Source organism: Bos taurus, chromosome 14, assembly GCF_002263795.3.
Source record: "Bos taurus isolate L1 Dominette 01449 registration number 42190680 breed Hereford chromosome 14, ARS-UCD2.0, whole genome shotgun sequence".
Lineage (NCBI taxonomy): Eukaryota > Metazoa > Chordata > Mammalia > Artiodactyla > Bovidae > Bos > Bos taurus.
The window spans coordinates 29,275,903-29,564,260 of NC_037341.1; the positions used below are offsets into that span (position 1 = coordinate 29,275,903).

The following is a 288,358-nucleotide window of genomic DNA, read 5'->3' on the forward strand; positions in this document are numbered from 1 at the left end:
GTGGAGTTGGTATGGAGGATAGATGTCTTTATTTTTTCCTCGGAAAAGTGGCAACTTTGGTGGCAGCCTAGACCGCGAGGAAGCAGTTTGCCTTTAAGGTTAAAAAACAAGTTGAGAAGTAGTCGTTATTAAGCGTGGAGGGTATTCCAGGGCAAAATAGTAATCCTACTGATAATTGTGAATTTGGCTAGTGCTGAGGGGGGAAGGAGGAGTCCGGGGTTGGGTGGCTTGTGGGACGGAATATTCATTCAGACAAATCAGAAAGGGCACTTGAAAATAAATTTTGATTCTGAGCCAGGAGAAAAACTTGAAATGTAGATTTATTTAAGTGAAAAAACAAAACAACAGAAAGAGACACGTTGCTATGAAAGACTTGTATTTTTTATTGTCTCTGAACTTTAATCCTGTGAAAATGCTCAAAAGTTTTGGCAAGAGTGATATAAAAAAAACTGACTGTGGCTGAAAGAAATTGCATTTAAAACTATTTATGTGCACCTTGTTACTTTCCGCTCTGCAATGATGTATTAACGATTCATGGTATTTATTTGTTATTCATCAATGACCCTTCCACATCAACAGTATTTATCATGTGTTAAGGTCATGGGGTCTTATGTGCAGATTTTTTTAATGCCTCTAAAATTGTTTTATAGATTAACTTATATTGTGTGCCAAGTGTTTAAAAGGGTTTATTTGCCAACAAGTATGAAGAGACATATTGATGTATCTGAGCTGCTTAGGTTTATCAAAGGTCACCTGGATATCTTCAGTTGCATCATCCCTGTATTTAAATTGAGCTTTAATAAATTGCTTCAGTCCAAAAATTACAGGAAAGGTGTATTCTTAATTGATGAATGAATTGATCTCTCTCTCTTTTTTTTTTTTTTCCAAAAGGGGACTCTTTTGCATTCTAAAAAGGAAAGACATCACAGCAATAGATCCTATAAATAAGAACATGCTAAACAAATACTTTTTCCAGGCTGTGCTGTGCATTTTTAAAAGGTCTAATTTAATTGCTTTTAATATATGTGTACATATATAAGTTATTTTAACTGTGGAGAATTATTTAAGTTGAAAGACTGGTTTGATTTGCCTATGGTGTGAAATTCTTTGTTATTTTTCTAAAAAACAATTAAAAAGAAATAAAATAAAACTAAGGAAGAGCAAGAAGCTATTTACCCAAAGCGAGCTTTCAGTTTTAGTTTGCATGGCTGTTTGCCTGCTTTTCTAGCCTATGAAAATCCAGAAAACCTTTTTTAAAAAATGGAGTCCTGCTATTTTCCACTCCTTGCAGATAATACAAATTCAGTTTGTCAGGTTGGATGGTGAGTGGGGAGTTGTGATGGATCTCTTGGCGGGTTTTGGATGTGTAAAGAATGATATATATATTAAATAGGTCAATCAGACTATGACAGCTATGTACGACCATTTGTATGTGTATCTATGTCAGAAAGAATCTTTATTAAAATATTTTGATCAAACATCTTATTATGCTGTGCTTTGTGGAAAGAGCCATCACCTCTTTTCTGTGTAACTCTTTGCTTGAAAGGTAAAAAAGAAAGGAGTTTTAGAGAAGGTGAAACTAAAGTTCTGTCAGGGATACGCAATTAGGAGCAGCCCTAGTTCACGTGTTTACTTGTTAAAAGAGGATGGCTGGGCCTGGTCATTGGAGGAGAGAGAAATGGGGTCAGCGGTGAGACGCAGAGGAGGTCTAGAGCTCCTGTCTGCTGGCATGAACTTTGAGGGCCCTTCTCTCCCTGGAAATCTTTTCCCACTTTGTATGGCATTGTTAACTAGCAGTGCCAAGGCCCATCAGAAAGAGTAAAGTTTCTTAAAGAGTTTTTATTTCAAAAATTTCTATCTCCAACTTCCAGAAAGCCAAGGAAAACAGATGAATTTGGATTCTGTGAGGATGAATTCTATTGTGGCTTTCCCCTTTTTTGTGTGATCGAAGAGTCAACCAGGTTGAATGATATGTGTAAACAATGTCCATAGAGATTTTTACAATGTACTAGTGTTGCCTGTTAATGAGATTTGTAGGGGCTATGTTTGGATTGGGTTGGGTGTTGATTCTATTAAAGAATGGCTATATAGGCTTGTATTTAGACTTTGCTAATGCCCTCACATTTAGAAGGTTTTATTTTTATTGTGGTGAAAGTTATAGAGATGGTAGTCATGAAGTTAGAGTGTTTCCTCTATAGGCAGTTTGCTGATTGCGTTTTTGGTCTGTATAGTCTCAGCTCATAATGATATCCCTAAATGCCATCAAACTTAGTAGGGGGTGAGGGAGGATATTTTCTGCTCCACTTGCCATCAAAAAAGATTAATCAGAACCTGTAACTTTTCAGAAAACATCACAGCAAAGGGCCTTGAAGCTGAAGCCCTCCCAGTCTGGGAGTGGGGGTTGAGGGAGGGAAGAGACCAGGGCAGCCCCCAGGCAGGAGAAGACCCGTCTCTCAGCATTTACCAGACAAAGCCTGGGTGCGTCTAATTATGATTATTAAAACAATTTCCATGACGATGTCTAATATTATGTTAATTTGAAAACAACTGTGTATGAAAACTGTCGACTATAATACCTAAATTCATTTAATGAAACACATCGTTAAGGCAATTAAACCTCCTGGATGTGATTAAGAAACATAATTACGACACTGTTCTGCGCCATAATTGGGTGTCTTTAATCAAGGGGTAAAGTGCTCAGCAACACAGCCATTAGTTTGTATTGTTCTGGCCTGGCTGTCCATCATTCTGATTAGGAATTAACCGGAGCCACCATCAGTCGAATTTTTTTTTTTTCCTATTTTGCGTGTTAACATTGTAGAGGACATATTTGTTGCAGGATTTTACTGCTTAATATTTCTCATTATTAAGAGGACCTCCTTAATATACTCTCTCTGTAACCTCTGTGATGTTCAACTCTGATTAGAAATAGTACAAATAAGAGATCTTGAACTTCAGGGGAAAAAGAAATACCCTCCTCTTACTCCTTTAATAACTCAATCTCCAAACTTTGTCCTGAAAAAACTGGAAATGGATGAGGGTGGGGGAAAGGAGAGGATAAATGTCAGACAAATATGAGCAGTTATGCAAAGTAACAGGGTTAATAATATTTAGTTTCATTTTGATAATTTCAGACACATAAATTCTCTTTCCAAATACAGGAGTTGACCAGTGCTGAGTTCTAGGAATAAATGGGGGACATCTGAAAGGAACAAGAGAGGACTTTTCGGTAATTTACTAGGTGGAATTCCCTGCCCTCAGCCAACCTTTGTAAAGTTTCTCCAGCAGCAGTTTTTAGGGAGGGAAAACCACTGATTGAAGAGACAATTCTTCCCCCACCTGGCAAAGCCCTGGGCCGCTTTCCGAGGCCCGCTGGACTCCTGTATTTTCAGCCCAGGGTGGAAAGTTGGTGCACACACTTCTGGCCCTAGATGTCTTCCCACTGCGCAGCATCCACTTCAGGATTGGATGACTGAGCACCAAGGGGTCAGGGTGATCTTGCTGAAGTGCCCTTGGGCCAGAACAGAGACCCTGGCCCCTAAAACGGCGGCGTCTGTCAAAGTAGTTCGGTCAGCTTCAGAGGCTGCATCCACTGCGCCTTGGGTGCTTCTGAGGGGAGTGCACCGCCCGAAGGATCCCGGCTGCTTGAGTTTCTCAGGGAACTGACTGTAGGCCGAGGCAGTGAGCGAGGAACCAGAATCTCACTTGGCCTTTTATTCCACCGGTTTCCTTCTCTAATTTCTAACTTCAATATCTTTCTCTAATTTCGAGTTCCTATTTAGATCCCATCTCCAACTTGACTTTGGGCACCTACAAGAATGAAGCGCTCTGGGGCTCTTCGTGGACTCCTTCCTATAGAACCCGCAAATGATCATCTTCGGAGAGCTCACTAGTTACAACCTCCTCCCTCTCCGTGGTGCCTGTAAGTGTGTGTGTGCGCGCGCATGAGTGTGTGCGCGCTCGCTTGTGTGAGCGCGCGCGCAACGATGCGCTCTCATTCTCTGCAGCTGGGCATACCTTCCAAGACCCCGTGCTGCGCTTAAATGTTTGCACCCTCCTGTCGCACCCAGCACCATCCTTCCTGCCAACAGCTCATTGGGGAGGGCTAAGGCTCACCGGTTCCCGTCTCCACGCGCTCTTGGCCCTGACGCCGGAACCGAACCTTTCTCCGCGCCCGGGACCCTGAGATTGTTCCAGCCTGAGTGGCATTGACTTTTCCAATGTAATGACTTATGAAAGATATAATCATGTGTTAAATTGAATCCTCCGTTTAACTGTTAATGGTGTGCTCTGGGCACATTTACGTATTAGATGCTATGGTAACTAATTACCACTAGGAAAAAGGATAATACACTTCCCAGACTTTGAAAAATAATGATGAGAGATCACTTCCCAGTTCGCAACACACAGTGGCGGCTCTGCCGGGCGGAGACGCACTGAGCGGAGACCCCAGCGTGTTCTGGTGACAGGCGGGAAGGTAATGAATCCTGCCCAGAAGAGGCTCCTTAGTAAAAACCTTTGATGAAAATCTAATGCAGTGGGGAAGTGGGGGGATGGGCTGGGACAACCAGACAACGTTGCCTCTAAACAGAATTAAATTGCAAAACAAACGTCAGAAACAAAAGTATTCTCTTAATTACAACGCAGGTCAGCCTAAATCACCTGCCAAGCAACTTTACATGAATGAACATTTTTTGTTGTGTGGGCATCATAAATGAGTCCCGCTTCTTCGTGCTCTGCCTTGGCGCTTACAAAGTTGGATGCCCCTGGATTTGCCAAGCCAATGAGCTCCGGGTTAAAGTTGGCCTTTTAAGTCAGACATTGGGCACAAGAGAAGGAAACAGGAGGGAAAACCAGGAAAAGGTAAAACCAGTTCTCATTACAGGAGTTTTCTTCTCTCCCTGCCAGATCTCTGGCTTTTCTGATCAGTTGATCTGTGTTTACCAGAACCAGGGTTCTGTAGACGGTGTGAAATAACCAGGTGTCTGTTTCGCCCCAGGGCCAGGGTCAGTGTTTGTGCTGGGGACCCTGAAGGGCAGGAGGAAGGAGGGAGCGGCTTTCCCGAAGGCCAGCCCAGTGTTGCAGACCAAATGATGTCCACATGTACCACTGCGCTGCGCTGCTCCGGCTGCGCCCAGGGAGGGATTTGGGCTCCACAGCAGCAGAGCATCCCTGGACTGGCTGTCGTTCTGGGCCCCTCCTGTGGGGCGCGAGGCCATTCGGCCCCCAAATTCCTAGGGACAGAAAGGGAACTTTGGGGGCTCTGCCTCAACTCTTTCGAGGGAAGGCATTTGGATCGGGGTGTCCCTTGCACCTGCCATGGCCTGGTGAGTTCACCGGAAGATTCCCGGTTTATAAGAAGCGCCTGCAGCCCAGCCAAACCCCGGAATTCTGCAAAAAAGCACCTCAGTTTTAAACCCCAAAGAACCTCATCTCTTCCCAGCCAGGCAAAGAAAATTAGCTCGCTTTCCCTGAAGCCCTATTTTGGTTAAATTCTACCACTTTTCCTAAATGGCTCGTCTTAACATAATCCAGGAGACTTCTGGACTATTACAAAACTATCCACCCCCTAAGTGCTTGTGAGTGTGCAAGTAGGACTTTCCTATCCTTTACTTTATGTCCCCTCCTTCTGACAGTACAGAAACAGAGATTAGGGAGCTTTGGAAGAGAAATGACTGGGCTGGGAAGGCTAGACTGCAAACGGAAAAGGGATTTTGCAGTTACCACCCACCCCCAGACCTAGCTTCCAATATGTGATGGACAAGCCTATTTTAGAAGTCACCAGGACTTCTGATGGGGAGTTGGCTTTAATTATGCACAATGTGATATCATTTTCCTTCCCAGATTGGGAAAGAGTTAATTCTTTCCCAAAGACCATAGTTGCCCTTGTCTTTTCAACCTGATTCAGAGATGTAATAAAATATGAAGCAAATTTATGATCTGTTTCAAGCATTTTATTGCTGTATTTTTAAATTCATATATGCACATATAAGAACTATGATCTGTGAATAATTTGAAATGCTACACTAGAATGATACATTTTAGATAAAACATAACCATATCTTTATATAATTGTCTCAGATTAAAATAAAAAAGAAAAATAGATTTCTAATGTGGACCAAACTGAAAAACTAATGACAGCCATAAACTGCTAACCAACCATAAATTAACATCTTCATCAAATGCTAAAATGGTATCAGTGGTTATATAAAGCAATTATTATTTCTCTTTATAAGTTTTAGAATAAAGTTCAGGGATATTTAAAGGACCCATTATTTACAAATGCTTCCCAATTCTAAAGATTTCATAATTTTATTAGGAGGATGGTTGCAACTCAAATCTGCTATGTTAATAGGGATGTTTAGAGATGAGAATTTAGTTTTAGACATAAAAATGCTTCATGGCCTAACCTCATTCTATGCATTTACTCTGCTCTGGCAATTATTGAAGAACTTGGTGTAAGGATTTCTTTGTTAATATCCTTATATCCGCTTAGAAAATGGAAGACAAATAATTTCTTCTTGTGAGTGAGACTGATATTATGTACCCAAGTGGTTAAAACATTAAAACATGCACTGTCTATTCAAGCAAGTGCAGCTGCATTTGCCACGTATAGTTTCTTTCTGAAGAGCTATGGTCAAAATTCAAGTGCAAAGTGCAGCTTGTCCCCTCCATCTAAGACTTCCATGAAAAAAAAAAAAGATTTTCCTAACCAGGCCTCCACAGAAACATGAATAGCCATGAAGGAGGAAAGGAAATCTATCTATTAAATCTATAAATGTATCAGAAAGCAGGAGCAGTAAATAACTTACATTTTCTACTGCAGAAGCATCAAGCAAATACATTGTTTAAAGTGTAGATTTCTCGAGAAAGTGAAATTAAGAAAAATCTGGAATTATTCAACAAAGTAAGCTCTTTTTAACAACTTAGAAAAATTATTTTTTTTTTATGAAAACAAAACACTGATTTGAATTATGGAGGATCTGGGTGGAACACATACATACTCAAATTACTTCTGCCACTCTGGTGTTACTTCTGTGTGTTGCCCTTCTGTGGATAAACATCTCCAAAGGTCAGGGATTAACTAAGATCTTCAGTTGGCTGAGTCCTGCATTGTTTAGTCTGAGGACTTTGTTTTTAAAAAATGAATACTATTTTTATAGCTTTCCTTGTAAGTCTAAAATTAGTTAAAAATAAAGTTAAAAAAATACCAAATTTTAAAATATATGGAGAAATTACTACTTTCTGTATGCTTTTAGATTTAAAAATTCAAAAGTGATTTCAAATACTTCAAAAATATTCCATCTAAAGTATAAAACAAAGGCATTTATAAAATTTTAAATATATTGGCCAGTTCTTAGAAGTTATGGAATGAAAGTCTATTTCATTTCAACAGTAATTTGAATCTCAAAGACAAAAGCATTTACTTAAAAATGTGGGTTGTCATGTAATGATGACATACATTTCACGTGAACTATAATGGTTAGTTTTTAGAAATAAAAGTTATATGGAGTGAACATTCTCTTGCAAACAAGAATCACCAGCTAATATGTGCTTTATAAGTGTTTAAATTTGACCCAATGACAAACCATCAGGTACTAGTACCTTTACCTGTTACTTCCATCACCCTAGCTTCTTCCATGAGCAAAGAACATAAATTGTAAGGGAAATAAAATACCTTATGAGTTTATCTCTAAATATTTACTTTATAGGTAGTCTGCAGTATATCATGTCTGCTAAGTCACTTCAGTCGTGTCCGACTCTGTGTGACCCCATAGACGGCAGCCCACCAGGCTCCCCCATCCCTGGGATTCTCCAGGCAAGAACACTGGAGTGGGTTGCCATTTCCTTCTCCAATATCATGTCTATCATTATAAAAATGAATACAGTTAGGAATTAAGAACATAAGCTATACCTCAAAAAAATTAACAAAAAACTGTATCACATTTAAAATTATCCAGCATAGCCATTGAGTATTTTTTTTTCCTATTCAACTATATTCTGAGTAGAAAATGCAGAGTATTACCCACATGACCATGGATAATGCCAGACAGTTCTGCAAAATTATTGTTTATTTAGTAAGTGTGTTTTAGAGTAAAACTGAAACCCAAGATGATTATTTCATAGATTGTCCATTTAACGACATAATTGACCCTAAGTGTTCAACCATACTGAACTGCCTAGTTCCAACGAACAGAAACACCCTCAGAGTCCAAGGCAGTCCTTTAAAACATGGATGAATTCTTTCTTAGGAAAGCTAAGAGTCCCAGTGAAACACTGTATGTATGGTGACTGAAGGAGCCACATTTCATCAACACTCTTCTGTGTTCTGTGTTTTATTTACAGCTAGCATTTCAGCTCGTGAATACACAGAATACTGTCCAAATATTACTCAGCTTCATTCACTTTCTGTGGTAAAGTTATCTACAGAAAACAAAGACCACGTCTCTTTTCTGTAGAGAGAAACAGAATCTCTCTCCCATTCTTGTTTTCTTATACATCGCTCCACAGAATCATAGTCTATAATCATAATCTATTATTAAGAACAGCAGCCTAGCGAGGTCAACCTTGTTAAAATAAAGTTTAAAAACTTATTAGTCACTGATACTCTTGTTATGTTTTTATTTCCCACATAAATACGTGAAACTATACTGAAAAATGGGCTTCCCCGGTAGCTCAGCAGTAAAGAATCCACCTGCAATGCAGGAGACACAGAGACATGGGTTCTATATCTGGGTTGGGAAGATCCCCTGAAGAAGCAAATGAATGGCAACCCACTCCAGTATTCTTGCTGGGAAACTCCATGGACAGAGGAGCCTGGCAGGCTACAGTCTATAGGGTCGCAAAGAGTTGGACACAACTGAAGTGACTGAGTATACATGCATGAATACTGAAAAATGTTCTGAATGTAACAATTAATGTTCTTTTACTGAAAATATGAGAAAATAAGAATACATATGTATATGGTGGGAAAGATGAGGGTCTGAGGATCTCCAGACAGCAAAATTATTTCCCAAATCATTTACTAACTGTAATAAAATCTTCTGTCACCCAACATGCTCCTAGTAGGAAAATAAGGAGACAATCATTCACCTGTGCTTTAAAAGTTAATTTATTGGCTCATTGCATATTAAAAAAAAACACACACACATTAAATTGACTTACAAAGCATTTGCATTTCTTACCTAAAATCTTTTCAAGATAATTTGCTTCCTCATAAATCCACCTATATACCATTTTAAAATTAAGAGTATTAAATATTTAAGATTTCTTTTTACAATATAGAGACTCTCCTGCTTAAAAAATACTTGAAAATGTTAAGTGTTGTCAATTACTCCTTTTAAAAATTGTTCAGTAGAGATTTTCACAAATTAAATTCATCTTACTCAAGAAAATATTATAAACAAAGTAAACATTTAAGCCAAATATTTCCAACACCAATGATCACTGACTCAGATTAACACTCTGAAATAGAGTAAGTAATAGAAACATTAGAGAGTTTTATGTGATCACCTACTGTAATTTAAAATAATGCTACAGGGAACTTAATCTTGGCTTGCTAACTTTTTCCTAATTGAGCATGTGAATATGAATACCTAATAATGCAATTCGGTAAATAATGGCTTGCAATACTGGCAAATTTAATAGGTTAAATCAGTGTACATTCTCAGGGCGTATAATTCTTGTTTTAAAATTATTGATGTTATTTTATACTAAGATCAAAACCTAGATAATTTTTGTGCTTTGACCTTTGAAATTGTTTTAAGATTTCATGGCTCAATTAGAAGGGTTAGTTTATAGAAAGGGTACTCAAATTATTTTTCATAAGAAAATAAACAGAAGCAATCATGCAAATTTTGAGCATAGAAGCTCCTTTGCCTTAGACTTGTGACCCAAACTTAATGATAAAATTGACAAAATATAATGAAGTGTGTCAGGAAGGCCAAACAAGGCAGATAAAAGTTTCCAAATAGGTTGCTTACCAACATTCTTTATTTAGTGACAAATAGCTTTTTCCTGAATATCTTCAGAGCATTTAGTTTTTGTTAAATGATGCCTCAGTTGGTCACTGATATAAAATAATACTGCTAGTCATTCATTTTCTTCAATTTGACATTTAGAAGGGGGGCTGTAAAAATGAAAAGGGTGGGTTTTTACTATATGTAAAATACAGTTTTTAAAAAATTCTGATGCCTCAGTGACTGTATTTTGTTTTGGACATCTTTAAACATATAATCACAATACTGGATGTATATGTTTTGTTGTATCTAATTAGGCACATAGTAATTTCTCACTGCAGAACACATATTTGGAATGAGTGATGGAAGGTCAGTTAGAATGAGTGTTGAATCAGAATTTTAAAACAGTTTTAGGAAGATGAATTTATTACAACTACATTTATAATAAATTAGTTGGGTATATACTGCTTTCTCTAATAAACTGTGTGTTCTTAAAGAGGGTAATCCAGTGCATAGTATCAGTCTAAGAGGAAATGCTCAATAAATGTTTGACTGAATAAATGACTAATCCTTTAACCAATAACAAAAAATGCTTCCCTTTAACAAATATATACAAACAGTTTTTAATTTAAAAGGCACAGCGTTATCCAAGTATCTTCTTACAACTTTACATTTGGATATTGCATTACACTTTTCAAAATAAGTTCACACATCTTACTGTGTTCAATCCTCATAATGAACCCTGGCATCCAAAAGCCATATTATTTTTATTTTGCAAATATGGAAACACTGAGAGGCAAAGTGACTTGTTGATAATAGTAAATCAATTGTGTCATAGCTAAATTTCATGTCTTTTAACTTATTTCTCTATGACATTTATTCTATTCATAGACAATCTTTAATGACCAGGTTTAAGCCTGTCACAAGACTCCATCCACTGCTTTTATATAATATTTCCACCCTTAATTCCTTTCACTATAAATTAAGCAGAAATTAGAATGGAATGCTTTTCTGTGCTCTCTCTGCTATAGCAACACAGAAGTGTGCTACTAAGATGAATTTAATAATCTGGATGTTTCCACATCAGGCAATATGGTGGAATAGAGGTCCTAGTACAAAACGAATGGGCTCTACTTTGTGGCAGGGCGGGATAAAGGTTGCAGCCCAAGGCGGGTAGGACATGTGTGCATGCACGTGTGTGTGGGTTTAATCCAAGACCTGTGCACAAAGGCAAGAACTTGCAGAGGCAACATCTTCAGTAAGTGACTAGAAAGAAACCTCACTCCACAGAGGACTGGGTATTCTTGCTTATCCCTACTCACAGGTTGCAATCTGGCTGACTTAGGGCCAGAACCCACCCTATCTATGCAGTTTCCCATGTGTGTGTGCTCAGTCGCTTCAGTCACGTCCGACTGTTTGTGACCAGATGGACCGTAGCCTGCTAGTCTCCTCTGTCCATGGGATTCTGCAGGCAAGAATACTGGAGTGGGTTGCCCTTTCCTTCTCCACCCAGGGATTGAACCCACATCTCCTGTATTGGAGGCGGATTTGTTACCACTGAGCCACTAGGAAAGCCCATGTAGTTTCCCGTCCCCTCTCATAATACTCAAGGTGAAATTTTAAATTGATCTGAATTTGATAGTAACAGCAGCCAGGTGAAAGCAAACACAAATTTTCTCTGGAGGTGTGAACTTTAAACTCGGGTCTTAAAAAAAAATTCCAGAGATAAAATTCCAAAGAACGAGTCCACTAAACAAGCAATTCCGAGGAAGAGTTAAAAGAAAAACAAAATACAGGATCAGACCCATAAAACACTGATGATGTGGAAATACCAGATATGAATATAAGTTTCTTAATATATTTTTAAAATGAAAGAAGATATTGAGTGTATGATGAAGGAACAAGATACTATCAAAAATGACCAGGCAGATAGAGAATTCTCAAATTGAAAATGTAACCACTAAATTTATCAGACTCAGGGGAATTGAAATCTGAAAGCTGACAAATTGACGGCTGGCACCCTGGCTCAGATCAGCTCTGGAGACCCCATAGAAGGGAGAGGGTAGTGAGGATCTGAGTGTGAAACACAAGAAGTCTAGAGCATCTCAGAGAATGGAGGCTGTCACAGACTGTTGTCTGTGTGTGTGGGTGTAGGGGGGTGGTGCTGACGACAGGGCTCATGGCAGCCCAGGGCGGAGGGGGGGCATGCAGTAGTGAGAGGATGGGTGGGGGCAAGAGTTTTAGGTTCTGCTTTGGCCTTTCCCCCAGATTAACTGTCCCACCAACATAGTTTACATCACTGGGTGAATAGAGCACTGAAACATCATGGGTACACATTATGAGATACTACACAGTAGTTAGAAGTAATAGATCAAATACATATAAAGTAATACTTTTAAAGTATAGTGCTTAGTAAAAAATTAAGAAGAATATGATGTATAGAATAGACATTTATGAAAATTAAAAAACACATACACCCAAGATAATAACATATGTTTTATAAAAACACCTACAAATAAAAAGATACATACCAAACACAGAATATTTCCTGATGATGGGGAAGGGTATAATGGTAGGGCTTAGGGATAGAATAGAATGAGTAAATAAAGCCTTGTTTGGACCAATTATAATTGTGTACCGTGAACTAAGGGGTATAAGGCATGTGATCACTCAATCCTGTGAACCTGAGGTTAAAATAAAAAGACAGAAGAAACAAACCCAATGGATGAGTTAAAGAGTAGAATAAACTGAAAGCGATATAAAGATCCAAAGAAATGGCCTAGAATGTAAATTAGAGATAAAAAAAAATACAAGGGGAAAAGGTCAAACAACATGGACTGTAAACAAGATACAGAGCTGAAAGAGGAAATTTTCAAAGAGATAATCGTGAACATTCTACGCTTGATGAAAGGCACCATGGCATGCAAGCACAATAAACAGAAACTAAGAGCGTCAAAGACAAAGAGAGCACGTTAAAGCTGTCAGAGGAAAGAGGTAGACTACCTACTGAATAATTAAACCGAATGAAGGCTACGCTCTTAACAACATGAGATATCAAAACAGGAAAAAAGGCAAACTCAGGAATGAGGACAAAAGGAAAGCATCTTCAAATTGGCAAAAACAAAGTTTAGACTGACAGATCTTCACTAAGGAGCATTTAGTGCATGAACTTCAGGAAGGAGAAAAATAGATGCTAGAAAAGCTATTAGGCTACTAAATATGGTTCAGTATTTTATAATGTTATTTTAAAGATAAATTTCCTTTTCAAAAATGAAAGCAAATTTCTGAAATACTAGAAGTTTCAATGAAATAACTAGAACTTATAACTAGAAGTTCCCATGAAATAACTGGGCTTATTTACCTGCTTTGCCTGTTTATATATGGCATCAGCATTCAAGTTGAATGACAAACCATCATTTGGCAATCTGATATTAGCAATCTTTGAATCATCCAGCCGATGCTGCATTTTGGCATATGGAATTATACTGCATTACATAATGGTGTAATTCAAATACTACAAATCAAATCCCAGTCCAAGAGGTGAGGCATCAAGAACAAACACTGCTCTCTAGTTTCTCAGTTGATATAAATCGAAGCATTCAGGAACGTTAATTACAATACCGGCATAACCCTTACAGTTCACACTGGAGTCAAATGCTATAATCAATCCTGTAATGATCTCAACATTTACTCCTACAATAAACCTAATACTAATGTCTAGGGCAATTGCTGAATATATAATAGGTTTTGTGTGTTCTTATACTGATAAATCTTACCAGTATCTAACTTGAACATGAGTAGCCTTATATAACAAGAAATTTTGTTTTACTGAGCCACAGTATACAAAGTAATAAAGTACATTTATGGATGATTAAATATTGAAGTGAAGTTGAAGCATTTAATCTACTGCAAACCTCATTTAATGCAAACGTACCCCAGCAATATAGATATTATTGATATTATACTTGAAGGGAACATTTTCATCTAGTGTATCTCGTGGAAATTTAATTTCCTTCTTCTCTGAGAACTTGGAATTTGTTAGACTGTGTCCATTTACAGCATAAATTTCCATTAGTACATAAAGCGTATTTTTACATATTATAGAAGAATTTTTGACTTAACAAAATCCCACAGTGTCAGATCTATTACTGTGAAGGCACACTTACAATGACGTTTGCAAATCACAATATGTAGAAACTTAAAAAAAGCTACTTTAAATTTATTATTATGTTGATTTTGATGTCCATTTTCATGCTACCATCTTTTTTTTATGATGGGTTTTGTGATCAAGTATAGATGGGACTGATCTCAGATCAAATAGAAATTGGCATTTTTAAAACAAACAAAGCAATTACACTTGAAGAAATTAAAAACAAATAGATGAACTGAGGACATTTAGGTTAGTTTTCTAGATAGATTTCTCTCCTTTCCTTTTAGCTTAAGATTTTATTTTGTACCTAAATAAAACATCAGAGTCTGGGTAAGGAATACCAAACAAAAAGCGGCTATAGTTTAGTTCTAACGGCTTATTATCAATTATTTCTAAATCAAAGTAAGTTAAAAGCACAACCAACAATTGCTTTATTTCAACCATGGCCAAAAATCGGCCTGGACATTTGCTGACTCCCAATCCAAATGGCAAGTGGTAATACTTCAGCTTTTTCCCTCTTTTAAAAAAGGTGGTTTTCTTCTTACCATTTTCTGTAAAACGATCAAATCTAAACTCCTGTAAAGAAGAAAACAGCATGTTAAAACAAAAAAATTCCATGAAAAAGTTTGAGTTCAGTTCACAAGGATGCTAGCTCTCCTTGCCCATCTTAAAAGGTTTCTTTTAATGTAGCAAACGAAAGTTATGACCAACCTAGATAGCATATTCAAAAGCAGAGACATTACTTTGCCAACAAAGGTCCGTCTAGTCAAGGCTATGGTTTTTCCTGTGGTCATGTACGGATGTGAGAGTTGGACTGTGAAGAAGGCTGAGTGCCGAAGAATTGATGCTTTTGAACTGTGGTGTTGGAGAAGACTCTTGAGAGTCCCTTGGACTGCAAGGAGATCCAACTAGTCCATTCTAAATGAGATCAGCCCTGGGATTTCTTTGGAAGGAATGATGCTAAAGCTGAAACTCTAGTACTTTGGCCACCTCATGCGAAGAGTTGACTCATTGGAAAAGACTGTGATGCTGGGAGGGATTGGGGGCAGGAGGAGAAGGGGACGACAGAGGATGAGATGGCTGGATGGCATCACTGACTCAATGAACATGAGTCTGAGTGAACTCTGGGAGTTGGTGATGGACAGGGAGGCCTGGCGTGCTGCGATTCATGAGGTCGTAAAGAGTAGGACACGACTGAGTGACTGAACTGAACTGAACTGAAGTGCAAATCAGGTATGAACTTTCAAAAATCTCCAATGTTATTAGACATTTACTCCTCTCATATCAAACAGAAATCCAGACTCTTCTGTAGGACCTCTCTTCACATTTTTTCCTATGCTAAGTATAGAGGCAGTATTTCTGTTTTTGTTCTCTAAAATCGGTCTCGACTTAATGACACCTGACATACCAAGGCTGGGGGAAAGAGAAGGGCAAGGCCTCCACGGTTACTAGGGAATAGTGAATTCTACTGACCAGAGAGGCTGCTGGAGAGGGCAATGGCACCCCACTCCAGTACTCTTGCCTGGAAAATCCCATGGACGGAGGGGCCTGGTGGGCTGCAGTCCATGGGGTTGCTAGGAGTCGGACACGACTGAGTGACTTCACTTTATTTTTTCACTTTCATGCATTGGAGAAGGAAATGGCAACCCACTCCAGTGTTCTTGCCTGGAGAATCCCAGGGACGGGGGAGCCTGGTGGGCTGCCGTCTATGGGGTCGCACAGAGTCGGACACGACTGAAGCGACTTAGCAGCAGCAGCAGAGAGGCTGCTACAGATGGACAAGTAGGATGAGTTTAGGATTCAGTGCTTATGTTTGGATGAAACAGATATGAAATAATAAGATTCACATTAAGCACCAGAAAAGAAGAGCACTAAGATACAAAGTCTGTCTGGATTGCTTTTTGATGTTTTATTGACTTTCTTCTATGACAGTTCTCTTTATTTTTTTTTCTTTATTTTCTTTTATTTTATTTTAAAACTTTATATAATTGTATTAGTTTTGCCAAATATCAAAATGAATCCGCCACAGGTATACATGTGTTCCCCATCCTAGACCCTCCTCCCTCCTCCCTCCCCATACCATCCCTCTGGGTCCTCCCAGTGCACTAGCCCCAAGCATCCAGTATCGTGCATTGAACCTGGACTGGCATCTCGTTTCTTACATGATATCTTACGTGTTTCAATGTCATTCTCCCAAATCTTCCCACCCTCTCCCTCTCCCACAAAGTCCATAAGACTGTTCTATACATCAGTGTCTCTTTGCTGTCTCGTACACAGGGTTATTGTTACCATCTTTCTTAATTCCATATATATGCGTTAGTATACTGTATTGGTGTTTTTCCTTCTGGCTTACTTCACTCTGTATAATAGGCTCGAGTTTCATCCACCTCATTAGAACTGATTCAAATGCATTCTTTTTAATGGCTGAGTAATACTCCATTGTGTATATGTACCACTGCTTTCTTATCCATTCATCTTCTGATGGACATCTAGGTTGCTTCCATGTCCTGGCTATTATAAACAGTGCTGCGATGAACATTGGGGTACACGTGTCTCTTTCCCTTCTGGTTTCCTCAGTGTATATACCCAGCAGTGGGATTGCTGGATCATAAGGCAGTTCTATTTCCAGTTTTTTAAGGAATCTCCACACTGTTCTCCATAGTGGCTGTACTAGTTTGCATTCCTACCAACAGTGTAAGAGGGTTCCCTTTTATCCACACCCTCTCCAGCATTTATTATTTGTAGACTTTTGGATCGCAGCCATTCTGACTGGTGTGAAATGGTACCTCATAGTGGTTTTGATTTGACAGTTCTCTTTAGAATGAGTGTTCCTTGGGTTAACTCTCTTGGTTTCTGATATGTTTTCATAAACAAGTAATATTATTTGTTACAGAAAATTATGGGACTGGTTTATGGAAGGTGTTTGGTCCGCCATCTTAATTTACTCTCAGTTGAGTTTCTGAGAGGACACTGAGCGACCTTATTTCAGCCCATGGTAAATTAAACCATTGATTAGATTAATGCACGTGGCATGCATGACAACGACGAAGTCTGTCCTGTATGCCGTGCTCATTAGCATTAGACCTGCTCAGCACACAACTTTGCCATGAACTATGAAGCCAGAGGCAAAGAAGCAGGTCAGACCGAAGGCATTCAGATTACAGCAAAAACCCCACAGTACAGATAGATTCTGACTCTATCACAAATGATCTAATTTTCTCGCTCAACGCCAATATTCATGTCAGTGAAACCATTTCCTTTAAAAGTATTGGTTTTACCCTCATTTACCTAGGATACTGATTTTGATAACTAATTAAGCTTTTAAAACACGTCTTGGGTAGTTTCTATTCCACCCCTGCCCCGTAAACTTGCAAGCTGATGAGATCATAATGGGAAAATTAATCTGCATCAGAATGCAAGCATATTTTGCCATAGAGAGTTCTGGGATATATCTGAATAGGATCTACCAGTGCTAACCTATAAATACCTGTCCATCCTTGGAGCATGGATAAGGACATTCTCTGTGGACATCGACTTTGTTACTAGAGATGGAATTACAACTTGGCACTGTATCTCAGTAAATCTTTTTTCGTTACTGGAGCCCAGGCCTGCCTGCCTGAGTTCAATACTGCAGCTTCCTCCTTCTCAGTGACCAATCTAAGATCGTGCTCTTCTCAAGAGTTCTTTGCCTAGGCCAAACCAGTGGATATCACTTTTACATTTGAAAAGCTCTCACTGCAGTCAGTCTCATAGTTTAAGTCAGAATATACAGAAGGAAAATTTAGCTTGAGTTATGACTTCATAGTATGCTGATATCATAAATAAGCCAGACACTGTTATGGCATCTTGATTTTCTTTTGTATACATGGATATACAGCTGAGAAGCCACAGTGACCAACAAAAAATGCCTAAATCTTCCTTCTCCCCTGCCACCTTCAGCGAGTACACATGCAACTCCCTCAGACTTCTAGTCAATCAGTAATATCACTTGTCCAATTTTCCATCACCTCCCAGTCAATTTCCTCACAATAAATATCAAAGAAATTCCTATTTAGTTGTTTATATTATGGACCAAGAAAGGAAGAGGCCAATTTCTTTTGTTCTGTGGCTACCATCAAGCTCAAAGGCAATATGGGCATACATAGCAATTTTTTTTTTTTTTTGATGTGGACCATTTTCAAAACCTTTATTGAATTTGTTACAATACTGCTTCTGTTTTATGGTTTTTTTTTTTTTTTTTTTTTGGCCATGAGGCATGTGGGATCTTAGCTCCATAATCAAGGATTGAACCTGCATCCCTTGCATTGGAAGGTGAAGTCTTAACCACTGGACTGCCGGGGAAGTCCCCATAAATAGCTTTTTGTGTTAAAATTTCTTTTCAGTCTGTCTTCCTTTGCCAGGACATGGAGAACCTGAGCAGGTTCCATGTTATTAGGAAGGGCTTGTGACAGCTGCTAGAAGTATAGTCTGTTTTGTTTTTTTAATAAAAGAAGGGGTATAATAGTCTCACTTCAGAGATTTTGAGGTCACAGCGACATAGAACAAAAAGTCAGGAAGCTTGAGATGCCGTGATCTTTGATCAGGAACACGATTAAAATAGGATCCATCACATGGCAGTACACTGCCATAACAGTTCAGTGCTACACAATTAAGGGACTGTTAAATGCAGTATTATTCAATGGATGAGAAGAGAACAATCCTGAGAGACAAGCATTAGGCACCCAGATTCCCCACGGCTCCTCTGCTGATTGTCTACTCCTCCACTGGTTGCTCCCCATTATCATTCTTCTGTGTGACCTACTGAGGCACCCATCATGGTGATCATGTTGCTCCAGCCTCTGACTGATTCCGGACAGGGTGTGTGAACCAGTCTCTCAGGGCTACAGGTGAAGAGTCTGTGGGGCCATCTGGGAGAATGTCCCTTCTCGTGAAGAAGGAAACGTAGTGAAAGGGTTCCCCACTCTTCCTACTCTGGATCTGGTTAGATGAGAATAAGATCCCTGCAAGGCCGCAGCAATTCTGTCACCAGGCTGAAGACGAAGCTAACCCACAGGAGATGGCAGAGCCAAGAACTCCCAAGAGATGAGACTCGTCACACTGTCTTATTTATCTCTATATTTTCAAAGTCCCCACCGGAGTGCTGTGCACATAGTGAGGTTCTATGTATGTTTGTTGAATTAATGAATAAATACATGACAATAAAGTATATTTTAAAAGCAATCTTCAAGCTTTTGAAGAAAACAGAGATATTGAATGAGTAAATAAAGATGGGAAGAATGAAGAGTAGATGAATATTCAAATAGAAAATGTTTACAAATAGAAAGTGGTATACTATTTAGCGCTAGAAATAAAGATTGGGTAGACGATACAATTTCCTGGATAGAGAAGAATTTTGGGTCTGAGTGACTGAGGAACATTGCATAACACCCTAATCTGAGTTCTCCAAATTTTATGTTTAGTTCAAGTCAACAGCTTTTTTTTTTTTTTTAAGCATTTCCAGCATGTGAAGGAAGTACTAAAGTTTAAAAAGGCATAGAGACTTCCCTGGTGGTTAATAGTGGTTAAGACTCCATGCCTCTAATGCAGGGGTGTGGGTTTGATCTCTGATTGGAGAACTAAGACCCCACATGCTATGTGGTGTGGCCATGAAAATATTTTTAAAAAGTAAAAGACATAAAACATAGTCTTGTTGGAGTAGTTATAGGTGTTCATATCCATATGATCAGCTCTTGTAGTCACTCAATTCATCATTTTGGGTTTAGGAATCTGGATTAGATAAAAGATATGACTTCCTAGAAATAAAAACTGTCACTATTTTGAATGTATGACTAAGAGGCTGCACACTTGCCCTGGTTTATAGCCAGACCTCCTGGGAGCAAGATGACTAAGTACAGAGATTTCTTTTTTTATCTCCGTGACTTGGATTCCAATCAGTGGTGCGCTGTGGCCAGTTTGTACCAGTAAGAAAGGGTACACATCTCTTCCCCACACTATGTTCAGGGTCTTCACGTTGGTAGCAGGAAATCAGTGAAGATGAGAGCGTTTACACCATGACAATTGACAAAATCAGGGTTTTGCAGAGTGCTGGTTTGCCAGCACATTGCTGGTTCCAATATGGTAGGAATGCAAGTGCCAGTTCACTAGCGGAGCAGAAATCCTCTCAACACGGAGCATGTGGTTATAAGAACACAGCCGCATCATAAGGACTAATCCCTAAATAATAAGCTCTTAAGGACACGGGCCTTTGATATATCTATATCATCCATTATGCACATCAATGTGCTTTCTGGATAGTAGATGCTCAATATAGGTTTATTTTGTTGAAATGTACTAATGGCACAATCTATATTCCAGTTTGAGAGACACAAAATCATGAGACTGTTTTCACATTTGTCATGATCTGTGTATTTTAATAACAGTGACAATAATCTGAAGAATATTGATGAAACAATTTTTACAGTAATTTAGAATTTTTTCAAGGGCTTTCAAACTCATTTATCATTTTTTAATCCCTGCGCCCCTGAGAAGTAGACTGGGAAGGCTTGTATGACATTAACTCAGAGCTTTGGGGTTGGTAGGGGGTACTCCAATGGCTTTGTAATTACTTTGTTTCACTGTGTCTTTCTTTAGAGGCTATTTGGTTATAGAAATGCATCACCATCTAAAACGTTGGCTCTTTCTTCCTATGGGCCAGCTTCCCTTTATACCTTAGCACCTCCACAGAGAAACCAACCAATACATTTGGTCTTCTCCACAGCTCTACTTTTGGATGCTTCATTTTGCCAGAAAAGTAATCATCACCATTTACTAATTACTTGAAAGCCAGTGGCTAGAATTCTGGTTGACAATTGACATAAATTTGAGGAAGCTTCCAGAAAATTTTAAAGGTACCCATTTAAAAAGGTACCCATTCCGAGTTAATTAAGAGATCATCCAGACTTTCTTGGGTGGCATTTAGATGGATAAAGAAGGAAGAACAAAGAACTGGGAGGGGGGGGGGTTTCCTTTGTTCTCGCCCACTGTTTTAAATTTCACTTGCCAATCTGTTTTCCCACATCAGCATGTGCCACCTGACAGGCTAACATCACAATAAGCTAAGGAACCCACATTTAGGAAAAAATAATTCTTAGTACAGGTTACATGCTGGTAGCTTATAGGCCCAATTAGGTATCCAAACATTTTTTGTTTAGCCCACATTGTGTTCAGACTTAATTTTTCCAAACATTTAAAAATTCTAACTTTCACCCAAAAGTCTGTTTTTGAAGTTTAAAAAACTAATAATAAAAATGACTTGATTACATCAGGTCTATGTGCTAATAAGAACTGAGGGTTGGTTCAGAAGCAGCCAAATGATCTCACATGCCTCTTGGGCAGTCCTTTCACCAGAGTTTTTACCACTCCCAATGGTATTGCAATATTTACACACAAGCCACCCTATCTATTGGATCTAATTAGGCCCAGGATACATTTGAGTGTGTGGTCTCTGCAGTGATTTAACATTTTAACTGAAGTATAATTTCACTTTCAGAACACTCACCCATCTCAGCACTTCCTATTTGCTTCCTTCTATGGGTACCCTCCTGAGTGCCAGGCACTGAGAAATCAGAGAAGGTTGAGGACAGGCTCTCTCTGCTCCAAGAACTTATAGGATATGGGCACATGAGTAAACAAGTCACTGCAAGATACCGTGGGCTGTGCCCCCTCACACAGACTACACAGGCCAGAGGGAGCAGTGGCAGATTCTCTGAGGAATTATGTGGAAATCAGGGACCTTGTCAAAGATGGTGACTAAGAGAGAGTCTTGTGAAGTCAACTGGAGTCTCTCGGTAGACAAGTCAAGAGGGACATTCAACAATAGACAGATGTGTGAGGAAAGAGGTGCCCTGCTTTTAGAATATTCTAGGGTCTCTTGGGCTTGAACATCCTGAAACCATGCCTCACTGGTTGGGAGCAACCCATCTTTTGCTGAAGATTCTCAGTCTCCACGTTCTCCAAGAATAACTGTACTTATATCTGGAGTTCGTCTTTTCCATGATTTTGGCCTAACAGCTAGTGGTTGTTTTCTGTATCTAAGGAAGGCCAGGTCTTCCTATATCTGTCGGGTACCAAAGTCAGGCAGTGAGGAATATGAGCCTTTGATAAGCTCCTGGGACAATGCTGTCAGTGACAAATAACCAAGGACAGAACTTTCCAGAATTTTCTTCTCTTTTCTTACTCTTGGCACATGATGGTTTTAGGAATGGGCATCTGTTCTATGAGCATCAACAGCATCTACTTATTGTTATCCTAAGTTATTAAGCGCAATAGAAATCAACCCACGAGCCTGAGAAGAGTGAGTGCTCAGTAAACGTTTATAGAATGAATGATTATGTAAGACTTTGCCAAACATATAAAATTGGTTCTGCCCCATACTATTTTTTTTCTGTGCCAGTAGCTATCACATTTCACCATTCCACAACTAATTTCAAGGGAACAATATCACAACAAAAATTAGCTAGTTGATTTTAACATTAGTCAGGCATAACTGACTAAGTTTAAGTCTGGTAAATAGTACAGAATGCTCATCAAGTCAAGTTAGAGCTGTCCTAATGATGCTAACTCGGGGTTCACAGTACTGCAATTTTGTTCTTCCCACCAATTTAGTATGAGGCAAACCCTTCTGACTACTATTTATTATGTATAGTTTCGGGGTTGCTATTTAGCATTGTACAGAAAAAACATAATTGAGCACATTTCCAATGTTTACCTTTGATACTGGGTTGACAAAAAATTTTGTTTGGGTTTTTCCATAAGATGTTTAACTTCCTAAAAGTCTAATCCATGAGTCTAACTCATGGGGGCAAGGCTGGGGATACAGACGAGGAGGAGCCCAGAAATTCTTAATGACAGTTATGGTTGGGTAAACATTTATTATTTGTTGATGACTTGAATGTTGATTTTACTATCATGACATGAATGGTAAATTTAATGACAGTGGAATAATCACAAAATAGAAACACAAAGTGGAAATTAAACGAAAAATTGTAGATAAAAATGAAACTGTTTTCAAATTCTAAAGTATTTTTCAAAGATTAGCTATTTACTTGCTATATTTATTGAACATCTAACTATGTGTGGATTTTTTTTTTATATTTACAAACGTGGAGATGAAGCTTGTTGTTTGCACAATGTTCATTCACTCACTAATACCCAACTTCTGATTTGCCATTATTAGTTAAGTAAGACCTCTTCTGAAACACACAGAAACTATATATATATTCTCCCCTCACTTAGGAAATTTTGTCTTTGCTGATGAAATAAATGCAAACTATCTCATTGTATTTGAAGTCTGTCCCTTTCTAATTAATTTTCAAAATTCAACCAGATTTTAAACCAGCTTGGCTGTCAAACACCTTAGAAACTGGGTTTAGAAGTGGTTCAGCTCTAAACTGCTCAGAAAGTGCATGGAAGTTTCTCTTTGAAACATGGTATTTTACATATAAAAACCACTGCAGCAACAACCTGACTCCCTGAGAAGCACAGGCAGAAGACTGCTTGCAATTTGCATGCAGGTGCTGAACCTCTGAAGTGGTATTAAGGGATGAGCCAGGGTGGATTAATTTCCAGTCTTTGATATTCATTAACTCCAGCTTCAGAAAAAAATACAAGGAGATGACACAATTACCCTCAGAGCTTCACCCGTGAGCAGCAGCTTTACAATCTCAAGTTCACAGTGCCATCCTAATTGATCAAGAAGGGGCACATGCCTTTAGTAAGAGGTGAAAAAGTAGAGAGCTTAACTATAGCAGTGATGGTATCGGACTCTGGGACAGTCAAGCCCACACTGGAAACACTTAGCACAACAGTCTTCCAGTGTTTCTTCTCTAAGTGACCTGTCAACAGCTAGCCCTCCATGGTTTTGTAATACATCTCTGCCATGCAAGACTTAATTTTGGCCTAAAGTGACTAGTGTCCATTGTGGTATCAATGTTCATTTCACTTGATGAAACTAGAGTTTAGTCTCATCTCTGTATTTTTATTTATAGATCACAAAACCTTTGAAAGAGAGGTCCTTAAGAAAACCTCTCAGTAAATAGGATGGTGTTTCCATTGGAAGGAAAAACTGGAGTCATTAAGCTCTCTCAAATTCTTTCTGGAACAAGGTGGCAAAAGAAAGAGAGACCATGAGGGAAGGAATGTGCTTGCAGCATCTAAGAGGGAGCGATGCTGGCTGGATGTTTACTTACATCTGGAGCTTCAAAGATTTCAGGGTCGTGGTGTAAGATGGGAGGAAAGATGACGACAAAATCTCCCTTTCGCAGACAGCAGTCCTGGCTCTCTAAATGAAGTGTCAAGTCCTCTTGAACGAAACGAAAGATGCCAGAAAAGGAGCAGAGTCGCAAAACCTCGAGAATGGTACTTTCTGAAAGAAACAGGCAAGCATCATTTTTATTAAAATACGACTGCGTTTGAAAAGTACTCTCATTTAACCATCAAAGCTCATTACCAATAACTTCAATTGACAGGAAAATCCTTTCCCAATCAGATCCATCAGAGCAGCAAGAGGGAGTGGATGCGGGCTCTGGATGGGAGAGGAGGAGGGGAGGGGTGAGATAGTGTGGGGCATTTCACAGGCAAGACACAACTCTGCTGTACTGGGACAGAAAGTCATTAATTAGGATTTTTTTGTAGGAAAGATTGATCTGCAAGACAGGAAAGCTGTGTTGGGGTACACTCTTTGGAAATTAAAACTGTATCCCAGTTAAAGTACACCCCTGGTGAGTTATTTCACCAACCTTCTGAAGAACAGCGATGCCTTCAAAGCCAGGCTTAGGCATTTAATATCCACTTAGGCAGTTAATAGTAAAATAATTGTAGTAGTGCTTTCTGAGACAGCTTAACACTTAATTTCTTTTATGCTAGCTGTAAATAAAATGTGAGTCAGCATTTGCTGGAAAAATTTCAAAGGGAAAATACTTTGAGAGTATTCAGAAGAAAACCAGATTTCTCTGTGGCATCCAGGGAAAATAGCCACCATCATAACCTGGAAGATTCCAGAAGCTGAATGTCCTTGCTTTCCCAGTGGCCTTCACCTTTTGCTCCTAGCACGACAGATTTTATGGCTAATTTCCGGCAATTTATCCTGGCAGTTTGAGGAGGAATTCCTTTGGGAATAATATGCATAATTTGCATAAATCATTCTGATAGCATGCACATCAGCATGTAGCTGCTGTCTAGGTCTGCATCTCTGCCTTCATAATCAAAACTGACTATGTTTTCACCAGTGCGAATGGGTCCTAGAATAAAAAGCTTGATTCTTTCTAATCAGCAATGTGAAAGAAGAGCTCCAAATTGAGCGTTTTCTCCCTCCTCCACATGGTAACAAATGGTTGTGTTTATGGCTTGCAGTTGAGAATCACACACACACACACACACACACACACACACACAGAGCCCAGTTTCTTAGTGTTCAGTAAAGCTCTGAAATGTAGAATGACTAATTATTAGATGATAGAAGCAGGCCACTCAGGGAGGGCTTGCATCAGCCAAACAAATAAAAATAAATGTTATTTCCCGAAAATTGAAATCTATGCACAGCTTGCATGGGGATATCTAACAGCTTTCGGGACCTTCTCCCAGGAGGTTTTTCCCTAAGCATGCATTTGTCTAAAGAAATGAGGCTGCGGTTTGCTCTGTGTGGCCAGTGTGGTGATTCGATGTGACGCACAGTGAGACCGTGCATATTCTTTTAGACTGCCTTCGTTATTATAATCAGGCAGAGTCAAATCGGTTTGTTGGTGATGAGGCCAGAAAAGAACTTTGGTTTTGGAACGGGGACTCTACTGCAGATAGCCACAAGGCGCCTGACACGACGGATTTCAGCTGGCAGGACACCAGCGACCAACATTTCCATGGTGCAAAGCAAGGGTCAGCTTCCCATGCGCTGCCGCTGGCTCTTGCTGAATCAACAGCAGCGCAGCATCATTTTAGCTTGTGGTGTGAAATGGTAGCTGACATATGCAGCAGAGCTGGGCACCCACCCGGTCCAGTAGGGGTGCGGGAGGGAGAAATACAAAAGCACGGTAATTGCGGGCTGGCCGCTGCGACGGGGCAAGCATCGAACGGTCCGAATAACACGGTCAAATCCCATTGGCTGACGTGCTCTAGGGGAAGCGTGGCAGCTTGCGGCCACCACAGGATCACAAATGACAATCGGGCAAGCGTATCTTAGGCGGAAGTTAATCACAATAATGGAGCCCAAAGTGTGGCTTAGCGGTTGGATCGCAAATGACAAATCTGTTTTACCTTCCAGTACCAGTTATGTGCTTGAGATGAGGCTGGCTCTGGGTCTGAGCGGTCATGCGATCATCATCAGAGGACACAAGTCATGAACATTATTATCCTCAGAGGAGAGGGGGCGCTTCCATGGCTCTGCGTCACAAGGTACAGACACAAAAGCCATAGCCTCGCTGCGGGCCCCAGGAAGAACACGGGCAGGGCTATACGTTGAGAAGAATGACAACTGCACAATAATAAAAAAAAAAAAATTGCAGCCTCGACTTGTAGTTGTCATAGTTGAGCAGACACCAGCCAGTGCCACTGACAGACCAGCTGGGCCTTGGGAGGCCGTCCATGCCGCACCAGGAGGTAGAGTAAATTATCCTACATGCCAGAGCAACATCTGTTTCTGTGCTAGTGCCGAACAAACAAGGCAATTGAAAACATACCAAGGGATAACCAAGCAACAGATGAACATGACCCTCATTTTTTCCCCCTTCTCACACTCGAGGTGCTAAACTTCATTGTGCAAGCACTCCACGAAAGAGGGGCCAGGTTGGTTTGAGAAGGTGTTGTCAGAGAGAGTTTACATATTGCCAAAATGGAAAGAAAAGCCTGATAGTATTGTTATTCTTAGAATCTTCCTTCCCCCTTCTATCTGCATTTCTTTTATACCAAAGCTAGCACTCAGTTCTCAATTCGCTCTAGAATTAAAAAAAAAAAAAAAAAAAACTTTCCATACACTTATAAATATTCAGTCTTTAAACCTAATTTGCTATACTTAGTTCACATGCCTTCAAGCATTTGTCTTCCAATTTCCACTGAATAAATGCGTACTAATGAGAACTAGAGCAAGCTGCTGAGGCAAAGCTGGGTGACTTGGGTCTGGCCTGCCACCAGCTTGTGATAGGCGGGCAAATTGAGTTAAAATGAAAAGTCTTGTCAGCTGAAATTCAACATGGTAGCCAAACAGCAAGCTGTCAATCATTCCAGCCAAAACAAGGGACTGCAGGTAATAAAAGGTCATCGTGATCATTAGTGCACTTGGCTTTCATAGGCAAGTTAATTTTAATTAAATGTGATCTCTATCTGTAAATGTTTTATAAAACTTATTGTGCATAATGGGTTGTTAATTTATACTTACATTTAGCAGGTAATGGGACCCTCTACTTACTAAACGCACTGTAGAGAAATGGCTATCAAGAATGCAAATATTTGGAGGATCATTTATACCAGCCACTGCAAGGTGCCAACACTTGCAATTGTGAATACAATAAGGCTGCTGATGTTTTATGAAGAACTGAATTTTACTGACCAGTATCCCCAGGAAATTAGACTGCAGAATTCCCACAATGAACTTGCAATTCTGAGCCTGCCCTGTCTCCTTCACTTGACTAGGAGAGATTTGTTTCTATTTGTAGGATATAAAAATATTCTGATTAAGTATCTTTTCTAAGCAAAAAGCTGAGGAGTATGTTGAGCTAAGAAGCGACACAATGTGACTGGGAAAGAAAATGGTAAAGAAAAAGAAATGCAGGTAGAAAAAGATATATATACTTTCTCTTCTGCCCTCAGGTCTCAATTCTGGCTGTAATAATTGACAGATGATTCTCATTTGCAGATTTAAAGCGCTGAAGCCGCTTATGACAATCAATAATGCATGTTACAATGCAAACACAAACAAGCACATCCAAGTTTCTGCCTCACACTTAGGCCGTGTCTGGATGTGTGGAATGAATGTACTGTGACATGGCCAGGCTGTTAATTTGGGTCATCTTAATGATTGGTGCAGACTGTCACACCATCTGATTAGCCATGGTGATCGGTGGATAGCAATGATGGCTGGAGTGAAATAACAGCCAGCCTCTGCTGAAATGGGCTGGGATGGTCTTTAAAAAGAAGGTAGACAGGAAAGGGGATGGAGGGCTCTGCAGATAGTGCTCTAGAAGACTGAGAAACGGAGTGAGGCTACAGATGTGTGTGCCAGTTTTTATGTAACTGCCTTCAAGACAGGTGAGAAGCTATTGAATAAATAAGACATTATCATCATCAGATAATCTGAAGCCAAATAACTACTTTTTGGCTCAAGAATTGTGTATTTTAAGTATAGTTAAAAATAAATCTGAATCAGTACGCATGCCTACTTTCACTCTGCACTGCAGACATAGCTTTTGGTTCACTGCTAAAACAGAAATGTAAATTCAACATTCATAGAGTCAATAAATAGACTACTGAGGTCCTTCTCTGCTCAGGACACTGGGCTACTGCTGTTGGTGGAAAAGAGAACAGAGATTATGGATGTTCCGCAGGGTCCTACTGAAGATACTGTTAAATTTCTGATTGGATAACTCCAATGATGGCATTCCGAAAGTCCATTTAGTTAGCAAGTTATTTTCCGTATTGGCTGAAATTTTCCTCCCTTTAGAATACACAAAGGCAAAAAAATTTGAATCTCTCTTCTATATAACAGCCCTTTAAAAATATTTGAAGACAATGATCATGTCATTTTTGAATTGTATGTCAGAGATGATAACGGCCTTTAGTCTTTAACTCAATTAGTCAACGTGCCTCTTACAATGTGGCAGAGCTGGGTGTGCTATTTCAGCTGGGAAAGTAGACAGGAACTACTTTGCCCTAGATACCACACTTCTATTAATATTTTGTTGGATGCATACGAACAATAGGTTTTTGAAGTAATAACACCATGGACTTGTGTTAAGCTTTCTGATGTCCCAGAAGTATCGGCTCTGATGGCACGCTTACAATCACCTGAGGTGGTTTTAAAAAAAATAAATACTCCATCTCAGGCCAATGGCGTCAGAACCACTGCATTAGGAAAACCTTTACATTCATGGTTTTGAACCTTGGTTGCACATTTGAGTCCCTCAGCCTGTACCTCAGACCACTGAAATCAGAACCTTTGAGGGTGGGACCAGGTGTGAGTACTTTTTTAAGCTCCGCAGATGATTCCAAAAGCAGAAGCATATGGGATCTTAGTTCCCCAACCAGGGATCAAACCCATACCCCCTGTCTTCAAAGCACAGAGTGTTAACCACTAGACCACCAGGAAAGTTCCTGAGAACTATGACTCTGAACCTAAACTCTCCTCTGCTGGGCCACTCATCTCTTTCCTTATCCTATTCTTACGCAGTTGATGTTTGGACCTATGTACAATAATTTGCATTCTCTTTATATTTCCCTTTCAATCCTTGCAACACCTGTTTCCAGCATTCATTATATTATCTAGTCCTCTTCGCTTTGTGCCGAGTCAAAAACTTGATAAATATCTAAACCTGTATTTTTCACTTTTTTGACCACTGTCTCCTTATGTTACTTATAAAAAATTCCATCAATTATTTCTAGTGTACACCTTGTGGGAGATGCCTCTCTCCCCTCCTCCAGTTGGAGATTTCTAACATGAAGTGGAATTTGTACCTCCTGTATAGCCCCACTGGAAGAGAGGATTTTGTTAAACTTTACTATTGCTGTTTAAATTATAGACACTCTTAATTTTTAAAATACACAATTTTTAAAAATAATGAATGAGCTTTTTCAAAATAACACCCACAGTTATGACAAACATAATACATCACACTAAGATGTTAATAGTGAGGCAGACTGTGCGTGTGTGAGGTATATGGGTATTGTCTTTGTTAACTATTCCACAAATCTAAAACTATTCTAAAATAAAAATTTTATTTTTATTAGGAAAAAAACACAAAATTACAATGTGAACCTCTTAACCCCAACCTTACCCTCAAACCCAACTGCATTTGAGAATTCATGATATATATCCTTGTGAAATATAATGGTCAAGGTCTTGGTATATTTCTAGAGTATTTTTCCCTGAGTTGACAATGTTCATGGATTGGCATTGAAATTAGGTAGACCTGACATCAATTTCAGGCTCTGCCACTATCTAGTTGTATGATTTAGATCGGTTAACGAATCTTTCTGCACCTTGTTACCCAACAATTAATAAAGATAATATACTTGAGGATAAGATAAATTTACTTGAGTTTACTTACATGTATATAAGTAAGTTAATACTTGATGATGATGAAGTAAGCTAATAAGTCTGCTACATAATAAAATAATAATTATTAATATTGTCATTCATACTGTCTCATCCTGAAATTAAGAATATAGTTAACTCTATCACCTTCTAGCTCACATTTTCTGGTCTCTTCTATGTGCACATCACAGCTGGCTTTGATGAATCAAGATACAAAGAACTCCTCTCCCCTCTTTGTTTGGACAAATTTCAAAAAAACAACAACTCCTTTTGGGACTTCCCTGGTAGTCCAGTGGTCAAGAATCTGTCTTTCAATGTAGAGCACATGGGTCTGATCCCTGGTTGGGGAACTCAGATCTCACAGGCAAATAAGCCATGCACCACAACCACTGCACATGAGTGCCACAAGGAACGAGCTCGAAGGACACAACCAAGACCCTGTGCAGCAAGTAACTAAATAAATTCAAATATTTTTAAAAAACTCCCTTCCCTTTGCATGTTCTACTAATATAAAAATTTTCCTTCCTGGTTTAAAAATAAATTAGCATTCCTTTTATCCTTGTGATCCTTTTTCTTACAATAATAAAAATTCAAGATATCTATCTTTAAAGAAATTATACTTAGAATACATAAAACTCTTTTCTTAAGGAGGTAAGATGCATGTACACTCAGTCCATGAAGTGCACTGTAAATATTTAATTCTGTAAGTCTTGCCTTTCAGCTTAGAGTTCACACCCTTCTGATAGAGATACCCATGATACAGTTATGACTAGATGCAGAGGTCATCTGTTCTGGGACTGTTCATATTAAAGAAATTGCTTCAATCTGCATTAAACAGTCATCTGGAAAAAGAAAAAAAAATGGACCGGATTTTCTAGAAGATTCAATTCTGGTAATGAGCAACACTGGCCTCTGCTGGTACCTGAGGCTGTGATGAACAAAGTCTACCTTCTAGATTGCTGAAGGTGCTGTCTGTACTCAGGTGGATCTCCAGGCATTTGGGGTTGGTGGTGGTCCATTCATTGATGATAAGTGAATGATGAGGTCTCTACTCTAGTGATAGACTTTAATGGCCCCAGTTATGGCTCTGGAACTTGCCGTTTCTTCTGCTCGAATAAATTTACACTTGCCTGCTCTAATGTTGTTGTTCAGTTGCTAAGTCATTTCCAACTCTTTGGGACCCTATAAACTATAGACTACCATGCTCCTCTGTCCATGCTGTTTTCCAGGCAAGAATAATGGAGGGGGTTGCCATTTTCTCCTCCAGGGGATCTTCCCGACCCAGGTATCAAACCCACAATTCCTGCATTGGAAGGCAGATTCTTTACTACTGAGTCACCTGGAAAGCACTGTCAGCTCTAATAGCACAATTTTAAAATAATCTTTTCTTTGAATAGTGAGAAGTTGAGAGTAAAAAGAGAGCTGATTAATTTAACTAAATTGTACTGGATACAAACACATATTCCTTAAAGTTTATTTGCTTTATTTCCCGGTATATATCATCTGCTTCATAAAATGCAATATAAATTACTTGAATTTATGGGAAATGCAACCTTGATCTTCATACAAACCATAAATCTTCTACCCAGAAAATACTGTAGATCCATGTGAAAACAACTACCCAGAACTTGATGCAAATTTTGTGCATTTGAAGAAAGGGTGTTAGCCGCTCAGTCAGGTCTGATTCTTTGTGACCCCATGGACTATAGCTGCCAGGCTCCTCTGTCCATGGGATTCTCCAGGCAAGAATACCGGAGTGGGTAGCCATTCCCTTCTCCAGGTGGCGTTCCCCACCCAGGGATCAAACCCAGGTCTCCTGCATTGCAGGCAAATTCTTAACCATCTAAGCTACGAGGGAAGCCTCACTTGTGCATTTGGTCCCCAGTAATTCTGAAAAAGAAAAATATAATAATGTTCATATTTTAATAATGCTGGGGTTATTTTCCTTCTCCAAGCAAATATAAAATTACTTTGATAATGTATGCTAAAAACAGCATGACTGAATAAGCTAGCCAACTGTCACTACAAGGCAAGCTTCCTGCTAGTGCCTCTGATGGGTCTTATCCTAACCAGGGGGAACAATCTCTCAAACACTTGGACCAGTCTTTTTAATGTCAACTGGTGGTCAACACTGATCAAGACCTGTAGGGCCTCTATTCTCAGAAGTTCCCATCAAAGAACCTGGAACATATTTTAAAAATATGAAAAAAATGTAGATTATTGTGGGCTAAAATACTTGTTACATTGTCAAAGGAGTGAAACAACAAACATCTTTGTCCAAAGGGACCTGGAATAGAGTGTAAAGAAAGCTACAGGATGAAAGGTCAATACAGAAAAAAACCAAACAAAACAAAACAGAATAATTCGCTGATGAGGAATTTAACTTTGGGAATTAAAATTTACTCACATGATGACAGTCATCTTATCAAAACCAGGAAAGGAGAACCCACTGTCATCAAATGCTCATTGTTACTGGCACACAGACCTACATAGATGTTTAAAAGCAACTTAGTCACTTCTGACTTCAAACATATCTGAAAGGGTGACCACACATATCTCGTGAATCTTTTATAAAACAGTGACTCTTTTCTAAAACATGGATATTTCACATGAAGTAATCTGTAGTTGTAGCCTGCTCTTTTCCCTCCTTCACTGCCTCCTTTTCTTCCTTCATTTTTTTTTCTTCCCCAAGTATGTTTAAATCGCAAATTTCCAGGGAAAATCACTCTTACAAGTTTTGGAGAATCATACACCGTAAGCTGTATATGACATCCTAATCTCTGCCTAAAAAAGACACCATTTTGGGGGAGAATAAGTATGTTTTACACATAAGCTGTCTGTTTGAAATACTTTCTTTTTCAATCCCAAATACCTTTCTTGTTAAGATACTACTGCAGTGTTTGGAAAGCATTAGCACACCAACAGATGCTCAGAATCAAATGACTTAATAGGCATAAACTTTTTTTTTTTCCAAATAATTGCAAAGCTTTGGTTTAGCCTTTTGCATACCTTACATAGTTAATTACCTAGGCCTTAATGTTTACATGCAATGAGAGCATCTACAGCTATAAACTACATAATTTATAATTGATGTAAATGGGTGTTATTATGTCAATTAGGCAGCTGTGTCCTCCACCTCTTGGTAAACAGCTTTGAGTGATAAACTGAGTTTGCAGAGAGGTACCTTCTTTTCTTCATAACAGATAAAAATAAATTACCAAGGTAGACCAGGCTGTCCAATTGTTCTCTGGTGAGGTAGATGGAAAATCCGGGCCCTTTCTTTTGACCTGTTGACTGCAGTAAATGGTCAATTTCGTCACGCAGCACGGCCATAGCTTTCGGGTTCCGTAGAAGGTAATACATTGCCCAGAACATGGTTGGAACAGTGTTTGTCACAGAGGCCCAGAGCAAGCCTAAATGATGTGCTGGGAGAAAATAAGTGAAAAGGAAGATTAATAGCGTTTATTACACTGATTAGATTTGCAGTGTGCTAATTAAAAGATGTTAGGACACAGACCCAGCCAAGGATCAGTGCATGCTAATGAGGACCAATAGGCTTCTGAAGTCTAATTTTCTGCTTAATGAGAATAGTTTAAAATGTAATGTGTGTGTGGTGGGGGAGGGGAGGAGGGAGAAGAGATAAGGGGAGTAAATGCAGCTTAGTTATACTCTTTCTCATTATCACCATTAAGTATCTTGCATTACCATCTTAGCAAAAAAAAAAAAAAAAATCAATTATCACAAAGGGTTGTTTCAGAGTAAAACATTTTATCATTAGCCAATTAGAAAGAGCATAAAAATTCTCAAGGTCGCCATTTTGTCTTTTTATTTCAAAGGTCTATTGTAAATTATTTTATTTTAGACAAGTTATCATTCAGAAGTTTCTTACCTCCTATTTCAGTGTCCTTGGGCGTATAGTACTTCTCCAGGATATCATTCCTTCTTTGAACAACTTCAGACATTCCTTGTAACTTAGCTAAGCTTTCTATTGTCAAGTCTTTTATGAGTTTAGTTCGAACAGACTTGATGTTTCCTAGAAGCTCAATGGGTATGCCTGATGCTAAACGTGTGAATTTTTCATCAAATTTTAAAAAATCATCTTTTAACTCAGTAATAAATGTTTTCTTATCATCAGCAAGAATATTTCCATATATGGTTGTAAATGTCATTTCGAATATTACTGAGTTGCAGAATGGCAACAAATATTCCGTGCTCCAGCTTGTGGTTTTTAAAAGTTGGGGTTCAAAAACTTGTTTCAGATTCTGCATTGTGCTTTCCATCAGTATGTCCAAATGCTTCCCTTGTAAAAATTGATAGGTACTATGAATCTCGTCGATGAGGTCAGAATCTGTTAACATCTTTTTGATAGAAAATACTCTCTTTAAGAATTTATTAGTAAATATTTGAAAGCTTAATTTTTGATTTTTTGCCACTGATGTGTAGTGGAAAGGATCCAGGATAAATGTTATGTACTTTCCTAAAAGAAATAAATGAGAATATGAATTCATGTGGCCATACAACAAAAGAAAAAAGATATTTGAAATTTGAGAATATCCTACTGAAAGAAAGACCTTAATCAACTCATATCTCAAAAGATGCAAAGTACAATAAAAATCTATTTGATTCAAAATTCCACTACATGTTTCCTTTAAAAATGGAAGATGGTGGGAAAACCCTAGAAGTTTGAAGTTAAATATTCTGAAATTCTTAATAACTTTCAAAAATATAGCTTATTCCTCAGATTTTTATTTTAATGAACTACCAAGATATTTAAGTTATCTTTTAAATAGTCTCAACAGTCATTACTTAAACATTTCTCATATTTTTCCTCAATAATAGAATCAGAAAACAAACAATTCAAATTGGTAAAGTATATTATCTTAGCTTTGATTGAATACAATTATTTTAACTCAAATGAAGATTTGGAGTGAAGCAAGTACTCACAAATGAACATCTAATTCAACACTAACAAGTCACAAATACCAATATTTTCATTTTTATAGATGAGAGTATAGTAGAGGTCAGGGAGATTCACTAACAAGGCTGAAGTATCATACTGATTTGTGGTCAAAAGAAGATTCCAAAACTAGAACCCATCCATTCAAGCTTTCATGAATATACTTGACATTTATTGACATCCAGGTACTTGGTTGAATCTCTTTCCTCTTAAGATAAAGATGTAAAGGAACCACTGCATCATTATGGACAGTAAGAGAGCAGAGGTGGGAACACAATGTAAGAGCAGCAGGAAGTGGAACCCGCTTCTGTCTGCCTGGAGTGATCAACAGGCATTCTTTGAGGAGGTGACATTTGGCATTTTCCATACATTGGTCCAAAGTTAAGGTGCTGGTTAAAAATACAGATTCCTGCTTGAGTCTGACTCAGATGGCTCCGAGATGGGACCTACAAGTCTTTCAGGTGGTTCTTATAAGAAGGCACACTAAGGAACTTGGCCCTTTGATGCAAAAGAGCTGACTCATTCGAAAAGACCCTGATGCTGGGAAAGACTGAGGGCAGGAGGAAAAGAGGGTGACAGAGGATAACATGGTTGGATGGCATCATCAACTCAATGGCTCTAAGTCTGAGCAAACTCCAGGAGATAGAAGGACAGGGAAGCCTGGCGTGCTGCAGTCCATGGGGTCGCAAAGCGCTGGACATGACTAAGTGACTAAACTGCAACATCACCAGCACCACTAAGGCACAGACTCACACTGCAGTCTAGCTCTCAAAACTGGCAGGGACCGTGCAGATTCCTGGTTGCACCCTCCCCACCCCCACCACCCCGGGCATTTACCAGTGAAAGAAAGGCAGGAGAAGCTAAAGGCCAGGATTGTGTTGCCATTTTTTAGTGGCAGAGCCTAGACAAGAAAACAGTCCACACACGGTGCTTTTCCTGGTACTGTTCTGTTTCCTTCTCACTCAAAGGTTGCTTCAAGACTCCTGCTAATGAGAAGTCATATGCATTCAATACTCAATATTAACTTTAATAAGCCTTCCTTTCCAAGAACACACATGAAATTTAGTTGATCCCACAAACTGTAATGCTTATGTTACTGTCTTCTAGAAAATGATAAATGATTAGACATGAAAGTTTGTCAGAACATCTATGCTCAGCTCTTCACGTCATCATTTCTGTGTTTTTATGTGTATGTGTGAGAACCTTTCTTAGATAAACAACTCACTTATTATTTCTGGTAACTCAAACAGCATCACAGAAATTAAATTCAATTTGGGACAAGTTTTATGACAAAGTTTTGAATAATTTTAACCTAATCCTAGAAATAGGATAATTTTTTTTTGCTTTTCAGTCTTAAGGCATAATTTAAGGTTTTAGTGTACATAAATATACATGTGCTACAACTTTTTCCCTAAAAATAAATGACTTAAATTGTATTCACTCTATTTCCCCTTGATTTAGTTAATAAGGTGGGCCAATTCAGGAATGAGGGTAAAACTTGAGTGACTACTCATTCTGATCAGATCCCAAAGTTATATCTACAACATAAACTGGATTCCCAACCCCCCAGGAGAGCAAAACTGACTCAACTGGATTTGGGCATATTTTATGACACCTGCTTTACCATAGCAGCTTAATTAAATAAAATCACCAGCATCTGCCTGACAAATAATTGAAAAAAAGAGTCAATTCTCTTATGTTGCAAAAGATATAATTTTAGGCAAGGCTGTGTATTTTCACAGGTGGTGATTCATACTTTTCTCTTTTCACTAAATGAAAGGATTTTGCTACATATCTTTACAGAGTTATTTTAAATTTGTCACTAAAATTCAGAGAATGCATAAAAGGCTTAGTTTGTAAAACATAATTTTAGAGAATAGTTGGAATTTTTTGTTACCAATTGTCTGTATTCATCAAAATCTAAGCGGAAAGACAAAACTGTATTCAGTCATGGCAGTAGAAGCCACTAGTCACTGACTTATTGAAGTACAAGCTTCATGTACTTTAGAGATTTTTATCTATAATTCATCATGAATACACATGTATTCCCTCTCTCTCCCTTTCTTTCTCTCACCTTCAAGGTGAGGAAATGGGAAGAATTATGAGGTTAGTATCAAATAAAAACAGTAAAAGCTAAATGTGGAAAACTGTGTATGATTAGCAACCAAGTATTCATTGATTTTTAATAACTGCTTATTTTTTAATAGGCAGTGTCACATAGGTTGTTTTTTAAAAAATTACTGATCAGTTTAATGCAATTTATTTGTAGATAAAATTCTCACTCTTTCCAAGGCTCTTTACACTCCAGGATCTGTATTTTTTTTCTCAGTTCTTATTTTGATTTTCTTCAATATCAAGGCATTATGCTTTACTGACTCTCTTATCCAAATAAGATGTGGACTGCTGAGTAAGACATTTTGATTTTCTGGATTTTACTTTTCAAGTGGGTTTGGAAGTACTAATAACACTGGAGATGCTAGCTGGCTTTCCAACTTTTAATCTTCAGTATAAACAATTTAAGCTAAGTTTTCCAAAATTAATATTAATTTAAACCATCTGTCCACCATCTGCTAATGTTAGATGCAAAACCAGAGTTTCTTTGTAATCTTTAATCAGACAGTTAGGAAAACACATATACATTCATAAAATGAATTTAAATTTCTTAACAAAGGAAATTTGAAAAGTTATTCTGAAGGCCATGCATTCTTGGAGCAAAATTAACTTTTGTTCCAGTGTGCTTTTATGTAAGTGAATGCCGAGTGTCAACAGGCAACTCGTCTACTTCACAAAGATCACAAGATAGAAACAGTATCTTTTGCCATGTTTTCAAAAGAGAAAGGAAAGCTATCAGCAGTTGATGTGAAATATTGATTTAAAGAATTTCAAAGAATAAATGTCAAAATGAGGCTCACTTCTGCAAAATAATGTATATGTGTGTATGTGTATATATATATATATATATATATAAAATCATCCTTTTGAGCAGTAAATTTGAAATGGGGTCACATTTTTTAATATATTCTTTACCAAACATTTCATTGTCCTCCTTTTTTTAGGAACTGGCTCAACACAAACATATTAATTCCATCATTCCTGAATAACCTGCACATGATCTATTACTAACCTAAGAGCCATTTCACTTCCTGCAAAATTACTTCTTTTAGGAAGGTGAAGCAATGTAATGATAAGTATGTCACTAAATGTTAAAAAAAAAAAATAAGTCATTCACTCTGATGTCTTGAAGTTTGACATCTGGATCATTATAACTTGAATTTTGATGTTTTCATCTTAGATATTTGGTGCTGTACAGGAAGACCTCCAAGGGAATTCAGAACAACCATTTGACTATTCAGAATAGAAATGTATAGTCAATAAATAGGAGATAAACTAGAATTTTATAGAAATTTTCCATAGCTATCACCTTTTAATCTCCACATATACCTGGCTCTCCATTTAAAATCTCCAGCTAAAAATATTCATTGGAAGAGTGGACTATGAGCCAACTTTTTATTTGGTAAGGATGACCACATTATCCTCCCGCTCTTATTAGGGAGATTTCGCTAGCTGTTGACAATGATGTACAGTGGTGCTTCGCTGCGGTGACATCTAGGGAAAACGATTCCGCTGCACCACCACACAAAACCAATTAGAGAACTATTTTCTGCGACAGGTCACGAATTTGCGTGGTTTCCCATGAAAAGATGTACCTTTTAATTTCTTTATTAAGATGACATTCGTGTCCCTTGAGACTTTTGGGGATGACAATCATTCGCTCATCACGAGAGAACATATACTCAGTGAAATCACATCATGGGACAAAGGTGGGAGACACTGTTTCCCGTTTCACATTTTCCAAACGAGCTACTTTGCCAACTGATCATTAGAGGCACGTACATGAAAAGGATTTCTTGACAGGAATTTATTCAAACTCTAGGAAGAAGCCAAAGGAAGTAGTAGTATGTATTCAACTCTGGTTGTCTGTGGTGGAGTTTAAAAACATAACCATGGTCAATAGATATTAGAAATTCAGCAAGTGTCTCGGTATTTAAGATGAAGATATCAAGTGTCAGCAGAAATTTGTTATTTTCTGAAAAGTGAATAAAATTATTCCAATCTGCCTTAAAGTTTCTGCTTAATCATCTGAGGTTATTTTTGTAGAATGTATTAGAAAGGAAAACTGAAAATGTCAATAATTTGTTGTATCTACTCATTAGACTATAAGGTTTACTTTTTAAAGTTAAAAGTGACTTTTTAAAATTTAATTTTTGTTTTATATTGGAGTATAGTTAATTTACAATGTTGTGTTAGCTTCAGGTGTGCATTTAAGAGATTCAGTTATACATATATCCATTCTTTTTCAGACTGAGTTCCCTGTGCTATACAAAAGGTCCCTGTGGATTATCTATTTTATATATAGTAGTGTGTATATGTAAATCCCAAACTCCTAATTTATCCTTCCCCAAGAATTATTTTTTTAAGTGAAGAATATAGTTTTGTATTATGAAGCCAAGTCGTGTCCAGCTCTTTGCAATCTCATGGACTGTAGCCTGGCAGACTCCTCTGTCCATGGAATTTTCCAGGCAAGAATACTGGAGTGAATTGTATTCCCTTCTCCAGGGGATCTTCCAGACCCAGGGATTGAACATGGGTCTCCTGCATTGCAGGCTGATTCTTTACTGTCTGAGCCACCAGGGGAGCCCTATATAGAGAGGTATGTATATGTTAATCCCAAACTCCTAATTTATCCCTCCCCAAGAATTACTTTTTCTAAGTGAAGAAATACAAAATGTAATATGAAACGAATAGTTCACTTAGGCTAGAAGCCCCAACTATGGCCTTTATTTGTGTTATAGTATTTCATCAGCTCTAAGGTATTAAGAATTTCCTCATCAAATATTTATTGTGAATCAATCAGTGCTGAGCTGTGAACTAAATGTGGGCAAGAGAGGAGTTAGATAATAATGAAGGGAAATAGATAATGTGAATTAACAATACAGTCACAATTTATTAAATGCTTTGACAGAAGAGATACTAAGAGTGATTTGAGAAGAGGCATCAGACATAACATGGGGAGGTGGTAAGGATCACTGTAAAACACCAGTGCATTTGACAGGTATGTGGGGATCTAAGTGAGATCATACCTGTCATCTTCAATTTTCTTGGGAAAGAAACTGAAAGTTATCAGATCCCAGTGACAGGGAGCTGGAACACAGCCTCCTATCTGCACACTCAACCAGAAGTATGAGGGCAGAGGAGTGTAGACCATCTAATGTGTAGAGATCAGCCTCCCAGACATACACGGGACAGACAAAAGCAAGCAAAGGAATGGCTAGCCCAGGAGATAAGCTGATGGTGGAAGACTGTGAGCAAACACGCTACCATAAATTTCTTCACTCTTTCTACATGTGCTCCTTTGCAACTCTGCCACTCTACCCAGGAAGAAGTGGAGGTCTCTTTTCTTAGCCTTGAATCTGGGTTGCTCTGAGACGTGCTCACACTAACAGAATGTGGTGGAAGCAAGGTTCTATGACATCTGAGCCCAGGCCTCAAGAAGCCTTGCTGCTTTCCTCTAATCCTCTTGAAATATCAGCTGCCACATAAGGACATCATCTTGAGGATGAAACCTCATGAGGACAAGGAGGTCCTAATTGGCATGTGATGAGGTCATCTTGGGACATTTAGCCCCAATCAGTCAAATGGCTCAAGCCACACAAGTGGGCCTGGGCAAGACCAGTTGTTGTTTCAAGGCATTACATTTGGGGGAGGTTTGTTATGCAGCCAGAGATAGTTAACACAGCTGGAGAGCGTGGGCCTTAAAGGAAGATGATCTGAGAACATTCCAGCTTCTCCTATAGCACCATGATGTTGGACTATGTAGTGATCCTTCTGTGTACATTTTTTCTTGTTTTGTAAACATCTTGAAGTTAGAATCATAAAAAATATTTTTAAGTTAAAAATATTTTCTGGGCTTCCCTGGTGGTCCAGTGGTTAAAACTCCCTGCTTCCAATTCAAGAGGCATGGGATCAATCTCTGGCCAGGGAAGTTCTGCATGCCACATGGCATGCTGCCCCCCTGCCTCCAAAATGTGGGCTTCCCTGGTGGCTCAGTGGTAAAGAATCTGCCTGTCAATGCAGGAGTCGCAGGTTTGATTCCTGATCTAGGAAGACCCCACATGCTGCAGGACAACTAAGTCTGTGCACCACAACCACTGAGCCTGTGCTCTCGAGCCCAGGAGCCACCACTACTGAAGCCCACATGCCCTAGAGCCTGTGATCCTCAACAAGAGAAGCCACCGCAATGAGACGCCCATGCACTGCAACTAGAGAATACTCCCCACTCACCACAACTAGAGAAAAGCCCAGCACAGCCAAATAAATAAATAATTTTAAAAGGTGCATCCTGATCTGTGGGTGCTTGGGGCTCAGGGGAAAGGGACGAGAAGTGGATAGGGGAAATGCAGGGGATTTTTAGGCCAGTAAAACTACTCTTGTGACACCATAATGACGGATACATGACATGATGCATTTTGGAACAGGACCCACAAAGGAACAGGACAAACCCAAGGAACTGGACAACACAAGGAATGGACTGCAGAGCATACCACAGACTTGATGATGTATCCACATTGGTGCATTAGTTACCACAAGTGTGCCACACTAGCATAAGGTGTTCATAACAGGGGGAGTTATGACCAGGGAGAAGAGGGCATATATGGGAATTGTCTGTATTGTCTGATCAATTTTCTCTAAACCTAACACTGCTTCACAAAGCCAAGTCCGTCAATGCATTCTGGCTTTTAAAAAAACAATGCTTAAAGGCAAGCTAAACCAAACCCAATAACATATGACAACAGGAGAGTGGTATTCCCCAGGCACTCTCAAGAGAATTCTATAATTTGTTTTTTAATGTTAGGATTACTACACTCAAAAACAGTTTTCTTTTGCATTGCTCTACAAGTAAAGTAATATACAAATAATCTAATTTTGCCTAGAGAAAAATATAACGACATTAAAGAATAGGTGAGAAGTTTTAAGTAAGGAACTTAAAAGAAATGTCATTTACCTCCAAGGAGAAGAGTGAAAATGTCACCATACTGCTTTTGAAGAGAAGTCATGAAACCCAGAGGATCTTTTTGTAATTTCAGGGCCTGTCCAAAGTAAGGAAGCCAGCCTTTTATCAATGGAGGCTCACCAGGTCTCCTATAGGAAAAAAAAGAAAATAAAAGAAAAAATTAAATCATTCTTATTTTAACACCCGTGGGTCATTTGTCCAGTCTAGAAGTAGACTGGAAGAACTTCACAGTTTTTTTTTTTTTTTTCCAATTCTTTTATTCGGTGAATGCTAAGTCACTTCAGTCATGTCCCATGCTTTGCGACCCTATGGACTGTAGCCTTCCAGGCTCCTCTGTCCATGGGATTCTCCAGGTAAGACCACTGGAGTGGCTTGCCGTTTCTTCCTCCTGGGGATCTTCCCAATCCATGGATAGAACCTGTCTCTTATGTCTCCTGCACTGGCAGGCGGGTTCTTTACCACTAGTGCCACTTGGGAAGCCCTTTATTCAGTGACTCTTATATAATCTTAGACATGTATTTATTGAGCCCCTTCATGTGTGTGGCTCTGGAGCACACAGTTCAACTTACAGTTTTTGGTGAGCAACACTTGTGAGAAATTGTGTCTTGTGAGACTCAATTGGCTGAAATGACAGACACATTCAGTAAACATTTTGTGTGTGAGTGCTCCTGCTGTGCTTCTGGGGGTTAAATGTCAGGCAGTTTAGTTGCCAAAGCAAAGCTCTTTGTTATCAGATGTCAATTAGACTGGAATTAAATAATTAGAAGAGGGGCAATTATTAATCTTGAAAAATCTTTTGTGTTGTTGAAAACAATAAAAACCTCAATATTATCCTATGAAAGGTTTTTTGTCATATTCTTTATAGGAATATTTATTAAGTTTTACAAGATTTTTTAAATATATGAAGTATGTTCAATGAATCATTGAAATATTATGAATTAAAAACCAAGTTTCTTCTTTTCTGACCCATAATCCTAGCAAAACTGGACTTCAAAATTTCTTCTCAATCATTTATTTGGTGAACTCAATCTGATTTAAAGTTAAAAAAAAAAGATCCAAAGCCATTTTATCCTACAAGGGATTAAAACAAATATTCAAGAGCACTCTGATGATTCCCCATCCCATCTGTGAAGTGACTTATACTACACGCAATACAACCCATTTTGATTAATCACAAGATATTACAAGCTCAGATCTAATCAAAGACCAAGATTATGATCATACTCAGCATGGAATTTTATGTAGCTAGATTAACCCTATCAGAAGCTTTTATTTTCCCACAACCCAATATGGTAGAATTAAACTTGAAAATTTTATCTTTATAATAATTTACAAAATACAAGCTGTTGTTTAAATACATATACTTAGAATAGGAAGACAGGGAACACAACATAGAAACGTGTGTCTTGGGGGCTTCCCTGGGGGTCCAGTGGTTAAGAATCTGCCTTGCAGTGCAGGGGACGCCATTGAGGAACTAAGATTCCACATGCCACGAAGCAGCTAAGCTCGCCTGCCGCAACTACTGAGCATGGGGCTCTGGAGCTCATGCACCACAGTGAAAGATCCCACAGGACACAGCGGAGATCCCACGTGCCACAACTAAGACCCTGTGCAGCCAAATAAATAAGTAAATAAACAGATAAATAAAAAATTAAAAAAGCCATCACCCCCTCCCAAAAAAGGAATGTGTATCTTACTCTTCACCTCACTCCCTGTTATCTTCTTGAATGCAACTCAGCAATGGACACTTGCTTTTTTGAGAAATATAAAAGCGTACCAAGAAAACAATGTAACAGTTAATTTTAGGTCCAAAGATTAATCAATAAGAAGACATTGCACATATGATTGGAAAGTAGGCCCCCAAGTTAGAAACTACCAAAGCTATTCATCAACGACTCTTTTGAAATTTGCAAGTGATTTAGTTCACAAAACTTCCTGTCAAAATATTAACTCTCTTCCTCGGTCTGCTTTTACTCTATTATGTTTAATGTTGCTTGAATGCTGCACTGTGACAAAGATTTTGAAAGGCTTTTTGTCATATCATAATTGAATGCAACTGATTTCATCCTTTGTGCTTTGTCATCTGGTCAAAAGTCGTACATTTTCACAGGGTTTCCGAGAGGGGAAAGGATGGAGCTTGGAAATCCAGAGGAATGAAGTGAAAATTCAAAGGTAGGGAAACACATTAGGAAGCCATTTTATCGCTATGAAGATGAGAGGGTCATCATTTCTTACAGCTGTGCTCATTTGGGTAGAAATAAGCCTCAAGCTATTAAATATGTGTGTGTTAGTCATTCAGTCGTGTCCGACTCTTTGCAACCCCATGGACTGTAGCTCGCCAGGCTTCTTTGTCCATGGATTCTCCAGGCAAGAACACCGGAGTGGATTGCCATTCCCTTCTCCAGAGGAACTTTCCAACCCAAGGATCGAACCCTGGTCTCTTGCATTGCAGGCAGGTTCTTAACCGTTTGAGCTACAGGAAAGTCCTAACTATTAAATACCATGTCACAGCTATGCATATTTTCAGGAAAAAAAAATATAGTGCTAGTTCAACTTATGACCCATTGAAGACAGTTAACAGAAATCTGTCTTCATCACTATATTTGTAAAAATTATTTAGGGAGGAAAGATATCATCATCATGATCCAGAAAGGCCTGTTGACACCTAGCACAGTGCAAACACTGCTATCTGTCTCTTTCATGCTCTGTGACTTTGAAAATGAAGTACCAGCTGCTCACTTCTGAGTGAAGGGACAGGATGCTTAATGCTTATTGGGGACGCTCCAGTTCCAAAGCTTAAGAGGAACAAGTCCTGAAGCAATGGTGGGTCACCAACCTCTCCCCTCAAATCTACAGTCCATATCCCTCTTTTTCCCCCACTCAAATAATAAACACTCACATACCTTCTTTACTATTTTAGAGACTACAAGATCATATCCTGTAAATTATACAACTTAAAGCTTACAAAGAATCTCAATGATTAATCCCAAGTTCAAGGTCTTCCCTACAACTTGTACAACACATCTTAAAGTTCAGGCTTATCTGGAAGCAAACAGTGGAAAAGAATCTAAATACATAAAATAACTATAGAACACAAAAGACATTAAAGACATTTCCCTTTGGTGAAAAATCAGTGTATAAAATTTAAAAGAGTGGACCAACAGAGAATACTTGGTTTCTAATGATACATGCAGTTCGTCTTTATGCTACACCTTCCATGAAATAAACAGGTAAACAATTTGACATCCCACACATTGTATCCCTGGACATTTAGCGCCAGCACTTTCCAAAGCAGTCTACATGTGTCAAAGTATTTTCTTCTCCATTTTTCCCATGATCATTCTAGGCTAGGAATCTCAGTTATTGAAACAACCTTCTAAGCAAGTAGGGAGCAAGCCTGATACATGCACAACAATCTAGGGAAAAAATAAAATTACATGTTGATGAAGTTTTTCTAGACAATACATTTGTATCAGGTCACCTAATATCTGGAACAGTACCTTAGTAATTTTTTAATTTTTCCTAACTAATACTTTCTTTGTGTAGGTGGTTAAATTTCAGAAGCTACACAACTAAAGGGCATTGTAGTATCTGACAATAATACTGACCTTTTGAACAAACTGTGCTGTTGAGCAAGGCACTTTTGAAGTTGCTCTGTTTCATGCTTCCCTGACTTATTTTGGAAACTACTTATTTGCAAAATGTTATCTGCCTCTTTGTGTCTCTTAGAACTGTATTCTTGAAACATCCTCTATCCACCATTCTTTTTTGGCTCCAATGGGGGCACCAAGATACCTAAAAATGTTCCTGCGGCTCTGAAAAGCAGAGAATCAACATGCCCTGTGGGACGTTGTGGAGAGGGAGCATCATCGCAGGGTTGTGGATGAAAGGTCCCGAGAGAGAGCGTGTGGAAAATGTGCTGGAGCAACCTCAGGGAGCACCCAGGTGGGGCCAAGCAAGCCCAGAACCACATGCCTCGCTTTCTCCAGAAACTCAGTGAGTTAAAATCAGCTGGGGAACTTCAGTAAGGGATGCAAAGGTGGAGGACTACTCCCAAAACCCTAGCCAGGAGGCACCTCCGGGAAGCCATAGATGAACCTCATGAACATCTGCACAACGCGATTCACCAGATCAACAGAAAGGAAGGGGAAGAGAGAATCCCAAATCTCATTTATTCCTGGTACAAAAGAGACCAAGTTTTAAAGGAGAAGTGACTGAGCCACTTTTCATTGGAAATATTCAGTGTTTTCTGCTATGAGCAGAAACAGGGGCTCAGAAGTCTGAGTTCAGGTATAAAGAATTAAAATTACATTTCTGCACATCTGACTCATCCTAGGAGACTGCAAATCCCATATGCTAGCTATGTGTAGCTAGATGCTCAGTTTTTTCACCTGAAAATGAGAATAAAGATATTCAGTTTAGAGATTTACCCATCAGGCTGAGGTGAAGTATTAGAAAGTAGCTGGTACACAGAGTATGGTTAGTTTTCCCTTGGGAGCAATACAGATGTCCTTAAATGGGTGAATGGATAGGCAAACTTCTATATAAGCCCATATATACTGGAATGGTATTTAGCCATATAAGGAAATAGGTATCCTGTCCTAACAAGACTTGGAGGAACCTTAACTACATATCGCTAAGTGAAAGGAGACAACCTGAGACGGCTGCATACTGTACAACCACATGACCCGGACAAGGTAAAATGATGGCGATTCACTAGATTAGTAGCTGCTAGCTGTTAACAGGGAAGGAGAACAGAATGAATAGGTGGAACACAGGAGTTTCAGGGCAGTGAAACTGTTTTGTATGTCACTGTAATGGTAGATACACGTCATTATACATTGGTCAAAACCCACATAATATGCAACACAAAAAATGAACCCCAATGTAAACTTCAGGACTTTAATTAATAGTAGTGAACCAATGTTGACTCAGTTGTAACAAAGGTACCACACTGATGCAAGATGTTAATAAAACGAAATGCTAAGGTGTTGGGTGGGTCAGGAGGAGGTTGCGGGAACTCTGCAATTTCCTCTCACTTTTCTGTGAACTTCAAACTGCCCTATAAGATAAAGCATATATATAATGCATTTTGAGCGTGAAATATATTATTAATTTCCATTTTTAAAAGAAGCTAAAGAGTTTTTTTTTAAAGATAGGCAATTTGAGGTTTTAGGATTGGTCATGCAAATTGATACAATTTGCCACATTCTCTCTTTTTTTTGAGGGGGCAGGATGTGGACCATTTAATAAAGTCTTTATCAAATTTGTTATAACATTGCTTCTGTTTTATGTTTTGGTTTTCTGGCCAAGACAGGTGGAAACATAGTTCCTGGACCAGAGTTTGAACCCGTACCCACTGCACTGGAAGGCAAAGTCTTAATCACTGGGCCACTGGGGAAGTCCCAATTTCTTTTTAAGAGTAAAGAGTTTTGAAAACCAAAACATGAGAATATTGGCTGTCGATTATTCTCATTCATGTTAGGTACATTTCTTCCTATGACCTAATAAGGAGCCACTTTTATGGGACTCCAACCATCTATTTAAGACCCTGCCTGGACTAAGTGTTTTTGTATCTTTTAGTTCAGGAAGCTGGTTTCCAGTGACCTGAGGGACTCTGACCAAAGTTAGTTTCTTCCTTGACATTGTGGGGTTTTTGGCAATTTTGTTCACTATTATTTTTTATTTCACTTTTTCTTTATTCTTTTTGATTTTTCTCATTTCCCTTTTATTTTTCTAGTTTTTCTTTTTTATTCTTTACCCCATTTTAAAAAATTCACTTTTCTTACTTAAAAATACCAGTCTGTTAATAATCGCTGTTCAACTTCATTTTTGTCTGGCTCTGTGTTTTGACTCTGTTATAAAGATCAGCTTTTCAGGTGAGCTTTTCAGGATTCTCTTTTGAGGTGATTTGGATCCAGTTTTCCCCCAGCGTTTCTCCATTTTTAAGCTGACCTCGCGGGCACCTTATCTCGACAGCAAAGGCAACCTGCTTCGAGGCCTCTTGCCTACATCTCTGCTGAGGAGAAAACCCATATGGGCAACGACTATTGACAAGGTTACCTTCACCAAGGTGAGGTAGCCTTGGCACATCCTGACTGAGAAAGAGGTGGCTGTGAAGATCATTCACAAGAGCCGGTAGGAATTCTTGGGGCTCCAGACACTGTCCCACAAAGTCAAGATAATGAAGGTCTTGGATCACCCCAACATCGTGAAACTATCTGAAGTGATGGACACGGAGGAAACACTCTCCCTTGTTGTGGAGTGTGCTGCCGGAGGAGGGATGCTCCATCAACCAAGGGATCATGGCAGCACGAAAGGGAAACAGGCCTCAGGCTATTTCTGCCAGAGAATGTCCACCAGACAGCATTGCAGCTGGACAATCCACCCAGGATGCTGACTTGAACATCAAGGTGGCAGACTCTGGCTTCAGTCACAAATTCACCTTTGGCAATAAGTGGGATGCCTTACGTGGAAGCCCCCATCCCCTTGAGCTGTCAGCCCCCAAATTAAGATGGCATCACAGCAGATATGTGGGGTCTGAGTCATTCTTTAAACACACTGGTCACACAGATCCCTGCCTTTAGATGGACAGAACTTAAAAGGTGCAGAAGGAACATTACTGAATACAATTCACCATATCTCCTACTAATTGTCCACTGAATGTGAAAACCTGCTCAAGAAATTTCTCACTCCCTATTCCAGCAAGGGAGGCACTTTTCAAAGCAAATCATGAACTCTTCCTGGATGCCTGCAGCTCAAATAGATGGGAAACTAAACTGCAGGAGGCCATTCCCTGACCTTCCCAGGCGGCATTACTAGTAAAGAGCCCGTCTGCTAATGCAGGTAGACATAAGAGAAGTGGATTCCTTCCCTGGGTCGGGAAGATTCCCTGGAAAGGGAAAATGGCAACCACTCCGGTATTCTTGCCTGAAAAAATCCCATGGACAGAGGAGCCTGGAGGGCTATAGTCCATGGGGTTGCAGAGTCAGACACCACTGAAGCGACTTAGCACACACGCACTCCCTGACTACAATGTTCTCGGTGGCTTGCCTTGGTGGCGTCCCCAGCTCCACAGTGTGAAGAAGGGTGACAGCAATAACATGGTGTAAAGGAATCAGCTCTGAGTCCTTATCCACAGACAGAGGCATTCATCTCAGAGGACATGCACACTTACTTCTCAGAGAAATTTGTTTACAATACACCTTTAAGTGAATAAAGCAGTAGGCAATGGCACCCCACTCCAGTACTCTTGCCTGGAAAATCCCATGGACAGAGGAGCCTGGTGGGCTGCAGTCCATGGGGTCGCTAAGAGTTGGACACGACTGAGCGACTTCACTTTCACTTTTCACTTTCATGCATTGGAGAAGGAAATGACAGCCCACTCCAGTGTTCTTGCCTGGAGAATCCCAGGGACGGGGGAGCCTGGTGGGCTGCCGTCTATGAGGTTGCACAGAGTTGGACACACCTGAAGTGACTTAGCAGCAGCAGTAACCACAAGCACAACAGAATAATATTATTTTCCTAAAGAAAATATGGGAATAGAAATGCAAAGATGGGCTTCCCCGATGGCTCAACGGGTAAAGAATCCACCTGCAATGCAGGAGTCATAGGAGATGTGAGTTCAATCCCTGGGTCAGGAAGACCCATTTTCCAAGGAGGAAAATGGCAACCCACTTCAGTATTCTTGCCTGAAAAATCCCAAGGACAGAGAAGTCTGGTGGGCTACAGTCCAAAGGGCTGAAAAGAGTCAGACATGACTGAGTGGCTAAGCACACATAAATTAAAAGAGTCTAGTCTGCTTTAAGATGTTAATGGTCACTACTTTGGGGTGGTGAAATTATAGAGATTTAGTCCTCTGGTCTTCTGACTTGCAAGACAGAAACACAGTACTTATGAAGGTTATTTGTCATTGGTTTTGTTGAACATTTCTCAATTTGGCTTGTCTGATGCTTTTGCATGATTAGACTGAGGTTGTAACAGGTTTGGGAAAGAATCCCACAGAAGTGTACCCTTCTCAGTGTATTGTTTTGGAAATGTAAGAAAATGCTATTCTAGTGTGAACATGAAAACCAGGTGCCCAGGGCACCGTTTTCTAAAAACCAGTTGATGAGGACTTCCCTGGTGGATCAAGGGGTTAGGACTCCATGCTTCCACTGCAGTGAGAACGGAGTCTATACCTAGTGGTGAGACCTAAGATCCCACATGTTGAGAGGCCAAAAAAAATTTTTTTCTTAATGTGTTTAATTAAAAAAAAAAAAGAAGCTGATGGCAAAAACTCTACAAATAAATCAAGTGTTAGTCACTCAGTTCTTTCTGACTCTTTGCAACCCCACGGACTGTAACCCACCAGGCTTCTCTGTCCATGAAATTCTCCAGGCAAGAATGCTGCAGTGGGTTGCCATTTCCTTCTCCACAAAGGAATCAAAGGCTGATTCTAAAAATGAGCACAATGTTCCCATGGTTGGGGGGTGGGGGTGGAGGGTGGGTGGAGGTTCACCCTGAGCAAGTGCAGAACTCAGTACACCCCTCCCCCTACCCTGTTCTATCTCCTCCCCAACACCACCAACCACAAGCCAAAAAGGAAGAGTAGACACCGGGGATCAGACTCTGTGAGTGTACAAAGTATGGATGCATGGTGCCACCTGGATCCCCTGCTGCTTCCTCCAGGGTCCAGGCGACCCGAAAGTAAGGCAGGCAAAGTTGGCTTCCATGATGGTCACGGGAAGGGGAGTGGCGCTTGTCACAAGTAAGGCTGCAGGTGTTGGGCTATGACAACTCGATAGCCTCTTCAAGGCTCCACTCAGAGCAAGAAGCGTTGTGGCTCCGAGGACACTGCCTCCACCCCCACAAGACTCCAGTGACTCTCATCTGCACAGTAGAGAACGGGTTAACTTTCCCCGTGTAAATGATAAATCATCATATGTGCTTCAGGACTCTCGATTCATATGTTGTACATGTATGATCTGCTTAATATTTGTTTACTGCAAGAAACAGATCTCCTGTAATCTCTTTTCAGGATGAACATTAATCCAACGCTGTCTAGAAAAATTATACAATTCATTACCATAAGTAATCTCCATTGTACCCTGTGCTTAACCTTCATTTTTTCCCCAGTCTGATAATCTTGCAAATCCACTGGTGCTGTGTGATTGGCATCTGGTGTTCACACAACCTCTACCTCACAAAAAATAAATGAAAAATTCCTGGATAAAAAATGCAACTTTTCAGTCTATTGGTGATTCTAATCTTTGCTCTTCGGTAAATTTTGTTACCACTCTAGGATGATGGGGGGGCTCAAATAAGACCTTTACTCTTGGAATGTTCTGCCTCTATCAGGATGACAACTGACTTAAAAACTTGACATGATTTCTCAGTAGCAAAGATATTCACAGTTCAAGCACTTTTGATCGAAGCATTAAATGTAATGGCAACGTAAAAGCAACCAATGCTCAATGGTCACCAATTTCTCCATTATTAGCATGGGATCAGGGCTAAACTAATACTAACATGACTAAATGTATTTTCACACCTTAGAGCATAACTCTTCAAGCCATATTCCACTTGAATCTTTAACTGTCAGTTCATCTCTGCAATTGTGTGATCTGAACAAAGCTTTGTTTGTACAGTGTTTCTGAACTCGATTCCATTAGCAGATTTATACTAATGCCTTGATCAAGTGAGTGATTTGTAAATGCTTCTTTGGCTAAAAAGAAAAACCACATCCATATAGGATTTTACTCTGAGAAGTCTATGATTGAGCTTTTTTTTTTTTTTTTTAAGCTAGAAGAAATACCCAGGTTGGCACCAGGGAATAGTAATGTCAAGGCATATTTCATAAAACTATAATTTAAAACCTAATTGAGTCTCAAGCAGGCTTCCTAATGACCACAATACTGGAATACTTTTTTTTTTTTCAATGAACTTCACCCTGGGCTAAGCAGGGCATAGGTCCAGCCCTCATCTGTTCCCATGTTCGCTGCTACAATGACTCCTGGTTAATCTTGCTACACTCTGGGGCTCAGATCTGGGTTTCTGCAGACAATCACCAATTTGGTGACTTTGACCAACTTACATATCTATGCTTCAGTTTCCTCACCTGTAATACTACTGTACTTACACCTAAAATACTACTTACTGTATACCTGAAATACTACTGTACTTACACCTAAAATACTACTTACTGTATACCTGAAATACTACTGTACTTACACCTAAAATACTACTTACTGTATACCTGAAATACTACTGTACTTTCCTCATGTGAGATTTAAATAAGTTAGTACACATAAAAGAACTGAAAACAATGACTTCAGCTAAGTATTAGCTGCTTTCATCATCTTCATATTACTACCGGGATCACTTAAAACATAAATCTAATCACCACTTTCTCCTAATTTCTCTTTCCTAAAAGTTTTCAATAGAATACCAGTTTTTAAGACATCTTATTTTCACTTGCTGGCATACTTCCTTTATTTGCCTAACTTACATTTTAGTTTAGTGCTGCCTTATATGATTTGCAGGCAAGGAAACGGGGCACCACAATCACCCTCCTACATTTTTCAGGTTTTATATCTCTGAACCCACACACTCAAATGAACAAAAGGGGTTCATAAGAGCTCTGGAGCTTAGGAGGAAGCCAGTTAAGAATGTTGAAGTGGCCTAGATAATTCTAAAAGAGGGAAATTGATTCATAATGGAACGTTATTTCAACTCCTTAATTAAAATAGAAAACCATGCAACTGTATTTGTAATTTCTGAGATGATCAGTTGCTAATTTATTTTACAGACAGGATTTGATTGGACTCCATGGAAGAGATATCAATTCCATTAGCTCATCATTTCTTATATTTGATTAAATCATTTGACTTTGAAACATTTAATCAAAAATCAGAACGTACAGTTTTGTGAAAACTAAATTTTACAGAGAACTAGCCCAGAGAGCCTTGGTAATGACAATATAGAGACGAATGTCAACAATACAGAAGTGCTTTGTCAAGTTATCAAACGATGGTTTATCAACTGAAGCCCATGAAGAAACCAAGTTCCAAATTCTGATAGCTAACACTAAAATAATCAAGTCCAGCTTATCAGAACCATAGGGAAGGCAATTCAAGGGCACTCTGGTTTGCTAAGGTGGGAAGCTAATGAAAAGCCTGTGGACCATACACTGCATGGTGTACATAATGCAATACAAAACCATAACTTAAAATTGGGTAAAACATTAACATAGCAAAAGCCAATTGTAGCTGTACATTTGTAACATAGCACAGAACCAAGAAAGGCAAAGTTTTGATCTTGTCATGAATTAGAGGCCATTTAGAAAGGAAAAACACCATTCTTTTCCAAACACTGGTTCTTAACTTTGGCTGCTGATTTTAAGTCACTGCATAAAAGGAATGGATGACTACTCCAGGAACTCCATTATCACTAATACTAGGACATAGGACATAGAAGACATATACAGATTATTTGTAGAGAGATAATTCTAATAGTATCCTGCAAATTTGAAAGTTCTATTAAAGATAACCTTCGACATATTTTAAACATATCATTGCAGTGTCCCTTGCACACGTTGCTCCTGGCATGTACGCCCTCCCACATGTTCTGTGAAATCAACAGTGTTTTCACCAGGCACGTGGTTTCGGCAGTGGTCAATTGCTTTATTTCTGTCCTTTTGCCTTGCTTTCTGTGTGCCCATCACTAATTCTTATCAGTCTCTTTCAGTCCTCTCTAAAATCACTCTCAATATGGTCAGACATATGGTCCTGTAATTTTCATATAGCTCCTCTCCTATTTTCCATCAATTTTTGTTTTGCTCCAGTCAGCAAGAGACTTTTGTGATTTTATCCCTTTCAAAGATTATTTTATTTCTACTCTTAGATTTCTAATTTCCAAGAGGTCTTTTATGCTCTCTGCTATACCTTATAGAAATTACATTTAATTCTTGTTTTATAAATGCAATTTCTTCTCCTATGTTTCTAAGATGACTACACATGATTTGGGGGGAGTTTTTCTGTCCCCAAGTTGTCTGTCTCTTCTTTTTTTTTTCCTGTTTCTTTGTCATAGTCTCTCTCTTTTATGATGGAAGCTTTCATCAACGGCTCATGAACTTAGCTTCCTTTCACATTTGAAAACAACGCTGTGTGTGTGTTGGTGAGGCTGGTGGACTTCACCATATCATGATTGGAAGGGGTCCTCGTCATTTTAATGAGCTGCCTTTCTACCAGTTAAGTGGAGGATGTTGTTATCTTTGATGAATTCTAATTTTGCTTTAGGGACTTTGGGAGTAGAACATAGTATATACACATATGCAAATCTGTTTCCTATAAATAGTTAACATTAAACAATTTTTTGAATTTGTCTTAATTCTATTTTTTGTGGAGATTATTGCCAAAGTCATTTGGAGTAATATTTGCAGATAAAAAATTTTTTAGAGTTCATTTCTATTTATGGAGGTGAGAACAGATAGGCGATCTTATAAGAAAATGTAGTGTTAACATTAAAAGTCAGAAAAGAGGAAAAGATGATGGGGTGTATAGTTATGCAAGTTTCAGGTAAAATTCCAGAGTGAAGTAAGGGATGCTTCTAGTTCACTGCACTGTTTCCAAAATTACTCCAATACGCCCATCAATTCTATTATCTTGTTTCTGAGGCTTGGAGGATTAGCGGGAATCGGCAGAGAGAACAGAGGTACTGATAAGATTCTTCTTGTTCATTTGAAGAAGTGTGTGTGTGTGTGTGTGTGCGTAAGTGAGCAAGCACACATGTAATTGTATTTTGAACTTGGACCTGCCCAAAGTGATGCCAATGTCAGTAACACATTTAATTCTTTGCATAGACCACCCGTCAGAAGGCAAATGTGCTAACTCTCAGTAGAATAATAAGCATGAACAAAAGCAATGTCAGGGTAAAGGGAGTCGTGGCTTTCTGAAATCAGATTTTTCTCTTTTCTGATACGTTTTTCACTTGCAATGAGCCCAGAGGTGATAATGCTATAAAGTAAATAAACATAAGATGTTATCTCCCATAGGGCAACTTCTGTTGGTGGCTAAATGAGCCAAGATGAAGAAACACTTCAAATAAAAGACTCAGCTGGAGGAGCAGAGCAAAGAGCCTGCTTAGCTTGAAAGAAAGTCTGGCACCTAGCCACTGTGACTCATAAACTATAATGTAATAGACTTGTATGAACAAAAATCTCATTTCCATATTCAATACTGGTTACCTGAATGAGCCTTATGAGAGCTAATTTTTGGAAACAACATTAATTCTCTGGAAACAAAATGAGCCACTTGATACCAGCCAGAGTGTGGTAGCAAAAGGGTTTCAAGTCCCACATCCCATGCATACTTTTCTCTATCTCCACATTCCAAGGGGTATCTCTAGAAACTTCGGAAACTGAACCTTAGTCTAGTTTAACGTCTGTTTTTTTTTTTTTTTTTTTTTAATCCCCACTGGCAGATGGAAGTAAGTTGTTTAGTCGCTAAGTCATGTCCAACTCTTTGTGACCCTATAACTGTAGCCCACCAGGTTTCTCTGTTCATGGGATTTCCCAGGCAAGAATACTGGAGTGGGTTGCCCTTTCCTTCTCCAGGGGATGTTCCTGGCCCAGGGATGGAACCTGAATCTCCTGTACTGACAGGCTGACTCTTTACCACTGAGCCACCTGGGAAGCCTATAGAACAGTTTGAAACAAATTGCTATAACATACATTAATTATCAACTTTCATATAAATCACTAGGACATATATTTGCTTTATACTAACACGCATGCTTTCACTCCTGAAAACCTGTCACCTTAATTTGGCCTCCGAGTCACAGAAGATCCTAAAATTGTCTCTTATCTGGTCATACCATTCCTTTTAGGTGCCAATAATTTCAAATGAATTTTGGCTCTGTGTAGCCATCTCAATTACCTGGGTCAGCCATTCATCAATGGATCAATCAATTCATTAATTCAAACAATTACCTGGCACTCAATTTGTGTCAGATGCTGTTTGAGGTGACAAGGACACGAGGAAGAAAAACAGACACAGGATCTTCCCTGGGAGGGCTCAGTGTTCCGGAGGTGAGGGTCAGGTATATACACGGAGATAACCCAGACACACTGTCACATGAGTAATGGTAGAGCTCATTACGAATTACGGAATTATGTGTTCTGACTTATAACTCACTTCTTAGTTTGATTCCGTTTTTCTAAAAAGCTTCTGTAGTTTATTTTTCCTTGTCATCACTCTGTTGAGCTGAAAACCCTAGACCACATAATCTGCTCCTCTACCCTGTATATCTGGTTTGCATACACCCTCAAGAAAGCAATATTGTTACTTAACTGAAAGAATGATATTTAATGATTGAGTCTACCTTGATCATGTGAAATTATGCTTAGATCCCCACATGAACATGCAACTCCAAGAGTGGTTTATTCACCATCCTGCAGGATGTGTTCACATTTTTTTTTCAACACATTATTTAACTTCAGTGCTTGTTAAGTGGTGTTTTGATGGCCCTTCTCTCATTGCTATCTCTGTGAAGCAGGAAATCAGATTATTTGGTTCAATATTTGTTTTGTTCTGGCCTCTGCTAACCACTGGAAACTTCATAACCGTTTTTCTTCTGATGTAAAATACTCATATCACAAGAAGGTTATGTCAAAGGTATTTAGTGAGAACTAAGTATGGGAATACTTTTCCTATGTTTGATCTAGAAGATAGAATACTATACACCTTTTCTCAAAATTTAATTCCCCAGAAATCCAATTTCTGCTAAATGAGATATGGGAGATTCAAGTGATTAGTAAATTCCACACTTTAAAACAATCTACTGTCAGTCTCCCAAAGTGATCTGAGATTTAAAAAATAATAGTCTGAGTAGTACCTTCATGCCAATAAGTATTAGCACCAGCCTTCCATGCCCACATGCTCTGGAATCTGTGCGTATGCTGCTGCTGCTGCTGCTAAGTCACTTCAGTCGTGTCCGACTCTGTGTGACCCCATAGACAGCAGCCCACCAGGCTCTACTGTCCCTGGGATTCTCCAGGCAAGAACACTGGAGTGGGTTGCTATTTCCTTCTCCAATGCATGAAAGTGAAAAGTGAAAGTGAAGTCGCTCAGTCGTGTCCAACTCTTAGCAACCCTATGGACTGCAGCCCACCAGGCTCCTCCGTCAATGGGATTTTCCAGGCAAGAATACTGGAGTGGGGTGCCATTGCCTTCTCCAATCTGTGCATATGTTTAGAATAAAATTACTTTACACTTTGTTTAATTCCAAAATAAACAAGGACATAAGTTAACAGAGGCTTCTCTCTAATAACACAACTCCCCAAAGAAAGATATATGTTGGGTGCTCAGTATGGGTCAAGTTTACTCAAACTTGTGTATCTGTTCCTAATAATAAAATGAAGCAGATAGGCAAAATTAGATGTATTATTAAAAACTGCCTTCCTGCCTTAAAAAATAATTAGAAAGTCATGGATCATTCCTATATAGAAATATTTAATTTTTTATGCCAGGGATAAAATCATTTTCTAACATAGCCTGGCAAAGATTTTTTTAAGTTTTAAATTATAATAGCTTTGAAATGTATTTTTTTTAATTTGGACCTTCTGAGACACTTATAATTCAACGTGTAAACTAATAGCAGCAGAAAATTTGCTAGTTGGCCTTCATGAGGCCTTTTAACCAGATAAAAATGCCTTATTCTAGAACATGCCTGAGAATTTCCTCTACAGAGCACAATGGGGTCAGGCCAAGAAAAAGCAGATACTTTCTACAGTTTTCACCGGGTGTATAAAATGCAATTATGATTGCCTAATCTTTAGATCATAAAGATATATACAGGCGTATTTGATAGGAATTCAGTTCAGTTCAGTAGCTCAGTCATGTCCGACTCTTTGTGACCCCATGGACTGCAGCAGACCAGGCTTCCCTGTCCAGCTCCTGGGAGCGGATGTGGGAAATGAGGACGAGCGGCAGGGACTATCCATAATGCACTGTGATCATCTGCACTTTGGAGAAACAGGACTTGGAGAATGTTTTCAGTGATCCCGCAACATCCAAAGCTCCCTGGCTTTGGATGGAAATGGTCTCTCTCCCTTCTGACAGCACTGGGAAGAGGTGGCTCATTCTACCACTTTGCGGCCAGAAGGGCAGCCGACAGATTGACAGATCTCCCCCCCCAGGCCACTCGTCTGCACTGCTTCACCCATCAGGTCCACATTAAGGCTGATGCTGTTTCCACCACATAAAATGGTACGGTTGGAAGATAATCTGGGGGAAGGTGATGGACACATCGAATCTCTGGAATTTAAAACAAATGTTGCAGTGCGTCCTGAGAACCTACATTGTTGATCTTCATGGTGAGGAGTATGGGGTCTAGGGCCTGACTATCTGCATTTGATTACTGGTTTCATTCTACTCAATGTATTCTCTTAGGAGACTTCCCTGTGGCCCAGTGGGTAAGGATTTGCCTGCCAATGCTGGGGACACGGGTTTGATCCCTGATCTGGGAAGATTCCACACGGCGCGGAACAACTAAGCCCAGGCACTGCAACTACTCAGCCCATGTGCTGCCACTACGGAAGCCTGCCCACACCTACAGCCTATGCTCCACAGCAAGAGAAACCACCGCAGTGAGATGCTGTGCACCACAACTGGAGAGTCGCTCCCGCTCACCGCAGCAACTAGAGAGCCCACGCAGCAATAAAGACCCAGCAAAGCCAGAAGTAAACTGAAAAAAAAAATATTCTCTTGGGGCAAAATCTCTCTGTATCTTGGCTCCATTTTCTGCAAACCTACCTTATTGCGTGGTTGTGAAGATTCAATGGTGTTTGTAAATTATTTGGGAACATTCAAGTTTAAAGGAAAGTCTCTTAGCTATTACTGCAAATCACATGCAGCCTAACCTAAAAATTAGTTGATGAGAACATTGAGACAGACAGGCTGAGGGCTTGCAACCATCTTAAAGTTACAAAGACCCCAAATATAAATCTAGGCCTTTTGATGCCTAGCCTACAATTTGTTCAAATTATTGATATTCCAAACTTTAGGTCTTCAAAGACCACTGGCAAAATGTTTAGCTATATTCATGAAACACTGGCTCATACTGTTTTCTTAATATCTGTCTTTAAAGGAACTCATTTATTTATTTTTAAGACATTTATTTATTTATTTATTTATTTTATTTTATTTTTAAACTTTACAAATTGTATTAGTTTTGCCAAATATCAAAATGAATCCGCCACAGGTATACATGTGTTCCCCATCCTGAACCCTCCTCCTTCCTCCCTCCCCATACCATCCCTCTGGGTCGTCCCAGTGCACTAGCCCCAAGCATCCAGTATCGTGCATTGAACCTGGACTGGGGACTCGTTTCATACATGATATTATACATGTTTCAATGCCATTCTCCCAAATCTTCCCACCCTCTCCCTCTGTAACAGAGTCCATAAGACTGTTCTATACATCAGTGTCTCTTTTGCTGTCTCATACACAGGGTTATTGTTAGCATCTTTCTAAATTCCATATATATGTGTTAGTATACTGTATTGGTGTTTTTCTTTCTGGCTTACTTCACTCTGTATAATAGGCTGGGTGTTCACTGATGCACAGGCTTTCTCTAGTTGCAGTGAGCAGGGGGCACTCTCTAGTTACAATGCTCAGGCTTCTCATTTTGTTGGCTGAGCCACTAACACTTTCATATCTTTCTTTCATTTTCATGGGATTGAAGACTTGGTTTTGAACTTAATAAGGTTTAAAGAAAACTGCAAAGGGGTAACTTTTCACTAGATGATTCGACTGATGTTACCTCCTTGCCACAGTGAAAGTGAAAGTGTTAGTCACTTAGTCGTGTCTGACTCTTTACAACCTCGTGAACTGTAGCCCTCCAGCCTCCTCTGTCCATGAAATTCTCCAGGCAAGAATACTGGAGTGGGTTGCCATTCCTTTCTCCAGGGGATCTTCCTGACCTAGGGATCAAACTCAAGTCTCCTGCATTGCAGGAGATTCTTTACCATCGGAGCCACAAAGTACACTTTGGGAAACGCTGTCTACGTTGCTTCCTAGAGAAAGGTTCTCGGGAGCAAACATCAGAGAGGCTCCCTTGCCAAGACACTAGTGAAGCTTCTCATTTATCATCATCTCTCAACAGGTAAGAAAAGTGCTCTATATGAGGTCCCCAAGTGAAAGATTAACCAACAAGAATTCACTGAAGAGATTAGAAGAAAAAAAAAAAAAAGCCCAGTGGTACAATCCTTTCATGCAGTATTCAGATTTTCTTTCTGAATTCCACTTACTGATGTTAGGTATCCATACTTGATGCTGTCACTCTTATAAAGACTTATAATAAGACATAATAATAATAAGACTTCTAATAAGGTCACTCACAACTGCAATGTGCTTGGGGACACCGCTAAAATTTAAACCACCATATAAACACATAAAACTTTCATTTGAAAACTCTGAAAACTGAAGGCAAAACATAATGAGTGATAAGGCAGACAGGCAGCATTCAGGAGCAGCCTGTGTCAGTCACATCCCTGGGCCCGGGGGCAGGGCAGGCTGCATCTGTGCTCCTGGCTATTCAACACTCTGACTACAAAATGTTTGGCTTGTGTAAAAAAGTGGTACGGAAAACAACAACCAAGACAAATCATGATGAACTCCCTGTGGTCCAGCTTCAATGACAGAAGGAAACAGATAAAATCAGTATCTGAATAATTTTTGGCGAAAGATTTCACATATTTTCCCCTTACTTTGTTATCTCTGTCTTTTTTGTTTGTGAGACCCAGAACTAAAATTGGTTCTAGAAAATGGGCTCTAGGTTTTAGTAATTTCCAGGATAAAATTTGGTGGCCAATTAGGATCCATTTTTCCTTAAGGGCAAAACTTTAATTCTAGAGTATAAGAAGCCAGAGGCCCGCTTCAGTTTTCCCAGAAGGAATTCCTAGCTTTCTCTCCAGTAGTCTTTTTTTTTTTTTGTATCTTTATTACACTTGACACACAGAGCAAAAATTGTGTGTAACGTGGAAGATATTTGCAGTGCTCCGTGACCTTCGTCTTTTTCTTTCTTCAATGTCCAGTACTCACCAAATTCCTTCCAGTTGTTGAAACTCAAAAATACGTGTTTAAAGAAACAGATGCCTAACTAACTAGGTTGGATTTTAAACATCTCTATTCATTGTAGTTGTGGTTCAGTCACTCATTTGTGTCCAACTCTTTGCAACCCCATGGACTGCAGCATGCCAGGCTTCCCTGTCCTTCACCATATAAAAAAGAAATATTAATAATAATGAAAGTCATCAGTAATGCAACCATCCCCAAATAATCTTGTTAGCATCTTAATGTCATCTAAAGGACTTTTTGTTTTTTACTACTATACGCAGGCAATCCTTGCTTTTCACAGGCACGAAGGCCATAAAATCCAAAGTCATCTTAATAATCAATGGGGACAATTATGATTATTTTGTGATCTTTAAAAGTTTTTGTCAAGGCTTTGGTATAAATGTATAGTGAAATGGAAAAAATGGTAAAGTTAATATTTATTTAGTACACTGTAATTTAAAACATTAGAAACACTGAGAAGTCCCTTTTTTTTAAAACAGATAAAAAACTTAAGAGTAGTTTGACCAGGAGTTGCTTGCTTCTTGTTATATAAGTTATATGATATGGAGTGAACATCTTTTCTACTACTTGGCCAACTGTTCCATTCTTTTCTAAGTTTGGATCAGGTTCCAACATTGTACCCTTTACAACCATATGCTTCAGTTCAGTTCAGTCGCTCAGTCGTGTCCAACTCTTTACGACCCCTTCCACCACAGCACGCCAGGCCTCCCTGTCCATCACCAACTCCTGGAGTTTATTCAAACTCATGTCCATTGAGTTGGTGATGCCATCCAACCATCTCATCTTCTGTCGTCCCCTTCTCCTCCCGCCCTCAATCTTTCCCAGCATCAGGGAATGGTGAGTCAGTTCTCATCAGGTGGCCAAAGTATTGGAGTTTCAGCATCAGTCCTTCCACTGAATATTCAGGACTGATCTCCTTTAGGATGGACTGGTTGGATCTCCTTGTAGTCCAAGGCACTCTCAAGAGTCTTCTCCAACACCACAGTTCAAAAGCATCAATTCTCCAGTGCTCAGCTTTCTTTATGGTCCAGCTCTCACATCCACACATGACCACTGGAAAAATCATAGCTTTGACTAGTCGGACCTTTGTTGGCAAAGTAATGTCACATGCTTGCATGGACTTAATAACAAATATGCAATGGCCAATCACTGATCAACACTGAAAGGACTGACTGATGTGATTTGTCACAGGATTTGCATCTGTTACTTACACGGTGATTTGTGGAGTGAAGAATTAGCAGCAAAGTTTGTACTTCACTTTTCACAGTAATAGACTGTAGCAACTGACATTTGAAAAGCGCTGCTGGGGACTCAGTGTTACTTAACTAAGACGTGGTAACTAAAACCTTGTTCACATTGAAACTGTGCAAAGTGCTTGTACTGAGAAACTACTTATTGTATACATCCACATCTAAGCTTAGATGTGTTTTAATATTGTGCTATTACATATACCTTCATAATTGTTTCTCACTTTACAAAATTTCATGAGTATTTTTCAATATGAGCTTGATCTATATCTATAGCATCCTTTAAAACGGGCTGTGTCAATTCCCCTGAATAAATATAAACAGAGTTGTAATGATTTAAGTGGCACAACTGGAGAAGGCAATGGCACCCCACTCCAGTATTCTTGCCTGGAAAATCCCATGGATGGAGGAGCCTGGTAGGCTGCAGTCCATGTGGTCGCTAAGAGTCGGACACGACTGAGTGACTTCACTTTCACTTTTCATTCACTTTCACTTTTCACTTTCATGCATTGGAGAAGGAAATGGCAACCCACTCCAGTGTTCTTACCTGGAGAATTCCAGGGACGGGGGAGCCTGGTGAGCTGCCGTCTATGGGGTCACACAGAGTCGGACACGACTGAAGCGACTTAGCAGCAGCAGCAGCAGCAGCAAGTGGCACAATATATATAAAGTTCTTAGAACTGGGCCTGCCAACTTTAGCAAGGACTAAATAAATGTCAAATTATTATTATTAATTATTGGTAGCTCAGTTGGTAAAAAATCTGCCTACAGGGTGAAGACTCAAGTTCGATCCCTGGGTTGGAAAGATGCCCTGGAGAAGGAAATGGCAAACCATTCCAATATCCTTGTCTGGAAAATCCCATGGACAGAGGAGCCTGGTGGACTGTAGTCTACAGGGTCGCACAGAGTTGGGCACGACTGAGTGACTAACACCTACACTTTCATTATTATTTATGAGCACAATTTCCTATTGACGGATGCCTAGATGGTTCCTAATTTTAGCACTGTGTGTGTTCAGCCGAGTCTGACTCTTTGTGACTCCATGGACTGTAGTCCACCAGGCTCCTCTGTCCATGGAATTTTCCCAGCAAGAATACTGGGATAGGTTGCCATTTCCTCCTCTAGGGGATCTTCCCAACCCAGGGATTGAACCTGAGTCTCCTGCATCTCCTGCATTGGCAGGCAGATTCTTTACCAATGCGCCACCTGGGAAGCCCAATTTTAGCACTACTTTATGATGAGTATCTTTGTATATAGATCGCTGTATGCTTGCGATGATTGTCTTAAAAGATTAGCACACTCTTGGTTACCCCTACTCAGAACAAGGTTCTTAGATCATGATTCCTCTCAAGCAGAATACAGTAGCAATAGCTACTGTTGGGTTGGGAGGAAAACTAGGACTTTTGAGATACCTGTGGGTGGGACAGCTCCATAGTTATTCCACAGGCAAAAATATACACACATTTTGAGATTATAAGAGATGAGAAGCTTTGTGGTTATCAGCACACAGGGGGAAAGTAAAATTCTGGGATATATGAGACCCACCCACGAAGAGCCAATGGGACAGAAAACTCACAAATAATTGAGAGGCTGCAAAAACATTACGAAACTTTTAGAAAATTGAGCAGAATCTTTTTTTTTTTTTAAACTTTACATAATTGTATTAGTTTTGCCAAATATCTTAAGAGGCTGCAGGGCCTTCCCTGGTGGTTCAGTGGTTAAGACTTCGCCTTCCAATGCTGAATTCCTGACTGGGAAACTAAGATCCTGCATGTCTGGGGGCCAAAAAACCAAAACATAAAATAGAAGCAGTATTGTAACGAATTCAATAAAGCCTTTAAAAATGGTGCACATCAAAAAAAAACCCAAAACACCAAAAAAGTCTCTAAAAAAAATACTAGAGGCCTGCACTGAAACAGAATGTATGATGATCTGCAGTTCTTAACTGATCAAATGAGAGTGAAATGTGGTGGCCTTAAACTGCAACATGCAGAGTTTCATATATTCTTCTCATAAAGGATAAAGCCTTAATAAGAATTGCTGTCAAAGACAAGAATAGGAAATCCTGGAAATTCACACATGTTCACAGGTCTGAGAAGTGTGAGGGTGGCCCTTCGTGAATATGAGGGATTTTGCATCAGATGTTGTAAATTTCTTCCAGATTAAAGTTCCAACAAGAATTAAACAGGGCTTTGTAAAGGTTTGGGAGGAGGTGGCCAAATCTTCCACATCAGGCCACTGTAGTGTTCTGAGAAGTTAGTTTCTGGCAGTTCAACGACTCTGACTTAAACGGCTCTTTATTTGTAAGGAAGCCAGTTTCTGTTTTGAATCTCCTTCTTTTGGAGAACCAGAGATAATTTAAACCATTTTTCTAGTGGAGACAGAACAGTTGATTCTAGCTATATCCAGATGGTTTGCATTGCTTAGGCTGATTTCTGTTAAACTGTTCAAGGTTGTTAATAATCCTTCTAATATATTTAGATTTGTGTGCAGGGTAGAGGGGAGCAGGTCTGGTACATATTGGAAGTCACAGCTCCTGCTGGACTTCTGTCAGATTTGTTCAATCCAACTGTGGTCTCTCCTACTTGTTCCAATTCTGCTGAACTCAAAGCGACCCCTTCCTTTGTGACACTCAAATATAATGGTTCATTAATAGGGACTTCCAGGAAATGTAGACCTGACTGGAAATGGATGCCTTTAAACAGAAATGCATACCTCAGGAGGGCTTCCCAGGTGTCGAGGTGGTAAAAAAGCCTCCTGCCACTGCAGGAGATGCAAAAGACACGAGTTTCATCTCTGAGTCGGGACAATCCCCTGGAGGAGGAAATGGCAACCCACTCCAGTATTCTTGCCTGGAGAATCCCATGGACAGAGGAGCCTGGCGGGCTATAGTCACAAAAGAGTTGGAGATGACTGAGTGACTGAGCACATACATACTTTAGGAAAATTAGTTCAACTACAGTTTTTATTTCATAGAGGAAAAAGCATGCTGTGAAGTATGCTTATCTTCCACATTCAGTGATCCCAGGCCTGTTGATTCTACTTTTTAAATATCCATTACCTGGCTACCCAGCCCATCTCACAAGGTATGGCCCCATCTCGATTCCTAGTTGGACCCTAAACAAAGGCCTCCTGGCTGGCTCGTCTTTTTGCTTTCAGCCTCATCCCTATATAGAAGATAAAGATAATAATGAATACATATTGAGAGATTACTACTGAGTTAAGACACAGTGCTAAAGGCTGTTCGTGATTTCATTTAATCTTTATAATAGAGTTGAGGAGGTAATTCTATTACTGTCTCCATTTTCTAGATGAACAAAAACTTAGAGGTTAAGCAACTTGCTCAAATCGTGTCAGTTCTATTTTTCTCAATAAACCAGAATGTGAATGCATGCTAGGCTGCTTTGCTGATTAAAATCCTTATTGGCTCCTTGGAACAAGCAAACTGAAGCACAAATTCCTTAGCATCCTGTTTATTTACTTATTTATTTTTACTTGTGGGGTCTTTTAGTTGCAGCATGCAAACTCTTGGTTGTAGCATGTAGAATCTAGGTCCCTGTCTAGGGATCGAACCCAGGGCCCCCAGCATTGGAAGCATGCATGTAGTTTTAGACTGGACCACCAGGGAAGTCTCATGGTGTTTAAATACTAAGTAACTTCTACATATCCAGAATTTCACTCACATGGCCACAAATTCTCACTACAACCCCACAAGATACTGTGAGTTCTTCATCATAATGGATGAAGACATGAAATCTTAGAGATGATTTCCAAGGTCACAAAGCAGTTATTCATTCATCCTGGCAGAGATGGGATTCAAACTCAGTCTATTAGACTGCAGTCCTGTATTCCCCTGTCTGCCACCCCACCTTTGTCTTCCAACTCACATGACTTTATCTACCCCTCTTCCTTTTCCTACCCTTCATTCAACTCCTACACTCATATAATTCAGAAAAAAGGTAATTTCTGAAACATACTCTTCCTTATATCCAGAATGCATTTATTTTTCATCTAGACATCACTTAAGACTCAGCTTAAACAAACTACTTCTTATGAAACATTTTTTGATCTTCCTCTACCCTCTCCTGGCTGGAAGATGATAACTATTTTCGAGGATGCTTTGTAAATAATTGTGAGGTTGCTGCTACCTTATTATAAATATTTATTTATAATAGATAGTTATGGGGAATCATATATTGATTCATTTTGCACAACTAATTATTCTTGAATGCCTACTGATGTGTCTTCTATTTATCTGTTTTCCCAGCTCTTAGTACAGTGCCCGACACTTAAATAGTCCAAAACAATGACTGTATGCATGAATGACTAAGTGGATGGAGACTCTACTCAGGAATGTGTAAGAGCTGAATCCACAGTAGTCATTTCTGAATCAGATTATAAAGCTCCTGAAATATGGTTTGCCATGATTCACTTTCCTTCTCCTTTCATAGACACGGCCTTTTTGATCTAAACATCGTATTTTTAAAAATGCATTAAATTTCCAAGGACCCCTTCTAACTCCTGAAAGTTTCAAATACAAAGGAAACATTTGTTAGGTAATTGCAACAGAGTGACCCTTCATATGGGATTGCTCAGTGGAACAGTGGTAAAGAATGTGCCTGTCAATATAGGAGACTCTGGAGACCCAAGAAACACGAGTTTGATCCCTGGGTTGGGCAGATCCCTTGAAGATGGAAATGGCAACATACTCCAGTATTCCTGCCTGGAGAATTCCATGGACAGGGAAGCCTGGCAGGCCACAGTCCACGGAGGACATGACTGAGCACAGCAACACAGCGCAGACCCTTCACATCCTGAGTTCTTAAGCTCTCTCACCTCAACCAGTATCCCAATTCCAAACAACCATGTATGGATGACTTCCCTCTTTGTCCTTTCTCTGCTAAGTTCCAAGTGCTTTTTTATCAGCCACTGTTTTGGCTTAAAGAGACCAAGTTGCTCTCAACTTCAGCTCTAGATCATGAGGACCAAGAATTTCATTTCAGTCCACTAAACTGAAATGACCCCACCCACCTGTTCCCCAGGCACCCAATCTTTCCTCTGAAGCTGCCCAGCATTCCCTGGCTTTCAGTAGCACCCTCCCTGCCACTCTTCTCTGTGGTCAGACCCACTTAGGCTCCTCTAGAAAGGCTGGAGATACAGATTGCAGCAGGGCAGCTTCAGGAGCCACCCAGGTGAGGGAAGGGCAAAAGTTGCTCATACTGTTCCTCTTTGCTGTATCTTAGGTTACACCCTGTCCATGTCCAAGGTCATGGGTTTTAGTGTCCGTAGTGGGGTGGGGGGGCAGTATTTCAGATGTGGCCTATTTGCAGTTTGAATCATCTAGCCAACAGGAGTTCACTGTTTTTCAGGTCACATCTTATATATGCTGGAGAAGACTCTTGAGAGTCCCTTGGACTGAAAGGAGATCCAACCATTCAACCCTGAATATTCATTGGAAGTACTGATGCTGAAGTTAAAGCTCCAATTGTTTGGCCACCTGATTCGAAGAATTGACTCATTGGAAAATACCCTGATACTGGGAAAGATTGAGGGCAGGAGGAGAAGGGGCCAACAGAGGATAAGATGGTTAGATAGCATCACGGACTCAAGGGACATGAACTTGAGCAAACTTCAGGAGACAGTGAAGGACAGGGATGCCTGGCATGCTGCAGTTCATGAGGTCACAAAGAGTCTGATAGCAACAGAACAACAACAAGAACAACACACACACACACACACACTATTATTGGTTCCTGTTCAATTTTAATAATAACAGAATTCATTTCTTCCCTAGTAACTCAGACAGAAAAGCATCCACCTGCAATGCAGGAGACCCGGGTTCGATCCTTGGGTTGGGAAGATCCCTGAAGAAGGAAATGACAACCCACTCCAGTATTCTTGCCTGGAGAATTCCATGGACAGAGGAGTCTGATGGGCTCTAGTCCATGGGGTCACAAAGAGTCGGACACAAGTGAGTGATTAATACACACATTTCTGTCAGATACTGTGCTAAAAGCTTTGAGTTACCTCCTTTAATCTTTACAATTTAATCTTGGCAAATAAATGGGGAAACAATGGAAATAGTGAAAGACTGTTTTCTTGGGCTCCAAAGTCACTGCAGATGGTGACTGCAGCCATGAAATTAAGAGACGCTTGCTCCTTGGAAGAACCCAGACAGCATACTAAAAAGCAGAGACATTACTTTGCCAACAACTGTCCATCTAGTCAAAGCTATGGCTTTTCCAGTAGTCATGTATGGATGTGAGAGTTGGACTATAAAGAAAGCTGAGCGCTAAAGAATTGATGTTTTTGAACTGTGGTGTTGGAGAAGAATCTTGAGAGTGCCTTAGATTGCAAAGAAATCCAACCAGTCCATCCTAAAGGAGATCAGTCCTGAATATTCATTGGAAGGACTGATGCTGAAGCTGAAACTCCAATACTTTGGCCACCTGATATGAAGAACTGACTCACTGGAAAAGACTCTGATTCTGGAAAAGATTGAAGGCAGGAGGAGAAGGGGACAACAAAGGATGAGATGGTTGGATGGCATCACCAACTCCATGGATATGAGTTTGAGCAAGCTCCGGAAGTTGGTGATGGACAGGGAAGCCTGGCGTGCTGCAGTCCAAGGGCTTGCAAAGAGTCGGACACAACTGAGCAATTGAACTGAATCTTTACAATAAGCTTCTGAAACAGATTTTTACCTGTACTCTTTTTTTCCAGAGAGAGAAACCAAGACTTGAGAAGTAAGAAACTTGTCTCCCACTGAAAGCAGGAATGCTGGGATTTGAATGGTCTGCTCACCTCTGAGTCAGAAGATGGGTTTTGGGCTCCCAGTTCACCCTCCCTCCTGAATGGCACAGGGAAACCACACCCCAGAATTGTTATTCCATTAAGGTGATGCCCTCTGACTCAATTTCCTTGACTTTGGCTGATACCGGCAGACTTAAAGGCCAGAAGTGCAAGAGGCTGAGGGACCCCAGGGTGAGGACAATGCTATGAGCTGAGCCTTTATCTCCACGGGAAGTAACCTTGTTTGCACCTGTCCTTTATCTACCAATTCTCGTCTGTCCTAAAGGCACTGAAGCAGGAGAAAAACTGAGAGAGAATCTAGAGCTGAAACACCAACAGAAACAATGGCATCATTCATATGTCCAAAGGAACCCAAGCCAACTGCGATTTGGCTTTAAGCATGGAATTAAAATTTGTCTCTGCCAATCACATTGGCATCATCATAAAAAGAAATCCAGACCACGGCTGGCCATGAATTGGACTCTGGCAACTCATACAATTATTTTCTATGTGTCATATATGAAAATGACACTGGCTCATTACTGTCCATGGGACATACATTAATGCTGCCTAATTCAGCAGACGATGCCTACTGTGTCAGAGGCACTGAATCAGGCTCTGGGTACAATGTTTGGAAAAAAAAACTATGATTTTTGCCCTTATTAGAAGGGAGGGAAAAAATCAGATTGTTACTCCAATCTGACTCTTGGGGTTGTCGAGCCAAAAGATACAACCAAGCCAGAGTGGGAGAAGGAAGGATTTATTACTCGCAGCAAGTAAGAACACTTGAGATATTTCCCAAAGTAGTGTCTCCCTAAACAACAAAATTGAAAACACTTCAAAAAAAAAAGTTCTAAGCTAAGGGTATATGCATATTCACGAAGGGGTTTGGATGGTATATGCATATTCATGAAGAGGCTTCAGCAGAGGAGAATTCAGCCTAGAACTGAAGCAAAGGATGATACAGTTCAGCTCTAGATGACTGAAGAAGTTATGAGCGTCAGAAAGGGTCATTCTTTGGGTTCTAGTCGATCTGATGATTGAGGAGTAAGGTGGGGCGGGGGTTAAATTCTGCAGAAGAGCTCAAAAATATGCTTCAGGCTAATCTTTGCCTTTGAAACAGAACTTTGAGTCTTTACAACTGTTTCATTGTTCTGACACTCTGATATGGTTATCTCCCTGGCTTGGTAATAGTTGTTTATTTTTACATTCTTTCGTTGCCTTAAAATCAGTGACTACTGAGACTGTTCTGCAAAGATCTGCAGCCAAGATCACAAAATAGCTCCAGCCTAAAATGGCTTCTCTTATGTTCTGAAAGTTTAGGTCCGGTTCTCTTCCTCTAAGGACCTCCTACCCCATCTGCTTACAGGATGATGAAGGTGGGGACAGTGAGGTCATATGGAGTACCAAGTACCCTTGAATTTTGGAGATCAAGGTCTTGTTCTTATGAGGGGATCTGGAAAGGCTTCAAGAAGGAGAGGGCATTTCATATAAAAGGGCAGGAATGTTGGAGAAAGGCAGTCTAAGAAAAGAGATATTTAACAAATGATATAAATGAAACTAGACAAACTGTGAGTTTGGACAAACTGTTTTAACCTAGACAAATTGCTTCACCTTTAGAGCAACTTTAAAAAATTAATAAAATCTCTTCAAATTTTTTAATGACTGCCCAGTCCTAATATATTAGCTCTCACTAACACAAAGAAGTTACACGTCAAGCATTTGAAAAGTTAATGTACTGTTTCTGCAACAATGTTAATGTTCTTTTTAAAATGATTTGCTTTATAAAATATATGCACTGGCTGAGAAAAGACTTGAAGGCTATATACACACCAAAATGGTAAATTAACTATGATTGTTTCTGAGTAGTGGGACTGTGATTAATGCTTCTTTGTGCTTTTCCAAGTTTTTCACATCTGCAATAATAAAGATGCATTTTTTGGTAAACAGTTAAAAACACAAAACTTACTTTAAATTGACATTTAAAAGTGTTACTTTAGAGAAATCGTCAAAGCTATTAACTCAGTAAATTCCACATTTAACAAAAAAATGTATTTAACAAATAAAACCCCACTTACATGCCAGGCACTGCCCTTTTTTGGTGTGTTAGTTACTTAGTCCTGTCCGACTCTTTGCAACCCCTTGGACTGTAGCCCACTAGGCCTCTCTGTGCAGATTCTCCAAGCAAGAATACTGGAGTGGGTTGCCATTTCCTTCTCCAGGAGATCTTCCTGACCCAGGGATCAAACTTGGGTTTCCTGCATTGCAGGCAGATTCTTTACCATCTGAGCTATAGGGAAGTCCTGTCCTTTTTAAAATTTTATTTAAAAATTTATTTTTATTTATTTTTTTGGGGGTGGGGAGGGAGCTACACCACATGGCATGTGGGATCTTAGTCCCCAGACCAGGGATCAAACTGGCATCCCTTGCATTGGGAGCATGGCGTCTTAACCACTAGACTGCCAAGAAAGTCCCAGGGTATCAATTTTTGATACAAAAGAAATGAGCTTGTGTAAATAAAGTCTTGCATACACTCAAACACACATGCACATACATATCATTTTTCTCTTTTAAAACGTTGTTCTAGGTTAGCATCATTCAATTTAACTGGGGCTCGGACTAAACAAATATATTTTACACTGCCAGGAGAGCCTACGTTTTCTTGTTATCACAAATGCATTTTATAACCCAAAAGGCTGATCTCCCAGAGGAAATGCAAATAGGAGGAGAAAAATCTGAAGTGACCACCTAGGAGAGTGCATTTGTCTTCTGCAGAATGCTTAGCTTTGATGACACTAACTTATAGCTGATTTTAGTGAATGAGAATGAGTAGAACTCACCAGAATACTCAGTGGAAGAGAAAAAAAAGAGTCCACTATCCAGTTATTCCCCCTTCAATCCTACTGGTTATCCATTATGTAACATAATGGTTGAGCTGGTTTGCTGTAGTCATTTTCTGCCTTAAAAATATTACACGTACCACCAAATAACAAATGCTGTTGGCTACTGAAAGGAAGTTGTGGGAAGGTAGTTATTTGTATTTGATCTGAGAAATTCAAGCGAAAACACACATGCCAGAATGTTCATTTGTTCTACTTCTCAAGTCTTTATACATGTTTATAAGATGAAGTTTCTACTCGAATTCCCTTATTTCTATCCAGCTTCTCACCCAGACAACCTCAAAGTTACTGGATATTATAGAAAAAAGTCAGAGTTCTCATGGGTTCAGGGACTATCGGTCAAAGTAAGCTTTCTGCTTTATTTGAAAGATATATTCCTAAATTAAATGAAGCTATCATTCTCAAAGGGAGGTGGGACTTTGACTAGGGGAAATAGAAGGGAAAAAAAAAAAACAAACCCTACTATTAATGCTATGTGCTAAGCTGTGTTAATGGAATTACATATTTGATAAAAGTAAAGAGAAAGATTTTGAGGTGAGGGTCTCATAATAACTAAGTGCGGTTGACCCTTGAAAAATGCGGGTTTGAATTGCATGGTCCACTTATACATAGATCTTTTTCAACAGTAAGTATTACGGCACTACATGGTCCTTGGTTGGTTGAATCCACAGATGCAGAAGTGAAGAGCCAACTACAAGTTGTACAAGGATTAATCCCCACCTTGTTGAAGGGTCAACTGTAATTTGAAATTGGGCAGAATTTCCTCAGGGGCCACCATATGAATCCCCTTGCAGAAGAGAAGTAGGTGGTTCCTTGGAGCACCCTGGCTCAAGAGAGCCAGGCCAGGAGCTAGGGAAGATTAAGTCTCTCTTATTTTGTACATGGGCCCAGAGAACACAAATAACTCAGTGGTAAAGAATCCACATGTCAATGCAGAGGCACAGGAGATACAGGTTTGATCCCTGGGTTGGGAAGATCCCCTGGAGAAAGAAATGGCAACCGACTCCAGTATTCTTGCCTGGAAAATCCCATAGAAAGAGGAGCCCGGTGAGCTATAGTGCATAGGGTCGCAAAAGAGTGGGACACAGCTTAGCATCTAAACAACAATAACAACAGAGAACCCTAAAAAGCCACCACTTTTCCAATGCTCCCAGGTAACAACATCAGTTTTTCAGGACTTGATGACAATAGTGATCTGTAAAAATCTTGAGCTCTCGAAGCAGACAAGGAAGATAATTATCGTCTGATCTTTTTGTACTAAAGCATACTGAAATGATTCATTAATCTACTCCCCAAGTTACAGGAGATGAGATTCACCTCTAATGAGGTACCAACTGGACACCTTGCCATGAGACAGTAACTTAGGTGAATATGTTTCTTATTCATATTTGCAAAGTATCTGTGATGGGAGAAAGAACTGTGTTTTGGTTCCTTGAAACTTAATGGCTCAGATGGTAAAGAATCTGCCTCCAATGTTGGAGACCTGGGTTCAGTCCCTGGGTTGGGAAGAGCCCCTGGAGAACAGAATGGCAACCCATTCCAGTATTCTTCCCTGGACAATTTCATGGACAGAGGAGTCTGGCGAGGCTATCGTCTTTGTGTCACACAGAGTCGTACACGACTGAGTGACTAACATTTTCCTTTAAACAGGATGGGGGATAAATGATTATCTAGTCCTTTTTTTAACAACCTAAAGAAGTATTTTATTTGGATCTCCATCAACAGCTATAAATATTAGATATAGGATAATATATAATAGGTGCTTTGGATTGCTTTTGTAAACCCACTTAACTTTGCTAAATAGAAAAAAATATTCATATCAGATATGCAAATTTTGTGCAAATATTCATATCAAAATCTCTATACAATTCAAACAACTCTTCAAACAACTGTTCCATCTTTTAAAAAATTTTTTTCATATAAGAATAGTTCCAGAGGGTAATTACTCCCCTCTCCAACCCCCCAAGAAAGATGGGCCTTCCTGTCCCCAGCAGTGTTTGCGATGTTTGGGGCTTTACCTTTTGATGAATGCATGACATGCCAAGTTCTATGGGTCTACAGATTCATCACTCTCCAAATTTATAGGGATGTATGCAGTGTGATTTGATAAATTGTTTTGTTTTGCTTTTCATCACTCACACGATATTGAAAGGACGCTCCCTGTATATCTTAGGCATCATCTATCAAAAATAAGGCTTTGGGGAGAACAAATAAAATGCAGTAAAAACTTGTTGAACTGATAACTATATAATATGAATGTGTCATCTCTGAATATGAAGGACCACTATATGAGGCTCATATTTTATTTTTTTTAGCAAGTTTACATATCTGGTTCCCAGTGGTTTAAACTGCACTTCGGTTCAGACGTTTGCAAAGCTTCCCAAGTGTCTTTGGGGGGCAGAGTGCTATAAATTAAAGTGATTATTAATCTTACTAAATCTATTTCTTTTTACTGGCATTTACTTAGGAGATCTGTACCTCCTTATGATGGATTGGCTTGGCAACTTACTTGACGTACTGGTTGGTATATGAAATAAGAAGCTGGAACCTGATATCCTGTCTTGCTGTGTACTGTTTTTAAAGGAAAAAGACTCTATTAAATTGGCAACTATGTACATTGACTTAAAAAAAATGGTTTAAAAAGAGATTTCTAGGACTTCATAATTTCTGGACATGGCAATTTAAATCAAGGTGGTAATAATGATTCTATTTACATTTTATCACAAGAGTTAAGTTTCCTCTAATTGATAAAACAGTCTTTATCCAAGGCCACTAATGACTATGAGTCCACCAAAATACGTTTGAATTGCAGAAGAAAATTGCTTTACAGGCTACAAAGCCTAAATTTCTTATCAGAGACATATAAACGTAACAGTCAAGGACTCTGTTAAACAGATTCCATGGTTAAAATGTTTACTCTTTTTTAAGCAATCTTCACCCCCCTAGGCAATCTTCAATCTTCAATGTAACAGGTAATGGAAAAGGTACATGGCCAATATACAGAACTCAAATGAATGAAACAGCAGTGAAAATAAATGAAAACAACAGGAAGGTTTCAAATTTGCCATTCAGATAGCAAACATTTCATAGATTGAAAATTTCCAGTGCTGCTGATAGCGGGGTGCAAATGATGATATTCATACCTTTTTATCCTTTGAATTCAGTGTATTTTACTGATACAGAAAGATTTCTAAGGCATGCTGTTGAGTGAAAGAGGTTAAGTCATAGAATAGTAACTCTAATATGGTCCTATTTATATAAATGACCCCTTCTGTCATGCATATATAAAATAAATGCAAAAATAAAGATCTGAGAGGCTTCAAACCAAACTCCCAATAGAGCTTGGGGTGATGATGGGGAGAGTGGGGAAGGCTGCAAGATGAAGGGGCTTTGCCCAGAGACCCCTGTTATCAGTTAAACTTTGTATAGGAAGTTATGTCCTCCTATTTTTTCTGTAATTACTGTTTTAAAGAAAACATGTCTTTATAAAAACATGTGGATGAATGACCTCATTCACAATTTTTCATAGAATGTTGAAGGGCTATTCCCACTACATTCTGAATTTGTTCCCACAATGACAACAACCCAACTTGCCCAAAGCCACACCCAAGTGCAGACCCTAAAGAACAGTAGGAATTCCACCTTCCCCAATGCCCTGTAACCCAAGGCCTCTCCATAAGCGCAGGGAGCCCCGGTCTCAGACACACAGTCCCACACATGGAATCAAAAGCAACCAGCAGTAGGGACAAAGCGATAAACCAACCTCACCCTACACCAGCTTTCCTATTCATGTCTGCTTAAACATTTATATTTATCTTTTAAAACCATACATAGATAAACAGGCTTCCTAGATGGCTCAGTGGCAAAGAATCCGCTTGCCAGTACAAGAGATCCAAGAGACTTGGGTTCAATCCCTGGGTCAGGAAGATCCCCTGGAGAAGGGAATGGCAATCCACTCCAGTATTCTTGCCCAGGAAATTCTATGGACAGAAGAGCCTGGCAGGCTGTAGTCCATGGGGTTGCAAAGAGGCAGACACAACTGAGCTACTGAGCGTGTGCGTGCATGTGCACACACACACACACACACACACACACGTATAATTGTTTCAAGTCTTCTAGGTTCCTTAGGAGATAACTTTAGCAGATGATCTAAATAAGTACAAAAATAAGAAAAAGGTTGGTTTCCACTATTCTCCCCCAGATAAAAAGACTGCCAAACTAATGAATAAGATGACATTTATTACAGTCAAAAAAATATAACATTAAAGTCGCTAAGCGCAAAGTAGGTTAAATGAGTCACCTCCCCCACTCAATTAAGAGCCGACCGCACAAGATCCAAGAGGACGACCACTCAGAGGAGACAAAAGGGCCACTCATTCTACAGGAACCAAACCTCAGCAGCACATCCTCCCAGCTCACCGCCATTCTCATCAGTAGAGATGAAGACAGACAACTCCAGACCCAGCGAGGGCAGAGGCAAACCCACCCCACTAGGCTGTTAGTTATTGTCACACAGTGAAAAATGACAATGAACTAACAGCCCAACATAGACAGTCAGACCCACATATAGATCTTCTCTCATTCCCATGCTAATTAGGATGTTCCCTTCTCTGAAAGCCTAGTCCTTTTTTTTTTTAAATTTGTGTTAATATCACCCATTTAATCTCTGAATCATACATTGTCCATTCTTGTTGTTGAAGTGATAAGTCATGTCTGACCTTTGCAACCCCATGAACTGTAGCCCACCAGACTTCTCTGCCCATAGGATTTCCCAGGCAAGAATATTGGAGTGGCTTGCCATTTCCTTCTCCAGGGGATCTTCCTGAACCAGGGATTGAATCTATGTCTTCTGCATTGGTAACTGGATTCCTTACCACTGACCCAGCACAGATTGTCCATTGCTGTAGCTTGTTTCCTTGAGTGGAATGTGTTTTCTCATCCAGATCATAAGCACTGGAGGGCGGGGCTGTATCTTACAGGGCTTCTTGTAAGGTCAATACAATGAATTAACTACTACAGAGGCAACAGGATTAATGTGCCAGGCATGGCTCTATGTGCTAGAGACATAGAGCTGTGATGGTTAGTTTTATGTGTCAACTTGGCTAAGCTATAGCATCAAATTACAACAATCCATTGACTTTAATAAGTCAAGGAGATTACTATCAATAATGGGGTGGGCCATATCCAGTCAGTTGAAAGGATTTAAAAGCAAAACTGAGTTTTCCCTGAGAAAGTAGAAAGTCTGCCTCAAGATAGAATCAGCTTAGCTCTTGTCTTAAAATACTCAGGCTGCCAATCTATCCCATGGATTTTAGACTTGATGGCTTCTACAATCCTGTGAGAAAATGTAAAATAAATCTTAAAATAAATCTCATATAAATATACACATTATATACATACATGCATTATATATATCACATATACACATTAGATATCATATACTTTATATATAACATATATATATGTGTGTATATATGTATATTATTATGTATATCTCTATCCTATTGGTTTTGTTTCTCCGGAAAACTTGGACTATTATGAGAGTTGGAAAGATTTAAGGTTTGTTATGGAAGATACATTCTTCTAGGGGCAAACTAATAATCACTTAAATACACTGCTAATCAAAAGAAATAGAGTGAGGGACAAGGCTGTGTGGAAAATAAAACAAGATGAGTATTAATGCAAGTGGCTGGTGACCTCCACTTAGACCGAGTGAATCGGGAAGGCGTCTCTGAAGCAATGACATTGATGCTGAAACAGGAGTTGATACTCTCCTGACTTTTTTCTGTCCCTTCCATAGACCTTGTATAAAGTGATTTACATAGTATGCACTCAATATACTATTTTGAATAAATAATGAGTAGATTAATAATAAGGTCTTATGGAAGATTGGCCGTTCTAATTTTAGGTAACAAAAAAACAAGCTGAGTTGAAGACCTTAATGAAAAGAAAGTCTTTACACTGAAATTACATCAGCTTGGAGCTGGAGGCTCTTGTTTCTGGCTTGATTAATGAATGGAGGTGACTGATTAAGTCGTTCTGGGTATGCAATTCCTTTTACCTGCACTAATTTGAAAACAATACAGATAGAACAGAGTTGGGAGACAAAGTACAAAGCAGGACAACGATTCCTTTCTGACCCTATTCTGTCTCTTCTTACATCTTTCTCCTCCTCTTTTTCTTCAAAGCACATAAACACTCACCTACTCTAAACCCACAAGACGTGATGGGTTATTTATCATGGAGAAAACATTCTGTATTTCATCTTTCTTGTCCATTATTCCTATTATCTAGCCATTCACATTTCAGTTCAGTTCAATTGCTCAGTTGTGTCCGACTCTTTGTGACCCCATGGATTGCAGCACGCCAGGCCACCCTGTCCATCACCAAGTCCCAGAGCCTGCTCAAACTCATATCCATTGAGTCAGTGATGCTATCCAACCATCTTATCCTCTGTCGTCCCCTTTTCCTCCTGCCTTCAATCTTTCCCAAAATCAAGGTCTTTCAAATGAGTCAGTTCTTCACATCAGGTGGCCAAAGTATTGGAGCTTCAGCTTCAGCATCAGTCCTTCCAATGAATATTCAGGACTGATTTATTTTAGGATTGGTGGTTTGATCTCCTTGCAGTCCAGGGGACTCTAAAGAGTCTTCTCCAACACCACAGTTGAAAAGCATCAATTCTTCAGTGCTCAGCTTTCTTCATAGTCCAACTCTCATATCCATACATGACTACTAGAAAAACTATAGCTTTGACTAGATGGACCTTTGTTGGCAAAGTAATGTCTCTGCTTTTTAATATGCTGTCTACGGGGGTCATAGCTTTTCTTCCAAGGAGCAAGCATTTTTTAATATCATGGCTGCAGTCATGCTCTGCAGTGATTTTGGAGCCCAAGAAAATAAAGTCTGCCACTGTTTGCCATCTACTTGCCATGAAGTGATGGGACCGGATGCTAAGATCTTAGTTTTTTGAAAGTTGAGTTTTAAGGCAGTTTTTTCACTCTCCTCTTTCACTTTCATCAAGAAGCTCTTCAGTTCTTCGCTTTCTGCGAAGGGTGGTGTCATCTGCATATCTGAGGTTATTGATACCTCTCCCAGCAATCTTGATTCCAGCTTGAGCTTCATCCAGCCTAGCATTTCGCATGATGTACTCTGCATATAAGTTAAATAAGCAGCGTCCCAGCTGTATATTGTACTCCTTGATGTACTCCTTTCCCAATTTGGAATATACAGCCTTAATGTACTCATTTTCCAATTTGGAACCAGTCAGTTGTTCCATGTCCAGTTCTAACTCTTGCTTCTTGACCTGCATACAGGTTTCTCAAGAGGCAAGTAAGGTGGTCTGGTATCCCCGTCTCTTTCAGAATTTTCCACAGTTTGTTGTGATCCACACAGTCAAAGGCTTTAGAGTGGTCACTGAAGCAGAAGTTTTTCTGGAATTCACATTTACTATTTTTATTATTGAATGGAGTGTGTGTGTGTGTGTCTATGTGAAGGGGAGAATTTTGGGGGAAGAAAGTTGAGATTCGCCCAAATCTTAGCCCAAGAGATGTTCTTATTATCCAACAGCTGTAACTCATATCACTTAGGGAGATCTGAGTAGACAACCATTTCAGATGAGACAGGAAGATCTACAGATGCCTTTCAAAAAATGCAGACTTGAAGGTTCTGTTTCTTAGCACTACAAATTGACTTCTAGTATGAGCATATGAGGCATTGTTGTTTTGGTTATGACTAAAGACCAAGTGTAGGCAAAGCGACTCAGTGGACATGAATTTGAGCAAACTCCAGGGGATAGTGAAGGACAGGGAAGCCTGGGAAGCCTGGCGTCCTGCAGTCCATTGGGTTCAAAAGAATTGGACAAAAGAATCGGACACAACTTGGTGAGCAAACAAGGCTCAGAGAGGCCCACCTTCAGCTAGCGTGCCCTCTTCTGTCTGTTCTCCACTGTTCTTGGATGGCAGGTTTTCCAATGTTATGTGAGAACTGATGTTAACTTTGCTTAAAAAGATACTCATTCTGTTCAGTTGGGTCTCACAAGGGTCAAATATGAACAGAATAGTTACGTTCAAAGCCAAGGGAGAAAATGAAAAAGTAAATGAAGTACAGTGGCAAGATGACAACCTCCATTTCAGAAGTTAGACCTAAGAAAGTCAGACTCAAAGTGTCTCGTTACATCTCAAGAGGCACTGTTCCTGCCACACACCAGCTCAAGACCTGGGGGTCTAGACAAAATAAAGCCAAGTGAAGCCATCCCAGATCAGGATACTTGGAATGATGAAGATGATGGGTTTTTAAAGGTTCAAAAAGTTTCAAGGAGAGATATCATGTCTTGCAATACCAATTCCACCTATTGGGAGGGATTAACTGAGTGAGATAGGACTGTGTTGAGACCTCTTGACTTCCTCTCTTGAGCTGTGATGCAAAAAGTGTGAGTAGAGGCTGATGCTCTGAATACAGAAGGTTCTTTGGAGCATTTTCAAGCAGAGCTCCCAGGCAGTAGAGGTTGACCAGATTAGGGAGTGTGTGAGGAGATAAGAGGTGGTGTTAAAGACTTCATTAACATTCATGCTCTGAGAAACAGACAGAATACTTTGCTCAACCAGCTTGAACAGGATTTTCATGGTATTGGGGCCATTTTTGGGGGTGAGGTCATAGAAGATGGATTTGAAGAGTTTTTTGGTTTTGTTTTTTTTTCAGCAAAGAAGAGGGGGAAGGGAAAAGCTATGGTAAGTGACACAAAGATAATAACTTTCAGGGTCAAGAATCATAGATTTTGTAGAATTAAAATGGACCACAAAAGTAACTCAATTTCTCATCGTCATTATTTCAATGATGAACTTGATGCCCAAAGAGAAACCCCTTTCATTCAAAGAAATCCCTTTCTTCTGCCATGAGTAGGTACTTTTATTCTGCAGGTAGAGGCTACCCAAGTCTTTGAATAGGTTCTTAACAGGAAGCTATCTCTACTCTACAGTGCTTGCCTAGATCCTAGTTCTCAATGATATTATAGCAAGAGACCATTTATAAATAAAACCCTGGTGTGGTCTTTTGTTATTTATTGTTTTTGTTTTTGCATTTCATGTGCCCCACCTATTAACACGGATTCAAGCTATTACATGATAATAATGCTAATAATGAGCTTCCTAGGTGGCGCAATGGTAAAGAATCCACCTGACAATGCAGGAGATACAAGTTCAATCCCTGGGTCAGAAATATCCCCTGGAGTAGGAAATGACAATCTACTCCAGTATTCTTGCCTGGAAAATTCCACAGACAGAGGAGCCTGGTGGGCTACAGTTCCGAGGGGGTGGGAAAGACTCAGACACAACTGAGCACACAGGCAAGTAATAATGTCAAGGGTAGGGATTTATAGGCAGTATGGACAGAGGAGCCTGGTGGGCTGCAGTCCATGGGGTCGCGAAGAGTCGGACACGACTGAGCAACTTCACTTTCACTTTTCACTTTCATGCATTGGAGAAGGACATGGCAACCCACTTCAGTGTTCTTGCCTGGAGAATCCCAGGGACGAGGGAGCCCGGTGGGCTGCCATCTGTGGGGTCGCACAGAGTCGGACACGACTGAAACAACTTAGCAGCAGCTCATGGAAATATATTAGAGTTTTTCCTGTGAGCCCAACATTTCTGATGATACACTGTGTGCAGAACATTTTATGCACTGCTATGCAACTCCTCTTCCCTGTAGCTCAACGGTAAAGAATCTGCCTGTGATGCAGGAGACCAGGGTTCGATCCATGGACTGGGAAGTTCCTATGGAGAAGGGAATGGCAATCCACTCCAATATACTTGCCTGGAGAATTCCATGGACAGAGAAGCGTGGAGGGCTACAGTCTGTGGGGTTGCAAAGAGTTGGACACAACTGAGTGACTAACACACAATGCAACTCCTCTCTCCTCCCTGCCTTCCTCCCAACCTTGAAGGTTCAAGTAACTTATCTAGATACCCATTTGTCTCTTGGAGTTTCTCCATCTTTCATGGGCCCTGGTGTCGTACACATCTTATGGGGCTGTACCGTGTTCTGATTTTCCCTCATCTTATGTTTGTTTATATGAATCTACTTGGAAAATACTGTTCTGCATAATGTTCACTCTGTTTTATAATCCTAACCCTTAATCAAACTCCCCCCTCTTGACTTCTTTTCAGGAAGTGCCTCTGCATTACCCCTGTTTGAACCTGATGTCAGACGGCTTCCTGCCTCTTCCACACTCATGGGTTCCTTTCTGTTACTGACTTTCAATCATGAACAAGATAATAGGTTTAGGCCTGTGGCTGGTGCTTCATTGCTCTGGTCTTGTTCCCCTTCTGCCCGCATGACTGTTGCATGGGCATTATAGCCACTTCCTGGGAGCCCGTGCTAATAATATGTGCTTGTATTTCTGCAATTTTTGCCATTGTAAGTCGGGTGTAGAAGCCAAAGCAGAAAGCATAACTCAAACCAGTATTCTGAACAGAATTATGACCTGCAGGTAATTCATGAGTCTATTAATTGTTTGTTCTTTTCTGCTCTGGGTGAGGTATTAGCCACCATTGAGTCTTTAACCATAATAAACGGGCAGACAAGGTGACAGTGGAAACAGGCCCTTGATTAAAAATCCATGCCCTGCAAACCTGCAAATTAGATCATCAGAGGAGATGGGATAGAGTTTCTCAGCAAACACACCACTGCTACAGATCTCTCGGAAAATAAATAGCCACAAGTCTGAAGGATCTGAGACACATGACGTTCAGAAAAGTACAAAAATATGCTTTAAAATGATATCCATCTAAAACCTTAAAAATGGTATACAATACCTGATTCCAAAAAATGCCAAAGTGTTCTGAGTGTTCTGTCTGCCCCTTCGGAACTGAGCAACATTTTTAGCACCTTGTTGACAGAGCCAAGAAGTGAATGATCGACACTAATGGGATTTTTAATCTTCAACCTAATTAACTTTGTTAAAATTAAGGCTTACTAGGAAGAATCGGCACAAAGAAATTAATTAAAGTAATGGAATTTTTGCCGGATTTAACAGCTGAGTACTGACTCTAACTATAATGCACACAGAGACGGATATTTTAAATTCAGTTCCACTTTTCTCTTGTATGCTTCAGTGTTTCCCATTTCTAGAAGCACCTACATTCCCAGAGCTGAGTGTGTCCACCTGTCCCTGGCATGGACCAAGCTATACCAGAGGGGATATTTCCCTATGTATCCACCACCTTGTTGGTCCAGTTTACCTGGAGCCTGGCAAACGTCTGGCATATGGCAAGTATGTGACATACACATCATTAATGAGTAAGTCATTATAACTTTAAAAAATTGATATCATTGATACTCCAGCTTACTTTCCTCACCTTGTAGTTATTATGTGAAAAGAAACAAAAGTAAAGTGAACTGGGCATTTTCTTGTGCATAGCTTGCAGAAACTAAGCAAGCTGATGTTTACGACATGATGTATTATGCAGAAGAATATTTTCTAAATTTTTCTTTTTTCTTTCATTCATTTATTTATTGAAGTAGAATTGATTTACAATAAGTTAATTTCAGGTGTGGGCTTCCCTGGAGGCCCAGTGGTAAAGAATCCACCTGCCAAGGCAGGAGGCATAGGTTCCATCTCTGGGTCAGGAAGATAAAAATCCCATGGACGGAGAAGCGTGGCGGACTACGGTCCATGGGGGTTGCAAAAGAGTCAGACACAACTTAGGGACTAAACAACAACAACAGTTTCAGGGGTAGAGCAAAGTGATTCAGCTGTTCAGATAGGCCTGGGCCCATAGGTGGGGGCAGGTGGTCAGGTGCAGTGGCAGCTCAAGGGCAGAGAGGTGGGATGGGTCCACCCGGGGCAAAGACAATAAGAAGGACGCTGTGTGGAGAACTGAAATATAAGGATGAAACTACTAAGCATCAGCCTACTCTTTAGCTATCACCAGCCACCAGCAACTCTAAATGATGTTCATGGCAACATACGCCTCACTCTAAAAACCTTTTGTTAACCTTAAATTCTAAGCACGTGTTGGGCCTATTCAAGTTAGTGAATTTCTCTTACATTTCCCTTCGTGAACATGGTCTTCTACCTGAAAGTTGTCGGGAGAACTACCAGTTGTACAATCTTCCCTCCTGACCCACCCAGACTCAGCACTATGCTTTTACTTCAAGAGTAAATGCTTCACTGTGCAAAATAATATAAACTCATTTTGAAAGTAATTCACCTCTCCTAACCCGGTGGTTCTATATAGTTCTGTGTTTCCACAGTGGATTCTAAATAAATATGATAGCACAGTGGTTACAATGGTGAAGAAACAGATGCAGCGTTACAATTCTGTCATTCTATGGATGCCCTGGAATTTTTATTTACGCTCAAAAATTTAAATGATGAAATGGTACAAATTGCAAGGTATGATATTTTTATTTGGTAAATGCAAGTTTTAGCTTATACTTATGAAGGATCATTACATAACTTGTTCAGTCCTGCCTGACTCTTTGTGACCTCATGGACTGCAGCACACCAGGCTTCCCTGTCCTTCACCATCTCCTGGAGTTTGTTCAAATTCATGTCAATTGAGTCAGAGATGCCATCTAACCATCTCATCCTCTGTCACCCCCCTTCTCCTCTTGCCCACAATTTTTCCCAGCATCAGGGTCTCTTCCAGTGAGTCTGCTCTTTCCATCAGGTGGTCAAAGTATAATATTAAACATAACTTATTAATATTATTCAATGACTGTGTCACATAGAAGAAGAAATATTAAAAAATCACATCTGAGTGTTAAATATACTTTCTCCAACACTGGAGCAAAGGTGGTTGGCATTGGGAGTGAGGGAGCAGGTCCTACTTGAGAGGATGTCCCTGAGATGTGCTGGCATAATCTCAAGGTCACCCACAAGATTACATACACAGGTCCTGCCTAAGGGTGGACACATTTTTCCTACAGAGATTTACCAAAAAAAATTACTTTTGTACACAGCTCCAAGGCCAACTCTCAGAGGTCTGTGCCATCTTGTATTCTTCTAAGTCATGGGGGAATACAGGCAGATCTCTAATGTGACCCAATGACTCATCCTATAAAGGCTAAACTGGAGGCTCCTTAGAGAAAGACAAATACCATATGATATCGCTTATATGTGGAATCTTATAAAAGGGTCCCTTGGACTAAAAGAAGATCCAACCAGTCAATCCAACCCTGAATATTCACTGGAAGGACTGATGCTGAAACTGAAGCTCCAAAACTTTGGCCACCTGATCCGAAGAGCTGACTCACTGGAAAAGACCCCGATGCTGGGAAAGACTGAAGGCAAAAGGAGTAGAGGGTAACAGAGGAAGAGATGGTTAGATAGCATCATTGACTCAATGCACATGAATCTGGGCAAACTTGGGGGAGATAGTGAAGGACAGGGGAGCCCGGGTGTGCGCAGTCCATAGGGTCTCAAAGAGTTGGACATGACTTACCGACTTAACACAACAAAGCATATGAGTGAAATTATATACAAACAGAAATAAACCCACATATATAGAAAACAAACTTGTGGTTACCAAAGGGGAAAGGGGGGATAAATTAGGAGTCTGGGATTAATACATACACACTACCATACATAAAATAGATAATCAACAAGGACCTACTGCATAGTACAAGGAGCTCAATATTTTGTAATAACCTATAAGGGAAAAGAATCAAAAAAAGATATATATGTGTGTATATATATACACACATATACTGAATATACATATATAACGGAATCACTTTGCCATACATCTAAAACTAACATAACATCGTAAATCAACTATATTTCAATTTAAAAAGGAGATGCATTGAAAAAATCCTGGGGCGTCCTTGAGGGCAGAGACCGTGTTTCATTTCTCAAGTCCCAGTCCAAGCACAGTGCATGGGACAGCTCTGATGTTTTGGTGTCAACAGAATAAATAAGCAAGGGAATATAGACTTCAAATAAAACGAAGGCCTTCTACCATGATAATTTATATTTTTCTTAAAACTGTATCCAAATAGTCTATTGTTTGTGTTCAGATTTATATGTTTTCTTTTCTCACCCTTTCTTTGGTAAATGTCGATAGGTGCCTACTTTTTGGGGGCACTATTTTCAGCCCTGGAAATGTAATAATTTACAAGCACGATGTTTAGTCTCACGAGTTAAGTGCTTCTTGGTTACAGAATCCCATGATATAACATCTTGTGCATGTCACACCCCCATGTACCTGCTAGCCACTCAGGAAATGTGGACTACATGGAATTGTCCCTGAATCTCACCGAGTGACCTGGATTTTACACAGTCTGAGACCATCCAATGCAAAACCTTGGAAGAACCTCTTCAGAGATTTATGGTTGGATTGCAATTTTGTCCTCCTAATTACAAGGGGCAGTCACATTGGGTTTGGACTTGGGGCTTGTACTCTCATTAAATTTACCACCTGGCATGTTGTGGACCCTCAATAAATATTTATTAAATGAATTAATCATACAATATTCACAATGGCTCGTTTGTGATCTATTAATAATATATAAATTTCTCAGGAATACAGTCTCGGCTGCAACCGGATTTCTCTTGCACTCTTAATTCAGTCTTAAATGGTTGTGCACTCCCGTTTTCTTTCAGTAGTTCACTGCACTGAAGCACTGCTTTCTATCCCCCCCCAGCCTGTGATTTAAATATGCTTGCAGAAATTCCTATTAATTCCATTCCAAGTATTTGCACAGAACTGATCCACCATCACCGTCTGCTAATGACGCATCTGTCATTTTATTGACACCCCTAAACAGCTTTATTCTCTTTTCTAATTAAGAGACAAAACTGGTATTGTCAGCTGATGAACCGACATTTGGGGGCTTTTGTTCTAATGTAAAAGGCAGCACATTATGCTGCGAAAACAAAAACTCTGAAATGTTAACAGAAAAGCCCACTAGACAAAATATATTTACATGTAAGATTGGAATTAAGATGGTTTAGAAGCCTAATACTCATACAATATTTTGAGTTACAGGGGGTAAAAAAAGACACACTCATGGCAAAATAGATTCAAAACAAAAAGTGATGCTTCTTGCCCTAACTGGTCATTAATATTCGGAACAAAGCAGTCTCGTGCTCACTGGACAATCAAACATCTTAAGAAAAAAGCAAAACCTTTTCAAGCTGACCAACATAATATGCTTCAATATAACTTGTCATAAAAGATAACAATAACATGCAAACAACAGCTAAGTAAGAACTTGAAGTTCTTACCAAAGACCCATAGAAAGGAGGTAAATAGCAATTTTGAAGGGCTAAAAAAGCAATGATTTCCTCATGACTATATTAGACAATTGCCAGAGAAATGATAATTACATACAAGTACAGAACTAACTGCTCACCAGAACATTCTCAAGCAACTGAGGAGGACAAGCCATAAAAGCATAAAAGCTCTATCACCATCGCATTAAAAACCTAATCTAAAATCATCGCATGTCAGAAAATTAAGGATTCATCAAAATATTCCCAAAGGTTATGTGACGGAAAGAATACATAAAGAGGAGTCACAGCCCTGGATTTCTTCACGGAGAAATGCATCGTAGGATCTACATTTTAAAATAAACTCAATATAAAACCTGGTCTTGCCAAATGAGATCATTGTTATAAAGCAGTCAGCTAGGATGTCGGCACACAGAAAGCGTCTGATAACATCAGCTGCTCTTATGATTGTTATTATTATTGTGATGTCAGAATCAGCTCCCTTAATGCCTTTCATGGTTCCCTCCCAAGGTTTAAAGGACCCCTAGAAGGACTGCTTGTGGCTAAGCCATAATTCTAGCTAATTCTGTTTCTAACACTCCTTTCTGGATATTTTTATTCTGCTTTGGTGGACTAATTCCAAGCTCCTGTCTTCTACCTAAATTCCCTCTCTCTGCCTAAATGCTTAGGGCCGAGGCTCTAATCTGTATGTCTTGCCTTTATGGCTCATTTCACCCTGACTTTGCCCTTGTCTCACTCTCTGTATCTGAGACTATGAACAAAACCTCCCACACATGTAGCCCAGGGCTAGGCGCCAATGCCTGCTTGTTGAGGAGCAGAGCTGGGGATTCGATGAGTGAATTTCATTTCAGTAGAAAAGGTTTCGAGTCCACCAACTGCACTGCCTTAAGCCCTATGAAAGACTTAGACCTCATAGGGTTCTTGGGGGTCACTAGTCCAGCAGGATTTGTTTAGCATCAACACTTTTCCCCTAGAAAAGTCATTAGAACAAAACAAAGTACCTACCCTGTTCCCCCCAGGAAAACTCCTTGTGACAACAAAGCCAATTTATTAGTTACAAATAAAGTGCTGGCTCATTTGCTGTGATTCAGTGGACACCCATGGCATCCAGGAACCACTGCTCCCACCATCCTCACCAAGTGCTATATGACCCAATCTTGGGTCTAACGAAAACAGTAGATTGGTCCAAGGTGGGCCTCTCACCTACAAGGAGTCAAGGAGCCAAGATGCGCCAAGATGAGCTTTTCAAACAAGGTAATGTGGTGATGTGCAGAGCTGAGCAAAACAAGGTATACCATCAGTATGTGGCCACATGACAATTACTGGAGATGATTATTGCATCCATAGAGAAATAAAGAGGAAAATACTGCCTTGAGACAGAGAATATACACTGACAGCCAAATCTGTGTGCAAAGACTACAGTGTTTCATATATGATGAAATCTGTATGGACCTTTCATATACAAAGAAATCAGAAATCAGAACTCTGATAGAGCTTAAGGAAACTGGTTTTGTTAAACAGTAATGCCGTATATCCAAGACCATCATGTGTGTTTGTGTGTGTGTGTGTGTGCATGCATCTATTTATCTATTTAGGAGTTGGAGAGAGAGATACAAGGAGTCTGTGGTGACAGTTTCTGAAAAGCAAGACAGGCAACTGGGCAAGAGAATCTTGAAAATGAATCTGGTTGCACACCTATGACAGTCCTTGTGTGTTTTGAGCTTCAAGGGGGCAGAAAAGGTAGAATTGATGATTAATAGACCTGTAAAACTTTCACAACCTTCTGGTTGAAATTCAACTTATTAAGATAATCCAACTAGACTGCCCATTTTTTTCCACATTCATTCATGCCTCCAACAGTTAGCTTGAAGGAGGAAGCGTTGACCAAAATCAGTTTCTTCTACGCTAGACCTTACTGACTTCTTGTGGAAGTGGACAGGGATTTCTATCATCACTACTTCCCTGGCCAGTGATCAGGGCTGATGGACAGGAAACAACGAGGAAACCCTTTGTTAAAGGAAGATGTCAGCCTTCACACTCCCCTGTAAGCAAATCTATTAGCTTTGACCTCCGCTGGTCGTGACTCCCCAAGACCCACTGTCCACCAAGCAGGAGTCCTCTCCTAGGATCTGTGTTATGTCGAAAGACGAAAAAAATCTTTAAACATATTTTCTTGCTTTTGAAAATATTTTTGTTGCTATCAGTTACATACAATTCTTAAAAAAAAAAGAAAACATTTTTGGGCAAAAGGCTCAATGAATGCTAGCAGAGATGCTCATTCTTTTTTACGGCAATTGTAATGTGTTTTTCAACTTTTTTTTCTTGCTTACTAATTTCTAATTCTATTTGTTTTTATTTTTAAAGGGAACCAAAAACTTTTCCCCTTATTTTAAGTATAGTAGATTTTATATTTATGCTTAATGGAGGATAAGAAAACCAGCTCTTTTCCTGTCCTCATTTTGTGGGAAACCTCCCACTTTTTCTTTCATCACATCTTCATTTTTCTCTCATATGTTGTACATGCTTATTTTAGTTTGTCTCACCAGTTGGGTGTTCCTTTTAAATACAGTCTTTCTTTCCTGATAGGTTCCTTTTGGCTATTCCCAGATGGCTCAGTGGTAAAGAATTCACCTGTCAAGGCAGGAGATGAGGGTTCGATCCCTGGATTGGGAAGATCCGCTGGAGAAGGAAATGGCAACCCACTCCCGTATTCTTGCCTGGAGAATTCCATGGACAGAGGAGCCTGGTGGGCTATATAGTCCATGGGGTCACAAAAGGGTTGGACACGACTCAGGGACTACACAACAATGAGTAGGTATGAGGGCAGGCAGGAATGGGGAATACCTTACGAGCTATTTGCTGGTGGTGGGGTAATGAAAATGTTCCAGAATCAGACAGCGGCGATGGCTGCACAGTCTTGTGAATATAATGAAAACTGATAAAACTGTACACTTTTAAAAGGTGTATTTTATGGTGTGCAAATTATATCTCAAAAAAATAAATGCATCCCCTCACAAATTCGATAGCATCTAAAAGTATGCGGCACATAATAGATGCTCAAGAAATGTAAATTTTTCTTTAAAAAAGTACTCCTTGGCCAATTCAAAGTTTCTTCAAGTATTTTCCACGTGTGTGTTTTCGCTCTGGATAGCTGGGAAAACAGCTCCACCTGCTTTCAACATTGTGGAAGGAGTAATAAATAATCAAAGCCTCACTCTGTTCCTTGCGGGCTTTTCCCTGGATAAAATCTCTCTCACATTCCAGTGGATTTACCCTAGGTTGTCCACAAGAGCCTCTTCAGTGCGAGCTCGCTGAAGCTGCTGGTACAGGGGATGAGACAGGACATGCTGGAGGTCAAGGTGCCCTTCCCAGCCGCCTCCTGGGCTTGCAGAGCTCCTTCATCAAGCATCACAACGCAGACAAGTGCATTTAGTACCAAATAATTACACTCAATCGTCCTTCCTATGCTCTCAGCGCCTATCGTCAGCATAAAACTCATTTCCCAACTCAGTGACAGCCATGGTGATAACAGAGGTTTGCCCATACAATCCCGAATTCAAGCTGGGTCACAGTACCTGTGACAGTGTCCTGGTGGCTTCTAATAGAGCATTCCTGTTCTCCCCCATCGCCTCGCCAAGCAAAGCTTTAGAGGCGGGGACTGTCGTGGCTACAATTAATATTGTAAAGCCTTGAAAACTAGCTTTTTTTGTGACGCTTTTCCGTTTTTCAGGACCTTTCTTTCCTCCCTACTTTTTTTTTTTTAAATTCACTCACTTATTTAGCAACATATATTGATGATATATATACTACATGTCAGACATAACATCGGATGTTGATAAACTGAATGAAAAAGACACATCCATGACCCCTGAATATTCACTGGAAAAACTGATGCTGAAGCTGAAGCTCTAAGACTTTGCCGCCTGATGTGAAGAGACGACTCCCTGGAAGAGACCCTGATGCTGGGAAAGACTGAGGGCACAAGGAGAAGGGGACGACAGAGGATGAGATGGTTGGATGGCATCATGGACTCAATGGACATGAATTTGAGCAAACTCCTCGAGATAGTGAAGGACAGGGAAGCCTGGCATGTTTATGCCGCAGACAGTCGGACACAACTTAGTGACCGTACAACAACAACAATGACATCTGAGCAGTTTACACTTCATTTAAAAATGCACCCCTCCCAGGAAGCTCTCAGGAGTCCAACTTTTGCTGAAGTGCAAGTTTCTGGGGTTCTGGTTTTCTAGGCACTGGGTGCTAAAAAGCTGTTGATTTAAAAATAGATTTTGTGATGTATGTCATTAAGTTTAAGCAGTCTTTCATTTCTTTCCTAGTATTAACTTGGTTTTATAAAATAGCTGTATAAACATTTTTACCTTTAAAAATACTTCTTTGTTTCCAAATATATGACATACTTTTTGAGATAAACTCTTTAACATATATATGAACATCAAACTTGAAAACATAAATTTCATAAAATATAAAAAAAAAAATCTACTTATAATGTCATCATGAGAAACGCTGGACTGGAAGAAACACAAGCTGGAATCAAGATTGCCGGGAAAAATATCAATAACCTCAGATATGCAGATGACACCACCCTTATGGCAGAAAGTGAAGAGGAACTCAAAAGCCTCTTGATGAAAGTGAAAGTGGAGAGTGAAAAAGTTGGCTTAAAGCTCAACATTCAGAAAACAAAGATCATGGCATCCGGTCCCATCACTTCATGGGAAATAGATGGGGAAACAGTGGAAACAGTGTCAGACTTCATTTTTTTGGGCTCCAAAATCACTACAGATGGTGACTGCAGCCATAAAATTAAAAGACGCTTACTCCTTGGAAGGAAAGTTATGACCAACCTAGACAGCATATTCAAAAGCAGAGACATTACTTTGCCAACAAAGGTCTATCTAGTCAAGGCTATGGTTTTTCCTGTGGTCATGTATGGATGTGAGAGACTGTGAAGAAGGCTGAGTGCCGAAGAATTGATGCTTTTGAACTGCGGTGTTGGAGAAGACTCTTGAGTCCCTTGGACTGTAAGGAGATCCAACCAGTCCATTCTGAAGGAGATCAGCCCTGGGATTTCTTTGGAAGGAATGATGCTAAAGCTGAAACTCCAGTACTTTGGCCACCTCATGCAAAGAGTTGACTCATTGGAAAAGACTCTGATGCTGGGAGGGACTGGGGGCAGGAAGAGAAGGGGACGAAAGAGGATGAGATGGCTGGATGGCATCACTGACTGGATGGACGTGAGTCTGAGTGAACTCCGGGAGTTGGTGATGGACAGGGAGGCCTGGTGTGTTGCGATTCATGGTGTCGCAAAGAGTCAGACACAACTGAGCGACTGAACTGAACTGTCCCTGGTACTTATTATTTAAAGAAATAATGAAGTAAACATATAAGTTCAAAATACTCATAACTGAATGGTAAATTCAATTTTATTTCTAGGCTTTTATTAGACATGTGAATAATTGCATTCCTTCCTAATGCACTCACATGTTGCCCCTACTTTCTTGATAGGAACCACAAGGATCTCCACCTTCTAAACTGACACCAGCAGACGTATATCCAGAGAGGTTATTGTCCCTCAAATCATAAAAAGCATAATACTCTCCCTATTATTTATTAATTAAATCAGTCCACTTTGAAATATCTGTTGTCTCTACCCCGATCTGGCTAACCATCTACCAAAAAAATTATGTGATTCTGGGTTTCAAAAAGCATCTTCACTCGAAACTGCCTCAAATAAACTACAGCTGTGTACTTACTACATTAAAATATATCTTCCCTTCGTAAACAAGGAGAAATGTATGCTGATGTAATACTCTTTTTTTTTTTTACTCTTTTTAATACTTTTTTCCCCCAAACTCTAAAAGGATGTCCCAATACTACATATTCTTGAAAATAAAACCAACTGTTTGACACCATCCAGTTTTTCATGCTTATGATGCTAGTGCGAGCGCTAAGTCGCTTTCAGTTGTGTCTGACTCTTTGCGAGTCCACCAGGACTGTAGCCCGCCAGGCTCCTCTGTCCACGGGATTCTCCAGGCAAGAATACTGGAGTGGGTTGCTGTTTCCTTCTCCAGGGGACCCTTCCAACCCAGGGATTGAACTGCGTCTCTCGTGTCTGCTGCATTGGCACGCGGGTTCTTTACCACTAGTGCCACGAAATGTTCCATCTCAAAAGTCATGCACTAATCCAGATGTTGCATATGGGGGTGGGGCGGAGATAAGAGAGTTACTCCTAGTCTCAGCCTTCTTTGAATTCAAGAAATTCTAAGGCCCTTGTAATCAGTAATCCCGTCTTTCTGCTTAGAAAATACTGGTTAAAGACACACACATACCCCACCCCACCCCCACCAAGAATTATTCTTTCCCAAATTTGAAGGAGTAAGACACATTTTCAATAACATATACTTGCAGAGCTGTGGTTGAAGAAATATTTGAGACTTGCTCTATTCAAAAAAAGAATGGAGAAAATACATTTTGGAAATTGAAGAGAATGTCCGAGGCTGCCTTCTGCTTCTCCTGTAGCTGGAACTATTCTTCCTGTTCATTCCACTGTGGGCTGTGGATGCAAATATCCCCAGGCATTCACTTTCTGCCAGGACGTTTTTGTGGTTTAAACATGCACATAAGCAATTAGTTTTATGCCTTCCAGTAAGAAATGGGAACTGAATTCTCATGGTATGAAGGGCTCACACATGTGCCACTTTTGCATGGAACCCACCACTCCATCCCCCCTCCTGGTTTTATGAACAATTCAGTGCTTTGAGATGGAGTGGCTCCCGGGATAATCGCTGTTCGGGGTGGGTGATGGAGGCAACTTAACAACAGTAGTGAGAAGAGTCATATCAACAGCTTAGGTATTATTTAAACATTCTACAGCAACATCAATAGCTTTATGTTTTTGTTGTTTAGTTGCTAAGTCATGTCCAATTCTTTGCAACCCCATGGACTGCAGCACACCAGGCTCCTCTGTCGCCTACTATCTCCCAGAGTTTGCTCAGATTCATGTACATTGAGTCAGTGCTCTGTCACCCCCTTCTCCTTTTGCTCTCAACCTTTCACAGCATCAGGGTCTTTTTCAATGAGTCTGCTCTTCGAATCAGGTGGCCAAACTATTGGAGCTTCAGCTTCAGTAACAACATCCAAACCTAAATTGACATAAACATTTCTCAAGGTTGTAGTCTTTACCAAAACGTATCAATTTCCTCATATATCAAAGCAAATGCATCTATTAACTAGGGGATAGAGTTTAGGGACTGTTGGCTTGGTGCCCGCAGAAGAAAATGACATCAGCTTTCCCTAAAGCTCTAAAATAAAGAACAGAGAAGCCAAAGGAATATTCACCTCCTCCTATTCTCACCTCTCTCCACTGTCAAAGGCTCCAGAAGACCAGGAAAGCAGGAGACCCACTGTCACATGCATCCAACGCCAATACAATACAAGTTTATGGTTGTTATGCCAGTGGGGGTGGAGGACGCTGCTGGTCCAAGGTGGCCTCCAGGTCCTTTCCACATCACATGCAACAGGCTAGTTTCTGCTAGCCTCTGACTCGCAAGTGCAGAAACAACATGAGCATATAAAGGAACACCTTCAGTGAAATGATAATAGCACAAAAAGTACCTTCTACCTCCGTGTAGCCTGAGCAACTAACAAGTCTGTGTATGGCACCGCAGCCTAGGGATCATCAGAGAATCAAGACTCAACAGGTCCTTATTCCTCCCCCAACCCCGCCTCTTCCACCTGCAGAGGAGGTAAGCCATGGTTGTAGGCATCCTGCTTCATAACTGTTAGATCAGGACTCCTCAGTACTGACCACGCTTATCACAGAATTTCTGGGAACACCCCCCAGGGCTGTACTTCCTGACAAAGGTGTTTATACTACAAGGCGCAGTGTCCATATTTAGATTCTATCTCGAAGGGCTGAAACTAATCAGCATTAAACACGTGTACTCTGTGGGCAAAACACTATTAGAAAAGAAACTCACAGATGCAGAAAGGAGCAAGCCTCATGGAAATGAATACACAATACACTGACAATTGGTGCCTGCTCACGACAGTCCCAGGACTATCCACCTTCCATGGCTCCTGATTCTGTTTCATGAAAAACAGATCCCACTGGAAAACCAATGGGATCTCAAGTTACCCCAATGTCCTGATTAGGACATGTTAATTTTTGTCTCTCTGAAAATGTCTATCTCCAGCAAGAAGCAGGCCCTGGAGCACAGGAATGGAGCCGGAACCTCGCTCTGGGCTGCCAGCTGCACGCTCTGTCTGTAACAACAACAGAAACTGGCCAGAGACATTTCGAAGAATGTCTCTGAGGAGCTCAGAGAGAAAGCAGAAGCCTCATCACAGCGGACGGCTGACTCACAGTTGTAGCTGCGGCAAAGTAAATGTAAACTCAAGCTGGTTTTCTCCAACTTCCTCTATCAAGCTGCATATACCTTCAAAGCCCATAGAAGAGAAGTTTGCTGAAGCCATTCCTTACATTGTAACCATCTGTGATTCTCAGGAGCAGGGACCCAGGTTATTTTTTCATTGCCTCTGTCTACATAGCACAAAGTATTGACTCTGGTTTCTAACAGGTGCTCAATAAATATTTGAATGGATAGATAGATGAGTCAATGAATGAAGTGAAAATGTTAGTTGCTCAGTTGTGTCCAACTCTTTGCAACCCCATGGACTATAGCTCGCCAGGCGCCTCTGTCCATGGAATTCTCCAGGCAAGAATACTAGAGTAGGTTGCCATTTTCTACTCAAGGGGATCTTGAGTTGCCATTTCCTACTCAAAGATCTTCCCAACCCAGGGCTCAGACTCGAGTCTCTCGCATCATGGGTGGATTCTTTACTGTCTGAGCCACCAGGTAGAAAGGACCATAAAATATACATGGGATGAGTTAACAAGGAACTTAAAATGTGTATTTCAAGAGAGTTCAAGAAAATAAATGTTTGATTAAGAAAAAGAATAAGAGGGAGGGGATAAGTGTATTCATAGAACTGATTCACACTGTTGTACAGCAGAAACTAACAAACACAACATTGCAAAGCAATTATAGTCCAATAGAAAAGGAAGAATAATGCCACACACATATACATATATGTATATGTATGTATACATATATACACACACATACACACACACACACACATTTGCGTGTGGATAACATGCCTGATGGTCACCAAAGTCAACTGCCTGATTAACCTGGTCCTCCTAGGAATCTTATGAGGAAGACAAAAATGTACTAATAGTCTTCCCATGTTAAGAAGAGAAAACTGAGGTCTAAAGTGATTTGCTTAAGGCCAGATGGCTAGTAAATAGTGACAAGATGATAACTGAGTCTCTTGATCCCCAGTCCAGCATATTTGTTTAGTTAATCTACCCTCAATATGCGTTGAGGCTTGGGAAACAAAATTACCCTCAGTCTTCTGTCAAAAGGGCAACTAAAAAGAAAGAGAGAAATAAGGCAATGTGGTCAAGTCTATTATTTTACTAGGCTCTCCAGATTCCTTACCTATTGAATATTTCATGAACATGAAGACTTCCTTTAATTGCTTCACTCCTGCCCCAAATTCAAAGACAAAAATAACTTAATTTCGAACTCTTTATAGTGAAAGGTGATTAGAAAATATCATTTGCAACAAACTTTTAATTATATGCTCAGGGTCAAACATTTGAAACCTTATTTTCATTAAACTGGTACTGCCATCAACTCTTCTTTTTAATTTTTTAATACAGTTCCTTTTCTATTTATCGCAACCTTACATTAGGCTTCCCTGGTGGCTCAGACTGTAAAGAAACTGCCTGCAGTTTAGGAGACCATGGTTCAATCCCTGGGTTGGGAAGAGCCCCTGGAGAAAGGAATGGCAACCCACTCCAGTATTCTTGCCTGGAGAATCCCATGGACAGAGGTGCTGGGTGGGCTACAGTCCAGAGGGTCACAAAGAGTCAGACATGACTGAGTGAATAACACACATATTCAGCTCAGAAGCAAAACCTTCCAGCTCCTCCCTTGCTCTGGATAAGGGCAAATAAGTGCGTTCTGTTAAAGCTGCTGTTCTCTGCTACTCTGAAAGACAAGGTTACCTGTTCTCTGACTGGATCACCAGGAAGCTGTGAAAAAACGAAGATGCTACTAGGCCTAAGACTGTCCATTCTGGTCCACAATGAGATTCAGAACATGAGGGACATTGTTTAGAAACTCTTACAGCAATTTCAGAGGAGTTTTATGTCCAATGAATGTAATAAGAAAAAATCAGATAGTATTTCCAATGCTTATTTCATTTGTCTAGTCGTTTATTTTTATCATACTTGACAGAAGTATTGATTCACAACCAATTGGCAGAGGAATAAAAAAATGGGTCTATCACCACAGAGACTTTGAGAAACACTGTGCTGGACAAGTACGCCAGGGCTTCTGAATCGGGTTTTGTTTGAGAGGAAAAGAATGATTTCCTAAAATAGCAAAGAAAACTCTATCTGAAGATGAGAACCAATCATCTGAAGATGAGAACTAAGCAGCTGGTAAGTTAAATATCAACACATATCTGTAATAATCACCTGTATTGTCAATAACCCCTAGTATGGTGATCCTCTGACTTCTGCATACATGGGTGCGTGCGTGCTCAGTCACATCCGACTCTGCGACCCTATGGACAGTAGCCCACCAGGCGCCTCTGTCCATGGGATTCTACTCTCTAGGCAATAATACTGGAGCGGGTTGCTGTGCCCTCCTGCAGGGGATCTTCCTGGACCAGAGATCGAACCTGCATCTCTGGCGTCTCCTGCATTGCAGGCAGATTCTTTACCCAGGAAGCCACCTGGGAAGCCCATGTGTAAGAAGCAAATAATCCAGGAATAAATCACATCAAACGTCACTAATGGGTAAGGTGAGCTATTTCAGCAAAAGCTAAGGGGCCCTGTCGAAAACCTGAAATTTTAAAAATCTGAACTCTGCTGACTAAAACCAGCTGTGTTGAGCAGGGAACGTGGCCCTCGCTCTCCCTCTGTTTTCTGGGGCCGAGTGGAGTGAGCAGGTGGTTTCGGCTCAGCTTCTCATTTATAAACCGGCTCTGCGAAAACACAGAGCCACTTGTTTGGTGGTCTCAGAAGAGGAATGGAGGACTGACCGGACATGAGACACAATTACCCTCTCGCCCTCCAAAGAAGTCCCCGCAGGTTAGGGAAGATGGATATCAGTAGGTCAGCATGAAAAACTCCAGCACAGCTGCTCCTTGTGTGGAGAGAGGAAAGGAATCTCCGGTCTTAGAAGGAAGCCTGTGAAGTGATCACCTTTTGAAAGTTGCACTTGTTTTTTTTTTCCCAAGAACAAAATAACATATGATGAAAACTTCCATGGTGGGGGCGGGGAGGGAAGCAAAATAATGGACCTGATAAAATTGAGTTTATTTTGTATTGTCATGATTTTTGTATGACATTGTGCACGTATACGTTTTGTGGGGAGACAATGGATGTATGATCAATTGTCTAATACAGCCTGTTTCCTGTTCTGGGTTTCTTGGGCGCTCGTGACAAGGCAGACTCCCTCTAGTGGCCAAAATAATATAGCAATATGTAAATTCCCTGGTTTGATGACAAAAACGGTTTGTCTCTTGCATTTTCGAGAGAAGATAATTTTTTGTACTATTTTTTCAAATGAAGTTGTTGTATATAAATCTAAGAAAATGTAAAATGAAGATCTTATTCTTAAAGTATTGAAGTGTATATGATAAATGTTATATATAGCTTATAGTTCTTATAATTTATCAGACAAAAATTCATCTTCCTGCGTTTATAATATTAAATGTTCAGAACAAAGAAGACTCATTATCAAATTTATTAATAAAGCCATGATTATTGTTTACCACTACCAGGGCTTAGCATCTTGGTGACTGAATTTCCACAGATACTTTTCCAAAACAGATATCATTAAACCAAATCATGATAATCTGATGCCTTAAATGAGGGCTTTGTTTTACATGAAAAATGTGTACCCTTTAAAGTGAAATTACAGATTCCTAAAACATTAGAATTGAAATGTATGGTTAGAGGAGATAATAGAGGTGGAAATGCTATATTGCAAAGCAAAAAATTGGATATAAATGATTATTTTTGCCATCTAATCCTGAGACTTTGCTTTACATGTGAAACATAAAAACCTGGGAGCCAGAGAGCTCAAATGACTTGCTCTTGGATCACCCAACTAGTGAAACAGAAGAGGGAGCTGGCATCTGGGTATCACAACTCTGTTTTGACTACACACGACTAAGGAGAAAGAATCCTGGTTTTATTAGCATCCTCCCCTTAAGTTTGCACTTTGCATGGACTTGTGACTATAACATATGCAGGCTGATTCCCATATGACAGAGTCTCATTCCTTTAGACATATCATTTACAACTTTTTACATTTTGTTGATTACTTAAGCCTTTCAGAAGCATTTGTTAACTGAAAGAACAAATTCCTAGGGAATTCCTTTGATGGAATGAAAATGAAAAATTAGTAATTAATAATAACAATAATATATGCAGATTCCTGGTCCTAATGATCTCCTCATTACCATGGACTTAAGAGTTAAACTTTATATTTCTTATAAATTTCTGGGATTTGGGGAAGAAAAATGATGCCAAATTAGTGAAAGTACCTTGAAAATTGTTATAAATGTGATTAAAAAAATCTTGTTTTAGTTAAAGTGAAATCACACAGGAAAAAAAAAGATTTTATCTATGGCTATAATATTCTGGAAAATGAAGAAAAACAGAAGGAAACTGACAATCATTTTATGAAATGAATGAAAACAGAAGAAATTCAAATGTTCTCTACAAATGTGTATTGAGCAGCTGTGTCAGGTGCTGGAGAAGGCACTATAACTTCTTCCTGAGAGTTTGGACATTTGATTTGGACTAGAATTAAAATCCTATAATCATAGCTGTGAACTACCATAATTATATATTCACATACAAATAGAGTAGGGGCTTCCCGGGTGGTGCTAGTGGTAAAGAACCCGCCTGCTAATGCAGGAGACATAAAAGACGCAGGTTAAATCCCAGCATCAGGAAGATCCCCTGAGGAGGACATGGCAATCCACTCCAGTATTCCTGCCTGGAGAATCCCATGGACAGAGGAGCCCGGCAGGCTATAATCCACAGGGTTACAAAGAGTCAGACACAACTGAAGCGACCTAGCACGAACGCACGGATGGAGTAATGAGTTGCCAGTTCTTACGGAAGGCCAAACACATTTTGAATCCTTGAGTTGTTTCCTGACGTGAACATTTCTAAGCCCTGAATCAATCCAGATTATAAACTCTGAGAGACCAGGGAAGTATGTCTGTCTTGACTTCTGTACATCCAGCTCCCAGGATGAACCCAGGCACAGGGTAGGCTCTCCTTAACTGTTTGCTAAATTTGAACTCCAGACTAGAAATCATCAGAGTCCTCCTGAAGGGCAAGGGGCTGAAGGACTGAAAGAAGATGGAGATGCTTTGCAGCCTCTATAAACAGCATGCGATCCAGCCACCAGAGGCTGGGGAAGGGTATTCAGTCTGGGACTTCACTCTTCAGATGGGCAAACACTGACCACAGCTGGCACCAATACGGACCCACAGATTATGCAGCATCCCTAAACTGCCTCCTACATCCTAAACTGGTGGATGAGAGATGCAGGAGCTCTTAACCACAGATAGAAATGTCAGAACAGACAACAACAGATATCAACACCAATTCTTCAGAGTCAAAACCAACACAGAAAAACAGTTTGCACGATTCACTTTTCATTCTTTACAGGCTGACCAAGAGGAATGAGTCGGGGCTCGCTTAGACTAGATGTCTTCACATATTAGACGTACCAACTGTGACAATATTTTGGAAATCAAGAGCAGAATCCCCTTACTCTGTGTCTCTGAATGCCCAGCTTAAAAAAAAAAAAGAGCTGAAGACATACAAAAATCCCATCAGTTTTCCATGCTTTGGAATTAAAAAAAATCCTAATACATGATGGGTGATAGAAGCTTCTTTTTACTGTCAGAGAGATCAAAGGGAGGTTGAATCAGACTCCATAACAGATGCTGCCCAGTGACCAACCTGAAAGAAGCAGACAGTGGGGCCAGATGTTGGGGTGACCTTCGGTCTGCAGAGCACGTCGGCATGGTGTTGATTTAGATGGCTGTTGGCAGAAGCTTTAGATCCAGCAGCAGGGGGGTGGAAACTAAACTATGGAATCCTTCCCTAACTCTCTGCCGTCACTAGAAAACCTGAAACCTCTGGTCAGTTGCACTGACGGCTGTCACAGAAGTTGAAGTCACCACACCATCCTGCCAGTAGGCATCACATCAAAAAGGAGCTGGCTGCATGAACAAGAACATCTTCAGGCGGTGCCATTTTGCATCCCACTCAACTTTCAACAGCTGTTTCTTGAGTGAGTACAGACGCAAAATAATTATATGAAAAGAACAACAAACATTGGTGGGCCAGCGTTTATGTTTAATCCGTAGTCATTAAATGGAGATGGAACTAAGACAGGCACTGACATCTGAAAAGTTAGCATCCTGGCCAATAAGTCTAATTAGTGTCCAGTGGAGGCTCTCTTCAATTAAACCATTGACTCTGATATCAATGAATCCCTCATATCAGTACTGCGAGAAATACCTAATGGCATGCAACAGTTTTAAAGAGCCCAATCACATTATGCTTCAACTCCCATCATTCACTCAGTAGGAATCTAAACGATGTTTTGAGCAACCTCAATTGTTCTCGTTATTGTAAACACTCCTAAATAAAACAAAAGGTGTGTAATCTCAGGTTCCAAGAAAATCTCCAATCTTGGCCATCATATGATGCTACAACACAGAACGTAAAGAAAGCCCTGCTTTAGAATATTAGATATGATTGAAGACCGCACAGTTCTTCTGACACTTTTAGACATCTTGTCACTTTACCTGGAGAAATATACACTGCTTATTCTGCATTGCTGCTGATGTCCAGCACTTGTCAAAACCTCTATCTGTCAAGGCCTTCACAAAGAGTTGCAAAATGACAGATCAGGATGTCTGAGTTGATGGAGCCCCAGGAAAAATGGAACAGATAGAAAATTCATGACTCTAAACTACATCAAAGTGACTTCTGTCAACATCATGTCAAAAGAACTGTTCATTTTTAGAGGGTTTTTTTTTTTTTTAATTATATAAACTCTTCTTTGAGTATGAGCTAAGTGTAATGAAAAAATTTTCCTAGTGTACAGTATGATCATCCAAATGTTCCAAAAATATACTTTAGATCATCCAGGAATAAGGAAAATTCTAATAGTAGACTGTCTGCCAGTTAAAACCAATGACATTCAAGAGAGATGTATGAAGATACTATCAGCTTAAAATAGGACAAACCATCTGGCTATAAAGGAACAAAAGTATATTTTTTGCATATTTTTTGGACCCATCAAATTTCTACAACTGGATTAGATTTTATTCTTCTATGATCAATTCTGATCTTTTTTTTTTTTTTTTTTTTTGCTTAGTGTGACAATTTAAAAACACGAATTCAGTGTTATTTTCCTAAACAGGTTTCTGAAAATATCTGGCATTATATTAAATTTTTTTTAATTGCTGAAAAACCCTTCTAGTACATAATTCCCTTAAATTATTGCTTTCAGAAGGAAGTAAAAAAATAAATGGCTTATAATATGCAGTACTGCATACACAGAACCACTCCATAATCACATTCAAAAACTCATTCACCGAATGAAATATGAGTCGCATAAATCTGGCAATGACCACTCTTTCGTTTTAATTCCCAACACCCTTCAGGAAGGATGGCTGGCATCTGGTGCTGGAAGCCAGGCAACTCGAATCCCCCTGTTCATACGTCACTGAAATAAACAGGGGAAGCGACCTTGTGAACAAGGACCATGGACTATGCAGTGTGTGCATATATAGAGCAGACCAGGGGGAGAATACATCTGACCCACCACACACACACACACACGCATGCACACATGTGCAGGGACACAGGCATGCACACACACGACCTGAAAGGAATCAGACGTGCGACTTCCACAGTCACCGTAACTGTCCACCATCTGGTTGATCCCTTCCACTGCTCTGTTCACCTTTCCCTTTAGCTAGGCTTTAATCATTTCCACACCAGCCCTTCCTCAGAGTTACTCTTACAGAGACCATCTCCAATCCTAATCATCATGGCTACGCACTTGGTACACTCCTCCAGTGGCAGGAAAAAAATCCATTATCTGTGACCATAAAGGTTTGCTTACCTCCAGAATGACAAAAGAGCTCGAAATAAATGACCACCTCCAGTTTGGAGAGAAGACGCCTGCTCCAACATGGTCCTGTTGCAGTGTGTCTAAATACGTATGGGGAATACCATCCATTAACACAAAAGTAGGACAAGATGCCCATTTCTTATTATAGGCAGAACTCAATATATCTCAGGTCCTACTTATGAAAAGATGTTTATTACCTGTAAGTGTACAGAGGTGTGAGTTTCACAGCAACTATGATTGGTAATTAAGCCTCTTTTTCTCATTTACATTGATAGCAAGCATTAGTGAAGATATATGCATTTCATTTCATGGTTCAGAAAGAACAAAGTATATGTATATGTGATAGCAGTAGGTGGTTAATGAAATGGTCTGACAAACATAAGCTAATACATAATCATACCAGAATGTGAACTGGAACACCTGTTCCTGCTTCTGCAGACTTGCAATTCTTAAGGAAAAGTTACCATTCCCAAGGATTGAAGCCATTACTATTTAGACATCAATATGCTCCCAGGAAATTTTAGTCACTTTTTTTGGTGGTTGTTGCAATCACTAAAAGGTGGCTATTTTAATGATATCAAATCTCTTTTGCTTGTGTCCTAAGAGTAATGAAAACTTCACACATGCATGAAGCTCCAGTAATTATTTTAAACTGCCTTCTGTTGTCCCCCTGAGGAACACGGTGGTATTTGTTTGATGCAGTTTAATTAGTGTCAGGGTAATTAATGCTATGCTATCTACATGAGATCAAAACCCTTTCTTTGTAACACTCTGGTAACTAAGAACTAAGAAAAGGAAGCATTTTGAAAACGTAGAGGCATGGTGTTAACCTGGGTTCATGAGAGAACCAAATTGCTCACCGCTCCCCACTGGCCTTGCCCAATGGCAACGTCAGCCCCTCCCAGGACAAGATCAGCTCCTCAATACACTGCAATCCCACTGCCAGGGAAAAGACCCAGTGACTGCTAAGGAATTAAATTCTATTTTTATTGGTATAATCAAATTAACTAAAACAGTCACAGTCACCAGGCACCTTTTACCACAGTTTAATCCTTTAATAATGAAACAGGAAACTTTTGCAGTACCAGAGAACTAGAGTCCCTGGTAAAGAGGAGGTGATCTTACCTTGTGCTGATACATTTTTTCAAATAAGAGAATCATTTGGTTTAATGAACGGACATGATTCTGCTTAAATGCCAGAACAAAATTTACACTTAATAGTAGGTTTAGATATGGTCTCTATCTGACAATAATGCTAAGAAAGGATAAACAGAGACAAGCAAGGAGAGAAGTTAAGTACACAAAAATTCCAGACACACACATAATGTGCAGCCCCATAAATCCTTTTTAACTGTTTCTTTGGTAATAAGCGACGGCAGTATAAATCTCCCCACACACAAACTCAAGCTGATCACAGGCTTAAGGAAATAGCTCCAGTTATCTTGACTGGATAAATTATTATATCCTAGAGGTTATTCCAGTTTCTAATAAAGCACTGCAGCTAACAAACAAAAATAAAAAAGATCAACCGTTTTCTTTATTTTATAACAGATGAAATTACAGGCTGCCCAGAATAGACACAACAGCATCGAATTTATTTTTACTCTCAAAGATGCACCATGCAATGTTCATTTTGGAACAAGACCGGTGCTTTAAACACAACGATGATAACCAGCATTAGACTGATAACATTTTTTATGGGACGGAGAGGCTTAATGGCACATATCTAAAAAATAAACATGACTGGTTTAAAGTCAAACCAAATGGATTTAGCCCATTACCTAAGTATACTAAGCATGAAAATCACTTCTGCACCTCACAAGAAATGAACAAAGAAAAATCCTTCTAGAGGGTACAAATGTTAGGTCCATAGTGGTTATGGAATGGTGTCAGTATCCATCAACAGCTGAAATTAAGGTTAATGTTATAAAATGAGATTTCACCAGCTCAGGCTGGCTCAGAGAGTTTGCGCTGAAAGCATCTGTATGGGGTCGGTCATTCATTACTGAATACCTCGTGGGATCAGCTGACGAGCAAAATATGTTCTTTCACATCTTCAGTTCTGCTTCCCGCAACTTAGTTGTTTATCAATTAAAGTGATAAATACAAGTGACTTTGGTAACCTGAGAAACGCATTAAGTAGTAGAGCAACCTCCAGGAACACTGCCGTAAGAACTGCACGCAAAGTTCAACAACTGTGAAGGAACTATTAGAGAGGACACACAAACAAGTGACCTTGACTGACAAACGCACTCCATCCCAGCAATAAACAGTGGAGGTGCTGATAACTGTTCATTGGCGCAGAGAGTAATTACCTATCTGTCAGCGTTGCTGGTGTGTGCGAAATAGTATAAATGAAACATACATAATGTACGGCAATAATATCGGGCATGCAGAACCTAACACATTATCATCATTCTCAGGACCCAGGCTTATGCGGCTGCCACCACTGAGTAAATGCCTTCTAGCCATGATAATTTCATTCTAATCTCTGTTCCATATTATAATTTTCATAGCAAAAAGATATTGAGGAGCAATACGTTTCAATCAAGGACTAAATAGAACACAACCTGTAACTGGTATTTTATACACCTATATATATTTTTTCTTTCAAGAAATTTAGTCAATTTATGAAGAGATGGGAATAAGCTGGAAATTTATGGGTGACAAACCCTGTCGGTAGCAATGTCACCATGTTGGAGATGGGCTGAAAGGAGCTTATTGAAGAGGTTGGAGGCTTTGTCTTCTATTTCTTTCAATAATTCTGTCTTGTTCAACAAAATGCTATCTCATTCAATGTTTCTATTCTGTTCCAAAATACAAGGTAAAGATGTATTTTTGAACAAAATAAAAGGTAGCCCCTATTCAATGGGAGAAAAAGAATCATCTAGGTTTTGAAGACAAATTATCTTGGTTTGCATGATTTGCTTACATAACAGAAGGATGGGAAAATCTCCCCCACCATGATGCTCTATTATTTGTATAAAACTGTCTGACTCTTGCATGCTTGTTTATTTTGTGCCTTTAATGCAAATGAAATTTGATGATACCTCTAAATCACATTTAAGACCATACAAAAGAAACCAGGAAAATCTTAAGTAACAGCAATGCCATCAGGATAAATCCCTTGACTCAAGTATGAAGCATTAGAAACCCTCACAGTTCACAGAGTGAACGAGGGATAGCAGTGCATCCCAAACTATCGATACATAATAGAAACAGCTGTTGGTCCCACCAGCTCCCTCATTTAGAAAAGGAAGAAAATATATGAATTTGGGATAATGCACTGGCACACCTGATTGTTTTAATTTAGCCTTTGAATCTTTACACAGTAAGAGTACATATTTTGGAAATTTTACAGATGCTTGAACTAATAATTAATGTAATAGTCTGCCTTTTTCAAGAAGCATTTTAACTGATCATCTAACGTCACATTTTAAAGTACATGCATCCTTTTAACTTTTAAAAGATGCCATCTTCATTTAATTTTTGGTTTGCCAGTTTCTCAAAGTGATTTTCTAAAACTGATGCTGTAGTTGATAAATGAAGTCTTTATAGGAAACTGAGCAAAACAGAGAAACAGCACAAATTTTTCTTCAGTGCATCCTTTTGTGTGCTGCGTTTTTCTAATTCCCAGCCAGGAGAGTAAACAATAAAAAAAAAAAAAAAAAAACAACTAACTCATACTAAGTTGTTCGGGATATGATAGGTTAATTCTCAGAGAAACATAACTATTTAAAAGAGGCAAAGCTGAGCTAATTCTTAAGGTGAAGGAATAAAAAGACAAGTAACTGTCCATTCTACTCATGCATCATCCCACTTAATTGTATGACTAGCCCACTATGGAAAAGATTTTACCCAACTTGAAGGCTTTCAATCAATGTAGCCCACTGGATACATATGATACTCTTCAGCTGAGTAACTTAAGTCTTTCTTAATGTATAGATTTTATGTGCTTTACAAGTAGGTTTTAAGAATACAGTATTGGAAAAAAAATACAGTATTTATCAGAATACAGACAGAAAATCTTCAGGAAAAGCTAGTATCCTGTGTCATTGATTCTAAGAACAACCTCACATTTCTTTACATCTTAACGTTTTTGAAACAGCTCCTCTGCCAGCCAGGTGGCAGCTGTTGACACCTTTGGTAAGATCAAGAGCCGTCCATCATCAAAACATCTTAGATCTGACTACATTCCATGAAATACAGTATTTCACGCTAGTCTGGCTTTGAGGAACATCTGTTACACCTTTATCTTAAAATGGTCCTGCTTAGATGTAAAGAACAGACTTATGGACAAGGGTGGGGAGAGGAAGGAGAGGGAGAGGTGAATGGAGGGAGTAGCATGCAAGCATATACACTACCATACGTAAAACAGATAGCCAACGGGAATTTGCTGTATGACCCAGGGAGCTCAAAACGGCCTTGAGTTGTTACACCCCACTGAAACAACCTAGAGGGGTGGGGCGGGGTGGGGAGGTGGGAGGGAGACTCATGAGAGAGGGGACACATGTACACCTATGGCTAACTCACGCTGATGTGTGGCAGAAATCAAACCAATATTGTAAAGCAATCATGAATTAAAAATAAATAAATATAATTTTAAAAATTAAAAAAAGAGAAAATGATAAAGTCATAACATAAGAAAAAATGGTCCTGCTCACAATCACATCTTTACAAAGTGCCCAGCCAATGTTATATACGTTAAGTCTTGTGAAACACATAAAGTGTTAGTCACTCAGTCGGGTCCGATTCTTTGCGACCCCACAGACTATAGCCCACCAGGCTCCTGTGTCCTGGGATTTCCTAGGCAAGAATACTGGAGTGGGCTGCCATTTCTTCCTACAGAGGATCTTCCCGACCCAGGGTTCAAACCCAGGTCTCTTACATTGGTAGGCAGATTGGTTACCATCTGAACCACAGGCAAGACCAAAACATACAAAAATATAATTGATTGAATTAAATAGCTAGTTGATTTGTTAGGGAAAAAAAAATCCACTAATGTTATGTAGTTCTACTGACTGTATAAGGAACATACGGACCTTACACTGGATGTACTGAGGTATTTACCTCTGTGGCCTGCTGCATAAGCAAGATTTAAGCAAGATTTCATTTACTGGTGATTTTGAACCTAGAAACAGGGCAGTGAGCCAAGGGACTCCCTCATCTCCAGCTTCAGCAAAGGGACAAGTGACTTTCTTTCTCCAGCTGAGAAGCACTGCCTAGGGGCCAAGTGTGTCTGGTGGGGTGTGTCTTGTCACTATGGTGTGTTAAGGTGGTAAAAATATTGAGAACCACTGAAGAGTATAATCAGCATAATTCAAAACAAGTTGGGGCGGAGGGAGACCACCTTTTCATAATTTTCTCAAATAGCCCCAAGGATATTTATCCACAAACACGATTAGAACTCAAGTTGTTTATTGCCTGTTGACACACCAGAAAATTGCTATTGCATTTCATAGTCATTATTCTCAGTGCCTGAAATCTAACTTTTTCAATGAATATGTGAGGAATAAATGAATGAATCAATGAGTGAATGAACAGTGTTCCCAAATCAGGTAAGTTGTAAGAACAAACATCCTAATGTGATGTTGCAAAGCTCACAACAGCAACAACAAAATAAACTCTTAAAATGCTAAGCGAAAGTACTCTATCATGTTCTTTGGTATTATAAGATTTTTTTTCTTTGGTAATGGAATTATTTAGGATTGATGGCTTTGCAGTTAAAGTACACTTTTAAATCAGAAATTAACTTTTAATATATGACTTGGTGATGATAATACTGAGGTATGTAAAGTGTGGTTGCCTCCTTATAGGCAATATACTTGATTAATTTTGAACAATTTAACAGTGAAAGACTAATTAAGAATTTCATCCAGTACAGGCCATCTTTCTTTTCCAATTACATTCCTTTAGAGCCATGATAACTGTTTCAATAATTGTACTGAAAATGCTAGAAAGTATCAAGATAATACAGTGATTCAGCGAGAACAATAAAATCCAGGCACTTTGATGTCTGGAGCACTTAACACTGTGGTGTATATAAGCCTTCTGAATTCCAAAGGGTTATTATAACCCAGGAGGTCTAAAGTCAGCCTTAATGTTTTAGTTATATAAGAACTGCTTATTATTAAATACCTATTTGAAAATACTTTGCTAGAAGAAGAAAACAGTATTAAGAATTTCTCTAGTTAGATGCTAGCAGATTTCCAGCTTATGGTAATATTCTTGGGTGATATATTCAGTAGAATTATCTTTGAAACAAAAGTATATCTTATACATCTGTAAACTTGACCCTAATTCAAGGAAATTGTAGAGTGCAAAGGTGAGGCTAGAGTTCATGGTAAACTTGACTATGAGACTCTGAGTACAGTGTACCAATAATAAGTACTAAGGAAAAAAATGTAATTTAGGGGCTCTTTCATACTTTTAAGCTAGGAAGACAGTTATTGTACAAATACTTATTCTTCTTATATACTAATTTCCCATATATTTCCCATAGACTAATGTACTAAATTATTAGTCATTTAACTGTGTAACTTTCAAGCTTTTTAACTTTGGTCATTACGATTCTAATTCTAACAAAATAGAAACAGTTGTAAAAAGTTTAGCAATTCTGAAAGCTTTTTTCCTGTATTTGGTTTCTGATAAACATGTTGCAGCATGAATCTTGGTTGCTTCAGGACAAGGGAAAAAAGTACTTGTCCTAAATAACAGCTCCAGTATTCTTATCGGGGCTCCCTAGGTGGCGCCATCGTAAAGAACCCACCTGCCAATGCAGGAGATGAAGGAGTTGTGGGTTCAATCTCGGGTTGGGAAGATCCCCTGGAGAAGGAAATGGCTACCCACTCCAGTACTCTTGCCTGAGAAATCCCATGGACAGAGGAGTCTGAGTCTGGCAGGCTATAGTCCATGGGGATGCAAGGAGTCAGACACAACTGAGTGTCTAAGCATGCCCACGTACGATTCTCATCAACCGATTTAATCCCGTCCATTTCATCCTGTGTTAAAAATACTATATGCATGCTAAGTCTCTTCAGTCGCATCCGACTCTGTGCAACCCCATGGACTGTAGCCCGCCAGGCTCCTCTGTCCATGGGATTCTCCAGGCAAGAATACCAGAATGGGTTGCCATGCCCTCCTCCAGGGGACCTTCCTGAACCAGGGATCGAACCCGTGTCATTTATGTCTCCTGCATTGGCAGACAGGTTCTTTACCACTAGCACCACCTGCAAAGCCAAAAATATTATAGTAACCCCGATAAACAACAATCTTGCTCGACAGAGAGGCTTTCCATCACTACCACCAGGAATAGGCTTTCAAGGAAGACCTGGGTTGCACCTGTCTTACCTATTCACATTACAGGTGTTCACCTTTGAATCGCATCTCTATTAAAGTAGTGCAGTAACAGTAATGCCTCATTGGCACATAGGAAGTTCCCTAGAAATGAGAGCAAAGATTATTATCAGAAAAATGCTTTCTTAAAACAAAGTATTTAGATCACTATCAAAAGTGGAATTGAACAATATGTCTATTTAATGTCATTGAGTGGTTCATAGGATCAGAATTTGCATTAGAAACCCTGAATAATTCTGTTTTAAACAGAATGCATTAGTATGCACTTAGAATCTACACCTGAATAACTCAAAATGCATATGCTGTGCAACATATGTGTTGTAGCAAACAAGCCTTCAAGAGAGAAAATGAAAGCCTCAGAGTTTTACTAAGATAATGCTTTCATCCTTAATGGAGTTCATCTTCATTTAGTTTTGAGCGTCCCTAGAGGCCAACAAAATGAATATCCGAGCCAACATTATTTCCCAAATTCCAGAGTCTATTATCTGTTCCAACATATTTGTCTGATTCAAGTCCACGTTCCCCTGATAACTGACTAGTCAATCAGCTTTCTGATGTCACCTCCAGGTGAAAGTTTTTTTTCTAGGCAAACATGTAATCCAGGGGCATATATTTGGGACTGAAGAGGAACCTCTTCCTCTCTTTTGAGCCAACAGAGACCTCACCAACCCAATCAGACTAGTCAGTCAGTTCAGTCGCTCAGTCAGGTCCAGTTCTTGGCGACCCCATGAACTGCAGCACGCCAGGCTTCCCTGTCCATCACCAACTCCAGGAGCTTGCTCAAACTCACATCAGACTAGAAAACCTGGTTAAAATCTTAATAGATTCTACTGCAAACATGACTTGCAATCACTGGGAATGGAATTCAGCTGTGATTCAAAATGGACAGCCTCTCCTGGACTGTTCTTTGCTGGAGGGTCAATTATTCCCAAGATATACTGGTAAACAATTACACCAAAACATTAACATTTTATTAACTTTGTTTTTTTTCCCCCATTTTTCTTGGCCTCTAACTTGTTTTCCTAAAGACTTGAAAGTCCAAAATCAATTGTAAACTTGACCCATGATAAACTCTGGACTTTTGAAGAAGGTCTTATTGGTAAATAGTTACCAATAGGAGACTGGATGTGTCTGTTTTTCATAATTCACTATCACAGAATAACCAGAAAGAAAGAGATATACTCTGGGTACACGAGCAATGAGGGGAGGAAGAGTGGTAGAGGGGAACTACACTGGGAATCAGAAGTGCTAGTGGAGAAGGCAATGGCACCCCACTCCAGTACTCTTGCCTGGAAAATCCCATGGACGGAGCAGCCTGGTAGGCTGCAGTCTATGGGGTCGCTCAGAGTCGGACACAACTGAGCGACTTCCCTTTCACTTTTCACTTTCATGCATTGGAGAAGGAAATGGCATGGGGTCGCACAGAGTCAGACACGACTAAAGCGACTTAGCAGCAGCAGCAGCAGTGATATGATTCTGTTTTTGTTTTTGACCAGACTGTATGTGGGTTACAGTCTGTTAGTTCCCTGACAAGGAATTGAACCCATACCCCTTGCATGGGCAGTGCAGAGTCTTAACCACTAGACCACCAGGGAAGTCCCTGAAAAAGTGAAAGTGAGTAAGTGTTAGTCTAGTCGCTCAGTCGTGTCTGACTCTTTGCAACCCCATGGACCATAGCCCCCCAGGCTCCTCCGTTTACAGAATTTTTCAGGCAAGAATACCGGAGTGGGTAGCCATTCCCTTCTCAAGGAGATCTTCCCAACCCAAGGATCAAACCAGGGTCTCCCGAATTGCAAGCAGATTCTTTACCATCTGAGCCACCAGGGAAGCCCAGAGACATAATTCTAATCCAGGCAAGACTGCTGTCATTTCCCACTATCCAAACACACAGTGGCCTCTGGGAATACTGGCCATGAGCCGAAAGAGGCAAAGGCAACACTTTTTCCTTCCTTATCTGACTGTCAGTCTCGACACCAATCATTGAGTAAAAAAGTGTTGGACAACAGAGTACAAATCTTATCTAGGCTAAACTTTGAGTCTCGAGTGTAAACGTGGCCTAATGTATATATTTTGTTTAACATTACAAAAGGTTTGAATGAAATTTTAGCTTTATTCTCTTAAATATACTGACCTTGGCGGGTCTATGACATCGTCTTCTGCTCTCTCGTTGGCCCCTGTTGCTGCTACTGGTTTACCCTACTCATCAGCAAGCCACCCTTCTCCCATTCTCACGACTAGCCAATATCCCACCAACTCTTCTTTGGTGCTCTGGGAAACTTACTTAGCACGATATTGTTGTACATGGAATCTTTAAGGAAAGATGTCTCTCAGGACAAACCACAAAGGCACGAATAAAACATTTTTAAAATGTGTAAAGTCAGTGCCGGAATTACTAGACACCCTGGACCTTCCCACTTGCTGCTTTATACTGTTTGTGATACCCTCTCATTTAACCATTTCAAACCCAATACTGAAAAGTTTTCAGCAGGTAACTGCAGAGATGAAAATAACAAAATTAAAAGACACATGAAAAATTCCCAGAATAGATAATAAAAGTAAAACTAAGAGCAAAATGTGTGAGTTTAGAAGGGCTGATATGTGGCACATAGTAGGAACTCAAAAAATTTCATGAATGGCTCAGTCAGTGGTTTAGTTACAGATGTATAAATACAAAGGAGTCTGCAAAATATATATTTTTATATATTTATTTGGATTATGTTTGTATAAATATATATAATATGAACATATACAGGCATAAAGCACCTTATAAAAATAGACAAAATATCTTACCTTCAAATTAACTTAATATTAAACATTATATAAAATCTTCAAGCAACCTAATTATTAAAAGGAAATACCTACTTTGTAGCAGTTTAAAATGGGAACTCTCCCTAAAGAGCTTAAAGAATAAAACTACACATATCTTTTCCAACTTAAAAATACCATGTCTACCAGCATAACAAACTGCACATCTAGAAAAAAGCACAGTGCACATTGTCCCTTTCCCTTTCATATGTTTAGAAGAGGGAGGGAAGGTATAGAGCTGGGGGGAGGGATGGAGCAAAAGTTCCATTTTCCAAATCTTTGAAAATGTAATCCACCAGAAGACAAAGCTAGAGGAAACTTTAGTTCCAGCAATACTCGTAATATTCTCTCTCGGAACAGACACAGATCCGCTACAACCTCCTGAACAGCAGAATCAGCTGCAAGCCAGTTCTCTTGCTTTTAGACACTTCACGGCTGAGTGGAAACGATTTCCCAACTGCATTCTAAGCCCACTGGTGTCCGTCTGCATCTGCAGCCCCACCGTCCTGGGACCAGGCACTGGAGGTCAGCTCATCCCCTCCCCCGCTCTCTGGGAAGGGGCCATGGTGGCACCACAACAGGTGTGGCATCAGGAAAGGCTGTCTGCTCAGCGTGAATCTTATCATCTGTCTCCTTCTGGAAGGAGCCCCTGTCTTAGAGAAGGAAGCCAAGGTGTGTGAAAAGCACCCTGGGCCATATATCCCCTGACCATTTTAATCTTATCTACCACTTAGCTTTTAGTTAATTCTTGGGAAAGCTAGCTAAGGAGGGTATTTGCTGTTCAGGAAGGCGGAGATACTAGAGACATTGTTGTGAGAGTTATTTTAAATTGCCAGCATTCTTTTTTTTTTTTTGGCCAAGCTGTGCAGCATGTGGGAAATGCAGTTCCCTGACCAGGGATCAAACCTTTGCCCTCTGTATTGGAAACACAAAGAGTTTTAACCACTGGACCACCAGGGAAGTCACTCCAGTATTCTTACACTATGCCTTCCTTCTAGAAAACCATGTAGAATTTGATTTGAATCTTTCAAGTAAGCCTTGCTCAGAAAGCCATCTACTCAGTCATCAAACCAACAATAATGAAAGAAGTGAAAGTGTTAGTTGCTCAGTCGTGCCTGCACTTTAAACGCATTGGTGTCTGTCTGTATCTGCAGCCCCACCGCCCTGGGATCAAGCACCGCAGGTCAGCCCATCCCCTTCACTCTCTGGGAATGGGCCATGGTGGCACCACAACCAGGTGTGGCATCAGGAAAGGAAAGGCTTAAAGACCCATCAACTGCAGCCCACCAAGCTCCTCTGTCCATGGAATTGTCCAGGCAAGAATACTGGAGTGGGTTGCCATTTCCTTCTCCAGGGGCTCTTCCTGACTCAGGTATCCAACCTGGGCCTCCTGCACTACAGGCAGATTCTTTACCGTCTGAGCCACCAGGGAAGCTTAAAACAACAATGCTAACTGCAGTTTACAATCTGCAGTGCAGTATGTGCTAATAGTCTTATTATAGCACTTTCAATAATGCAGATTGAAAATTATTTCTGTCTTGATATGTCTCATTTTCATGAATACTTTGAAAAAGGATTTTATGGCCATCCTCACTTTTTCTCTTCTGTACTATTATTACTCTTCACATCCCACGATTCTTTGAAGGATGAAAAGAGATTAAGTCGAGAACTTCACAGAATACTGAGCAGGGCCCCAGCAGACGTTGATACTCAGGAAATCGCAGCAGCAGGAATAGTAGTAACATTTGGAGTTAGGAGCTCCAAATGTTAGCTAGGAGCTCCTAGCCTGGCCTTTCTTCTGCAATTAAGAATCTTCTTGAATTCATACCCCGGAACTCTACAAAAAGGAATCCAATTTGTATGTACAATAATAGTACTTTCACAGGCAAAAATATAGATACATCAGCAATCCTTTTTAAAAACACTTCTCTGGAACTAGCCATTTTCGGCAGCACTTAGGATCTGGAACTCAGAATGGGGAATAATCTGGCCTGTCCAAGGGCAATTTTTCTACCAGTAAGTCAATGGTAGAATCATTATGTCACTTTAAAAGCAGGAAGATAAATACAGAGTCATGATTTTGTAATTCAGTATACATTATCACTGCTTGATTATGCGTTTTGAATTTGCATTTTGAAAGGACTTTGTTTTGTTCATGGTTGTAGCTTCAGTTTTAGACACATGGTAGCCAATCAAGATATACTGGTTGAATCAATGCTTGAATTGTTGTAAAAGTAGATAAATTTCTCCTCCTAATGTACATATTTACAATTCAAGCATTGATTCAACCAGTATATCTTGATTGGCTACCATGTGTGTGTATATATATATATACACACACACATATATAAGTATACATCTTTATAATACTGAAATTTTCTTTTTTTTTTTTCTTTTTTTTTTTGGTATTTTATTTATTTTTTTTTCTTTAATAGAAAATTATTTAATTAGTATACATGTGTTCCCCATCCTGAACCCTTCTCCCTCCTCCCTCCCCACACCATCCCTCTGGGTCATCCCAGTGCACCAGCCCCAAGCATCCAGCATCATGCATTGAACCTGGACTGGCATCTCGTTTCATACATGACGTTTCACATGTTTCAATGCCATTCTCCCAAATCTTCCCACCCTCTCCCTCTCCCACAGAGTCCATAAGACTGTTCTATACATCAGTGTCTCTTTTGCTGTCTCGTATACAGGGTTATCGTTACCATCTTTCTAAATTCCATATATATGCGTTAGTATACTGTATTGGTGTTTTTCCTTCTGGCTTACTTCACTCTGTATAATAGGCTCCAGTTTCATCCACCTCATTAGAACTGATTCAAATGTATTCTTTTTAATGGCTGAGTAATACTCCATTGTGTATATGTACCACAGCTTTCTTAAACACTGTGAAGCCAAGAGAGAATCATCACAGAGAAAAGAAAGTTCAGTACAAGAGTACATTTGGTTGAACATCCATATACACAAATGGGAAAAGAAAGATACTAGCAGATTCTCCAGCAGTTTGCTCGTATCACTGCCTGACGATATCTCTACATGGATCTTCTCTCCTGAAAGGTTAAGTTCCGTGAGGATATTTATTCAACTTAACCATATCAGAGAAATTCAATAAAGTAGGTAGGTGAATGGATAAAATAGAGAGCTAATTAATAAATTAATGAATAAGTAGCACCATCAAACAAAAGTTGTCAGTGTGTTGTATGAGACTAATCAAATGATCCTTTCAGGACCCAAAGTTATACAGTTGAAGAGCAAGGTTAGGTTCAAATTAATTAAACTGATACCAAGAAGCTTAACTGCATGCCAGAACAAAGTACACTATCAGAAAAAATGTGACACCCCCAAATAAAATCCTCAATGTCCAGCACACAAAAGAACTATTAGGCAAACAAAGAAGTAGGAAAATACAGATAAAAAGTCAATCAATAAGAGTTGCCACAAAAACATGAACGAGAATAAAAATTGGTAGATGACATACCATACTCGTTCAGAACATCAGGTAAAACATGAACTTCAAAAGAAATGGGAGGTTTAAAATATAAATTTTAGAGATGAAAAATAAAATATCTGAAATGAAACTATACTGGACAAGATCAACAGCAAATTTTATTAGATACTGTAGAAGAAAAGATCAGTCAACTTGAAAAAATAGCAACAGAAAGTATCCAAAAGGAAGAAAAAAAGGTATAAAAGAAATAAAACAGTTGTGATGACCTGTTGGACAGGAAAAAGCAGTCTAAACATGTAATTCATTGGAATTCCAAAAGGATAAGAAAGAGAGATGCAAACAAAAGAATTTTCAAGGGATAATGGCTTCATTTTTTCCCCAAATTCAATCAAAATTATGAACTCAGAGACCCTCTCTTCTTACATTATGCCATTTCATAGAAATTGCATATTGGATATATAACAGTTCCGCAACACAATTTAAAAATAATTATGTGGCACCCACCATAAGATCCTGAATCTGGGAAAGACTGAAGGCAGGAGGAGAAGGGGACGACAGAGGATGAGATGGTTGGATGGAATCACTGACTCAATGGACATGAGTTTGAGTGAACTCTGTGAGTTGGTGATGGACAGGGAAGCCTGGCATCCTGCAGCCCAAGGGGTCACAGTCAGACACGACTGAGTGACTGAACTGAACTGAACTACCAGATGCTAGACCTGTTCTAACAGCTTCACAGGGAGTAACCCACATACTCCTCACAACCTGGCGAAGAATGAGCTATAGCTATCCTTGATTTATAGATAAGGATACACTGATTCTCAGAAATACCAGCTATTGTGCTCAACATGGCTCAACTCTTTTTTTTTTTTCATTTTTATTTTGTATTGGGGTATAGCTGATTAACAAATAATGTTGTGACAGTTTCAGGTGAATAGCAAAAGGACTCAGCCATATATATACTGTATCCATTGTCCGCCAAACTCCTTCCCATTTAGGCTGCCACATAACATTGAGCAGAGTTCCATGTGAACACAGCCCAATTCTTAAGTGGATCCATAACTCAAACCCATGAGATCTGGCTTCAATATCTAAGCTTCTAACCACTATTCTATGTGGCCTCTGTTACATCTGCAAAAGGGACAGACGTTAACATGTTAAGACTCAAACTTGAGCCAAACGGGCCCATTTTTATGCTAAACATGGTTTTAAAACACTTCAATTGTAGTTTTTATAACTAACATCAATTTATGCTTTATCATTCAAGATCCAGAATTATATCCATAAATGTGTACAAATTCATACACAAACTGGCAAAAAGACTATGAACACATTAGCACTGAAATTGGTGTGACCTGCCATTTAGTCATGGACTCTATCGGCAGAAAACCTGCCTGTCTGGAAGAGTGAGAACCTGTGATTTTCTGAAGTCATATTTAACAAGAAAACCAAGAGCTTCCAAATACCAGAGTTGTCAGCAACTTGACTCCCTCTGGTCAGAATCGGAGGGTTCTTGCTGATACGTGTAGCCCCTGCTTGTCCTTTGTCACATGTGTGCTTCTCCTGCAAACTGTCAGTGACTTGTCAGAATTGATCAGGAAGTCTAAGGTCATTCCTCGGTGACAGACAGATGCAGACACGATAGCGTCCCACTTCTGGTTCTGTGTCACATACCGTATGAAAACAGATGCCCCCATCACTCTGCTCTCAGGACAAATAGCTGCAAGTGGTGATGATGAGATTTTTAAAGGTTTAAAAAAAACACCAGGACAAACTCAACATTTTAGCATATTTTCAACAAATATTTACCCCAGTGATATAAAGAACAGGGATGCCGTTTAGAAAGATCCATTCCCCTTATGTCTGAATAGAGCTGGCATACTCCTTATTTGGGAATGCAAAGCATGAAACAACCAAATGTAGGAATAAGGAAAGAGGGGACCTGGGTAAAAGATGGGAGACCTTGATATCTCTCAAGGCCTTGAACTCATGAATTACAGACCAGAATTCTAGAAGGACATTTGTACATATCTACCATGAAATTTGGTAGGAATGAAGATTTGTGTTCCTCTTCAAAGACCATTGTTTTAAAAGACCCACTTTTTTTTTAATTCATACTTAGATTGTCCTTTCTGGAAGAGAAAAATGCTGGAAACTTTTTGACGATCTTTTCAATGTCTGATTCCATGGAAATATACTGAGACGACAACAGCAATCTTTACTGAGGAACAGATAGGAAATCACTAACTGTGAGCATGGTTATAAACTATACACTTTATCACTGAAAAAAAAAGGGGACAAAAAAGGACACCCTTTGGGTAATTTGCATGAATTAGTCAACAACACCTATGCTACCCTCTCTTTAGGCTTCCTAACACACCTTTTCTCATTTCCTCGTTGCCCCTGACTTCTTTCAGTGTCATCCTTGCTGGTCACTTTTTAAATGAAAATTTATTTGGCTGTGCCAGGGTTTACAGATCTATTTCCCTGACCAGGGATCAAACCCAGGCTCCCCGCATTGGGAGTGTGGAGTCTTAACCACCGGAACACCAGGGAAGTCACCCTTGCTGGTCACTGTATTCACTCAGAGATTTACCACAAAATGTAGAGAAGATCCTGCCACAGTCCAGGATCCCACGTCCACTTTTCCATAATGCAGCCATCATGTTCAATCTAGGTCTGTGCTTAGCCAGTGGCTGTTTGGGGTGGGAAAGTTCAGTGGAGCTTCCTATGGGCTGAGTAGTCTGTTCCAGGCATGCAAGAACACATGCAGCGTGGCGGATGCAGGCTGAGGGCCACCCCTTGTATCTCTGTCTCAAATATATCACAGGTGAGTTTTCCTTGGGGTAACTGGGACGGAGACTATGAGAGATTCCCTAAAGCACCTAGCTAACCTTCCAGTGGTGAGGCAGTGAGGGCAGGGTTACTCTTTCAAGGTCATCTCAGGTCCATCTATCATACTACTACAGTCATGCCTTAAACTGTCACGGGATGCAGTGCCTTCTAAAGTCCTAAATTGGTGCTGCATAATTTTGAGGTCACTAGGGCAAGCTTTTCAAGGAACTGTGACTCATGACAAATGGTTTTGGTAAGTTTTAGGCAACTGTTTCTGCTATTGTTCAGTCATGAAGTCATGTCTGACTCTTTTGCAACCCCATGGACTAGCCCACCAGGCTCCTGTGTCCGTGGGACTTTCCAGGCAAGAATACTGGAATGGGTTGCCATTTCCTTCTCCAGGGAATCTCCCTGGAGGTCAAACCTACATCCCCTGTATTGGCAGGTGGGTTCTTTACCACTGAGTCACCAGGGAAGCCCTTTAGGACAACTATAAGTACTAAAATGATCATACCCATCACTCAAAAAATTAGATGAAATGAAATTTAGAAGAATAAAAATTTGGAGAGAGCTTATGAATGTCATAAGGGTGAGTAACCAACATTTAGGACACTTGAGATGATCCCGCGACTCACATTGTTTGTAAAATATCCTCCTCCCCTTCCCAGCCTCAAATATTAACCCCTTAAAATATACTAAATGGTTCATTCTATAATTTTCATTATTAAGACCCCATAAAGCAAAGCACAACTAACCTCCTCCTTAAAGCCCGTATGTGAGAAATCAGCAGTGCAGCGCACTCACATATTGTTAAGCTATAGAACTGTCTGTCAAGATATTAACAGTGCTGATTTCTAAAATGAGGTCTAGAATTTTAAAAGTCAAACTGAGCTGATCAGCCAGGACAGATTGCTGCTTGTCTAAGTGACTTAAGTTTGTGACAGAGCTACAAGCTGCCTTTGGGTTCACAAGTCCTTCAAAACCAAAGATCCATGCTAATGGAAACCTTTTCAGCAGAAAGCACCCAACAATCAGAGTTAAAGTTTTATTTATTGGCTTTGACCACCTACTTCTGTTATCAACCATAAGGGCCCATACACTTCATCAACCCCTAACAATAGCCGCAAGCTTGGACAATCTGTCTTGCGTCTTCATTGGGTAACACTTCAATGGCACAGGCCGGATTAAAGAGCAGCCCACGCATAAAATGGACACTCATTAAAATAAACTTTCTCAAAGGAGGGAAACTTCAGTTCCAATTGAACTCGACTGTTTTTATTTCAAAGATGAAAGGCCCATTACCCAGTCATACATTCATGTGCTCTTGGCCTAAGTGCGTTTTATTTGACAACTTTAACTTTGGGTCCCTTCCCATGTCTTTTTGAAGGCTTTAGTAACATAATAGGAATTCAGCCCTTATTGAGCCTGATTGGAACATAGTATCTGTGAACCTCCTAATAATACTTCAGACCTTTATGGTTTAATTTGCAATGGTGTCCCTTTTGTCTGCCTTACTGGCCTTTAATCTAAAGCGCAATACACCCACTTCACATTTATTTGCAGAAAAGCATTGAATACCTAAGGATTTTTTAATGTGCCCATTAGAAATAGTGATTTTTAAAAGCACACAGGTATGGTTATTTACATAACAGGATGCAAAGGTGAATGAATAGAAAGATGATGTCAAAGATGGTTGCGGCTGATTGTTTACATGAAAACTGACTAATAGCTTTGAGCCTGAAAACTTCACCTTGAACTTATTATGAGTCTATTTTCAGTAAAAGAAACAATGCAATAAAATGAAAAAAGTCAAGAGACGGGAAAATCTCTGTTATGTGAAAATATCAGCCATCCTATAAAAGAGTAATATAGCTGGTATTAGCTGAAGCAAATAATATTCTCAAAGCTTTAATTTTATATGAATGACCATTAAGTGAAATGAACCACAGTGATGGTTACTTAGATACACAGAATATTCAGAGAAAATGTTAATGCTCAAAGCAATGCAAAAACATCCACACAGTGGTTGTACACACATGCCATCAAAAGGAAATTAAGCTCTTTAAAATTGGTTGTGTGTCATTATTTTACATAATTTTAAGTCATCCATCTTTGTCTGAGGCCAGAATGTAATTCATGTGCATATTTTAAAAGATGTATTAGTTAAAAAATATAAATCTCTTTGATAAAAATATTCTCTTAAATTATGTAATTAACAAAACTATACATGGATGAATTTCAAATTTTATCACAATTAATAACTAACATAATGGTCTCTGTGACATGGAAGTGTTATATATATTTTCTCAACACATTTTTTCAGCAGTTTACTAAAGGGCTGTCAATTATATTTTGAATTTAATCTATTTGTAAATCACTTCCAAATAGGTATTTTCCTTTATGCAAAAATGTACTGAGAATGAAATGTATAATAAAATGTTATTCTCTGAACCAAAAATTATTAAAAAGAAAACAAAATTAAAATCTAAAATAGAACAAAGTCACACACACATAATCACAAATGACAAATGACAGGAAAATACATGACTCTTACTTAGTTCTTTACCTGCAATATTTCTTGCATGTTTCTTTTGTGGGTGTGTTCTCTTTTAATAGAGAATGCATGAAAACTTCCACATGAATTTTAACTAGCAAACAATGAAACAAAACCTACCTTCACCGAAATCACAAACAACCCTGTCATTCACCAAGTGACTCTGAAGTTCAAGTACAAGATACACATCTGCTCTGGCTGCTAGAAAGCTCTAAGTGAATTCTCTAGGATCCCATAGATATAGTGTTTCTCCACTCCTTTTTTAAAACACCTTAGTTTCTATACTTTATTTTATATGGTTTTGGTCTTACTACATCGCTCCTATCATCAAAAGGAAAGAAACAGTATTAAAATAAGCAACAAGCTCTCGGGGAAATAACATAATGGGGGTATGCCTTGCTTTAAACAAAAGCAAAATAGGTCTGTCTTGCTTTAAACAAAACCAGCATATAAGTGAAGGTGAAGGACGATGAAAAGATTCATATTTGTAACACGCGGCACTTGCAATAGGAATTTTTCAGTAGCGGACTCTCATTGAAATTTGCAGTTTTAAAAATGTATGTAACTTGCTGTGTGTATGGCTGAGTCACTTTGCTGCGCATCTGGAACTATCACTACCTTGCTTACCAGCTATGTGCCAATAAAAAATAAAAAGCTAAAAAATATATGCTACTTACAACTGTCCTTGAGTATCTCCAATATACAAAATATTTCATATTTATATTGATACTATATTATTTCCTGTATAATACAATATTAAGTATTAAGAATCATTAAGTATTATTTTTTTGCATTTACTGTACTGTTCAAATAAGCCCAACAAATCTGGATTGCTCCACTAAAGAATGCTAATTCATAAAAACAATTATTGTTAATTAGAAGATGTTCTTGCCTAAGAAGGTTAACTTATGAAACTTGCGTTCAGTATAAACCATTTATAATTTTAAAAAATAACATGAGGGCCTCCCTGGTGGTCCAGTGGTTAAGACGTTGTGCTTCCACTGCAGGGGATGTGCATTGATTCTTGGTTGGGAAAGTTTCACATGCACTGAGTTGTGGCCAAAGGAAAAAAACCTTTTTTTAAATAACATAATGGGGGTATGCAATGCTTTCAATTTCCGAAGAGTCATGAAAGTTCAGAAACTATGATTAATTTCTTACTGAATGAGGTTGGTCCAAGCTGCCACATAGCTTCCTACAGCTTTAAGACCACTCTTAAGTTCTGCTTTTCTGGTTGTGAAGTTCTTTTTTCAGCTCAAGCAGCATTACAGACTTCCCTGTAACTCAAACAGTAAAGAATTTGCCTGCGACGCAGGAGACCAGGGTTCAATCCCTGGGTTGGGAAGTTTCTCTGGAGAATGGAATGGCAGTCCACTCCAGTATTCTTGTCTGGAGAATTCCATGGACAGAGAAATCTGGTGGGCTACAGTCCATGGGGTCGCAAAGAGTCAGACACGACTGAGCGACTAACACACACGCACAAGCAGCATAGAGAGTGATAAACACAATGCAAAACTGCATGATGGAACCTATGGCCTCTGTAGACCATCCTTATAAACAGGAAGAAGAGCAGCCAAACCTGGTGCAGTATGTGCCAGACCTTGTATGGCAGCTCATTGGAAAAGTTACTCCCAATCATGTACAGTGTTGAAAATATTAACCACAAAGAATCATTACTAATACAAAGGAATTTTACTTTCATTTCAATACGTCATATAAATGTGGAACAATTTTTAACAAGCTATAATGGGCTTCCCTTGCAGATCAGCTGGTAAAGAATCCACCTGCAATACGGGAGACCTGGGTTCAATCCCTGGATTGGGAAGATCCCCTGGAGAAGGGAAAGGCTCCCCACTCCAGTATTCTGGCCTGAAGAATTCCATGGACTGTATAGTCCATGGGGTCACAAAGAGTTGGACACGACTGAGAGACTTTCACTTCACTTAGATGATAAATAGCTTTTAAAGTTTGGACATACCGTTATCTACTAAAGAAGATCTAATGTAATTTAAATGCTCATTTGTGCTGAAATTGTCATGTGTCACAAATGAGATGAGACAGCAGATTTCCCCTCACGTTTATATACCTGCTAATATTTGGGATGTTTGCAAGTCTTCATTTTTATGATGTCATCTTCTGACGTTCTTCTAGGAAAACAGGGATACTGAAGCAGAAGATTTAAGAACAGCAAACATGATTTAAAGAATGTCTAGTCTAGAGTGTTTTGGGGAGGGGTGGGGGGACTTAATTTTTTTTTTTTTTTTTTGCCTTCTTTTTCTTTTTGCCTTAATCCTCTCATTTGGTTTAGAGAAACATAAGGCCCTGTTCACTTCATTTAAGCCTCACAATGACTGGAAGCCTGATCAATCTGTCTTGTGTCGTCTTAGGGTGAAACTGCAATTGAGCGGAAGCAACAGATGAACAAAGGCCACATTCAAATCTGTAGCTCATTAAAATAACGTTAAAATAGAGTAAAACCCCAATTGTCAGTGAATTGTAACTGGGTTTTTTTTCCTGCTAAATACATTTGATTAATAAACTGTACAACCATTAGCCCTGAATCAGTGGTCTTTAAAATAACTTTAAATACATGCCTTGTTCTTTTAAAAAATTTGAACATTTTGAAAAACACGTTGAAAATAGGCTTTCAGGAAAGCGCCAAAAATAAGATAACATCATAGCATACCAAAGGCATACGCTGTCAAGATATCATTCTCAAAGATTCTATGCAATTTGTGAAGGAATCATCAATTGAACGGTTCCAGCTCTTAATTCCCATGACTCTATAATGATACATCATAAGGCGTGTTTCTATACACAAATGCACAAATTGATCTTCTCAGCAATAATCTGCTATCCAAATGTCCTGTAAGTAAACTCTAGAACTTTTGTGAGTTTTACATAACCCAGACATTCAGTAGAGGCGTACCTAAGGAAACATTATCTCTGGAGATCTGTTCTCAATTTGATCCTGTGGAGTCTGGCTTGTACCTAATCCAGGACTGGGATGTTTATAACACATTTGATAAGGGACAGTCAGGGTTTGAGAAGGCCAAATTAGAGTTGGGAACGCATGCGTCCATTCTTATGTACATCTGATGGGTTTTTGATAAATGGCATTTTCACATGTCCTAGAAACTGCTTAGGCAATCTGGAGATACTAAAATTTTAAAAAGGCATACTCTTCAACCTACAAAACCTCACCTCTGGGAAAGTCTAGCTCATAGAAATAAAAGCACCAATATGAAATAAGATGTAAAGATATTTAGTACAAAGTACAAAGATATTTAGTACAAAATTGTTTCTTCAGGAAAAGAGAAAGGGGAAAAAAAAGAGCTGAAACAAAGTAGAAAAACTATAGATCATGCCTCCTAGGTAGTATTACATACCTTTAAAAGAATGTGCTAGTTATACCAGTTGGCCAGGAAATTTTTCTATGATGTTACTCTTGAGTGAAAAGATGAAGAGAATATATTTTTAAAATAACTAACATGAACAAACTCCCTATTCATGCTGTGTGCACACCTGCAAATTCATTCCAATTATATTCTCTTAGAGCAACATTTGAAGGGCTGTGTCACTTCATATAGGTATGGAAGGGTTCTGGAGGTAGAGGGGACAGGTAGGAGATATTGGTAAAGGTTGGCTGAACAAGAATTATTGTTATTATTAATAACAATAATTATTATTATTTTTAAGAGATCCTCAGTGAAAACAGCATATTATTCCAATATACCAGATTTTTCAAATAAGCATGTAACGTACAGAATCAGATTAAGGCTATTTTCATAAAGAAAAGATGGCTGAGAAACACCTGGAGTTAGAAGCTTAACAGGTCATGAGTAGCTCTGCCGATCAATTCCTAGTTTCTCCATATGCTTGTTCTATAGTTTTGGGGAAATCTCTTAATTTCTCTAAGCCTCCATTTTCCATTTCTGTGCAAAGTGAGGTAATAATCAAGTGGGCATTAAATGAAATCATGTCTTTAAAACACCCAGAAGAGGGAAGGACCTCAGTATATCATGGTTCTGAAACCCTTCACCACGTTTGCCCTAGGGTTTAGGGAGGTGACATGCTCACAGGACTGTTTGCATTCAAGTTGAAAAAGCACTAAATGGTTCTCAGACACGTATACACGAAAGTGCAGGGTCTGAGCCTACAGATGGGAGAAAGGAAAGCAGGGAGACAGGTGGGAAAGTGGAACAGGAATGGAAGAATGGCTAAATTCTTAGGTCTCTTCATAGTGATGAGAATAGAACTCATGACCATGAATCCCTTAGTTCAGTACAGCGATAGACAAAGTCTCTCAGTGTTGAAATCTGGGTCCTGCTGATCTACCTGGCTTCTCTCCCTCCCTCACTGGCCTACCAAGGGCCCACTCTGCCTCCAGCAAGGGAAACTCACGAGCTCTTCACCCCCCATCCCCACACCCCCACACACGCCGCCCTGTCGGGTGGAGGGTCAGAGATTTCTGAGTAATCACAGAGGAAACAGACGGTCCATTTCATGGATATCTGGTCCCCTTATGAGGATCTGACTGACATTTTTTAATTAAACTAGCCCACTGGAGTCTAATTAAGGTGTCGTCTTCCTGAGATGAAACTAAAGGAAAAATAGATACCTTTTACGTAAGATAAGAAACCTTTTCCAGCCCTCTGATCTTTAAAAGAAAAATGTAAGCCAAAAACTTCTATTGTTTCTCTTATTCCTTAACCTTTTCATCTTTTAATTATCAGACTTGTTTCAGAAGAGATTTAAAATGAACCACAGACCACCGGTATAGAGGTCCATGTATCTGAGAAAATATGGAGACAGAATATATGTTGGTGTGGGGGTCAGAAAGTCCTTTGTTTGAATGCAATTTCATGGCAACCAGCTTAGCAAATATGTATTCACTGACCCTACAGTGACACAAATTCTGTAAAACACTTTGTATCCCAGGGGGAAACTCACAGTGTTAAAAACAAAAGAAAGTGCATGATCAAAACAACTGATTTTGAAAAGAACACTGGCCTTGGAGTCAAGAGAGCTTACTTTGGCGTGAGTCTTACTGTTTCTTGGCTCTGTGACCTTGAATAAGTTACCCAACCTCCCTGAATATCAGCTGTCTAATTTGTAAGGATGGTGGTGGTGAAGATGAAATGGGCTAAGGATGTGGAAGGCTAAGTGAACTGTGTGGAGCTGTAGTAATACAGGGAGTTGTTATTGTTTGGGAAATAGAGACTAGAGGTATTTAAAAACAATTTTCTTTTGAAAAGGCATTTACATCTTCCTCTATTTACAATGGGATTACATGTCCTGATAAACTCACTATATGTAGAAAATATCCTAAGTCAAAAATGCATTTAAGAACCTAATCTATCAGTCATCAGAGCTTAGCCAAGCCCACCTTAAACATGCTCAGAACACTTATATTAGTCCACAGCAGGGCAAAATCCTCTAGCATGAAGCCTATTTTATAATAAAGTGGTTGAGTATCTCGTGTAATTTCATTGACTACTGTACTGAAAGTGAAAAACAGCACTGTTGTCCAGGTACAGAATGGCGATAAGAGTGTCTGTTTGTTACACCTCTGTGATGGCATGGCTGATGGGAAGCTGTGGCTTGCTGCTGCTGTTCAGCATCAGGAAAATCCAAGAAAAGGTCAAAATTCAAGTACAGTTTCTACGGAATGTGCTATCACTTTAACACCATTGTCAACTTAAAAAACCGTTAAGTTGAACCATCGCAAATCGTGAGCCGTCTGTATACTGGAACAGATTAAACCACCCAGGGCTTTAGAGTCAGACAGATGACACTGTGTCTTGAGTGAGCCATTTACTTACTTACTTTAATGAGATAATGGAATGAAAGTACATGTCAGCCTATCTTTAATTCAATAGTGTTAGTTGCTCAATCGTGTCCAACTCTTGGCAACCTCATGGACTGTAGCCCACCAGGCTCCTCTGTCACTGAATTCTCCACTCAAGAATACTGGAGTGGGTAGCTATTCTCTTCTCCAGGGGATCTTCTCAACCCAGGGATCAAACCCGCATCTCCCAAGTCTCCCACACTGCAGGAAGATTCTTTACCATCTGAGCCACCAAGGAAGCCCCATCTTAAATTCAAAAAGGTGTGGCCATTCATTTGCTCATTCAAAAATCATTTTTGGTGCACCATGGCTTCTGGCAGTTTCTGTTCTCTTTGAAGTGAGAGAAATAATAACCATTTTCACTGCCCTGAGAATCAAAGAGCTAGTGACTGGTAGGAGCTCAATCAATAGCAGGTTTCATGTGTTTGTTATATGATTAAGAACAAAACAACACACAAGGATTCTTGGGATGGTCAATTTGATTTTTTTTCTTTAATCTGAGAAATTATCCAGATTTGAAATATCCTTCCTGAATTTTTACACATTTTTTAAAAATTTTACTTTAATTGGAGGATAATTTTTACAATATTGTGATGGTTTTTGCCATTTATCAACATGAATTGGCCATAGGCATACATATGCCCCCTCTCTCCTGAACTCCCCTCCCACCTCCCTCATCACCTCATCCCTCCAGGTTGTCACAGAGCACCAGCTTTGGATTCCCTGTGTCATACATCAAACTCCCACTGGTTATCTATTTTACATACAGTAATGTAGGAGGTGGGATGCATGCAGAAATGGTAAAAAGGAATAAGAGGGAGTCAACAGTGTCTGTTAAACAGATGATCCTATGTTACAAAAATGTATAAAAATGAAATCTGGAGTTTTCGATAGCCTGGCCTGCAGTGCTTCAGAGGACAACTCTCAGGCTGCTGGGGCTACCTGGCTGCAGGCGTAAAAAGTGGGAAGGACCTGAGGGGCTGTGACCTTCTTATACACCCTGAGACAGTCAAGTGATTATGTGGTGACAGAGTATGAACCTTCAACACGTAATTCATATTCCAGAGGTCTTCTGTAGGGCTAGGCTGAAGCCCACCCTTTGGGAGATTCTTCCTGAGATCAGTCTCTTTCCATGGTTTTCTCCCCCACTGACTGGTTTTTCCCATTCCTTTAATGTTTCCCCTGGAAGTTCCTGCACAGGAGTTCTGCTTCCAAGGACTGCGATCTAAGAAGATCTACAGTCTCTTATAATTTATTTTACTTAATTTCAGAGCCTAAGTTCTCATATCTCTTCTTTTAAACAACACATGTAATGATACACTGTTTTTTGCTGTTGTTGCTGACAAGATTTCCTAAGGACATAATGCTGAACATTCATTGTTTTCCTTAAATTATTTTTTCTTCACAATTAGTTTCTGTTCACTTGAGATCTTTCAATGTATATTTAGCCGATGAACCAGTTTTCATGATCACTCTCATGAATCAGGTCTTTACACAATATGTGCATTGATCATAAGAGTAAATGACACCAAGGACCTGAATTCTTGAAAAGAATAATTATCATGAGGATTCCAACATCAAGGTGATTGCTTCAGTCCTATTAGTTCATTCTTCTAAACTGAAAAAGACCATAGGAAACAGCTAACCAAGTAAAAATCTCTTGGCAAAGATTATGCTAATATACTTGCCAACAGAGTCAGGCAAAATTAGTCTAGAAAAACCAACGAAAACAGTTTAAAGTCTTTTTGGATTAAAAGATGTAAAACCAATAATCAAGGTTCATAGCAGGGCAAAGTGCTTTGCCAATTCTAAGAGAGAATTCCAAAGGTATCTTCCATTTCAAAACACAGAAAATTCAGCAAGAAAGTAATGTTATATGATTTAATCCCACTTGGACTCCAACTTTTGAAGCAGCATGGTTAATTTGAAAGATATTTGAATATTTAACTAAAGTCCAGAACAAGGACATTCAAATGGTTGTCCTTCATTTCATCATCAGCTCTTCATCCTCTCATTTCACCGCCACAACACAGAAGTTATGCCTGCCACTCATGTGGACAGTAGGGTCATAAGTCTTGAGTTGCGTATGCAGTGCCTGCTGTGGTACATATTCTTCTGCTAATGAGCATGCATAACTCTTCATCCCCAAGGAACTGTCTCTGCACATAAAAGGATGCATAATTTTTATAATGCTAGAAAGAAGTAAATACAGCTCATTGAGTTTTCTACTGGAGGATTTGGAAAGTATAATTATCATTCATTGCCTGTATCTCCAGGCAGCAGGTTGGTTCCTTTTCTAAACTGGGGCTGTGTTTAAGTTTTTAGATCATACAAGCAAGTTACCAAGTATTTTGTTACTGAGTATAATGTAAAAACAAATTTTAGATCCTCCTGGTGCTTTCAGTGGTCAGCACCTGCAGCTCTTCTCCTGAGGGCAAGTCATAGGCCACTGGGGCCACTTCATCTCATGCAGTGAATGGGAAATGCCTAGATCCTAATAAGACCCTTCCCTACACTCTGTCAGCCCCTTGCCTCAGCTGGGAAAAAGTCTAAGATACAACAGTAATGATGTGTAAAAGACTTTTTAAGAAAAACATTATATTTTCTTATAATCTGTATGAAGCGCTTGTGCAAAGAAACAGACACATACCAAATATTCAGTAAATAGATGTGATTATTATCATTATTACTATCATTAAGAAAAACTCTAGGAAATTATCACACACTTCTAAAAAATCAGGGAAACAACTGAAATTAATTTCAAAACGTTTAGGGAATTTCTATTTCCCAAATTCTTCAAAATGCAATCATAGAAAAGGTCTGTTAAGAGAGAAAATTTCATCTGGGGGAGAATGGATACAGGTATACGTATGGCTGAGTTCCTTTGCTGTTCACCTGAAACTACCACACCATTGTTAACTGGTTATACTCCAATACAAAATAAAAAGTTTTAAAAATATATAAAAAACAAAAAAGAGAGAAAATTTCATAATAGGAATTCTAGCTCAATAACAATCAGATTGAGGAAAGAAACTCCCACAACTAAATCAAAGAGAAGCTGAAAGATAATAGCTAATTCAAAGATAGACACTCAGATGGCTTTATGTTATCTGATACATCAAAGCAAAGGGAAAACTTCCTGTGTTAAGTACTTCATTACTTGAGCAGAATGTGCACACATGTACACACACATACATACACACACAGAGGCAGTCCTCACTTTGCTCTGTAGTTCAAAAACACAGAGATAACTATATAAACCAAACAGTCTTGATAATCAATAGGAAAACATTCGGAACAGATAAACCAAGCCTCAGAACCAGACTCCAGTATTACATTGATTGTGGAATTAATTGCAAGACAGGGAATCAAAAATAACTGTGATGAATATGTTAATGGCTCTCATGGAAAAAATATACAGCACTTAAGAAAAGATGCATAATGTAGACAAGAGAGATGAAAACTCGAAGGAAGAATCAAAAACATATACTAGAAAAAAATTTTTTTAAGTGTAACAAAAATGAAGAATGCTTTTGCTGGGCTCACCTATATGCACAGCCAAGGAAGGAATCAGTGAGCTTAAAAACACTTCAATTCACAACTCATGAAACTGAAATATAAAAGAAAAGAAGAATGAAAAAAACAGAATAAAGCATCCAAGATCCATGGGAACATTTCAAAATATGTAACAAATGCATAATTGGAATAAGAGGAAATGAGAAAACAAAACAAAAAATATTTTCAAAATTTTCATTTTCTTCTAAGAATTTTCTAAATTAATGACAGATATCAAGCCACACATATGCAGGAAGCTCAAGAAGCATCAAGCAGTGATCCTGAAAATTCCACACCTAACCACGTCATACTCAAACTGAAGAAAACTAAAGACAAAGTCCTGAAAGAAATCAGAGGAGAAAAAACTCTTACCTGAAGAGGAACAAGGATAAGAATTACAGCAGAATTATCTTCATGCAAGCAGGAAGAGAATGGATTGAAATATTAAGTGTTAGGAAAAAAAAACAATTTAATACGCACCAAACTTAACCTTCAAAAGTAAAGGAGATATAATGGTTCTCTCAGACAAAAACTGAAAGAATTCATCACTGGCTAACCTGCTCTGCAAGAAATGTTCAAAGAATTTCTTTAGAGAAAAGGAAAAAGATAAGGTCAACAACCTGGACCTACATAAAGAAAGGAAGAAAGCTTCATGGTGAAGAACTGGACATGCTCCCTTAGGACAGAGAACATGGCAAGAACATACCCCTCAATACTTCTATGTAATGTCATGGTGGAAATCCAACAGGTATGCAGATTGTGAGAGACAGAGAGGAAGGAAGAAATAAAACTCTTTATTTGTAGATGACATGACCTTCTATGCATACATCCTAGAGAATCGAACAACAAAAAAAAATCCTTGAACAAATAATCACTTATAGCAAGGTTATATGATACAAGATTAATATATAAAAGGCAACTGCTTTCCTATATACCATCAATGAAAATTGGAGTTTGAAAAGAAAACACAATACTATTTAAAATAGCACCAAAAATGAAATATCTAGGTATACATCTAACAAAACATGTTCAGGATGTATATGCAGAAAACTAGAAAATGTTTTCCTTTATGATAAGTATTAATATTAAGACATCAGGCGATGACAGGATGGAAGAGGACAAAAGAAAATGTATCATTATGTCCACAGTCTTTTTAAATAAATTACTACCCACCCCCCCCCACAGAGAATTTATAAGCAAAGATTAAGTAGGTCATTTGATTGTTTCTCAGCTTCAACTTCTAACCCATCCCAGAATCATATGGTTCAGCCCAATAAAAAAGAAAAACAGAGTAAACAGCATGGTTTTCAAATAAAAATACATTTTTCATTTTGCTAGACTGGAGCAGAACTGTTTCTTTTCATTAGAAAGAAGCTAAACTTCCCCATGAACACACTGAGTGCATTAAAAAATGTTATTAATTTCCTAAATTATTTATTTTATAATATTTTATCTCTAACACATTTTTCTTATAAACTTAAACTCTTTCTGTTAGCATCTCCTGGAGGAATTTATCTTGTTACATTTACACACTAGAAAATCAATACAAGTGGAACTTTTTCCAGTAAATTCACTCATGGAAATAAAATTACCAAAGATGAATTATTTAATATGTAATATTAACTTTTATTAATGAAATTCTTGGATAACAGACCATTTTTGTGAACTAGCCTTTCTAATAATGAGAGTTTAAAATTTAGAGGAGATAGTTCTACATTTATCGCTGAAATCGTTTCTAAATAATATTGATAGACCACCTGCTTAAGAGAGGGGGCAGCATGGGTTGTTAAGAGAAAGGCTTTGAAGACATATAAACATGGGTTCAAAACCATGTTTAATTCTCTGACATAAAATGTAGAAATATTTTCTTATGTCAGTCTCCCAAGGAATAGAAATAAAAGTGAAAATAAACAAATGGAATCTGCTGCTGCTGCTGCTAAGTCGCTTCAGTCGTGTCCGACTCTGTGCAACCCCATAGACGGTAGCCCACCAGGCTGCCCCGGCCCTGGGACTCTCCAGGCAAGAACACCGGAGTGGGTTGCCATTTCCTTCTCAAATGCAGGAAAGTGAAAAGTGAAAGTGAAGTCACTCAGTTGTGTCTGACTCTTTGCGACCCCATGGACTGCAGCCTACCAGCCTCCTCCATCCATGGGATTTTCCAGGCAAGAGTACTGGAGTGGGGTGCCATCAAAGTGAAAATAAACAAATGGAATTTAATAGAACTTTTAAGCTTTTGCGCACTAAGGAAACAATAAACACAACAAAAAGACAACCACAGAATGGGAGAAAATAATTGCAAACAGTGTGACCAATAAGGGTTTAATTTCCAAAATACACAAACAGCTTAAACAATTGAAAAATAAAAACCAACACAATCAAAACGTGGGCAGAAGACCTAAACAGACATTTTCCCAAAGAAGACATACAGATGACCATGAAAAGATGCTCAACATCACAAATTATTTAACACAAATCAAAACTACAATGAGGTATCACCTCACAGTGATCAGAATGACCATCATTATAAAGTCTACAAACAATAAATGATGGAGAGGTTGTAGAGAAAAGGGAACCCTCCTACACGGTTGGGAATGTAAACTGGTACACCTACTATGGAGAACGGTATGGACTTTCCTTAAAAAACTAAAACAGAGCTACTATATGATTCAGCAATCCCATTCCTGGGCATATACCTGGAGAAAACCCTAATTTGAAAAGAAACATGCACCCCAATGTTCATAGAAGCACTATCTGCAACAGCCAGTCAAGACATGACAACAACCTAAATGTCCATTGACAGATGAATAAATAAAGAAGATGTGGTATACGCATACAATGGAATACTACTCGGCCATAAAAAAGAATGAAGTAATGCCATCTGCAGCAACATGGATGAACCTAGAGATTATCACACTAAGTGAAGTAAGTCAGACAGAAAAAGACAAATGCCATATGAAATACCACTTATGCTGCTGCTGTTGTTTAGCTGCCAAGTCCTGTCAGACTCTTTTGCAACCCCATTTACTATAGCCCACCAGGCTCCTCTGTCCATGGAATTTTCCAGGCAAGAATGCTGAAGTGGGTTGCCATTTCCTTCTCCAGGGGATCTCCCTGACCCAGGGATTGAACTCTCGTCTCCTGTGTCTCCTGCCTTGGTGAGCCATCAGTTGGAGGGAGGCAGGAACACAGTTCAGCCCACAACATATTCTAATACCCTTTTCATTTTGTTAGTTTGGAGCAGTAAGTTGTAAAGAAACTGAACTTCACCATGGACACCGGGTAAAAGCCCAATCATAATTAGCTATTGTTAAGTACAATATTATGAACATTATGTAATTATTCTTTGATGGATGATGTGTCATTATGGCCCCTCAGGTCATCCTTGTGAATATCACTTATCACAACAAAAGTTCTTTTTACAGATATGAGAGGGGAAAATGGCAAAATGTTTATTCATACTAGGAATATAACTTGGAAATTACTTTATGGAATAAACCCTTTATACTGGCTTAAAAATTATAATTGGTCTTAATCTCTTAAAAGTGAAGTAAATCAGGAAGAAAAACACCAATACAGTATATTAACACATATATATGGAATTTAGAAAGATAGTAATGATGACCCTATATGCGAGACAGCAAAAGAGACACAGATGTAAAGAACAGACTTTTGGACTCTGTGGGAGAAGGCAAGGGTGGGATGATTTGAGAGAACAGCATTGAAACATGTATATTATCATATGTGAAATCGATCACCAGTCCAGGTTCAATGCATGAGACAGGGTGCTCAGGGCTGGTGCACTGGGATGACCCTGAGGGATGGGATGAGGAGGGAGGTGGGAGGGGGGTTCAGGATGGGGAACACATGTACACCCATGGCTGATTCATGTCAATGTATGGCAAAAACCACTACAATACTGTAATTAGCCTCCAATTAAAATAATTAATTTAATTTAAAAAAATAAAATTAAAATAGAGGCTTTACAGATGTAATAAGTTGAGATCATCCTGGATGAGAGTGGGACCAAAAAAAGTAGACAGGAAATATAATCAGTTGAGTGTTAGAAAAGTGAAATATTGTCTGTGTCTATGACTACTGTATATAAAACATTTAAGACATTAGAACCAATGAAATTTATTTGACAGGTATTTTCTAGCTATTCCATCTGCAAGTATAAGCTGCAAGTATAAGTCAACTCAAGTAAAAATCAGAGATTTAATTGAGAAATGGCTTTTAGTATTTTCCTTTCACATATATAGGCCTGCTACCCTAGTGGTGGACTGAATTTGCCATTACGGAATGCTCTGTAGGCTCCACGCCACGCCATACTCACAGTGACACCAAGACAACCGAATATATTCTGCAGGAGCATGGTAGGTTGCCAATTAAAGCGTTTTAATTGAAATTAAAATAATGAGTAAGATATTTTCTTAAGAAAGACTCACAAGTCTTATCCTGGCCCCTGTATTTGACAATAAAGGTTGGTTGGTACATATGGTATTGAGTCTTTTTTCAATCATATTCTACAAACCTATATATTTCTTGAATCTACCCTGTTATTTCTGGTTTGTGCTGCAACAGAAAGCAAAATTTCATCCAATACCAAATAGCTCTGCTTGAGGGACTTGTCATTGCTCTATAATCAACTACAGAGGAATTTTTCAAGGCGATAAACCACAGATATATGTATATATATCCTTTAGCAAATAACCAGCTGTAGCCACATTTTTATTAGGACTCTACAGTACAACGACCATAAGTTTAGGTGTAGTACTATCATGGCTAAAACAAAATGTATGCCTGTGTTATAACTGGCTGATCATACAAATAACTATTAAATATAAACACATATGCTTTTGTAGATTTGTTGGAGAGATTCGTTAATTGCTTAATGAAAGATGTCTTTCAGATACTAATTCCTTCATTTAGTTCAACAGATTAAATTTTATATGAGAAGATATTAGCATGCATGCAGTGAAGTGACAAGGACAACCAAAAAGCTTAAAAGTTAATGGATAAAAGATAGCGTTCAGGTTATTTTTAAAAATTAGCCAGTATAATTTTCCTTTTGTGTGCTTCCACTTTCTCTCTGCATTGATCAAAATGTCCTTTTTAATGGTCATGCAAAGACTGCAATATCAAGATTGTGTTGCCATTCTTCTGAGTTGTATGTCAATTGTAAAACTTTAGGCAGTGTTAAAATTTGCAGAACTAAAGGACTCAACACTTCCAACCAAAGCAAATCATGTTTTGTGCTATCATTTTAAGTCCTTATCTAATTTTATGGAGAATCTAGATTTCTAGTTTGCAGAAAGCTTTCATACACAAGAGTAATTTTACCACCCTAGAGCTAACGTCGACAATGTTTTTGTGAGGGAAAATTGCCACTAATACCAATAGACCTGTGTCTCCATTCCCTCCAGTCCCCTTAAACTGCAGTTTAATCTGGTATAATCTTTTTTCTTCCCTCAGTAGGGTACAGGGAGCCCTCTAGCCTCCAAGCCTGTTTCCTACTGAGGTACATATTGGCCAGCATACAGATGCTCAGAACAACTATTTGCATCTACAATGGGGTCATCCCACCACGTTCTTTTCAGATCAATATGATTGGTACAAACAATAGTTTGATTTTGATTGCTCTATAGTACGCTTGGGTAGAGCCTCTGAAAGCAAGTGAATTGCTTAGGAACAATGGGCTGGTTCATCATCCAAAGCGTCCCTTTGCAAACAGCTGCCTCCGCCACACTCACCCTGACAACGTCCAGAAAAACAGATGGTTTCAGCATTCATGGCCAGTTTAGTGAAAGCCCCTGAGTCAACCATTCAGTGTGTGTTTTTGAATCTATTTGATATGAAGGAGTATTTCTCTCCACTAAAATTTTCAAATGTGCTTGAATTCTCTTGCTGAATCTAAGTTGAATTAAAAAGAAAGAAGTGGGTATTTAAGAGGTGAGAATGAAATCCCTTTCTTAAGGCAGTATAGCCAAGGTCTTTTGTAAAAACTGCAGTGAAGACCTTCATGTATGTTATGTGTAGTAATTCTGCAACACAAAAAGGTAGATTAACAATGCAGCTAAGATTCCTTAGCGTTGATCTCCCAAGCTTCTGTTGTCTATTTAAAGCAGGCCTGTAAGGTTACTTTAAAAGCAATACATTTTTGTCCCTGGTTTTGTTTTACCACGAGAAAAATCTGTTCTGAGTGATGGATAGGGACAAACACAAGAGATGCTGTCATGCTGGTGTACATGCTGGTGTGTTGTCATCACTCACTTATAGACTATATTAAAATATTTTGTAGGCAGTCCGTTCCAATGGCTATGAAGACTTTAGTATTGATACTAAATGCATTCACATTTTGGTACCTTAAAAGAAACAATAACTCTATTTTATATGTGAGCTATCATCTCAAAATTATTTTCCTTCGGCATGTTTATAGTAAGGATTAAAAGCAAGAAAATTTTTACCCATTAGCCAGGAGAAATATTTTCATTTCAAAAATAAATTACTAAAAACAGGATAGTAAACAAGTTAAAATTAATTTTTTGTTACTTAAAATATACCCAATGCTATATATTTTTTCTAAATACCTTTTGCTTATATGGTAATACTCTAAAGACACAAAAGAGATGAAAAGGGCATTTTGACATACTCATTATCAACTGCCTCCTGTGGAAAGTATTAAATCTCAATCTGCATTGAGAAGTCTCCAACATTACAGTATACCTTCATTTTATGAAAGATCTGGTTCCTCAGATTCGAGTGAAAAACAAGTTTATAATAATAATTCTGTGTTTTCACTGACCTTATTTTAAACTCATTTCATCGACTCTATTTCTAAATTAATAAAAAATACTCATTTATTCAACTAATTTTACTGATCTGTGAAATGGGGAGAATAATTTTATCTGTATCCTAATTAGTAGCCTAATTAAATTAGATGGTGCTTACAGAAGCACTTATCACAGTGCCTTGCTCACCATTATTATTACTATCACCACCACTGTCATTATCGTGATGAGAGAAACATAATGAAAATGTACTCAGGAGAAAGTCTGTTGCAATTATTAATATGTCACCCAGTAGCAAAGCTGAGAACTTGAAAGGGGAAAAACCTAGGTCATGACCTTTTATGCTCTGCTGTGTAAGAAGCAGCATCTCTAGGACCTTGGCATCAGTGCTGGTCCCCTCTTGCCAACTGCTCCTCTGAGGTCTACGAGATGTTTCTTGGGCGAGAAACTGTGCCCAAAGTTTTCCTTCCCTTTCCTTCCAAGAGTTCTCCTTCCCTTTTCTTCCTCTCCAAGAGGGCCTTCCACTTCTAGGCCCTCCCTTTCTTTCCTTCTCCACTCACCATCTCTCCCTTCTCACCTGCACTGGCCCGTTCCTCCAGCTGTTGTACCAACTGCTAAGTCACTTGAGTCGTGTCCGACTCTGTGTGACCCCATAGACGGCAACCCACCAGGCTCCCCCGTCCCTGGGATTCTCCAGGCAAGAACACTGGAGTGGGTTGCCATTTCCTTCTCCAATGCATGAAAGTGAAAAGTGAAAGGGAAGTCGCTCAGTCGTGTCCGACTCTTAGCCGACGCCATGGACTGCAGCCCACCAGGCTCCTCTGTCCATGGGATTTTCCAGGCAAGAGTACTGGAGTGGGGTGCCATTGCCTTCTCCATCTTGTACCAAACACTCCACTAAAACTGTAATTAATTATCCCATTGACGACCAAGGATGCCCTAACTGCCAGACCCAGCGAGCTCTTCTCAGGCCTTGTGGTTTTCAACTTGGCTGCTGAATCTGAATCTCCTGACCATCATTCATCCAACCCATTTCTTCATCCACTCCTGTGCTGGGCCCTGCAAATACAAAGAAGCATCATTTTTTTTTTTTTTTTTTGAGACTCTGGCTCCTCCAAACCCTCCTGCATTCTCTCCTGAGTGTCTTCCCATCTTTTCAATCATTCTCACAGTTGACACTTCTCTACCTTGCAGTGAAATGTGAGTGTTAGGGTTCTACTGTCTACGTCTGTCTTTAGTCTACTAACCTTTGTGACAAGTTGCTTCAGCCGTGTCCAACTCTTTGTGACCCCATGGACTGTAGCCTGGCCTCTGTCCATGGGATCCTCCAGGCAAGAATACTGGAGTGGGTAGCCATTTCCTTTTCCAGGGGATCTTCCCCACCCAGGGATCAAACCCAGGTCTCCCACATTGAAGGCAGAGTCTTTACCACCTGAGCCACCAGAGAAGCTCCAAGTAACCTTCATTATTTACCTATTCATTCAACAAAACCCTTACCTACCAAGCAACTCCTAATCCAGATGTCATCTACACCAATGACTTCAACTAAACATGACCTCAACATTGGCATCCTCCATTCATCGAAGAGATACTGTCCAGCCCTTACACTGTGCCAGGTACAGTCCTTGGTATGTTCATTTACTGATGAATGAACTAGTTTCCACCTTCAGAGAGTTTTCTGTGTGGTCGAGAATGATGACTATGAAGGCAATTGAATGGATTGAATGAGATGAAGGCACAGAGGAGGTTCACCTAACTTCCACTAAGGGTTTCCATGTACAAAAGCAGGAGAGAGACATGATCAGATTTGTGTTTTAGAAACATCACTCTAGCTATGATGTGAAAAACGGGTTCCCAGGAGGCAGGGACACCAGGTAGGAGGTGACCCATGTAAACAATGATGGAAAATGGGATTATGGGAAAGGCAGTAGGGGACTGAAAGGAATGGAATGAATTTTAGAGCAACTTATTAAATAGATTCATAATACTTGTTCATTGAGCCCAAGTCCCTGGTTATGTAAGAAATTCCTGGAAACAGAATAGAGGATGGGAGGTCAGGGTCAGTATATTCCTACAGTTATGTTTCTGTGGCCCATGACCCCAAAATATCACCCTGTCATAGATCATATGGGGCTTCCCAGGTGGCTCAGTGGTAAATAACCCTGCCTGCCAATGCAGGAGATGCAAGAGACATGGGTTCAACCCATGGGTAGAGAAGATCCCCTGGAGGAGAAAACGGCAACCCACCCCAGTACTCTTGCCTGGAGAATTCCATGGACAGAGAAGTCTAGCAGGCTACAGTCCATGGGGTCACAAAGAGTCAGACACGACTGAGCAACTAACACAACACATCCAGTATTCTTGCCTGGGAAATTCCATGGACAGAGGAGCCTGGCGGGCTACGGTCCATGGGGTCACAAAGAGTTGGGCATGACTGAGCCAACTGGGCACTCATAGATCATATGATGGTGATCTATAATTGCCTATATATGAGTCTACCTCCTGCATTAAGTCAATGGTTTTCAATATTCTCTACCTCCATACAATCCATAAACACAATTAAGATCTTTTTTTTTTTTAAATTTTTTATTCCTTTATTTCTCATATGTTCCCCATCCTGGACCCTCCTCCCTCCTCCCTCCCCATACCATCCCTCTGGGTCGTCCCAGTGCACCAGCCCCAAGCATCCAGCATTGTGCATTGAACCTGGACTGGCATCTCGTTTCTCTTATTAAAAGCAGTGTGGGTGGAAGGGGGAGAAGAAGGAGGAGGTTCTAAACCTCCAGGGGAATATACAGCAGGAAAATTGAAGATTTCATGACACAGAAAGTTCCTTGACAGCAGGATCTTTTTAATTTTTGTTTACCTAAGACCCAGCACACGACACGAGACAAAACCAGGTGTTCAGCACCTCTTGAATGAGCGAATAGATGAATATGCAAATGTTAAAATGCTCCTGGGCTTTTAGCTATTCAGTCAGTCTGTAAGGACACCACAGGAAAAAAAAAAGAAAAGAAAAGAACCATTTCTCCCCTCAGTATGACCTTCTGTGGGGGATGTTTCTCTTTTGTGGCTCTTTTATTTAAGGACTGGGATAGGTAGATATGAGAGAAGATACGGTCATGGAAAGAAGAATACAGTTTCAGGTCAGGAGAGTCCTGGAGTTTCAGGGCTGGCAGGATCTTCCATCTTTATCTCCCTTTGCAGGACTAAGATCTAAGGCACTGAAGTGACTCTCTCAGTCAGGCATGGTAGCACAAATAGGATCGAGATCCACTGACCCAAATCCAATGGTCTTTTTCTTTCCAAAACTTTGCAATCAAAAACTTTTTGCAAGGTTTGAAACATCTAGATGTTGCAAATGATCCCGATTTAAGGGCATGTTTGAAGTCAAAGGAATGAATTTAATCACCTTTGCTTCCTAGGGAAAAATTAAGTGGGGGGAAAAAGAGACATTGGTTCCATCTGTTGGCTTAGTTTTATTTGTATGTTTTCCAACTCGTTCCAAGTACGTTAATAGCCTAAAGCAACCTTTATTACACTGGAGATGATGCTTCTTCCATCTGCAGACAAATGGCTCTCTAAATCTCAAGTATGGGGGAGGAAGAGGGAATGAAGCTTGTCTGGAGCATGATCAAGGGGAAATGCGGCGAGCTGGGACAGTCGTTCAGTCATTTAACACTGAGTTGGACTTGTCTCTCCCTCTGCCCTGGCTTTACCCACCTCTTCCCAGAGCCAGCCCTCATTCCTATCTTTTACTCTCTTGCTAGCCCCCCAGCTTCTCTAGGACAAAAGCAATTTCTAACTTGGGGCTACTCTGCAGTCACCAAGTTGCCATTTAAACAACCCCAATGCTACTAGTGGCCTTCCCAGGTGGCACTAATGGTAAAGAACTCTCCTGCCAATGCAGGAGATGTAAGAGACATGGATTCGATCTCTAGGTCAGGAAATATAAGAGATGAGTTTGATTCCTGGATCGGGAAGATCACCTAGCAGTAGGCATGGCAACCCACTCCAGAATTCCTTCCTGGACAATCCTGCAGACAGAGGAGCCTGGTGGGCCACAGGCCATAGCGTTGCAAAGAACTGGACAGGACTGAAGCAACTTAGCATGCACGCACGCAATGCTACCTGTGCAAGAACTTCTACTCCCTCCCTTTACGACAGCCAGGAAGCCACCAATTCCATCAATGCCGGAAATCCTCGCTGTTTAACCTCACTTCCCATTAACTTCCTGCTGCGGATACCAGTCCCTCTCCACTTCTATCCCAGTTGGTTCTGTAGTCTCAGTCCCCTGGTTGCTTCCTGTTGTCATATTCTTAATTCTCTTAGAAGACAAGCTGCTCTAAATTTTATTACATCTTTAAGATTTTTTTTATGAGGACCATTTTTTAAGTCTTTATTGAATTTGTTACAATATTGTTTCTGTTTTATGTTTTGTGTTTTTTTTTTGGCCTGGAGGTATGTGGCATCTTAGTTCCTGACCATGGATCAAACTTGCACACCCAGGATTGGAAGGTGTGGACCATTGGACCATGAGGCAAGTCCCTAAATTGTTCTAAATTGGACCATGAGGCATTGGACCATGAGGCAAGTCCCTAAATTGTTCTAAATTTTTTAAATGATGTATTTTCACTGAAGACAATTTATAAAAGAGGGATGAGGAAAAGAAGAAAATAAATGTGATCTGCCAAGTAATTAGAGATAACCACTATTGGTATTTTGGTAAATCTTCTATATAAGCCCACACAACTCACATTTACACATATAGAGTTTTACTTGGAAAGTTGCATCATATGACCTCATAAACCATTTTTTTACTTAATAAATGGTATAAATAATTTCATGTCAATAATATTCCTATATAACATTTCCAATGGATGAATATAATTCATAGGGATACACTATAATTTATGTTAACAATACTTTGTTACTGGCTGTTATTTAGATCATTTATTTTTCATGATTGTAGTAAATGCTATAGCATATAGTATGTGCATGCATGCTCAGCCACTCAGTCATGTCCAACTCTTTGCCACCATATGGACTATAGTCCACCAGGCTCCTCTGTCCATGGGATACTCCAGACAAGAATTACTGGGGTGGGTTGTCTTGCCCTCCTCCTTTTGACCCAGGGATCAAATCTGTGTCTCCTGCTTGGCAGGCAGATCCTTTAATGCGGAGCCATCGGGGAAGCATATAGTATATATGTATGAGAGAGAGAGATGCAATAACTATATATATTAATAAATCTCTAAGCACCTCTCTGATTATTTTCTGAGGATAAATGACCAGAATTGGAATTGGCTAGTCAAACGGCATGCACATTTTTAAGTCTTTATTTGCATACAGGAAAATTGTCATTCCCCCCAAAAATGGAAGCAAAATACCCTACAACTGGCAGTATTTAAGATTGTTCATTGCTGTCCAAATCCTTCTCATCTGAATAGCCTTTTCTTTTTTTGCCTCAAAAACTAGGTCATCCTAGCTATTTCCCACAGGCATAGATTTTTCCTTGCATTCACCCCGTGAGCTCGGACAGTTTCTCCAAGTTTCTGATCTCTAACCTCTCTGATGGCATGGGGAAGAACACACCACCACATGGGCACAGCACATTCACAACAAAAGTTCATTTTCTTCCTTCCATATGCCACACACCAGCTAGTATGTAAATGATCATCACCACTCTGTTTTGTTACTTATCCTTTCATGTATATGTTTGTTCTAAAAAAACAACACCACGGTCTGCTTTCCAGGGACGCACTGTTTCAGGAAGCCAGGCCGCCTATAGAATTAGAAAGCAATATCACTCATTGCCAGCAGATGCCAGTACCTGATCCATCATGTATACCAGAAAAAAAAAATCTTTAAGTTCCAAGTCCCATAAGCAAATCAGTGCTCTAGCTAGATCACACATGGTACACAGCTGAGATTATGTAAAAACGATGTAAAGAGAGTTTACTTACAAGCAAGACTACATACTTTGGCATAGATTTTCATAGTTAAATGTCATGTCCAACTTTCTGTTAAAACAAATCGTGTCTCTCTGTGTGTGTATACGTATATGTATATATCAAGATCAACTCTCAAGTTTCCCCACGAGGTTTATATTAATTATGAGCGGTTCTCCAATGTATCTCTGCCACCCACAGAGTTCTAATGACTTTAAAATATGCCGGTAATGAGGAAAGACATATGGGATATTATGTAGAGCTGAGGTAGGTGGTAAGAGATACAGAATGGGACTCAAGGAGAGAATGTTTTTTTCTAATGTTCGCTGTGTGAAATTATACAGTACAGTATTTGAAGGGAAACTGCAAAACCTTATGTCTTTTTCTATATATGTAAGTCTATATATACTTAAGTCTATATATATAAGAAACTTTGACCCTATATGTAAATATATACATATGTGTGATTTTTGTTATAGTTTCTCTTGCAATGTAGGAAAAAAAGTAAAATCTGAGAAAGTTCTATAATTTAAAGGTCCCCATCAGTGCCTTCTTACCAAATACCTTGATTCAGGTTTTCTAGCCAGGGATTACGAAGGTTCTGGAAAATCCACTATGCATATGCTACTTCTGTGCATGTGCTTAGTCACTTTAGTCGTACCCGACTCTTTGTAACCCTATGGACTGTAGCCCCGCTAGGGTCCTCTGTCCATGGGGATTCTCCAGGTAAGAATACTGGAGTGGGTTGCCATGCCCTCCTACAGGGGATCTTTCTGACCTGGGGATCAAACCTGTGTCTCCTATGTTTCTTGCGTTGGCAGGTGGGTTCTTTACCACTAGCGCCACCTGGGAAGCCAATATACCACTTGTGTTACATGTTAAAGGGATGAGGAGAAATCTGAGAGAATCTACAGATAGCACACACACAATGAATAATCTGCAAAAGTTAACACGGCGAGCACAAAGTAAAGGTCAAATAAGAATTCCTAAGGTCTTCCAGTGTTTGAAATGTTATTTTCCACTGAAGATTTAAAGAGAAGACCTTTGGCTTAGAAGTTTCCATAATTCAAGAGTTCTCTTTAAGAAGTTAATACTCTTCAAAATGAAGATGATGGACTCACATTTGGAAAGACTGACAGGAATTTCTCATGAGAGCATTGCAGCAATTTTTCAAAACAACAGAAAAAGCAATGCCAAATATCCACTATTTAGGACTGTTCTTGATGTGAGTTTACTAATAGCCTGCAAAATATTTATTTTGTTTGGCTGAAGTCTGAAACATTCCACCAACATTTAACATCCTTACATCAGCTCCCACCACTCTGCAAGCAAACTTGACTTCTTGTCTGTCTTAAGCAAGTGTGTGTGTCAGTCACTCAGTCATGTCCAACTCTTTGTGACCCTGTGGACTGTAGCCCACCAGGCTCCTCTGTCCATGGGGATTGTCCAGGCAAGAATACTGGAGTGGGTTGCCATGCCCTCCACCAGGGGATCTTCCCAACCCAGGGATGGGACCGGGGTCTCCCGCATTGCAAGCATATTCTTTACCGTCTGAGCCACCAGGGAGAGAAAATTTCTTTAAAACCCAAATGTGTAACCCTGTCGCACCAAAGGTTAATGTTCGCTTTGAGAGAAAGCAACCCGTTCCTCGCAGGGAACGAAGGAGACCTTTTGCACTGACTTTTGCACGTTCATCCTAAAGGAATAAAGACAGAGCAGGACAACTGAGGGGGCCTAGCGAAGGCAAAATAGAAAAGATTTCTGCTCTCATGAAGCTCGGATTCTGGTCACGGTAAACAGATGGGACTAAGTACACAAACCACAAGCCAGAAGGTTTCAGACTGTGATAAGTCCATCGGGGAAACACAATGGATTCATTCAACAGGGGGAGAGGACAGCTTTACAGAGGGTGACAAGGAGAAGCCTTTCTGAGCAGATGACATTTGAGCTGTACTTTGGATGACAAGCCTGAACACATCATGAAAATGTGGGGCCCGAGTCCCAGCCAAAAGGGCAAGGGTGTAAGGGGAAGCAGCCTGGCATACCCAAGGAACCAAGAGATCAGTTTGGCTGGTGCCCTGAACATGACATGGTACAGGAGGGGAGGATGGGAGAAGGCTTCTCTTAGGACCCTGCCACCCTAAATAGGATGTGTACTCTCTGCTGAGAAAAACAGGAAGCCTGGCAGACTTGGAAGCAGGGACCGGACACGCATGGCCTGATTAAGTTGTACAAAGCCTGTGCAAAAAGTGCAGGAGCTCCTTTCTAGTACTGGGATGACTTCAGTACTGGAATATTTGCGCATACTTGATGTACTGATCCTTGTAATATTTAAGATCCACAAGAAAAAAAAAGATCCACAAGAGGGCTCAAAACCAGAGTGGTGACTGCTTCGACAGTCACCTGAAGTGCTTAGAAAGATGGTCTGATCCATGAACTTTAAAGCAATGTTCAAATGCTCAACATGACCTATTTAACAGGCAGGCATCAAGGCTGATGGGGCCCTGAAGGACTAGAAGTTAGTGCAGCAGAGCTGAGAGGAGAGAACAGACTGAGGATGCGGGTAGATGAAGCTGCAAGCTGAGTCAGGCCTGGACAGGGAGGTACTGGGTTCAGGAAGGAGGCCGGCACCTGACAGGCAGCGTGCATCGGTTGGCTGGACATGAAGAGAGACCACCCCTTGTGCCACGGCCCGTCTCTGGGGTGAGGACAGGAGTGTGTGTGTGTCTGTGTGTGTGAGTGCACACGCACACTATGTATGTGTTTTAAGTTACACACAGAGAAGATCATTTTTTGCTGAGCTTGGCAAAGTGGGCAAGTCCTTAAAAATCCCACTTTAGTGCTTCACGTGCTTAGAGAAAGAACATTCTACTTGTTCCATTTTACATGTGACATCATTTTCCTGTGCTCCATTTCCCTTTTATCCTCTCCCACATCTATCACTCTTCCTATTGTCTGATTTCTTTTCCTATCAACAAGAGGTTGACAAACATTTTCTGTAAACAGCCAGATAGTAAGTATTTTAAGCTGTGTGGACCAAGAGGCAAAATCAGTTCTATTATGTAGGTTTGTTCTATAGTAACAGTGAGGCTTTCTTGGTGGATAAGACGGTAAAGACTCTGCCTGCAATGAAGGAGACCTGGGTTCAATTCCTGGGTTGGGAAGATCCCCCGGAGAAGGCAATGGATACCCACTCCACTATTCTTACCTGGAAAATCCCATGGACAGAGGAGCCTGGCAGGCTATAGTCCATGGGGTCACAAAAGAGTCGGACACAACTGAGCACGCATGCATGCATGGGGTGAGTTTAGAGCCTCAGAAGAGCCCTGTCTCTCAAAAATGAAATTGGCTGAAGGGTGACATTTCCTTAATTTCAAAATTAACTATAAATCTCAATAAGCAAATGCACCTGGGGAGGAGAATACACTGACTCAGATCCTGCACACGAAGACACAACTAAATGTCCAACCATTTATTCAGCACAAGGTTTGTCTTGGAAGCAAAACTGATAGATGTTGGAATAGGATGAAGAGCAAGGAGGAAAGAATGCCCTGTCCATTTTGAATCTCATTGTCATCTGGCAAATGCAGATTGGGAATGTACTCTGTGCTAAATGCTGAGGAAGCAGTTTCCCAGTGCAGCCTTGCCCCTGCCCTCTAGCTCCTCCTAATCCAATTCAGTGGAGCCTCAGTCTCAAAAAATCTAAATCCAAAGTTTTGGATGCCACCTTAGAGAACTTGAAATCCACAGCCTTGTTTCATAAATGAGAATACTGAGATTCAGAGAGGTTGATGCTAATTTTTTCTTAATTTATTTTTTTTATTGGAGTATAATTGCTTTACAATGTTGTGTTAGTTTCTGCTGTATAACAGTGTGAATCAGCTGTGTGTATGTTAGTTGCTCAGTTGTGTCCGACTCTTTAGGACTCCATGGACCATAGTCCGCCAGGCTCCTCTGTCCATTGGATTCTCTAGGCGAGAATACTGGAATGGGTTGCCATTTCCTTCTCCAGGGGATCTTCTCAACCCAGGAACAGAACCTGCATCTCCTGCACTGCAGAATTTTTTACCGTCTGAGCCACCAGGGAAGTTACATCAGCTGTAAGTGTATATTTATATGTATCCCCTCTCTCTAGAGCCTCCCTCCCACCACCCCCAGCCTGCTGCCCAGGTCATCACAGAGCACCAGGCTGGGCTCCCTGTGCCATACAGCAGCTTCCCACTAGCTGTCTGTTTTACACATGGTAGTATGTATATGTCAATGCTACTCTCAATTTCTCCCACCCTCTCCTCCCCACTATATCCACAAATCCATTCCACTTCTGTCTTTATTCCTGCTCTGCAGATAGGTTCATCTGTATCATTTTTGTAGATTCCTTTTTCTTTGGTGGCACTGCATACTGTGTTCCTAGTTCCTAGTTCCCCGACCAGGGATTGAATCAGTGCCACCTGCTTTGGAAGCAAGGAGTCCTAACCCCTGGGCCATCAGGAACATCCCTTTCTTTGTTAACTTTTGACATTCTATTTAACTTTATGTTTTTGAATATTAGAGAGAACGTGGCCTTCAGTACTTTTGGGGGAAAAGGGTACAGCTTCTAGGAACTTTCAACTTCAGTGTGTACTTGCCCAGGCAGTTTATAAAGATTTGTGGGCTCAGAAAGTCACCTCTGAGTCAGAGAAACAGCAGGAATTTCCAGCTCTTATCATGGAGACGGGCCAGGTCCCCAGTTGACTCACTTGGAGGATGCTGACAGGCCCGAATCCCCAAAGTGAGCTCATTTTGTAGAGTCCGAGGGTGAGAGCTCAAGCCCTTACCAAACGAGAGCCGAGACCTTACTACATCTGCCCATCAGACAACCGCAGGGTGGAATGAATCTGGACTTAGGCATCAGCTGGAAGGGCGCCTGAAGTTCAGCTCCACAGAAGTGGCCTTAGGCAGTTTAGTTCATTTCTTAGCCTCATTTTCCTCCTGTGTAAGACGGGATTAATACACACTTCACGATACTGTAGTTAAGACTGAGTGGTCTTATAGTGGGACGAATGAGGGGAAGGGATAGTTAGGGAGTTGACATGTACAAACTGCTATGTTTAAAATGGATAACCAGCAAGGACTTACTGTATAGCACAGGAAGTCTGCTCAATGTTATATGGCAGCCTGGATGGGAGGTAAGTTGGGTGAGAGTGGACACATGTATATATACGGCTGAGTCCCTTTGCTGTCCACCTGTGTGTGTGTGTATTTGTGTGTGTGTGTGTGTGCACATACTCATTTGCTCAGTCGTGTCCAACTCTGGCACCCCCATGGACTGTAGCCCACCAGACTCCTCTGTTCATGGGATTTCCCAGGCAAGAATACTGGAGTGGGTGGCCATTTCTGACTTCAACGGATCTTCCAGACCCAGGGATTGAACCTGCATCTCCTGCACTGCAAGCAGATTCTTTACCACTGAGCCAATGGGGGAGTCTGCTGTCTACCTGAAACTATCACAATATTGTTCATCAGCTATACACCAATATAAAATAGAAAGTTTAGAAAAAATAAAAGATCAAGTGGGCTTATGTAGTCTAGCATACAGGCTGGCACATAACAGATACTCAACAAAACAGAATCGCTAATGTTCAACAAATTTGGTCTCTTAGAAACAGACTGATATTTATGAGCCCAAGTTTCTGTCAGTCAAAAGAGGGATAGAGAGAGGGAAAGTTCGAGAAGTACTGCAGATGACACGTTATTAGTACTCTCCCAGCCTAAATATGGGCTTCCTGGGTGGTTCAGCTGGTAAAGAACCTGCTTGCCAATGCAAGAGAGGCAGGTTTCATCCCTGGGTCAGGAAGATCCCCGGAAGGAAGAAATGGCAACCAACTCCAGTGTTCTTGCCTGGGAAATCCTATGAACAGAGGAGCCTGGAGGGCTACAGTCCATGGGTCCCGGAGAGTCAGATACAGCTGAGCAACTGAGCAAACACAGCCTAGTTACAGGCTTTAGAAGGGTCCTGGAGTCTCCCCAGGTCTGAGGGAGTTACAGACATCGACCCTGGTCAGTGTCCTCCTGGGCACCACTTCAAGATCCTCGCAGCCCACTGCTCACACCAGCCACTACCGAGCTGACTAACTGCAGGCTTTACCAGCCTCACTGGCTGCGTCTCAAGAGTTTCTCACCAAGATGCACTGCCCGTTCTTGCTTTCTACCTGTGAGCTTCCTTGCCTGCAGCAGAGAACACCCCAAAAACCCCCTGAACACACACCAGGCAGGATGGAGGAGTGCACACTCGCAGGACCGCCCTGGCCCAAAACCCAGGAGTCTATGCTGATGCTTCTTGCTTGCCCGTGATCTTCCCCCGTGGAGAGTCCTCAGACACATTTCACGATGCTTTTCAGGAGGTTGCACCAAACTGAGTATAAGTGGTGACCACCTCCGTAACACTCCCTTCTGCTGGCTCTCCCTCTGTCCATTCTTTGCTCCTGCACCCAGGTCACATTCTTAAATTAACTACCTGCGCACAAGCCTCTATCTCAGGCTCCGCTTTCAGGGGAGTGCAGGCTGACATTACCTATTCCCACGGTTACCCAGAATAACAGGTTTGTGGAGTTGAAAGGGATTTGAAAGAGAGTTTACTTCGAGAAAGAGAACTAAATGGCTGGGTGTTGCTCTGTACCCTTCACGCCTGTGACAAAGGTCACTAACTCAGTGTGACACTCTCTCCCAGTGAGCCCAGACACTTCAGCATCCTCTCTGCACTGCTTCAGGCAGCCTCCATCAGCTAACTGAGGCTGATGCTCCAGATAAATTCATTTGCTACCCTGAGCCCTGCAGACCCAGCTGGGGCAAATCTCAGTTCTATGACTTGTTACTCATGTAGCCTTGAAATAACTTCCCTAACTCCCATGAATTTCATTTCTCTCATGGACAAAATGGGCATAATAATGGCACAATAATTCCTTCCACGGTGTTACAAGGAATTTTTATTTATTTAATATTAAATTACATAACACAGGGCTTCCCAGGTTGCTCAGTGGTAAAGAGTCCGCCTGCCAAGCTGGCGATGCAGGTTTAATCCCTGAGTTGGGAAGATCCCCTGGAGGAGGAACTGGCAACCCACTCTAGTATTCTTGCCTGGGAAATCCCATAAACAGAGGAGCCTGGTGGGCTACGGTCCATGGGGTCACAAAACAGTTGGACACCACTTAGTGACCAAACGGCAACATAACATACTGAAGCACCTAAGAACACATCTGGCACATACACAATACATGTAATTCTGTTCTCTCTTGCTTTTATTTTAAAATACAACGAGCAGGGGAAGTACAGACACAATGACTCATTGTGTAAACTTGGCCAAGAAACCCCATCTCCATATTTTACATCTGTAAAAAGGATACAGTGATTTATATGCCATTTCTCATTGTAGGGAGAATCAAACATAGTGAATAGATTATAGTACTGTTTCCAGTAATAATATTAGGATTATTACAAACATTAAGTTAGTAATAATACCATTACTCATGTTGTTTCAAATGAAAACTTCTAAGGCTAGTGAGTGTAGTAATCATGTCTTTTTACTCTGTTTTTGATGGTTTGACATCTGGGGCCTTGCTGACACTAGAGGGACCGCCTCTCCCTGCATTACCCAACTATCCTTATCTAGAGATAAGATATGGCTCACCTGCAAGCATAACTTTCATACGCAAACTCATCAACCCAGAGTTCACACCGCAACCACCTCCTTTATTTTGTATTCTCACAATTTGGGTGACTATTCCCCTGCCCTAGTCACCCCGTGGCCTGGCACCAGACAGCTAGTAACAGCCCCTTATGCCCCAGAGCCTACTGCTGCTGCTAAGTCGCGTCAGTCGTGTCCGATTCTGTGCAACCCCATAGATGGTAGCCCATCAGGCTCCCCCGTCCCTGGGATTCTCCAGGCAAGAACACTGGAGTGGGTTGCCATTTCCTTCTCCAATGCATGAAAGTGAAAAGTGAAAGTGAAATCGCTTAGTCATGTCCGACTCTTAGTGACCCCATGGACTGTAGCCTACCAGGCTCCTCCGTCCATGGGATTTTCCAGGCAAGAGTACTGGAGTGGGGTGCCATTGCCTTCTCCACCAGAGCCTGCTAAAATCATTCAAACTAGCCAGTCCTAAGCCTGTTTACCCTGCCTTGCTGTCCCTTCCTCTAGAAACCACAAAAAGCTTTCTTCCTAATATTTTTCCCTTGCTCTCTCGGCCTCCTGACGAACTCTGGTGCTTCCCTGGGTGCCCTCACTCTCACCCCCAGTGTGGCATCATTCACCATACTTGAGTAATAACAAAACAAACCCTCATATTAAAACAATGAGGCTCAGAGATCAATGTCACCTACCTGATTGAAGGCAGAACCCTCAGTCCCTGATCTATTACACTGTGCTGCCTCCCAGCTGGGGCATTAGGCAAACCTGACCACCATCTATAGGAAGACAAGCCCAAGGCAGGGTCTGTTGATCAAGAAATACTGACCAAGGAGTTCTCCAAGCACCTTGGGGACCCTGCAGCATGGTGGTAAGGGGAAGGAGAAGGAGGTTCAGTAAGTCCTAGGGTGACTTTCCTGGCCTGGTCAGCTCTGAACCCAGTGATGGGGGGAGAATCTGGAGTCTTGACTACAGAAACCTGAAACTGCTGTAGCTCACCACAATAAAAGATTTATTCTTAAATGTCACAACCAGTGTTTATATGAGAGGAGAGACGTTACTTCTGACATCACAGCTAAAAGGAGGTATACATGATAAAATGTGAAAGGTCATCAAGCTGCTAATCTCTGACTCCAAAGGTCCTCCTTCTGAACCAAAATCAAGGCCGTGAACAATTCTGCCATCACTTTTCCTCTTTTTGATGGATGGGCTTAATGATGTTTATGATCACTTACATCTCTAAATGGGCTTCCCTGGTGGCTCAGACTGTAAAGAATCTGCCTGCAATGCGGGAGACCTGGGTTCGATCCCTGGGTCAGAAAGATCCCCTGGAGAAAGGAATGGACCCACACCAGTATTCTTGCCTGGAGAATTCCATGGATAGAGGAGCCTGGCAGGCTACAGTCCACTGGAGTCACAAAGAGTCGGACACATCTCTAAATAACTATACTTTTCACATTATTTTACAAAACCTCAAAAGGTTCCCTTTTATCTATTAGCTACACAAGAAAGGTATCAGAAAAATTAAAGAAACAGCCAGCAACAAAGAATAATCATATGCCAAATTATAAGAACTAGCAAACAAAGAGGGTGGCAGGCCAGTGATTTATTTCAAAAACTGTGGAAAATGATCAAACTATAAGGTGAGTAGAAGATATCAGACTTTTATGAAGATAGAAATTCAGACTACAAGAAGTCTGAAAGATTATGAAATATGAAAATCTTCATTCTGTGAACAAGGATACAAGTTCAGAGTGGCTAAATAAATTGCTTTAAGATGAAGCAGCAAACAAATAAGAAAAATATTAATGTTTGAAAGTCTAGAGATGTGAACCCACTCTAGCATACCTACATATCATAGGTTAACATGGATTATTTCAGGGGAAAATAAAGAAATTCCAACAGTTTACAACTTCATTTTTAGTTGGGCAAGCCCATGAGAGGATCAATATTTCACAGAATATTTTATATGATAATTTTAAAAATTAAATGTAGAAATGAGATCTCTGAAGTCAAAATTCATGATCAAAATGGTCTTGAAATGAACATTTACTTCCTCAAAGGGACTGACAATATTTTAAAATATGTATATAGAAGTACAGATTTGTCACTGGGTTAGAAAAGACTTGAAATGATCAAACAAGAAAAAGAATATAATCAGTTCCTGGACTGGTGGACACTTTTTTTTTTTTAAGGTAAAAAGCATGCTTGCCCTCTGCTGACCACCTAAAACTCTACTTAGTGACATGCAGTTTCTACCCGAATGCACATAAACCAGAATATATTTAGAGGCTGGTCTATTTCTAGTCACACAAGTTTTGTTTCCTAAATAAGACTTCGTATTACCATTTTGGGTTGCTCCCAAAAATTCCGGTATTCCATATGGTTGAAGATGGGGTCCCATCTTCTTCACAAGACCTCGTGCGAACTGTGTATAGTACTGTCTTCAACCCGTTCGTTGGTTCCTATTGCATATTCCACGGTGAGGAGGAAGGCAGGGTTTGTGAGAGAGGCAGGAAATGAGAAAGACAGGCATGTTCCAAAGTTGAGATTCTGAACTGCTTTCCAAATTTTTTCAGATGTGAAAATTTCTTTAGTTTGCAAAAACTGTTATAAATGATAGCACAGAACATATACATTCAGCTTTTGGAGAATCACACAGTATGGTAGCTATCCTAATTACAGCTCAAAAACCTACTACAGTAAATTTCTTAATGCATCAAGAATACTATAGCTGAAATTTTATCTCAGTTAAATAATTATATATTTGTAAAAACTTCCATAGACATCTGGAAAGGGTCACTGGGATGTATTAAATTTATTTTTGATACAATATGAGAATAAACTTACCTGCTCATGAGTGATCATATTGATTTTATTTTCAGATTCCTCTTCAGTTACATGCTTAATTTAGGTCAATTTAATTTATATTAACCAAATAATGAGCCCCCCAAATTTCTAGAATTTCTGTAACACTGATAATAATTTACATGCAATGGAATTAAAACAATGAACTATTAATACCTGGGTAGAATTAGCTTGAGAAGATGAACACAAATAGGTAAAGAAAATACATTATTTCACTTAGTTCTCATAGTGCCTCTGAAGCCTTGGTTAAATGATTCAGTGAATAGGGCTACCAACCATTTACGACAGTACAAGTTTACACAGTTATTAAGGGTGTCAACAGAATGGGGAAGACTAGAGATCTCTTCAAGAAAATTAGAGATACCAAGAGAACATTTCATGCAAAGATGGGCTCGATAAAGGACAGAAATGGTATGGACCTAACAGAAGCAGAAGATATTAAGAAGAGATGGCAAGAATACACAGAAGAACTGTACAAAAGAGATCTTCACGACCCAGATAATCACGATGGTGTGATCACTCACCTAGAGCCAGACATCCTGGAATGTGAAGTCAAGTGGGCCTTAGAAAGCATCACTATGAACAAAGCTAGTGGGGGTGATGGAATTCCAGTTGAGCTATTCCAAATCCTGAAAGATGATGCTGTGAAAGTGCTGCACTCAATATGCCAGCAAATTTGGAAAACTCAGCAGTGGCCACAGGACTGGAAAAGGTCAGTTTTCATTCCAATCCCAAAGAAAGGCAATGCCAAAGAATGCTCAAACTACTGCACAATTGCACTCTTCTCACACACTAGTAAAGTAATGCTTAAAATTCTCCAAGCCAGGCTTCAGCAATATGTGAACCGTGAACTTCCTGATGTTCAAGCTGGTTTTAGAAAAGACAGAGGAACCAGAGATCAAATTGCCAACATCCACTGGATCATGGAAAAAGCAAGAGAGTTCCAGAAAAACATCTATTTCTGCTTTATTGACTATGCCAAAGCCTTTGATTGTGTGGATCACAATCAACTGTGGAAAATCCTGAAAGAGATGGGAATACCAGACCACCTGATCTGCCTCTTGAGAAATTTGTATGCAGGTCAGGAAGCAACAGTTAGAACTGGACATGGAACAACAGAATGGTTCCAAATAGGAAAAGGAGTACGTCAAGGCTGTATATTGTCACCCTGCTTATTTAACTTCTATGCAGAGTACATCATGAGAAACGCTGGACTGGAAGAAGCACAAGCTGGAATCAAGATTGCTGGGAGAAATATCAATAACCTCAGATATGCAGATGACACCACCCTTATGGCAGAAAGTGAAGAGGAACTAAAAAGCCTCTTGATGAAAGTGAAAGAGGAGAGTGAAAAAGTTGGCTTAAAGCTCAACATTCAGAAAACGAAGATCATGGCATCCGGTCCCATCACTTCATGGGAAATAGATGGGGAAACAGTGGAAACAGTGTCAGACTTTATTTTTTGGGCTCCGAAATCACTGCGGATGGTGACTGCAGCCATGAAATTAAAAGACGCTTACTCCTTGGAAGGAAAGTTATGACCAACCTAGATAGCACATTCAAAAGCAGAGACATTACTTTACCAGCAAAGGTTCATCTAGTCAAGGCTATGGTTTTTCCTGTGGTCATGTATGGATGTGAGAGTTGGACTGTGAAGAAGGCTGAGTGCCGAAGAATTGATGCTTTTGAACTGTGGTGTTGGAGAAGACTCTTGAGAGTCCCTTGGACTGCAAGGAGATCCAACCAGTCCATTCTGAAGGAGATCAGCCCTGGGATTTCTTTGGAAGGAATGATTATAAAGCTGAAACTCCAGTACTTTGGCTACCTCATGCGAAAAGTTGACTCATTGGAAAAGACTGTGATGCTGGGAGGGATTGGGGGCAGGAGGAGAAGGGGACGACAGAGGATGAGACGGCTGGATGGCATCACTGACTCGATGGAAGTGAGTCTGGGTGAACTCTAGGAGTTGGTGATGGACAGGGAGGCCTGGTGTGCTGCGATTCATGGGGTTGCAAAGAGTTGGACATGACTGAGCAACTGAACTGAACTGAACTGATCCTTTTCAAGAAGAAGCTAGTTTTGGTGGCCATTATTCATGTAAAATCTCAAATCCCTCCAATGAGCTTTCAGATAACTGTTATATGCATTAATCTCATGAATCTAAATTAACCAAAAGACTCCATGTTCTATTATTCATTGTTATGGTTATTAGAGAATAATAAATGTTTTTCAGGTATATCTAACATTAACAAACTGGTAAGGTAGATAGGCAAGTAGATAAACAATGTATAAAAATCTAAACTATAAGAGGGGAACTAAGAGGTATTATTTATATTTCAAGGAGGAATTACTAATTTGCTCTTTTGATGCATTTTCCAATCTTTTCTTTTTTTAAAAAAAAGAATATATTCACCGCTTTTTTAAATAATAATTTTCCAAGTGAGGTTTACTTTTTAAAGCCATATTTAAATTAATGATTGATCTATAATCAACCTGAGTTTCCTACATATGGTCTTCCCAGACGGCATTAATGGTAAAAAATTCAACTGCCAATGCAGGAGACATGGGTTTGATCCCTGGGTCTGGAAGATCCCCTGGAGAAGGAAATGGCAACCCATTCCCGTACTTTTGGCTGGAGACTCCCATGGGCAGAGAAGCCTGGCAGGTCGCAAAGAGTTGGATAAGACTGAGCACACGCATACACACACACATATCCTACATATAGTGAGAGAGCAAGAAAGAGCAAACCCACTGACAGAGTCTTCTGTGTACCTGCAACTATACTAAGCATTTACCACCATGATCCCATTTACTCCTCAAATAAAAACTGTGATATGAAAAAAAAAAAACAAAACCAACTGTGATATGTGTTATTATCCCCAGTTTACTTAGGAAAGCACTAAGGCCCAAAGAAGTAATTTAAGAGATTATGAGATTAAGGCTATAAAACTAATCAAATTATATAATCAATAGTTGGCTGTGCTTGAATTCAAAGATTCATTTGATTTTAGGTATAACCCAAATGCCTGACTTGACAATTTGAAAAATCAAACCCATTTGAAACAATTTCCTCAATAAAAGAATCACCTACCTTTGAGTGGTTCTAATACTTAATGGATTTTCCAAAACAGACTGAAAACTATATGAGATTAGTTGCACAGAATTATGAGCTACACGCCAGTTTTTTCATACATCACCCCACTATACATCTCTCCAAAAAGTATTATGTGTATTAAAATTTAAAATACTGTTTTTCATGATCCTGACCATCATACTCTGTTAAACATGTTCTTCTGTGTTAAACCATCATTAAATTATAAAATCATTAGCATTACTCACTGAACAAAACAAATTAAATGCACTACACATTTTAATACATTATTAAACTTTAAAATCGGGAACGAATCCCTTAAGAAATGCATGGGAGGGGCTGGTAGAGCGCCTTGATGAAAGGAGACTTGACAAACACAGACACTTTGAATCCTCACTCTTTTTTCTTCACCAAAGAGATCTTTATACTTTGAGACAATGCTAAGATTCAGCAAGAGTGGGAAGATTGTTAAAGAAAAGGCAGACTCCTTGGCATTCAAGCATGTCTCAGGCATATCACTGTTAGATTAAAAGTTTATAAAGTATGTAAAAGCAGAGAGCCCAGAAGCAGGCTGCCTTTACAACATCTTCTGCCTGTCCTCCAGTTCGGTTCAGTTCAGTTCAGTCACTCAGTCGTGTCCAACACTTTGCGACCCCATGAATCGCAGCACGCCAGGCCTCCCTGTCCATCACCAACTCCCAGAGTTCACTCAAACTCACGTCCATCGAGTCGGTGATGCCATCCAGCCGTCTCATCCTCTATCGTCCCCTTCTCCTCCTGCCCCCAATCCCTCCCAGCATCAGAGTCTTTTCCAATGAGTCAACTCTTCGCATGAGGTGGCCAAAGTACTGGAGTTTCAGCCTGTCCTCCAAAGGATATACAAAAGCCCTTTTTTATTCCTTTTTTCTAAAGATTGCTTTGTTGTTGTTGTTGTTCAGTCACCCATTTGTGTCTGACTCTTTGTGACCCCATGGACTGCAGCACGCCAGGCCTCCCTGTCCCCTACCACCTTCCGAAGGTTGTCCAAGTTCATGTCCAGTGTGTCAGTGATGCCATCCAGCCCAAATCATCCTCTGATACCCTCTTCGCCTTCTACCCTCAATCTTTCAATACAGATTGCTTGATCCCGTGCTACATTTCCATTCCCTGTTACATTTTGGTTTTTCAACCTTTCATAAAAATACTTAAATATTAATATTTGAATGTGAAAAAGAATAGTTACATGTATATATACAACGGAACCACACTTGCTGTACACATGAAACTAACACAACCTTGTTAATCAACTCTAATATAAAATAAAAGTTAAAAGAAAGATTTTTTAAAATACTTGAATGTGCTCTATCCATTGCATTTCACACTAGTATGAACCACTCGTGGACAGTCTGAACTTTCTGTATTTCTAGCCTTTCCTCCTCCTCCTCCAAGGCAAGCTGATCTTCTTCCTCCATCTCTCGAATTTTATCCATCTTTGTCCACATCTCCACTTCCATTCCATTGCCCCAGCCAAGTGCACAGGGGAAGGCTTATTTTCCCTGAAGACTGAGATCCAGCTCATCCTGCAAACACTGGGTCAACTGCCACCTCCTCCCTGGGTTGTTCCCAGACCAACAGTGAAGCAGTGCTCTCCCCTTTCTTTCAGAAGTCCGCCAGGAGGTCATGTTCTCCCCATTCTTCTTCACCCATTTTCATCGCTTAGTGTTGTCAATGATGCTGTTCTATGAACACATGCGCTTACTCTTCACCACAATGCATCATTAAAAGCCATACCAGAAAACTGGAAAGCAGACTGTTATCAAGCTTATTCACATTCTTCACTTGGCACCATCCAAGATACTCCAAAAACAAGGAGTGACAATAAGCCACAGTGAGGCCAACAGTGTGAAGCCAAAAAAAAAAAAAATATATATATATGTATATATATATGTATATATATAAAACACTTCTGTATCTTCAAAAAATGGGGGAGAAACTATGGCTTATTTCATAGAATTTTAGGGCTGAAATGAATCTTGGAGCCCGTCAGTGTAGAGGTGGAGACCCTAACGCAAAAGGGGTGAGAAACTTGTCCTGAATTTCAGAGCTGGGATGGGACAGAACAGAACTCGAGCACAGCTCTGCTGACACACAGACCAAAGCTCTTTTTAGGATATTCTACTGCAAAAGAAAAGTGAACGCATCAGTCGCTCAGCCATGTCCAACTCTTTGCGACCTCATGGACTGTAGCCCTCCAGGCTCCTCTGTCCATGGAATTCTACTGTCCTGTTGTAAATGCCTATTAAAAGGGCATACTTTACACACCAATTATTTAAGGAGCCTTAATTTGCAATAAAGTGTTCAGAGTAAATACAGAATAAAACTACTGAACCATAAATCTAAAACCAATACACTCCTCACAATAAACATTAAACAAACAATAACACAAAAAACGCATGGTAAGCTCCTGGGGAGTAGCAGCCACACCTTTATCCTCGTGGTCACACCTATGCTATAGGGTACCCCACTGTCCATTGCTAGCCTCCTCTGGCCCGGCACGTGGCTGGGCACTAGAGCTGTAAAATGTATCCAGGGGAAATCTGAACACCTCTTTCTTTCCTCATAAGTCTCCCAGTAGGAGGCCGACATAATCCAAAAATTATCAATCATTGAATTCAAAGATTAATTTGTAGCATCTGAATAATTTGAAGCTGTCATGAAAGACCTGAATTGAGAGGATTTAGAACTAGCATTCTCAAGCCAGGTTGAAGATTGGGTTTTAGGGGGGTGTTGAAAACAACTTCCTTAGACTTCACCAAATGAATCAGAATCTCAGGGATGGGATCTGAGCATCCCTCAATTTTAATTTGATTCATCACTTTAATTCTGATAATTCTGACACACATAATTGAGAACCGTATGTTTGAAGGGTGGAAGTTTCGTCACTTGGGTCCTTCCCTTTTTTTCTTTCTGTTTCCTGTCCAATTGGCAAGACTTTTTCAACTGCAAGTGACAAAAACCCACCCTTCTTCGGCTCAGAGGGGAATGTGCTAATGCAACTGAAGTCAGGAGTGACAGGAAGCAGGGATGGGGTGCCTCAGAACATCCCCCTGAGACCTCCTATTTTCTGAGTCCCTCTCTCACTTGATGGCCCCTCTGGCCATCAAATTCCACGGCCAGGCATCATAACCACTCCTGTTCCTCTCACACGACACAGGGCTGTGAGCAGAAACGTAAGCTCTGCTTTCTCCACCCAGAGCCACTGCAGTGAGTGTGGCCAAAGCAAAACCCACCTTCATGCTGATGGCTCTCCCCTTCAGTTTACGACCTCAACCCCAAGTGACCGTGAATCCCGCCACATTGCCCTATTCCACTCACTCCCCCGCTTCTGGATAACAATTCCCACCTTTAACGGATTGCGTAAGGCTGACTTTTAATTTCATGGTTGCAGTCACCATTTGCAGTGATTTTGGAGCCCCTCAAAATACAGTCTGTCACTGTTTTCACTGTTTCCCCACCTATTTGCCATGAAGTGATGGGACTGGATGCCATGATCTTTGTTTTCTGAATGTTGAGTTTTAAGTTAACTTTTTCACTCTCCTCTTTCACTTTCATCAAGAGGCTCATTAGTTCTTTGCTTTCTGCTATAAAGGTAGTGTCATCTGCATATTTGAGGTTATTGACATTTCTCCTGGCAATCCTGATTCCAGCCTGTGCTTCATTCAGCCTGCATTTCACATGTACTCTGCATATAAGTTTAATAAGCAGGGTGAGAAATACGCAACCTTGACACAACCTGATGTGAAGAACTGACTCATTTGAAAAGACCCTGATGCTGGGAAAGACTGAAGGCAGGAGGAGAAGGGAACGACAGAGGATAAGATGGTTGGATGGCATCACCAACTCGATGGAGAGGAGTTTGAGCGAGCTTCCGGAGTTGGTGATGGACAAGGAAGCCTGGTGTGCAGCAGTCCATGGGGTCTCAAAGAGTCAGACATGACTGAGTGACTGAATTGATTGATTAAGGCTAACAGTATGGAGGGCAATCTGCTTTACTGAGATCCACCCACTTAAATATTTATCTCATCCAAAAATAAACCCTTACAGAACCTCTAGAATAGTGTTCAACCATGTATGTGGGCACCGCAGCCTTTCCAAGTTGACGTCGTGGTGGATCTCTCCCGAATGGACCTCTTGTGGAAAAGGAGGGCCGGGTTGGACAGGGGCACTGACCGTTCCTCACAGGATGAGGTAGGAAGGCAGAACGAAGGACTGGGAGCTGATTGGCAGGTGTGTGTGGTGCTGAGTCTGTGAAAATTCTCTTCAGATAACTTCAGTCCTCTCGAAAAGTAGGAAGCAAGGTTCTCTGATAAGAGTGAATATGGCGGACCAGGTGTCAGGAGGTTGAGAACCAAAGGGAAGGGAAGGCGGGAAACAGAAGTATTACACAATGGCAAATAAAGATGTTACGCAATATGGACTTAAGAGAATAGGGAAGTCTGAACTTTGAAGACTGGGACCTATTTGTACATGTCTTCCTAACTCCGCTATAAACTCCCTGGAAGCAAAACTGGTATCTTATTCTGCCGTCTACTTATCTCAGGGTTTCTCACACTTGAAGTCACTGAACAGTGAACACCTGCTTTCCTTTAAGGGCCTGAGCAATGAGACCTTTTCAAACTCACCTGTCTGCCTCCAATACCATTTCTATACCCAGAGGTAAAATAACCTGTGAAAAGTCTTACCTCAAATACGTAGCAGAACTAGAAATTTAACTCTTCTCTTTGGTTCTATAGCCTGACCCATTCTGATATATTGCCACCTGAAGTATTCTGAACAAGTGTAAATGATCAAGTAACTCACTCCCTTCTATTCTGGTTTTGTACCAAGAGTTTCATCCGATTTTTCCTGAAATGGCCTTCCTGTCTCTGCTGTAAGTTCCAGGGACATGCTTTAATTTCCAAATGTCCTTATTCAATCCCTTTCAAACAACTCTCTGCTTTAATTCTCAGAAACAGTGTTGCTTTGAGTCTTCAGGAATGCTATGTTTTTTCATAGCCTGGAACTTACTCTGGGATTCAGGGTCTTGTGATTCCTCCATGTTGGGCCCTGAAACTAGTCTTATAGCTTATACTTGTCAAAGGGGAATTCCTGATAGCTGGCTTAGCTCTGACTCAGGTGGAGTCACAGGTCATGCTCTTCATAGTCAGCTCTGTATGTCTGGTTTCTCAGCATTTTGTGAGTCAATAATGACTACAAAGAAAATTGTCCATAGTCATTTAATTCCATATTATGATGAATATTGATTCTTTCCAAGGGAAAGTTCTATTTTTAAGTTATTAATGCATTACTTATTAATATATTACTAAATGCACCAGACATTTTCTTCTAAGTGCTGAGAACACAGAGATGAATGAAAAGAAAAGTGATTGTCATACTAGCTGCTGACACACTGACTAGGGAGAGATACATGTTGACAGATAATTATGACACATTGTGAAGTGAATTCTGAAATGCTGGGAGCGGCTCAGGGAGGAGACGGCAAACTCCTCTTGGGAAAGACCTGGAAAATTTCCAGAGAGATGGAGCTTTGACACTGGGACAAAAAGGCAGAAAGAAAGATGACAACAGAATCAGAAAGAGACATACTGGGACTTCCCTGGTGGTCCAGTGGTTAAGACTTGGCCTTCCAAACAGGGGGTGAGGGTTCAATCCTTGGTCAGGGAACTAAGATCCCACATGCCTTGCAGTCAAAAAAACCAAAACATAAAAACAGAAGCAATATTTTAACAAATTTAATAAAGACTTTAAAAGAGGTCTATATTTTTTTTAGAAATATTTTTTAAAAACAGAGAGATGCTGTGTTTGAGGACAGGTACCTTCTGTAGAGCTGAAATACATGTATTTTGGGAATTAATTTGAGAATGTCAAACTCCTGGTAGAATCATATCACTTCCTTAGTGATTATCTCCTCTAACTTCCTCATTCATAGATGAGAAAACTGAGGCTCAGAGGCAGTGAGAAATGTTATTATACCGTTTCCTCTTCTGTGGGATTTCATAAACACCATGATCCCTGTTCTCTCTGAATAAGGATACAGATATACATATACAGGTTATTTTCCTGACCTGCATGCAACAGTAGCATCTTAGTAAATTTGGAAATAGCAGCTGGAAAAAAAATTAAAAAGCTCCCACTGCTCTGTATTCTTCTTCACTCCCAAGGTTTCAGAAACCCTGTGAAAAGTATGCTCTGGATATCATCAAAATTCCAGTCATTTTCTGTCATCCTGTGATAGACAGAAACAATGCTCCTGCAATGTTTCTTGTTTTTCCTTTTATTGATAATGGTCAGTTTCAAGGAAGGGGGTGGATTTGAAAATAAATATATACCTATCACAAAACAGTTAGAAAACTGTCAGTATTCGAAGTTGTTGACAGATCAAGAATGATCAATTTTTACTAGTTGAATAACCTAGTATTATTCTAAATGTATTACCCATGCCATGAGATGGCCTCAAATATGCATCATCCTTAATTACTTAAAGGCCCTCTTTCCCATCACAGAAACACAGTGCTTAAGACTCCAGTTCTGTGTTCTTTTTTATAAGACAGTGACAGTTTTAAAGTCCAAAAACAGACGCTATTTCAGCTGTTGGTTCTATTTGGCCAGCATTTCTTCTCAAATATGACTGTCTTAAAAGAGTACAAATACAGAGTTTCAAACGGGGATTGAGTTATCTTAGTCCCACTAAAGCAGACTGAGAAAACTGACACGAGTCAGTTACTTCGGCGTCTAAAAAGAGGAAAAACTAGCCCTTTAAAAATATTATAGCTGCCTATAAAGTGGAAGGCAATTTTCATCTATCTTGCAAGGCAATGTAATTAAGAACATTTTTACCTAGAAGGCAATGGCACCCCACTCCAGTACTCTTGCCTGGAAAATCCCATGGACGGAGGAGCCTGGTGGGCTGCAGTCCATGGGGTCGCTAAGAGTCGGACACGACTGAGCGACTTCACTTTCACTTTTCACTTTTCACTTTCATGCACTGGAGAAGGAAATGGCAACTCACTCCAGTGTTCTTGCCTGGAGAATCCCAGGGATGGCCGAGCCTGATGGGCTGCCGTCTACGGGGTCGCACAAAATCAGAGAGGACTGAAGCAACTTAGCAGCAGCAGCACACAACTTTATTAACTTATGTTTGGAACTAAAGAAACTGCTTGAGAGTAGATCTCAACATATGGAAAAGCACAAGAACAAATAAAACATGTAGATGCTTCAGGAACAAGACTTTTGTTTGAACATTTTTGAGATCTATGTGTTGTTCTCAAGGTAAGGCAAACACTGCCCAAGGAAGTCGATTGCAGTATCACAGGGTTCAGACATAAGTCATACAAAATGAGAAAGGGCACTGCTAAGATTTGGTCTAGCAATACTATTCTGTTATAGATCCACCCTGTAAAAATCAAGCCCAGGCAGAGCTATTTTGTAAAAAAATAAGAAAAATAGAAGAGCTGATTAAATACAAAAGAAGAAACATAATCAGTGAAGAGATGAAACATTAAGGTTGGATCTTTGTCAAATAACATGAGAACTATTTACAGAACTGCTACCCAGAAATTTCATGGCAATGGCACTTCCTCTATTTTCTATGATAGCTTATCTCTAGTAAAAAAAATATACTCAATCCTTGGCTAGGAAACTAACTGCTAAAGTTTTCCTCCTATTTTTGTTTAATTAAGTAGTTGGAAACAATATTCAACATAGCGCAAAGGAACCTGAGTCTACTTGACAAGTAAAATGAGTGAAATCTAAGTAGCACAATCAGACATTAGTCTGCACTAACAAGGCATTAGTCTCTGTCATCTGCAGACTCTTTATTGCTTATGGCTGGGACTCAAACAGCCCTGAGTCACACTGACACTATGACTTTATTCCATGGTCCCTACAAACACTGTAAGATTTGATTTTCTATACCTTTCTTTTTAGGTTGAAACATCTCACCCAAGGAATAAGTTAGAAAAAGCTGTGTGGTGGCTATGTTATTTGCAGTCCAAAGACTCCAACTCCAACCACCAATAGAGTGAGTTCCATCTCCAGTGTCTCCCTGCACGGTAAATCTAGAGATTAAAATAAGAGGGGAAAGTTCCGTAAATACATACGGGAGAATTTCAACAGAGGAAAGAAAAACACTTTTTTGAATCAATTCCTTCAGAAAAATAAAAATTTGAAAGACTTCACTTTTGGATGTATTCCCTTAAATACAAAGAGGCACTTTAACTTCAAAATATGTCCTTTTTTTTTTTTTTTTAGAATTGCAGTATTAAGCCATGTTGCCATTTGCCCACAGATGTATCAGAGTCACAAGTGCTGTGGTCAGAAGTCTTTCCCCTTCTTCAGTTGACTGGTGATTTCATATGTTCTAGGAATATTTTTATCTTTTGGCATGATGCTCTATACCATATGGTATAACACACTGACAAGCAAAAAGGGTAGAACTAGTTTGAAATATATACACATATATACACACATATATTTATACATTTATATATTCACACACACATACACTGCATGCATAGTGAAAGAAGTTGCATGGATGCCTGCAAAGAAATAAGGGCAAAGTGACACACTCTGCATACAGAACTGAGCTTCTTTGTCCCCGTGGAAAAAGGTCATTCAAAATCCAAAGCAAGACTGAGAGTTCACTACAGGCCTGAAAGCATTCAAGAGACACAACAGAAACCCCTATGCTTTGCTACAGTATCAAGTAATATTTGAACCGCCTGTAACACTTATATCACACAATATTTAATGCTGCTTCTCTAAGTGCAATGGTAACTGCAGCAGCCCCACACAACAAGTTGCAGAATCCATTTAGGAGACAGTGTTAAAATGGGAAATACACCAAACTATCTTTAATGGATTCCAGAGGGTGAAAATATCCTTCATCTCAGGTTTCAGGTTCCTTCAACATGATTTTCCTTCTGAAAACAGTGATCTAGAATCAAATTTCACAATCAAAAGGATTAAGGTATGACACTCAGCCTGCTCATTATTCTTCCTGTCAAGAGGTCGTTTTCGTTGTTCAGTCACCCAGTCATGTCTAATTCTGTGACCCCATGGACTGTAGCCCACCGGGTTCCCCTGTCCATGGGATTTCCTAGGCAAGAATACTGGAGTGGGTTGCCATTTCCTTCTCTAGGGGATCTTCACCCAAGGACCAAACCAGGATGCCCTGCATTAGCAGGCGGATTCTTTACCACTGAGCCAACGTGATTTTCCTTTGGAAAACAGTGATCTTGAATCAGATTTTACAAGTTTTCAAAAAGATTAAGGTGTAACAGCCTGCTCATTGTTCTTGGAATCCTCCAGACAAGAATACTGGAGTGGGTAGCCATTCCCTTCTCCAGGGGATCTTCTCAACTCAGGGATAGAACCAATGTCTCCTGCATGGCAGGCAGATTCTTTACTGTCTGAGCCACCAGGGAAGCCCTGTCAGTAGGTAGGAATCCTGAGAAAACACACAGAGGAAAAGCTTCTTAACAATGATTTCTTGGATAGGACACCAAAAGCACAGGCCACAAAAGCAAACTGAACAAGCGGGGCCATGCCAAACTCAAGAGCTTCTGCACAGGAAAGGAAACGACTGATAAAATGAAAAAGCAACCGACAGGATGGGAGAAAATATTTGCAAACCATATATCTGACAAAGCATTTACTACTCAATATCTATAGGTAACTCCAACAACTTAATAGCAAAAAAAACAAATAACCTGATTAAAAATGCAAAAAGGAACAGAATAGGTGTTCTTCTAAAGAAGACATACAAATGTCCTTCTCTTACAAATGTGAGAAGGTGCTCAACATAACTAATCATCAGAGCAATGCAAATCAAAACTAGAATGAGATATAACCTCACACCTGTAAGGATGACTACTATTAAAGAGAAAAAAGCCAAGTGCTGGCAAAGATGTAAAGGGAACTTTTGTACTGTTGGCGGGGATGTAAGTAAATTGGTACAGTCACTCTAAAAAAACAGAAAGTTCCTCAAAAAATTAAAATTAGAACTACCATATGATCCAACAATTCCACTTCTGGGTATATATCCCCCCAAAATTGAAATAAGGATATGTGTACTTCCCAAAGAGATATGTGCACTTCCATGTTCATTAAAGCATTATTCATAATAGCCCAAGACACAGAAGCAACCTGAATGTTCATCAATGGGCAAACAGATAAAGAAAATGGGGTTTATACATACAATGGATTGTTATTCAGCCTTAAGAAGGAAGCCCTGCCATTTGTGACTACATGAATGAACCTCAGGGAAATGATGTTAAGTCATATAAGCCAAACACAAAAGGATAAATACCATGTCATATCGCTTATATGAGGAATTACAAATAGTCAAACTTGTAGAAGAAGAGGCTAGAATTTGGGTTAACAGGGGTTAGAGGGAGGAGAAAACAGACAGGTATTAGTCAAAAGGTACAAAGTTTCAGTTGCTGCTGCTGCTAAGTCACTTCAGTCGTGTCTGACTCTGTGCGACCCCATAGACAGCAGCCACTAGGCTCCTCTGTGCCTGGGATTCTCCAGGCAAGAACCAGGATAAATAAGTCCTAGAGACCTATTGTACACCATAGTGCCTCTAATTAATATTGTGGTGGTGGTGGCGTTCAGTCGCTAAGTCGTGTCCAACTCTTTGTGACCCCATGGACTGCAGCACCCAGGCCCCTTTGTCCTCCACCACCTCCCAGAGTTTGCTCAAATTCATGTCCATTGTGTTGGTGATGCTATCTCACCATTTCATCCTCTGCTCTGCTGCTCCCTTCTCCTTTTGCCCTCAATCTTTCCCAGCATCAGAGTCTTTTCCAATGAGTTGGCTCTTTGCATCAGGTGGCCAAAATATTGGAGTTTCAGCTTTAGCAGCAGTACTTTCAGTGAATATTCAGGGTTGATTTCTGTTGAGATTGACTGGTTTGATCTCCCTGCAGTCCAAGGGACTCTCAATAGTCTTCTCCAGCACCACAATTCAAAAGTTATTAATTCTTCAGTACTCAGCCTTCTTTAGAGTACAACTCTTACATCCGTACATGACTACTGGAAAAATAGCTTTGACTTATGGACCTGTGTCAGCAAAGTGATGTCTCTGTTTTTTAATATGCTAAGTTGTCATGTATACTTAAAAATTTGCTAAGAGGGTAGATGTAGATACTATGTTAAGTGTTCTTAATAATAATAAAGAAAGTAGGTGGGAGAAAACTTTTGTAGATGATGGATTATGTTTATGACACATGCTGTTGTGATGGTTTCATTGATGTATATGCTGTGCTGTGCTTAGTTGCTGAATCGTGTCCAACTCTTTGTGACCTCATGGACTGCAGCCCACCAGGCTCCTCTGACCATAGGGATTCCCCAGGCAAGAATACTGCAGTGCGTAGCCTATCACTTCTCTGGGGGATCTTCCCAACCCAGGAAGCCCTCATTGATGTATAATTATCTCCAAATTCATCAAATCGTAAACATTAAACATATATAGCTTTGTGTATGTCAAAAAAAGGAGAGAGAGAGAGACAGGGTCCTGCATGATCTGTCCTGTTCTCCACTGTCTCTGACAAAGGATGTGGACGCACAGTGGACCTCAATTCCTCTGCTAAGCCATTAAGTGAGGCGGTGCAAAGCCAGTAAACAGAAAAAGGAAAAAGAGATGTTTCCTCACACTGGCCAACAAATGTGACTTTCGTACAATCTAATGTAAGAAGGAGAAAGTAGACTAGCACTGCCTGTTTTTTTTCAATCTTAATATATTCTTTTAAAAGTCCAAGTGTACATATTCATATCTTAGTTAAATTTTTATTAGAAATGCTTAAAAGTCATATTAGATCTTAATACTTTCATTCTTAGTCAAGGGTAAGGGCATATGCCAGAACCGTATTACAAGAAAACTTCAAAAGAACATGGAAAAAAAATGCTAAATTAAAAAAAAATGAAGTCAGCACTATGGCTTTGAAACCTAACTGCACTGTATTCTAGCTGTGTGACTTTGGGAACATTATTTCAATGAGACTTACTTTTGTACCCCTATAAAAATGAGGAAAGTTATTCTGAGGGAGGACTCTATTAATTCACTCTACCAATGGCTATAAAGTCCTTGCCTCAGTGTCTCTTAGGCACACAAGAAGTGCTCAGAAGGGTTGGCCGCCATTATTACAAGTCAAACGAATTCTGTAGGAGTGTGTACTCAAAACACAAAAATAGACTGGAAAGTCAGTAATATCGGAGTAGCTGAACATCTCCACCAGGTGACTGTCCATTATCCAAAGATGTTAATCCCTTCACTTCCTGCCCCCAAAGTACAGCCCTGCCAAAATGCTGGGTGACAACTAGACGTGACCAAACAACAACTTTCTGGAATAAAGTGGTCTGGGGACCAGACTTCTAAAGAGCAGCTGATACAAAGCAGAGCTTTCACCAGGGCAATGCTGATTTTCAAACAGAAAATCTGGTCTCTTTAATATTTACAAGTAATCAGCCCACCATTATTAGTGATCAGGGTACTAAAGACCAAAATGTGTGTGAATCTACGTGATTAACCCAAATCAGGCTCTGCTCTTTCACAAACAAGCTCTGATTTGTTCAACAAAGCACTCTATTCACCAACAGAGGGAAGAGGAACCACAAGCACAGTTATACAAATCCAGTGCCTAGACCTGGAAGTTAACAATACATATTTTTAAATTCTGAATTTTCAGAAGCAGGAAATTTTAGGAATTGACTGCACTCTAGTTGCTATGTTTTCAGTTAGGTTTACACTAAAGAATAATCAAATAATCCAGTGGACTTCCCTGCTGGTCCAATGGTAAAGAATCCACCTGCCAATGCTAGAGACATGGCTTCAATTCTTGATCCAGGAAGATCCCACAAGCTGAGGAGCACCTAAGCCCATGCACCATTATTACTGAGCCTGTGATCTAGAGCCCATGCTCCATAAGAGAGGCTACCGCAATGAGAAGCCCGTGCACCACAATGAGGAGTAGTCCCTACTCGCTGCAACTAGAGAAAACCTGTACAAAGCAATAAAGACCCAGAACAACCAAAAATAAATAAATACAATTTAAAAAATTATCATTGCACTAATATATGTTCTCCATTTATAAATACTCATGCTAGGTAAGCACTCGCTTATGAAATCTTTTTATTAAAGTTGCAGAAAAATCGATACATATTGACATCATTTTTGTATGTAGTTTGTATGTTTTGATATCAATACCTATGACTCTAAAATAGTTATATTGAAATAAATAACAATTACTGCACCAAACCCATTTCCTCATCCTTTATTATAATAAGTATTGACCGAGGACCTATTCAGTGTCAGATATTGCGCTTCGTGCAAAAACTAAAGTCAACTTTCAAAGTTTCTTCTTCATTATTATCAATTATTTAGGATACAGTTATGAAGAGAAATGACAATAGACTTAAATCCTGTTATGATTGTACTTTTAATAAAATTTCCATTAATTTTTGTATTAAGCAATTACAGACTTAATGAATCCTCTCCACTTTGCTACAGACCAAAAAAAAAAAAAAAGATCCAATCCCAAATACTTCATTGTTGAAAAAAAAATGCCAAAGCCATAAAAATGAGCACTTGGGCCATAAAAATGCATGATATAATAGATGTCACCTTCTGTTATTCGGCAAAGCAGCTTTCTATAATTTTGTCCTTTGCCTTTCACAGAACAGTAACCTGAAGTTGTTTCAATGGGGTTTTACTTTGGATAAAGTACAAAAATATTCTTTTCCAAGAAGCCGTTAATCTTTCCTCTGCAGCCGATGGCGCTCAATTTGGGGGAAACCAGAGACATACAGCATCCTGCCACCCAGGTCCCTTCAACTCCCCCAGATTCTCCCTTTGCTTTCTCCTCCAGGCCACGGGTAGCAGCAAACAGGGATGAACCTCAGTGCTCCCAGTTGGCATCACACTTTCAAAAAATATATTCCTTTCTTTAACCTATCAGTGGGCTCCCCTGGTGGCTCAGTGATAAAGAATCTGCCTGCCAAAGCAGGAGACCCTGATTTGATCCCTGGATCAGGAAGATCCCCTGAAGGAGGAAATGGCAACTCACTCCAGTATTCTTGCCTGGAGAATCCCATGGACAGAGAAGCCTAGCAGGCTACAGTCGATGGGGTCACAAAGAGAGCTGGATATGACTTAGCGACTAAACAGCAACAACAACCTATCAGCATACATTTTAAAAAGTCACTGGTTCAACAACAGGATTAAAAAAATTCAACTTTAATTCATAACTTCAGCTTTTTCTTCCTTTTTCTGGAAACCATTTTTCCGAGCCTTTATTTTAACATACATTGTAAACTTTTATGTTAAAGAAAAATGTATACATTTACACATTGTGAGATTTTTAAAGAGAATTTAAGACATATACAAACTTATTTTTTAATTTAAAACTGGGTTTCCGTTGGCACTGGTGTAGGTGAGGGGTTTTTAGTCCCTTGCTCCTGGCTTTGAAGGCTGGGACTAGTTGGTCCAGAAACTCTGGAAACTTCAAGAGAGATCTACTGAGTGTGTTTTGGTTTTTGTTTATTCTCTGCTTTTGGTGACTGGTGTGCCTAACCATGTCTGCAGGAGTGCCGTGGAGCCCTCCCGCCTGCATCCGCCCTCCCGCCTGCATCCGCCCTCCCTGGCATCAAGGATCAGAAGGCCAGGCCAGCCCATCACCAACACTCTGGGCTTCAGGCCTTTCTGCTGAGCGGTTTCAATACAGAAAGTGCATTTCGATTAAAAATAGATATATATTTAAAAGATGCATGGAGTTACACAGATACACAATAAACCTTACTTATGAATTGATGGATAAGGAAGAGAAACATCAATGAATAGCTCATGGTAATCTCCATTGTTATGTATTAGCAAAGACTGAGTACTTTTTTTATTGTTTTTTTTTTTTTTTTTAAGACGTGTTTATTTTTGGTTGCACTGGGTCTTCGTTGCTGGGAGAGACCTTTCTCTAGTTGTGGTGCTTGAGAGCTTTTCTCTAGTTGTGTCAAGTGGGGGCTACTCTCTAGTTACGATGTGCAGATTTCTCATTGTGGTGGCTTCTCTTGTTGGGGAGCATGGGTTCTAGGAACACGGGCTTCAACAGCTGCAGGGCACGGGCTTAGTTGCTCGGAGGCATGTGGGGTCTTCCCAGACCAGTGGTGGAACCCGTGTCTCCTGGATTGGTAGGAGGACTCTTAACCACTAGATCATCAAAGAAGCCTGATAGAGAGTATTTTTAAATGTTTATCTTCTATCCTGCTCCTCACGGGCAACCAGAAAAGTGACCCCAGTTCCAGTCTTTTCTGCCCTCTGAACTTCCTTGCAAGAAGCTGCTATGTTAGCTTTTTAGGGCCACTATAACAAATTAGCATGAACCTGTGGCTTGCATGTGAGCGAGCTAAGTCATTTCAGTCATGTCTGACTCTTTGCAACCCCATTGCTGTAACCCACCAGGCTCCTCTGTCCATGGGATTCTCCAGGCAAGAATACTGGAGTGGGTTGCCATGCCCTGCCCCAGGGGATCTTCCCAACCTAGGGATCGAACCCATGTCACTTGCTGCATTGGCAGGAGGGTTCTTTACCACTACTACCACCTGGGGCCAGTTGTCCAAAGTGGCTTTCCCCAGGTGTTAGCAGGGTGAGGCTCCATTCTGGAGCCTCTAGAAAGGGCTCTATTTCCTTGCTTATCCAGCTTTAAGAGGTGTCTGCATTCTTTGGCCTTTGTACTCCTTAATCCATCTCCAGAGCAGCAATAGTCAAGTGACTTCCCCTCCTGCCTCACTCTCCCCATTTTAATTTGTGATTGCATTAGGCCCACCAAATAGTTTGGGATCACCACCCGTTTTAAGGTTAGCTGATTAGCAACCTTCATTCAACTCTGCCAAGGAGAAGGCAATGGCACTCCACTCCAGTACTCTTGCCTGGAAAATCCCATGGACAGAGGAGCCTGGTAGGCTGCAGTCCGTGGGGTCGGCTAAGAGTCGGACACGACTGAGCGACTTCCCTTTCACTTTTCACTTTCATGCATTGGAGAAGGAAATGGCAACCCATTCCAGTATTCTTGCCTGGAGAATCCCAGGGACGGGGGTGCCTGGTGGGCTGCCGTCTATGGGGTTGCACAGAGTCGGACACAACTGAAGCGACTTAGCAGCAGCAGCAGCAGCAGCAAGGGACTTAGTCATAGGTTCTAGAGATTAAGGTGGGAACAATTTGGGGATTAAGCAGGTATTAGTCTGTCTACCACAGCTATAATGAACCTGGAATCAAAAACCCAGTTCTACCCAGGTAGCCCTGCAAACTGGTTCATTTCTCATTGTGCTCATCTCTTCTGAAAAAATAGCTTCACAGCTATCTCATGAACGGTAGGGAAGGTTAAATTAGACAATATGTGCAAAACCAGCTAAGCACAGAGCCTGGTTTGTTCATTTCCATCTTCCCTTACCTTCCTCTCAAAAGTCAGCATCCTAGCGGGGTGGAGAAGGATTTTGGACCCAGGTCCATTATGGCTTCACAGGTTTGTTCCTTGCCTTACACTGCACTTCTTCTACAAGAAAAGTCCCACTAGTAGGGAACACTGAGCTATGGATGATTTTACATACATAATTTTATCCTTCATGACTAAGATAAGCACTTCAAGATTTCACTCTGATAATGATAAGAGATTTATGCTGATCTGGCATAAAGTCTGAATATTCAAAGGCAGCAGTCGTCAACCTTTTTGTCACCAGGGAACCACTTTTACGGAAGACAGTTTTCCCACAGATCAGGGAGGGGCATGGTTTTGGATGATTCATTACAAGTCCATGACATTTATGGTGCGCTTTATTTCTAGTATTATTACATCAGCTCCACCTCAGATCATCAGGCAGTAGATCCCAGAGGTTCAGAACCCCTGTTTAAAGGGATAGCCAGGATTTGTCAGCAAATTTTAATTCCAGTGTTGAGCAATCCTCAGTGTGGATCCTGTCAGCAGTTTGGAACTTCCCAAGAACCAGACAATAGTCTCTTTGAATGACACACAAATAAACAGCAAAGTACTGCATTTTCCAAAACTCAGCTGTTCCTCTAATTACACAGTAGGAACACTATCTTCAGGACCCTTTTTAAAAAGATACAAAATAAGATAGTGATGCAGCCTGAAAGGTCACAAAAGGTAAGAGCAATCCAAGCTCCTTGGCTTAGTAAGGGTAAGTGTAGCAACCTCTAACTGATCAGTCAATTAATTAGTCAAGGGTCATAGATGTGCCTGGAGAGCGTCTTATCACCTCCTATGTAAAAGTCATACAAATCCACCTGCTGAATCAGCATCCTCTCAAGTACATAATGACTTTGCTTTCAGGTGCCCACATCCTTCTCCCACATTCTGTCATGAGAAAAGGAGAAGGAACAAGAAAACCATCCCCTAATGATGACAACCTAGTTCCTCTCATTCTCTTGGCAGTGGTAACAGTGTGAGGGATCCGGAGCATCAGTGTCTCATCGGGGAGTAATTAAGTAATTAGAAAGAGGAAATAATTGATTGTGTGCTACAGAGATGTCAACAAACCCACATTTCAAAACAACTCATTATCTACATAACCTTGACATCTTCTAACTTAAAAATAATCAGATTGTTTACATTGACTAAAATTTATCTTAAAATATTTAAATAGGATTTCTTACCAATAAGAGCATTGGGGGTGGGATGGGGGGCGGGATATGTGTGTTATGGGAGAAGAATGAAAAAGGGAAGGAAACTCATTCTACTTTTTTCCTCCTAAAGAGCAACGAGGAGAAAAGTGTTTCTGGGAAATACCAAGGAAACCTGATGTTGCAAGCGAACTGTCTTCCAAGTGACTTCACACTTTACAAAACGTGCACTTCACTTCTCATATCTACCTGTGTGGTGGCTGTCACTTCCACTTTCTATTAAGGAAGATGATTCAGTGGTCATTGGACTATGGATCCTTTGAACATCCTGTTGAGGAGGGGAACTCGCTATGACATCGTCCAGAGAATGTCATTCAGTGAGGTGTCCTCTCCTGAGGATTTTTCTCAGCCAGCATGTGTTCAGTTGTGTTCTCAGAATCTAGCGTTCTCCCCTAGACCCTCCAAAAGGTCTCACCCTGCTGACTCCTTGATATCAGCCCAGTAGGACTCTGACCTCTAGGACTAAGAGAGAGTCCCTCTGTGTTGTTTAACATCACTACATCTGGAAGTGATGTGCCGCTGTAAAAACACAGAAGTGGCTTTGGAATTGGGCAATGGGCAGAAGCTAAGAAGAATTTTGAGGAGGATGATAGGAAAAACATAGATTGGACTTTGCTGGTGGTTCAGTGGTTAAGACTCCAAGTCTCCACTGCAGGGTGGCATGGGTTCCAGCCCTGCTAGGGGAACTAAGATCCCACATGCTCAGTGGTGCAGCCAAAATAAGTGAATAAATAAATAAATAAAGTAGTTTTAAAATGAAGTATCAATAATTTGTTCCTCTAAAAAAAATTGATCGCCTTGAATAGATGGCAAGGAGAAATATGAATATCAACAATTCCACTAGTGAGAACTCAGAAAGAATATATATTGATACAATTATCTTAGAGAACACTTACTTTGTCCCAAATAAACTGTAAGTAGAAATACAAACATCAAGGGCACTGCTGCTAGGGCTCAGGTGAAATGAGGAACCTGTTACTGGAAACGGGAGAAAATGGATCTTAATCATATAGCTACACAAAGTTTAGTCACAGCATGTCTTGCAGTTATGTGGAAAGTAGATTTCGTAAACAGTGAATTTGGCTATTTAGCTGGGGAGATTTTTAAGCAAAGTGTTGAAAGGACAGACTGGTCTCTTCTTGCTGCTTATATGAAAGTGTGAGAGGAAAGATACAGATTAAGGGAAAACTGTTAAGCATTGTACAAAGGACATAGGAATTAATTTGGGGAAAATTCTCAGCCTAATCCAGATTGCAAGAGACCCTAAAACTAGAAGATTCACTGACAGGAAAGAGTGCTCCGAAGGGAAAGTCAAGGATGTGGCTGGACAATTTTTGCTAGTGCCTGGGAAGAATCAGGGCTTCCCTGCACGCAGGAGATGTGGGTTCCATCCCTGGGTCGGGAAGATCCCCTGGAGAAGGGCTCAGTAACTCACTCCAGTATTTTTGCCTGGAGAATCCCATGGACAGAGAAGCCTGGTGGGCTACAGTCCGTAGGGTCACAGATAATCAAACACAACTGAAGCGACTTAGCACGAACACAGGGGAAGAGTCAAAGGTTGACATGTTCAGTCATACACGTTCATTCATATATAATTAGTCAGTCATCGAAAATGTTAGGAACGTGACTCATGTTTGCCCTCAGGCATCTCAGAAGAAGCCAGGAATATAAACGGGGTTACCCAGAGAATATCTGTGGAAAAGCCTCTTGTCTGATGGAGTAAATCGCTACGACATACATGGGAGACCCACAAGGTTCTTGGGAATTTTTGTCCTAGCACAGATCATACCCAGAGGCCCACACCTGATTTAGATGATTGAAATAATGAAACTTGGGACTTCTAAGCTGATGAAATTTAGATGAGATTTTGAGCTTTGATTTGATGCTGTAATTGGTAGAGAATTTTATGGATGTTGTGATAGGGTGGTTATATTTTGCATGTAAAATGGGCATAGATCTCTGGAGGTCAGAGGGAGCACTGTGATAGGAAAAATAGCGTCCCCCAAAGATGTCCATGTGTTAATTCCTAAAACCAAAGATGTCCATGTCTTAATCCTTAATCCCTAACCTCAGTATGTTATCTAACATGGCAAAAAGGACTTTGCCCATGTAACTGAATTAAGGACTTTCAGATGGGAAGATTATCCTGGGTGGTTCAATATAGTCACAAAGGTTCTCAGAAGAAAGGAGTGTCAGAATAGGAAAAAAGAGATTTGAGTTCTGGTGGCCTATAGAAGCTAGAAGAAGGAAGGAGATGGATTCTCTTGTCGATCCACCTTAAGGAATGCGGCCTACCAACACCTTGACTGGTCAGTAACACCCATTTTCAGACTTCTCATATTCCGAACTGTAAGATTAAAAAATCTGTGTTACACATGTAAAGATCCTGCATGTTGCAACTAAGACCTGGCGTAATCAGATAAATAAATATTTTAAAAATCTGTTACTGCCCTCTCCCCAAGACGTTTTCTATAAACACTTTCCCCTATTGATTATAAAGCTTTTAATACGGTTTTATGTGTCCTCTTCAGGAAACATGATATTTAGTGCCACTTTTATCTCATTTACAACAATTTAACAATTTTATATTTATTTTATATTTTTTGGTAGGACTGATTTTTGTCCTTTTTACAGGGGATGGGGAAGTAGAGAAAGAACAACAGAGATGTGTTTGTTTTCAACTCTGTCTTGCTACACAGACTCTGAATTTATATGAGGTTGTCTTCTAAAATACATTGGAAAGTATCTGTATTTAAGTCTGTTATTAGTAGACAGTGATTTTTTTAAAAATGTAGCTAATTATTGGACAAAAACACATATCACATATTATTAATGATGTTCTGGAAATGAACTGGATTTCCTAGCACCACTCAAATCATATCTTCTAAGTTAGAATCCTACCACTACCACTGATCCAGAATGCTGGTTCTTTGAAAAAGAAAAAATGATTAAAAACATTTTAAAATAATTTTTCAAAGTTTTATTTAAATGTATTGCTTATTTTGTATTATGAAAGAAAGGCATATGTATTTTGACAATTTGAAAATATACGCATAAAATAGGAGATAAAAAATCATCCCACAAAAAGAAATCACCTAGATATAAGCAGTGTTAGAAATCTGGGTTTAGGTTCTTGTTAATGATGAAGTAGGACTTCTTAGGTGGCTCAGTGGTAAAGAACCTGCCTGCCAATGCAGGAGATATGAGTTCAATCCCTGGATCAGGAAGATCCACTGAAGAAGGAATGGCAACCCTCTCCAGTATTCTTGTCTGGGAAATTCCATGGACAGAGAGAAGCCCGGTGGGTCACAAAGAGTCAGACACAGCAAGAATGGTGAAGTAGCTTAAAATAACCTAACATTTTCACAGATAATAAAATACAAAACAAACAAACAAAAAAAAATGTTTTAAATGCGCTAATGAACAAGCAAAAGAAGGAAGACGCTGAAGGGAAGTGACCCCTTAAAGAACAGACTCATAATGAATTAGGTCCAGGGTACACAGCATTTCCTCTGATACATCTGCAAGAGGGAGAGACAGCTGAAACTCAAGCAAAATGCTACAATATTACTGATCGAGGTGTCAGAGCTTGGGGTTGGAAGTGGGTGTAAATCCAGAAGAGAAACCTAGAAAAATATGCATATAATCACCCCTCAAATTGTTGGCCAAACTCAGAAGTATGGATCTGTGGAGGAGATTTCAAAGAGCCCTTTGGAAGGAATCAGTTGGAAGATTCAAAGAACTGAGCCGAGATTTCAGGTGCTGGCCACTGCTGGGGAGACAAGAGTTTAGGGTTTGAATCCTATCAAAGAAAAGATGCTTAGAAAATACCCTGAGATTTCCATGTGTGTGTTAGTCACTCAGTCATGTCCGACTCTTTGCGACCCCATGGACTGTAGCCCACCAGGCTCCTCTGTCCATTGGATTTCCCTGGCAATCCCATTGGAAGTGGATTTCCCAGTATATGGAGCTTTTCATAGACTTTATAAAAAAATAAAGCTTAGCTTCCCCAAGTTCAAGAGAAATACATCTGCACTCTAAAACAAAATTCAACACTCTTCAAGGGAAGATAAACATTCAGAATCTAGAAAGCTGGGTTTATAAACCAACACACCGGCCACATCTGATACAGGTGAAGATATAGAGCAACTGGAACTCTTGTATAGTATGTACTGGTGGAAGTGTTACAAACAGTATACTTTGGAAAAGTGGCATTTTCCAAGATAGTTATAAGTCTTTACCCCATGACCCATCGATCTTCTCAAAGGTTTCAGGATTTTAACCCAAGAAATAACTAAATACATGCCCACAGAGTCTTATAAAAAATGTTTGTACGTGCATGCTCAGTCACTTCAGTGGTATCCAACTCTTTTGTGACCCCATGGACTATAGCCTGCCAAGCTCCTCTGTCTGAGATTTCCCAGGCAAGAATACTGGACTGGTTGCCATTTCCTTCTCCAGGAGGTCTTCCCCATCCAAAGATCAAACCTGAGTCTCCTGCTTAGCAGGCAGACTCTTTACCAGTGAGCTGCCTGGAAAGCCCCTTCCCATACATAGAAAAGAACTAAAATCATTAACTTGAGATGTCTATTTTTTTGTGATTAGCAGTAACCCTTTGATGTACATGGATTTTTTTCCCCCCAGCAAAAACATGGTTCAATGACGTCCAGCCAAAGACCACTGGGAACAGTGGTCTGACTCCTCCCTTGCCTTTTCGGAACAGTTCCTTAGAGCTATGTGAAAGGCTGTCTGTTGGGCTATATAGTTTTCAAAAGGTTCCAGATACAACATAACTCATAACTTTAGGTTGTGCACTTCTCTTCAGTTGACAATAGCTATGGCACTTCACTCTTCTGCTGAGCAAAAATGAAGCCATTACTACTCAAACATTTGATTAAGTGATCAAAGAAAGCCACTCCATGACTATTACAAAGTCAAAAATGAGATCAATCCATAATCACATCTAAATATTGACAGAAATCACTGTCTAAATCAATAAAATGACCACATATCCCCCAAACATTACTAATTCTAGTGTCTGTTGCTTTTTCACTAATTACTGATTCAGCCTTAATGCATTCCTTTTGCCTCATCAAGGAGACTTATCAAGGTGTCCAATCACAGACTAGCCTCGACCATCTGAGAGTATCTTACCAACAGAGCAAAACCTTGCTTCCTTGAACTGTCCCCAAAATCACATAACACAACCCAAATCCCATAAATAGGTCCTTTCTAACACTCCTAGCCAGAACGAATGGTGTGTGTTCTTTCTCATAGCGATAAGCAATAATTCAACTCATTCCACTAAAGATGTGTTCCCAGTGGTCTTTGGCTGGATGTCATTGAACCATGTACATGAACATATTCTGTTTTGTAAGTTTGTTCACTTACTGTATCTTGAATGTAGATTTCTATGTCTTCATCATGGCTACATAAGTTTCTATGACTCCAATATGCAATAATTTTTTTAACTAAAACAGTATTTTTTGGAAAACAGTTTTTTTCTAATGCCTCACTGTTATAAGAAGCCCTAATGAGCACTGTGCTAATTAAATCTTTAAGGACCTTCATGATTACTTCACCAGGAGAAATTCCTTTAAATAAAATTACTGGAATTATTGCCTCAAGAGATATGAAACATAATATTACGTTGCACTCTCACCTGAATATATAACCTTAGGAGCTACTACTGTAGGACAGACAGTGTTTAAATCCACTTCAAACAGGCTAGATGTCCATCAACTCTCAGTTTCACTCATCAATTCTGTGTTGTGCTGTGTGCCGTGCTTAGTCGCTCAGTTGTGTCCGACTCTTTGCAACAATCCCCATGGACTGTAGTCCACCAGCTCCTCTGTCCATGGGGATTCTCCAGGCAAGAATACTGGAGTGAGTTGCCATGCTCTCCTCAACAGGATCTTCCCAACACAGGGATCAAACCCAGGTCTCCCACATCGCAGGAGGATTCTCTGTCTTATCAACTCTGATGGTCCTTTGTCCTCAACAAACTAGACTTCTCATCAGCTTCTGACACAGATAACTCCCTTACCTGTTTAAACATCTTTCTATCTCGTTTCCAGGATGCCACATTCACTTGGTTTTCTTCCCATGCCATTGGCCACTCCTTCTCAGTCTTCTTTGGTGATCTTCTGCCTGGCTCTTCAATAAGAAGAATGCCCTGGGACCCCTGCTTCTTCATCATTCTTCCACAAGGTGACCAATCTTACTCATGACTTTATGTTCCATTTTCATATTTGTGACTTTTATAATTAAATATCCTCCCTGGACCTTGCTACCAAGCACCAGAAACAGACTTCTCTACTGATCTAATATGTCCCCAACAAAATCATTGATCTCCCCAACTTCCCCACCTGACCGAGATCCACCCAGATGATCAGACAAAAAACAAGGGAGAGGAAAAAAAGCTACAAAGAACCTAGTGGTATGAAAAAGTGACGCAACAAGAAAATAGATTTCAAAGTGAGTGCTTGTATGTTCCATTCTCCTTCCCCTTTTCAAATCAGATAACCAAGTGACGCACTTCTGGGTTTTTGTTGTTAATATGCTGTTCTTTCTCTTCTAATAAAAATAACAGAATTAGTGTATAAAATACACACTACAAGCTCACTGCTGTGCTTAGTCGTTCAGTCGTGTGGGACTCTGCACACTCTTTGTGGGACCCATGTACTGCAGACCACCACGTTCCTCTGTCCATGGGATTCTCCAGGCAAGAATACTGGAGTGGGTTGCTATGCCCTCCTTCAGGGGACCATTCCCAACCCAGGGATTGAACCCAGGTCTCCCCAAACGCAGGCGTATTCTTTACAGTCTGAGCCGCCAGGGAAGCCCAAGAAACCAAAGTGGGTAGCCTATCCCTTCTCCTGGGGATCTTCCCCAACCAGGAATCGAACCCGAGTCTCCTGCACTTCAGGTAGATTTCCTTACCAGCTGAGATACCAGGGAAGCCCCTGCAAGCTCACTGAGTACCCCCAAAAATAGGGGTTACTATTTTTTTTTTTTTCCAGATGCCGGCCTGTGGTAAACTGAGACCCAGAGAGGCAGCCAGAGTACTGCTCATACCATACACTGGGATTTTCCTAAAACATTTCACTTTTAACAAAATGAAATGAAACAGAATTCCCCTCCTGGGATACCTCGCAGGCTAGGCCATAAAGCATCAACTCACTGCAGCAAGGCACCAAAACGTGTCTGGAAACATGCGTGACACCTAGTGTGTAATACCGCAAACCCAGGGCTGACTACAACCGAGCCTGGAGCAGCGAATCGAATTCGAATTCGGTGCCCACGCTGTAAAAAGGTCTGCGCGTGCCTGAGAGAAAGGCAGGGGAAGCTTTGTGTTAACACCCGACCCCCAGAGACGCCGGCGTGCCCCCAAGTTGTGAGCCCGCGCGCCGGGATGGTGGAGGGCGGTCTGGGCCCAGGACGCATGCGTGGCCCGGGCTGGCGCGGGGTCGTCGGGGCGCTTACCTGGTGCGCCGCGCATTCAGGCACAAGACCAGCAGCAGCAGGGCCGCGGCGAGGGCCAGGCCCGGGTAGCCGAGCGACCGCGTCAGCCACGGCTCCGGCCAGAAGCCGCCCATGCCCGCGTTCATGTCTTCCGCTGTCCCGACTGCGCGCAGATCAGGGTAGCCGGGGTCTCTTTCCGAGCGGCGCGGCTCCGCGACTCTGCAAGGGCCCAGGAGGCTGACCAGGCCGTGGCGCCGCCTGGATGTCACCGAGGGCCGAGTCTCAAAGTTCCCGGACTCCCCTCCCCCGGCACCCCCCCCCCCACCCGCAACGCGCACCGCCCCCTTGGCCACCGCTTCCCGCTTGGCGCTTCTGGAACGCGGCGCGGCTCCCCCCACGCCACCCCCACTCCCACCCCTCTGTCCCCGCCCGGGGGTAGGAAGGAAAAAGGGCTCGAGACGAGGGGGAAGGGGCTAGGATTTCCCCGGCTGGAGCCGCTAATGGCCGGAGAGAAGGGGATTTCAGTTCTGAGCTGGAAGTAAGTCGGTTGCGTCCTGCATCCCTTAGCCCGCGCCCCCGGCCGGAGGGACCGCACTGGCCCTCAAGGAGATTTGGGACTGTGCCCGCTGTGCTTGGGCCCCCGCGACCACATAGAAATCCCACGCCTCCCCGCCCTGTCCATCCGGCGGGGTGCCTGCGGGCTGCGCTGCCCTCCGCCCGCCTGGTCCACGCCGCGCTCCTCGGCTCCCTCCCGCGCTTGCTGGGCACCCAGGCCAGTCCCAGGGGCCCGAAAGCCAGGGACCCGGATGGGACCCTCCAGAAGCCCTGATGGGGCAGGCCTGCCAGAAGACAGAAGACACGTGAAAGGAGCTGTTAAAAAAGGACGCTAAGGTACTAACTACAGCAGAAGTGGTATAAGCTCCCACAAGTTGTCCTTAGGATAAGGGAGAAACTTTTGAAAAGATCTTTTCCTTAGTAATGATCATTCGCATTGCTTGACACATGTGTATTTACCCTCCACACCAAACTTGGAGCAGTACTTTTTGTGTGTTAGAGAACATACAGGGCTTCCCAGGTGGCTTAGTGGTAAAGAATCTGCCTGACCATGCAGGAGCCTCAGGAGACTTGGGTTCTATCCCTGTGTCCGGAAGATCCCCTGGAGTAGGAAATGGCAACCCACTCCAGTATTCTTGCCTGGCGAATCCCATGGGTAGAGGAACCTGGTGGGCTATAGGCCATGGGGTCGCAAAGACTCTCACGTGACTGAGCAGGTATGCAAGAGAAAATATAATGAGGCTCAAGTTAAGGGCTTCCCTGGGGCTCAAACTGCAGAGAGTCTGCCTGCAATACCAGAGACCCCAGTCGGATCCCTGGGTTCTGAAGATCCCCTGGAAAAGAAAATGGCGACCCACTCCAGTATCTTTGCCAGGAGAATCCCATGCACAGAGGATCCTGGTGGCCTACAGTCCATGGGGTCACAAAGAGTCGGACAGGACTGAGTGACTAACACTTTAACTTTCACCTGAAGTAACTTACCTCTGGCCACCCAGTTAAGTAATTAATAACCATTCTAACCAGGACTATTCCAGTGCCAATATGCTCTTTCCTTTAGGTAAGATTTTTATTTCACTGTTCTCCAGACTATTACAGTGGCCTCAAAACTGGTCTCCATACCTCTGACCTTTGAGTTTTCCAGCCTGTCTCCCAGTTGCCACATCCCTACAACACAGACTTATCCAGCTTTGATCCTGGTCAAAACTCTCACTGGTTGCTTTTGTGATAAAGTCATTAATCTTGGACCTGAAATGAGAAGCTCTCCACAATCTGCCTCCATCCGTGGCTAGGACAGGTCCGTATGCTGGAACGCTTGAGCCACTGTGTCCCTCACAATCGGTCCATTCACACCTTTGTTTATGACGTTCGCAACCTGAAAAAGTTTCCTCTCTCCCCTAAATTCTATTATACCTACCTGTCAAGACCCAGCCCAAATACCACTTCCTGGTAGAAATTACTACTAAGTCTTATAATTAATCTTTCCGTCTTCCAGACTGTTAACACTCTCTGCTTTTCATTCCAGGAATCAAACCCGAGTCTTCCTGTGTCTCCTGCATTGTCAGGCAGATTCTTTACCACTGAGCCACGAGGGAAACCCTATATGTTCTCTAACACAATGCTGAAAATTGTGTTCCAGGTTTGGTGTGGAAAGTAAATACACACGCGTGAATTTTCACATTTCACATTTTCCCAAGGCGAGTTAGTTCTGTCTCACCTGCTATAGAAGGTGAGAAGCTGCTCTTAGACAACCTTGTCTTCACCTACACTCTGCCCCTTACCGCCCTGGTCCCCGACCCTGGACTTGAGATAATGTATTGGGTTGGCCAAAAGTTTTCTTCAGTTTTTATGTAAAAATGAAATAAACATTTTTCATTTTCGCCAAGAACTTTACTGAACAGTGTATTCACTGTTTTGTTCTACTACCTTCTGCCGTTTTTCAGCAACTTTGTAATTCCATCTTCCCAAAACCTTTTATCTTTTTGAGCAAAGAACTATTCCAGGTGCCTTTTACAGTCTTCCAGAGAATGGAAATTTTTTTCCACTAAGAGAATTTTGTAAAGACTGAAATAAATGTAAAACTGAAGGTACCATGTGTGGTGAATGCATTGGATGAATCAGAGCTTCCCAGCTAAGCTTTAACAGTTTTTGCCTGGTCATCGAAGAAACACACGTGGTCTTGTGGTATTCTGATGGAAGATTATGTGTTTTCTGTCAGTTAATTCCAGACACTTTTCTTCGATGCTACTTTCAGTTTGGTCTAATTGGGATCAGTACTGGCTGGAATTAATCATTTGGTTTTCCAGAAAGAAAGTGAAAGTTGCTCTGTCACGTCCAACTCTTTGCTACCTTATGGACCATACAGACCGTGGAATTCTCCAGGTCAGAATACTGGAGTGGGTAGCCATTCCCTTCTCCAGAGGATCTTCCCAACCCAGGGATCAAACCCAGGTCTCCTGCATTGCGGGCAGATTTTTTACCAGCTGAGCCACAGTGAAGCCTTTGGTTTTCCAGAATATTAGAAGACTGCCTTCCAATCCCCTATATACACAATAATATCACCTTCTTTGGATGGAGATCAAACTTTGGTGTGGTTGGTGGTGGTTCATTTCACTTGCCCCACAATCTCTTCTGTCCTTTATTTTTGTACAGTATCCACTTTTCATCCCCTGTCACAATTTGATTTAAAAACAACATGTTTTCATTACATTTAAGTACAGAATTGCATGCAGAAATACTATCAAGAACTTTTTGGAACAGAAATTCAAAGTGATGAACCTAACGAAACTGTTGCAAATGATTTTCAGTGCTTGATCTGGATATTTTGAGTATGTCATCTATTTCCCACATGACATAAGGTTGATTGTGCTCACTTAATGTCTTGATTTGATCACTATCAACTTCAACTGGTCTTCTGGAGCATGGAGCATCACCCAGCAAGAAGTCTCCACTTTTGACCCATTTGATCAGTCCCTGCACTTTCTCCATACCCTTCTTCAAATAATAAAGCATAATATATCAATGTTGCTTTTTTTTTCCACCTTCAATATTAAAATGGTTATACAAAAATTCACCCTTTATTTTTAATGCAGGCTGATATTATTGTCACAATACTGTCTAACAAAATTGTTTCTAATTGAAGTTAAAGACAACAAAACACTGCTAGAGTCATCTTACAGAAAAAAAACAAATGAACTTTTTGGCTAACCCAATAGTTGGAATGACTTTGCATGTGCCTGGCCCTTAGTTTATGGTCTAGAACTGAATTACATGTGTTGCTGTGCTTGGCCTTAAAACTGGGAATGTCTGGGCAAGCAGGAGAACTCTAATGTTTTTTGAGCTTCTTTTTCTTGTGCTTTTATTACAGGGTTCTTCTACTGCCCCTCCTATCTCCTGTCATAGATTAAGTTTTCCAGGAAGTCAGCATACAGTGAGCCAACAGCTATCCTATCCCCTCTGAGAAAAAGCAAATAGGTTTCCATCACTACTTGGCCCGCAGAGTCAGTTTACAGGATGGTATCAATGCCTCACATTTCTGTATCCACTGAAGAAAAGCCCTCTCACTAATTTTCACAAGAAGCCTCAACTTATATACTTCCCGTTTTTCGTTTGACTCCTGGATGACTCTTCTGTTTGAAAAGATAGGTTAAAATGTTCAACATTAGTTTATTGAATGTTTACCATGGGCCAGGCACCATGCTAAACTTTTTATTTTATAACATTAATAACAGACAATGCCAGCAGTTAATCACAGTGTCTTAGGTAGGTGGAAGGAGGAAGACTACACTGTCAACCCACTGAATATGGCTGGCAACTGGGTCATCTCCCTGTGATATTGCTATAGTATCTTAGAATGCTTCATGGCAAGGGTTCCCAACCTCCAGGCCTTGGACTGGTACCTCCTGTTAGATCAGTGACAGTATTAAATTAGAAATAAAGTGCACAATAAATGTAATGTGCTTGAATCATCCCCAAACCATCCCCACTCCCTTCCTGGTCCATGGAAAAATTATCTTCCATGAAACCAGTCCCTCGTGCCAAAAAGGTTGACGACCACTGCTTTATGGTACACACTTAATACATTGTGAATATGTGTTTCTCTTAGGTTTGCCATTTTTGCTAAAAGAGGACTCCATACTGTAAACTGGGGCTTCTCTGGTGACTCAGACAGTAAAGAATCTGCCTGCAATGCAGGAGACCTGGGTTTGATCCCTGGATCAGGAACCTCCCCTGGAGAAGGGAATGGCAACCCGCTCTAGTATTCTTGCCTGGAGAATCCCATGGACAGAGGAACCTGACGGGCTACAGTCCATGGGGTTGCAAAGAATCAGACATGAATGAGTGACTAGCACACACATACTGTAAACTAACCTGGTTGAAATAAAATCTAAAGACCTCTTTGATTCCCCTTTTGCTTTTGTAACCCAGTGTCAACATCACTATATTCAATCCAGTTCAATTTATTTTACTTCCAAAGCATGCCTCGATTTCCATTACTTCTCTGACAGAGATGACTAGTTGACCCACCATGTCTGCCCACTCCTCCTCATAAGGGTCCTCAATTTTTAACTCAGCACATGGCTGCCCATTACAAAGACTGCTTTCTCAGCCTTCCTTGTATAAATAGTTAGATATAACCTTGTGAATGAATTCTCACCAGTATACCAAGTTTAAGGTGTTACTTCAGACAAGTGTCCTTAATAGGCATGGCCAGACCCTTTACTTCCATTCTCTTTTCTGCTATTTAGAATATAGACACTATGCCTGGAAGCCAGGCAGCCATTGGAGCATGTATAAGTATATCCCAAATATTACATTCAGTGTTTTTTATTGTTTATATGAAATTCAGATTTAATGGGATCCTTTGTGTAGAGCCAGACATCCTGGAATGTGAAGTCAAGTGGGCCTTAGAAAGCTTCACTATGAACAAAGCTAGTGGAGATGATGGAATTCCAGTTGAGCTATTTCAAATGCTGAAAGATGATGCTGTGAAAGTGCTGCACTCAATATGCCAGCAAATTTGGAAAACTCAGCAGTGGCCACAGGACTGGAAAAGGTCAGTTTTCATTCCAATCCCAAAGAAAGGCAATGCCAAAGAATGCATTGCACTCATCTCACACACTAGTAAAGTAATGCTTAAAATTCTCCAAGCCAGGCTTCAGCAATACGTGAACCGTGAACTTCCAGATGTTCAAGCTGGTTTTAGAAAAGACAGAGGAACCAGAGATCAAATTGCCAACATCTGCTGGATCATGGGAAAAGGAAGAGAGTTCCAGAAAAACATCTATTTCTGCTTTATTGACTATGCCAAAGCCTTTGACTGTGTGGATCACAATAAACTGTGGAAAATTCTGAAAGAGATGGGAGTACCAGCCCACCTGACCTGCTTCTTGAGAAACCTGTATGCAGGTCAGGAAGCAACAGTTAGAACTGGACATGGAACAACAGAATGGTTCCAAATAGGAAAAGGAGTACATCAAGGCTGCATATTGTCACCCTGCTTATTTAACATATGCAGAGTACATCATGAGAAACGCTGGGCTGGAGGCAGCACAAGCTGGAATCAAGATTGCCGGGAGAAATATCAATAACCTCAGATATGCAGATGACATCTCCCTTATGGCAGAAAATGAAGAGGAACTAAAAAGCCTCTTGATGAAAGTGAAAGTGGAGAGTGAAAAAGTTGGCTTAAAGCTCAACATTCAGAAAACTAAGATCATGGCATCTGGTCCCATCACTTCATGGCAAATAGATGGGGAAACAGTGGAAACAGTGTCAGACTTTATTTTGGGGGGCTCCAAAATCACTGCAGATGGTGATTGCAGCCATGAAATTAAAAGATGCTTACTCCTTAGAAGAAAAGTTATGACCAACCTAGATAGCATATTCAAAAGCAGAGACATTACTTTGCCAACAAAGGTCCGTCTAGTCAAGGCTATGGTTTTTCCAGTGGTCATGTATGGATGTGAGAGTTGGACTGTGAAGAAAGCTGAGCACCGAAGAATTGATGCTTTTGAACTGTGGTGTTGGAGAAGACTCTTGAGAGTCCCTTGGACTGCAAGGAGATCCAACCAGTCCATTCTGAAGATCAGCCCTGGGATTTCTTTGGAAGGAATGATGCTAAAGCTGAAACTCCAGTACTTTGGCCACCTCATGCTAAGAGTTGACTCATTGGAAAAGATTCTGATGCTGGGAGGGATTGGGGGCAGGAGGAGAAGGGGCTGACAGAGGATGAGATGGCTAGATGGCATCACCGACTCGATGGACATGAGTTTGAGTGAACTCTGGGAGTTGGTGATGGACAGGGAGGCCCGGCATGCTGCAATTCATGGGGTTGCAAAGAGTCGGACATGACTGAGCGACTAAACTGAACTGAACTGAACTTTGTGTGTTTTGCTACATCCGGTAACTAGCTTAATTTCAACACAGGAGATCATAAGGCATCCATATAAGGCAACAGTAAAATTCTAGTTGCCCAACATCCCCTTCAGAAATCAGCCAAAAATTTCTCCTTCAAACACTGGCTACCAATGTTAGTGTCTTATGTACATTGGCTCTGCTAATTACACCAGAATCAATAGTTAGGTCTAAAGGTCATGGGGTGGCCTTTAGATTTTGAGATACCCAGATATGGAAATGTTTTCAGAATAGAGAGCAACTAGCCTAATCATCTGTCTTCAGAAAATACTAATTATGAATCACATGGAGAGAGAAAAATACATGCAAAAACAGAAGCAGGACCAGAGGAAGTAAAGGGAGAAGATGCTAAACTGGAGTCTCTAAAGGGAGAGCCATGAAGGTCCAGATGACAGGGTGTACCCAAAGCCTTCTGCCTCCAGCCCAGCTGACCCTCATCCACCAGACGGTCTAAGCTGTCTGCCTGTTTTGCTGTCCTCTTTCTAATCTGATTAAGGCTTGAGTCTTGGCCCTGCTTCCCTTGAGGCCTTCTCTTTTACATAAAGCATGTTTGGAAGTCACCAAAACTTGAAAAATGGCTATGTTCCTGCATTTCAACATCTGTGTCCTAATCCCCCTGCTCTGTTTTGTTTTGTTCTGTTTTTGACTGCTTGACTGTGGGACCTTAGTTCCCCAACCAGGGATTGAACCCAGGCTGTATGGGAGTAAAAGTTTGGAGTTCTAACCCCTGGAGCGCCAGGGAATCCCCAGTTCTGCTGTGACTTTGAAAATACAAATACATGGGCTTGAGACCTCCCAATCCACCCCTATGTGACTGAGACCTCCAAGTCCACCCGTATGTGGTCAATAACTTCTGTTTAGTGCACATTGTGTCCATGGCCCTATGCCCGGCCTTCTAGAGCTGTAAAAGTGGATGAGATTGTTCTTCTTTCAAAGAGCTGGACCTAAGAGGACTAGAAGGGTTGACATTGGAAGGGAGAAAGAAAGGAGGCTGGTCAACATGAGATTGTGGGGTGGGATGAGGGGATTTTAAAACATGCACCCATATGGCTGCAATCTTATGAGTTCCTGGGAAACAAATAATGTGTTGGGAAAAGGGGAGCTTGTGGGCTCCAGTTATTGGGAAACATTTGAAAGTCCCACTGTGGGAACTGTCAAGAATTCCACACATTCTCTTTTTTAAAAAATTGGGAGTCTTTTAAAAGCAGGTTTGAGTACTCAAGCCTTCAAGTTCCCGTTAACTTTTGATATAAAATGTAAATAGAGTTTGAGTCATATCTTTAAAAAGAATGACTGTAGTTACGATTCTCCCCTTCCTCATGAGCTTTGTCTTAACTAACCTTGACTTCCTGCCCCCCTGTTAGAATTATGACTGCTTTTGGGCCAGAGAGTGAAGGAGAGGAAGGGAAGAAAATAAAAGAAGAAAGGAACAAGGATTAAGAGGACCTGCCATGTGCCAGGTACTGCTTCGTGTTTTACTCACATGTTTTTCCTGGTCTTCAGAACCAGTCTCTGATGTTAGAGGCAAAAGAAAACTAGGCTTCCCAGGTGGCGCTAGTAAAAAAAAACCCACCTGCTGGTGCAGGAGACATAAGAGACCTGGTCCAATCCCTGGGTCAGGAAGGTCCCCTGGAGGAGGGCATGGCACCCCACTCCAGTATTCTTGCCTGTAGAATCACATGGACAGAGGAGCCTGGTGGGTTACGGTTGATAGGGTCCCAAAGAGTCAGACACAACTGAAGCGACTTAGCATGCACACAAAAGAAAACCAAGACTCAAAAGAGTTTCAGGTTACCCGTGATTATTCAGCTTGTACTATAGAGTCATTCTTCTTCCAGAGTACCATCCTGTCTTCTTTTTTTTCTTTCATGAACCTTTCCCACCCAATCCTTCTGGCCTCCATTTTTAGGGATACTGTTTTTACCTTGAGCTGTCCATAACCATAGCACCCCACAAGGACAGTTGTTTCTCTGCTTTATACCTTGGCCTACCTCAGAGCTCTCTCACTAGCTCAGAGGCTAGTCTTGGTTTTTCCATCTGAAAAATGGCAGACTGCTTTCCCTATAGATTTATGAGAATGAAATTGTGAGCAGTAAATAAATGACAGTCAAAATGCCTGGTGCTTCTCTTTTTTTTTTTTTTTTTTCATATTTGAGCACCTTCTGCTCCATTGGCAGAGGGTGTAAGTAGAAATGAGCTTATCAGACAAGTTCAGCCCAGCTAAGGTGTTAGCTTGTTGATAATTACTTCTGCCCAATTAAAATGTAAAATGTGCCATTTCTTGTTTGCTTAAGGTGGCTATTCTGATTGTATCTGAGACAGTAATTATATATATATATATATATATATTCATATATTTATATATGTGTGTGTATATATATATCCTGAGACTGCTGTTAGTATTGTTTAGTTATCACATAGTAAATAGCAAGGCACTTCAGATGTTGGCCCTGGACCTGACCAAAAATACCTTAAATCACAAATGCTTCCTCTTATTCTTTCTTTAAAATTAAAAAAATTGCACTTATTTTTCCTTTAGTTTTTCTTTCTCCTAAGAAGCCAGTTTATAATGTCAACCTAGCACTCACTTTACACATACAGACATGGCAAGCAAGAATGCTTATTAAAAAAAAAAAAAATTGCTGTTGAATGAAGAGTGACCCAATAGTAGAGACCATTGTTAAATGTAAATCTTTTTCTTAATAAAGTACAATTTTAGGTAAGGCCTGGATGTAATTATTTTGAAGCAGCTTTAAAAATGGTGGAACAGATGGCTCTGATTATCTCCAAGAGGAAGGAAAAGATTCAAGAGTTTTGTCATTTCTTGTTTAATAGTCTTGGCATTCCTTATTCACACTTGAGTTTTGAATACTCTGGCTTATAAATTCACAATCCTGTGCTAAACCTTAGTTCATTCTCATGATCTGACCCTACTTCCCATGTCAAGGTTTGAGACTCCATCTCTGTTTCTGATTCACTGGCTTTTCCAACATTTCATTTTCTGATTAGCGTCTGAACCTAGATACCCAAAACCTCTGATTTGGGCCAGGATGATCCTTAGAGAGCCACAAAAGCCCTAGTCTGAAATAAAGTCTATCCACACCGCCTCTCCACCACCACCAGGTTCTGCGGTTTCTACCTGTTACGGAAGAGATCCAGGAAGACAGACAGAGAGAGACCAGCATGGGACTTTACTAGGACAGAGTCTGAGGATAAGTGCCAGCGGATTCAAACAGACAGACAGAGGGAGAAGTTTGCTCGGGATGCAACCTTAACCAAAGACTCGGGGTTGGGGGGTGGGAGACTCATGAGGCCTCCGAGGAGATATATATTAATATATACTTATGGCTCATTCATGTTGTTTTACAGCAGAAACCAACACAACATTGTAAAGCAATTTAGTCCCCAATTAAAAATTTTTAAAAAACCAAAGACTCAGCCTACAAGGATATCTAGAGCCCACACTGCCCCTAGAATTGTCCCAAGATTAGGATGAAGATCCAGGCTTTCAGAGCTCAGTAGCAACATGCCATTGGCTATGTACTGCCCTCAGGGTGACCGAAGGCTGGTGGTGGGGCTGGGGGGCACAACCTTGGAAAGGAGCTCTCTTTAGCTGAAGGCAGTTCCTAAAGCAACTGGTGACATTCCCAGAAGCTGGGAACACAGGTCCTCCCACCCTGACAGAATCTGAGTGACACAACCTCGTGAGCACATATGCATTATTCACTAAATACACAGTGTCCAGTACATACACAGTGTCCACCATATATTCAGTGACCAGTACATATGCAGTGTCTGCTCCAGTGCCACAGAAATATAACAGGGCAGGTGACAATAGGTGGTGATGATTCCTGTATTCATTCATTTTGGAGTTGCTCTATTTCTTACTAGCAGAACCACAGTAACACTAGCCTCTCAGCTTCTGTGATGACATAGCAATCATGTTTATTAAATGCTCCTAATGTTAAAGAAAAAAACTTTAGACTAAAGCCTGTAGACTGCAATAGGCCTCTTATCTACAGGGGATACCTTCCAGGATCCCCAGTGGACACCCAAAATGTCCAACCTTATATATGTTTCTCTTCCCCCTGACGGAGGCCAGCCTCTCCAGTTCTTCTCTCCCTCCAGGATTTTCCTCTTCAAATATCAAATACCTCCTACTTTTGTGAAGCCGAGCAGTTCAGTCCACACTATTTATTTGTGCCAACCACTCTCATGTCAAGAAGCAATAGAAAAATTTCTTCTGAACAATGAGCATATAATATTTTCCAAATACAATTATCATCATCAAAAATATCAATTAAAAAATTTTAAAGCAAATTTAACTATGCTGTCTTTCAAAAATATAAGTAAATGTCAAGGAAATTAGAGAATACTAATGTTCCTTTCCTCCCATCCTTAAAGTTACTGTGATGATAGTGACTGGTCAATCACAGAGCCTTGTTGTTGTTCAGTCACTGAGTCGTGTCCAGCTGTTTGTGACCCCATGGACTGCAGCACCCCAGCTCCTCTGTCCTTTACTATCTCCCAGAGTTTGCCCAAATTCATGTCCATTGAGTCGGTGATACTCTCTAACCGTCTCATTCTCTGCTGCTCCCTTCCTCTTTTGCCTTCAATCTTTCCCATCATCTGGGTCTTTACCAGTGAGTCGTCTCTTTGCATCAAGTGGCCAAAGTGTTGGAGTTTCAACATCAGTCCTTCCAGTGAATATTCAGATATTCACTGAATACTTGGTGGACAAGTAATAACATGAGCCCCTTCTACATTGGTAGGTGTCTCAGAGAGTCACACTTATAGACATATTGTGTCTTTTCTCTACCTGTTACTCCCCACCATTTTAATGATTCTTAATCTGGAAAGGTCCAAGGGCCAGTTTAACTTTTCAGAATTTCCTCCTTCTGCCTTCGGTATTCTAGAATCTCAAAATCCCATACTCTTTTCTCATGTCTCCGGGGTTTTTGCTTCTTCTGTATCAGTTCTTTGAACAGCCTGAAAATCTGTTCCTTACCTAGATTTCTTATCTGCCATTTCTCAGTAAGCCGCTTAGCCCTCTAGCATGTATACAAGCTCCGAGCCAAGAAAAGTGTAATACAATGCTTTAAGGTACTTTATATGCTCACACAGAAATTAAGGAATAGGTTAGAATTCTGCCCACCTACTTTTCTCTGCATTTCTGCATCTGGAATCAGAACATAATTATTTGGTAAGTAGAGGTCTGAAAATGAACTAGCATAGTTCTTTGCTGGTTTTTCAAACATTATCTCATGTGACCACTGGACAATCTAGCTAGCTGAATCTTATCTTCACTTGACACACATACCTGATAACTTCCCTGCCATCAACAACCTTGACTGTCTCACCAGTGTACGCACCATTCTTGGCAGAGTATGTGCCACTTAGTAGAGTCTCAATAAATACTTGCTAAATGAATGAACATTGGAAAACTAATGTTCACAAATGAAATAGAATGAATTTTTATTGAGTACCCACAATGGGCTGATCACCAATCTAAATATTTTCATCTACATTTTATCTACACAATATTCCTATGAGGTTGACCAAGTACAGGAGCTAGATTGTGCAAGCAAATGGATTTTCAATAAAATCTGAATTTTATTGGCACATTTGCTACTGTGTAGGGTTGCCTCACTGTATTTAATGCATTTCTAGATTATTTCTAGAAAATATATTATAAATATGTACTATGTATAATGCATATCAACCTACCATATAATTTTTCTTTTTTCTAAAAGATATTTCTAGACCTCGGGTCAATATTTACACAATATCAAAGCTTTAATTTGAGGAAAACATCATGATTACAGAACTAACTTAGAAGGAGCAAAGGGTAGGTTTAGTTGGTTGTTTCTGAGAAATTAAAAAGAGCAGACAGTAGGGGCTCTTAAGGATAGAGGCTGGGTAATTTTGTGTGTTTTATTTTTCTAAAGGAATAACCTAGAATAGATGGTTTGTAGACAGGACAAGAGTTGCTTGTCAAAATAACAGGAATGATTAACAACAGTCTCTCTTAAGGCTTAGTTAAGCTATCTGTTTTAGAAAGAAAACATCTCAACCTGTTCTTTGCCTCCTTAGAGTATTGAATTTCATTTTGCTAGCATTTATGACATGATCATTAAATAACAGTTACTGTAATGAACGGTTGAAAACCTTCTCCACAAGAATGTCAACTTCAGAAAACAGGGACTTTGACTGTCTAGTTCACAACATCCTCACACAGGGCCTTCAGTATAGTCAGTGCTTTATACATATTTGATAGATAGAAAATCACTCAGTATCTATTAGTCACTTTTTATGTGTTGCTTACTGTTCTGTGTTCTTTCATGTGTATTTTCATCTGCCCTCACAACCCCACTGGGTTGGTACTTTTATAATCTCTATCTTAAATATGAGAAAACAGGTACAGGAAGATGAATAACTTTCAGGCATATAATCTCCATTCCTGCCACCATGACCATCTTGTCCGTGAACTCATGGATTGACAATAGGAATAGCTGAGAAAAGAGGCTATTTATTGAGATCTTCTGCTGAAGTTGGTCTTTGGGAAGCATTAATATGAAACAACAACAAGAAAAATGCTTTTACAGTTAATAACCATGTGGCAGGGCTTATCTACATACCTCTGCCCTAGACCTCTTGTCAACAGTCTTCCAATCGTTTTTCTTCTAACTAACTGATTGTACAACTGAACTCTCATCTAATACCTGTCACTCAATGAAGATCTGTATTTCTGGTCATCTTTCGTTTCTGGAAGAACAAACCACCAGGTGCATTGCCTGAAGTTCTGTCCATTTGGAGGGTTTATTTTCAAACCATTTTTCAGTTGTGAAATGGGCTGTACTGTTGCAGCCATTTATTTTTAGGTGGTGTCACCATATCATGCAATACTCTTTATACAGCAGGCTGAGTTTTTTTTCTTTTTCTTTTTAAGTCATCAGACTGCAGAAAATTGTGGTAGGTTGTGAAAGGACGTAATGTAGCAGAAATCTGAGAATTGGTTCTAGAAATTAATTGTGCTTTTAAGATTTTCTTGAGCCTGATATATACATGTTACAACTGATGATGGAGTGCAGCTCTCTACGTCCAACTTCATAGCTTGATGAGTCAGACCCAGTTCTCCATGGGCAGCTCAGGTTGCATGGTAATTTGCTGGCCGCAGTCAAATGTTTTGTTTCCATGAGACCCAGAGGCAAGACAAAAGTTTTTCAAAAGAATTGTTATAGGCAGAGAATTATGGCTTTGCTCTGAAATATTATAGGTTTTTCTGTGACTCACTTTCAGAGACCTGCCAGTGGCTCCAGAGGGCATTTCTGTTGTCCATAGACACTTCAGACACTATCGGACCTGTTGGATCAAATGAACCCAGCAGCAAAGTCACTTACATAATAACAGCCTGAAGCTGTTCAGGACTTTGTCTTGCTCTGAACCCTATCAAACTGGCAGGCTTCTGGGTTATTCAGTAAACATATTGGGGTATCAAACCCTAATGAGACACTTGTTTTCCTTAAAAATCCAAAATGTTCAGTAACTGTTGTGCTTCTTCCTTGAGGTAGGAGGAATCAGATGCAGCAACCTGCTTTTCTTGACCCTTGATCACCACCCCCTTAAAAAATCCATCAAGGTGGCATACATGTGATTAATGGGATGTCTAGAAAAGTTTAATTTCCTCTTCATAAGGTCAAATCAACATGATAACAATCAATGTAGTGGATCAGGAATGAAGAATGAATATGTGAATGAAGAATATGTGAATAGGTGAATGTGAATGAAGAAGCAATAAAGGTCTCTCCTAATTGGACTGTGATTAAGACAAGGGCTAAAGACTTGATATAAGTGGGTGGGACAGTGACTGTTTATTGCTGACCCTTCTAGGTGAAAGCAAACTGCCTTTCTGAGATTAATAGCTGCAGTGTCCAGGGATGTATTGATGTGCTGCAATGGGGATCTTCCTGACCCAGGAATCAAACTGGGGTCTCCTGCATTGCAGGCAGATTCTTTATCAACTGAGCTATCAGGGAAGCCCAAGTGGTACAGCAGCTCTAATTCAAATCATCATCTTATTAAGCTCACAATATACTATTGTCATTCTTGAGGATTTACCTGTGTCCTGCATAGTCAACATAGGCAAGTGAAATGGGGATACAGTAGGAATTACCACTCCTGCCTTCTTTATGTTTTTGATGAGGCATAATATTCTTTAGTCGTCTTTTTAATGCCCATGAGGTCTGTAGTGATGGCCCCTCTTTCACTTTTGATGTTAATGAGTTGCATACCATCTCTTTTTAAATTAGTTAACCTGGCTAGAGGCTTGTAGATTTTGTTGATTTCTTCAAAGAAACAGCTTTTAATTTCATTGATTGTCTCTGCTGACAATTTCATTGATTCCTACTCTAATTTTTATTATTTATTTTCTTCTGCTTATTTTGGATTAATTTGCTCTTTTTCTAGTTTCCTCAGATGACTGATTTTAAACTTTCCTCTTTCCTAATATATGCATTCAATGCTATAAATTTCCCACTAAACATTGCTTTTTGCATCTCAAAATTTTGATAGCTGTAGTTTCATTTTCATTTACTTCAAAATATTTTAAAATTTTTCTTGAGATCTTTTTCTTTGGCCCAAATGTTATTTTTTTTTTTCCAAATGTTATTTAGAAGTATATTGTTTAATCTCCATGTGTTTGGGAATTTTCCAGCTGTTTTTCTGCTTTTGACTTCTATTAATTTCGTCATGATCTGAGAGCTGACATTGTAATATTTCTATCTTTATAAATACGTTTAAGATGAACTTTATGGTCCAGAATGTGGTCTATCTTGACAAATGTTCCATGTGAGCTTGGGAAGAATGTATATTCTGCTGTTGTTGGATGAAGTAGTCTATGGCTGTCCATGATACCCAGTTGATTGACGATGTTTTTGAGTTCAACTATGTTCTTTCTGTCTGCTTTATCTACCTATTTCTGATGGAGGGATGTTGAAGCCTCTATCCATAAAAGTGCATGCCTGCATGCTAAGTCACTTCAGTCACGTCCAACTCTTTGCAACCCTGTGGACTGTAGCCCACAAAGCTCTTCTGTCCGTAACATTCTCCTGGCAAGAATACTGAAGTGGGTAGCCATTACCTTCTCCAAGGGATCTTCCTGACCCAGGAATCGAACCCAGGTCTCCCAGATTGCATTCTTTACCATATGGGCCACCAGGGAAGCCACGTATAGTAGTGGATTCATCTGTTTCTTCTTGCAGCTCCATCAGATTTTGCCTTATGTATTTCGATGTTCTGTTGCTAGGTACATACATTTTAAAGGTTGTTATGCCTTCTTGGAAAATTGACCACTTAATCATTATATAATGTCCCTCTTTATCCCTGATAACTTTCTTTGTCCCAAAATCCACTTTTTCAGAAATTATTACAGCTTTATTTTGATTAGCATTAGTATGGGTACTGTTTTCTCTTTGTTATCCTTGATCCTTGTTCCTATTTTGTTCTCTACTCTTTTTCTGCCTTTTGAGGTTTTCATTGAATATTTCATATGAATTTCCATTTTCTCTTTCTCAGCCTATCAATTATACTTCTTCCTTTTACACTGTTTAGTGGCTTTGCTAGAACTTGCAATACACATTTACAACTAATTCAAGACCACTTTCAAATAACACCGTACTGCTTCACAAGTAGTGCAAATTCCTTATAATAAAAAATAATTTTATTCTCCCTCCTATCCCTTAGGAGGACATCCTCATGGGTCATACTCTGTAGCTGAACCTCTGGAGTCATCTGGGATTTGAATCTGTTTGTAGAGTTAGAACCAATGAGAGGTGATGGGAGTAGGGCTTAAGGATGATAGTAATGCCCTGAAAATAAGAGATCTTTTACAGTTTCTTCAGACAAAAGGTAACTAATCTCAGAAAATGGTAGAAATCTCACTTTGATTGTCAAAGAAAATGGTAGAATTTGGGTCTTCAAAATCCTCAGCTTTCTTGGAATTTGTGTATGTGCCCTCCTCCCAAATTTCAGAAACTCACTCTTTTCTAATTAATTTCTAATTAATTTTCTAAAAGACCTTGAGAACTTAGAATTAAATTTGCCTTGCAGTTTAGCCATCCACATGATTGAATTTTGGGTTTAGTTTTTTAGAAATTTCAATTCTTTGACTACAATTTTAGTTTTTAGAAATAAGTCACCTAAGGGCTATTCTAGAAGTTTTCAATTCCTTACCAAGACCTTGAGTTACGAATTTAAAACCCTAATCCCATTTTTCCCGCTTCCATGTTGCCCAGCACATTTAGAAACAACCAAATCAATCCATGGTAGTTTCACAGTTATTTCCACTAAATTGTCCTATGGCAGGAGCCACTTGGATATGCAAGGTCTTTCCAGGTGGCTAGAGGTGATACTTTTAGGTAGTGTTCTTTGAGGACTTCCCTGGTGGTCCAGTGGTTAAGAATCTGCCTGCCAATTCAAGGAACATGGGTTCAGTCCCTAATCCAGGAACTATTAATATTAATAAGACCCCACAACTAAGCCTATGTGCCACAACTACTGAAGCCTGTGTATCCCAGAGCCCATGCTCTGCAACAAGAGAAGCCATCCCAATGAGAAGTCTGCACACCTCAACTAGAGAGTAGCTCCCACTTGCTGCAACTAGAGAAAGCCCACACACTGCAACAAAGACTCAGCACAGCCAAAAAGAAATTAACTAAAAAAATTTTTTTTAATATAGGTAGTGTTTTCCCACTGCATGCCATGGACTACCACTGCCCTATTTGCAACTGGAAACAGGATCATACTGCTGCTGCTGCTAAGTCGCTTCAGTCATGTCTGACTCTGTATGACCCTGTAGACAGCAGCCCACCAGGCTCCCCCATCCCTGGGATTCTCCAGGCAAGAACACTGGAGTGGGTTGCCATTTCCTTCTCTAATGCATGAAAGTAAAAAGTGAAAGTGAAGTCACTCAGTTGTGTCTGACTCTTCATGACCCCACGGACTGCAGCACACCAGGCTCCTCCATCCATGGGATTTTCCAGGCAAGAGTACTGGAGTGGGGTGCCATCGCCTTCCCGGAAACAAGATCATGATGGTCTTTAAATCCAGCCAGATCAAAGAACCCATTCTAGATTGCTAATACTAAGATCCTGTTACTCTTGGAATTATTCTAGGTAAAAATAATTGTGTTGATCAAGAAGCAGAGCCTCATGCATACTGTTAGAGTAGGAAATTTATTAATCTGATTAAGCTTTACATGATTATGGGAGGAGCTAGGGAAGTGAAGGCACAGAAGGGAAACTCAGAAGACCACTGAGCAAAGCCAACAACCAGGCCTCCTGAAGCACTGTGGCAGGTGGACGTGGTGGAGCTTACAGAGAAGTCATGGACGCATCTGCCCACATGGACTCACGAGAAGTGTATGGCAAGTAGGGGCCTCTGTGTGGCTCTTGCTTTTACAAGTCTGCACTCCAGCATCGGGGGTCATCTTGGGGTTCCTGTGGGTCAGCCAGGCCAACAGTTGGAAAGACAAACAGGCCAGGAAGTGAAGTGAAGTGAGGAAAATCTGGGAAATTGAAGGTGCAGTGGTAACTTTAGAAGATCAGAGTCAAAGAGTTTCTTCCTGCTTTCATCATTTACTATTGTGAACTTGTGAACCTTAATTAATTTTTGTGAATTTCTGTTTTTCTAGTTGGAAAAGACAAATGAAATATTTACACTTAGGGATTGCTTGCATACCTCTGATATTTTTTAAAAACTATTTTACCTTTTTCCCACATTTTAAATTAACAGTGAAACGTTTTCGTCATAAGGTAAAATAATATCAAAAGATGTGACTTTCAGCATATTTTAATTATTGACATTTGATATAGAAATCATATTGTCATCCTTTCAAACGTTCTAATCAATATAATTTAAGTGCTATAGTGACTTTATGCCCACCATCCTCATTTTAAAAATCCATGAATAAGCTCTTCTTTAACAACCAGAAATTTTACATTGTCCCATTTTCTCCTTGAACTCATATTTCCATTCCATTTCTCCTACAGAATTTTATCCTAACATATTTTTATGCTTGATGGTCTTTTATTGATCACATTTTATATGTTTCTGCTATAAAATTAGGTATATAAATTGAAATTAATTTTTTTATATTCTCTGTGACCAGAGGACCTAAGTGCTATTCTTCCTTCATCTGGATTAAGTTATCATTACAATTATTATTGGCTTATTATTGATCAAAGAAACTTAGTATTTTACAGAAATGGATAGGTAAACCTTGAAAGTACAATTTAGTTAGAAATATACATTTTAATATTGGTGGTTAAAATTATTATATTATTGGTGGTTAATTTATATTAATTTTATAATGGTGGTGGTTTAGTCACTAAGTTGTGTCTGACTGTTGCAACACCATGGACTGTAGCCTACCAAGGCTCCTCTGTCCATGGGATTCTCTAGGCAAGAGTACTGGAGTGGGTTGCCATTTCCTTCTCCAAGGGATCTGCCTGATCCAGGAATCAAACCCAGGTCTCCTGCATTGCAGGCAGATTCTTTATGACTGAGCTACAAGGGAAACCAGATGTATAATATATATGAATATATATGCCTATATAATTCTCTCCTCTGACAGTGAGAAACATGGATTCCATCACCCTTAAAATATTTACTTATCTGATCAATCCTGCCTATGGACAGTTTCCCATAACCACTGCCCTGTCGCCATAAGCGTCTCACACCTCTTAGGTCTGACACCCCACATGTGCCCACCATGCAGCATGCATGCATGCTCAGTCCTAAGTCTTGTCCAACTCTTTGTAACCCCATAGACTGTAGCCAACCAGGCTCCTCTGTCCATGGGATTTTTCCAGGCAAGAATGCAGGAATGGATTGCCATTTCCTTCTCCAAGAGATCTTCCCCACCCAGGTATCAAACCTGTGTCTCCCTGCCTGACAGGTAGATTCTTTACCACAGCACCACCTGGGAAGCCCTGGCCACTGTTCAGACACCTTCTTAATGATGCTCAGACAGACACTCAACACTGGGCATGAGCTCCTGTTTCCCCTCTTCATGTTATTTTGCTCTGCCCTAACTACTGGTGTGTGGACTCAGTTATTCTAAAAGGAAACCAGATAGGGAGAGGGAAGGGACCATGCATGTTTACAAATCTTAACTTTTTAATTCTGAAATAGACATTGGACATAATTAGTTACAGCCTTTCTATGAGTTTCTATGAGAAATAGCCTACAATACCCTTTAGTATTTATTATTGGCACACTTCTGTTGCTTTCTTCTCAGGATCTTCCTCAGCATCCACAATTTTGTTGACAGGAATTAGGGGTATAGAAGAAAATAGATCTTTAGAGATGATTGTCACTTCTTCTTTAACCCAACTCTACGTATATATCTGATTTCAGAATATTCCAACATGGGCAGAATACCCTATTTCTAATGCCCCAGTTTGTCTGGAAGACAAAAACATAGTAGAAAGGGAAAGATAAGCCTTATCAAAGTCTTATCAAAAGTTTATGTTGATTCAGTTGAGGAAGTTTTCAGATACTTTCCCCTAAGATTTGGATTGGGTGAAACATGGCCCTTTCTTCTGTAATATGAGGGAAATTTTATTGTTAGAAGGAAATGGAAAAAATAAACTAAATTGATGCCTTGACCCGAGACCTATTTTCAGGCAGATCAATTTTTGCAAAAAGTTGAGAATATGAAAATGGATTTTCGTCTACTGCCTACAAAGTTCTTGAGAGGCATATCTACCGAATTTGGTAATTATTGGCCTTTGTATTTGTCTCTTAGGCAATTTGAGTTGCTACAACAAAGTACCATAGACTCTATGGCTATAAACCACAGAAATTTATTTCTCTTATTTCTTGAGACTGAGAGTCTGAGATCAAGGATTCTGTTGAGAGCCCTCTTCTGAATTGTAGATGGCTACATTCTTGTTGTATCCTCATATCGTAGAAAGAGGCTCTCTGGCCTTTTCTTATAAGGGCATTAGCCCTTTTCATGAGGGCTGTACCCTCATGATCTAATTACCTCCAAAGGCCCCACCTCCAAATACCATATTAAGAATTAAATTTTAACATAAGAATTTTGCGAGGGGGACACTGACATTCAGTCCATAGCAGTGCTTTACAAAATTAAATTATGAATTGATGGCTGTGGAAAAACAATTTGTGCAGATAATCAATAATGTGCACAGATGAGAATGAAAATAAGTATGTTAAAATGTTATTCATCAAAGAGTAAGTAGGGATTGCACTTTAATTCTATTAGGACATATAATGGACAACACAAAAATCATTTCTTAAAATTTTTGTCAAAACTTTCTGCCCTTTTAAATCCAATTTTCATATTAATACTCATCTCTGTCACATTAAAAGCCTGTTGATGAAAGTGAAAGAGGAGAGTGAAAAAGTTGGCTTAAAGCTCAACATTCAGAAAACTAAGATCATGGCATCTGGTCCCATCACTTCATGGCAAATAGATGGGGAAACAGTGGAAACAGTGTCAGACTTTATATTGGGGGGCTCCAAAATCACTGCAGATGGTGATTGCAGCCATGAAATTAAAGACGCTTACTCCTTAGAAGGAAAGTTATGACCAACCTAGATAGCATATTCAAAAGCAGAGACATTACTTTGCCAACAAAGGTCCGTCTAGTCAAGGCTATGGTTTTTCCAGTGGTCATGTATGGATGTGAGTGTTGGACTGTGAAGAAAGCTGAGTGCCTAAGAATTGATGCTTTTGAACTGTGGTGTTGGAGAAGACTCTTGAGAGTCCCTTGGACTGCAAGGAGATCCAACCAGTCCATCCTAAGGGAGATCAGTCATGGGTGTTCATTGGAAGGGCTGAAGCTGAAACTCCAGTACTTTGGCCACCTCATGTGAAGAGTTGACTTATTGGAAAAGACTGTGATGCTGGGAGGGATTGGGGGCAGGAGGAGAAGGGGCTGACAGAGGATGAGATGGCTGGATGGCATCACCGACTCGATGGACATGAGTAAACTCAGGGAGTTGGTGATGGACCGGGAGGCTTGGCGTGCTGAGATTCATGGGGTTGCAAAGAGTCGGATACGACTATCAACTGAACTGAATTGTCACATTATTTTAATAATAGATGTTTAATGAGAACTACCTCAACTATTAGATTTAAGATGTTAAATTTCTGGGGCCACACCATGCAGCGTGGGGGATCCTAATTCTTGGACCAGGAATTGAACCCATACCTCCTGCAGTGGAAGCATGGACCACCAGGGAAGCCCCTAAAATGTTAAATCATAAAGGCAGGAAATATTTTTAGGCATTGGGTGAACTTATTCACCCTGTTGTTTCATGATTCAGCATATAGTTGAATCCCTACCAAGAACTCAGTGGAGCCAAACACAGGGAATCTAACAATGAGTGAAATTCAGTATGGACCCTGAATCCATGGAGATACATCACCCTTTGACGAAAGCAAAAGGAGCTATAACTTAAGCAAGAAAATGAGATCCATGTACAGAACCTAGATTAGCTTGACAAAATGAAAGATAAGCTCTAGAATATCCCTGTGGCTTTCAGCTTCAGGAACCTGAGAACTCTATTTTTAATAATTCCATTGGATCATCCAGTCATGGACACCTTCTGCATATGGATCTTTGCTCTTATTTAAATCCCGCAAGGGTGAGTATGGTTGATGTAGCTTGTGTTGTGTTTCTATCTCTGGGAATAGTTGTGTGACTATAAATGGTAGTTTCACCATAAGTACAGGAAAAAAAGGTGTTCGTTAAGGTTAAAAAAATAACGGGGAGGGCAGGGTTTCCACTGAAAGGAAAAGAAAGTATATTGTGGGTAGGAATGTCTACTTCAATTTTCAGCCATGAACTAAAATCTGTATCTGGTTCATCTTCTTATAGAAAAGTCAGCTCATTAGTGTCTAATAGTTTATATTTTAAAACTGAACAGATAAAGAAGAGATACCCATAAATACAATGGAATATTGTATATTGTACTCAGCCATAAAAAGGAATGAAATTGTTCAATTTACAGAGATGTGGATGGACCTAGAGAGTGTCATACAGAGTGAAGTACGTCATAAAGAGAAAAATGAGTATTGTATATTAATGTGTATATATGGAATATAGAAAAATGGTACACATGAATCTATTTGCAAAGCAGAAATGGAGACAACAGATAGAGAAAAAATGTATGGACACCAAAGGAAGAAAGGGAGGTGGGATGAATTGGGAGATTGGGACTGACATATATACACTACTGTGTATGGTTTTTCCAGTAGTCATGTACAGATGTGAGAGTTAAACCATGAAGGCTGAGCCCTTTGATGCTTTCCAACTGTACTACTGGAAAAGACTCTTGAGAGTCCCTTGGGCAGCAAGGAGATCAAACCAATCAATCCTAAAGGAAATCAATCCTGAATATGCATTAGAAGGACTGATGCTGAAGCTGCCACCTGGTGCGAAGACTCAACTCATTGGAAAAGACCATGTTGCTGGGAAAGATAGAGGGCAGGAGGAAAAGGGGGTGACAGAGAATGAGATGGTCGGATGACATCACTGACTCAATGGACATGATTTTGAGCAAACTCCAGGAGACAGTGAAGAACAGGGAATCCTGGCCTGCTGCAGTCCATGGGGTCACAAAGTAGGACATGACTTAGTGATTGAACAACAAATGCAACGGTGTATAAAATAGATAACCAATGAAAACCAACTGTATAGCACTACTCAATGCTCTTTCGTGACCTAAATGGGAAGGCAATCCAAAAAACAGAGGATATTTGTTTATATATGGCTGATTCACTTTGCTGTACAGCAGAAAATAATATAACATTGTCAAGGAACTATACTCCAATAAAATTTTTTTAAAAAACTGAATCAGCACCTACAGTGCTGTTTGTCTCCTTTGCTCCTCTCCCCCTCATCCTCTTTCTTTCTTTCTCCTGTTCCCTTCTGTTTCTCTCTCTTGGATAGTTTCCACTCAGTCATGTCCAACTCTTTGTGACCCCATGAACCATAGCCCACCATAGAATTCCTCTGTCCATGGAATTCTCCAGGCAAGAATACTGGAGTGGGCTGCCATTTCCTTCTCCAGGGGATCTTCCTGACCCAGGGATCGAACCAGGGTCTCCTGCATTGCAGGTGTGTTCTTTACCATCTGAGCCACCAGGGAAGCTTTTCTCTCTTTATATCTAGGCAATTCTTTGAAAAGATACTTTGAAAAGATACTTTTTCAGCTTTCTTTGAAAAGATACTCAACCATCTTTATATAAAATAAAGTCAAGGCTATAATATTTTTCTATAAGTATAATAAAATTAAGACAGAGCTAATAATTTATAGTTTTATAAAAGTTGGTTTCACGCATACATACATTTGCTGTATGGTTGACACATGGATGCTATTCTCACTGTGCAGCACATAACACACAGAAACAGCTCATCACAGCCAGTGCCTGCGGTTCGTATCCTCTACTCTGTGGCCTGTTCATGTCCAGGGTGCAAGAAACACTCCACGGAAACCATCGAGGCTTACAAAGGGAAAGCTGGCCCAAGGGAGGCAGTGAGAGCCAGTGTCTAAAACACTGGTTTCCTTTTACTATACCCTATGTTCATACAATGTTTTTGATCTTGATGTCATTTAAAAAATTTTTTTCTGTTTTTTTTTTTTCCCCTATTAGTAACCATTTCAGTAGTTCTGGAAGCTCATTAACTGACCTCAGTGTGGAACCTTCGCACTGATCTTTTATTTTCAGTATTTATAGATAATGACACATTGCAGCCATTGAACCAATATTATATTCCTTGGTTCCGGGCTTGTATTTAAAACCATTGTTTGTTTTCTCTGTCCATGGAATCTTAATATGCATGGCATGTCTCTCTTGAGTAGCCGCCAAATTTTCCTCAGGCTGGACTTTTAACTACCCGTGGCAAGCCCATTGGATTGTCAGTCACATGGGCATGCCTGGGTTTCAGTGGTTCTTGAAGATGCCCGTCACTGGGTGGTTGGCTATTCCTTACACCAAACTTCAAGCCTCAGTGTCTTTAGCAAAACATGCCTCTCCCAAGTGTCCTCAAAAGATTATCCTTTCCAGACCACCTTCGGACTCACTTAGAAAGCTCACTTTTGTTTTCAGGCTTTTGATGACGTGAATTTAAGATTTACTCATTTTTGAGCTTGCCTTTTGTCTGGGATAATTTCTCATGACTGTAGCCAAAAGAACATTGAAATTCATAGTATTAGAACATCAGTGAACATTTGGAGCTCTCTTCATTTAAAACATAAAAGTGTGGTTTTTTTCCAAAATATGTACAGCATAAATAATGGAAATATTTAAAATTATGCTCCCTCAACCCCCATACATAATTTGCATGATTGCGCATAGTATATAGTTTAGATTATAAATCAGAGCATTCCGAACATACTCTCAAAATTGGGTGAAAAATCTATTTGTTTTCATAGTGTGTGGTTTAAAGGAGTTAAATATACAGCCCCTTTATTTATAGAAATTAGCATCTCCCTGATGACACATAAGATGAAATTTCCACGTTCTTGCTAAATTCCATGTTCTCTGTACACAGAATTGATAGTGTGTTGCTGAATATTTCTTTGTAAAGCCAACCCCTGTCCCCAACTCTCTATTATCCGACATTCCTAGAGCAACCCAGAGTAGCCACAGGGTTTCGTGTGTGTGTGTGTGTGTGTGTGTGCGTGCACTCAGTTGCTCCATTGTGTCTGACTCCGTGTGATCCCATGGACTGTAGCCTGCCAGGCTCCTCTGTCCATGGGATTTCCCAGGCAATAATACTACAGTGGGTTCCCATTTCCCCTTCCAGGGAATCTTCCGGATCCAGGAATTGAACCCTCGTCTCTTGTGTTTCCTGCATTGACAGGCAGATTCTTTACCACTACACCACCTGGGAAGCCCCAGCTACGGGGTTAGAGCATAATTATTATTATGGTTATAGTGACAAAGGAGTCATTAGAAGTTATTCTGTTTTAAGTACAGAGCACAACTAAGGGAATGCTTGATAACTGGAAAAAGGAGTGTGAAAAGTGAGATGTGCCAAGAAAATTGCTTGGGTTTTCTAGATATTGCCCAAACTTTTTGTTAAGACTTTGTTTAAAAAAAAAAAAAGCAATCATCCTTAATATATTTTTTCCTCCTCGTTCTTGTGAAATTCTGTACTTCTGTCAATTGAAAAAACAAAAAGGCCAACATGACATGGAAGTTAGCTCCAGATCATTGATTCTCAGAGTGCCATATTTATATACATTAACTGATCTGAGTTTTATTTTAAAGAATTAATGGTAGGTTGTCAATGACTAGACTTCAACTTCCGAGATGAATTAGCAAAGGAAATCATATTAAGTGTGACTAGGGCTTTCTGGTTGTCAGGAAAGTATTGCGTTTGTCCTCTGTATGCCTTCATCTTGTCCCTTTCGTCTTTGGTTTGAGACTTTGAGAAATTTCACCTAAATTCGCTTGAGAGAAAAATGATTAGCAGGAGCTTACCAATGCCTTGTGTGAGTGGAGTGGCCCTTGTTACCTGTGGTCTGAGCGAGACCAGAACACTAGCTTTAATAACTTGCTCTGTTTTAGGTAGTAGTGTGGGCACTTTCCTTGTTGAATGTAAGGATTTATTTAAATTATGAGAGCCAGTGATTATCACTTGATAGGACTGGGTTGGCTAAATAATTTGTTCAGGTTTTTCCCTAAGATAAACCAGAACAAACTTTTGGCCAACCCAATCAAATTATTAATACAAATGACCGTTGTTCTCTTCTTTATAAATCTCTGCTTTTTTTGAATGTTAAATTTTTTTCAGCGTACTGAGTTTGCATCAGGATTTAATAAAAATGACAGTTGAAAAGCGGATTCACATACCCAAGATGTCCCAAGCATGCTTAAAGATTTGCCAATAACTGAACCGAGCATTTATTTTCATATTTAAGTTAAGTCTATACATTTTCCTTGAATTTATTTTAAAGATCTAAAAAAGTAACTTAAAAATTAAGATAATTAGTTCTAAGGTTAGTGGTCTGTACTTGTATCCAGGGTTAATCACTAAACTCATATGAGTTAAACAGAAGAAATGTTTTAGGGATTTACATCTCCAGTAAGAGATTAGACAGAAACATACCAAAATATTAACAGTGGCTGGTGGGGGGTTAAAGTGGTTAAAATATTTTTATACTTGTCTATATTCTCATATATATATATATATATATATATATATATATATATATATAATTACTCCTAAAATTACTCCTAAAATTACTATAAGAAAGTAATTTTTCTTATTACTTTTTATAATTAGAGAAAGATGTCCTTAATGGCATTGCTAAGGGCTATCTTAGATTTCCCGGTGGCTCAGCACTCCGGTACTCTTGCCCGGAAAATCCCACAGATGGAGGAGCCTGGTGGGCTGCAGTCGGTCGCTAAGAGTCAGACACGACTGAGCAACTTCACTTTAACTTTTCACTTTCATGCATTGGAGAAGGAAATGGCAACCCAGTCCAGTATTCTTGCCTGGACAATCCCAGGGACGGGGGAGCCTGGTGGGCTGCCATCTATGGGGTCGCACAGAGTTGGACATGACTGAAGCGACTTAGCAGCAGCAGTAGCAGTGGTAAAGAATCTGTCTACAGTGTAGGAGATGCAGGAGACCCTGGTTCGATCCCATGTTCAGGAAGATCCCCTGGAGGAGGGCATAACCACTCATTCTAGTATTCTTGCCTGAGAAATCCCATGGACAGAAAAGCCTGGTGGGCTACAGTCCATGGGGTTGCAAAAGAGTCAAACACAACTGAAGCAACTTAGCATGCATGCACATTATTGGGAGAAACTTGGAAACTTTGTAAATATTGTATTCCTTATCAGAATTTCAGTGTTAGTCACTCAGTTGTGTCCGACTCTTTGTCAGAGTTTTATTTATTCATTTGTTGATTTATTTAGATCAGTGTAGATGTATGATTCCTAATTTATTAAAAGGCATATACTCCGTTCTTGTCATTCTTTTATTTTTCCTTCCTGTCACTCTTTCAGACTCAAATTATCTAACATTTGGCCAGTGGAAACTACTTCAACATGGAATCTGTGTTCTTCGGATACATTCTTATCATTTTTTGGAGCATTTCTTTGCTTTCTGGCAAACAAGATGTTCCAGGCTTTCTTGTACACTCTGTGCCTCAGTCCTCCAAGAAACTCTGGTTTCTTTTTGAGGAGGATAGTGTTGGGCAGTCAGCTTCTGTTTGCTAAGTATCAGTTGCTGTTGGGAAGTTGTTCTCAGATAATCTCAGTGGACAGCACTGGGTATGAGTTGATGTATTGAACACCGTGAATTCACACGTATACATCTAACTCCAGTCCAATAGTGCCAAATTCATTTTAGTTTTCTTCCTCTTCTGTAACTGTAGCCCCTTTGGCAACTCAGAAACACAGCTCCTATAATCCTTAATATATTTACTTCTTTGATCACTTAGTATAAGTGTTAGTCACTCAGTCGTGCTCAACTCTTTGTGACCCCATGGACTGCAGCCCACCAGGCTTCTCTGTCCATGAGATTTTCCAGGCAAGGATACTGGAGTGGGTTGCCATTTGCTTCTCCAGGGGATCTTCCCAACCCAGGGATCAAACCCAGGTCTCCTGCACTGCAGGCAGATTTTTTACTGACTGAGCTACAAGGGAATCGCCCACTGCTGGCTGCCACTTCATCTTGCCTACTACCTGAGCTCCTACTCCCCAGCACCTGGGGCAGAAGATATTTTCTGGAGGAACTCTGCCCTCTCAACCCTATTCCCTAAGGTCTCAGCCATAGATTTTGCTCTGATAGGTCTTCTTCCAGGTGACCAGCCCTCTTGATGGGATGGGAAACTCATAAGACGGGCTAAGCCTGGTATCAAACGGTGTTCATTTGACCAACAAGAAACTCATACATCCTTGCCAACCTGAAATGTGTTAGTGCAAGCTGTTCATTTTATTTTCCAATTCTATTTCTTCCTGTGTTCCTGCCTCTTAAAGAAGCTCAGTGACAGAAAAGTTGGGGGATAGACTCTGAGTCTCCACTTTGCAAGTATCCTGAACCTCCATGACTGATTTTCTTGGTACCCCCTTTAAGGGGCATACTCCCCTCCTCTTTTGCATAATGGAGAGGATGAAAATGGAGCGGCAGCCCTCCTAGAAGTTTCTTCCCTGTCCAGCTGTCCTTCAGCTTACAAAGCTGAGTGGAGAGAGGGTCCTGGGGTGATAGGTTGGTATAACAAGGCCAGTGTGGTCACTCTAAGCCAGACCGAGAAGAAGGCAGTCTAGTCTGTAATTCATCAATATTGGCTGTTGGCATCTTTGTCCTCAGCTTTTGTTACCAATCATTAATTTCAGGGTCATAAGAAAAGCATCTTCAATAAAAACAGAAAGAGCTAAAGTAATTATCATGGGGTGGGCTCTCTAGAAGAAAACCCTGAGATGTAGTTTGGGGTGCAAGATGTTTATTAAGGATCAATAACTGAAAGAAAGGGGGAAGGAAGTGTGGGTTAGAACAAGAAGTTCAATTGTGATCAATATAAGACCTGCAAAGTCTTGGTCAACCCGTTGGGAATCTGAATGACTGTTCAACCACCAGAGTGTCCCTTGTTGGGTCAAAACTGTCCAGGCCTTTATGGCCCTACCTGCCACTGACACTGAGTGTGGACAGCTTGGGAAGCATGTACTCTTGGGCAGTTTTCTCTCTGCAGCTGAGGCAGATCCTGAAGACATTGAGATCCAGAGCCTGTCGTTAACCACAGTCCCTTCTGTGGGGCAGCAGGTCGTCGCTAAAGGGAGTCTGGGTGGTGCTCCTTTGTGTCTGCCACAAAAGGTAACTATAGTTTTCCTGCCCTGCTTCAAATGCTGCTGACAGGTATATAAAGGACCTTAATACAAGAATGTTTGCTAAGGGTAATTGCTAGAAAAACTTACCTTTCTTTTTTTTCTATTGAAGTATTGTTGACTTACAGTATCATATTAGTTTTAGAGGTACAACATAGTGGTTTGATATTTTTATAGATTATGCCCCATTTAAAGTTACTGTAAAATGTTGGCTAACTCATTTATTTTATACCTAGTAGTCTGTACCTCTTCATCTTCCTCACCTGTTTTCCTCCCTGACCACTGATTTGTTCTCTGTATCTTTGAGTTAGAATAACTTTGGTGTGTTCCCTTGCTATTTGTGGAAGAGTAAACAGAGGATGAGACGGCTGGATGGCATCACCGACTCGATGGACGTGAGTTTGAGTGAACTCCGGGAGTTGGTGATGGACAGGGAGGCCTGGCGTGCTGCGATTCATGGGGTCGCAAAGAGTTGGACACGACTGAGCGACTGAACTGAACTGACTGAACTGAAACACAGGTTAATCACTGTAAGAAGCTGAGAAAAAAGATTAAGTTAGCATGACTAAAGAGCAGTTTTTCCCAAAGTTTAAACTGGCAAAGCAGAATAGTCACAGCAAATTCTCTGTAAGATGGGCGGAGTTAACTGAAATTGAAATAAACATCACATCACACATCTCTTTTGAATTCTGGAAACAGTCATTCTTTCAGTCTTCAGGGCATGACTAGCAATCATGAAAGTGACAAAGATCATTTTCACACAAGTCTTCCAGTGGTGGCCACTGGGGAATAAAATAAGCCTGTTATTCAGTTAGACTGACTGATCCTCATCAGCTGGAATGTAGATTCCTGCCAAGTGATATTGAGAAAAGGAAAGATATCAGGATAGTTTGTTTATATCTTGTTGTTGATGATCATGCAAAAGAATTTATTTGATTTGTGTAAGAATGGCAATTAATTTTCATGGATTTCCTCCTTGGGTTCCCTCCGGCCCCCCAATTTCCACAAAGCACTGGATAATCAGTAGAGGAAGACTTTCCTGAATGGAAAATTAAATCCTTTCCAACGTGATTTTTGGATTATAAGCATTCTGTCTAGATTTGCTGTTTTTACCTGCCTCTAGTTACTATACATTTGAACTACTCACAGAATCACTTGCCATTTAAACACACTTGTTCATTTATGAATAAAAATATGTGTGAGATCTCTCTAAGGATTCTTATTTGCATATTTGTCTTCTGAGCATCTTCAAGTAATTTTTTTTCACCCAATAACTGAAAAGTCGTCAGTTTTTGTAAATAGTGGTTACTTTGAGAGAGTGGGAAAGAAGGAGAGGGTAAAATGATGATGCATATTTATACATGTCGCATGCCTTAGGGAAAGAATATGCTCGATTTCAACAGACTAATGGAAATAAATGAAAGAAAATAGAGAAATACAAGAAAATAGTCACTTTCCTGAGCTCTTAGGGGAAGTGATGCCATACCACAAAACGAGCAAACAAACGTCACTTAACATTCTGAGGCCTCATTAAAAAATGAGTTGCATCTGACAGATGTGTAGTTGTATTCATTTTTAATCTCAGCCATGTGGAGGCTGAAACCCTACTAAAACAGTGCTGCTTCAAGCAATCATATCTATGGAAATGGATCAGAAATACTGAGTCTCATTCAAAATTGAGGGGTACAGTGGACAGCTAGAAGGTTCCTGGAAGGTGATGTGAGGTGCCCAACAAAGAATTAGAGTTAGGTATACCCATGTACACCGTCAGCAGATCCTTAGGAATTCTTGTGCTTTTCCACTTAGTTTGAATGAAGGTTTTGTTACTGCGTCTTAACATAGCAGTAATTTAGTAACACTTTCATTTTTTTAGAGAAGAACATCACTTCAAATATTAATAGCATTATGAATAAAGAATCTTTTTTGATTGTGTCCTCCAGTATTCTTACCTGGGAAATCCCATGGACAGAAGAGCTTGGTGGGCTACAGTTCATGGGGTTTCAGAGTTGGATGTAACTTAATGACTGAGCACACACACACTCCTACCTCTCACCAACTTGCTAACAGCGCATTTTGAGTAGGGGAAGAATTCTAAAAGCTTCCAAATACCAGACAGATTTGTTTCTCAGATCCTGTCCAAACCCCTGGAGGTCAAGTCCTATCAGAGCACTGATACCATGCATTCTGATAGCTTCTGTGTTTTTACTACAAAAGAGTAACTGGTTTAATCAAATGTTTTGCTAAATTAAGCCTCTGTAAAACTTCTGCTTTCTCTCCCCAGATTAGCAGAGTATAAACAAAAGAGATTAGGCAGGCTAATCTTGCCAAGACCATAAATTACCCTGAAAGAAAAAATAGCAGAATCTTTTCCTTTCAGTAATTTTTGTAAATAACATTAGCAAAGAAAGTTGAATTTCTAATCAGCTAACTTTAGTTGGGGGTTTGATAGACTTTAAAATTTTTAAATATATTATGAATATTCATATTTTATAAATATACATTCGTACATGTGTGTTCAGTCATGTCCCACTCTTTGCAATTTCATGGACTGTAGCCATCCCCTTCATCAATGGGATTTTCCAGGCAAGAACTAGAGTGGGTAGCCATTTCCTTCTCCAGGGGATTTTCCCAACCCAGGGATCAAACCCAAGTCTCCTGCGGCTCCTACATTGGCAGGCACATTCTTTACCACTGAGCCACCTGGGAAGCCAGGTGTAATAATAAATAATAAATGTATTTATAATGTAATAATAAATACATTATTTCTATGTAAATATATTTACAATAGTGTATGTTTATATAAAATAAAAAACACACTGAATGCTGACACTAGCATTGTAGGTGAAAATAGTTTTATAGTCAATTATTGTTTTCTTGAGCGTTACATATTTGTTTTTCAAACAAGAAGAAATATAAAGTGAGGTAGTCTATAGGGAAATGATTAGATGAGTAGAATCACTGGATCGTTAGTAGCTAAGTGGCTTTTAGCAACTTCTTTACCTTTCCTGTAGCTTTCTATTTTTATCTGTAAGAAATTGAGAATAAGAGAACCCATGCCCATATGAGATAATGCATATGAAGCATTTACTACAATGCCTAGCACTTAGTAAGAATTCCATAAATGTAAACTTTCAGTGAGTCAAATCCTAGAACCAGATGTGTGGACTCTGAAGTGACTATGACTACATACTACACTGAATAGATTTTTCTGTCATCTACATGAACAGCTTTCCAAAGGACTGTCTTCTATTTTATAAGAAAAAATGATACACATTGAAACTCCTAGAATCTTAAGTTGAGCTAAGATACGTATGACATCAAAGATCAGTTGGCTGCTGATATGGCACCTCACAAGCTGGTAGTTTGTTAGTGGGGGTCACTGGGTTCTGGTTTTATAAAGGGAGAAATTTGACTTTCTGTGGAGCAGAGTCGATCAGGTGGCGCTAGTGATAAAGAACCCACTGCCACTGTAGGAGACATAAGAGATGCGAGTTTGATCCCTCCATGGGGAAGATCCCCTGGAGGAAGGCATGGAGAATCCCATGGACAGAGGAGACTGTTGAGCTACAGTCCAACGGGTCACAAAGAGTCGGACATGACTGAAATGACTTAGCAGGCAGAATAGGTTCATTCTAAATAAAGTGACTAAAGATGAACATGTGAGTCAAAATAAGAGTGTGTTAATTTTCTTTGTCAAGCAGAAAATACTTTATGTTGAAATCATTGATAGTGAAATAAACGTGTGATTTGGTGAAGGGAGAAAAGAAAGCACTGGGGAATAGATGGTTTTGAGGAGAGAATATCCTTTACCCTGGGGGAAAAAGCACTCACAAATTTTTCCTGTAGCAAAGTCAAGTCCAAGTTCTCATTAATGGAACACTCTTTTCTGGTAAAATCAGGGTCTTTTGCCTTCATCCAAGCTGTGTGAAGACTGCTAAATGTGTGCTCCCCAATTTTATGGTTTACTTTTCTTTGAAAATCAGTGTTGCTAAGTAGCTTAAGTTGTGTCAGACTCTGCAACCTCATTGGCTGTAGCCCACCAGGTTCCTCTGCCCATGGGATTCTCCAGGCAAGAATACTGGAGTGGGTTGCCATACCCTTCTCCAGGGGATCTTCCCAACCAAGGGATTGAACCTGCATCTCTTATGTCTCCTGCATTGGCAGGTGGATTCTTTACCACCAGCACCACCTGGGAAGCCCAAAAATCATTTGTGGCAGACTACATTTTTCACAGATAGTGACTCAATGTCTAGTCAGTATTGAGAACAACAGCACGAAGTAATGTTATAACAGGACAACATGCTTCAGTGGAACATATTAATAAGGATTTTCACTGATCATACTCCAGTGGTTGACCTTTCATTATTCTTTGATTTTGTATGACTGTAATCTGGAGAACTAAAAAACTTATACTAAGAAACTAAGAAGTTCAAACATACCTTGGTTTTCTGCAGTGTTGCTTGTAAAAACTTGAAATTTAATTTAATCATTCCTGTTATTTTTAAATAGTGCATGATACAGCAAGTTTATACATTTGGCCCTTTGGTAAAGATAATGCAAGTATTAGCTTGCAAATTTGGATATTTGAATCTCTGGTAAAATTAAAGAAGGTTATAATTGGAAATTTACACAAATGTTAAGACATGGTTTGAAAGTGGGTATCTTCTAGAAGTTGATGATACAAGTAGTAGAATTTGTGACAAGAAAATAATGTTTTCCTTGGTTAGAAAAATTAAATTATAATTTTTCCACCTTTTATAAGCTATATTGTTTCTACTGCATTATCTTATTAGTTGACAGATTTTGACAAAGTAGAATACTCAGATGTTAATCTATTCTTTCATCTGAGAATCTTTAAGCATGTTGTGACCCGAATGCACTATTTTGAAGTTTAGATTTGGGCGGGGTGAGATGTATTCAGTATACTGGAAATGAATTTAAGATACTCCCAGAGCTTTGCAGATGAAACTATTCTCAAACAAAATAAACCAATGAAAGAGGGATCATTTAGAAAAATATTTTGAACAAAGGCCCCAGAAAAATCTTGTTAACTTTACTTAAAAAATATGTTGAGGATCTGATTACTTCTCACTCCAAGTTGCTAGCCACCCACCTGAAGGTCCCTGCACATTCTTCCCAAGTACCCCGAGAGTGGCAGGTCCTGCCCACTCCTCACTTACGACACTTCTTAAGGTTATGTTTGCAGTGAGCAACCTGAAGGGATGGGGCAATGTCATGGCATGAGGGATAAAAAACAGGTTGGCTTACTGCTTAGTGCTATAAAAGAGATGGATTTCCTGAGCTCAGTGTTCCACAGCTGCAACACATGCCCACCAATTATGCAGCATTCATTTGGGCCCACCCATATTGCCTCCAGGGGACTTGGCAGGACAAGGGGAACCAACACAAATTCGACACCCATGCTGCTTGTTATGCTATGAGCAATAAAGTCCTTTGTCTCTGACCCAAGAGTCTCATGTCTTCTGCCAGAATCTATGAAACAGAGTTTAGTGTATTATAAGTAGATAACGTCAATCCTCAGACCCCTGACCTCCATCAAAAATCACCCTAATCCAAGACAGCATCATCTCTCACTTGGATGACTGCAGTTGTTTCCTTGTTGGTCTCCCTGCCTGTGTCCCTTTGCTGTCATTCTCAACACAATACCCAGAATGATTCTGTTAAACATGAGTCTGATTATGTCTCCTCTGCGTAAAACTCTTCAGCAGATTCTTTTCTTACTGAGAAGAGATGCAAACATAGAGAACTGACTTGTGGACACAGTTGAGGAAGGAGCTAAACCAAAACGCAGCTGCTAAGTCATGTCTGACTCTTTGTGACCCCCTGGATTGTAGCCCTCCAGGCTCCAAGGGGTTTTAGAGTGCATTGCCATTTCCTTCTCCAAGGGATCTTCCTGGATCAGGGATCGAACCCATGTCTCCTGCAATGGCAGGTGGATTCTTTACAACTGAGCTCCCTGGGAAACCCTACGGGGTTGGAAAGGGTGAGACAAATTAAATAACATTGAAACATATAAATTACCATATGTAAAATAGGTGGCTAGTGGGAAGTTGCTGCATAACACAGGGAGCACAAACTCTGACAACCTAGAAGGTTGGGATGAGGGTTGCGGTGGGAGGGAGGTTCAAGAGGGAGAGGACATATGTATATCTATGGCTGATTCACATTGTTGTATGGCAGAAACCAATACATCATTGTAGAACAATTATCCTCCAGTTAAAAATAAATTTTAAAATAATAGTTCAAATTCCTTCATCTTCAAATTGTGACCACATCAAATGCCAGCTTCTGCTATAATTATTCTGTTATCAGCTATCTTCTTTCAATACAAACAGTGCTTTCCTTATTTTAGTCTAATCTTATTTTTTCCAAATAAAATGCTTTTGTTATGAAAAACAGCAGAATGAAAGTCAGAGTTTTCAGTATAAGCCAGAAGACCCAACATTATCCCTCTTGACTGTGTCTCCAATTCCTTTCACCCTCGTTCTATCTTTTCCGCCAAGTACCCTGAATGGCCTCTGAGGTGTTCACTGGGTTGGCTCCCTCATTTCCTACAGCTATTTATTCACCCTCGTCATAGGTGAATATAATTTTCAATCAGTATTGAGAGCTACCCGTCCAAATTCAGCAGTTGTCCAGTGTACTGTCATTAAATATACTGGAAATAAAATTGTTCTCAGAGAGAAGCAATTCTCAAATATCCTAAGTCTTTGTTTTTTTTTTCTTCATAGAACTTTAATAGTTTGTCCTCTAGTTCACTGTTCTTTGAGTATCCTAAAACTTCCATATCCACAAATGCCTGTCTATACAAACTTCAGTATCTTCCAAATGCTGATAATGGGACCCAGGTTGCATTTACCTGGGTGCTTGCTGTTTGTTGTTCAGCAGCTAAGTCATGTCCAACTCTGCGACCCCATAGACTATAGCACACTAGGCTTCCCTGCCCTTCATTATCTCCCGGAGTTTGCTCAAACTCATGTCCATTGAGTCAGTGATGCCATTTAACCATCTCATCTTCTGTCACCTGCTTCTCCTTCTGCCCTTAACCTTTCCCAGCATCAAAGTCTTTTCCAATGAGTCAGCTTTTCACATCGGGTGGCTAATTAGACCTTCAGCTTCAGCATCAGTCCTTCCAATGAATATTCAGGGTTGATTTTCTTTAGGATTGACTGGTTGGATCTCCTTGCTGTCCAAGGGACTCTAAAGAGTCTTCTCCAGCACCACAGTTTGAAAGTATCAGTCTTCAGTACTCAGCCTTCTTTATGGCCCACTCTCACATGATCAAACCTTAGGGGCTAGTACATATGGGGGCTACATGCTCATCAATAGTGGTGGTTTCATTTGGTGGTGGTTTTAGCATCTGTTACAGTGAGAGACTTTATTTTGGGGGGCTCAAAAATCACTGCAGATGGTGACTGCAGCCATGAAATTAAAAGACCCTTGCTCCTCGGAAGAAAAGCTATGACCAACCTAGACAGCATATTAAAAAGCAGAAACATTACTTTGCCAACAAAGGTCCATCTAGGCAAAGCTATGGTTTTTCCAGTGGTCATGTATGGATGTGAGAGTTGGACTGTAAAGAAAGCTGAGTGCCAAAGAATTGATGCTTTTGAACTGTGGTGTTGGAGAAGACTCTTGACAGTCCCTTGGACAGCAAGGAGATCCAACCAGTCAATCCTAAAGGAAATCAGTCCTGAATATTCATTGGAAGGACTGATGCTGAAGCTGAAACTCCAATACTTTGGCCACCTGATTCGAAGAACTGACTCCCTGGAAGAGACCCAGATGCTGGGAAGGATTTAAGGCAGGAGGAGAAGGGGAAGACAGAGGATGAGATGGTTGGATGGCATCACTGACTTGATGGACATGAGTTTGAGCAAGCTCCAGGAGTTGGTAATGGATGGGGAAGCCTGGTGTGCTGAAGTCCATGGGGTCACAAAGAGACAGACACAACTGAGTGACTAAATTGTATTGAAATAACTCAGGAAGTATGCATCAGATACTATTATCTAAGTGCTTCAGAGAGGAGCTACAGCAGAGGATATGGGGAAGGGCCTGTCCCTGAAAGACCCCATAGTATCCTGCTCAGTTATACTGATGGGTCAGTGGAAATCGCCTCCAGCATTTTAATTCCTGGGCCTGTAGTGACTGAAAGCCTTCTTTAAGATTTTTGCATCCTCAGAATTCTGCTTCTGGTCTTAGTCACAGCACCTGGAGATCTTTTGTTGTGGTGCTCAGGCTCAGTTGCTCTGTGGCTTGTGGGATCTTGGTTCCCTGACCAGTGATTGAACCAGCATCCGCTGCACTGGAAGGCGGATTCTTAACCCCTGGACCACCAGAGAAGTCCCCTTCTGGGCTCTTTAACTTGTTCCTCTTGTTACCGGTGCCTGAACCAGGTGCACTGTGGCTGAAAACTGAGTCCTTCTTTGATGTTCACATCCTTGTACAAGCATTCCTGAGTGTTATTATACAACCTGACCATGTTGGCAATAAGGGGAGAGAGTGAGAGGAGTGTTGTCTGAGAGAAACTGCTAATTGTTCTTCAATATACATTCTTTCTTCCTTCCTTTTAGTAATTCACCACTTCCTTCCCCTCTAAAGAATGTCTGTTTAGAAAGACATCCCTATTCCTAAAAGAAATTCTGATGACAGTTGTTGTAATAATATAGGCTACATAAAAAGAAATTTGAACAAGTATCGATATATATATGTATACTATATATAAAGTGAAAATGAAAGTTGCTCAGTTGTGTCTGACTCTTTGCAACCCCATGGACTCTACAGTCCATGAGATTCTCCAAGCCAGAATACTGGAGTGGGTAGCCTTTTCCTTTTCCAGAGGTTCTTCCCAAACCAGGGATCAAACCCAGGTCTCCTGCACTGTAGGTGGATTCTTTACCAGCTGAGCCACAAGGGAAGCCCAAGAAGACTGAAGATCGCCCTTTCTCCAGCGATCTTCCCAACCCAGGAACTGAACCAGGGTCTCCTCCATTGCAGGTGGATTCTTTGCCAACTGAGCTACCAGGGAAGCCCATACTATGTATAATCCTCTTATAAATATCAAACAAGTATTTTTGTTAAAATACTTTGCCCTGGTAGCTCAGTGGTTAAGAATCCACCTGCCAATGCAAGAGACACAGGTTCAGTCCCTGGTCTGGGTAGATCCCACACGCCGTGAAGAAACTCAACTGGTATGCTATAACTATTGAGCTTGTGTTGTAGAGACCAGGAGTCACTTCACAACAAAAGAAGCCACTGCAATGACAAGCCCACACACTGCAACTGGACAGTAGCCCCCACTCACAGCAACTAAAGTCCATGCAGCAGTGAAGACCCAGCACAGCCAAAAGTAAACATACAAGTAAATAATATTTTTTAAAAGAAAAAGCAACCATTTAAAATACTTTGCTAAAATGAAACCTTATTTTTTCTCAAAATACTTTTCAAAAGTGGCAAAGAAACATGGAATTTGACTATCTTGTATATAAACAACCTAGAATTCTTTGGAGCTTTATATTTTGTTTTATTTCAAGTTAAATGCTGATACAAGCAGGGTTGCCATTTATGCAGGGGGAACTACTATGAATCCCCTGACACCAGTTATTAATACAACATCTCTGGTCTCTGCATTTTCTGTTCCTGTTATTGCTTCAGTTCAGTTCAGTTCAGTCACTCAGTCGTGTCTGACTCTTTGTGACCCCATGAATCGCAGCATGCCAGGCCTCCCTATCCATCACCAACTCCCAGAGTTCACTGAGACTCACGTCCATTGAGTCAGTGATGCCATCCAGCCATCTCATCCTCTGTCAGCCCCTTCTCCTCCTGCCCCCAATCCCTCCCAGCATCAGAGTCTTTTCCAATGAGTCAACTCTTCGCATGAGGTGGCCAAAGTACTGGAGTTTCAGCTTTAGCATCATTCCTTCCAAAGAAAAATCCCAGGGCTGATCTCTTTCAGAATGGACTGGTTGGATCTCCTTGCAGTCCGAGGGACTCTCAAGAGTCTTCTCCAACACCACAGTTCAAAAGCATCAATTCTTCAGCGCTCAGCCTTCTTCACAGTCCAACTCTCACAGTTCAAAAGCATCAATTCTTTGGCACTCAGCTTTCTTTATAGTCCAACTCTCACATCCATACATGACCACTGGAAAAACCATAGCCTTGACTATATGGACCTTTGTTGGCAAAGTAATGTCTCTGCTTTTCAATATGCTATCTTAAGTTCTTTTAAAACTGAAACTTGAGGATTAAGTTTCTAGCCATTGAATGATCTGGTAAGTAAGAGAAGCTGTTTTACCTGAAAGAGCTCATTTATGCTATGAAGTAGAAGAACCACTGTTAAAGAATTAAGAGCATACAGTAAGGTATGAATATTTGCATATTTTTTAATCCTCATGTCCTATTAACAAGAAGATAGAGGCTTCCCATCAGCTAGAGCCATGACTTTGTGTCCTAAACAACAGTTAGGCTGAATGTAAGGGCGAGTCAAATGAGGGTGTTGGAGGTAGCCTGGGGGCAGTGATAGTATTAACATGTATTTTTTATTTATTTATTTTTAATTGAAGGATAATTGCTTTACAATATTGGTTTCATTTCTCCTTCCAAAGAGATTAGCTTGCCTTTTTGGAGGCCTGGGATCTTCTGCTGTTGTTTAGAAGTTGATTTGTAGGAGTTCCCTATTTTGATGAGTTTATGATGTATGTGTGGGGAGGCAGGAAATCTCCCCATCTTACTCCTCCACCATCTTCTTCTGCTCACCTTAACATTTATTTTAAGTTTGTGGCCTCAGAAGCCAGATTCTCTGAGTTCAAAGCTCAGTTCTGCCATTTAATATCTGAATAGTCTTGGCTAACTTGCTTAACCTGGTTTTATCTATTCTGTATCTGTAAAGTGAGGATAATCCTAGTTCTCACTTCATAGGGCTATTATAAAAATTAAATAAATACATGTAATATGCTTAACTTGTGATAAGCATACTATTATTTAAGAGCTAAATAACATACATAAATATACTTAGCATGTTTTATGTCATTACTTAGCTAATAACATTGGGTTTCTCCACTGGCTCAGCGGTAAAGACTCTGCCTGCAAAGCAGGAACCATGGGAAATGCAGGTTCAATCCCTGGGTCAGGAAGATCTCCTGGAGGAAGGCATGGCAACCCACTCCAGTATTCTTACCTGAAGAATCCCATGGACAGAGGAGCCTGGCGGACTACAGTCCATGGGGTCAAAAAGAGTTGTACACAACTGAAGCGACTTTGCATGCATGCATGCATAGCTAATATCATTAAGATATTTCACTGTCCAGGGTTGAAACCAACTGAAATTTCAGTTTATGTGGACAGAGTCTGATACATCATATCCCACACCTCTGCAACTTGTTTTTTGTTGTTTAGTTGCTAAGGCATGTCTGACTCTTTTGCCACACCATGGACTGCAGCCTGCCAGGCTCCTCTGTCCATGGGATTTCCCAGGCAAGAATACTGGAGTGGGTTGCCATTTCCTTCTTCAAGGGATCTTCCCAAGCAGGAATCAAACCCATGGCTCCTGCTGCTCTCCATTGCAGGTGTGTTCTTTACTGCTGAGCCACGGAGGAAGCCCAATTAACAAAAGTGACATATTTTATAATTGAAGAGATAAAACGCCATCTCATTTGTCATAGAAAATTCCCTTATCATGTCTTTGGGGGATTCACTTACTTTAAATGAGTGAAAATCCTGAAGAATATGCGGTTTGTCTTATATGTTTGATATGTCTTTACATTCATGATAGTGTATACTTTTGCATTTTCTAGCTACACAGACAGATAATGTTGCAGTCACATTTTACTCTGCATTAAACATCTGGTATCAACAGAAGAAACAAGAAAATAAATGATTGTACTGTCAGAGTTAATAATTCAGGAGTGTTAATCTGCTCTTATGATAATCTGTCATGTATAATGCATTATCAGGCCTTGTGAATTTCTCTCTCTTGTATCACTTGTTGTTGCTATTTAGTCACTAAGTCGTGTCCGACTCCTCGCGACCCTTTGGACTGTAGCCTGCCAGGGTCCTCTGTCTCTGGGATTTTCCAGGCAAGAATACTGAAGTGAGTTGGCATCTCCTTCTCCAGAGGATCTTCCTGATCCAGGAATCGACCCAGGTCTCCTGCATTGGCAGGTGGATTCTTCACCACTGAGCCACCTGGGAAGCTCCTCTGGTGCAAGGTTCTCTCTTATCTCTGGTGCTGCTTTGTACAAAGTGTTTTGAGTACTTAATAAAAAGTTTTCCATCACCATCAGTGAACCACTGTTGAACATCAGTGTGATGGCAAATGACCCATGACCCCAAAGCATTGTCCTCAAAGATGAAAGAGTTCCAGTGACACTGGGAAGGGATAGTCTCTAAGCAGGTGTCATGGTGGAAGGTTACTGCAGCCCTCTAACTTCCTCTCCATGCTGAAATAAGATCTAACAGTGTTTGAAGTTTAATACGGTTTCAGACTTACAGCCACCCTTCTGTTTAAAACTAATTCTAACTTCTGCCTACTGCATTCACGTTCCACACAGTAATTTTCCTTGTTTTGCAAAATAGCATTAACTTCCACTGCACTGTCACATTTTACTATGCATTAAGCATCTGGTATCAATAGACCAAACAACACAGAAAGCAGGATTATGCTGTCAGACTTAATAATTCAGAAATATTAACCAACTCTCATAATTATCAGTAGTTCTTCATGTGTAATTGGCCCTTGATGTACATTTTGTACTTCTGTGTAACTCTCTACATACTGGTATAAGATAATACTGCCTAATTTTTCATATAACTAACAGAGTTAATTTGGTTAAATGAAACCAATTCATCAGAGATAGCAGTTCCTTGCCACCAAAAAATTAAACACACACACACTCAAACATGCATGTACCCACCTTACCAAACAGTATTTTTAAAACAACAAAATACGCTGAAATTGCATACAATATACAAAGGAGGAAAGCTACTTAAAAAAACTTGAGAAAGGAGAAAAGTGAACAGTGTTTGAGAGGACCTTGCCTGTGAAGTTAATGTTTGCAGCCTGGTTCACTGCAAACTCAGGTTGAGACCATTTGCATCCCTGTTTAATTAAAGGTATTTGTCATCTGCTGTGACTCCTAACCTGCAATACTGCAGGACTGTTCGAGATCTGTTTTATACTCAGTCTTAAACAGCTTTACTGAAATTTCAACTTAGCGTTTCCAGTGAGGACCCGTGTGTGGCACTCTGAGCTGAGGCAGTGAGCACTGGACAGAAGTTCTTGCTCCTATAACACCCTTATTTGAGAATTTCAAGTTGAAAGTCAGTCTACTGTGTTGATCCTAGACAAACTTCTTGAATATGTCACTCGTGGATGTGAACATTCTACACACTTCCGCAGTGTCCCAGGGTCTTCCCTTGCTTTCAGCTGCCATCCCTTGTGATTGTCAGTCTGTCTGAGAGGACTGACTACTTTTCTCCTGATGACCTTCTGCTATTTACGTGAAGTGTACTTGGAAACAATGTAAAGAAACTTGCTAAAAGCAAGGAGTGGATGTGCTCAGAGGGACCAAGGGAGGTTGACAGCTCAGTAGAGCGAATGAACTTCAATGAGTCTTTTCTCTTCTGCTTGTTACTGTGGACAAGGGCAGAGTATTTTTAGTTGCTTCTAACTGTGTTTAGGTGGATCAAGACTCTAATATCTGAGCTCTGCATAGGGGAAATGGAATTTTTTCTGTAAACAAAGACCTTTTATGTGTTGAAGGAAGAGTTCAGTGCATGCTTTATCTGAGAGTGACTTTTCCACTGACCACAGAAACAGAACAGGTCTGTCTGACTTTCTCAAAGGCAGTCTTACTGGGAGCAAGTAATAATAAATGCTATTTTCTATCCAATTTCTAAAGAATTGGTTGCATACACTAGCCCTTTCTGTCTCTATAATCAGGTTCCTAGTGGAAAGAAAAAGAAGGAAGTTAGAGGCTAGGATGAGTGGCTTCAGAGGTAAGAATGAGGACATAGATGATAATAATGAACAAGCTCCTTGATTTTAGCAAATCTAACTACTGGAAGAAAGGATAAACATCCTTCATTAAGAAAATTCGGAGACTTCCCTGGTGGTCCAATGACTAAGACTCTGGGCTCCCAACACAGGGGGCCTGGGTTCAATCGCTGCTCAGGTAACTAGATCCCATGTGCCTCAACTTAAGAGCTCACGTGCTGCAACTAAGACCCAGTGCAGCCAAATTAATTAATAATCAAATTTTTCTTTAAGTTCATTAACCTTTCTAAGACTGTTTCCTCATTTGTAAAGTTAGAATAATGGCACTCAAACAATGGACATTTTCTGAAGATTACATCTGTTATGTAAAGCACTAAGCATGTTATCTAATTAATGCTTTATAAATTTCAAATTTATAAACTCCCATTTTCCTCAAATACACTGAACATTAGTGCCCAAATTAGATGTAAACCTTTTTATATTAACATGCTGGGACTAAATTAAATGATGAAATATCACTATCTGATATGGAATATTATGAATATTGCATTCAAAAGATTCATTTTTTAAAATAAGCACTTTAAAAAGTTCTCTATTTTATGAAAAGCAATTTGCAACATAAAGCAACTGTAATATTTTCCCAAAGAATTTAATCAACAGGGAAACATTTTAAGACTTGAATTAGAGGGAAAAACTTCATGTTATAATGTAATAAAATCTTGACTTCAGATGTGATTCCTGATGCATAAGTAGCAACAGGACCCCTAAAAGAAGACAGTAAATCTGGATAATTTATTTTTAAAACATCTTTATGTTTCTTTCTTTGATTTAAAAGAAGGGTGTTGAGCTCTCTCTATATGCCTAGGGACAGAAAATACAAACTCCCTAAGTGCCAGGGACAGAAAATACAAACTCAAAATAGCACTGACCTCAACTGAACAGACATCATAGCACCTCTTTATAAAAACAATTTAAATCCAGTGATAGAAGTAGGTGCTAGTCTTACTGGACCATAGATAAAGTGAACCTGACCTGACCAGCATGGAACAGGAGAAGAAGAGCTTCCTGTGGGAGGCATTGCCTCTGCTGAATCTAATAGAAGTAGACAAAGGTGGACAAGGGACTCTAGGCAGAAGAGATTTGAGCAAAGGCAAGGTGTGTGCAGCAGTGGTGGGTGCAGGGAAGTAGAAGCAGAGGTGGGAGGTGAAAAGTGAAACTGAGGGGAAAATCAAGACATGAGTTCAGATCTCATAGAGCTCCATATGCTGAGTCAAGGAGCATAAGTTAACCCAATAGGTGAGTATTTAAAGGTTTCATCAGGATCAGTTGGGTTCAGTTCAGTCTCTCAGTCACATCTGACTCTTTGCAACCCCATAAACCGCAGCACACCAGGCCTCCCTGTCCATCACCAGCTCCCGGAATCCACCCAAACCCATGTCCATTGAGTCGGTGATGCCATCCAACCATCTCATCCTCAGTCATCCCCTTCTCTTCCTGCCCTCAATCTTTCCCAGCATCAGGGTCGTTTCCAATGAGTCAGCTCTTCACATCAGGTGGTCAAAGTATTGGAGTTTCAGCTTCAACATCAGTCCTTCCAATGAGCACCGAGGACTGATCTCCTTTAGGATGGACTGGTTGGATCTCCTTGCAGTCCAAGGGACTCTCAAGAGTTCTCCAACACCACAGTTCAAAAGCATCGATTCTTCTGCGCTCAGCTTTCTGTATTGTCCAACTCTCACATCCATACATGACTACTGGAAAAACCATAGCCTTGACTAGACGGACCTTTGTTGGCAAAGTAATGTCTCTGCTTTTCAACATGCTGTCTAGGTTGGTCATAACTTTCCTTCCAAGGAGTAAGCATCTTTAATTTCATGGCTGCAATCACCGTCTGCAGTGATTTTGGAGCCCAGAAAAATAAAGTCAGCCACTGTTTCCACTGTTTCCCCATCTATTTCCCATGAAGTGATGGGACCAGATGCCATGATCTTCGTTTTCTGAATGTTGAGCTTTAAGCCAGCTTTTTCACTCTCCTCTTTCACTTTCATCAAGAGGCTCTTTAGTTCCTCTTCACTTTCTGCCATAAGGGGGTATCATCTGCATATCTGAGGTTATTGATATTTCTCCCGGCAATCTTGATTCCAGCTTGTGGTTCCTCCAGCCCAACGTTTCTCATGATGTACTCTGCATATAAGTTAAATAAGTAAGGTGACAATATACAGCCTTGACGGACTCCTTTTCCTATTTGGAACCAGTCTGTTGTTCCATGTCCAGTTCTAATTGTTGCTTCCTGTCCTGCATATAGATTTCTCAAGAGGCAGGTCATGTGGTCTGGTATTCCCATCTCTTTAAGAATTTTCCACACAGTTTATTGTGATCCACACAGTCAAAGGCTTTGGCATTCATCAGGATATCCCATCAGTAATTTAAAATAAGACACTCTGACCCTTGTATTTAAAATAAGACTCAGATTTGTATTTAAAGAGATTTCCCTGGTGGCTCAGACAGTAAAGAATCTGCCTGCAACATGGGAGACCCAGGTTCCATCCCTGGGTCGGGAAGATCTCCTAGAGAAGCAAATGACTACCCACTCCAGTATTCTGGCCTGGAGAATCCCGTAGACAGAGGAACCAATCCCAGACCGGCAGGCTACAGTCCATGGGGTTGCAAATAGACATGACTGAGCGACTAACACTTTCACTTTCTTTCTGATTCTAGAGATAGGAAAAGAGTATTTCAGTAAGTTAGTTCAACAGATTTGCACCTTATTTTCTTTCATTTCTCTAGACACTAAATGCATGCTGTTTGTTGTTTAGTCACTACATCATGTCTGACTCTTTTGTCACCCCATGAACTGTAGCCCACCAGGCTCCTCTTGTCCATGGGATTTCCCAGCAAGAATACTGAGGTGGGTTACCATTTCCTCCTCCAGGGGGTCTTCCCAACCCAGGGATAGAACCTGTGTCTCCTGCATTAGCAGGTAGATTCTTTACCACTGAGCCACCTGAGAAAGCCCTTTCCTTAGTTCTTATTAACTAGTCGAATCTCAGTATGATGTAATACAATATGTAAGTATGGGAGGAAGACTTTTAGCCTGGCACATTGACAGGTAGAGACTGATGCTCCTGGTGCCTGTGTAAAGGGAGCTGGAGTCCTTTGATGCAGTGTACTCATAGTTGGTTTCGCCCTGGGTCTTTGTACTATCCTCTGATGCCACTGCACGGCTGGATGGTGGTGGGTGAAGAGCAATGAGGTATCTCAGACCCTTTTCTATTTTTCCCCTTTATAAAACTTTTTATTTTTTTTAAAAAAAAGGACTATGCAGATGTAACTGTAAAATCTTGATTCTAACGAGAGAGCCGAGAGCTTGGGAGAACCCACCTGGAAAATCCTCTTATTTTTAATATCTTTCCTGCTTTCTTTATAGACAGCTCATCAAGCTTGTAGGTTAGGGAGAACTTAAATGAAAGTAATATAGAACAAGAAATGAGGAGAATAAAGCAACAACAAATCATAATAAAAATACCAATGGAGAAGGAAGATGGAGTCAAAAATCAAATAATAGTGTGCACTTCTCTGGGAAATGTTAGACAGTCCATTTGAAAGAATCTGTGATCTGCCATTAAAATTAACTCCATAGTGAGATTTGCTTATCTTAGGTGTTTGAAAGTTTTGCCTTGGTAATCACAGGACAGACTTTGTTTTTAATAATAAGGGATGAATGAGAAACCACATGGGGAAGTTACTGGTGTTTATAATCTGTAGAACAAGAAGAGGTGGGACTTCATGGCATTCATCCTCTTTTTTTAAATTCTCTGTGAAATGACACACGTTATTTCCTTTATGGGGATTTTTTTCTTTATAAGAAATCTGAGTTACTATCTCTCAACTAAATTTAGGTAAGCACTTAAGAAGAACTTAAAGAAAGATACAACTTAAGCCTTGGTCTGCTAGGTTTAAGAGACCTAGAAAGGATTTTAATTAATTCATTTATGTTTTATGCAACTTTTTTGACCAATTTTCTCATCCATAAAAAGGAGGTAATAAAATCTACCTCAAAAGTTGTGGTGAAGATTAAATTAGTTATAGTTTGCTTAGAGAAAAATTTTGCTACTAATCATTGAAAAATGCTAGATGTTAAATATCCATTTTATTATTATCATTCAATATTTGTTAAAAATTCTTGGAGACCCTCTGCCAGGATGTAGGAATAAAAGAGGATATGATATCCCCCACCTGGTCCCTACCTTATGGGAGTTCAGTGTTGAACAGGGGTTCTTAAATAGGATTCTGTGGATGGGTGTCAGGAATCCATATACTCTTCTAGAATTTTAGAGGGGAAAAGTTTTCTTCCAAATATATGCAAAAATTAGGAGACAGTTTTTTTTTCTTCCTGAGGAGAGGATTTCCAGCTTCATCAGATTATCATGGGCCCAGTTATCCTAAAGAAAGGAAAGACCATTGGTCTGTAAAGTTGACTTTATTACAGAAAAGAGGAGCTTGTGAGCCTCCTCATGGACCAAGATAGGCCCCCAAGCCTCATGGAAAATCAGAAATTCTTTAGAGCTCATTGATTGCTTTATCACAGAGTTCTTTCCTCTCTTTGCTTTCTTCAGAAAAAAAAATTCCCATCGTATTTTTTATGAGGTGTACATGAACACACAGCCCCACCTATGCCAATGAAAGAGGAATTGATCCTAAAAAATTAGAAGTATTTGCACCTTCATAAGAAAGGGTTTTTCTGAATTTTCTACAGAACGTCTAACACCTCCCCTACCCTGTGCAGGATCCAGTGTCATGTTGTAAACATCACCCACCTACTCCCCTCCTCACCCCCCTCCCAGCAGCTTGTGCATTCCCAAAGGGTAAGACCAGAGAAGGAATGTTCTTGAACACTCAGTAGCACATAGTAAATGGTCAGTAAAAGTTTGGTTCTTAATTGAATATTAACTGAATTATAGCAAAGTATACAGATATATATTTCTTGTGAAAGAGCAGGATTAAACCTATGAAATACTTTTGCTTTCTGTGTTGTCAGAACCATACTCACTGAGGCAGATTTAACCTAAAAAGATTCATCAGTAGCTAATGATACTGAAGCCAAAGCTCCAATACTTTTGCCACCCGATGCAAAGAGCCGACTCACTGGAAAAGACCCTGATGCTAGGTGAGATTGAAGGCAGGAAGAGAAGGGGGTGACAGAGGATGAGATGGTTGGATGGCATCATTGACTCAGCGGACATGAGTGTGAGCAAACCCTGGGAGATGGTGAAGGACAAGGAAGCCTGGCATGCTGCAGTCCATGGGGTCGCAAAGAGTTGGGCACAACTGAATGACTGAACAACAACAAAGTTTCTCTTGTTATTTCTATGAGGTCATTTGTCTCTGAATGGATCAGCCTTGGACACATGACTCCACCTGGGCCAGGAAGGTTCTCTATCCTAGGAGTTTGGCATCAGCACCCCATCAGGACTGTAGAGCGAGGGTGTGTAAAGTCAAGGCTTACACAGCCATTTCCCACAGGGCATGCTCATGAGCTGTTTGTGAGTCACGTGCAGCACCGCAGAGAAAAGTGAAGGCTGCATGGCCTCAGAGAAATGGAGAGAAGGACTTTGATTTCTGGTTTCCAGTTCCCACCTTGAGTTCATTGTCAGATCTATCTGCTCTTCCTGCCTTGGCTTCATTGGATACGACGAGATTTCTATTGTTATAATCAAAGTTTTCAAATTATGGATATCTAACAGCCACACTGGTCGTCTTGGTTCTTGTTTGTGGACAAGGCTATTAGTTATTTATTACCATTCTCACTCTCATCCTCACCATTGCTCCTTCCCAAGGTTACCTGTGAGGGGGAAAAAAAACAAACAAACTATTTCTGGAAAAAGGGTGGGAGGGGATTGAATTTTGTTAGCAAATGTTTCAGAAAAGTTTTATTGACAAATAGTTGAAAGTGAAGTTTGTTGAGGATGACTCAAAAGATAGACAACTTTATATTTCAAGGAAAGGATAGAGAGGCTCAGCTACAGAGGGAGCCAGGATGAAGAAATTCACATTTCTACCTAGGACTGGCCTTGACTTAGCTTTTGAAACAGAAAATTCTTTAAAATAGAAGGTAACCAAAGTTATAGGGATTTCCCAGTGGTTCAGACCAGGGAAAGAATCTGCCTGCAATGTGGGAGACCCAGGTTTAATCCCTGGGTGGAGAAGATCCCCTGGAGAAGAAAATGTCTACAAACTCTAGTATTCTCATTTGGGAAATCTCACGGTCAGAGGAACCTGGCTGGTACAGTCCATGGGGCCACAAGTGTTGGCCACGACGTTGCAACTGAACACCAGTAACAGGGATATAAACTTTAAACCAACATGCATTTGGTTTTTTGGGTTTTTTAATTAATTTATTTATTTATTTTACTTTACAATATTGTATTGGTTTGAATATATATATTTTTTAAGTTTAAATTTCTTATAAACTGAAAACACAAGTCCTATTTTCTATTTTCCTTTGAAAAGTATGTTGGGCTAAGACAAGGGAACCAAGGCAAAAGTCAAGCAATGAAGACTATTCTGTAATGTAAGAAAATATTTGGCATGCTGTAGGCTTCCATCACGGCACACCTTAGGGGCTATGCACCTGGTTTGCTTTTGTCCGTAGCTAATAATTGACGTTTTAACAGAATGCTCTCTTAGCAAAATCACCTTATGGCACTACTTTCAACATCCGCATCTATCACAAAATACATCTCAACTGTTTTGCAAACAAACTTTCTTCCAATTAATAATTAAACAGAGGAACAGCTTGCAGTGTATGCTTGGAAGTAACTTTACTATATATAGTTGGAAATGACAGGCACACATGAAGATGTGACTGAAGCCGGATAACATTTAAATATTCAGTTTTTCCTGTGTTACCTTGACTCAAGTAAAGTTAGTTCCCAAGGTAAAAACTAAGTGGTCTGCCGGCATATGGTATAACCTCCATTTGAGCGCTAAAAGCTGGATACTGTTTTTGCGAAACAGATGTTGCTGAGTGCAGCAATGCACAACTGACTCTAGCTAACAGCTGGGAATCCTCGGTGACCCATATAGCGAGAAATAAACATAGTCCTATGCTTGGCAAAAGTGTAGGAAGGCAAATTTCCATTTGTTAAGAGCTTATCAAAATGAAGAATAAATGTTTTTAGCCATAAACTGATTTTATTCACCAGAGTAATCTTTCCAGCAGCTTCTGTGATGGCCTCATCATATCAGAGGCACCCTTTGCCAGATTAAGGCTGCAGTTACACTGACATATAGTACAGATGGAGAATAAACATCTGCCTCCATCAAGAGGGAAGACCAAGGACAAGGTTGACGAATATTATCTGGCATGACTGTCTTCGCGGGGAAGCATATAAATGCTACAGGACCAAAACCACTGGCATCGTCTGGTGTTGTCCTTATGTGGTTACTGACCATGAAGAGAGATGATTACTATGTACTCTCTAAGGAGGCCGCTGCAGATGCTACAATGATATGATTCCAACTCTAGGATCTGCCTCGCTGTAGCCGTATCATGCGAGTTGCCCAGTGATTCCATTCCCTCCATTTTATTTATTTATTTTTTCACATGGTTCGGCTGCATTGATTGCCTGCAAAGTTTCCATTCTTGTTGTGGAATGCCACAAACAAGGCGGGGAGGGAGAAACAAGAGGAGCTACTATGGAAAAGATAAAAGCATCATTTTGTTTGTTTGTTTCATTCGGAGGAAAATGTCAACAAAGCCGCCTAACCCACGTTCAAATCAAATGCTTTTTTTCCCCAACGAGGACTAAACCCCAACATTTTGATTGTGTATTGCTATATTTTAGTACAAGATCCAATTTCACCTTTGGCAAAAGCCAAGTGGGATGACATATGTTCTGGGAAAGGCACAGGCGTGCTCACACACACACACGCACGGATACACACACATCCTGTAGTTCTAGCACTGAGTTCCTTTTGTCCTTACTGCAACCAAATGATTCATGTGGCACAAATAATATGACAGATGTAGCTTTAAAAATTCAGTTTTACTGCGAGTGTCTTTTTGACTGAACCTTCTTTCATTTTCTGGTATCTCTTGTGACCATATGGAGTTTAGATGGCAATGAATTCCCTTCTACTAGCTCAAATCCTTTTTCTGCACCTGGGCACAGTTTTGGATAAGGAGGTGAAGAAAGGGGGGAAAGTGTCAGGCTTAATCTACAGGATTACATTACGAGTAGAGAGTACTTTTCCTTTTTGTGAAAAGACAATTTCACTCCTATCCATTTTGGATATATGGATTTTTTTTTATTCTTTCCCTTGAAGGCAATGGCACCCCACTCCAGTAGTCCTGCCGGGAAGATCCCATGGACCGAGGAGCCTGGTAGGCTGCAATCCATGGGGTCGCTGAGGGTCGGACACAATTGAGCAACTTCACTTTACTTTCCCTTGACTAAGAAAAAGAGACTTGCTTAGATTCTGATCTTCTTGTTGAAGCAATCATGATCTTATCACTTGAGATTCTAGAATGAGCTGAAATCTCCATTTTTACTACTAACAATAGCAAACGTTTATTGACTGTTTATGTATCAGGTGGTGTACCTAGCACTTTATATGTACTGACATATATGTAGCATTTAATCTTCACAAAAATCCTGTGAGTTCAATGCTGTTATTATTTCCATTTTACAGAGGAGAAAATGGAGTCACAGAGAGGAAGTAATATGTCTAAAGTTACACAACTCATAGTAGAAGCAGCATGGGAACAGAAAGAGCTGACCCGAGTCCATGCTCCTGACCATGATGCCACCAGTTGTGAGTATGTATCAGTCGCTCTTGCATCTTCTGCGTTAGCAGGCAGAGTCTTTACCCCTGAGCCACCTGGGAAGCCCGTGTGTGTCTATGCACACACAATAATTTATTTAACCATTTTCCTAATGGTTGTTGTTTCATCCTTTATGTTTTGCTCCATTAACTGTTGATTTTTTCTTAATCCAAACAGTGACATGTTTATAAACATGCTTATACTTACATTTCTATGTGTTTTTTGTTAATATCTATATCAAAGATTCCAAGGAGTAATCATCAAGGGGAGGTGTGTGTTTTTATTAGGTGAATTAAAACTTTTTAAAAGTACAAAAAATTTTGGCCCATAGGTACACGCTTGTTTATAATTGTCTCCACAGTAATTCCCTTTTCAGTGAGCGATATTGAAGTATACTTTACAGTAAGATTCTCTTGTTAAAGAATACCATTCTGTGAGCTTTGATGCGTATGTGTGGTTGTGCTCTCACCACCAGTCAAGATGTAGAACTGTGCCACCAACCCAAAACTTCCCTCACACCCCTCTAAGATCAACCCTCATCCCTCCCCAGATACCCACTCCTCTATTTTTGCCATTTCCAGGATATCAGAGAAATGAAGCTGAACAGTATGTAGCGTTTGGACTTTGCGTCATGCGTTTGAAGTTCGTCCATCTAGTTGCTCATATCAGTAGTCTATTTCTTTGTATTGCTGAGTAATATGCAACTGTATAGTTGTACCAGCACTTATCTATTTGCCAGCCGAAGAGCGTTTGGGTTGTCCTTGGATTTAGTGTTTATGAATAAAGCTGTATTATTTGCCTAAACGTTTTTGCATAAGCATGGGCATTCATTGGGAAAATATATTTAAAAAAAGGGAATTTCCTATTATATGATAAGCACATGTTTAACTTTATGAGTAAATATCAAACTGTGTTCCAGAGTGTCTACCATTTTGCTTTCCCACCAGCAGTGAATGTGAGTTCTAGTTGGTCTATGTTCTCATCAGTATTTGGTATTGGTAGTTTTTGTTGTTATTGTTGGTTTTTTGAGTTTTAATCATTCTAATAGGTATAAAGTGGTATCTTGTGATTTATAATGTGCATTTCCTAATGACTAATGATGTTAAATATCTTTGGGGGTGTATTTTTGCCATTTGTATTTCTGGTAAGATAACATATGTATCTCTGCTCAAATCTTTTGCCATTTTTATTGAATTGTTCATTTTCTTATTTTGGAGGTTTGAGCATTTTTATATACTCTAAACACAAGTCTTTAATCAGATAATGTAACTTGTAAATGTATTCTTCTCATCTGTGACTTATCTTTTTATTCTTTCAAAGAACTGACATTGTTCATCTTAATAATTGTTTTAATATTTATTTTTCTTTCTTTCTTTCTTTTGCTGAGCCCGTTCTTAGTTGCATTATGTGGGATCTTCAATCTTCATTGGGGCATGCAGGATCTTTTTTTTTTTTTTTTAGTTGCAGCGTGCAAACTCTTAGTTGTGGCATGTGGGATTTAGTTCCCTGACCAGGTCCCTGAACCGGGGTCCCCTGCCTTGGGAGCACGGAGTCTTAGCCACTGAACAACCAGGGAAGTCCCACTGTTAATTTTGATAAAATCAATTTATCAATTTTTCCTTTTTGGATTGTGGTTTTAGTGATTTATTGATGAAATATATGCCTAAAGATCTTCTACTTCTTTCCAAAAGGTTTGTAATTTTAGATTTAGTTTAGCTGAGTTTAGATATAGTTTTATATCAGTTGGTTTGGCTGTATTTTTCAATAGAAATATTACTTTCTTTGAGATTACGTTTAGTGATAAAGTTTGCATCTTTTAAACTCACAGTGCATCACTTAAGTGCATGACCATTAACTTAGACACCTCAATCCCATGGGGAGATGGGGAATGTTTCACTCTGGAAGTCTCTGTCATGTACTCCACTACTGTTCTCATGATGCTCATGAGTTCCTTTTTTTATTATATAGATCTGAGAAAGTAGATTTAGCACTATCTGAGAGTGTTAAATAGTCTGATAATTTTCTCAACATGCTGTTTCCGTGTCTGTTTAATATTGATTGATTTATCTCCTGATTTTGAATTCTACTTTTTTGCTGCTTTGCCTGAACTGGGTTTCGTTTGTTAGATGCTAGCTATTGGAGGCTAGCACTTATAAAAATTTGGGGGCTTCCCTGGTGGCTCATATGGTAAAGAATTTGCCTATAATGCAGGAGACGTGGGTTTGATCCCTGGGTCAGGAAGATAGATTCCCTGGAAAAGGGAATGGCAACCCATTCCAGTATTCTTGCCTAGGAAATCACATGGACAGAGGAGCCTGATGGGAAACAGTCCACAGGGTTGCAAAGAACTGGACATGACTGAGTGACTAACACACACACATGTAGTTTTTAAGGTGTGAGGACAAACCCTATCCCTGTTAGTACATCATGGCCAGAAGTTCAAGTCTCCCAGAGCCTGTCCCTTGTTATATCATTTTTTGAAACTTCGTTTAATCCAAACATCTGCCTTCTATACTTCTATTTCTGAGATGCTGGGGGGCCGCTGGAGAAAAAAAATCACATAAATGTGAGCAATGGTGACATTATATTTTTATGGTTCTCAATTTCAGCTGCCTTCTCAGCACCATTTCCCATTACAGCTATTTCAAATGCTTGCCAACCCCTTCAAGTCCCCAATTCCAACATCTAGAATCTTTCTCTAAGCAAATTAACCTCTTTTATATGTTACAGAGGAGAGTAAGGGTTTCTTAATGGAAATTCCTTAACTCTCCCATCAACATGCCTAAAAACACATCTATTTCCTACTTCTATTTTTCTTCCTGTCTTTTGGAAAGATGTGTTTTTTGCCTATTAAACCAAGTCCTTCCCCTGTACTCTTTACTTATTTCCTTTACTTTTTTCTGTGATTTTGATCCTAGATTGCTTTTTTTCTTTGTTATCTTTCTCTTTGTCTACCTATTGCCTGTGATTGTAACTTTATTATTTTGTCTGATAACATGATTGTGGCAAAAGATTAAAACTCAATGGAAGAATATAACCCATTCTCCACATATATAAAAATTAGTAATTGACATAAAAAGTCTTCTTTGATATAGATTATCTTCTGCGTTTGTATAGTGCTCTCTTGAAGGACATCCTTCGTAACCTCATGAATGTGACTGAGCAAGACTGTTGTGCAGGCCGCTGTTGTCCTTTGAATAACACCCGCATTTCCTCAGTGCTGACCTCAGCCAAGGGTTTCCTTTACTTTGAATCCTCAAGGACTCCTCTCTTTTGCAGAGTAAAGGCCAAAATTCTAAATTGTCCTAGGAAATCCTGCAGGGACCGGCCCTTCCTGTCTCTCATCTCCAGTTATCTCCCCGCCCCCTTCATTTCATCCTCTCCTCACTTGGCTGCTTAAGTACCTTGTATAAGAAACAGCTGTTCTCTCAATCTGGAATCCTCTTTCCCAGAATGCTGGAATGCTAGATCGTGTACGTGGATATCCCAAAAGAATCTAAGAGAATACATACAAAACTGAGCTCATTGTCTTCCCTCAACTGTGTTTGATTCAGATTTCTACATAGCACCTGAAAGCCTTTGTTATAAGTGCATGCGTGCTCAGTCATGTCCAACTCTTTGAGACCCCATGGACAGCAGCCCTGCCAGGTTCTTCTGTCCATAGGATTTCTCAGGCAAGAATACGGAGTGAATTGCTTTCTCCTTCTGCAGGGGATCTTCCCAACCCAGGGATCGAACCCATGCCTCCTGCATTGGTAGGCGGATTCTTTACCACCGAGTCTAAACTGGTTTCATTGTACTAGATCAACAATATTCAAATAAGAAGCTGGAGAATATGGAAGCCCCCAGTCTGTCAGACTCTTAAGAAAATAAAACCTCCAGTTTATAACTAACTTCTGGAATGTCTTGCCCATGTGCTGCATGTGGAAACAGGAAAAATGCTAGAAACTTATTCTTAAATGGTGAATCCTGGAAGGCAGAGACTGAGTGTTACTCATCTTTTGAAACTAGCATGCCAACTTGAGCATATTAAGTAGCCAATATGTGATTATTAAATTAACCTGAACTCACTCTTGGTTGAGCCTTGGTTGAACTCACTCTGGGTTAGTTTATCCTAACTCTAGACTATAGGAAAGTAAATGTTTTCTATAACATTGAAATTTATATGCTAAATTGAATGACTATAGGACAAAAATATTGAAATCTTAAAAAGTAAATCAAATTTTTCATTACTTCAAGCAATTGTACTCTGTCAAAGAATCAAATTTTCAAACTTATTGGCACATTTAACTTGTAGATATGTTAACTTTATTATTTGGCATGCGAAAATATGTCATATTTTTGACCCCAGTGTTTCTGCTTCCTCTTTAAACACTGTTGATTCTTTTATTGAATGCCCTAAAAGGTTCTGCCAGTTTTAAACCCAGGAGGCTGGTACCCCATCTGTTTCACTGGAAACCATCTAATCCAAACAGACACTTCTCTTCTTAGGAGGTATTTCCAGTGCTCTGTGAAACCAAAAGTTTCCATTCTGTGATGCATATATATCTCTCGATCTGACAACGTGTTGAACACATTGAGGTAAACGTCCAGATGTCCTTGCCACCATGGAGTTTGGCTAAACTGTGGAGAAGCCCCAACGAGAGAATTCTAGAAAAGAGCAAGTTACCCACAAAGAAAGAGGCTATCTGGGAATCTAATTTGATACAAATCCACAACCCCATTCACATATTGCTGTCAAGCTGAAAAGAATCTTATGGATTTAGAGATGATATAACCCAGCTTGTAATATAAGAATAACCTAGGCTTGTCCCATAGCCCTAGGCACTTAAAACTCATCTTCATATTCAAGAATGAATCTGCAGAATGATATAGAATTGGACTGATTTTTTTTTTTCAGAATTACAATTACATTGGATATTGTTTTTTGTCATGTAAAACTTTTGGGGAACTTCTATTTTAAGTGTACTTAGTTATACACTAATATTTACACAGACTGCCAAACATCATCTGGGTTAAAATTATTGCATTTAATATTTCTATTTTTGTAGATTATCTCTAGTGTCTGGCATTGCTTCCTACTTTTTTAGATTGGATGTTAATGTGCCAAGATATGTGATAGTTGAATGATACTGTTTAGTTCTCTGAAAGTTTGCTGCTGCTTAATTCAGTTCCTTGATTTGTAATTTGTTGCTGCAGAAGAGGACAGTGTTAAGTCATTACTAGTTTCACCAAAATACGACTTTTTATTGTTACTGTTGAAGCACATTTGTTTCCTGTTCATGTTTATTGCTTCCTGGCATCACATTAATCTTCCCCTTACCAGAGAATCACTTTATATAAATGGAAAGAGTCCCAAAATAATGTCTTAATACTTTCCTCTCTTGCTTTTGTTAATACATTTTATATCCTTTCTATTATTCTACACTCTTCATTTTATGCATTTCTACCATCCTTGAGCACTTAACACTTGTTTCAGCAAATATTTCATTTAGTTCATTTCCATTCAGTTGCTCAGTCATGTCCAACTCTTTGCAACCCCATGGACTGCAGCACGCCAGGCATCCCTGTCCATCACCAACTCCCAGAGTTTACTCAAACTCATGTCCATTGAGTCGATGATACCATCCAACCATCTCATCCTCTGTCCTCCCCCTCTCCTCCTGCCTTCAATCATTCTCAGCATCAGGGTCTTTTCCAGTGAGTCAGTTCTTCACATCAGGTGGCCAAAGTATTGGAGTTTCAGCTTCAGCATCAGTCCTTCCAATGAATATTCAGGACTGATCTCCTTTAGGATGGACTGGTTGGATCTCCTTGCAGTCCAAGGGACTCTCAAGAGTCTTCTCCAACACCACAGTTCAAAAGCATCGATTCTTCAGCAATCAGCTTTCTTTATAGTCCAACTCTCACATCCATACATGACCACTGGAAGAAGCATAGCTTTGCCTAGATGGACCTTTGTTGGCAAAGTAATATCTCTGCTTTTTAATAAGCTGTCTAGGTTGGTCATAACTTTTCTTCCAAGGAGCAAGCGTCTTTTAATTTCATGGCTACAGTCACCATCTGGAGTGATTTTCGAGCCCCCAGAATTAAGTCTGTCACTGTTTCCACTGTTTCCCCATCTATTTCCCATGAAGTGATGGGACCAGATGCCATGATCTTTGTTTTCTGAATGTTGAGCTTTAAGCCAACTTTTTCACTCCCCTCTTTCACTTTCATCAAGAGGCTCTTTAGTTCTTCTTCACTTTCTGCCATAAGGGTGGTGTCATCTGCATATCTGAGGTTATTGATATTTCTCCTGGCAATCTTGATTCCAGCTTGTGCTGCCTCCAGCCCAGCATTTCTCATGATGTACTCTGCATATAAGTTAAATAAGCAGGATGACAATATGCAGCCTTGACGTACTCCTTTTCCTATTTGGAACCAGTCTGTTGTTCCATGTTCAGTTCTAACTGTTGCTTCCTGACCTGCATATAGATTTCTCAAGAGGCAGGTCAGGTGGTCTGGTATTTCATTTAGTACTATTCTTAAATATTGTCACCTTAAAAGTTATTTTTCAGACGCCTTTATTTTCAGTTTTCTTCTCCAGGTCCACTTTTCTGTGACACATTTATTATTTCCTTATGGTCTTCAGTCTTCTTTTGGTCATTGAATGGTACACATCAGATTCTTCGGAGGCCAAGTAGGTATGTTTTTATTTCTAAAAACACTTATTTTAATAAGTAAGATCTTTGTCTCTCCAGCTTTTACTGATCTTTTCTTCCCTGGATTCAAGTCCAATCTGAATGTCCTATCAATTTAGGTAACTTGCCCTTTCACAAGTCTGGAATTCCCAAACTTGGGAAAGAGATCAGGAGGATGTGTGACTACCAAAGTGAAGAGGAGTACCGTGTTTGCCAAGACGTAAGCACTTGAGTATTTCTGAATAGAAGTGGAGCCAGTTAGGGCAGTTTCTGTAGACTGGCATCCCCAGCCCCACTGTACTCCTAGAGGCTTGCCAGCCTAGAAAACAGGCTCTCTAGGCTTTGCCTGTGTCCACCGTGGGTTCTCATGACACCATCATTTTTTAAAATATAGCTCCTAAGCAATTCTGGGAGCTTTGATCATTGATGAAATTTAATGTTATTAGGTAACAAATAGCCTACAACATCAAGAAACTGGGAAGAATGAAGTGTGAGCAGTAAGGCGCTGGTTGTCTATTCTCCTCCCCATCCTTACTTCTCCTGAACACACGCAGACACACACAGACAAAAACAACAACAACAAAAAATCCAGGGGATCTCCAGATAACTCACTTATTGATTCCACAATGGAACATCTTTACTTGCCTAATGCTTTATGCACTGGTCTCTATGCTTTATGCTTCTGTGTCTGTATCCATATTTTTCTTTAAACTTTTAAAAATGGTCACGAGCATGTGAACTATTTCACCTTATTCATTCTTCCATTAAATAAATAGATAGGTAAATACATAAATAAATAAAATGAAGAGTATAAAAACAGAAATCTTGTCTAGAAAGCAAACTAAACTATGATTGAGTATTTGTGTGAGCTCAGTTGCTCAGTTGTGTTTGCCTCTTTGTGACCCTATGGTCTTTAGCCTGCCAGCCTCCTCTGTCCTTGGGATTCTCTGGGCAAGAATACTGGAATGGGTTTCCATGCCCTCCTCCAGGGGATCTTCCCCACCCAGGGATCAAACTTGCGTCTCTTGTATCTCCTGCATTGGCAGGTGGATTCTTTACCACTAGTGCCACCTAGAAGCCCAATTAAGTATTTAAAATGAGTAAAAGACTAGCATTGTTCTTGGTGCACAAAAAGCAGTATTTTCCCCCCTATTACTGTGCTTAGTATGAAACCTAAACTTTTTTTAAGTCCGAACTTTTAGAAGCTTGTTATTCATTAATTAAAGGATTAATCTCTTTTTTGTTAAGATATTTAAACATCCTAATTATAGGAAAAGGAATTAAGACTTACTGAATTTAATGCCTACTTAGTCTACTAAAATAGTCCTATGTGGGTGTACAACTTTTGAAAGTTTTTGGAATTGCACAACATAGTTTGAAACAATTGACATCTTGAATAACTGTATTTCAGAGGTTTAGTTGAGACTGGAATTCACAAGAAAAGATGGAAGATGAATATTCTAGCTTTCTGAACCCCTAAACCCCTTATCTTCCTTAAATTATCTATTCTGCATTTAAAATATTTTTATCATATAAGAAAATGGCCTTATGTGACCACTCCAATTTTCTGAACACTTTTTATATACTTTCGTAGACCCCAGTATTGTTTTCAGGCATTGATTACATTTTCTTAATTATATATTGGTATAATTATTAGATTGATATTTGATTTCCTGATCAGACCACAAACTCAGGGCAGGAACCAAGTTGTCTTTTAATCACTGTTGATCTCCAAATCTGTCAAAACACATGATGTCAACTAGGTTTTACACCAGTATGATGGCATCACCAATGCAATGGACATAAACTTGGGCAACTCCGGGAGATGGTGAGGGACAGGGAGGCCTGGTGTGCTGCAGTCCGTGGGGTCGCAGAGGGTTGGACACAAGTGGACGGCTGAACAACAACAAGGAATGACTGAATCTTATAGGTCTTATTTTTTGTAGCACGCATTAGACTTTGATGTTGTTGTTCAGTCGCTCAGTCACGTCCAACTCTTCTGCAATACCATGGACTGTAGCCTGCCAGGCTCCCTTATCCAAGGGATTTTCTAGGCAAGATTACTGGAGTGGGTTGCCATTATGACTAGTTCTAAAATCTCAGGATTTATTTGAGTGAGTGAGTGAAGTCGCTCAGTCGTGTCCGACTCTTTGCAACCCCATGGACTGTAGCCTAGCCAGGTTCCTCCGTCCATGGGATTTTCCAGGCAAGAATACTGGAGTGGGTTGCCATTTCCTTCTCCAGGAGATCTTCCCGACCCAGGGATTGAACCCAGGTCTCCCGCATTGTAGGCAGACACTTTACCGTCTGAGCCACCAGGGAAGATCCAAGGTCCTCTCAATTGCTGGGAGAATCACTGACAGTGATTACCAAATCCACTCACTTCAGTCATTAAGCATTTAATCATTCATTCAGCAACCTTTTTTTGAGTGTTTATTGTATGCGAGGCATTGTTTTTGTTGTTGTTGCTTTAACATTTATTTGGCTGTGTTGGGTCTTACTTGCAGCACCTGGGAGCTTTATTGCATCATGCAGGACCTTTTGTTGCAGCACACTGGCTTAGTTACCCCTCAGCATGTGGGGTCTTAGTTCTCAGACCCAGGATTGAACCCGTGTCTTCTGCATTGCAAGGCGGATTTTTAACCACTGGACTACCAGGGACGTCCCCAGGCACTGTTCCTGAAACTGGGGTTTGTCAGTGAACAATGACAGCTGCCTGCCTTTGAGGCACTTATATTCTGTGGGTAGTAAAAAACAGAGACATTACTTTGCCAACAAGGCCCATCTAGTCAAGGCTATGGTTTTTCCAGTAGTCACGTATGGATGTGAGAGTTGGACTGTAAAGAAAGCTGAGCGCTGAAGAATTGATGTTGAACTGTGGTGCTGGAGAAGACTCTTGAGAGTCCCTTGGACTACAAGGAGATCCAACCAGTCCATCCTAAAGGAGATCAGTCCTGGGTATTCATTGGAAGGACTGAAGTTGAAGCTGAAACTCCAATACTTTGGCCACCTGATGTGAAGAACTGACTCATTTGAAAAGACCCTGATGCTGGGAAGGATTGAAGGCAGGAGGAGAAGGGGAGGACAGAGGATGAGACAGCTGGATGGCATCACCAACTCAATGGACATGAGTTTGGGTAAACTTCAGGAGTTGGTGATGGACAGGGAGGCCTGGCGTGCTGCAGTCCATGGGGTCACAAAGAGTTGGACACAACTGAGTGACTGAAGTGTGGGATCAGTGCCTCTAAACCACAAGATGTAGTGAGGCTTCATTATGAGGTCTAAGTGGCTTTCAGCTGCCTTAGTTTTAGGAAGGCTTGAGTGGTGAGCTAAGTATTTACATCTTTCTAATCCATCACACCTCACACTACCACCTGTCTCTGATGCTCCCTCCAGCTTCGCCGTTCCCTGTTCCTTCCCCCCGCCACTCCTAGTTAGACCAGACCGGAGGAAGGAGCCCCTGTACTTTCTGTGCCATCTCAGGCCTTGTGGTTTAGAAAACAACCCTCTAGGACAGGAGTTTTTCGGTAGACTGTTCTGTGCTTTTTCGGATTTGGTTTCTGTGTTTCTTCACTCTGTGGTACCTTCGCTGCCCCTCAGGCTACTGGCAGGAAGAAGCATCACTTAAAAAGTAATTTAGGAAATAAGTGTACTCCCCCTGGGGTGCAAATAAAAGGAAAAGTTGTGGTAAATAGCTAATGTAAGCACAAGGTGCCTTGGGGGACCCCTCAGAGTCACTTCTTTCAAACCAGCAATAACTTCTGGTGCTATTGGTCCTGGGGCAGCAGCCGTCAACATTGTTTAAAAAAGCTCCCTTATGGTGTTCTCATTAATTAACTGCACTGTTTGTTGATTCTAGATTGATTCAGTTTGTTCTCTGGAGAGTGTTTTTGGAAACTCAGTTCTGCCTTGATGCGGAATTTCATCTTCAGGCCCTAAATTCCCAGGATGGTGGTTTACGGGGACATATAGAAGATGAAGTGAAAAAGAGGATTTGTTAGATAAAGATGATAATCAAAATATTTTAAATTCAGATGTAATTTTTGAAGATTTTCCCCATAGAGCTAAAAAATTACCTGAAGCAAAGTTTGACTGACAGGCGGGCTTAACAAACACAACAAGACAAATGGCATGCAAAACAGATAGGGAAGTATTTGTTGCTAATTACTTGAGAAAGCATTTTAATTAAGTTGTTTGCCAATTAATGCCTCCGTTTTAACATTCTATAAATATTTAAACATGTTTCATAAACTTTCCTTCTTATGGAAGCATTTGCAAATATTATTGTGAAGTTTCTTTGGGAATCTCATAAGAAAAACTGTATAGTTTAGACAATTCTAATTGCCATATTCATAAGTAAATAGTCCTTTTTATCTTGGTAGCTTTTATACTTTAATATTCTCTATCTGCATAAACTTTTTTCCATGTTTTACCATGGAGAGTATATAAATGCAAGTTACATATTTTTTTTGCTCTTCCATAAGAATTGAAAATAATAAAGGATGTAGGCCATAATTCCAGTCTTTTAGGCAAATGCAAGAAAATGATTTGGGATGATATAAAGTCAGTTGTTAATATTTCAATCATCTCTAACTTAAAACCTTCCCAAATGCTACCTACCCATTAAAATAAGGCAAAAGACAATATATGCAAGCAAAACAGAAAGATTTCTCTGGTACCGAGTTGGAGCTTATTCTGTGATATAAGCTATCATGAACTTAACCAAAAATATCTCAGGCATTTGCCTAGTGCTCTGGCCAGGTGGCCAGGACCACCCCAAGCACCCACCAGCACACAGAGTAGGTTCCTGCTTCAGCCTCTCTGGCTCCTATGCTGCTTCCCACTAAGGCAAAGGCTGCTTTGCCAGAGAGTGTGCACACTTAGAACAGAGTTGGGTGGATGCCAGTCCTGTCTCTGATCAGGCCAGAGACAGCCACTGCCAGTGCATGCACTCACCACCTAGTGAATGGGAGAAGATACTTGCAAATGGTAAGTCTGATAAGGGGTTAATATCCAAAATATATAAAGAGCTCATATAATAAATATCTAAAAACAATCCAATTTAAAAAATGGGCGGAACACCTGAATAAAAATATTTTCCAAAGAAGACATATGGATGGCCAAGAGGCACATTAAAAGATGTTCAGCATCACTACTCATTTATTGGGCATTCCTGATGGCTCAGACAGTAAAGAATCTATCTGCAATGTGGGAGTCCTGGGTTTGATCCCTGGGTTGGGAAGATCTCCTGGAGAAGGGAATGGCAATCCGCTCCAGTATTCTTGCCTGGAGAATCTCATGGATAGAGGAGCCTGGAAATCTACAGTCCATGAGGGTCACAAAGAGTTGGACACAACTGAATGACAACACACACTCATCTATTAAATGTAAATCCAAACCACAATGAGATATCATCTCACACTTCTCAGAATAACTATTGTCAAAAAGAGAACAAACGATGAATGTTGGTGAGGATGTGGAGAAAAGGGCACCCTGCCACTATGGGTGCAAATGTAGGTTGATGCAGCCACTATGCAAATCAGTATGAAGGTTCCCCAGAAAACTGAAACCAGAATTGCCATATGATCCAGCAGTTGCACTTCTAGATATACATATCCAAATAAAACAAAAATACCAATCTGAAAAGATATTTGCAGAGTCACATTATTTACCATAGTCAAGATTTAGAAACAACCTATCTATCAGTAGATGAATGGACAAAGCTGCGACATTTTCATGTGTACACACAATGGAATACTACTCAGTCGTAAAAACAGAATTGGATTTTGCCTTTTGTAAAATGCCATTTGCCTCTAGGATAGACCTAGAGGGTATTATGTTTGGTGAAGTCAGTCAAAGAAAGACAGATACTGTATGAAAATAACATAGAAACAGACTCACCGCTAATAGAGAGCAAACGAGTAGTTAACTGACTAGATAAGCGTGGAGGGATGGGCAGAATGGAGAAAAGGCTTTAAAAGGTACAAACTATTAGGCATAAAATAAATAAGATCCAAGGATGAAATATACAGCACAGAGAATATAGTTAGTATTTTCTCATAACTTTAAATGGAGCATAATCTGTAAAAATATCAAATTCTTGTTGCGTACCTGAAACTAACATAGTATCGTAAACAAACTACATTGTTGTTGTTTTTCAGTCAATAAGTTGTACCCAACTCTTTTGTGACTCCATGGACTGTAGCCCACCAGCCTCCTCTGTCCATGGGATTTCCTAGGCAAGAATACTGGAGTGGGTTGTCATTCCCTTCTCCAGAGGATCTTGCTGACCTGGGGACCAAAGCCCCATCTCCTGCATTGGCAGGCAGATTCTTTACCACTGAGCTACTTGGGATATCTATAAATCAACTGTACTTCAATTTTAAAAAAAGAAATCAAATTTCAAACTGCCTTGAAATTCTGGGTGGAGGAGGGAAGTGGGGAACAACAAGAAAGAAAACGTCTCATATTAGGGCCTTTTCCCATTCTATGTGAATGGGAAAATTGCTAACATTAATGCGGGTCGCACTGCTGCTTCTAGCTAGGAGAGTATAACTGGGTCTGGACTTGTCTTCCTGCTATAAATAATCAAAACTGGACAAAAATATATGGGCCTGCTTTCAGCCATTGAGTAATAGCCCTGCAGGACTGCGATCCCAGAGAACAACTGCCCTGGCTTTCTGCCTGGAGGCACTTTCCTACCTGGCATGCAGGGCATTGACTGAGTCAGGGCCACAGAGTCTGGAGTGAGGGGAGGCTGGGGAACTGGAGTCTGTGGAGCAGAGAACCAGAGAGGATAGCGGGTGGGCCACAGACAAAGAGCTCCAGGACACACAGGGTCCTGGACTGGTCGTTGTACTCATCTGGGCACACCCAGGGTCAACCTCTGCTGGGTAGGGCAGAAGAGATCAGGAGCTATAAAGGGAGAAGTCGTCAGAGCTCCCACAGGGCTCTGAGAAGCTGGGGGACCTACAGCCTGGATAGAGCGCGGACCTTGAAAAGAGGCACTGAGATGCAGAATAAATCGAAACTCAGGGAAACAGTGGGCTCTTAAAAGACTGAGGAACAAGGAAATAGTTTCATCTTCTTTTGTAACCAGTTAATGAAATCTGAATATTTGAAATTTCTAGTATGATTTTCCTTTTTTTTAATTAGCTAGACTCACTTTAGTCTCTAAATCTATGGGCTTGGGGGAGTATATCTTTATTACAAATTTCCAGTATTTTAGAACCATGTGACATATTTGTTGGACATCATATATGGTCGTTTTTTTAAAATTATTTCAACTCTACTTGAAAAAAAAAAGCATGCTTCTTCTTTGTTGCCTTTTCCTTTTTTTGTTGGACTTAATGGACTTTTCCATCTTCTGTTTTCCTCTACTTGAAAGCTCCCTTCTCTTTGGAAGTTATACATAACTCTTTCATTCTCCCAATGGCTGCTTTTAACTTTTGATATATATACCCAGGACAGCCCCAAGATTAATTAACATTTTTATTCTCCTTTTAAGAAGTATCCTACATTCATCTTCTGATAAATATTTCAGAGTATTTTGGATCCATTGAATTTGAAACACATCTCCACCCTGCTCCCCAAATTAACCAGCTTCCTTACCATTTCCCAAGTTCGCAGAGGCATTTCCTGTCCTTAATTCACAGACCAGCAGATTTTCCGTGGCTCCTGACTGCAGAAAGCCCAGCTCCACCTGCCTGGTTCACAAAGCCTGTGACTCATCTCTTTGGTGGGCATTAAAACCACAGCTCCCAACCCTGAAGCCAAGAGCCATTTTAAATATTTAACAATTTATTTGTTAACTGAAGTGAGGATCCAAGTAAGAACTTCGATTGTAATTGTTTGATATTCTAAACATCTTTTAAGTTTTACTTTTGTTCAATCCTGCTTCTCCCCCACCTTTTATGAAATTTATCAAGGAGTCCAGGTGGTTTTCTGTAGTTTCTCACTGTCTGGAGTTTCCTAATGTCATCCATGGGTTTCCCAGGTGTTGCTAGTGGTTAAAAAAAAAAAAAAAAAGCCCACCTGCCAATGCAAGAGACACAAGAGACACAGGTTCAGTCCCTGGGTTGGGAAGATCCCCTGGAGGAGGGGCTGGCAACCCACTCCAGTATTCTTGCCTGGAGAATCCCATGGGCAAAGGAGCCTGGAGGGCTACAGTCCAAGGGGTTGAAAAGAGTCAGACATGACTGAAGTGACTTAGCATGCATGTATACAATGTCATCCCTCTCATGTTTACCATCTTGTATTCGCCTCAACATGGCATGTGCTCTCTTCCTCACGACTCTGTATATGCTCTGCTTTTGCCTAGAATACCCTTGCTCCTCTCTCTCTTTACCTGGGTAACTCCTACTCATCAGTCAGATCTCATATTAGATTTTCTCCTTCTACGAAGACATCCTTGACTCCTCTACCTTAATGGTTACAATGGATGTCCTTCTATTTTGCTCCTAAAGCATCTTGACATTCTTTGTCACAGTATTCATTTTCCTCAGTTGTTAATACTTGTCTATGCCATCTTGGGGGACAGCCTAGTTTTATTAATCATGGTATTCCCAGGTTCCTGAAAGTGGTGCAGGCACATGTTTAAGGAATACCAAGTGAGTTAATGCATAAGCAGAAAATGAATGTATGAAATGGAGATAGGACAAGGACTTTTGTTTCACTATTTTCCACTTCCCTGTGTTCTCCTGTATTAAAGAAAGAAATTTGAATTACACAGTCATTTTGTAATCATATATCTGAAGTAATCGCCCGTGTAATTTATAGAATGACTGTGATACCCTGCAATCTGGGATCTACACCTATGTGATGAAATTTGACAAAGAGCTGGAAGGTGCTCACCGAGAAACACCTCTGCACCTGCCATTCTGCCTGAGATTCCACGTTTTTAGAGTTATTCCCAATGTTAAATATTGCCAAATAAAATTTCTCCTCTTTTTTTTTTTATGTTCAAATACTTCTAATTTGGTTCCATGATTCAGCTCTCCTGTTTGTCTTGGGCAACAAGAGAGAAAAAGAAGGAAAAAAACATGTGTTAACCATTCCACACACCTGGTACCATCATATGTCATCCTTTTTAATCATTAATAATAGTGCCAAGTGATCACCTTTTTAAAAAAAAGCCCTTAAGATTGAGAGAAGCACAAAGTAATTTGGCCAAGGTTACTCAGATAGAAAAGAATGTGCTGAGAATTGAACCCAGGTCTCAGGATTATATGATTGGAATTGTGATACTGTGAATGTTTGCCTTCAGTCTACCAGCAAGTTTAATCTAATACACTACCTCATTAGTAATATTTAAGATACTTGTTATATGAATGGAAATGAAAGATTAAGGTACATGAGTGCTTCATAGTCCAAGAGCAACTAGGAGGTCTAACAAAGGGAAGTGAAAGATGTGTTATCTGTTAAACCCAGCTTCAGAGGCCAGAGAAAGGAAAGACTCAAGCAGGAGAGGCTGGTATGGGAAAGAACCAGCAAAGTCATCAAACAAGAGCAGGTCCTCTCTGTGATAGCTCACTTCTCCTTGATATTGTTGTGCTCAGTCGTGTCCGACTCTTTGCAACCCCATGGACTTCTTTGCAACCCACCGGCCTTCTCTGTCCATGGGATTCTTCAGGCAAGAATACTGGAGTGGGTAGCCATTCCTTTCGCCAGGGAATATTCCCAACCCAGGGGTCAAACCTGCGTCACGTGCATTGTAGGCAGATTCTTTACCTCTGAGCCACCAGGGAAGCCCTACAGAAGTATAAATAATAAATTTGTATTGTTTTCAGTCACTAAATTATTACAGAAGCAATAGGAATTAGGAACAGGCCTGAGTTAACAGTCAAAAGTAAGTTGTTCAATAGAAATGCTGGTATTTCCAAGGAAACCAGAATTGAAAGAGACACTTGTACCCCAGTGTTCATCGCAGCACTGTTTGTAATAGCCAGGACATGGAAGCAACCTAGATGTCCATCAGCATATGAATGGATAAGAAAGCTGTGGTATATATACACAATGGAGTATTACTCAGCCATTAAAAAGAATACATTTGAATCAGTTCTAATGAGGTGGATGAAACTGGAGCTTATTATACAGAGTGAAGTAAGCCAGAAAGAAAAACATCAATACAGTATACTAACGCATATATATGGAATTTAGAAAGATGGTAACGACAACCCTGTATGTGAGACAGCAAAAGAGACACAGATGTATAGAACAGTCTTTTGGACTCTGTGGGAGAGGGTGGGATGATTTGGAAGAATGGCATTGAAACATGTATACTATCATATGTGAAATGGATCATAAGTCCAGGTTCGATGCATGATACAGGATGCTTAGGGCTGGTGCACTGGGATGACCCAGAGGGATGGTATGGGGAGGGAGGTGAGAGGGGGGGTTCAAGATGGGGAACACGTGTACACTCGTGGCAGATCCATGTTGATGTATGGCAAAACCAATACAATATTGTAAAGTAATTAGCCTCCAATTAAAATAAATAAACTTATATTAAACAAACAAGCAAACAAAAAAAGAAATGCTGGTGTTTGCAGCCTGTTTTTTGGGGGGAGGGGCTCCAGGAACATGCTAATTTGCATAACGGCCTCGGAAGTCTGGGTCTGCCAGCAGCTAGACAGTAGCCTGGGATTCCCTTCAGCCTTTCATTGGCTGGAAGTTACCAGAAGACTCAATGCAGGCAGTTTCACTGCAAGTGAGTCACCCACAATATCACCTCTGTTCTGATATACCCAGACCTGTTAGAACCCACCTCACATAGATTTTCTGGGTTGAGCCAGCAATACCTGACAAACACCCAGGAACCAATCGTAGCACACGGGTCCGTGAATTTATGATCTCCAAAATACATGCTTATATTTATACTCAGGGGAACATGTTTGGAATTGCTGTTAGTAGAAGTAAGTTTGCTGCTGCTGCTAAGTCGCTTCAGTCCTGTCCGACTCTGTGCGACCCCATAGATGGCAGCCCACCAGGCTCCACCGCCCCTGGGATTCTCCAGGCAAGAACACTGGAGTGTGTTGCCATTTCCTTCTCCAGAAGTAAGTTTCCCCATAGATGGCAGCCCACCAGGCTCCACCGCCCCTGGGATTCTCTAGGCAAGAACACTGGAGTGTGTTGCCATTTCCTTCTCCAGAAGTAAGTTTCCCCATAGATGGCAGCCCACCAGGCTCCACCGCCCCTGGGATTCTCCAGGCAAGAACACTGGAGTGTGTTGCCATTTCCTTCTCCAGAAGTAAGTTTAGATCAGTGTTAATATCCACCTCTTTTTTTTTTCTTTTGACAAAATAGAGTGTAAAACAACAAAAATTGCTTTTGCTGATAGTTTTAGATTCCCAGAGCAGTTTGGTTATTAGCATCGGGAGGTTTAAAAGGCTAGATTCCTGAGCTTATTAAGGACTTTAGACCTCTCTTTGATCTGAAGCAGAAATAGAAACACTGGACACACACAGTCTGTGATTCCAGGACCGAAGGTGGGGGGCAACAATTGATAGAATTGTATGCGGAATGGTTCCTGGATTGATTATCAACTGCAGGGATCTTGGATACGTGATCATAAGACAAATGCATTGGATATTTGAGACATCATTTGTACTAAATGCCTTCTTCCTACCTGAACTGTGAAGACCTAAATAGGTATGAATCATTTCCTTATCAGCCACTACCCCCAGGAACCCAAAGAATTCAATGTTAGTAAGAAGAGAAAAATACAGAGCAGCTTCTCAACACTAAGCAAGGAAATGACACCCTGTGTCTGTGTCCTCTTTTCAAAAGAAATGTGTAATGACTCATGATGTTGATACTGACTCAGGAGATGTTCGATTCTTGTATAAATACCAGCTTTGACAGGTGCCCACTAACCCCTACACTGCTGAGCAGTTTATCAGGTTGAAAATGAACTTGTCCAAGTGAGGAAAACCTCCATCAGTTGTTTGTTTCTCTTTGTGTGCATGCTAAGTCACTTCAGTCATGTCTGACTCTTTGCAACCCCATGGACTATTCTCCAGGCAAGAATACTGGAGTGAGTTGCCATGCCCTCCTCCAGGGATAGATCCCGAGTCTCTTATGTCTCTTGCATTGGCAGGTGGGTTCTTTACCCCTAGAATTCTCTTTCGATTTCACTAAAGATTATTTCTAGAATGGCAGATAGCATGGTTTGGGGCAACAGTTTTAGAGAAAGAACAGCTAAATATTTAATCTACTCTTATTTGTCATGCTACACTGCTTTCTGAAACTGTCACGAAAACTTGGTACAGAACTGTGTATTGAAAAGACTGAAATTCTAGATTTTGCTTAGCCAAAGCAGCCAGTACTTTACTTATGAGGCATCCTTATATTTCATCTAGTAGAAATGTTTAAAGGGAGGGAGAATTCAATGGACTGAATCAACTGCGAAGAATAAATACAGAAATTAACTCCTGGCACATCCTTTGTTCTGGCCCTTTATACATTGTGTTACAGTCAGCCCTGTTGAATCACTTCTGAAAGAATTTCTTGCATAATGGCATTTTAGTCATCACTGTAATGTCAACAAACAAGGCAGATTAATGCTTCCCGTCCTGAGCTGTCTTGCACTCTGCTTATTAGAATTGCAGTCAGAACTTCATTAGAATGAATGACATCTGATTCCGTAAGGCAGTCACCACAGAGGCACCTTCTTGCTATGGTGTCGCCCCGCAGATGACAATGTCGGCCATTATGAATGACACTCCACAATTCGTTACTTCCTGCCTCAAATTGTAGTTAATCTTTCATCCAAACTGTACACATGTGTGGCTTTAAGTGGCCTATCACAGTGAGTACCCTGTAATGCCGCAAGCACATGGAGACTGACAGAAGGTAAATTGCTTGTCAGGAGGTCTGTATTTCAATTCACAGCATATTCCAAACACGTCGTGGTGAAAGCATGCCACAACAGCTGCTTTCATTGCTAACTATTTTTGATGTAAATGTCAATAAAGCTCCAGGCCCTTTCATATTTTTGGCCAAGAATGTCCATCTTTTCCTATGCAGGCTGGCAGGTGGAGTTCCATTTATCTACTCTTAGGAACATGTCCTATAATAATGATGGCCCCTGGAGGCCGTTTAGAGTGATTGAGAGCAGTGATTGGGACAATAGGCTGCTGAATTTCATGGCTGGAGTGGGTTGACAGGTGACTGCTTTTATACCCTCTCATCTGGTGGAGAAGGAAATAAAACACACACTTCCATCCGGTCCACAAGCAATCACCTCCAGGTTGAAGATCTATACTTATCGTTTATTCCATTCATCAGAAAAAAAAAAATGATTGAGAGCCGTGGTTAGAAAACAATCACAAATTCCCCAGCATATCTAGAGTTTTTAAAGAGATAGCTACAGCATTTATTTTCTGTAGGCATACAGATAGGAGAATTAAGCAAACAATTTTGAATGGGATATGGAGGCCTTTGAGGACCTTCCTCCTTTTCCTTGTAAATGTGCCTTTTGGGATACCAGCTGTTCATGCTGGTATAACAAACTCTGTCTTTTAACTAATGCTCTGAGGAAGATGACTGAAGCTTGACCTTTTGCAGCTGAAAGCTAGCAGATATATTAAAAATCAATTCAAGGACACTGCTTTTGAGCATATTTGCATTCAAACATGTCTGTATGTTACAGCAGTGAGCATAGAGCATAACAGCATAAAGTAAAAGCTCATACTCTTTTAGTCACCACACTTATTGAGCATCTGCTAGAGGCAAGGCTTTCTATTTTACACTAGGGTTAGGGACACAAACTAGAGTTAGACAAACACCTACCTAGAGGTAGTAAGAGTGATAATATGAAGTGAAAGTACACTAAATTTGTATTTATTTCTTATAGCCTTCCTTTGACTTCTAATTTTGTGTGTTATTTGTAATGTATACACTCTTATGATTAGACTATTACAGGTAATATTTATAATAAATGGTTGAAGTACATTCTCTTTTTTTTTTTCTGTGCTATTAAGTATGTAACTTAGAAGTCCGGATACAGTCCTCAAGAAAAAAGCGTAACTCCAAAACTGGAGTTGTTGTTCAGTCCCTCGGTGGTGTCCAGCTCTTTGCAACCCCATGGACTGATCTGTTTTTAATCCAGTCTCCACCATTTAGTAGCCTACTAGCCTTGAAAGACAAGTAACCTTTTAGCCTTGCATGCATGCTAAGTCGCTTCAGTTGTGTCCAACTCTTTGCCATCCTATGGACTGTAGCGCCAGGCTCCTCTGTCCATGGAATTCTCCAGGGAAGCATACTAGAGTGGGTTACCATTCCCTTCTCCAGGGGATCTTCCCAACCCAGGGATTGAATCTAGATCTCCAGCATTGCAGGCAGATTCTTGACCATCTGAGCCTCCAAGGAAGCCCTTATTAGCCTTAGTTTCTTCATATGTTAACTAACAACAGCTAACTAACGTGTGCTGAGCATTTACTATGCATTGAACACTTCATTTGCATTATTTGATCCAATCCTTACAAAAGCTCTTGGAATTGATTGCTTTAATTATCCCATCTTACAAAGGGTAACATAACAAGGCTAGTAATGGAGCCAGGACTGGATTGCTTATAACCCAGTGAAACACATCCCGAGAAATAGGTTAAGGGTATCAAAAAGGAAAAAAAAATGCAGTTGATGTAAAGCAGACTTAGAAATTTTGAATTATATTCAAAATATTGACTTTATTTTTACAAAAGGATATGGAAGGTGAGATACATTATTTTTTTCTTTTTCATGTTTTTTTCTGAGTCAAAGACTTAGTCCTATTCTTCATCTTCTTTTTAAAAAGTTAAAACTAAAATGACTCTGTACTGTACTTTCTTTACCTTGCTTCCAGCCAAGAAAATCTATTTATTGTTTTACTTCCTCTCTTCCAATTATTCTAGCCTTGCAAAAAGGGAAAATAAAAGGATAGGGGCAAGAAATTAGTCACTGAACATCTTTGAGTTTAACCACAAGATTTTTGGATGGGGCTCCTAATTCAACAAATATATATTAAATTATCACTATTTGCAAAATACTGTCTCTTTGCTAGGGAAACCTCATATTACCCTCCTGAAGCTTACATTCTATTGAAAGAGACAGTCATTAAACCAATACATTTACATATAATATAATTAAGATGGAGAATAAAAAGAGTCGCATTTGACATGGCTATTCGGAAAAGCTGCAATGAGAAGATGACAGTTGATCAGGAACATGCATCAGAAAAAAAAAGATTCTAAACTTCTATTTCAATCTTGTAGTGCTGACTCATTGTATTCTATTCAATACAATGAGTTAAACTTTTTTTTTTTTTTTTTGAGATACAGGAGTTGCAGCAACAAATTATGAAGCATTTGGTGGTCAGATTCAAGTTAACACAGATGACTCAAGTAACCCAGTGAAACACATCCTGAGCATGTAATTGGTCTCTAGCTCTTCCTACATTTTTTTGGAACCAAGAGTGTGTATTATTAACTCTTCAGTTTTCCTATCCATTCAGATATGAGAGTGTCATCACAGAGAGAGAATGTAGGAGATGATTTCACAATGACTGGGGACTGAGTAATTTCTAAATTAACTAAAATATTGACAGCACCACTTCTCGATTATCCCACTGCGTAATCTGAACTGAATATTGGACTAACTAAATTGCTGGGAGATCAGTGGAGATGGTATCCATTTTCCTCATGGCTCTTTTCAGTGTCTGGATCAGACTTTCTCTTGGACCAACAGACTCTAACACCTCTTCTGGAATTGATTCCAACCGATGATGAGCTACATCTGGCCTGTGAAATGAAAATAGCAAAACCTTTGATTGAGTCCAAGTTAAGTGGATCTACATCATCTGCTCAGTCAACTTTTGCCAAGATGAATGATGCTGTGTCAGTGTTCCATAATTTCAGAGGTGGAGTTCCCCTTTTGAAAGACAAGGTGTTTTCCTTTATATAGGCAGTAAAAGCAAAAGAACAAACAACAACAACAAAAAACTGCTGTGTGTGAAAATGCATTTTGGCTCCTCTATATATTTGGACCAAAAAACCCCTAAAATAATCCTCTTTTAGCCCTTTTTTGTTTTTGTTGGATCTCTGCCATCCTGGCTGGCCCTTATCAAGTTGCACAAGGCGGGCACTAATGTTCTGGAGGAGTGATTCATTTCCCTGCCTCCGAGTATGAGAAGAGTCTAAACAGGAACAAGAATGTGACGGAAAAGGAGCGAGCCAATAACTTTCAGAGTCTGTGAGTGTTTCCCAGTTGTTTTAACTCCCAGCTCAGATTCAAAAATATTTACTCCATAAGGAATACAAATGGTGGCAATAAGCAGAGGGAGAAAGGCAAGAAACTCGAAGTTTATTTTACAAATTTGTCCAGCTTCCCACATACAAGAGCAATAGACATAGAAAGGGCAACGAGCCGAAAACGGGTACTTTCGAAACTTGGGAAATCACCCAGCTTTGGGACTAGAGGCTATGGTGTAGGCTGCAATTCCAATCCCAATGTCTAAAGCCCATTCTAAGTCTAACTCTCTCCATGCGGAGAGAGGGAGGCTGGGGATTTTCATGTTGTGGTTGCTTAAACATCACCGTAAGTGTTTGGGATAATTTAATAGAATGTGTTGTAATGCTGAAATTGCTGGTAAAACCCCTATACCTTTAGATCCTGCCAAACTATGATAACAAAGGATCTTGTAATCATGAACTTCCAAGTTCTCTCTTCATGATGTCCCCATTAAACTAACTCTAGGCTTCTATCTTAGAGAAGGCAATGGCACCCCACTCCAGTACTCTTGCCTGGAAAATCCCATGGACAGGGGAGCCTGGTAGGCTGCAGTCCATGGGGTCGTGAAGAGTCGGGCACGACTGAGCGACTTCACTTTCACTTTTCACTTTCATGCATTGGAGAAGGAAATGGCAACCCACTCCAGTATTCTTGCCTGGAGAATCCCAGGGATGGCAGAGCCTGGTGGGCTGCCGTCTATGGGGTCGCACAGGGTCGGACACGACTAAAGCGACTTAGCAGCAGCAGCAGCAGGCTTCTATCTTCTGTAGCAATTTTCTAAGTTACTTATGGGATTTGGGGATATTCACATTACTTTCTATCACCAAGGCATGATGTAGGTTTTTACTTTCTGATTTTGTGTTCTTGTATAGTTAAGAGCCTCTAAAGCCATTCTCTTCTCTCCCTCCTCAATTAACTTTACCATTAGCCAGAATACAAGAGATTCTTCAGTTGTCTTGTAAAGGCTGAACAGTCACAGTAATGTTTGACTCTAAATAGCTCTTCCTATCACTTGTATTAATTTAACTTGAATTCACTGCATCCATTTCTTAACCTCTCTCTATACTGTACCAAATTATCTAACAACAAATAAGTAAATATAGACCTGAGAAGTTAATGCACTGCACTGAAAGAAAACTCATTAATGAGCTTTGGGCTGAGGTTAATCAGGGCTTAGGGAAATAAAAATTAATTAATTTTAACTGTATAAATTATATGTACATAAACTATAATAGGCTACTAAACTCATATACAAACTGCATAAGTTTATTTTTTAAGCAAAGATTAAGCTGAAGAAATGCAAAATCATCATTTGTTTAATCGTGTGGTCGTGTCCTACTCTTTTGTGACCCCATGGACTACAGCCCACTAGGCTACTCTGTCCATGGGATTTCCCAGCCAAGAATACTGGAGTGGGTTGCCATTTCGTTCTCCAGGGGATCTTCCTTACCCAGGGATTGAACCCACATCTCCTGCATTGGCAGTCAGATTTTTTACCTCTGAGCCGCCAGGGAAGCCCTATGGGGTCAATAAAAAGCAGAATTGCCTAGGCAGAAAATAGAGCCAGTAATATGGAGTATAGGCTTCTTAGAACTCAGAGAAAAAGTAAAAAATAAAAATGATGGGACAATTTTTTAAGATATAGCCTGGAAACTCAATATACAAATAATGTGTCTGAAGAAAAAAAGATGAACTAAATATCAGTAACTATGGACGGAGACACCTGGTAGGCTGCAGTCCATGGGGTTTCGAAGAGTCAGACACGACTGAGCAACTTCAGCTTCATTTTCACTTTCATGCATTGGAGAAGGAAATGGCAACCCACTCCAGTGTTCTTGCCTGGAGCATCCCAGGGACGGAGGTGCCTAGTAGGCTGCCATCTATGGGGTCGCACAGAGTCAGGCAAGACTGAAGCAACTTAGCAACAGCAACAACAACAGCAATGACATAATATTGGGAATTTCCTGAGCTAAAGGAAGGCAAAAGTATGCATATTGCAAGTCCCCACCATAAAATGGGTAAATTTAATGAGTTTTTGTTATTGTTTAGTCACTAAGGCGGAGCCTGGTGGGCTGCCATCTATGGGGTCACACAGAGTCGGACACAACTGAAGCGACTTGGCGGCAGCAGCAGTCACTAAGTTATGTCCGACTCTTTTGTGACCCACAGACTATAGCCCACCAGGCTCCTGTCCATGGGATTTCCTAGGCAAGAATATTGGAGTGAGTTTCCATTTACTTCTCCAAGGGATCTTCCAGACCCAGGGATCAAACCCAGGTCTTCTGCTGGCAGGTGGATTCTTTACCATTAGTGCCACCTGGGAAGCACAATTTAATAAGTGGCACATACCAACATATTTCCTACTGAAATTTTTGGACTTCCAGGAAAGTGAAAATATTCCCTAAAGACTCATACAGTAAAAACAGCTTATCTTTAAAACCATTGAATCAGGTTAGCGTCAAACCTCACCCACGATATGAGTAGGAAGAAAATCAATAGATACTTACAGTGTTTGTTCATTTCAGTCCCTCAGTCGTGTCTGACTCTTTGCAACCCCATGGACTGCAGCACGCCAAGCCTCCCTGTCCATCACCACCTCCCAGAGTTTACTCAAACTCGTCCCTTGACTCAGTGATTCCATCCAACCATCTCACCCTCTGTTGTCCCCTTCTCCTCCTGCCTTCAGTCTTTCCCAGCATCAGGGCGTTTTCAAATGAGTCAGCCCTTCGCATCAGATGGCCAAAGTATTGGAGTTTCAGCTTCAACATCAGTCCTTCCAATGAATATTCAGGACTGATTTCCTTTAGGATGAACTGGTTGGATCTCCTTGTAGTCCACGGGAACCTCAAGAGTATTCTCCAACACCACAGTTCAAAAGCATCAATTCTTCAATGTTTGTAGGGAAAAGCTAACTCTATAAATTTAAATGAAGAAATAACAGCAAATATTTTATCAGGTATACATGAAATCAGAAAATAAACATCAATGTATACTTCTAAAGATACTATATGAAGGCTCACTCCGACTTGGTTTTTGTTCAGTTGCTCAACTGTGCCTGACTCTTTTGCAACCACATGGACTGTAGCCACCAGGGTCCTCTGTCCATAGGATTTCCCAGGCAAGAATACTGGAGTGGGCTGCCATTTCCTTCTCCAGGGGATCTTCCTGACCCAGGGATCAAATCCGAGTTTCCCATGTCTCACACACTGCAGGTGGATTCTTTACAGCTGAGCCACATATGTCATTATACATCTGTACAAACCCATAGATTATTCAACACCAAGAGTGAACCTTACTGTAAACTGTGGACTTTGGGTGATTATGATGTGTTGGTTTATCTTTGGTAAAAAATACATTAATACCATTCAGGAGCGTGATGTTCATTATGGGGAAGGCTATGCATGTGCCGGGTGGGGGATATGGGAAATTTCTTTACCTTCCCCTCAGTTCTATAATTAACCTAAAACTGTTCTCAAATTAAATCATAACAATACTTTACGAGTTATGGTAGAAATATTTTAATTAGAGAAAAATGGCCTAGTTTTCAAGTCTGCCCCTTGGAGCCCTTGGGGTTTCACAGACCCACTCTGAGACAATGATGAACTTGAAAGACAAAAGGATGTGGAAGAAAAAGACACAGAGCCCAATACTTTGTAGATAAGCAACACATGCAAACAACAGTAATCCCAAAACAAAACAAAAGTGCCTCACCGACATAAGGTCTAGAAAATGGTAGAAGCAAGTTAACTGAACTGTTTGAGAATCAGTTTTCTCATCTAACAAAATGGACAAATTTAAAACCTAGGATTATGTTTTAGATTTTCTTATACACTGAATGTAAAAAGCCCAGACATCCAAGGATGACTTTCTTCTCTGTCTCCCCTCCATCAAAAATTAATGGGGACTAGATGATATGCTTTGAATCATCCTTCTTCAACCTGTTATTCGTATGGATCATTCCTGTATACTCAAGAAATACTACACTTTCATTTTTGCCTAAACTAAAAAATGTCTGGCAAAACTAAATTACAAAAGCATATCAATGCCAAGCACAAATGGCTGTTAGATCATCCACAGTTTGTGATAGTGTGCATCTTCCATTGGCATAGAGCATTGGGAATTGACTCTTTGCATATTGCTGCCTAATGCATACAAATTCTCTCTCATTTTAACATCCCGCGCCAGTTAAGTGTCTGGATACTCTTTTTTTTTTTTTTCCCCAGAACAACATTCAAATATGCTAGAAAAAAAAATTCTCATTGCATCTGGTTTAATTGGTGGGGAAAAGCTCACATGCAAATGTGTATGTTGATCCTCAATAGCTCCGTACCAGAAAAATGTGTTCGTGACACCAAGCTCTAAGTTTTCTCTTTGGGGTTAAAGGGGAAGTTCTGGGGAGAATAGTAAAATTCTCCTTTCATCTTTCCCTTATATCCATCCCTCTCCCTTTCTCATCCTTCCTACTCTCATGGCCTTCTACATGCACAATACATAGAATGTCAGATGTAGGTCAATGGGTGTTGCTGGTGGCAGAAGGTGACATTCTATGTATTGTGTATGAGAAAGTTAGGAGGAGTAATATTTTCTGGAAAAAAAATTATACATGTCCATTTAGTGCAGTGGTTTTTCTGCCTCAGCACAACAAAGAGTTTCAATACACTCTCAGCCTCACTAGTTACTCTATTTTTTTTCAATGTTTCTTTAAAAAAATTTTTTATGGTTCTTTTTTAAATTTTATTTTTTAATTGGAGGAAAATTGCTTTAAAATGTTGTGTGGTTTCTGCTGTACAACAATGCCATAATTATACATTCCCTCCCTTGTGAGCCTCCCTCCGCTCCCCTGTCCCACTTCTCTCCATCATCACAGTGCTGGGCTCCCTGTGTTAAACAGCAACTTCTCACCAGCTATCTTTTCACCCATGGTAGTGTGTGTATGTCGATCCTACTTTCTCCATGCATCCCACTCTTTCCTTCCCCCACTGTGTCCAGAAGTCCATTCTCTACCTCTGCGTCTCCATTTCTTTCCTGCAAATAGCTTCGTCAAAGTACTTGGTTTACTACTGAAGAATGGGTGTCCTCTCAGCCTACCTTCAAGCCCACCACAAGAAGGATTCCTGATTCAGCAAAACACAAAATTATCTAGACACTTACTCCTCAACAGAGGTTAATGCATACATCAGGACTGTCCAAAAAGTTTTGTCTGTGCTTTCTGATGATTTAATTCTCTACATGGACAAAGCTTAAAGAAATTAATACCCATTTCCTCTGTGCCAGTCCAGCTTCGTGGGTTCCATTCGTTGTCATACTGTGTTTGTGAGCTACATGTGTTTGTGAGCAAGCAGCCCCATTGGGCTTCCTACGTGGCACTAGTGGTAAAGAATCTGCTTGCCAATGCAGGAGACATGGGGTTCAATCTCTGGGTCGAGAAGAGCCTCTGGAGAAGGAAATGGCAACCCGTTCCAGTATTCTTGCCTGGAGAATCCCATGGACAGAGGAGCCTGGCAGGCTACAGTCTATAGGATCTCCAAAAAGTTGGACACAACAGAGCAACTAACACTTTCACTTTGGAGTCTGCATTTTACAGTATCTCTGGTGATTCCTGAGTGCAATAGAAGTAGGACCAGTACTCAAGCATATTGACTCCTCAGCATTTGCTATTTCCCACTCTGGAAAGATCACCCTTCAGCCAGAGGGCCCCACCATCTCCTGAAAGTGGAAGTTTCCTAAAGCAGGTATGAGAAATCTTCCATGTGGATATCATGCCCCTTACTGAACTCACTGATTTTCTGAAAAATGTTTTGATAATGGTAATAGTAGCTGGGACATTTAGAACGCTCTTAAGAGCAGGGCTTCCCTGGTAGATCAGATGGTTAAAAATCTGCCTGCAATGCAGGAGATCAGGTTTGATCCCTGGGTCAGGAAGATCCCCTAGAGAAGGGAATGGCAACCCACTCCAGTATTCTTGCTTGGAGAATCCCATGGCCAGAGAAGCCTGGCAGGCTACAATCCATGAGGCTGCAGAGAGTTGGACACGATGGAGTGACTAACACTTTAAGTGCAATAGCACTCTGAGTGTTTTACATCTGCTATATCCTCTAGCAGCCTCTGAGGAATAGGCAGCCCCCTGTATCCAGATGTAGTCACCATGGATACAGAGCCCTGACTATGGGACTGGATCATCCACAGATTTTAGTATCCCCAGTGGGTCTTGGAACCAATCCCCTATGAATACCCAGGGATGACTGTGCTATTTTGTAATCTGTTCTTCCCAGCTAGGAAACCAGGGAAGAACAAGCATTTGAAGAATAGTTTGGTTTCAGAGGCTATGCTTTTATATCTGTACATGACACTGTTTCTGGGAGTCATCTGGCTGAAAAACAAGTAGACAGGTAAGACTTGACGGAACTGATAAGCTTTCCTTTGAAGTTTGCTTAGGGATGCAGAGAGCAGAATGGATCATCAGACAGTGAACAGACAGTTGCTCAGAGGATGTTTCAAAGAGGAGTTCAAGAGGGACACTGTAAACATCGTAACTTCTCTTTAACTTGTTTGTAAAATTTTGTGAGTAGTTAGGGTTCAGGTAAAATAGTTTCAGAAATGAAAATTATTCTTTTATGGATAGAATAAAACATGTAGGACTTCTATGAGGCTTTAAAAACCCAGAAAAGGAAAATTTTCCTCAGGTAAAATTAGTGTGGTCAATCTTATTAGGTTTTTAATTTTCATTGAAACTTAGATAAATAATAAAATACATTATAGCATTAAGTGGGTTGCTAATCTTTATCTCATGTCAACTTTGCTAAATTTTTGCCCTGAGGTTTCCTTCTTGTTTTTTTATATTCATTTCTTCATGCTGCCAATATTCAATCACTGGATCTGTTCTAGAATGCCTGACTTATCTTTGCATCCCAGGAAATAAGAAGGTCTTGGTATAAAACAGACACTCTGTGTTTATTGAATTGTATTAAGTACTGCAGTACAATTTACCCCATGAAAAAATTATATATATATATATGTGTGTGTGTGTGTGTGTGTGTGTGTGTGTGTCTGTATGCAGGAACTATTCATCAGAGAAGGCTAGCTCTTCAATTTTCAAGTGACGATAGATTATGAGATTAAATGATTGGATAAAAGACTAATTTACTGAATCTAAAATGGAATTTGGTGATCCTCTGGTTCAGAAGTTTGCATGCATGGATGCTCTGTTGCTTCAGTCAAGTCCCACTCTTTGCGAACCCATGGACTATACCCCGCCAGGCTCCTCTGTCCATGGGATTCTCCAGGCAAGAATACTGGAGTAAGTCACCATGCCCTCCTCCAGGGGATCTTCCTGACCCAGGGATTGAACCCATGTCTCCTGTGTCTCCTGCATTGGCAGGCAGGTTTTTTACCACTGTGCCACCTGGGAAGTCAAAGATGGCTCCAGAATTCTTGAAGGCTGTCCTTTCTGTAGCTGATTGAGTTGTCCTTCCAAATCAGGGTTAAGGCCACTGGGCATGGCAATTTCAGAAAAAGAGCAATTTGCTTGCAATATACCTGGCTGGTGGATAGAGACTGGAAGTTAATTTCTACTGCTGCCAATCTCTTGACCTTCAAAACACAAACACTGATCCTGGGGGGAAAACAATAGTTTGGTGACATTTCCCCTCAAATGGGCCACTGATTAGGGAATCTTATTTATATTATATACATTGAGGGTTTTAAAATACAGAGTATTCAGAGGGACAGAGAGCCCCTTTAATGAAATTGTAGAGGAATCTGCTCTTTTATATGCAAAATATATTTCCCATTTCTGGCCAACATGGATTCTCTTTTTTCATTTTTCATTGCTGGATAGTGTGACAAATTTTATTCTCTTGTAAGAAGTACTACCCACCTTCCTGCATATATAGAAGCATTTCAATTCCATTCCCTCTGCAGGCCACTGGCTGGGTTTATGTTTTCTTTTTTTTTAAAGTACTCAAACTCAAAGAATGTGGCATGAAGAATACCTACTCAGATTAGCCACTGCAAATACAAACAGAGAGGTTCTAAATATTGCATTTGATCACTTTTTCTGTAATTTGCTGTTCATACGGATGCTTTGCATATGTTGATTAAATATGCACTTTCCACTGCCTGGGGAGCCCAAGCCCCTCACAGCAGACCAGTGTTATCTGGTCCCAGGAGATGGCAACACTGCAGAGGGGCACTGTCGCACCGACTACCTGCTTCAGCTTGTCTTAGCAACAATGATTGCCATATGTGAAGCTGCAGGAAAACAGATGCTGTTTTTCCATTTGTGAAATCAAGTTGTTGGAAAGTAGTCAGGTTTCCAGTGTACGAAAGCTCATCTAATCAACCTACGGAGACAGTGTGAGCTTTCTCAGAAATATTTGACAACATTCCCTGGTATTGTTAACTAGACATATATGAAATCCTAGTTCCAAAATGCTAATCCTCTCCCCATTCTTGTATTGATCATATCTGTCTTGATGGCTGAATATGGAACCCCAAATTTTATTTTTTTAAGGAATTTTTATAACATAATTTTATTTATTTATTTTTAGCTGTGCTGGGTCTTCGTTGCTGCAAGGTGTTTTTCTCTAGTTGCAGCAAGCAGAGGCTGCTCTTCATCATGCTGGCTTCTCTTGTTGCAGAGCACAGGCTCTAGGGTGCATGGACTTCAGTAGTTGGGGCTCCCGGACTCTATACAAGCTCAATAGTTGTGGCGCATGAGCTTAGTTGCTCCGTGGCACGTGGGATCTTCCCGGACCAGGGATCGAACCTGTGTCTCCTGCACTGGCAGGCAGATTCTTTCCCACTGAGCCACCAAGGAAGCCCATCACTAACTTTCTTAAACAAAGCATATGCATAACCCAGTTTTCACCTGCTAAAAGGGCTTCCAGGCACAGTCTCCAGTTGTAGAGAAGATTTACTGTAGCATCTTATTATATCCTAAGTGTCCAGGATTATGTCTCTCCTGATGACAAGGGACAGCAATATAAGAGATTCATAATCCTTGTTTTATCAATTCAAAAGGAAAATTTCCACAAAATCCCAGTAGGTATTCTGTGATCCACTCCCATCTTACTCTTGCCTGAATCTTAAGGACTTAACATCACTTGCTATTTGTATAACAAAATACTTTACTCTAGCTGCGTGGAAAGCTCCTTTTCATTCATGAAAATTGACCTGCTTCTCAGAGTCTGTGCCCTTAGCAAAGATTAGATGGAAATCTGATGAAGTAGAATGCAGAACATACCATGCCTAGAAGGAAAGAAATAATGGAGCAACATAGTCACTTACAAACCAAATCAATTGTGGATATTAATTTTTCTGCAGTTATTACTATCTGAAGCTTCCCAGATGATGCAGTGGTAATGAATCTGCCTGCCAATGCAAGAGACACAGGAGATGCAGGTTTGATCCCTGGGTTGGGAAGATCCCCTGGAGGAGGAAAGGGCAACCAGTTCCAGTATTCTTGTCTGGGAAATCCCATGGACAGAGGAGCCTGGTGGGCCACAGACCGTGGGGTCACAGAGTCAGACACAACTGAGTGTGTACACGTGCACACGTGCACTCGTGCACAAACACACACTACTATTTCTAAGTATAGGGAGAAATGTAGACAAAACCTGAATATGAGCAATATAAAGTTCACATCCAGGGAGACTGGCTTCTGAATCCTGTTTTCATCATTCAGTTCAGTTCAGTTGCTCAGTCGTGTCTGACTCTTTGAGACCCCATAAACCGCAGCACGCCAGGCCTCCCTATCCATCACCAACTGCTGGAGTCTACCCAAACCCATGCCCACTGAATCAGTGATGCCATCCCAACCATCTCATTCTCTGTAGTCCTCTTCTTCTCCTGCCCTCAATCTTTCCCAGAATCAGGGTCTTTTCAAATGATTCAGCTCTTCACATCAGGTGGCCAAAGTATTGGAGTTTCAGCTTCAACATCAGTCCTTCCAATGAACACCCAGGACTGATCTCTTTAGGATGGACTGGTTGGATCTCTTTGCAGTCCATAACTACCTGATTTTATTATAGCCTGAATTAACTCTTCTGTCTATAAAATGTAAGTAATAAAGTTTTGAAAAGTTGTCACAATAAGAAATACAATAAGCTTTAAGAACTAAAAATCTATAGATTGCCCAGGCATTAATACACTGCCACAAAGCTCAGCTGGGAAGAATCCACCTGGAATTGTTTGACCTGGTCCTATTCCTGGGTCGGGAAGACCTGCTGGAGAAGAGATAGTCTACCCACTCTAGTATTCTTGGGCTTCCCCGGTGGCTCAGATGGTAAAGAATCCGCCTGCAAGGTTCGATTCCTGGGTTGGGAAGATCCCTTAGAGAAAGGAATGGCTACCCACTCCAGTATTCTGGCCTGGAGAATTCCATGAACAGAGGAGCCTGGCAGGCTACAGTCCATGGCGTTGCAAAGAGTCAGACACGAAGAAGCAACTTTCACTTTTCCTCATGTTTGTCCTGAACATCGTGGTACCCTGACACAGGAGATGCAACTTCCTGGAAGGTAAATCTCCTTGAGATGACAAAGAAATCAGATGAATGATGACTTCATGATAGTAAAAATATTATGGACACTGACATTTCTATTTGTTCACAAGGCAAAGACAAGTGCCTACTTTGAGTAATTTAAAAGTTAGCATTTGAGCTGGGCTTTGAAATATAGAGATTAATCAGATGGGGGTACTTCCCAGAAAAGAAACAGCATTAAGCTTCAGGAGATGGAAGGAGAGTACCAGACATTACAGGGGTGAAGAGTTTTAAGTTAATTTGGCAAGAGAAGGTTGAAATTTAGGGGAAAAACACTGGTAAGTTAAGGCTAGATGAGGAAAGGTCCTGAATGAACGCTATAAGGATTTCAGATGTGACTCAGAGCAGTGGGAGAGGGAGATGGCTTTTTGCAGCTCAGAATCAAAGTCAGAGCTTGCTTTGTACACATCATCTTAGCACTGGAGCATGTATCACAGTCTGAACCTGCTATGCCCTGGCATTCTCCTCAAATGTTAAAGGAGGAATGACTATGGTAAGGAATCTTGCCATCCAGGAGGAAAGACCAGAAATATGAAATATCATCAGGAAGGTAAAAATGAGTGCCAGCTTATACAGTGTGGTAACCACAATTGTCTTTGAACTCTATTGTCTCCAAACCACTTTCAGAGTGTTAATCTCAGCCCCTCAGTGAATACTTCCTGAATGAATGAATGAACAATAGACTCTTTGAAGTAAATAAGAAATGTAAGAAATCTGAATTCACATGGGCAGTAAGTGTTGATCTGGGACTCAGAGGATTTCAAGGTACCTAATCTTCTGCTTTCTACAGGTTTAGATAAGCGGGAATAAAAGGGAAAAGAACTCATGCAGTTCCTCTGCCTTTAAAATCACCTAGTACTATGTGAGGGAAGGAAAAGATAGATTATGTTCAGCTAATCCATGAATTAAATATTTCTCTGAAAAAAGCATTCCTTCAAGCAGATATTTAGTGACCAGGTAGTGTTACTACTGGATGTGACAAAAGTATCTTTCATTAAAGATTTTGGGCACGTGTGTGTGTTCATGTCCAACTCTCTGCAACCCCACATAGATGGGATCATTTCTCAGCCCTCTTGGCAATGCTGAGAGCCACCCAGGAGCCTTCCAATAAATCAACTTTCTGCTTCCATCAGCCAAAACTGCTTTCAGGCTACTAAGAACCCTGAGTGATATGGTAACTTTCATCAATAGATGTTGCAAAACCCTCCAAAGTTTCTGGACCCAGTCAAGTATGATGCCCACGTCAGAGTCTGGGCTCATTATAGCATATGTATCCTTGGACATGTTACTTACTCTGGATGAGCATATTTTATATTGATAAATTGTTCAGAAACAATTTCCATCCCATCTACCCTTATCAAACAAGTAAATGCATGCACAATTACTCTGTCAAAAGTAAAGTGGTGTATGCTATACAAGGTAAAGGGAGGGACTTCCCTGGTGATCTTGTAGTTAAGACTTCATCTTCCAATACAGAGGGTGTGGGCACAATTCCTGGTCAGGGAACTAAGATCCCATATGCCTCACGGCCAAAAGAAAAACAAAAATAAAAAAGAAGTAATACCGTAGCAGATTCACTAAAGACTTTAAAAATGGTCCACCTAAAAAAATCCTTAAAACGACAACAAAAGAAAGGCAAAGGTACTGTTTGCCCAGATTAATCTCACCAATTGGTGAGAAACTATAAATGCATTGCTTTGGATGTTATTCTAAGTGGGAAAGTTACTTTATTCCTGATTCCTACATTCTACTGTCCTCTTCTGTATTCTCAAGACACAAAGCCTCAATGTTATTCCATGGAAGAGAGAAAATTCTCTTTCTTCCTCCTAGTTTCTCTGAAGGAGGCTAAGAAGTCCTCAGAAAATTACTCAGCCAATCCTCTGTATGATGGAAAGATTAGAGTATCTCTGGGGGCTTGAAACTCAACAGACAAGAGAATCAGAAGTTGGGAGAATAAGGAGCAGAAAGCTTACAACTCATCAGTCTGTTTCCAGGGTGTTGGCAGCCAAGTTCATGACCAGCCACTCATGTCTTGAAGGGAGACAATCACCTCCCTCTAGTACATCTTCTCAGTGCATCTTCTCTCCTCGGGGTTACAACTTCCGGCTCATCACTTAGACAGATGACTGGGATTAGGGTAATAGAAGCCACATGCTGGAGACATGTGTGGTATTGGAGGGTTCAAGTTATTCTGTGGGCAAGTGACACTTGCCTTGGCTTTTGGTCATACTGAGAAATATGAAAACTGGGCTTCCAAATTGATTGGCAATGGCTCCAAATTGTGCAAGCGCCCAGGCTATGATATGACAGAAGGATGTTTTATTGAGAGGAATAAAAAGACCACAAACATTTTGTGTCTATAACTGGTAAAGGCAAATTACTGCAAGCTTCATCAAAACCCAAAATGTTGCTTGTAGAGACTAGATACCTGAATGTTGTTTTCTGAGCTATTCCTAAAAATAAATAAATAAAAGCCTTTTATTTCTCACTTCTGTTCATTTAGACAAATATTAATGGCCATCTAGCATGAAGCAGGGAATTCCGTGCTCGCTCAGATGGTAGAAAGTTCACCTGCAATGCAGTGGACCCAGGTTTGTTCCCTGGGTTGGGAAGATCTCCTGGAGAAGGGAATGGCAACCCACTCCAGTATTCTTGCCTGGGAAATCCCATGAACAGAGGAGCCTCCCCAGCTATAGTCGGACACAACTGAGCCACTAAGCACAGCACAGCACAAGGGATGCTCAGAAATTCATGGGGAAGGGAATGAACGACTAACAATACACAAACACACAGTATGAAGTGGGCTCTGATGATCTGAAGACCAAACACAGTCTCATTCTCCTGGGATTTATAACATGGAGGATTGCCCTCTGTTGCTATGAAAACTCTACAGAATTAATTCCTACCTCTTATTCCTATCTGAGTAATGGAGAAGATTACCTCCAGCATCTTGTTCTTTGCATCCAATTATCTCTGATTTCAGATGGCAAGGGCTTCCTGGTTGCTCAGTTAGTAAAGAATTTGCCTGCAGTGCAGGAGACCCAGGTTCGATCCTTGGGTTGGGAAGATCACCTGGAGAAGGAAATGGCAAACCACTCCAATATCCTTGCCTGGAAAATCCAATGGGCAGAGGAGCCTGATGGGCTGCAGTCCATGGGTTGCAAAGAGTCGGACATAACTGAGCAACTAACACGTTCAGATGACTGCTTTTGTTTGCTCAGTGTGGAATCCCACATTTACTACCCCAATAGTATGTGCATACAGGGGCAGCCCTGCAGGAATTTTCCAAATGTTTCCTTGTACTTTAGGATACATACATGGTGAACGCAGGCTGAGGCTTTCTATCACCCTGACATCACTGTAACTGTGCGATTAGTCCTGTGTGATACCCAACCATATGACTTTTTAGAGGGTCCACTTGATCTGTCATTCTTTTTCATAATTTTTATTGGCATATAGTTGCTTTACAATGGTATGTTAGTTTCTGCCGTACAGCAAAGTGAATCAGCTTTATGTGTATATATATCCCCCCTTTTTGGATTTCCTTCCCATTTAGGTCACCACAGAGCATTAAGTTGAGTTCCCTGTGCTGTTAATTCCCTGTTCTCATCAGTTTTCTATTTTGTACATAGTAGTATGTGAATTCCAATCTCCCAGTTCATCCCAGCCCTGCCTCCCCAGCTTAGTTCTCTATGTCTGCGTCTCTATTTCTGCTTTGCAAATAGGTTCATCTGTACCATTTTTCTAGGTTCCACTTATATGTGTTAGTATATGATATTGGTATTTTTCTTTCTGACTTACTGCACTCTGTTTGATCATCTCTAGCTCCATCCATGTCTCTGCAAACGGCACAATTTTGTTCCTCTTTTTGGCTGAGGGATACTATTGCCTTTCTCAAGAAGGCTTGCCTGTTTGCCACATTTCTGAAGCAATTTGACATTCTTATTGGTTAATTTTGTAGTAGAGTGACCTTAAGTAAATATATTCTTTATTTGTGTAATTTAAGAGAAACGGGATCTAATACATTAGCAAATCCTGTCAGTTCTACCTTAAAATATATCCTGAAATGAGCACTTTAGTCTCCTCCATCCTTATTACCACAGTCCCAGCTGCTGTAATGGCCTGCCTAAAAATACTGCAATCATCTTGTTCATCTGTCTTTCCTGTTCTCCCCCGGCCCCAGCCATATTACAAGTCCATGCTCCACATGGCTGCCTAAACAGTGTTTGTAAAATGCAACTACATCCTGTCACTTCCCTGCCATCAGTCTTTTCGTGGTATCCCATTAGTGGCAGACCGAATGCTACAAGGTTTGGTAGTGGGAAAGGAGGTGAGAAAGTCAGTCCGGAGTTAGGTTTAGTAAGCCTATTTCTTCCCACCGGATCCTCACCCACTCCTCACCCAGCTGTTACTTCATTAAGCAAGTCAGGTCCAAGTCAGTAATGCTGAGCTAACTGTTCCTCTACCCAGAACTCTCTTCCCCTAATTCTCAGGCTTTGCTTTCTCACTTCCATCCATTCTGCTCAAACCTCCCTTTCTCAGACCTTTCCCAGCCCTATCACAACACCACCTTCCCATGGCCACGGCCCCTTTATCTTCTGATTCTGTGGTGCTGCTTCATGGAATTTAAAACTGCTGACATAATAAAATCAATTATCTATTCCTGTTTCCTCCACTAGAATGTAAGTCCTGGAAAGGCAGGAATATTACTTTGTTCACTATTGCTTAGAAGAGGGACTCACACAAGGACGGTGTCTCATGAATTCCTTTGGAATGAATGAGTCATTTTACCCTCTCCAAAAATGATGGGATAATCTCAGCAGAAGAGGCACCCAAGGTTCATAAAAGTTAAATCATTTGGCTGTTCAATACCAGACAGATCCGAAGCATAAATTCATTGCCTCCTGATGTCAAAAGCCCTGGCTCATTCCTCTATAGTTCTCTGGATAAATAGTTTGGACGTTTACCCAACAAATACTTATTAAAGAATAGATTCCAAATGTGTTTGAGAAAAACATCTCAATTGAATTTTAATTCTGACATTTAACGTCTAAAGCAAAGAAATAACTTTTACAAATGAGCAGCCTCTCTCATGGACTCTTCAGGATCATTGGTACCAAGAGCTACATCGCTGGTACCAAGGCTCTCTACATCACTGCCTACCCCTTCACCTGTGCTGGTCTTACCATCCTCTGCCCCATGGTCCTGCCCCAAACCATAGCCTTGCATCATAATTGGAAGTGGATATTTTAAGATAAAAGCTGTACCTGGCAAATAAAGAAACACATTTTTTCTAAGTTTAATTAAATAAGTCTGGGCAGCCTTTTTGCAATATGGAGATTAACTGTCAAATTTATGTTAATATGATCTCAGAGAATGAAGCTGCTATAAAAAGTTTCTCCCCTCACCCTTCATTTAAGCTCCTCAGGCTGCCTTCTTGAAGTTTCTTTACATTGATGGTGTCTTATTAAAATACCACTAGGTCAACTCTGCAAGAACAAGACAGTTAAAAATATCTAACAAATCCCAAATGTTGAAGACATCAATACAAATAAACTGAAATCGTATCTATGCTACTGAGAGAAAACTGTCACCATGGTCGAGTTTTCAGCATCTCTTTGGAATCACCCAATGCCAAGCTCTTCTTTATCTGATTAACACAGGATTATAAAGATCTTCTGAGCACTCTCAGTATAATACAAAGAGCCTTTCAATTCTCTGAGCATCCCTTCCCTTTTGTGTGTGTATGTGTGTGAAAAAGATGTGCCATCCAGTTTTTTTATTTTGTGATTTTAGAAAAAAATGCTAACAGTTTGAATCATGATTCCTGTTGTGGGGACTGAGTTAATTAAAAACCTGATGTATACATACAGCTGATCCTGCCCACCCTAATGAAGAACATTAATTCTAGGACATGTGTGGCTGTAGTCACATTGCTACAAATTACTGGACTCTTTCCTTTATCTGTTTCCAAGAAAGTCTCCCCCTGTTAGTTAGGAAAAAAGAAAAATATGACGCCTTAGTTCTGGGCAGCATAAATTACACGCATCAATCAGAAAAGCCTAAATTAAAATACACATTTGGCAAACAAATATGAATATGTTGATCTCATCTGTGAATCAAAATGATTTAGTGCCGTGCTGACCGCCCCCCCACCCCCCGCCACTGTTCGACGTGAAGGTCACCGTGAGCAGCTTGCTCTCATTGAGAAATGTTTTCGTGTTTTTTAAGCATGTAATTTTATATATGCCCTGATGTTCCATCTAACTAGCGATTCCTATGTAGAGCGACTGATTTATTTTATAAAGAAAATACAGGCTCGTTTTTATTTATGTAATCCAAAACAGATAGCTAAATTAAAATGTTGGGGGAAAAATACAGTGGTTTATAGTTCCTGGGCTGGGGATTCTCCAATGTGTTTATGATACTTTCTAATCTAGCAGAATACTATTTGTGAAATGGGATGCTACACCTTGCCGATATTGAGGGATCATAAATCAGTCCATTCTTATCACCTACTGCATGCATTCTTGGGGCAGGGATAACTGCTTGAGAGATACCCATTACATGGCAGACCTTAAGTAAGGATGATCCGGGGCCTTGCAGACTGTCATTTCTTGACAAGATCTGTAGGCGAAGCAGGCAGATTGAGTCAGGCAGTGATCTCCCTGGACAGAACCATGTTTTATGTTATGACACTTATTTTGAATATTCATGTTGTGTTTTCTTGCTAAGATTTCCTTCTCATAACTACAAACCAGTATGACGATCCCGTCTGTATTAAAGGAGGGGTATGTAATGGTTGCTTTTGATAGGTTGCAACTCAACACTGAGACCCCCCTCATAGCTAAATGGAAGGCAAACAGCACAACTAAGACAAAACTGCACCACATGCATGCTTTGGTCTGCAACAGTCACCGGACGAACTTGTTAAGTTACAGATTCCTGGGTCTCACTCTCCCCAGTTGTCCAAAAAATGTATTATTTACTTATATTTTTTGGCTGTGCTGGGTATTTGTTGCTGCAAGGGCTTTCCTCTAGTTGTGGTGAGCAGGGGATACTCTAGTTGTGGCGCACAGATTTCTCACTGCCGTAGCTTCTTTTGTTGCAGAGCACAGGCTCTAGGCATGTGGGCTTCCATAGCTGTGGTTCCCAGGCTCTAGAGCACAGGTTCAATAGTTGTGGCACACAGGCTTAGTAGCTACACAGCTTGTGGGATCCTCCCTGATCAGGGATCGAATCCCTGTCTCCTGCTTTGGCAGGTGGATTCTTTACCACTGAGCCAGCAGGGAAGCCCTCCCACAACTTCTAATTCAGTAGATCTGGAAGGAGGATAGGATCTGCATTTTTCACTTCTTCTTAAATGTTACTCAGAACAAACTTTGAGAAAGACTGATGGGAAGATGAATGGGTGAAAAAGAAGATCAAATTATACATAATCGGTTTGTTCCCAAGCAGTCTGACAGAAGATTATATTAAGAGATTAAATTCTGAGTTGGGATGAGCGATTTATACTGCAGACAGCAGAAAGCTGGGCTCTAGGAGATGTATTAGTATTATGACAGTTGCTTTATATCGAGGTGGATTTTTTGGAAGGCAGGGGTAGTAAGGATTATCAGAAGGGATCTGCTCAGAATAAGGCACCTTTGAACTACACAACAGCCAAACCTCTCAGAATTTTTTTGATCAAATTCCAATTTGAAACAGTCAGTTCTATTATCCCCACACCATATGGACCAATAGTGTTTGATTCAGGAAATATGATTACAATATTTCTTGGGCAAATTCTTAGACAGACTAGGTTTTGCATTCTAGGGTACTGATTAATAAGCATGGGGACTTTTGGAAGAAAGAAACCTGTGAAGGTAGGGTGAACAAATTACTATTATGTTTTACCTATTTCAGAAGGTGGTGGGAAAATAGTTCTATTTCCTTCTATGATGTCACTGAAAACCATTGAAGTCTTCTGAAAAGTAAAATGATGTGACAAAAAAAATGTTTGAGAAATATTGTATCTTAGGGAGGGGACAGAAAGAATCTAAGTCAGTTCTGCATAGATCCATGTTGATCGTTAAGATGGCCAAGATGGATGGATTGGTTATGCTGCAGTCTGTTCGTTTGGCTCAGATAGGCAGTGCCAAGAGGAACTTGGGTACAATTTTGCTCCGTGCTAATTAGAATTGGTCAAATGGTCCTCTGATGAATTTCCTCCCCTGGATAGAATTTTAGAGGATATACAACAAAAAAGTAATTATCAAGGGGTGCCAATTATCCATAGGGTCATCGACACTAGATCCAGGGATGTAGGACTGACTCTCAAATTCTTAGAAATTTTATTCCCCAACTAAAGCAACCCCATTAAAAGTCCTCTTTGAGTGGGCACACAACCAATAGTGCATATGCTGATAGCATTTTCACATACAAATCTGATAGTTAGGCACGCCATTACCCAATTTACACATGCAAATGCAGTAATTGTGTGCACTGGGTGCTCAGGAAACCTGGCACACACCCAGGATGGAGGCCTTTTCAAAGCATGGCCAACCCACCAAATTCCTCTTCCACAACAACTCAAGCTAGGGTCTTACCTCTGTTATACAAAGTCCCACGGGATTCTGGGAGAAAGGATATATGCTTTGTGGGTTTCCCCAGGGACTGAAACTTTTTATCTCATTTGATGTGGACATGTTTTAAGCTCTCTTTTTTTTTTCTTCAATTAATGGACTGTAGACTTCCTCTCCTTTGTAGTAATTCGCCATGTTGTTTCTCTGCTTTTTAAAAAATCCACTCTAATTAGAAAGTACAAATTCCCTCATTATGACTTATTCTCATCTAGAACCTGAAGTGAGAATGATTATGAATTGTTGTAATAAGCGATTTGCGCTTTTAAAAGAATGGAGATTGCTGTTTACAGCCACGCGCACAAGAGTTTACTCCAAGATGCATTTGATTATTCAAATTTACCAAGCTGCTGCAGAAGCAGGCTTTAACTATTTCCTATTTCTTTGTTTATGGATTTTAAATATTCTGGGTTCTTGTGACTACTCAGGCAGTACCACACAGGCAAGTAATTTTTAAAATAAAATAGGATTGAGTATCCTTGCTTTGCCAGTGTTTCTCAAAGAGAAGTCTAAAAGTCTGACATTGATCATGGCAAGATTTTTAGATTAACCAAAGAAGGTAGCAGAAAAAGCATAGTAAATTCTACCAAAAATGGAGAAATGCTGATATTTTGAGAGGTAAAATTGTAATTGAAAATGATAACATTTGTGTATTCATTCAGAAAAAAAAATACACTGTGTGTTTACCACGCTCCATAAATTGTTCTGGGCATCCTTTCTCATCTCTCTGAACATTCTGTTTCATCTCTGTCTGACCCTTAACTGATGAGATTCTCCAAATTTCCAGATTTCAGTCCTCAACTTTCTACTTACTTTACTGTCTCTTCATGAGAACTTTTATCTTCATTTCTGACCTCCATACTTATCTCTTTCTCCAAGCTAGACTTCTCTTCTAAATTCCAAATCTGTATTTCCAGAAGCCTTTTCATACACTCAGATGAATACTCCAACATACAGCGATAGTAACAGATCTAAATTGGGATTTATATCTTCCTCAGATTTCATGCTAGAGTTAGCTTTTGGTCCTCTCTGGATCTTAAATTCAAGTATGCTATTGGTTCCTGAGTTCAGTAGAGCTACTGTTTAACCCCAGGCTTCCCTTGTGGCTCAGCTGGTAAAGAGTTTGCCTGCAATTCGGGAGACCTGGGTTCGATCCCTAGGTTGGGAAGATCCTCTGGAGAAAGGAAAGGCTACCCACTCCAGTATTCTGGCCTGGAAAATTCCATGGACTGTACAGTCTACAGGGTCGCAAAGAGCCAGACACGACTGAGTAACTTTCGCTTCACTTCACTTTACTGTTTAACCTATCATATTATGTACCTTTACGTAATTGTTGTTGTTGTTTAGTTACTAAGTTGTGTCCAATTCTTTGTGACTCCATGGGCTGTAGCCCTCCAGGCTCCTCTGTCCATGGGATTTCTCAGGCAAGAATACTGGAGTGTGTTACCATTTCCTTCTCCAGGGGTTTTTCCAGACCCAGGGATTGAACCTATGTTTCCTGCATTGGCAGGTGGATTCTTTAGCTGAGCCACCAGGGACATCCCAACTTCATATAATAAATTTTGGTAAATAGCTGCCTGTTTCCACATTGGATTGAACATGTCTTAAATCAGGAGTTGTGTTTTATTGACCCTGTCAATGTCCTTTACCCAGTGACCACCACGAACACCAAGAACACATCCATAGTTGGTCTTATTGCTACTCCAGAGAGAAAGAATACTCCCCAGGGGGCATGTTAAGAGTACTAGGAATAACTATATATATATATATAGTACTAGTATATATATATAGAGAGAGAGTATAGTACTCTAACACGGAGAAGGCAATGGCACCCCACTCCAGTACTCTTGCCTGGAAAATCCCATGGACAGAGGAGCCTGGTGGGCTGCAGTCCATGGAGTCGCTGAGGGTCGGACACGACTGAGCGACTCCACTTTCACTTTTCACTTTCATGCATTGGAGAAGGAAATGGCAACCCACTCCGGTGTTCTTGCCTAGAGAATCCCAGGGACGGGGGAGCCTGGTAGGCTGCCGTCTATGGGGTCGCACAGAGTCGGACACGACTGAAGCGACTTAGCAGCAGCAGCAGTACTCTAACATGCCCCTTGGGGAGTATTCTATATATAGATAGATAGATAGATATCACATTTGGGTTTGTCTTAGTTGCTTTGGGGGAGTATTTGGGGAAGCAAATCTTTGTTTTGGATTTGATTCTGGGTTGAAATAGAAGTAATTTTGATGGACAATCTTAAAAGATCTCACCTAAAAGGGGGAAAATAAAGACTGCTGTTAAAGTTGTGATTACTAAAGTATCAGTGCTTACGTATATTAGTCATGAGAGGGGAATGCTTGATAATGATGGGGTTTAAAACTGTTCATGTTGTGTTTGTGTTCAGACATGATTAGGATGTGCTCTTGTTTTTGCCTTGATGCTTCATGGTCACAGAAGTGGCCTGATCCAATATGGGTGTTCTGTGGAATGGCTTATGTCTAACTGGAAAACGTCAATGCCTAGCTTTGAGTGCCTGGCCAGCTCCAGCAGCATCAGAGGATGGATGGTGCCAGGCCAGGTTTCAGCTGTCAGGTCCTGCTTTTCTTGATCAGTCCTCCTTTTCAGTCAGAGGAAGACAGACAGACCATGGGTTATTAATCCATGATATTCAAATTTTCTCCATTGTCAAGACTGTGCTGATCAGGACCAGGAGGGTGTCCGGAGAACATAGTCAATCCCTGTACAAGGGTTAATCCATCCTTTTTTATATATTATAGGATGCGTTGTTCAGGCTTCTCTGGTGCATCAGTGGTAATGAATCTGCCTGCCAAGCAGGAGATGCAGGTTCAGTCCCTGGGTTAGGAAGATCCCATGCAGAAGGAAATGGCAACCCACTCTAGTATTCTTGCCTGAAGAATTCCATGGAGAGAGGAGCCTGGGGGGCTACAGTCCATGGGGTCACAAAGAGTCAGACACAACTGAAGTGACTTAGCAGCAGCAAAGGTTTAGAAAAGGGTGCTGAAGAATTAGAAAATCAGCTTTATTTCATTGTCTTACATGGAATCTGTCTACTTTTGCAATCACCAGCTTGTTCCAAAGCTTTGATTGGAGATTTCTACTTATGTAGTAAACTACCACACAATTGCACTCATCTCACACGCTAGGAAAGTAATGCTCAAAATTCTCCAAGCCAGGCTTCAGCAATACGTGAACCGTGAACTTCCTGATGTTCAAGCTGGTTTTAGAAAAGGCAGAGGAACCAGAGATCAAATTGCCAACATCCGCTGGAACATCGAAAAAGCAAGAGAGTTCCAGAAAAACATCTATTTCTGCTTCATTGACTATGCCAAAGCCTTTGACTGTGTGGATCACAATAAACTGTGGAAAATTCTGAAAGAGATGAGAATACCAGACCACCTGACCTGCCTTTGAGAAACCTGTATGCAGGTCAGAAAGCAACAGTTAGAACTGGACATGGAACAACAGACTGGTTCCAAATAGGAAAAGGAGTACATTAAGGCTATATATTGTCACCCTGCTTATTTAACTTCTATGCAGAGTACATCATGAGAAACTCTGGGCTGGATGAAGCACAAGCTGGAATCAAGATTGCTGGGAGAAATATCAATAACCTCAGATATGCAGGTGACACCACCCTTATGGCAGAAAGTGAAGAGGAACTAAAAAGCCTCTTGATGAAAGTGAAAGAGGAGAGTGAAAAAGTTGGCTTAAAGCTCAACATTCAGAAAACGAAGATCATGGCATCTGGTCCCATCACTTCATGGGAAATAGATGGGGAAACAGTGGAAACAGTGTCAGACTTTATTTTTTGGGGGCTCCAAAATCACTGCAGATGGTGATTGCAGCCATGAAATTAAAAGACGCTTGCTCGTTGGAAGAAAATTTATGACCAACCTAGATAGCATATTCAAAAGCAGAGACATTACTTTGCCAACAAAGGTCCATCTAGTCAAGGCTATTGTTTTTCCAGTGGTCATTTATGGATGTGAGAGTTGGACTGTGAAGAAGGCTGAGCACCGAAGAATTGATGCTTTTGAAGTGTGGTGTTGGAGAAGACTCTTGAGAGTCCCTTGGACTGCAAGGAGATCCAACCAGTCCATTCTGAAGGAGATCAGCCCTGGGACTCCTTTGGAAGGAATGATGCTAAAGCTGAAACTCCAGTACTTTGGCCACCTCATGGGAAGAGTTGACTCATTGGAAAAGACTCTGATGCTGGGAGGGATTGGGGGCAGGGGGAGAAGGGGATGACAGAGGATGAGATGGCTGGATGGCATCACCAACTCGATGGACGTGAGTTTGAGTGAACTCAGGGAGATGGTGATGGACAGGGAGGCCTGGCGTGCTGCGATTCATGGGGTCGCAAAGAGTCGAACATGACTGAGTGACTGAACTGAACTGAACTGAGTTGTCACTTATACAGATTTCCTGAGAATCCTCTGTTTAAGATCCCTTTATAGAATGAATGTCCAATAGTAAGGAGGAAGCAATGTATGCCTTTGGGCTGGCAAACATTTTCCCAGGGGTTAACAACTTGGAGTTTTACTACTATGTGAGTTGTTAATAGTACCTGCTAGCTTCTTTTTCATCAAGGCTCAAGGGCAATTTGTCTCTGGTGCCTTTTTCAAAAGATCAAATCTGTACACTGTGCAGAGACAACTTAGGTGGATGTTTTAGAAAGGCAATTTCTACTTACTGCTGACAAACCTTAGGTATCATACAAGTCTATTGCATTAATAGTCATATCAGCTTGAAAAGGGGCAGAATCTACAATTGAAAGTAATTTCCAAAAGCCTGAGTAATTCTTTTATTGTAGGAGGTAACTTGTGCATCCTAGAAAGGATTGGTCTTAATATTATGAAAGTTAATGATGGAATTTTGGGGCCTTGGAAGTTTAGTATATTATTTAATATTTTGTGAAGTATAATATGGGCCTTCCAGGTAGTGCAGTGGTAAAGAATCCACCTGCCAATGCACAAGACACAGGAGACATGGGTTTGATTCCTGGGTTGAAAAGATCTGTTGGAGGAGGAAATGGCAACCCACTCCAGTATTCTTGCCTGAGAAATCCCATGGACAGAGACCTAGTGGGCTACAGTCCATGGGGTTGAAAGAGTCAGACACAGCTATACACACACACACCCACACACAGTATAATATAATACAGCAACACACAAGTATATCATATAATGTTTTAAAATTAAAACTTAGAAAAAACCATTGACTTGTACACAAATTTGTCTTTTTCTATAGCTATTGTACCTACTTTAATCATTTATACAGATTATCTTTAATCAAAATAATTATTTTGGAAAAAAAACAATTTTTTTATTCTTCATTACAAGAGAAAACCTGAGAACAAAAGATCGTGAAATTGTTTAGCTATTCTATTACATGAACACTTACTTAAGAAGTCAAAAATTATGTTATTTTATAAAAATATAAATAAATTATTTATATAATTCTATAATTTATACAATAAATTATTTATATAAATAAATTATATTTATTTTAATGTTTATTTAGTTATTTTAATATGTATAATGTGATTCAAAACTATTTGCATATTTTGTTAATAAATTACCATTTTAATAAATAAGAGTAAAGTAAAATTAGACTCAACTACCCAATGCTTGTGTCTGTTGCTTGTTTAGAAATTTTATGAGCTTCCAAAGATTACCTATTAATTAACCTAATCATTTTCTTAAAATTGAAATTTAATTAAGTATCTAGAAATTACTAATTTTAGTTAACAGCTTAAATCATATGATTTGCAGGATTGTAAGAATTTCATACAATTAAATCTTAAAGAAGTTATTCATCATTATCATTCCATTTAGTTGATTATAATTTAATATATATAATTTTAAATGTTAAACAAGCTATGATAACAGTGACACTCTACTTAATTCACCAAACTAATGTAGGATATTAAAGATGGTTAAATCTTAAGAAATTTACTGTAACATTATTCTTATACAGTAAGCTAATGTTTTTAGTGTCTTTTAATCATACTAATGCACATCTTTTGTCTCAGAAGTAAAGCTTTTTCTTATCTTGTAACTATAGTAACAGAAGCTACCATATAAATATAGATAAATAGAAACACAAAATACATAAAGAGAAACACAAAACAAAACACAAAGAGAAACACAGTTAATAACTAATTTTTACTTTCTTTGGGACATTTTAGACTATTTATCTGAACTAAATATTTGAGTGGGTACTGACTTTTTATATCAGTTAACCTTGAATGTTTCCTAAAAGAGTTGAAAAAGAAGGAAGAAGAATAGAAAACAAATGAGAGGGATTCAGTTTCATAAAAATATGAGATTACTGCTGTAAAAAATAATTATATGACACGATTGTCTATGTAGGAAACAACTCCAAAGAATCATCAACAACAAAGGCTGCTGGAACTACTAGGTGATTCTAGCAAGGTTGCAAGATAGAAGATTAATATACAAAAGTAATTACATTTCCTCTGTAAGAAAATTAAGTTTGGATATAGATAACAGCTTGACATACATGTACACAAGAGAGTGATCTACAACTGGTTTAGACAGAGCTTGACAATTTCATCATAACAATTAAAAAGCTAGCATTTGGGAACTCCCTGGCAGTCCAGTGATTAGGGCTTGGCCCTTTCACAGCTGTGTCCCAGGGTTCAGTCTCTGACTAGGGAACTAAGATCCCACAAACCACATGGTATGGGGGCGGGGGGGAAGCCAGCATTTACTAATCCCTGAATATATATATATATATATATATTTTTTTTTTAAAGAAAAAGAAACAACAAAAATCCACAGAGAAAAGCTCGTCCCCTCTGTTAAACAAAGTCATCTTTTAGGCAAAGGAAACAACTTTCTCATAAAAGCATCTTTGCTTTTGGTTCTAAGATAATGTCAATTAAATAATCTCTTTCCTGTTAAAAACTCTCCAACATGGCCACTGAAATTCCAAAAATTGTCCCTGGTGCTATGGTGACCGTTAAGAGAGAGAGGCATGTCAGTTAGTATCATGGTGAGAAAACAAGGAGGAAGCAGATGTTTGACCTGAAGGAGGCAGAGCTTTAGGTTGAGAGTATCCCATGGTGGGTGCCTTGTACAGAATGGGTGCTTTGTACATTGTCAGTTCAGTTCAGTTCAATCGCTCAGTCATGTCCAACTCTGTGTGACCCCATAGACGGCAGCCCACCAGGCTCCCCCATCTCTGGGATTCTCCAGGCTAGAACACTGGAGTGGGCTGCCATTGCCTTCTCCAATGCATGAAAGTGAAAGTGAAGTCGCTCAGTCTGACTCTTAGCAACCCCATGGACTGCAGCCTACCAGGCTCCTCTGTTCATGGGATTTGCCAGGCAAGAGTACTGGAGTGGGTTGCCATTACCTTCTCCTGCAATTGATAAGGCAGACAAATACTGAACTGACAACTAAAGCTATGAAATACTGAAGTTGTGTTCTTTTTCTTCTTACTGTTTAAAAGTATTTTCAGGAATTATTCACATCTTATAAGAAAACTTTAGAATTTTTATTCCTATCTACCCTTGAGAAATACTAACTGAAAGCTAATTAAATAAAAATAATATTGCCAGTCACACAAGCTCTGTGAAGACATAGGGAAAGATTGTTTTGTTCATTGAGCTCTAGCCTAGACGGGCAGCAACTGCCTCACACCTTCTTATCAGCAGCAATAAATTGGCAGCCTCAGTCCACTGTAATTCTCCTGGGTGAGTGTTGTTGCACATTCGCTAGTTGGATGCACAGAAGTGTAACTGGAGAACTAAGCTGCTATACCAGGCTCAAAAATGGAGAGGCTCTCTTCAGAGATTTTTAACTACTTTATTTTTATTTTGAGAAATATGTCAGGGAAAACTGAGGCTAATAGAAAAGAAGAAAAAGAATTGTATTAAAATAACTACAATGGTAGCTACATATATTAATACATTTTGCTGTACACCTGAAACGGACACAACATTGTTAATCAACTATACTCTAATATAAAATTTAAAAATTGTTAAAAAAAATGCCAAAGCAAAATAATGCTATGGGGAGAACAATGGGACTCGTATTGGCGGTATAGATGCTCAAGACGGGTAGAGTGGGAATGACAGAGTTATTTTTCCATCTTGAGACTGAGACACAACGGAGCATTGAGGCATCCTTGGACGGAGTCAGTGAATGAAGCTCACGAGAACTGAATAGGTTTGAGAGACGGCTGTGGAGGTGCTACTAAGAGGCCAAAGAAAGTGTCCAAGTGTTAAGGCAAGCTTAACAATAATTCAGACAACAAGTAGCTTGGAGTTTGTAGAAGTGGTGGCAAGGTCACAACAAGAAATTGTGGCCCACAGAGAAGAATCAGTAGGAGGCTGCCACCATCTGGGTTCACTCACCGGAGCAGCAGGCTCCAGCTACTCAAAGAGCACTTCTGGGCAGACCTGAGTTGTTCAGACAAAAGTGAGACCAAAGCTGCAGGCCTCACTGTTGGCTGCCTATGGGTGGGGAGAGCTGGGACTAAAAAGGCAGTGAGAAGACCACTGGGACACCTTGATGGGGTGGCTGCCCTCTACCCACCCCCCCCCAACCCTGGCAGAGATCTGAAGTTATATGAGGATGTTTCTCAGAACATCATGTAAGTAAGTCACTTTTAAACACAACTAAGCAATAGGTGATCCAGTGAAGTGAAAGTTGCTCAGTCGTGTCCGACTCTTTGCAACCCCATGGACTGTACAGTCCTTGGAATTCTCCAGGCCAGAATACTGGAGTAGGTAGCCTTTCCCTTCTCTAGAGGATCTTCCCAATCCAGGGGTCAAACCCAGGTCTCCTGCATTGCAGGCGGATTCTTTACCAGCTGAGCCTCAAAGGAAGCCCGAACCTAAGTGTACTCATCTTAAAAATGGAGATAAAAATAGCTACCTTACAGGCTTTAACAAAAAAATGTAAACAACAACCCTGGTATATTATGTAGTAGTCACTACATCATCAGTGTTAGCATTTTTATATTATATTAAGCTTCCCAGTGGGAGCCCAGGTGGAACATACTTACAGTGACTTGCTGGTTAAAAAATGAGTGAAGTCAGAAAGAGAAAAACAAATATCATATATTAATGCATATATGTGGAATCTAGAAAATGGTATAGATACTTGCAAAACAGAAGCAGAGACACAGATATAGAGAACAAACGTGTAGACCAAGAGAAAAAAGAGGGTGGGTGGGGTGAATTGGGAGATTGGTGTTGATATACATACACTATTGATACTATGTATTATGTATCAAAGGTCCCTCCAGTCAAAGCTATGGTTTTTCCAGTAGTCATGTACGGGTGCGAGAGTAGGATTATAAAGAAAGCTGAGCACAGAAGAACTGATGCTTTTGAACTGTGGTGTTGGATAAGACTCTTGAGAGTCTCTTGGACAGCCAGGAGATCAGTCAATCTTAAAGGAAATCAGTCCTGAATATTCATTGGAAGGACTGATGCTGAAGTTGAAACTCCAATACTTTAGCCACCTGATGGGAAGAACTGACTCATTGGCAAAGACCCTGATGCTGGGAAAGATTGAAGGCAGGAGGATAAAGGGACGACAGAGGATAAGATAGTTGGATGGCATCACCGACGGACAT

General features: G+C 40.2%; 2 protein-coding genes and 1 long non-coding RNA gene across 3 annotated transcripts in view; 2 read left to right on the forward strand and 1 right to left on the reverse strand.

Annotated features, from left to right (window-relative positions):
• BHLHE22 (basic helix-loop-helix family member e22) overlaps window positions 1-2,090 on the forward strand; it is a 5,207-nt gene extending 3,117 nt beyond the window's left edge. Inside the window, exon 1 of the mRNA XM_025001827.2 lies at window positions 1-2,090. This exon is cut by the window's left edge and continues 3,117 nt beyond it. The gene's annotated coding sequence lies outside the window, so the exon portion shown is untranslated.
• Window positions 2,091-9,094: 7,004 nt separating this feature from the next.
• On the reverse strand, window positions 9,095-184,219 carry CYP7B1 (cytochrome P450 family 7 subfamily B member 1). The gene is made up of 6 exons (XM_002692695.4): window positions 183,959-184,219; window positions 42,403-42,539; window positions 34,272-34,859; window positions 33,601-33,807; window positions 24,336-24,511; window positions 9,095-14,685 (listed from the first exon to the last, which is right to left on the reverse strand). The coding sequence occupies exons 1-6, from the start codon at window positions 184,081-184,083 to the stop codon at window positions 14,398-14,400; spliced, it is 1,521 nt and encodes a 506-aa protein (XP_002692741.1). The 5' UTR covers window positions 184,084-184,219; the 3' UTR covers window positions 9,095-14,397.
• Window positions 184,220-184,275: 56 nt separating this feature from the next.
• On the forward strand, window positions 184,276-238,139 carry LOC132342199 (uncharacterized). The gene is made up of 4 exons (XR_009490487.1): window positions 184,276-184,828; window positions 192,271-192,366; window positions 236,488-236,614; window positions 237,202-238,139. It is a non-coding gene; the product is annotated as an uncharacterized lncRNA (long non-coding RNA).
• Window positions 238,140-288,358: the final 50,219 nt, after the last annotated feature.

Bases quoted from the DNA above. Each gene is read 5' to 3' on its own strand.
- CYP7B1 (XM_002692695.4), bottom strand. From the start codon at position 184,083: ATGAACGCGGGCATGGGCGGCTTCTGGCCGGAGCCGTGGCTGACGCGG. The intron at 42,540-183,958 runs GTAAGCGCCCCG...TTTTTCCTATAG, and splicing joins CTGAATGCGCGGCGCACCAG to GAGACCTGGTGAGCCTCCAT. The intron at 24,512-33,600 runs GTAATTTATTTT...TGTTTCTTTCAG, and splicing joins GGACAGCCTGGTCTACCTTG to AAAGTACCATTCTCGAGGTT.